Here is a 288,358-nt window from a genome sequence, read left to right on the forward strand (position 1 = left end):
TTCATGTGAGTAACACAGATACTTGCCCGAAATGCTGAAGTATCACCTTTAATAAAGATAGCTCCATGAAAGAGCTTGCCTTCAGAATCCCTGCTTACTGATTAGCATTCCTTTTTTTGTTTTTAAAGTGTTGCAGGCATTCTTGACATCTGAAAGTTACAGCTGCACTCCCAATCTTCACTGGAAGGCATCCTCACCACTGAGAGCTTCTCTGAGAAATGGCAACCTGTCCCCTTATCCAGAAGTGTGATTTTTGAATGGAGTGCAGGCAGATGATTTCAGCTGAATGGGTGTCTTCTAGAGGAAGACTCTTACATCTTATTTTCTTTGTGTGATAGCAAAAGCCTGAGTCTATTTATTCAATTACCATGTGTTTGAGCCTACAGGCTTTGCATGCTTCTGCCTAGCTAAAATAACTCGCTCCACTGCTGCAATCTAATTGAGAGAGTTCTGTGCAGTCTCATTATGAATTATTCTGTGTTATGCTAGGAAGGCTAGAGGTTGTGAAACTAGTTATACCAGCAAGGCTGGCATCTGATTTCATTAGCTGGCACTGTAATTGCCTTACATTTGATGGGCTTCATACTACCACTCCTGCTCAGAGAAAATTTCTGTTGCCTTTGTTTCAGAGCTGTCAGTTCCACTTTGGGAGCTTATGGCTCTGTGATCTGGCACTTCATACCACAATGAGCATCTGGCTGCCAAAATACCCCAAGCAGTCAGGGTGCAAGGAGCATGGAGATGCCATGTCTTTAGGAAAATGCTGCTACTAGTCCAGTCAACTCTAGAATTAGACCACTCCATTTCAGAGCACTCTGAATCCTTACAGTCCTTTCACACCTGGCCAGTTTGCCCCATAGAAGCAGGAAAAGCAAGACCAGGTATTGTCCAGGACAATACCAAGTGCCAGAGAAGGACAGCTCTGAGAGAGAACTGGGTCAGCACTGGCACATAAGAAGTGACAAGGTACAAGTGTTTCAAAAGCCATCCTCTTCTAGAGACATTGACCAGTGTGGAGTTTTCCACTGGGATTTTGGGAAGTGGCCAGGCCAGTATTAGTGTCGCTTTCCTTCTTTCCCTTACCTTTTTATTTTTTTTTTAGCATTTATCTCAATCACTGCAGTACTCAAATAGTTGATCAACAGGTTTTGTCTCTCTGCCAGTGGGAAAGTAGAGTGGAAATGGGATCCTCTGTCTCTGCCATTCACAGGAAGAAAGATGTCATATACCAATTATTAAGTTTCACCTAGATTTATGGCATCTGTTTGCCATGCAAAATGAAGACATTATCCACAAAGATTCTATGATTTATTACCTAGAGAGGTGATGCATCACTGAAGAAAAGGAAATGGTGGAGGAATAATAAAAGAGGGAGCTAAATACAGGCAGCAACAAGGTAGCAAAGGTTTTCTTCCTTTGCCTACAGAAATTCTATGTCCTAATCCATGTACCTCTTTTAGCTGGAGGAAAGGAATTGGAATTCACAAGGATTTCTGCAAGCAACCTCAAATTGTAGCTGGAGGTCATATTCCTCTATCAGTTTCTTATCACTTGTCTCTAGTTCAGTGTAATATTTGCAACTGTCTTTTCCTGCTTTGAAATTCTCTGAGTCTCTGCAGAAAGTATATACAGTAAACTAATATACTAACCATTTCTGGAGGAGTTGTGAACTTTACTCTGTCATTTTCTTCCACAGCCAAGGAGCATTCCTCCACATTCCATTCACAGTGCTCCTTCTGGAGCTTCAGGTGTGAGCTGGGGCTCTTGCTGTGCCAGAAGGAGCAGGCACAGCTCCTGGGGCCAGAGACCATTAGACCATAACACCACCACTAAGAATCACATCAAGAGCCACTGTCAAACACCTCTCAACAAATCAAATTCAATCCTCTCCCAAGTGCTGAGATAAGAATAGCACAATTGTCCAAAATACATCACATTTTGTAGGAGCTCTCCAGCTCCTTTTAAATCTTTTCTTTGGAAATGTGCATGAAAAGATAAAGTTACTGGCATATTTAGCAGAATGTCACTCAGTTTCTTCTGTTTGCTCTTAAATACTTTATCAACTAGTTTGATGTAGTGAAAATACCATGGTTTCAGTAAAAACTTAACTGTAAAACATGAAGGGCTTTTAGAGAAAAGCTATAAAACAGTTTGTCATAAGCAAGCTGCCCTGCTGCAGGACACAGGGTGCTTCCAAAACACACTCTACAAAAAGGTGAAATGGCTGAAGCACTTAAGGAGTTTAATACAGTATTTGCCCTTGGTTCTACTGTAGGAGTGGAAGATACCAATATAGCTTGGGTACATTTTACATAATGCTATATAATGTTGCCATGCTACTTGAATTTGTATAAAGTTTCCAGCTATCCTTGGATTAATCAGGTTTTTATTTATGTTTTACTGTGGAATTTTAGGGCAGCAAAATCTTCTGTAACACATAGTGAAACTGAGCAGGTCAAGCAACCATGATTTCCCAGAGAAATACATCCTAGTGGGGTATAAATTACTGGGAGATCTTGAGGAATAAGGTGTAAATACAAACACAATAAAATATTTCCAATGAAATTTCAAAGCAGGCTTGAAAAAAAGGAATTTTCCAGGTATCATCAAGTCCACAATGTGGAAGAATGAATGTGAAAAAAAAATCAAGACAGAGTTGCACAGAAAAATAAAATAAAATAGAATCCACCATTCACACCTGTACATCACTAAAGAAATAAGTGCATCTGATGAGATCAGGTGGAAAGCAGTTGAAAACACACAGGCTGGGGTACACCTGAGAGGAGTCACCCAGTTCAGTCACAAGAGGAAGGCTGACAGAAGTGCATCTTTATGACAAAAACAGCTTTGTTCCAGAGTCCCTTGTAAGCAAAATGGCTCAGAAACATTCTCCCCACACTGTGTGGACAAGGGAGTGAGAAATGAAGCTGAGCCATCTATTAAACAGTTCAGTGATGGAGCTGTCACATCATAAGGTGAAAGGAAAGTGAAGCAGAATCTGTGATAAACCTAAGGAACAGGCAGCATTTGTTAGATAAATGGAAGCAAGTGACAATAGACAACAAGCCAGGCTGTCTGAGCAAACTCTTTGTAGTTCTGTATTTTCAGGTGACAGAAAAGCACACCAAGATTTTTAAAAGCATTTGTTCCCAGAACATGTCACTAGGGAATGTCAGCAAATAAAGAAATAACACATTTTTATTGCAAAAAGGTGCATAGTGCAAAAGAAGGAAAAGAAGGTTGCTATGAATATTCAGTCCCTGGTTTACCTCACGTTTCTGAGGTGTTGGCAGTTGACCATTTCTATCCTGTTTTAGTGCCCAAAGTGCATTTTGGGCACAGAACTGTGGGAATCAGGTTTTACAAAGAATAATATCAGGAGTGCCAGAAAAGACTGTTGGTCTGAGACAATCTCATATGACTTCACTTGAAGAGCAGCACTGGGGTAAAGTCTAAGATGTAGTTTTCCTCCCAAATCCATTGATTCCAGGAGTGCCAGAAAACTGGCCTTGAATAACAACTATGAGGAATGAAACTATGGCACTTCCCAGTCCTCTCCTGAGTAGAAAATACCAATTAAACACTGCATTAATTTAGTGTTCACCCATAGTTATCTACTTAGCTCCAATCAAATCAGATATATGCTCTATATTAGTTGTAAGCTATCTTTAAATAAAAGAGTGCAGCAAAGGTGAATGGGGTACAGTTTTCTTTATATTTTTGTGGATTACACAAGTAAAATCTCTGGCTATTTACCCTAGCCAGGGTAGATCTGGCCTGTTGCCTCTAACATTAAACTCTATACTATTCTCTCCCCCAGTGAATAAAAATAACCTCTGTGAAATTAAAATCTTGCTGCTGTATCATAAAATCAGACATAATGAGACAAGCAGCAGCAATGCCTTAACAGCTGATTTCAGGGGCTGAAAAAGAAGTTGAATATTCTCTGAATGAGACCCACCTGCTTCATTCCAGAGAGATTTCTTGCTATATTGCAAGGCATTGATAGCAATACCATCAACTCAGCTAAAATCAGAACCTAGCAGAATATTGATCTGCAGGATCTTAAGAACCTTGGCCACCTTAATATCAAGCAGGAGCAAACTACAAAATATGTCCATTGCTCCTTAGTACATCTTGCTATCAAATTTTTCCACATCTCAGAAACTTTTTACTGAGCTTATATAGCTTATTGTGGGAGTAATAGAATGAGTGAATAAAATAAAAGTATTCTATCTTCTGTGTCATTGAAATGCAATCAGATTTGCTCAAAGAAAAAGTGCCATACCATCTCCATCCTCAGTGTTAACATTCAGGCCTTTCTCCCAGGTTTGCTTATCTGATAAAAAGCCTCTCCACCTGGAGCCTGATATTAATGCATAAATCCCAGAAATGTGTCTAGAAAAGTTCACACTATTCAACTAAAAAAACATTAAGCAGAACATGAAGGGAGGATAAAACTCTTTCAGGTTACAATATGATTTCTATATTTCCTTTGGAAAGAATAACAACAGACCACAATCTCAAGGGAAATTGTAAATTCCCCAAGGAACAAACAAAAGAACTTAAAACTTTTAGAGATGTAAGATATTTGAATAAAATGGTTTTGCAAATTAAATATTCAGAACTCTGCTGTTTATTTAGGCCTCAATATTGTACCAATGTCAGACTGCAGCATGGAGATAAACAAGCAATGAACTGGAGACCTCTGGTCCTACATATATCAGCTCCTTCTGCTTAACGACCAACCCTGGAGCTAAAAGTGCTAACAGCATATCATCTATGGATTGGGACCTAAGAGGATAGGAAAAGGCACTGACTGCTGGCCAATAAACACTTAGTCATGTCTATCTAACTCTCCCAGGGTTTTACTCTGCCGTCCATCACTGTCCATCCCAGAGACTTCATGTAAAATCAATAGCAGTGGTGCAATCCCTGGAGGTGTCACAGAAACTCCAGCACTTCTGCTCTTCTGGGTGTTTGAATAGTCACAGAGTCACGGTCTGATTTTAATGAGACTGTTCATGAGTACTGTGTTAAGCAAACTTCCTGTAATCATGCAAACATTGAACTATTCCTCCAAATACTGGTGCCAACAGAAAAGACCAGACTCAGATACTACATCCTGTAGCTCAGTTTGAACATTTGATGAACAAATGATCTTGTTGTTTATCCATCAGCTGCACCCCTTTCATCATTTAAAGAAAGGGAGTAGACAAACTCACAAACACTCTCAGGCAGGGCTGCCTCATTTCATAGAGGAAGTAGTTTAGTGTGTCCCCATTTACAGCCTTTGTCAATGCCAATCCCCTGTTATTGTTACTATTCTCTTCTGTCATGCTGATACCTGCACTTAATTTTTTAGCACACTCAATACACCAGATCAGTCAGGAATAGATGTATTTACATAATAATATTCATTCAGTTCCATTTACTACCCCATGCAAGACTGTTGTTGCAACTCCAAAACAGGTAATATTTAAACACCATTCTGATTTTCTCCAGTATAAAACAATTACAACATTATTTCATTTCTCTGATTCTCCAAGTTTTAGTCAATTCCTCAGGAAATCGATAGAAATGCTCCTCAGAAAGAAAACAGGCAAATAAATAGGCCCAAAATTTGTACATAAAGTTCCCTCTCAGTTCACTGAGAGGTGGCAGCAAAGTGCTCCTTTCCTCAGTTTCAGAGCTGCCACAGTTGCAAACAAGTATTTTGTGAACACACAAGCTAAATATCCTTTCAGATGGATGACTGAAAGCTTCATTAACAAGAGCAGATTTTCTTCAAGGGATAGGATCTGTCTCTTTCTATTGCCACATTCAATGAGTGTATAAACACAACTGATGTATCAAAACTCCCCATGAGCTGCCCATGGCTGGCATGAGGGCAGGCCAAGGTCAGTGGTAAGGAACCCAAAGGATAACTGTGCAGCACCTCAGGAGCTGCCCTTCCCCTTCTGACCTGTAGAACCAGGTATAATGTATGGATGGGTTGGCCAGTGAATCAGTCCAGACCTAGGAAGAATCACCACAAACCCAACAATGCTTGAATGTTTTCTGTACGTGCTGCCATACACTGATATTTACACAGGAGAACTGCAATGGCAGAAAGCATAAGGAATCCAAGCTTCCTACTGCCCACTTTGAAAACATGCCAACCCAGAAAGCTGAACAGAAGTAATTTCTCCAATTCCACCTGATTTTACAGTTAAGAATTGAACTAACAGTTCTTTGAATACACATGTATTTTCTTAATATGTTCTTTCTTTATTTTTTGTTTAATATAGACTATTTGATTGTTGCTTTCTTGCCATTCAACATCCTGATTAAAGATATACTGGATTTAATTTCTAAAGACATCAAGAAGGAAAAAAAAAGTAATGGAATGTCAGTACATTGCCATGAATCTTAGATTTCCATTGACAATAAAGGGTAAGGTGAGCCACTAAGGCCATGGAAAGTTCATAGCTGAAAGGACCAGGAGAATTTAATATGAACAGCTCCACATTATACACATTATTTCAAGAACAATCTAATAAAGTTGGCTGAATAATATTAGGAGATTGAATAGCAACCACTTTAAACTCACTGTCTCCAAGCAAAAAGCCCATGCTTACAATAAACCTTAGAGCAAAAGCTCTCAAACATGGCTTCATCAAACCATTCCAATAACCAAGATTTCCATCTCTCATAGATCCTCCTCAGCTCTCAGCACAGATTCCTTTTGTTATCCTCTGTTATCCTGCTGAAGTCAAAGGATACTGGGGGGAAAAAAAAAGGCTTGAGGTTGCTCCCTGCAGCATCAGCAGAGGCAGATGGGATTTGCATGCAGGCTGAGCTTGGACAGCCCACAGAGGCTGCAGGTATGGACACAAAGTGTGCTCTGAGCAGCTGCTGTTCCTGGGGCTGGACACTTCACCTACCCAGCAGAGATGAACAATGTTCTGCTGTGCTGAAGCAGAGAGAAGCTTCTTAGCATTCATTTCATTCATTAAAATGAATCCTCCTAATGAATTATTGTATGAGAAATGAAGTCTTACACCTCACAGGTTTAGTTTGGCTTGCTTTATGGTATGTACAATTGTCTGGGTATCATTTCTCTAACAAAATATTTTATAGGTCTCTCTTACAGCTATTTTCTGAATACTTGCAAGGGTAACTGACAGGTTGCATTTTCATTTCCTGGGCACACAGGAATGCTGAATATGGGAGGAGGAATCTTTGCTGCATGACTCTTAAAACTGCCACTAACCTATAGCGGTATTTTCTCACCCTCCTCTTCCCTCCCTTTGGGCAAAATGGTACCTCAAAGGCTCCCAGTTTTATGCAATGCTCTCTAAGCCTCCTCTTCCCCAACTCCACACTCCCAAAATAGAGAGCTACAGCTGCCCCTATTTTTGTCTCTTCCTAAAAAGTTTTTTAAATTTTTTTCTTTACAGTATGTTTCAAAACTGCAGAAGGAATGACAGAAACCAGTAAAAACTTTACAGCATATCCCTATCTCCCCCACTTCACACTCTATAATATCTGCAATTAGAAAAAAATTGTACTGCTTTTTGTTTTTCTCAGGCTTTCCAGAATAATTCAACTTTCAGCAAAAACCATATCTGGAAATACACTTATGTCCTAAACATAGAAATAAAAATGTTCTAATGAAAGTTAAGCTGTACTCTTACCTACAGCATTCCCTACTGTGAAGGTTATTGTTTAAAAAGTCTGATTATAATGCACCATCTGCTTGCCTTCTTTACACTCACTTTATTCTTTATTGTGTGCTGTAATTAATGAGGCTTTCTGTATTATTACCATAATGGCCGATGTTTTTCTTTATAAATGAGAAGCAATAGCTCCCTGATGAAAATTTCAGCTTACCTCAACAAATGACAGGAACTGCCTTAAGACTGCATGCTTGTTCAGGTGTCATTGCAGCAGCAGAAGTCTCAGCAACACTGCAGCCACAGAGCTCTGAAACACTGTGACAATGAAATGATAGATGAGCTGGATGAAGTCAGGATGGCAACCTTGTCTGTAAAGAACAGTTGTCATATGTGACTACTGCACACTTTGGCAGATAAGGAAAGAAATGAGACAAAATAATTGAATACCAAATCTCTCTGTGAGTTTTTGCTTCATATTTGTTCCATGGCTATGAAGTATATCATGAAGATAAGGACATGCTGCTGATGCCTTTTGACTAGGAGGACAATTTCTGTGTGCTCCTGCTGCCTCCTTTGTGTTTTTTTTCCTTAAGCAGCAAACCACCTTATCTTCTTGGAGAATGGAGTTTTTTAGATATACAAACCCCAGCATTCTTCACAAAAGAAGCAGAAATTATATGATAAACAGGACCTCTGGTTTGTTTCCACACAGACAAGGGACCAAATGCCACACATGAACCAATCCCTGGCTTTCAGTTCCCAGATAAGCATGATGTCCTAAAAGGTCCTTTTTGTGGTTTTTGACTTTGTCTCTTTTCTTCAACTTTCAGTAAACACCTCTCACTCTGCAGACCACAGCTGTACATATAAGACTTGTGAACTTGCCACTTAGTATTAGCTAAAGCCTAAGAGATAATCAGCTGAGGCTGAAATGACCTTTGATAGTTACCTTTCAAACACTTAACAACCAACCTTCAAAAACACATTTCTCCATCTGCTCATCAAGAAAAATGATTTCTGATGGTCTGCACTCACCATTCATTCAGGACTGATTTTCTCATTTGGGTGGAATTTTATGGAGCTGATTTTCACTCTCTCAACCTCTCTCAGGTTATTAAGACAGACCTGTTCAGCCTGACAGCACAGATGCAACAGGGCATGACTGGGCTACATTAACAATTCTGTGCAATTTGATCTGTGCTATATGCAATTAATCTGTTCATGCTGGTTAGAAATCCCTGGAATAATAGGTATACTGAAACTTCCCCACAATTTTGAATAAACTGGAGGAAACCTGAGGAATTAGGAAGGAAAGTATTGCAAAATTCCTAATGTCATAGAAACCAGCAGAAGAAAGATCTTACATAATATTTAGCACATATTTTAATATAAATCTTCTGTCAATAAATTATATATGCACACACACACACACACAAACACACACATATATATACACAGGTACTGACACACATATATATGTACATGCATCTCCTGTGCTTTAAATGGTGCAAGAAATATTTGACCTATCACTTCCACTGGCCTCAAAAGATTGAGACACTTCTGCAGGATATAGTGGTGACAAGTTTGCATTAGGCACAATGCCACTGCTGAAGCCTGTGCTTCTGATGTCAGACAGCATGAACTGAACTGCTGCTTCCAATGAGAGGTTAAAATAAAAAGTCATTGCTATTCTCCAGGAACTCTGGACAAGAGATGGATCCCTTCCCAAGACTATTCATTGTCTGCTTATTAACTGGCAGTCACATTTTTGTGCTGTATCACAAGATCATACTTAGCATTAAAGCTAAGTGATTAATTCATAACAATTACTGCCTAATAAAGTCTTCTCTTCTTCACAGAAGACTGATGTATTTTGCAAATTCCTCAGTTATTTGTTGTTCTAAAGTAATGAATTAATTACAATAATTTTCTGTTTTATAGGGTGGCAGTAGTCATGCTCTCAGTTGAAACATGGCATGTGTCATACCAGGCATACATTATTGTTTTTCTTTCCTTGCTGGCAATATTAGATGCAATTATTGAATGAAATACTCACTAATTCTTACATAGATATACATTTCATTGGAATTTGGGGGAGTATTCATTGGAAATATTAAAATTCTTTTAAATTCTTTCAGCTATAAATAAGACCATGACTTGAGCATTCCTACATTATGCACTCACATTAATGTCTGCAGGATGATTAGCAGTGAAGTTCTCTCCTTTGTAGAGAACTGAACCATGGGCCATAGACTCTGTGATAATTGTGCTCCCAGAAACCAGCAGAGATAAGGAAACTTACTCTCAGCATTCATCCCTTCAAACTCTGTTATTTGTTTTGAATCCTACTCTGAATTCCATCAGGTAAGCCACATGTAACAGAGTAAAAAAGGAATTCATTTCAGTATATAGCTCAACACTCATTATATATGTTAAAAGTCTAAGGAAGCTAAATCCAAAGTGAATAAATAGTGATTTGCTCATGGTATTTCACTTAAGATGCACCTTTCCTCAAATATAAAATCAACACAGCCATTAAATGAGCTGTCCATGTAGATTTTCTGTTGTTTCCCTGAATTTTTATTACAGTACACAGGATTTTGATCCTAAATGACTCTCAAAACAAATCACATACCTTCTATGGCAGTTGTTAATGAACTGGTCTTCACTAGTTTTCTAAAGAAAGAAATCACCTTTTTCTGAATGATGTATTGGTAGCATAAAAATACCTCTTGGGGTAGAATTTTGATTGTAGACTTGCCAGTATGCACCAAAACATTCCCAATGTTCCTAGAGAAACCAAATCATGAAAACACATTGATTAAGGAAAAACAATAAACATAGCAGAAGATATACCTGACAGTGCAATATTTAATAGCTAAACTTGCAAATGCTACTTTACTAAATCAGATGGATGCTAGAACTTGTTGCTTGGATAAATTTTATTCCAATTTCTTTTGTGAGGCAGAACACAGAAGAAATTTTTTAGGCTCTGCTACAGCCAAACTGATGGCTAGAGCATTCCCATTTTGATCATTATAACAAATTCATATTAATTAAAAATATGGTAATTCCTATGTACTTTTATAGAAGCTATTAAAGGAGTAGGCAATGGGGAAGTTTTTGATTCCTCCTAGCTCAACTAACAGAAAAAAGCTTTATTTCATGATTTCTCAAAGCATGAAAAAAATGTCATGTATATGTGTACACACATATATGAGTTGAAGCTGAGATAATCTATGTCCATTTCCAAGTGTTTATGAAGATAGTTAGCTGTATGTTGTAGCAATCTTCATAAGCAAAACACTTTGGACTTATTCTGCTTACAGTCTAAAGAAAGTTTTCCAGAAATGAAGTCAATAAATGATATGGCTTCTTTTACTGAAAAAAATGCATCTATATAGAAGGCAAGCATGAGGCTTTACCCTCCCCACTCATCTGTTCATATAGATACTGTCCCCTGAGGATACAGACTTTGCTCTTTGCCCATTTTCTCTTTGAATTTCCATAAAATTTGCAAACACCATTCAAAGAGCAAATACTAATGCAGCTGATTTATAAAACTCAGTGTAGAGGAGGAAATGCTTGCAAATGTAGTTGAAATTCTGTTAAAGTATTTAGGCTATATGGTCAGGAAACTATTTACAGTCCACCATGGGTATGACTGGTTCTTAGTGAATTCTATTTAATGTTTTCACCAGGCTCCTAAAGGCTCCCTGCATGTAATTTGAAGGGATCTCACAAAGAGTTGTCTGTTTTTTCTACTCCAGGAACTTACATTTTGACTACACTTCCATTTTTGAGGAAGTGATACATTAGCTGGCAATTGACACATTAACTAACAAAAGAGATGCCTGGAAGCAGCCCTTGCCAGTCCCATGTGCAGGAAGATTGCTATTTGCTGGCAGTTTTATTCTAAAGGGAACACACTCTGAAACAAATCAGCAGTCTCATCTGTGAGACTGCATTTGTAGGTGCTCTTCTTCTCACAGCTGGTCTGAGAGATGACACCATAAAACATAAGAAAACAAAAACAAAATTTACAAACTTTAGCCTTTTTATATAGAGGCACTGAGATCTTTTCAAAGCAGTGGTGATGAAGTCTGCCTGCAATTGTGACTGGGGACAGCCCAGCTCCATCAGCTGTAACTGCTCTTGCCACCAGCTAAGGTAAAAAATCCTTTACTTTACACACCTGTAAATGTCCAAATATGCTGTCTAGACAACAAAGCAGTGAGCATATGCACCAAATGCCATAATAACTGTTGTCATCCTGCTTTATGTTTAGGCAATTCAGTTTCCTCTGGTGGTGCATTCAGGTTTTGTTACAAGCTTTTTCACACAGTGCTGCACTTCTTCATCAGGCTCCTCAGAAAGGTTATGGTTTTTATAAACTTCCATGATCACTGAACCACTTGCTGGTGTCCAACCAATTGTAATGAAAGTGAAACCTGCCTCTGTGACTAAAGATTTTATTGACATAGGAAAACATAGCAAGCAATCTATGAAACCCACAGAAATGACCCCAAACTAGGTAGCATAGTAAGCTTATTTTAGATCAATACTTCATTTGGCAGAAAAATCAATTTCCCTGCCTCTGCAATCCATAAAATTCATCAGGAAAAAAATTACCCCTCACATATTAGCAGCCCTTTCACCTTACTGGCTTGGAAATTAATTACAATAGACAATTTCAAACCCTGTAACAGGTTGAGGCAACAAGGCATTTTGCAACCTGTGAATTAAAACACGGGTTACACCTATAGCTTTCCTGATTTGCCCAGCCTCCCTTTGGCAGGGGCTAACATTGCTTTTTTAGCTACAGCCTTCAACAGCCTCAAACAATAACCAGGTTTCATTCCTGGAAATGCTCACTTGGAAAATTCCTGGAAAATGTTTGCAGATAGCTGTGCAGGACACACAGAACACCATAAAACAAAGCATTTTCCATCAGCTTTCAAGTAATTTCTTTTATGGCAGTGATATCTTACCTTTATTCTTCCTTATGAGAATTGCAGGCCTTCTGGGGAAGACTCAAAGAGCTCTACTGCATGGCTCATGTGGAATTCAGAGATTCCTCTCAGCCAGCTTGGTGGATGTGGAGGTTCCACACCTGAGTGCCTCAGCAAACTCTTTGTCTGTACACTCTACAGAGCTTGCTGACAGGAATGTTTCTAAATATAATGGATTGCTGCTAAATATGTTTTTAAATACAATGTACAGAAAATTATTGATCTAGTCAAGATTTTGCTTCATATTTAATAGATTTAATTTGTTTTTAGAATGTTTTTCTACATAAGCTAAGTTGCTCAGCAGACACAACAGAGGCTTTTTATTACATCACAGTTTTGCTGTTACTCTAACCTCTATTCCTTCCCCCAAGTAAATTTACCTTTCTTTTTTTTTTAAAGACTGTTAGACATTTCTTTCCTGAATTTAGATTAAGTGTACTTTTTAGAGAATTCAAAGTCTTTGTAAGGATATAGTGACATCTTATCAAAGGTCCAGACTCTGAGAGGTTGTTTTCTTCCACCATATCCCACAGCTCAGATCTTTACATTTTTGTATTCACACTCCTGTATCGTCTCTGACAGAAGTTCAATAAAATTGTCTTTCTACCCTCAATATCAGGGTTCTCAATGTTGTTGGAACTGAGTGTTATAGACCTCCAGTCTATCTCTGCTGAGAAACCTGAACTCCTGTCTGCCTCATTATACAGCAGGCCACTGGCAAGAAGTAGCAGTAGCTCTCCTGTAAACTGATGCATCACTTCTATTGTTTTCAGCCTATTAATTTATGTCATAATTCCTGAAAGTTTTGGTTTTACAGTCAGGTGGTTAGATATGAAAGAAGGTGGAGCATTATTGTTACTATTGCTACACTGGTGTTGCCTTTCTTGCTATAAATCTTTTTAAAGTTAGTTATTCCACTTGTCTCTTCATTCCCTGTTATTATTAAAAGTTTTCTCTGTTTTAGACACTTCTTTTCACTTTTCCAGTCACAGTTATCACTCAGTGTTAAAATGCAGCACCCTGGCTTTCCACAGCATTGAGCAGAAGATGCAAAGACTGTTTTAAAGATACCAACCAAATACTTAGTTCCTTCATTCTGAGCCACAAGTTTCACTGTGTACAGCAGAGGTGCAGACAATCTGAAAATGAAAAGGGCAAACTGATATTTATGTGCACAGAGCTCCTATGTTACTGCAGACAGAGTAACCAGGATGTTTGATCCTGCCTGGCCAAAACCACCCCATGCTGCTTCCTTCCAGGACACTTTCCAGTATATTTCAGTAATGTCCTAATGAATGGAAATTTTGTGGCTGTATGCAATGACTGAACTCAGTGACCTAGGAGGAAATTTACAATTCTAATACACTATTGTTCATTCCTTAATTTCATCCTACTTAGACCCAAACATTATAATTTTAATCCTTTGTTACCCTTCCTCCACCCACTGGTGTATTTACCACTTACCATACGTTTTTCTTTTTGGTTTAACATTTGAACAGAGAAAGGGAATGAGAACAATCTGAGAGGTCCTTGAGCATCAGGACCCATGCTCTGCAGTGGCACTCTCACACTCCCCCGATGATCTTGTTTCCTGTTCCTCAGCCACCTACAGTGGGACTATTTTAGTGAGTTTGCTGCAGTTTTATTACCCCCACTTGTTATTCTTGGGGATGCTGTGTGTGGGGTATCTTCAAATAGACATATTTATTATAAACTTATTCCCTTTGAAATCCATGTGACTATGAAGCTCAAGTTCTGTAGTTAACATAAGAACAATTACAAGGCAATGTGCAGAGATGAGAAAATGCCTTTCAGCCCACTGGTTCCAGTACTCTGAAATGAAACCACAACCCATCAAAACCCAGCTAAAGCAACTAAAATAAAAAAAACCCACAATGGTCTGGGAGGTAATCTGCACAGATAAGGAGATGAATGTACAATGTCATTACAAAAACACTTAAAATTGTGCTTTACCTGTGATAAGGTGATTTTTTTTTTTTGTCTTTAAATGTTTTCACTTGAACATTATCAACCATTTAGCCTTAAGGATAACTTCTAAAGAGGTATAAACCTTACACAATGTTCTTTTTTAAACTTAATTGCAAAACCATTACTGATTATTTTGCATTAAATAGACCACTGCTAAAAACTTAGCTATGATCCAGCCTTTTGTGCATCCTGGGGAAGACAGAATAGCAGCACACTCAAATGCTGCATATCCATGAGAGATACAGGAAGGAATGGCCTTTGAAACCAGCCTCTCCCTCTATCCTTTTTTATTTTGCACTTATTTGTGAGGATGGTGTGTTGAGACTACTCCTCAGCTGTTCCCAAATTCCTGCATTTCCCCAACTGTGTGTGTGTTCCCCAACAATTATTCATAATTTTTCCCTCCTCTCACACACCAACACACCTTGTACTCCATGATCCAAAAAATTCTCCCTCTTGCTCACTCTAATTGCTTCAGAGACCTGTTTCATCTAAATTTTCTTTGGTTCAGGAAGGAAACTGGATATGAAGACAATGAATCTCTCTATCTTTTCTCTCATACTTTAAAGGTCAGGTATGTTCTGCAACAGAGATACAAAAAAAAAATCATGTCTTGGTGAATACTCCACACTGTGCATTTGCACAGTTGTTTCCCACTAAATCTAAACAATAAAAATATAGCAAAGCAGGTTCTGCATAATTTATATTAAGCAGTGAAAATGCTCCTCATAACATTAAATGATAGCCTTGCATGCAATTCACAGACATTATCTGAAAGCTTATATACCTGCTATATATATAAACCTAATGCAGACAGCCATAATAGTCTGTATGAATAGGGAACGCTGTGCTTACTGAACCACAGTCATGAAACTAAAAATGAAATTATAGTTCCTCCATCATAACACCTAAGTCAGTATATAATATTCTGAAAGAACAAGCACACAGTAATACCTGGGTTAATACTGGTACCATATATTATTGCTCAATGCTATCAAAAATAGCATCTCCAGATTCTTTATTGAAACATATTACATTACTTAAATTGTCATGACAAAGACAAAAGTGTTCAATTTCATACTTTTCTAGAACCTCAGTTTTTATGAAATTGCAGATTTTTTCTCTATTAGACATATAATTTATTTGCTGATTAAATTCCAATAGAGGAATTGCTCAGTCCTGATTTTTTTAAAAACACATTTGGGAGTGTAAGTTTTAAGCCCTGACAGGAGCATTTCCCTTTGTTCCCAATCACATCCTGGACTGGAAGATGAGGATTTAAGTGTTTATCCAACTATTTCATCATAAACCACTGAATAAATAATGTTCAGCATAAATAATGCCTCCATATAATGCTAACTCTGCATGCTTCAATATAGGTGAACTTAATATGAACTGTTGTAAAATTTCAAGGATATCTCAGCCACTGCTTAATTTTAGCATTTTTTTTCAAACCATGATTGTAAATGGACAATTTGTGTGAGCTATTTGGCTAACTCTCTACTACTCCATAGGTGGGTATCCAAAGTGTGCACTAAACAGAAACATTTACAACAAGGACATGCTCAACTGGTGCACATAGTGACTGTTTCTGCAAAGACCAGGCCATCTGCTGAGTTTGCTTCAGACTGCAGACATGATACACCTGTATCCACACCAGTCATTCCTGATGAATGGAACAATTTTCATAAACCTGGCTTCTGACTCACTTTCATGAAACCTCTGCTCAGACTGCAAACTCATGTCAGATTTTCAGTCCACGTGACAGACAAATAGCTATCAGAGCTCTGCTCTTCTGCTCCATCCCCCAGGTGGGCTGGGGTTTGGCGTCTCAGGTCTGGCATTAACTCACAGGTTCCACAGCATCATTTAGGTTGGAACAGAACACTGAGATATTCAAGTCCAACCTGTGACCAGTCACCATGTTGTCAAATAAGACCACAGCACCAGGTGCCACATCCAGTTCTTTATTAAAAACCTCCAGAGATGGTGACTCCACCTCTACCCCAGGCAGGGGATCCTAATGCCCCCTCCGAGAAAAAGTTCCTCCTGATGTTCAACCTGACGCTGACACATTTTACCTGTAGGTGAAGAACAGAGGTGTTTTGTGGAGTTTGGACTAAAACGCCTATGAGGATGGATTCCAGCAGGCCTTACTGGGGTTTATTACCTTGGGTTAATTTGATATTTCCCAATAAAAACCAAACGACCTTTTAGTCATGAAAAAAGAAGTCAGAACAGGCTGCAGCAGTTCGAGGCTGGCACCTCACACCTCCCAGCCCCTCAGGCCCAACCTCCCTGCTCAATCCGAGCCATCCCGGCGCACAGACCGTGTCCAGAGCTCTGGAGCATCTCCAGCCAGGGACACTCCGCACCCTCTCTGGGCAACCCGTTCCCGTGGTCGGTCAGCGCACAGCGAGGAAGGTCTCCATGTTCAGGCAGAACTTCCTGGGCGTCAGTTTCTGTCCATTGCCTCTTTGTCCCATCGCTGCACAGCACCGAGCAGAGCCCGGTGTACCTTCCCGAAACCTTTAAACAGTTAATACACATTGACGAAGTCTCCTCTCAGCCGTCTCGAGGCTGAGCAGGCACAACTCCCTGGGCCTTTCCTTCCTTCGGGCCTGCACCCTCGCCCAAGGTGCGGACCCAGGCACCGGCCCCTCGCAGCCCCTCAGGGCTCCGGGCCCGGCCGCTCTCCGCCCCCGCCGGGGCTTCCGCCCGGGCCGCGGGACAGGGCGGGGACAGCGGCGAAGATGGCGGCGCCCTTGGCCGGGCAGGCGGGGGCCGTGCTGCGGGACCTGGCGCTGCGATCCGCCCGCCTGCGCGGCCAATTCCCGGTGAGTGAGCGAGCCGGGCCCCGGCCCCGCCGGCCCCGCTGCCGGCAGCCTGCGGCCCGCTGGCTGTGCCCGCCTGAGCCCCGCTCGCAGCCTGCCCGCGCCCGTGGGTGGCAGCGGGAGGGACCGTTCACCGTTCTCCTCCCGCCGGCTGCGGATGCTCGGGCCGAGGATGGTCCGACCTGCCCCGGCGCTTGCGGGGTCGGGGCGAAGCTCTGCCGGCGGCTCAGGCTGGGCAGAGCAAAGCTGACCGGGACCGCCCGCTCCGAGCGCCTCGCTGCCCCCAGACCCGACAGAATTATTTCACTAGCAGAGCTGGGTGACGGCGTGCACGACGTGACATGGTTTGTGTGGGTGACACCGTGCACGAGGTGACATGGTGTGTCCGGGTGACACCGTGCACGAGGTGGTATCGCTCGTTTGAACACGTTTCGGTGGCAGCACGGCGTTGGTTCGGCTCAGTGCGGCCGGCTGAGGTCAGCCTGGGGTGAAGATGCCTGGCTGTGCTCTCCTGGGGAAATCGATGCTAGCTCAGGCTTCCCGGTGGTCCTGAACCTCGGCAGAGCCACGGGAAAGGGATGAACCTCCTGGAAAGGGCTCAGGGGCTCTCTTGAGGTGTAACACGAGTTCATTATTCACCTCGACAAGCAGCCATGGGGAGGTAAAATGAGATACGCACATTTTAGACAGCCCTCTGTTATTTCACCTTTTTATCATGAGCAGCTGCACGAGAATCTTACTTTGGTTCACACTTCTGAGTGTGTTTTCCCCAAGCAGAAGCCCCTGGAGCAAAGTCCAGTTCTCTCTGCAGGTGCCATGCTGGGAATGCTCCTGGCTGCAGGCTGGGCTCTGCCTGATGTTGGTGTAGGTGTGAGCTTAACCTGTGTTGCACAACTGCTGCTGTGTGGTTTATCTTTTAACCTGAAGGAAGTTTCCCACCTCGGTTGTAAATGTGAAACCTTTGTGCCCAACTTTCCTATTTGAATGCCAGATACAGTAATTGCAACTCAGTGCAATTGATTTGTTGATTTAGCAGTCGTCCATTTCATGTATACACACATCAACACGCATCAAACAGACTGTTTATATGTGGGTATACACACACAATGATATCTATATGTATATATACACGTTTATCTGTGTGTATACAGGTTTAATTTCATTAGTGTGGATGGGCAGTGCTGTCAGTCACAACAATGGGGAATATGCATTGTGTGGTTGAAGATGTGTTCCTGCCATCAAGGCTTAGCTGTCTGATCCTACAATGAGGAATTCAAAGCTAACATCCCTGTTCTTGTAGGGCTGTGATATGGAGGGCTTGGAAAGGCTGGAGTAAGGAGCATTGTCTGAAAAGAGTCATCCTGCAACTTGAAAGGTGCTCTGGTTGAGCTGCTTTGGTTGGTTTCAAGCCCTGTCTTTATCTGGTGCTGCAGTGGGTATTTGAGATGTAGAAATTAGGAGCTAATGCTGTATTCTGTCATCTCTCAAAGCCTGGAGGCACTCTGTAAATTACCCCACTAAAATAACTGGGTATCAGCTCAGATTCTCATGAGTATTCTTAGGATATCAAGGTGGCCATCTTTAAAAAAAAAACCTTTTTTTTGTGCATTAATTTTGAGCTAGAGATGTTGAACTTGTATTATAAATCACATTTTGTTATTCTCTTTGTGAACTCTTCCAGATACTGAGAGCATCTCCCAAGATCTGTGCTTTCCAAGTAGGCTATTTTCAAGAACCACGTCAATACTGTATAACAACAAATCAAGCTCCTGATTTCAAAGCAAACCACTTTCCTTTATAAAGGTCTTCAATTTTGCAGTGTTGCATAATAGAATTCCCATCTAAACAGTCTCCTAATCTTCCACTGTCTCAGACTTGAAGCTACGAATAAGTTGATCAGCCAGAGTCTGGATTTCTGTGCTACAAAATAGGATTAAGGATCTGAGAGTAAGAGCCCTTCCATTGAAGGTTTTTCTCATTATATCATTCATTCTGTTGCTCAGATGAGAGCTACACTGTTACTTTATATAGCATAAAGCACCAAAAACTGTCCTCAAAGCCCATCACAGTGTTTCTTTCACAGATGAGGGTCTTCCATATGGTGTGAATGTGATCGAGAAATACCAGTCTTAAACTTTGGTTTTTTGGTAACCCTGTGTGAGATATAAAATCTTTCCTTATAACCCTTATGACTTACTGTTGAAGTGGTGTTTCTACACTTTATTGCAAAATTTCTTATTTCAGAACTGTAGCTGTGAAATATGGTTGTATGCTGTCATTGTAATCTGCACATTTTCCTGTGTAGCTTCATTTTAGGGGTGGAGCAAACGTAGTTGATCCTATCACATGAAATTATTTTATCATCCTTTTGCTTTCCCTTTACTTTTTTTTTTATAACTATTAAACATTTTTTACTCATTTTGCTGTTTATATCCTTGGTAAATTCAATCCTTTGTGCTGCCAGAGTTTTAAATCTGACCAAGTGTTTCAAGAAGAGAAAAGATAGATTTGAGTTGTCTGCATGTGGACAGGAGCATTCAGGCCTGCTCCTGCTGGAGCAATATTTGTAAAGAGCTGTGACAAACGCTCCAGGGACCACTCAGCAGCAGAATTCAATCTTGTTGGTTGGCAACAAATAGGCTCCATTGAAGGCTGTTTATTTGAATGGGAGTTGGATTGGGCCCTTTGGGAGAATGCTGTATTTTCAAAATAGCTTCAGATGCAGTGAAATTCAGTGATGAATATAAATGAGGAACAATTAAATCAGAATCATAAAAAAAAAAATAAGCTTAAGGTAACTCTCCAGTATTTTAATGGAGTGAGCAGGTTGCTTAGTGCATTATGAGTCCTATCCCAGCCTTCAAAATGGGCCTCAGTCCTGCCAGAACACATCCAGATCCCACATGCATTGAAAATATTTAAAAAAACAGAAGGAAGGAGTGGAAGATGAAATTAAGCAATAATTCTGTTACAAAATCTGCTGGAATCTATAGATGTTACAAATAGGGAACTGCAAGATGCCTTCAGTTCCTAGACTTGTAAATCCATAAAACCTCATTGAACACAGAAAGTTCTGCCTTTTCTAAAAAACTATATGTAATAGCTGATCTTCCATGCAGCACAAAGTGTTACTGAAAAAAACTTTTCAATTCATGGCTTCAGAAGCTACTTCAATGTTGAATTCTTCTTTTTTTCTTAGTTTTCTTTGGTATTCTTGAAAATTTCTTCAGACTGCTTCCCTATTTGGCTTTTCCTAGTTGTCAGTTTTGCTATATTTTCAAGGTTTTACATTTAGAGGCAGGAAATACATGAGCCTACAGACTTTCACCAGCAGCTTTTTCTACAGGCACCTCATCCAAATGACAGGAAAGCCCTCTTCAAACTCTAGACAAAACTGAAATGCCAAAGTGGAGCAGATGTTTGGCCCACTCCTCCCCGGCAGTTCCATTAAACACATGGTTATTGAATACTATTTTGGGATGAAAGAAGGAAATGAAAACATAAATATAAGCTCAGACTGTGATTTTTTTTTTTTTTTCTCCAGTTAGTTTTATACTAGTGGAACTTCTACCCTGGGAGCAATCTGGCTCTGACACAGATACTCACAGCTCTGTCTTGAAGTAGAAAAGCTGCACTTTGCTGCATTGATTTACCTTCCTTTGTACCTCGTGGAGATACAATCAAGGGATAGGGCTAATCAAGTAAGAAGAGACAGCCTTCATGAATATGATATTAGGTGGAGAAGTAGCCACACCTGTGCTCTTAAACCTGGCTCTGAATGAATAAATCCTTCCTGACCCTCCATCTGAACTCCTGACCAGTTTACCCAGAGACTCCTCACATTCCTTGGGTATGTTTGGGATTGGTCAAAGTCTTTTATATAAAAGCAAGTGGGTTTTTTTTTATTGATCTGCCTCTTGAGGCACTAGATAAAGTGTCAATAGACAGACTGCATTTTCTTAACAGTTATCTTAAATAATTGTTTCCTCCTGTTTTTCTCTCGAAATGTCAGTGTGTGGTAATTTTCTTTTTTTTTTTTTTTTTTTTTTTTTTTTTTTTTTTTTTTTTTTCAGTCATCTTTCATTTGGTGTATCTGGCTGATGACTGCCAGCAGGGATTTTATCTGAAATACGTGAAGCTACTGAGATTCTTTTGGGAATACAGAGAAGTGAGATGAAGATTTAGACACAGTTGGGGTATAGTTGTTTTTTAGAAGTGGTTCATTTCTCTGATATTTTATCCTTTTTCTTGTTTGGAAGGTCTATTTTTCCATTTTCACAAGAATGGGCAATGTCCTCATTTAGTGCATAGAGGTGAGATTGTCTCCCTCCCAGTTTTGGGAATCACTCATTCCAAGGTGATTTAACAACTGATAATTTTTATTGTTGGCCACACCTCAGTGAGTGGCTCCGCTCATTGTTGCCTTGGCCAGTCCAATTTTTCTGTGCATATTTGTGATTGTGAGTATTATCTACAGCTTTGAGCATATGCTCTGAGGATTTTCTCTAGAAAATCTCTTCCTCTAATACTCTAAAAGCAGTTTCTAACCATCTGTGACTCAGCTTATTTCTTCCATAGCACTTTAATAAAACACAGGACAGAGATGTCATATTACCTGTCCAACTGCATATGACAGTAACTTTGGAACTGTAATTAAACATTGATTATCAGCTATTGATTATATTTTAACTAGATAGCAAGTGTGGGTATGAAACAAATAGGAGTTAAGATTGACTATTGTAAAAAATTCCTTAATAGTGGAGTTTTGCTGTGCTGCTGAATTCTTTGTTGTATGAGTGAGACTTAAAAGAGATTCTGAACTGCAGCTGATGCCAACCTTTAATGTGGTAAGGAGAATGAAAACACTAGATTGGTGTTTTAGTTTGTGACATTATGCTGGTGGTGATGTTTCTGTATAATTAGTGGCTAATTGTTAACTGTGATGGAATTTAAGGACTTGCTATTTTTCCACTTACTTGTTGGGACATCTTTTTTAAATCTTCAGACAACAGTTTATACTATTAGCACAAAATATATTCAATAAATGCAAGGTTTCTTTTGTTTAAAATTTGCTGCTTTGAGCAGATTTACCCATGGGGTTTTTTCTTCCTGTTCTCTCTTTTGTCTATTTCTCATTGCTTTTGGGTTTCCCTGAACTATATGCGTCTGTATCCCAAAATTGAATTAAATTTTATATCTGTGATGATCTGAGAGTTTATAAGCTTTGACTCCAAGATCATAAAGCTCTAGGCACTCACACCCCCATTGGGCTTGAATGTGGGTTGAGATATTTAACTCAAAGACTGTTTCATTTAAGAAAAGACTTTTTAACATATTTTGTGATACATTATTATTCATTTGTGCTTACTTACCTTGCACATGGGTAGTACATGGTGACATATCAATTTCTGCCTACCCTGTTTGTCTTTAATTTGTGCATTGTAGAATCACAGTCTGGTTTGGCTTGGAGTATGAGCAACGTAAGCTGTGAGCCTCAGTTTGTGTCAGGAGGAGACAGAATCACTCATATTTTATCTTTGATGTCTTAACTCTTGTCCACCTAAATTCTTTCCACCTAAATTCTTCATGAGATGCAAAAGTTTTGAATGAATTGTCAGGAGAAATGAAAAATTAAGTGAGATTTTTTATCATGTTTGCTAGGTTTGCTTGCTTATCCAAGACTTTTGACTGCAAAATATGAAGCTGCAAATTAAAAACCAGACACAGATTGCTAATGGAACACTTCACCATCTTTTGATACCTACCTCTGAAGGATCTGTGGACAAAAGGACAGTTTAATTTGGCATCTGCTAATTTCATGGCAGCCAAGAAAGCAGTTACTGAAGAGTTGTTCATAGAGAGTATTGGTATAAAAAATATCAGGGAAATTCCAATTATTGGAGGAGTTCTGTGTGCCAGTGTACATAACACTGATGGATATAGGTAAAACATAGAGATATTAATGATAATTAAAGATGAAAGGTCTATTAAAAGGAACCATGTCCTATTTTTTGTCAAGATAGTACTTGCTAAGGTCTAAAGATGGCATAAAAATGTATTTTCCCTTAAATTTTCTTTCATCTTCAATTCTGTCACTCCAAACACATTGGAAACAGTGAATCTATTTAATTGAATTCTTTCATGCAGAGTTTCAGTCTAGATTTGTTTTTCAGTTAAATGGCTCAGATGAAAATAGTCTAAAGTAACGCCATAAATTTTGGAAGTGGAGGAACAGATATTTAGAGCTTGCCTTAAACATGATGTGAGATGATTAAAGTTGAGTCCAGAGCAGCTGGAGTGCTGGAGCTCCATCTAGGGAGGGTTGATGACCCAGCTGAGAACCCATGGGTGAGGATTTGTGGGTACAGCAGCATCCCTGACAGGTTGTTGTGCATTTCTGCTGCAGGCACCTTGATCAGCAAGCACCAGAAGAAGTTGCAGACAGCTGAGGGAGCCTCAGTCGGCAGCCCTGGTCCTCAGGGAGGATTTCATTCCCTCCAGGTTCTGCTGCAGGGACAGCACAGCAGGGAACACATCATCAAGAGTTGCAGGAGGTTTCTGGAGAGCTCTGATAACAGCTTCCAAATGCAGATGTCTGAGGAGCTGCCAACAGGGGACACTGCTGAACCTGACATGTGGGAACAAGATGTTGTTTATTTCTAATGTTGTTTATTTCTACATACAGCATGGGCTGCAGTAAGACACAAGAAACACGGCTGGGCATAGCCCCAATTTCCTTAACCAGTGCAGTAATGCCATTGTGCTTTGGGCTTGGAAATGCTGTTCCATTGGATTAAAGTTTACCTTACTCTCCCTCCATACTGTCAGAAATGTAGAAATCTGCTTTAAGTCTTTGAGTCTTGTAGTGTCCTAAGCTTGCTTTGAGATTTGAGAATGGCAGCAGAGTGAATTTTTATAATTAGGTATAAAGAGTGGAGAAATATTAATAAAGAAATTACCTGCAAAGGAAGGAAAAACAGTTCTAATGTTTGGCTTCCTATTAAAGGCTGACTTTCACTGATTATTCTGGGCAGTTTCTGCTTTCTCCCCAGCTCTGCCCAAAGCTCTCTGCCTCTTGTATCTTTGTCTCTGAGTTTGCTTCATGTCAGTCTAAGTCAAATGGTCTAATTAAAACCAAGACTTATTAACAATAAAGGGTGTGAAGCATTGAGATTGAAACAAAAAATGGGCGCCAGTCTTTTATTTTATTTTTTCTTCCAGGAAAGAAATTGGTAACAGACCATTCTGGACTGGTTTAACAAACCAGATATGACTTAGGCATGCAGTGAAACTGTTTCTGTAGATACTTTTCTGTATTTCTTTATTTTACTGCCATGGGCATTTGCATTTTTGTTGCTTGGAAGTGTTATGTTGCTTAGTGCTCAAAGTCATATTCTGTGATGACATAGTCAGGTAGCGTGGAAATTATCATGATTTGACTTCAATATTAAAGAACTGGAACAAAAAGGCTGTGATTATGTTTTATATTTCCTTCTCTGTGATGAAAAATGGAGCTCAAACTGTCTAAATTGGCATTTTATCGCTGTTTTTCTTAAAATATCAGTGACTTCTAACACTTGAAAAGCATTCTTCCAGGGTATGGTAGGCGTGAAACACTTCTTTGATAGATATGATTACTTGAGATATGAATGCAGAAACATTTCTGTTCATCTTATTGAATATGCTTTGAATTTTGTAACAATTTAGAAAGCTGAATTTACATACAGGAAAGAAAAAATGGTTAGTGACTACTTTGTCTTGTGTTTGGTGGTACAATAGTTTTAGAATTTTTTTTCCTGGCTGTGTGTACTACTTAGAGCATTTCTTCATAGTTGCATAAAATACCATTTTAATCTTATTAAAAAAATTAGAAAATCAAACACTTAAGACCAGAACAAAAATATAAAATTTCCCCTCAAGATACTTAAAATAAAAATATTTCTGATTTATGTGAAGAAGATGGCTTATTTCACTTTTTGAATGTGTTGTGCATATCACCAACAATCTTCTTTCATTTGCCAAAGCAGGAAATGTGTTACAGTATTTTCTGCAACTGATTATGCAGTTGTGTATGGTACTGAGTTTATTTCCATCAGATACTTCAAAGCCTTACTTTTTAGGTCAGGAAAGTATGCTTCACTTAAAGCTTTGAAGTTTGAAATAAGCAAAATGAACATAATTTGACTAAAATTAATTACTAATGCAAAGCAGAACTTCTGATGGCGAGAACATTGACAAAAGCTGAAATTGAATCTGAGAATTCACGTTCATCCTTTACCCAAGCAAAGGCTCTGAAAATCAATTCCAGAGGTGTAAAGCTTCTGGAGACATGCTTGCTCCTTGGGCACGTGTGGATGTACAATAACTAATTTTAATACTGTTTTATTAGGCTGAAATTTGGTTTTAACATGCAAGGAGAAAATATTTTGCCAACAATTTCTGCAGTAAGGACAGGGCATTGTTTGGCCCTTTGAGTGGACTGGCAGTTTGGTACTTGGGCAGCCAAGTTTTTTTTTTGACATCCTGTTCGTGATGTGACTGATCTTCTGCATGTTGTTTGAACCAGACAGTTTCCATGTAATCCCACAGAAGAAGGAACCTGCCCTGTTTCAGGGTTTTTGGGAGCTGCTGATGGCTCACTGTTCAGGTGAAGGTTCATGGGTTGGGGTGTGCTCAGCCCTGTTCATGCAGCCTGCCCACACTGACCAAAATGCATCCCAGAACTTCTCAGGGTCATAAGGGTGCTGTCATGTAATATAAAATATATATAATATATATATATAATATAATATATATAAAATAAAATATATTTTTTTTCCTGTGGGCAGCAGGATGCATCTGTCAGGGATTTGGTGATTCCCTGCTTTATTTGGAGGTCAGTCTGTAGCAGCCTGACTGAACCAGCTGCTGAACAAGCTGTGGGAAATGGGGAAGAGAGGTCAGGGTCTTACTGTTAAGAGGACACTCTTCCCTCCTCTCCTCTTTTACTTTTGAGGACTAGTCCTCACAAAACCATACCTGCAGACACCCAGAAGGATCATCCAGGCAGTGGCTGCTGGGATCTGCCTCGTAGAGCACGAGGATGGGGGCTCAGATCCTGGTTTTGTGAGATAAGGAGAATAAGAATGACAGGAAGAGCTCAAGTGTGACCCCGTGCATGTTCCTGGTAGTTTACAATGGAGCTTAGTGGGTAGGAGAGTGTATTTACAGAATAGCTGTCAAAATCCCTGAGTGTAAGCAAGCTGTAAATAAGTCTATAAAGTGTAATCGTTACTGGAGACTTTAAATCTGCAATGAGTGAAGGACTTGCTTCAAGTTCATTCTTGTGTCTGCTTCCTTGCATGAGAAGTAAACAGAAGGATAAATCAGAAAGCTGAGTTTGTACATATTTGGGCACATTGGAAGAGATAAAAGCACATTGGAGGAGAATTGTGTAGTTTCATTTGTGTTTCCTGGAGCTAGTGACCCGACTGAGCCCTGCAGTGGAGGAACATCACACCACGCTCCATCCTGCCCAGGAGAGGGCAGAGGTAAAGCCTGGGATCAATCAGTTTGCAATCAGACTGATTATAGAAGGACAAGGAGGAGTACAAGATCAAGCCAAAAGAACACAGTAGGGCAGGCATTCAGAAACCCTTGAAGTAAAAGGGTTTCTTGCAGTAGACAGCAAACAGGAACATTCAGGAGAACTGGTAAAGGAGTCATTACATTTTGTTAAGAATTCAATCAGGATTTTCAGTCCCACTTCCACCCTGAGTACATTTACTGTCCTAACCATTTCATCAGCAATTCTGTGAAATATCCAAGATAAAACTGAAATGTTTATAAAACTTTGTGGTTTTTATGTGCATATTGATATGGTTTTGTTTAAAGGGAAAGACTCATGAATGGATGCTGTTCTGTTTTTTTAATCTAATCTATATGGTTTTGTAATCTAAATTTCAAAATTGTGGAAGAGATGGGTGCTGTCTTCTGAAATCCTCTTCTGTTTCTGTGACATTTGTTAAAGCACAGCAAAATTTTACTGTTTGCTGTTAGGGTCACTGTGGAAAGATTTAGAAGGTGGGCTTTAATGAAAGAAATAAATAACACAAAAAAAGCCTCGTCAGCATCCAGCCACTTTAGAACTGATGGGCACACTCCTGATGTTCCTCTTTCCCAGCTGAGAGATTCCACCAGTGAGACCAGAAAGCAAGCACTGAGTCAAAAATAAAGAGGGATGTTGAAGTATCATTATATGTTTCCTAATCAATATTGTCATTGCAGTTTAGTATATCTTTTAGTGGAAAGGGACATTGTTTTAAAGGTGGAAGAGGTAAATCCTCATGAATATTTCATATATTTATTCATGAATTAATTTTGAGGTAGTGGTAGTGAATTAAATGTTTAAACCTACCCCCAGTAATGGTGGCATTTTAATTTTAATGTGAAAAAACCTTAGTAGAGCTATATATTTTTAGATTCAATTACCTTGGAAAGTTGGCAGTTCAGTGAGTGAGCGGGTTTTGGGAAGGTTCTCCCACTTCAGTGAGCAAATCGGGGAGAGTGAGGGAGTTTGATTCATGACTTGACTTTGGGGTCAAATCCAGTAGGCTTATTTCTTTAGTTAAATCATTCACTTTCCCAGGTTAATTTTAACATTCTGGGTAGGCTGCTCAGGTTGAGGCTGAAACTGTTCTTTTTATAATTGGTTTCTGCAGGATCTTGCTACTTTGAACTGTCCTGTATTACACAAAAATGTCATACCTTCCTACTCTGCCTAAAAGTGCTCCCTGCTGCAGTCCCTTGTGTCTGACTTTGTATTTTCTTCTTAAAAAGCAGAAATGTGGCTTATTTGGCTGTATCATGCAGAGGATATTTTATAGGTGTTTATTTGATAGAAATTTCTGTTCATTTCTGAGGTATTATTGAAATAGAACTCCTTTGGTAAAAGGAGAACTTAATATTGTTTCTCATTTAAATTGTGTATGAATAAATGATTACAAATTGACAGATACTGCTTGTAGTGATTCCTTTCTTGAGTGAAAAACCAATTTCTATTTCCTTCTTAATTTAGGAACTTAAAACTATTAAGAGGAAAACTAGATGCAGCCCCAACACAAGCAAAATGAACTATGAATTGAAAATTTAATCACTGCTTTTGTTTCCAGGGCTGTGTCGCATTGCACTAAATCTGCAGATGAACCAGGTTTTATTTAGGATTTATTAATTAATAACAGGTTGTGTGGAAAATGCAGAGTTTTCCAGTATCCCCACTGGGAATCCCTCAGCCCTGGGGGGCTCAGTGCATCCCCTGGACAGTTTCTGTCCTGGATCAGCATGTGCCTGTGCAGGGGTTTGTAGAGCTCTGGCATTGCACACCAGGTGGGCACCAGGAGCATCCAAATCCCTGGGGCCGAATTCCCAGGTGTAGTGATGCCTCAGGATTTTAGCTTTTATATTTTTCATATATTTGTAATCCTGCATTTCTTTAGTGCATAGCTCTAAACCCCATATAGAGTGTGAGTAGCTGCTTCCCCATTTTGGTCAGACACAATTCCTCTCTAAGCCTGGGAATCAAGGACACCTCCCTGCCTCTGACCTGAGAGATGGAAAGTGAGAATAATGGCTCCATTACCTGAAGCTGAAATTGGAAGATTAACCCCCAATATGCAAATGGACCAAACTTATGAAACTATGAAAACCCATGACCCATTATCCATTTTTAGTGCAGCCCCTGGGGGGCTTCATCTGCCCTAAATGTACCTGAAGGCCCTTCAATAAATATAACAGCTTTTATTCCCTTAATTTTGTCTGTCCTCTGTTTTTAGGTAGTGCCAGCAAGGCATCAGTAGCTGTAGGTGTTTAGGTTCATGCACTTCTGAGAACTTGTGCCTTTTTCAGAGAGCTCACCCAGAGAGTCTGCTCGCTACCAGGCTTTTATTATTCCTTTAAATAGTGTACAATATTTTCTGCTTTAATTTGTTTTGAAATAATTCAGCCATATTTTATAATGCCTTATGGAACTCATCAATATTACCTGTGTATCTGTCTAATGAGAGTTCAGTAAATTAGCATATTCATTAAACAAACAAATTATTGTTCTGTTAGTAATTGGTGACTGCCTGTTTCTCAGCAGATGAGTGATGTCAACTGGCATCAATTAGTTTAGTGTGCTTTGTTACCTACAGGTAGGTAGTCTGTGGTTGATATTCTTTATTAGGCTGTGTTAGAATAATCACTGCTGCCTGGTGATGAGAGAAAAGTCGTTTCTCTTAACTAAAAAGGATGAGATCCCTAAATACACCTTCTTTAGCTTTTAGTTAAAATAGCTTCTTTCTCTAAAATTGACATGATCCTGGTTTAACAAAGCTCTTCTCTTTGTTTCTTTCATGTTTGTCACCATCTTTTTATTCCTGCTGTGATGCACTGTGATTCCTCTCTCTGGTTTGCAGTGACTCCTCTTAAAAAGAATCTTGCAGTGTCTGACAAGAGAAATTGGCTTTTCCTGGAACTGTGGGGAAGTATTCAGGGGAAGATTTAACTAAGCACTTGTTTTGATTGCATCTATGAGAACTAAGTGGTGACACAAACACCTAATATAGTATTGAAAATATCCTGTGATTGTTTCAAACTAGATTTCTGAATTTCTTCTGGAGTGTTACTGTTCTGGACAGTGAATTGCAGTGGCTGTGAGTAATTGCTTTGGAAGGAGGAATGCTCTTGAGCAGGTAGTTTCATACTGTGCTCCCCAGGCTTGGTTTGCAGCAGGCAGTGCAGTCTCATTTTCAGTCATGAGAGCTTCTGAGCAGGGGTGGTGGCCTGTTTCACCCCTCTGAAGTCTTTAAACTTGGAATACTTAAAATTTATGCTTTCCAAGCTCATGGCTACCCTCTCAATTGTTTATTTTTAAAACAATTTAACAATAGCAATCCTAATAATTATAGTAACTCTGAGCTCCTTTTATAAACAAACCCCCATTTCCTTTTTCTGTATTTTTTGAGTATATGAAGAGAACCATTTATTTAATACAAGCATCTTATTTCAAAGAGTCCTAGATGTTAGGAATAGTAGTAATTATCCACCAGAACAGGCAGTCCAGATTTACTAAACAAAAAGTAGGGCCATACTTCACATGCATTCTTTATTTTATTTGAAGTTAGCTTTCATAAACCTTTGTTGCATGGACAGATCTCACTCGTTCTGGAAAGTGAATATGTAAGTAGTATAAAACAGTAAATTCCCCCTGCAGTTTATTGATCAAAATGCCTTAGCCTTTAGAAAACTGGCAATTTTTTTTTTTGTGTGTGTATTCTACTGCTCAAGATATTTTGTGTGCTATATTTTCAAGAATAAATGGATCTGAAAGGTCTATAGCTGTTAACTAGAGTTTGTGTGTTGGTTTTAAGTCAGTTAAAATGAATTCCCATTTATAGGAATAAGTAATGGAACATTAAAAGGTCTTCAGCTGTACCTGTAGATTTTAAAACCAAATGCTCTTGTTTAACACCTGGTCTGCTTATGGTGCTTTGATACAAACTAAAAAATAAGCAATTCCTGACTGCTGTGAACAAAAGTATGGAAACTGTTTTTGTCAGGGAAATATTCAAGACTTCTTCCTAAACTAGCTCACAGAATCAATTTTATCCCTTGTAAATCTATCAGAGAGGTCTAGATTGAGACTTTGATCAGTGTTGGATGAGGCTGCTGGACTCGCTGGTACCAAAGGGACCTGGCTGCCATATGGCATCCCAGCTGAAGTGGGCAATTTGGGATGCTGATGGAAGACACTTTCCTCTGTGGCTTTTAAACAGGATGGCCTGGATGCTTTGGAAGATTAAAATTGCTGGTTTGTGGCAGCCAACAGGACATTAGTTGGGAAGGACATTTTGTGTCCTGTTTTCCATAATGTGCCCCCAGGTTTGCAGCACTGGCATCTCTGGAGAGAAGGGGATGTGTGGTGGGGCTCGATGGGACAGCTTGTAGCCCATCAGCCTTACCACTACTCTTCCCATTTTCTTTTGTGCCTGAAAGACTTGCTTTCCTACAGAGTATATTTTTGCTTTTTATGCTTTTTTTTGCTGTTTAGAGTGATGCTGTTTTGCTAGATTTTTGTTTCTTGTTGGGTTAACTTACTCATTTTGTGTGGGCACTGCCAGCAAACTGCAATAAGTGCTTTGGTTTGTTTTCAGTGGCCTGTGTGGTATATTTTAAGTACATGACCTAATAAAATGTGTCTACATCTGCAGTGGTTTATGTGAGAGTATTCAGTTGAGTTTATTTTTGATGGTTTCTTTTTTAGAGAAACTTCTACATCTTTGTCAATTACAGAGACTGCATGTCAATAAATATAATAAAGGTTTATGCCTCATATTGATGAACGGTCTGCTCTTTCATTACTGTCATCTTTGTGTATCTGCTTTCCTTCATATGTGCTTGGAATTGTATTACAGGTCAGAGTGCACAAATTGAATAAACTGGAATGCTGTAGAATGTGTTGATTTTTTTGGTGACAGACATTTCTTTTTGATCACATACACTAAGTACATCTCCTTTTAATCAGATACAGAATACATCTCACCTCCTCAAAAACACCACAGTTTTTCTTCCCAATTTACTTATTTCCAATATAACCATTACAATAAAATCCAAGTTTATAAAACCTGATACTTTATATATTTGACATAGAATTTGCATTCCTGCAGAGCTAATTTTGTTGCTAGAGCTGTTTCATACTGGCACAGGATCCATGAGCACAGTTACAGCTACTTGGCTTCAGTGGAGCAACAGAGGGGGAAGAAAGAAGTGGGCATTTATTTGACCAGCTTTACTGCATTCAAGTTTTGTGATATTAATACTGTCTTCCATTAATTCTGTGAATGAATAGGGAATGTTGGATGCTAAAGTGTGTCTTCCTTTTAACAGTCATGCAATAAAATGCATTAAGCTATGCTAATGAAAACAGTAGAGCTGTTCAAATTATATAGGTGTGTCAAGGGATGTTCAGTTATCCTAGAAATTTGCTTAGTGGTGGTTTTGTTTTCTTTAATAGTGTTGATTAACACTGGATTCTCTTCCCCAAGCTAGTATCATTTGGCATTTTACAAAAATGGAGTCTTACCAAGAGAAACTAAATGTTTATATCCAGGGCTTTTTTAGGGAAATGATCTACACATGGGCACTGGACTTGATAAGGTGAAATATGTAGTTGTGGGTGGTTAGCCAAGATAGTTCCCTGTGGAATTAGGCTTGAAATGGCACTAAATTTTTTAAATCTTGATTTTTTTTTGAGACCAATAGGACTCAGTTGTAGTAGAGGGCATAATTTGGGTCTTCAGTTGTTTGTCAGACTTGACCTTTCAGTTATTCTTTTTGACAGCTTCTTCATATACTTGTTAAAGAAGAGACTCAAGTGATTCTTTCTATTCTATTTTAAAAAGTCAGCCTTGGAAGTTTTACCAGGGAGGCCAAAGAATGAGAAAACCTTATCCTGAGTATATAGATTCAGATAAGAAATAATCAGTGACATAATCTGGTGGAGTTTGGATTTGCTGATGCTGCTCCTGTTTTGTGCTTATATGGAACTTTTGGAGCACAGTTTTGCTGAAGTAGTTAACATGCAACTTGCAAACTTCTTGATGAACGTGTTAAGACAGTTTCTTCTGGTTTTATGTGTGTGTGTTTCCTTTTTCCAAAAGCAAGCACTCCAAAGATACCTCCTGGGTCATCTGAAAGATGTTGTACATCAGAGCAGTTAATACTGCATATTTAACAAAGATGTCTCTGCTGCAGTGTTTTCTAAATATGTTTGGGTGTTTTGGGGGGAATGTTTGGTTGTTTTGGTTTTTTTGGTTGTGGGTTTTTTTTTGGGTTTTTCTATTGAAGGAAATTTCTGCTAGAAAATGTACTTTAAGTTCCACTCTGGTTACCTAGGTTCCTAGTTTTTTAGCCCTTGTCATGTAAATAATCCAATTTTTTTTTTTTTTTTCATTATGTGACAGCTAAAGAATTGGCAGATGGAATAGTGGAAGAATAATGCAACTGCTGTCCAGATACATTATTTGTGCAGAGCCTTTAGCATTTTATAAAAAGACCCCACCAAACAAAAAGGTGGTAAATAAGAGGCTATGTAGGTTATAGGAAGAATCAATTTTTTCTCTAGCAGTAGTCCATAAACCACAGATACAATTCTGCAACATGTGACCCTGTTAAGATGATCAAAAATAAATATTTGATTTCTTGATGTGTGTGCCACTCATTTAATCATGCTGTGGGACCAAATATGGTCTCTGCTCATATAAAGAAGGAAGTTTGGACAGAAAGCTTATTCACAACAAAATACACAATTCCAGTAACAGCAGTTTTCTAAATCCTCCTCACTCTATATACTTTTATATACTTATATACTCTACATTAGTGTGACTGGTAACAAAAATCATGTAGATTGGAGGAGAGAAGGGAGATTAGAGGTGAAACCCAACCAATACTTTGCGCTTTTGGAAATTGCCGAATAATTCTAGCCAGGATGAGAAAATACGGTTTGAAATTTGTACTTGATTTAATAATTCTGCCTTCATCTCACTTCATGTTACTGCTCAGTTGAGGCCTTTTGTTCCACTTACTTGAGTTTTGGGATTTTTGATGTTGTTGTCAGGCTCTCAGGAAATGTTATCAGTTGTAAAAGAGCCTTATTTAAGTGTATTAATCTCTTTGATAAGCACTTACATTAGAAATTTAATCTTAAGAAATACCTTGTTAGGATGAATGTAATTCCTCTTTAAAGCTTTATTATTTTAAATAACAACATTTTATTTTCTATGTGCTGCTAGTAATATTTTCTTAGTTTTACAGAGTGATTTATTCTTAAACCTTATTTGTGGTTTAAAAATAAACAACACCTTTTGATTTACCAGGCAGATCTGAATCTCAAATAAGAGCCACTCTGCATCTTCAATGTGTACATCAATACACAACACAAAGTTCCCATATGAAAGGATAACAGAAAAATGCCACCAGTGGAAAATTTTCTAGCTCTTTGTTTGTCATCTTTTGAAGATGAAAGATGAGATGTCACACAGAGAGTCAGGGTTTACTAAAATCCACACAGAATTTCCAGTCTCCTCTTCACAGACTGGTGGGACAGGATCCTTGTACTCCAGCCCAACCTTGCAATAAAGAGACAGATGAAACACATCTTGCTGCATCTTGAACTTCTGGAACACACTGGGTGTCAGCTGGGACAGAGCTGCATGGAAAGATTTCAGAGATCTCTGGTGTTTTCTGATATGTTTTCTGACTAATGTGTGGGGGGAAGAGATAAAAATATTCAAGCAGGGATAAGGTGAGAATAGAAGGTGATGACAATGAATAATGAAGAGAAATTACTAAAAGCTAGATTCTGCTTTCCTGTGCTTTAGGTTTTCTTTTAGTTGCTCCCCCGTTCCCACTTTCAGATTGAGATTATTTTTCTGATGATTATTTACCATCTAATTCTTGAGTGTGTTTTTATTGTGAGCTGGAACTGAATTGACAAATCTAACACTGCTGCAAGCAATGAAACAGCTGTAAAATGGGAAAATAAGTAAAGCAAAGACATGTAATGGCAGAGGTGTGTTCTGTGCTGGATTAAAGTCTCCTTCTAATAACTTTCAGTGGGAAGGGTTGGATTATGGCTGCCTGTAGAATACTGTCTATGGGAAAAAGCTTTCTCCCAAACCTTCCCTAGAGTTTTGAGGCTGTACCTTTGTGCATTAATGCTCTTAGTGCAAGTCTCAAGTGTGGATTTATCTGTAGAATGCATACAAATTTATGATGCCCAAGAATTTAGGCCATTGGAAGCCCATCTGAAGTTTTTGAGAATGCTTGGTATAAATATATTTGGAGGGTAGGGATTCAAGATTTCATGTATAAATTCAGATACAGATTTATTGCAACCAAACTATCTTGGACTGGAAATTGGTTCAAAGACTCACATTTCTGAGATCACATTTCTAAGATTTCATAGTCACTTTTTTTTGTCTTCACCCTAAAATACATGTCCACAGCTGTTTGTTTTTTTTCAAGATGGTCCTGAAAGAGCAATCACCTTTACAGACTCAAAGCTTGTGCTTTATTTCATCTCTTGTAACTGCTTTGGTTTTCCTGCTGTCCTCATGACATATGGTGTGTATCCTGCAAGTGCTTTGAACAAGTTTTTCATGTTCCTTGCTCTTCAGAGCTTCTGGTACAGACTTCAGATACTTATTAATTTTATCAAGCAGTTCATTCACAACCAGGAGTTTGTCTTTTGTGCAAAGACTTGATTGAAAGTCCTCAGCTGGCACTCAGTAAGATGGTCTCTCTTAGAATTATGTAATATAGCAGGGGAAAAAGGTGTGTGTTCCTCAGGCTGGTCTGGATCATAATTTAGGAAAGAAATATTGTCATAACATCTTCATATTAATTGTCCAGTTTTTATAAAAGAACATGTGCCCCTATGCTTGTATATGCCTGCACTTCATGCATATGCAGTAAGATTTTTAGCATCTCTTCAATGGAGTATCTCTGTGGGACATTTTGAGTTATATTTTTGAGCTGCAAAACTGTTTTATCTTAAAAGCACCTGTGAGGTGCTTAGAGGGCATTTGGGAGCAGAGGTCACTGCAATTCCCAGCAACAGCCACAAAAATCTTCCCCAGAAAGAATTTTTTAAAATATTTTCCTTCTTATTTATTTAATGTAGATCAGCTTAGTAATACCTCCATGTGAAACTGATTATTCTAAGTTATGAATAAAAGCTGTTTTGAAGACTTGGTCTTAAATTGTAAAACCAGTGACCAAAATTTTATTAGCTGTATTACTGACCTGTAGAAATTTTTAGATAAGCCCAAAGGGTCCCTCCTGTCCCCTAGTGTTAATCCCTTTGTGAAAATGATCCTGAAGTAATAATTGTTAGAGCCTAGCAGAGAATTTATAATAGGAAAACAATTTAAATGTCAACAATTATGAAAGGGACTTTAAATTTTGACCCTACATTTGAAGTATTGCATAACTGTAATAACATGTTGTCCATGGAGAGCATGGAGGAATATAAATCATATGAGGTGTCTGTGAGATGTGTAGAATTAGAGATAGCCATAGAGCAAACTGACAATGCCATTTTGTTCCTCTAAAATATGTAAATCAGGTTATGCATAAAAGGATTTAAAATGTCATCCTGAGCTATTTGTAACTGTTTAAGTTCAGTGGGAGTCACTTTTACAGAAAACATGCAGTTATATACTGTAAAAGATGGTTTTGTGTTTTCTTTATGCATCAATCTTTTGTGCTGTGTTTCAAAGAGAATAGAACAGATGGGAGTTTGCTTTTGAGACAGCTCAACCTGTAAACCTTGAGTATTGTGAGAGGGTGTGTTATTGAAAGACTTGAGCATGGAGGGTTTTTGTTTAAAGTTTTAAGGTATAAATTTGCATTAGGTTAATAATTTTTTTATCGTGCTGTTAGAGATGAAAGTATTAGTATAGCAAATAATCCTCTTTGTCCAGCACTTCTGAATACATAGCACTGGCTTGCATGCTGTGCTCCTTACTTCAGGAAAAACCAAGAACTGATTGTGGCTGGCTGCCAGGAGGACAGCAGTTTGTCTCTCCATGTGGGAAAAGCATCTTTGGCTGGCACAAAATGGGATTACACCATTGCCAGAGGCCAGCTCCACCTTTGCCATTATACCATTGCCAGGAGTCAGCTCCAGCTCCTTAATTATTGCTTTTGTATGGAACAATTTAGCCTGTGTGGAGAATATGTCCCATGCAGTAAAGATCCTGTGACTTCTGCAGTGTCTCAAGGTTTCCTGCCAGGACAAGCAAATGTGGGGTCTTTGTGTGTGTGGTGTTTTTGCTGTGTCTTTGTTCCCATGGGCTGTGGATATATTTATATTCCCACAGGGGCATCTAAACTGGCATGTTGGGAATGAGGAGGGAACTTTTCTCCAGCTGTTGTTGGCCTGGCATGACTGATGTGGCTGTGCTGGTGTCCTCAATAAAACCTGTTCAGAAGCACAAAGAGCAAAGCAGAGAGCTGACCCCTGAAAATCCATGTATTAGTGTATAGTTTCCTACAGAATAATGCTAATTCCATGTCAGTTCTTTTTCTTCTGAGATATGCTTCAACGAACACATAGAATCAGTGGAAATAATTTTATAGGGAAGAATTAGATGAAAAGTTGTATAATAAGGATATTTAACATGAAACTGAGTTTGTTTTAATGTAAGAGTCTGTTACTATTTTTGTAGCAGAGGATAGCATGAAAACATAAATAGACTTTGGAGTTCAAGCCAAATTTGCCTTGATATTAAATGCAAGACATTTTGTCTGGCCAAGTGAGCCTTGTGTGGCTTTTAAAAAATATCTGTAGCTTTCAGAGTACTTGGGATGCACAAATGTTAAGAAAAGGCACTTAGGTAAATCAATACCTATTTTACCTTTTCTCTGGTGTTGTTTAACTGCTGGTTTGAGAGAACCATAAGGTGGAGGAGCTCAGTGGCTGTCTCATGAACTCTTCTTAATGAGCATTATGTTATTTTCCCTTCTTGTTTTTTCCAGACTGTTCAATTAACCCCCAGACGATGGCTCAACCTGCAGGAGTACCAAAGCAAAAAAATAATGGCAGACCATGGGGTTACAGTTCAGAAATTCTTTGTAGCTGATTCTGCAAATGATGCCCTGGAGGCTGCTCAGAGACTGAGTAAGTTGACTGATAATGGGAGGACTCTGCTACACTGGAAAATAAATTGTTTTCTAATAAGTTTAAACACTCTTTAAATTCATGCTTACTGGAAAGCTTTGATATTTCATCCAGACCATAAATATATGCTTAATTTTATATATGAACAAGTTTATAGCAGCAATACTTAGAACTTTATTTCTCAAATGTTTTGCATGCAGCATGTAACATGAATTCTTTAATTAACCTTATAATAATTCAGAATGTCATGAATAGTTGCTGAGGAATTTTTTTGTATACTTGATATAATTCAAGGAGCTGAAATAAATGAACTTGTGTCAAAATCTGTTTTCAGATCAAAATGTGGTGTATTTAAAAGCAAAGGAAGGAAGAGGTTGTGGCCTCTCCATTTTAAAAGATACTTAGATATTTGTTAATGTGTGTGTCCAGATGAAAAAAATAGAAAATGTGAGTTGAGTTACCAGCTCAAAAGGACGTGACAGTGGCTCAGAGAAGACCCTGATTCTGGAGCTTTATTTTGTTTCTCTTGACAACATCCTCATTCTGGTGTGGTGAACAAAAGATGATAGTGTGGGTCAAAAATTAATGTATGTAATAGATTTTCTCTCAAAAAGAAAGTGTTGAAGTACTTTGTCAATCTGTTCAAACTGAAATAATTTTTCTACTTTTTAAAGTTGTACAGTTTTCCTCTTTTCATTTAGCTTTTGTTAATATCTCACACATCAAAATGCCAGAGGCCAGACATTACTGTAGTCTAATTGTGTAGCAACAGGAAGATTTTTTGGTTTATGCTTTACATAATGCACAGGCCACTTAGTTAAATGCATTTCAATTTTGCACACTGGAAGGTAAATTAACAGAACTTACATCCAAGATCTCATCAGAGCTCAAGTAGCTGAGTAGCATTAGCATAATGGCTTGTGCAATCTCTAGAACTTCATTAAGGTGAAACATTTTTCAGTGACCAAAACCTTCTTATGACAATCAGTATATTTGAAAATATAACTGAAAAAAAAAATAAATGCAAGTGTTATGGTCATTTAGCAGTACAAAATGGAAAAGTTGGACACAAAGCAAAGCACATAAAATTAAAATGTTTCCTCATTTCTGGTTGTCTGAGAAAATCAAGGAATGCTAACTGTGGCAGGTTTATCACCAGTCTTACAGCACTTAAACTCTCCTCTTCATGATTGAACTCATAAATGGATTGGCCTGTGCAATAACTATTGCTATTCTTGATCTCTATGACTATTTAAATATAAATTACTCCATTAAAGTCAGTGAACCTCCTCTGTTTTATGAAGCTAAGTTTATTTTAAATAACCTCTGTAGCTTGCTTGCTTTGCAAATCACAAGAAGTATCTGTTAAAAACAAACAAACAAGCAAACAAGCAAACAATATTTAAATAACCAAAAGTAAAATCCAGAACCAAAAAATGTTTGCTCATACAACTTTATCAGGTGAATTTTATTTTGATTGTGTGGGCTTGTTAGCATTTCAGAAAGGGGAAGTTAGTGGTAGCTTTCTTCATTTGCTGTAGTTGCATTCAGCCATGGTGCACTACAGAGCATGAAAGAATTGTGGTTTATGGTGTGGAATCTATTTCATGTTGGAATGACTGACACTCCATTGATCCACTTAATAATTAACAACATCCTTGTTATCATTCTGGTGGTGTGCTGTCCTTGTGCTTCTAGCATGCACTTTGAAAACTAAGGATCAAGAACGTCAGTTTTGCTACTCTGGTCATTGATGCTTCAAGATTTTGCTGGGTTTATGTTCTTTATGATCCTTCAGAATAATATTGTCTCTGTCACTCAGGTTTATCTGCACAATTTGCAGCTGAATATGCAACCACACAATGTAAAAAGATATGGGAAAACAGGCAACTTCAGCCTACAGGAGGCACAAAATATTGTGAAATAAAATAACCAGTGAAGGCAGTTTGGGGATGCTGTTGATAGACAGGCATTCTGCAGTAAATTGTGGGGAGAGGCCAACCTCTCCTGCCAAGTCCTGCTCAAAAATTCATGTTTTAGGTGCTGTGTGCCACATTGCAGCTGTCCTTCACTTTGGCTTCTTCAAACCAAAAAGGTGCTTGCCAACATATTTTAAAGATAAAAATAGGAGAAAGTTCTCAAAGCTTGAAAATCAAAGGTTCAGTATTTTTCTTGTGAAGAAAATTCTTTCTACAGCCCTCAAGAATACAAGAGGAACAAGAATTTTCCTTTATAATCTTACAGCATTACATCACTCATATGGGTCTGTGTGTGTTATAAAGGGGTACAGATAAAGGGATACGAATTTCTATCATGGAAGTTTGAATAAAGTCTGGAATTCACAATTTAATATCACAATTTCACCAACTATTTTGTGCTTGACAGAGCTGTCTTTACTGCTGCAGGGCCTGTGCTCACCAGTTTTGCTATTGTTGGATTTCCTGTTGATGCAATGGGAAGAGATGAGATTGGATGATTTTTGCTGCTGTCTTCACTTGTCAGGAAGGTGTTAATGCATGTCTTCTTGAAAGGGTTTGCCTTTATCCAGTATCAGCACTTTTGTTACACTTTGCTCATTTCTTCTGTTTCTCTCTATTTTTATTAATATCTACGCTGAATGTTAATTTTCTCAGATACTTTCAAAATTTACCAACTGCATGCAAGGCAGTCTGCAAGGAATTTTTAATGGAACTAAAGGATTGATTTTTTTTTCCCCTTCTAAGATAAGAATGGCAGATGTAAGGAAAATTAACATGACATCACTAGTATTGACTTCAAAAGAAGTTGTACACAATAAAGAATACAGAATTAAGCCCCAAGGAATTCATCGCCTTCTATGTGCTAAGCAATTTTCAAGTGTAACTTTTGTATAGAAGGCAATATTTACAGAGTGCCAAGAAACTCAGTCACATTAGTTTTCTGCTTTGTGTTAAAATTACTTGGTTTTCAAGAGAGGAAAGAAAGATGTTGTCCTGTTTTGCTGCACAGTATGGTGTTGCTTGATCTGCTCTCTGAAGAAACTTAATTTGTAAACAAGTTCTTACAATTCCAGTGCAACTATTTAATAGAAAAAAAAAAGTATTTGGGAGCCAAGTTTTTGTCTGAAAAATAAGCTCATGTGGCTGTTTTTGTATTAACTCACAAGTCTTCTGATCTAATTCTCACTTAATTTAGGGCTTGTTTAGCCAGAGAAGGCATTCCCTTACTTGCTGTTTATTTTCCCTGTGCTGTAGCACCAATACCTAAGGAAATAATCCTTATTATATGCTGTGTGTGCACTGCCACTGCCTGCACTGTGCATCATTTCAGGGCCATCATTTGCTCTGGGCTCCTCCAGCAGAAGCCCTTGAGTCTTGTGCTCTGCTCCCTGTGCTCTGCCTGATGGAGAAGTTATTAAGGGGCTCATCATTTCAAACCAGGAGCTGGGCAGAGCTGAGAGGGGCTGTAATTATGCTGGAGGGGGTTGCTGTGCACTGTCATTTGGCTCTTTGAATCAGGAGAGAACTTAAAGGTGGCTGGCACTGCTGACAGTCCTAAATCAATGCCAGGAAGTCAGCATGTGTTTCTTTTTCTGAATTTTAACAAAAGCAATAGCCACTTAGAGTGTTTCATTACATTTAGGAATCAGTCAGGTGCAGTGTTCACACTCTATCACAGAAAAATGCAGTTCAATTGAGTGCAAGGTTTTTATTCACTCTTTTTCAAAAATAAAAATAAAACAAAGTATAGCCTCTGCATGTCCTATTTCTATTGCTTATGCATGAGGGAACTCATAAATTCGGTTTTGGACTGAAGGCATGCTTTTTATATCAGGCTGGAGAGGTAAACATGTATTTTCTAAAGAACAGAAAAGGTTTATTGAAGCATCTTTTCATGAGGTCATTTACCTGTCACCTATTATTCACAATTTTTTAGAATATTGAAAGAGTTGTTGGTCATGTGAGCACCAGTCTCCTTCCTATCTCAGCTCCTGAAGTTTTTTCTCTCCCATGGCTTTTTAATTTAAAGGGAAGGCTGCATTTTTAGGTGCTGTTTTAGATCCCTTATCTGAAAATCACTTGAAAGCAATTTACCTTTAGAATGGATCAAAAATTGACCTTTATGTTGCTAGTGTCCTTTTTGTGTAGATCATGAAGAATTTGTTGGTGATAATGCTGTCTGCATTTAATCTAAGCTTTTATGCTGGGAAAATTAAAGACATCCTTGAACCTGATGTTTCTGAGGATATCTGAAATGTGAATTCAAGCCCTTTTTTGTTAAACCAGCAAGAGCTTTTCTATGAGTATCCTGTACAGTGGCCCTCCATATAAAGTTTTATTTGAAAAACTTGGCTACTTAGCTGATCTTTTTATACTGTCATCATAGGGTTGCTTATGTGATTTAATTTCCTCTCTGTTTCTGTCCATCAGGATAGGTAGCAGAATTGGTTTTTTCAGCATTTCTTTGATTCCCATATTTCTTTCCATTCTGTGCTTCACTGTGAAGCAATAATTTTTCACCTGTGCATAATGAGTTATTTCTCAAAAACCCTCATGTACTTAGTGGTTATAACAAGCTATTTTTTAAAGCCACTCAGGTTATCCTTTTCTGCATATGCTGAAAAAAATCATGTGTTGCTGCAACAGCATTCCAGGAAACTGTGCACAGAAAACTTGCTCGCTGGTGAGGAACAGCTCTCCCACAAGTCCTCTTATTTTCTCTGACAGCTTTTATTAAAGTTCCTTAGACTTAAATTATAGCTTTCTGAAACTGTTCTTTCAAGCAAAATAATGCTGTAAGTTATTGACTAATATGATCCTATTCTCAGATGGGTAAGTATTTAGAAAACAATCTTTTAAATTTAATAGAAAACTGGTGGTGGATGAGCTGCCTTTGGACCACGTTCTCAGTGTTATTGAGCATGAGTATTTCTCTGTTCCACTTAATGGATTTTGCCTTGTCAGAGGGATGAAATCTAAGATTGGAGTGAATCTACATTTTCCAGCCACTTCTCAGTGATAGAAGATACCTGTTAATGCTCCATTATCTTCAGTCTTCATAGGCATCCCTTAAATGCATCAATTCACAGCTCCACAAAATTTATCAGTGTCTGTGGTTTGACTCTTTCTGTCCCTTGTTCAGTTCCCTGTTGTTTCTTAGACCTCTCCTTCCTGTGCCCATTTGCTCATTTCTTCTCAACCCTTTTCCCACCTTATGAGTTTTGATTGAGAAAATCCTCTTCCTTTTTTTTTTTTTTTTGTTTTGTGCTAAAGAGTCAGTTGTTACCCTATTTAGCATAGTTAGAGCACGTGTTTAGCAGTTGAGTACTGCAAAAAGCCATTTGTGTGAATACTGATGTTTTGATTGCTGAAGTGCTTTGCTCAGACCCACATTTGCTTGACTTGGCAATCACAAAAAGTATGATCAGAAGACAAATACTGATTGCTAGCCATGGTTTAAATTATATTTAAATATTATGAAATAATACTGCAAATAATAGTTTTTTTTCCTATATTTGTCCATGTTGCAATGATTTGATTTTTGGAAAAAATCCCTAAATATCACATTGCGTAAACAACTTTAAAATTCTCACTTGTGTCTGAAAAGGATGAAAATAATAAAGTAGAGTAAAAATTATGAAGGCAACATGTTGTTTGCTGCAGTTAAAGTAATTCTTTGTAGGAGGCTTGGTGATCAATATGTCAGTGACCCAATTTATTTATTTCATCTACTGGATGAAAAAGATCAGTCATGGAAGATCAGAGGAGCTGGGAAAGGTGTTCAGAGTTTTGTTCACCAAATGTGCTATGCTAGGGAGTCTGATAGAAAGTCCTGGGGAATTTGCTGTGATGCAGCTACAGAACAAGCCAGGAGTAAAGCACCTGTGCTAAGAAGTTCTTTTTATGGACATCCTTCATCTCCTCACACGTTGCTTTTTCGGGCTTTAGCTTAATGTGCCTTGGAAGCTGAACTGCACAAGGCACTGCCAAGGTGGGATTAGGATTTCATTTGAGGATTTCACCCTCAGTGGCTGTTGGTGCTACAGGACCTTTCCCCTGGATAGGACCCCTGAGTTTGTGCTGCTGTCTCATCTGTGTGCATGGCTTGGTTGGGTTTGAATCTTGTAATCCTGCTTGTGCTCTCTCCCCTTTGCTTCCCTCCTCCCTCTGTGTCTCATGCTGAGACCCTGCTTCACAGAGGCAGCTGAGAAGTGGCAAATTTTATGTGCAGCAGTATTAAATCAGTGCAGCATCCTTGGTCCAGCTCTGCCTTTGCTTTCCTGCTTGTCTCCTTCCACCTCTGCAGCTCAGCAATGTTTTTCCACATAAAGCCTTGGCACCTCTGTGTCTTCTGTGGAAACCAGGCAGCTGTGGAGCCACACATGCATTTGTTGGTAACAGCCACGTGTGTTGCATCCTGCATGCCAGAAAAAATAGGCAGAGAAACTTCCAGCTTTTCTAACTGGGAGTTTGAGTTTTATTCTTCTTCAATAAAGTTAATAATTGATTTTGTCAAACCTCACCACTGGGTATTGTTTTGTTTCAAGTGGAACCTTTCTGTTTCAAGTTAACTTACAAATTGTGGCATTTTTAATATTTTAGATATGGAAATTCTTTGCAGGACCCTCTGTCTCCAGAGGAATTACGGAAATAGTTAATTTGAAATGCACTGTTATGAAAAACAAATTGTTTTGTTTTTCTTATCTGTTCCCTTCGTTAGAGAATTACATGCTGAGTGTGAGTCAGTAAATGCAAGCTTGAGACTGCTTACATTAGTTGGATATTTTATAACCATTCTTTGTCACCAAATGTCTTCATGTTCAATAGATTTATAGTAATATGAGTAATGGCTTGGGGGCTAACAAATCAAAATCTCATTTCAGATGTTCGACACTAATGTTGAGCTGACTTATTGTTCTCTGTGTTGGATTTCTGATCAAATTACCAAAATAGCTGCTTGAAAGTAAAACACAAAGTCAAAAATACTCTAGGAATGGGGTACTGAATTCAAAATGTAATGTGTGCCACAGAGTGTGGGATTTGCAGATTTCACTCATGTTAAGTACATTACTGGATTTTTGTTCATAAAAGGAGGCAACAGAAGTTTTAGTTCTCGATTCAGGAATTTTATTAGGTGGTAAAAAAAGCAAAGTTTTACAAGGAGGGTACAAGATGACTTCTGGTATTTATTCCACTCTTGTCACACTGTATTTTATGGTTCTTCAAGGTAGTTTTGTAGCTGCAGAACAATAACCAGATGCGTAATTGAGAAGCAGCTGCATGAAATTTTCATTTTTTTATGCATAAAATCAGAACCATTAGACACACTTTATGTATAAGGTATGAAATACTAAACAACAATGTTTTCTCTGTAGTACTACCAGCTGTATAAGGGAGAGTAATCACTCCTCCTACACTTCTAGATGCCCATCAGCTTCTAAATATTCGGGGGCTGATTCCTGAAAGCAAGTTTCGTTCTTCTCTGGTTTTCTTTCTTCTTTTCCTGTTTGTTACTCTCTGCTGTGTAATGCTGCATCTTCTGTGTGATCAGTCCCAGTGGATAATCCCATGAATAGGGGTCTCAAATACAAAATTGATGCTTATGCCTGTTTTGCATTCAAACTTCTCAGTGGAAGGACAAGTAGCACAATCATGCTGAATAAAATCTAAGAGGGAATGATGGCAGTCCTAAGATGGGATGGTTTATAATTGATATTTTCATAATTTTCCTGATCTCCTCTAGTGTCCCCTGAGGGACATAGGGTGCACTAGAAGATACTGAAGAAGATACTGTTGTTGATTATCCACTTTCTATATAATTTATTTGGGAAAGTTGCTTTTTAAAAAAATTGTCCATTGTTTCTGTAAATTTGTTACACCTTTTGTCATTATGGACCGAGTGGTGGTTTAGGATGGGCTGGATTGAGGAGTGAGGATATTAACTTGTACATTTGCTATAAAAGCACATGGCTTTGAACCAAGCCAGGAATCTCTCAGAACTGACTTTTCAACTCATGACAAGCTCAGAGAAGACCCAGTATCCAGCCTTCAGACCATGATTCCCAACCCCTATTTCCTCCTCAGCCTCTTCCAGTCAATGAGGTAAATATGAACTGGTATTTTGCAAAGGTTAGGATGACTTGCAAGAGCTTGTTTTATCTTTAAAGAAGGGAGTAACTTACAAATTGAATATATCAGCAGTTGAGAAGTATGATCATAAGAGGCTGTGATTATTATTTTTTTTTTTGGTGGATAATCTCTACCTAAAATGGTAGAGCAGTTTTTGAAGCTAAGGGTGTTCTGACATTTTGTTAATCTGCTACTTCATATTTGAGAAAGTGCTGTGAATTTTAAATATGTTTGTCTACATTTCTTCAAATATTTGCAGTTCAAGAAAAGTAAAATATTTCAACACGTTTATGAATACAAAATGTGTCTTTGTAACCCTGCTGGATTCAGCTGGGAGATATTATCTGACTCTCTGCATCACAGTATATTCTAAATAATGCTCTAACCCTTGAGAATGTCACCACAAAAAAACATTTAGTGAGAATCATGTTCAGGGTAGTTCCAGAAGTTAGCTATGCTCTTATTTTAAGTGATTTTTGTTTTATGAAGAAAAATCTGAGGTTGACAATTTTACCTGTGTGTGGTATACTCTCCATGGTCCTGCAGTTAAAGTGAGTTTTCGTTCCGTGCATCGTTATGAAGGGGAACATTTTTCTTGCACCTCCCCTGGGCTTAGTTGGACTGCTCACCTGAGTAAGATGAATATGGCTAAACTTCAAGCTATAAATCTTAAATATATTTATTGTTCTAAATACTTAAGAACAGCCCTGGGGGTTTTGGGAAAAGAAAAGAGAAAGGCAACCAAGAAGAGTTTGCTGTGTAAACAGTTAACAGTGTAAAGTCACTGGGGATATTCACTACTCTGCACTCCTCTCTACTCCCTGCCAACTCTTTGACCCCTCTATTCCTCCAGTTTTTCACCTGTATAGTCTGGTAGCAGATTTCCTGATCTTGGTGTGTTGTGCTTTGTCCCCACTGGAGATGATTGTCATAATAGTTCTGATGCCACGTCTGCATGTCCCACACCCCCTCTTGTTCTTGTTCCCACAGATAAATCTTGTATCCAGTTTTTGGTTTAGCTCATTAGATGTTCACTGTGGTTGATTTTCTTTCCACATCTTGCCTTCAATGCAATGTAGCTTCTGCTTGGATATTTTGGAATAAAAGTGGAACAAGAGAGACTTGAGGCAGATTGCTGCAAATTTGACTATGTTAGGAAAAACGATTCTTATGCAATATCATCCCCCCCCCAAATTACATACAGGCTTATGTCTCATGCCATAAAGTAATCTGCCATTTAAATATGATGATTCATGTATACTTTAAATAACTTTCTTATTTCATCTCTGAATGACATTCCTATTTGAAGTGCATATGCAGATAGTATTTATTTTGTTGTTTCTTTGATCCATAAGAAGCTGAGTTTGGTGCTTAAAGATGTTTGTATGGAAAAGTTATTTTACAATTTTAAGATGAAAAAATTTCATGTATTTTCATATGTTATGTTGTTGGTTTACAAGATGAGACTCCTGTGTTGTTGAGCTTATGCAGCTTTGTGACTGTTTACACAATTTTGATTTATGGGTTCCAATTCATAGCTGGGTTTTACATTGAGTTTCTGATGTTTAGTGTCCTCTAAAGAGTGAGATGTCTGGACTTCCACAGACTGGAGTAAGCATTCCTTCAGAAATCTCTCTGCTGATGAAAAACAAAATAAACCAGTCAAATTAAATACTAGAGAGAGACTTTTAAGGGCCAAGGTTCAGGGGTAATCGAACATGAATTGCATATCATTGAAGATGTCTCCCTGTCAGAATTTTCAATTGTGCAAAAAGAATGCAATTAGTGCAGTTAACAGCAGGTAGGGCAACATTAATTACATGTTCTTTTGTCTCTATGAATTGTTTTAGCTATTTAGAGCCTTCTTCTTTTGCATACTATTAAATAAATTATACTGCAAGAGACTTTCTGAGAGTAAACTGTGAGCACAATTTATACAAATGTGATTTATACTCCCTTAGACACCAGTTCTGAACTTGACCTTGAAGTGAGAAGGTTGGAATGTAGGAAATGGCAGAAGCATGAACAAAACATCATGCAAAAGTGTTGTCTTTAAAGAAAGATTGCCCTATTCAGTAAAATCTGGAGCTCTTTCCAGCAGCTCAGGGAGAAGGAGTAGGTTTATTTTCAGCTGTTGCCTCATCTGATTTGTAAACCAGGCAGACAGGATTTCATGACTCTGCAGAAGCTGAGAAGTGGGCTTTCTGATGTGGTAAAGCAGCTTGCTGACCTTAAGTTAATGAAATATTAACCAGTGCTTAGCAGTTGTCAGGATGACACAGAGCATCTGTTTTTGAGGATTCATAGGAGGGACCATTGGGATGGTGCTTAGGTCACACACTTGTCATTTAAATGGCAGCCTGGCTGAACCTACACACTCAGCTGCCTGGGGTTATAAAACTGGTTACAGATGTGATCTGCTGCTGCTGACAAGTTCCACACACATTTGATCCATGGTCCTGCCTGTCTGAAGCTGAGAAGGTGCTGAACAGCACCATGCATGAAGAATGTGACCATTTGAGATCTACTCACCTCTTGTGTCAGTCCCTTTGTGTTCAACACAGGTTCAAGACACTTAAATCAGCTGCACATTCTCCTTTGCAAAAAAAGTTGGTGTTGATTCCAAGTTTACATCTTTACCCAGAAAAGTTCAGTTTATATGTGAGTAATTGAGAAAGCTTCAAGTTTCACTGTTTGATATGACTGCTCACTCATTGTGGTGTTTAGACTGTGCAATTTCATTAAAATATGTAGAGTTCAATTTCTAAGCATAATATCTGCCTTCAAAATCCCCACAGAGCTCAACTTGCAGGAAGCCTAAATGAAACAGCTTTGCTGGTTTCCACATCACGTTGAGATACATCCTTTCCTGCAAATGCTGATTGCCAAACCAAAAGCTAATGCCTCTCTCTTGCTTTTATATTCATTTTTCTAGGCTAATTTAATGTTATGAAACCTGTAAAACATGAAGTTTAGTGTATATAGTTATATCTCTGCTGCTGAGATGGTGATTGGAGCTCAAGAGACAAATGCCAAGCTGTCAGAACTGGGGGGGAGCATGTTTGTATTCCCTCAAAGGACTGGGAAGGGGCTGGTGTGTGAGAAAGGCATGAAGGCTTCTAATTCAGCAGGGCAGTGCTATCAATAATTGAGACTTGTGCCATGTGGATGTGTGTACTGCTCTCTCTTTAACCAGCTGCAGAGTTGTATTCAACCCTATTGAATACTGGTTGGTTTTCTTATGTACCCTCCCTGCTCTTCCCAAGGTGTAAAAGCTGATCATGTATTTTAAGGAGAATCACACATTGCATTCCTGGGGTTTCAGCTTTCAGTGGTTGGCCTCACTGCAGTCCTTTGGGTTATAATTACACAGAATTTGCTGTGCTGTCCAGCAAACTGCTCTGAACAGAGTCCTGTGTGACTGTCAGGTGATGAATTGATTCAAGTTAAATGTTTGGGCAAAACTGTGGAACCCTTCCAAGTTCACATGAAAAAACAGATTAAAAAGACTGGAGTAGTCAAGGGAAGCACTGGGAACTTGTGCTTCTCAGTGGGCATTTGTGTGTCCTCAGCTTCCCTGTGAGGTTCAAGAGCAGGTCAGCAGTTTGCAAGCTCAGATTTCTTCAAGGCCTTAATAAGAATTTGTATAAATAACTCATGAAATGTGTGGTCCAGGAGTAGCAACAGTACCTGCAGGTGGTGTTGGGAAATGTTGGTTTCTGCTAATATCAACACATGATTCTGAAATACAAATTGTGACAGCAATCAAATAAATTAATTAGTAAATTCAATAATTTTGGTCTCACAGTGGGTTTAAATGTCTCTGATATCTAATGTCCCTACTACTCACTGTATGCAGTAAACTCAGGGGAGCATGGGCCAGTGGGAAGAAAAAGCCCATTTTAAAAGAGTGAGGAAGAAGGAGCCATCAAAACAAATATCATATTCCTCTCAAAAAAGAGCTCAAATGAAGAACAGCCCTAGACCAGAATGAAACTGTCCAGCTTTGGACCCAGAAGTGCAATGGAAGGATGAGCCTAACACCAGGAAAAGAGGTAGAAATTAGGAAATAGTTGTGTAACAATTTTAACTGCACTGTATAGAGATTTTTTCCCCCCATATGAGCATTTATTCCTGTTCTGTAATAAGTAAATCTGGAATTTAAAAAAAAAGGCAACTATACTGTTGAGATCATGGGTATATTTACAATATATTCTTGTCTTTATATGTGTCTAAATATGTAAATTGTGCTTTCTCTTTGCGCATAAACAAGGTTCTGAGTGTAACATTGCCTGTGGCTCAGGTTTGTGCAGACACCTAACAAGTGTGACCTGAAGCTCAGCTTTTGTACCTCTGCAAGGTTCCTGAGGTGTGTGTGCTTCTCTGCAGGAGGCAGTATTTGGATTTTTAAACACCTTCCCCCTTTTTTTCTTATGAATCCAAAGTCAGTACACTAAGACTACTCCCCACCTGGAAATATTTTTTACAAGAACAAAAAGACAGTTTCTTTTGTATATAAAGAAAAAAATAGGCTTATGTGCAGGATGGAAGGATCTTAAATAAAACATTGTCCTTTTTCTACCGTAGTTCAACTGGGAAAATCAATTTCTGGTTCCTCAACTACAAAGAAAGATCAAAAGGAAAAACTGACAATCCAAACAAAGGGCAAGGTGATGTGGGCTGCTTGCACTCCTGTTCCCTGGTGTGCTTCATACAGGCACTTTTCCAAGCAGAATATATTTACAGAAGCATCAAGGGTATTTTTTTTGTATCTCCAAATCAACGATGTGGTGACTAAAAGTGACCTGAATATAAAAGTAAAAAAAACCCTCTACTTTATATTGCAATTTGTGGAGTTCTTTGGTTCTAATTTAGGCAACAGTTCTCAAATGTGTCAGATTCCTCAAAACATACTTATATTTTAAAGAATTGTCATTGGTTTTACTTCACTAGAACTGCCCAAAGCCAGTATTTTTTTTTAGCATGTTATGTAATGCAAGAGAGAAAATATTTTTATTCTTGCTTAAATGCCAACCAGATGCATATTTAAATCTTCATATGAAAACTAATTTCAGTCAGTGTGGAGGGAAACTTTATGGAGATTGGCTTTCCTGCTTTGTATTGATTTCTGTTTATATCTTCAATAAATAAAACATGATTTATTGTTATAAGCTCATATTTACAAGAGGAGATGAAAGTGACAGCAGGAAAAACAGAAAGGAGGAGTGTGAAAACTCTTTAAAACACACAAATGAAAGAGCACCCCAAACTGCAAAACAGCTTGAAGAGCTTTTATGAAGTGTACATTTATCTTTTGCATAAATATAAAACATTGAAAATAGTTATAAAAGTATTTGATTTTAAAGTATTTTCACTTCTTGGAGAGAATTATTGTTTAGAGATCAATTTTGTGGCCATATTAAATGTTAATTTAATGGATGTTATAAGTACAAAATAAACAGGCTGCATCTGACTCAAGGCACGTCTTTACAGGAAAATATTTTTCTCTGTATGTTGTGTATCATTGTGTTGGGTCTTTACCCATGCAGGCAGAATGCATTTACATTTGGGACTCTGTGTTTGGCGTGTCTTGGCATGGTAGGGATGCAAATAACTATGTACAGAATGCTCATTTCAAATACAGATGGTCCCAAGTTTCAAAAGCAGCAACTGTAGCTGGCAGCTCTGGGACTTTCAGGAGTGTTTGCAGGGAAAGGCATTTGAAAAAAAGAACTTTTAGACAGTGCCTCCAGATGATTGGCACAAATGACCAGTGATTTATAAACCTTAGCCTATGATTCTTTTCCTCCAGCACTGATTAGCTCCAAAACCTTCCCATCCTCTGATGTGTCCAAGGAAAGTTTTGAAAGCAAATCATTGATTTAAAGCCTTAAATTTGTGTGCCTGTGTAATAGCTTTGTAAGGCTGATGCCAGTACTGCATAATCAATAAAAATAGGCCTGTATGTTTGATCTGTGTGGATTTTGAGGCACTTCAAACTTCCAGCTTGTTTATTGTGCAGTTAAATCTTAATTTGTGGAGACAAAGTGCTCTGAATTAGGTGAGCGGTTAAGAAGCCGTGTAGGAAAATGATGATGATAGTAATGAAATGTACCTGATTTTGTAACTGTGCTCATTTGCAAGATTTTTCTTTCTTTGTCTATTCATTAATTAATTGTGTAACAGGAGAGTTCCTGGGAGGTGCTGACAGAAAGCTGGCAGCTCCCCCTGCTCAGTCTGCAGTGCCATGGAAGTGCCACTGTGGTCCTTTATCACTTCACTTAGACAGGAGAGCAGAGCTTGGCTGTGGTGATGCTGAAAGTAATGCACTCTTCATTTTCACTTTCATTCGTGTCCTGCTTCTCCTTTCATTAGTGTGGGGCAGCTGAGAGCTTTATGAAGAGCTCATTGCATGGAGCACAGGTGGCTGGCAGGGCTGGCCAAGGTCAGAGCCTGGGATGTTCTTGTTCTCTCCATCAACACCTCTGCTCTGCTCTCTGCAGAGCTGCCTGGACAGAGCTCTGAACCATCCCACTCCTGGGGGAAATGACTCCATTTCACACCAGCATTCCTGCCCACCCCTGACACTCCTCTCCTCCTGCTGCCAGGTCCCTTGTCCCCTGCAGTTTTCCTGGGTTACAAGCCCAGTGACAGTGCTTTGCCCTGAGAGTGGGGGACTTTGTGCCTTGTTCTGTCTCTGGCTTGGCTCTGGGGTTTCCACACTGCCCTGGAGGGTGGAGCATTTCATTTTACTCAGGCCATTATTCTGTAACATGCTGGGTTTTGTTTCAATCTCTTTGCCTCCTCATGTTGCCTCTCACTGTTTCCTGCAGTGAAAATTCAGTAAATTGTTGATATTTCAGCCTTTCTACAGGCTGCAAGTGAGTAGGACCTACCCTCAATTTAGTTGCTGCTGCTTCAAAATTTTTTTAACAAATGCAGACTTGGTTCTGCAGAAATCAGCTAAGATGATGTCAGGAAAGCATTTCAGTGTTAGTCAATTGAAAGAAAAGACATGATTTTATTTGTTCAGTTTCAGATCACTGATAATAAAGTAAGAGAAAATTATTATGTGCATTATCAGATTTAATTTCTCATATATCCAGAACACTTGGCTTTAAAATTCTAGTCCAGAGGCTTTGCATCCTATTTACTTTGAAGAAAAATCTATTAATATCACAACAGATACTTTTGTGATTAATTTGAAAAAGTCTTTCCTTCTGACACAAAGGAATTTGTACAGACAAAGAAGAAAAAAATAGATTGTGTTAAGAAGCACACAAGAAGGAAATAGGGAATGGTTTAGATTCATGTAGGTTTGTTTAGGACATACGCTAGAGATAATCTGTCTTAGGGGAAAACATAGGAAAACTATGAGTGTGGTTGATAATTACTGCAATATCCTCATCACTCTGGGATAAATAAATGATTCTACACCAAGATGGATAACTTTACTGGTACTATTCTGTAAAGGTAAAATGCTGTTTTTCAGTATTTGTTAAGAGTTAAAACAATAAGCTTTATAATGCCCCTTTAACCTCCTATTAATTAAAATTTGGTTTTTCTATGAAAAAAAACATTTTTTATTTTTATTGTGGAATTGTTAAAATTCAACCACTGGGATTTGCTTGCGCTTTCTTCCTTGGGACTGCACTAGCAACCAAAAGTGTTATGGGTTCTGTCTTAGCCCTATAAGGAAATTAATTAATATATAAATATATTTTTATATATATTATATATATGCATACATGTATGACAAAAACTCTGCCTACCAGCTTGACTTCCAGCAGTGGACAGCAGTAAAAGCAGTTATCCCAGGTGCTGCTAAGGAAATGTCTCCCTTTACAGATATTTTATTAGAACAACCATTCTGATGATGCAGGTAGTTTTTTATTTCCATTTTACAGAAAGAGACTTTAAGAGTTTATGTAACTTCAGGTACTCTGATGGGACTCTCAGGCCAAATTGCTCTCCAATCAGCACACACAAGATGTAATAAAGGGCAGGGAAGAAGAAGGTGGCTGTTCTGGAGTCATTTAGAGGAGCAGCTTGCACTGATTTGGAGTGGGCTGGTTTTTCAGCTGCTGTGCTGGGTACTGGGAATTCTTAGTGCCTGTAAAATGACAAGGTAATTTACATTATTGGGAGCCTGTAATGAGCTGCCAGGCTCCCAGTCCAGTCTCCAACCCATGGATTTCATTTCTCTGACTGGCAGAACTCTGCCAGGTACTTCTGGCTGGGCAGGAACCATCCTGTTAGCAAATCCATGGAGTGGGTAAAAGTGAAAAACATCAGAATCACAAGTTGTGCTACACAATTCATACAAGCTGTTGTTGTGAAGTTCCACTTCTAGAAGAAAAATCTTAATTGTGATCTTTGAGGCATGCACTGTGATTAATTAACCTCCAGTGGCTTGCATGGACCAGAAGTGTGTGAATGGGAAAAAGGCTGAGGAAGTGTTTGGAGCATCTTAGACATGCAGACATTCCAAATCATAATTTCCTTTATATCATTTCAACCATATGTATTTTTATGGGCTTTTTTTAGTGCCTAAAAATCAGAAAATAACTTTTAATTGTTGTTTATGAAGCACCATATGGCTGTCTGTAATTTTGGCTTCTTGTGGAATGAGGAAAATGAAATTAATAGGAAATCACACTCAGAAATCTATTATTAAGTTAATGGAGCTAACAGCTTGTCCAGTGTCCTCATATAGATCATGTTGTAGCTGCATATAATAAAAAGTGAGTCCTTATAAGACCACAGAGAAAATGAAGTGCAGAGAGAGGCATGTGTTGGTACTGGGCATGGTCATGAATGGCTCAGCTAACTGGTGAAAATCAAGTGTACAACATGAATTTTGGAAGTTGCTTTACCATGTGTTTGAAATAGTTAATATTTTCTTCTAGGTGGTTTATGAATTAAAGGTTCATCTCAGGATAAAAATGTCCCATTTTTTATTTTCATTTTTCAAGTAGAAACTTGTTTGGTCCACCCAACTAAGTTGTTCAAAGTTCTGTGCTTTTTTTTGTGGCTTAACATTCAATAAGTAAGGGGAACACTTGAAACCTAATTTTTTTCTCTCTTAACCTGTCCTAATAGGCAGTGAGTTTTCAGAGCTGAAACTGTAAAGTTTGCATTATCTTGCTTCCACCAAACATTCACAATTGAAGACTCTTAATACAATGGTGTGAAAAAAGAATATATCACAGGATGAACATCTATAAAAATTACCAAGCTATGAAAAGCACAGCAGGAGTTTTTTCTCCCCCCCTTATCTGGAACATTCCCTAAATTACCTTTCTTCAGTATTTTTGAAAAGTGTCTGCAGATGATGTGATTCTAAGAAAAATATCACAGAACAAAAAAGAAATCTAGAAAAAATATGTTGTTTTTTGGTTTTGTTTTTTTTTTTTTTTTCTTAGAAGGCTAATTAATATTGGCAGGGATGCACTGTTAGGGATGGGTTTATGTTGAATGTCTTGGCTATATGTGTAAGAAGGAATTGTATAAGTTGGGTAATTTTATAAAGCTGTAAAAAGAACATTGTTCAGGTGATACAGATATGAAACTATGTTCCAAACAATATTTTTTTGGCATTGAATCTAAATTAACCAGTGTATCGTTGATCAGTGAGATGGTCTTTTTAGGTAGTAATTAACTCTGAAATATTGAATTAGATATTAAAGATTCTTATAATACGTCTGCTCTTAACCTTTTTCCAGTATCAGATTATTTTGGCAATTGCTTCTACCTCACATCTGTGATGAGTAAACAAAAACAAGAGGAGGATGGTAGTGCATCCCTTGTTACTTGGGCTCAGTGATTACTGGTGTTATCTGACATTAAGTTATAAACACAGGTGCTTACCACACCTGAAACTACACCTGTCTACAGCAGTTAATATTTACCAATTGCCAGAGGACTAAAATTTTTCTTTTAATACTGCTTAATGCAGTGGGATTTTTTGATGCAATTAGAAGCTAGATACCATGAAATCTAACAACAGTGTAGGAAAATATCTCCAGGAGTAAATATGGTTGCTGTTTTGGTTGCAGTGTTTCTGTTTTAAATAGGTATCTCTCAATTCATTTTTGTATTCCATTGTCTCCTGCATTCTTTAAACCTTTATGTGGTGAGTTTTCCCTGTCTGGTTCATACTTGGATAACTCTGTTTCTAGATCTGGAGCTCTGGAAATGAATGAGCTTTTGCCCAGTGTCTCCACTCAGTTAACCTCCACTTGAAAAGGTGGAAACATTAAAACCAACTCTATTCCTTCTTCCTGGATTTTCTTTTCACTCTGGGTAAAATTCATTGCTACTCCAGATGGCCACAGCCATACCTGTTCATCATTTTAATCCCACTTTTATCTGCAAAATAACTTGAATTTCACATTTGTGCAATCCTTCAGCATCTCAGTTACTGGATTTTCCTTCTCCAACCAGATTTTACACCTGATGTCAGGTGTCTGTTAGAAGCTGTGCTGGGAAAATTCTTTCTGTAAATTGAGAAAGTGTTTCATTGTGGAGTCTGATTTCCTTCTTCAAATAGAAAATACTTCAGTAAATGATGCTACATCTCAGTGGTCAATACTGAGATCTTAAAAATGTCCTCTTTTAAGTATGTGATTTCTGTGAGTAGTGAAGAAGGTTGGGAAGGTGGTGGTGGTGGTCACTGGCTGTGGGGAGAGGAAAGTCAGGTATTTTGGTTTAGTTTTGGCAGGGGGTGGCAATCAGTGTTACTTCAAAATCAAGGCAAGGAATCAAGGGCATATGTAGAATAACAGCTCCAAAGTAATACTTTTCAACTTTCTGTCTTGAGCACTACTGAGGCAGACATAAATTCTTCAAAGTGATAATTTTCCCATCCAGATGTTTCCCAGATAATGACCAGTCTAGCATGATTCTCTTCAGAGGCTCAATAAATTATTTCAGCAATGCATTGAAAACTTTGTACTTAATTCCACTGAATAAGTTGGATAATGAATCAGTCTACCAGAGGACATTTCAATCCTACTGGGCTTGGCTCAGATCAGAATACTGCCAGATTTGCTATTCTTTTGTATGTTTCTAGTTTTGGATGTGGATTGATTTATTTATGGTCTAAACCAGCAAAATATGTGGTATCTGATGCTGCCCTACACAATGAAACAAAAGTTAAGGGATATGAGGGTAAGAGCTTTAGTAGAATTGTATAACAAGAACTGTCTCTGGGAGAGAAATTATAATTTTGCTAAAAATGTAGATTTTCAGCTGAAAGCTGTTCAGTATTTTCACTGCTTTGGGTAAAAATGCAAACTGTAGAAGAGATTTAGGTTTGGAGCTTCATTAAGAAGTTCTTCATGAAATGTGTCAAAGCCCCACTGAGGGAAATATTTATGCAGGCACCCAAATGCCAAGCTGGCATCAGTGTGTGCTTAGAATGAAGCAGATAAATACCTGTTTGATGGGAGCATCTGTATTGTGTCACTGTAAATTGTTGTAGAGAGGAGAAATGGCCACTGTGGTGGTGATTAAAGAAGTGAGGTGCCTTGAAGTGATGCAGTGCATGCACATTGGTACCTGTCAGGTCACTTTGTCCTGTTTTAACAAGCAGCAAGGGATGAAGAAAGCCTTTGAAGGAATTTGGTCCTGGCCTAGTATTGGCAGCCTTGCAGAAACTGGGTCTAAAGTTGATGCACACTGAGATATCTCCCTCTCACTTTCGAAGGCTTTGGTTGCCCAGCCTCCACATAGAGCCTCCACTCTATGTTTCTTTAAGCTTTGGCTTCCATTTTAATGCTGATTTTTAAGGATCCTGCTGGGCACAGCAGGCCTGTATGGAAAGGTTGTGCTTAGCAAAGGGTTAATCATCAAATCTCTACTTGAACAGGGTTCACCTGTCACATTATGGATTTGCTAACCCTTCTTAAGTAGTGGTGGTAACACTGCAGTTGTCTTTACTCTCTGCATATTTTCATATAGGAAAGAGAATAAATTTAGATTTTGTATCAGGAAAAAATTCCTTACTTTTAGAGAGGTGATGCACTGGAACAAGTTGCCCAGAGCAGCTGTGGCTGCCCCATCCCTGGAAGTGTCCAAGGCCAGGCTGGACAGGGCTTGGAGCAGCCTGGGACAGTGGGAGGTGTTGGAATGAGATGGGCTTTAAGGTCCCTGCCGAGCCAAATCATGTGATTACACAGTTCATATTAACTTGCTTTGTTACCATGTGAACTCCCTGGTTTTTTGCTTAGGTTTTTTTATTTCATGCTCCATTTTTGAGAATATCTCCAACTACAACAACTCCTTTATGATTAAAAGTGAAGTGTGAAAAAAACTAATATATGTGCCTCGGTTTTTATGTATTCTACACTACAGACAATTTTTTTTCTAAATCATCTCTGCAGTTCAATAATGGATAAAAGAATTAGAATCAGTGAGAGAAGGCTTTGTATATTTTGTGCCTTCCATATAATCAGAAAGAATGAAATTTTGAACACGTTCCAGGAAAGCAGGTGTGTGTATTGTTGCAGCAAGGGGCGAGAACAGCGTTTGTTCCTAATGGCTGCTTGACTTCAACACTACAGATTGCATAAAGCCTGTTCCCTGAACTGCATTAAAACAAATCATGTTATGGTATTCAGTCAAGAATTTAGGGCACAGTTGATCTGCCTGAGTTTGCTAACTTTAAAATATATTTTACTGGGGGGGTGTGGGGGGGAAGGTTAGCATGTTATTTTAGCAAGGAAAACTTGAAATCCTTGTAAGCTTTGAAAGGTAAAGATGCAAAGAAAACTGTCAGCAGATTAATTTCACTATTTTTTCCATAGTTTAGGGAAATGGGAAGGATAGAGAGAAATGTCTTAATAAGAATCTGTTAAAACTGACAGATTTTTTAATTACTGTTTTAGAAATCAAGTTCTTGTGATTTATTAATGTATTTTATACTTACAAGGAAAGCAGGTCTACTAAAGCACATGATTTTGCATCCCCAGGTTTCTCTGCTTAACAGAGTACCCTGAGAAGCTTCCATGGTGGTATTGTCATAGGTATTGTGACTAACACAGAAGGAAAAGTCTGCTTGCTTTTGCAGACTCTTAAAATGAAATCATCTGAAGAGGAGAAAAATAATATTGGCTTTGGCATAATATAAAGAGTATTTTGAAGTCTAAAAGTAGCAAGAATGGACCTGTTTGGTATAATGATGGAAGAACCCCGGATCCCTTTGCATGGATTTTTCTATTTTTGTTCAGTATTTACTATTTATGTGCTGCAGGATGCCAGAGTGACTCTGCAGGTTACAGGAATTGCCTTTCTCTGCTTTGCCCATAGAATGGATGTTGCTTTAGAGCTGGCAGAAAGAGTTTTTTCTCTCTTGTCAGTGAACTTCAGTGCTCTTCCACAAAAGGACAAACTTGTTCCTTTCCTCATTGAGTTTCAAAGCACGTTTCTGCTCTCAAGTTTGTAAGCAAATGTGAAAATAGCCATTTTTCTAAGCCCTTTGTCTATTACAGAGGAAATTTATGTAAAAAATAATGAGAAGTTAGGTTGAAAAAAGAAGCTGTTAAAGGCTGAAAAATATCAGAAATAAGATATCCCATGGAGTTTTAAACAAGCACATACAATGAACACTTTCAATATGAGAACTGTTTCTTTGGATCCCTGCCTTAATGTGCATATTTTTCCATGCATTATAGTGGTGCTGCTGGATCTAGTGAGACTGTTTGCTGGATAAGTAATTTATCAGGTTTAACTTAAATGTAGGATGTGTGAATATTTGATTACTTTTACTCTGAGAAGGTTTAAGACTGCAATATTTAGAGTGAGCTTTAGCTTAGCTGATTTTATCTAGCCTTAAAATTTTTATCACTGGTGAAGTGTGTAGTAATGGCTGTGAAAGCAATTAATAATAGTAGTGACAGAATCAAGAGGCTGACTAATTTATCATTATAGATTTTAATGAGGCTTATAATCTAGCAATAGATATACAATATATTCAAAAGTATGGAATTATAAAAAGGATGATTTATTTAACTTTAATTCTAAACTAGTCTGCAAACCAAAGGTTGTAGAAAGTAAGCATGGAAGAACATAATTCTTTTTGGTGTTATGGAGCAGAAGGATGAAAATAACAGAGGAAGAGAGTTTAAATTAAAATTAAAGGGAGGGAAAATCGTTGTTTATCTTCATCCAAAAGGCCTTTAAGCACAACAATAGTTTTGTAGATGTGGGAGGTATCTTGTGGACAGCTTCTTTTTCATCTCAATCTGCTCCCTCAGCAGAGTGTGGGATCTGCCTCAGATGCTGCATCCCTGCAGCTCTCAGAGGATGGGCAGCAGTGGAAGTGGCAGCAATACCTGGGAAAAGCTGTCTCAGATTTCAGACCAAGTTGGTGTAAAGAGACCCAAAAGTGAAAAGGAGCAACGTTAAGATTCAGTGTTCAATGTGGAAACTAAGCTTTACTGCAGTTTTTCTATTATTGTATTATGGTTGTTATGGATTTACTTATTGCTTTTATTCTTCTTTCCTTGCTGGAGTCATCTACAGAATGTTTCTGGCCTGGAGTGTTGCTTAAAGGTAATAAGTGTCTGACAGGATCTTGCCTGAGCAGTGTAAGAGGGTGACTGAAATTTGGAAAATTAATTATAGCCAGTCCCACCCAAAGGGAAGTTGGAAACTCAGGTGGTAGGGGTAGCATGAAAACAAGAAAGAAGCAACAGTAATGAAACAGGACAGATGAGAGCCCAAAAGTAGGTTTCCTTACTGCTGGATCAGCTAGATGTGAGTGGTAAAACCCAAAACCAATCCAAACTGGACCCTTTTAAAGCTTCTAAGGGGAACCCTTGGTTTTGGAAGAAAGGCTCTGAGATGCAGTTTGGGAGAGATTATTTAAAACCTGTACAGGACACTTGAGCATTTGTGGGTTTGCCTGAACATTGGTGAGGAAACAAGTAGGAATGGCATGTAGGTGTTCTGGGGTTTGTTGGTATATTTATAATTCTTGTGTTATCCAAAATAAGGAGTAATTGCTGTCAGAAAATGTCTGTAATGTCTGCCTTGTTTTCCTCAAAGCAAAACTATTAAGCAGAGTGGGGGGAAACCCCTTGCTTTGGGAAAGGAAGCACTGAATTTACTCCAGTTTTTAGGATAACAGTGTTAAGCATAAGTGCTTGGGAGATGGAATTAGTCATCCAGTGAGATTCCCAGCATGTCCTTCATGGAATAATATTCTAGACAACCATGAAAGAGATATGGACTAAAGCCTGGATAGTGAAAGCAAAGTTGAAGTTGCACATGTCCAAACAAAGAAGTGATTTGTCTCAGAGCAGTATTACCAGGTAAATACATCTTTAGGTTACCCTCTGCCTCTTTATATAGGGGTGGAGAGTTTGGAGCTGGTTGCAGATTCCTGTAACTCATCTGGCTCTTTTGGGATTTAGGGAGAAGGAAGCACTCCACAAATTCTGCTCATCAAGCACAATTTAATTGTTGCATATAGGTAAAACCTTATAAAAGAAAAGACTTACAAAATCAGGCCTTGCTCAGCTGAACTAACAGGTAGCCTATTGAGTTCCCATGAGAAGTAAATTTTAAGAATAAAAATCAGTTTGCATAACAATCTATTCTTGTGAGAAAAACAGGTTGCACCTGCAAAAACAAGAATTTCATCCCATGAGAATCCACAAAGAAAAAGTGTAAACACCTGTGTAAAGAGAGAGTCTTAGCACATACACACACCTTCTAAGCAATGAACTGAGTGGCAAAAAGGTTCCTAACAGCTGGAGTTAAACATGATGTCTTTGAAAATGGTATAAAAATGGGCTGGAACATTAAAGTGGGGCTTTTGCCACTGGGACCTGGAAGTGTTGTGCCCATAGTTATTGACTGCTGTTGTTATAATTCATTATTTTACCTAGAGGAGGGTGGCCAGCAAGCTCTTGAAGCCAGTGACTCTGCAGTGGGCTGGGTCCTCTGTGCCTCTTGGCCCCCAAAGCTCCTGTGTGTTTGCATACTCAGTGTTGGGTCAGTGAGGAGGCAGGGCTGCTGCAAAACCTGGATTGGGCATGTCCTGACTTTGTGCAGCCCCTGTGACAGTGGGTTACTCTCATCTGCTTTGCAATGTGGCTGAGCTCATTCTGAGAGATCAGGGCATGTTCCAGAGACATTTTGCTGCTGCTGCAGCACTTACAGTGGAGTCAGGGGTTTGCAGTGAACCCTTCTGTGCTCAGCTGCCTTACACTGGGGTAAAATACACTGATGGAGTAGTGGAACAGGTTCTGCATTTTTAAAGGAGGTGCAGACAATAATTAATTTACACAGAGCCCCTGCAGATAGAGAAGCCAGACCACTGGAAGTTGCATAGTGAGACAGAAATTTGATTAGGAATTCATGTGAGACCTCCTCCCTTTGTTCCAAGCTCTAATTCTGTGGTGTGGGAGGTCTTGTCAAAGAGTCCTGAGCTCCCTCTGGTAGAAAGGCTTTTGTTCATAAACAGGGGAGTGTGTGAGACCTGTTCCCCTGCAGCCCTACATCGTGTGTTCTTTACAGCAGTTTATTTTTTATAAGCTACACCGCATTTTAATGTAATTGTTAACATGCCTAATTTGCAGCCACACAGTCGTATCAATAATAATGGAAAGTTGTTCACAGGTAATAAATTAGCATAGCATATAACCAGCAGAGCTCTGCTTCTCAGTATATTGTTCCATGATCAAGAATTCAGTAGTTAAATATACACAGCAGTGGGCTGAGAACAAGCTGTTCATTTTTGCTGCAAGCAGTACCAGTGGACCAGAGTAATCATAGCTCCCAAAAGCAGGACTGATTTTATTGATTTTAAATAGGCTTTCATTATAGCACTGAGCTTATTCCAATTGCAAGGAGTATCACTGCTGTTTGTATTCACAGTGCTGACTGAGGGAAGGAGAGGTTTTGTTGGATCTGTGTAGAGGCTGTTTGTCCCTCAGTGTTCTGTTCTGCCCTGCTGAAACACCTGAATTTATTACCAAAAATAAGTACTGAAGGCTTTTTTTCCTGTGGTTAAAGTTTTTTAGAAATGTAGAGCCAGACACAGTTCTGAAATTTTGAATTCTGAGTATTTTTCTGAGGAGTAAAGGTCTTGCTTATTTACTGGCATCTGACATAGGGACCAGCTGTATTTGGGTTCCGTTTTTTTAAAGGATTCTTTAGAAATTCTGGAATCACTTTGCTTGGAAATGATTGCTAAGACCACCAAGTCCAGCCATTTAACCTAACACTGCCAGGTCTAGCACTTAAACACCACACCTGCACCTCTCTCTTCTTCCACAGATTAATGTAAAAAAGGCAAATACAAGAGCTGCTCAGTCTGAGATATTAATGTATTCAGGTTATAATTAGTTAAGAACACATTCTGTTACCAGCAATGTGTCATTAATCTGCACGGAGCAGTTTGCAGCTATTTGTGCCTAAATTAGTGACACTTAAAAGCTGACAGGTTTTTGTATTGTTTCTAATGATAAAATTATAAATCTGTGACTAAAAATCCACATATGCACACTTAAGGAGCAGGCAGGTTTGTTATTTGGTTTTCTTTGGAGTTTTTGTGTTTGTTTTTGTGTTTTAATTTACACAAGTCTGGTCAGTCAGTGCCCATGCACAGAAGTTGGTTGAAGCCTTAATGCTGTTGAAAATGTACTGTAGTTTATGGTGGTGTAAAGGAATGTTCTTTGTGATAGATTTTCTTCAAATCTTTTATGTGTGACTACACAGTCCTGCTTAAACATTTTATCCCGTGTTACTAGAACACTTTGGAAGGGTATTAATAGAAATTAGTTACACCTTTCTGAATTTAATGGGTTTAATAGTAGCTTTATTTACCTTTTTATATATTCTTTTTTCCTTAAACTTACAGGTGAAGGTGAATTACTTCAAATATTCCAGCTAATCCCACATTTTTGTTTTGGCATAGCCTTTCATAGTATAATTTAGGAATTCAGGCAGGAACAAACAAAAACTTTGAGCATTTCTAGAAATAAACTCTTTAAATAAGATGTGGTGACATTAAGTAGTGAATCAACTTGCTGAGTACTGAATGATCAAGCCTAGTTACTGTAAAATAAGATCTGGATGGTTTATTTCATTTTACAGAGTTTGGGCAAATAATTGTGGAATTAAATTGCTTCCTGTTGGTTTCCTGCAGGGCATGAAGAATCTGCTACTGTGAGTTGCTGCATTGATTAGTTCTTCAGGTCTAATCTTTACATGGCTGTGCTCACTTTTGTGTCTGTTTGTTTATGGGTTTGATAGTTGCTTTTCTGAAGTTACTGAATTGCCTTGATAGTCCTCTAGTGGATTATAAAAATGTAGCCATTAATTCCTTTCTCTAACTTCATTTGTTGGAGCCCAGTGGAGATAATTGGTGCTCCTGGAATGTGTTTGTTGGGAATGAGGGTGATGATCACTCCCAGAACTGCTACCACCCATCACTGGCAATCAAAGCTCCCATTGTTGGGATGCTTGGAAGCTAAAATTGATTTAATTAAATGCTTACAGCATCTATTAACAGTACCACAGATTCTTTATCACAGCAGTCACTGTGATTTTTGGAGTTTGCTTCTGCAGGTTGAAAAGTGATTTATAGTTTTAATTCATCTTAATTTGTGTGCTTAGGAAACATTTGATATAAAACTTTTTGTTGCATTTAAATTTCCTTGTTATCTGCCCTGCAGTGGCATGAGTAATAGGGAGCCTAGAACAGGAATATATTGGAATGCATGAAATATTTTCAGAGAATGCTTTTAAAGTTCAGAGAGATATATGTCAAATGTTACTGAATGGATAAGCATGTGGAGAGATTTTAGCCTCAAGAAGCTTGGAAATTAAACGTTTCTTAATACAGTATCTGTGTTAAAAATAATTAATGATAATATTAATAGTAACTAATACTATCACATCTACTGTGGTAAAGTACAATACCTGTGTTAAATAGAATATTTGTTTAATGATATTTATTCTATTCTAAGGTTCAACTTTTTTTTGTGGCTTCTGAAATTTATTATGCAGGACTTTGAAATGATGCTGTGTCACAGCTTGCCTGTGCCAAAAATTGCTGCACTTCTAAACTTACATTTAATAATCTGTAAAATGTTTTTAAAGCCTAGAAAGCCTCTGTGTGTTTGAATGAAAGTATCTGTATCCTCTGTGCCAATTAAACAGTGAATTTGTCAACTTAATAACAAATTTTCATGTTTTATTGATACTTAGATAAAAGGTTATTTTCCAAGGTGTGACCTAATCCAAGCACCACTGAAATCAGAGATTTCCACAGGCTGCAGGAGAGGGTGACAAGGAGCCTTTTCCAGGCACACTTAATGATCTGTTAATATTAGGATCTCAGACTTTGCAAAGCACGCAGCACTGTTATGATGAACGTGCAAAGTGACAGTAGTTGGTGTTAATAAACATCTTAAGGCACCTGGGAGCTGTTCAGGGTTCAGGAATTCGCTGTGATCTGGAGCTGCAGAGGTGATGAGTGATGGTTTGGTTCGGTGGGTTGTTTTCTTTTCCCCTCGTGTTTGATTCTGTAAGGATGTCAGGATTGCTTTTGTTTGGAATGTAGGACATGGTGCAATTGCTTTTGTCACTGTCTTGCTGCACTTTTGTGTTACTAAGAGACTGTTCTACTCAAATTGCCAAAGATCCAAGTGATGCCTCAGAGACAGATGAAATGTTTTCTCAGCTCCTGCCCTTGCTCTGCACTCACCTGCCCTTTGGAGACAGGGATTTCTTATTTAGGAACCACATCCTTGCATTTCCTTCCACGTGTTCAGAGCAAGGAATGGAATTTATTTCCCATGATGAGCATAGTTTTGTTGTGCATTCAAAACAAAATATGGTCTGATTTCTGTTTAAAGACCATGGCAGTGTGTCAGCCACGGAGCTGGCTGGTTGTGTGGTTTGTTGTGCATGTAGCACAGCATGGTTCTGATCTCTACAGTGACATTTATCCCTCTAATAAGCTGTGTCTCCCTTAACTTCCTTGAGCAATTCTTTTTTGGCAAGCTTTCTTTATAGAAATTATGAATTTACTCTTGTTTTATTGCTCACTAGTTATAAACAACTTCTTGTTGTTTTAAGAATCCAATCTGGAAATGCTTTTTGATCTCAGACTAACAAGCTCAATAATAGACAAACCACAGAATTGCATTGTGTTTTTCTTTTACAGAAGCAAAGGAAATTGTTCTGAAGGCACAGATTCTGGCTGGAGGGAGAGGCAAAGGTATTTTCAATAGTGGATTGAAGGGAGGAGTTCATCTAACTAAAGAGTAAGTACTTTGAATTGAAAAAAATATAAATAAATTGCTCCTTGTATAATATTTAGGCTGTTTACAGTAGCTATGGACTGTTTCTTTTAATATTTTTCAGTAAACTAACACTTTTCCTTTGTTTGTAGCCCTAAGACTGTTGAACAGCTTGCTAAACAGATGATTGGGTACAATCTGTCAACCAAGCAAACTCCAAAGGATGGTGTGACAGTTAAAAAGGTAAGATTTTGGCCTCTTGAAAGTTGAAAACTGTTCAGCTGCAATTTTGCATTAATAAGCTGGGATGTATGACAGATTTTTTTCAATCCTCCAATTCCTGATTGATTACATCTAATTGTTAAAAAAAACCAAAAATGTTGCTTCTTCAGTTTGTGTATACATTTTGTTCATCAATTTTGGCATACCCACTGATGGAAAAATAAATTGATTTCTGCAATGTATATTGAAGGGAATCCTTTTTCATAGGCTCATCTTCCATCAAATACATACTAAATGGTGATATAACTGCACTTTAGCATTAGCTGTACGTGCTTATTGACATTCTGCTGACAGAAAATAGATACATAGATACATAGGTTCCCTTTAGTAATAATATTATCTGTATTTCAGTCACCCTCTGGTCTGGGCAAGTGTTAAGAGAGTGACAGATGAATCACAGAATTGTTTGAGTTGAGAGGGATCTTTAAAATTCTTTCAGTCCAACCCCATGCAATGAGCAGGGGCATCTTCAATCAGATCAGGCTGTTCAGAGCCCCATCCAGCCTGTGCCAGTGCTTCATCACCCTCATTGTAAAAAAAATCTTTCTTATATCTAGTCAAAATCTGTATTCTTGAGTTTAGAACCACCTTGACCTTGACTGCAACAAGCCCTACTAAGGAGTTTGTCCCCAACTTTATTGTAAGCCCCCTTTAAGTATTGAAAGGTTTGTATGAGATTGTTTTCTCAACTGGAAAAAAAGTCTGAACAGTAGATTCTTTCTACTTGTTGCAGGTACAGACTAAAATATGTTCATGGTAGTGGTTGAGGTACCAAATGAACACGGGAGTTAATTTTCCAAGGATGGTGCTTTCTGCAAGGCACCAAGATTCACTTCAGCATAAATGATTTGCTCTGTATTGGCCTAAATAAGAGAAGCAAAGATTCAGCAAGATTCTCCTTCAAATTAGTAAAATTCTGTAAGTGAGGAAATCCTGGCAATTTCCTATCTGCTGTATCTGTTTTTATCTCTTGCTTTGTTTGACTGAGCAAGAATCCTCACACAGGTGAGCAGTCAAGAGCCACACTCTGTCTGATGCCAGGAAATAATTTGGCATGAGCTGTAGGAGCTGCAGTTCACATTTAATATCCTGTGCACAGCTTGGTGTATTAGCATAGAAGGGGAAGGAACACCTGTCTGGAAAGATCCTGCCTAATGAGGGCTGGAGGAAGGAGTTCAGGCAGTTCTTCTCTTGGGGAGCCAGGAGGGCAGATTACCATCACTCCTCAGGGCTGTTCTTGAAAAGAAATACTATATATTAACATAGGAAACTCAGTTTTACCATTAAGGCATGTCTGTCAGAGATCCTGCTAGTACTAAGGATGTAAGAAAGTTTATACCTTTTCCATATTAAGGCACTCTGCTTGGGAAAATTAAAATTGGTATTGTAAAAGCAGCTTTCTTTTCTAAGTTCTTTGTTTTTATTCTTTGGCCCTAGTTGGCCTGCCTGGAATACATCCATACAGAGTGCAAGCCTGTTCATCACTGACAGATTCAGTTCTGAAAAAGAAGCTATTAATTTTCTTTGAAATTGATAGAAATGGAAGAAAGGTATGGGTGTTGGGGTGTTTTTTACATAGGTTATTCAAATGATTTCTATTAGGATGACTTTTGTGCCATGTAGCTATAGAATATTTCACTTGTGGTTCCTTTCTCCCCCTCCACATGTTGTGTGAATGAACAGTGGGCAAGACTAAGCAGCTGGGGCAGAGGTGAAGTTTGAGGTGAAGTTTGCACTACTGAACTTCAGATATTTATTTTGGTGGTACAGGATTGTGTACAGCCATGAAAAACTGTGTATTTTTCCTTTGCTGTAGAGTTCCAGGGAAACTGGTATTTTAATGTTTATGCATGAAAAAACAATGTGATGCTTTTCACTGGGAGAAGCTGATAATCTGCTGTCATAGACTTTTATTCTGATTACAGAGTTGGCTTTTAAAAGTATGTTGGCTTTTAACTAGTATGTTTTATATTTTTTGATATTGAGTTCTTGATTCTTAATAATTAATGGTAAGAGCATACACTCTGCTTTAAATTAATTCACTTTGTAGCAGTTTGCCCAATGTTATGCTTATTAGGTAGTGAAGAAAGCATGTTTAAAATTATGCACTAGTTCATCAAAAAACTATTTCCTAGCAAAATTATGTATTTTTAAAAAGAATTTCTCATTTACAAAGTTAGCTCACATTGGGATCTTCAAGGTAGTTGGAGGAGCTGAGGAGCTTGGCTTTGTGGTGTCAGGGCTACAAAATCAAATACTGGCATTTTAATCAAGGGGCAAACTACAGGAATAGTATTAAACATACATTTAGATATGTCTGAGATATCATTTAATGCAGTGGGAACTTTTGAGTACTGAAAATGCGAGGCAGACTCTTTGGGCTTGCTAAGGGCAGTGAGGAAGATGAGAACAAATCCACTGGCATTTTTTGTTTTATTTCAAGGCATGTACTTTCTCTCATCATGTATGGAAGAGTTTGTGTTCTACAAGTACTTAAGGAAAATTGCATTTCAGGAAGAACATGCATGCTTGTAGGGTTTGTGCTTTTTAAACTTTTCAGTGTTGTGGAAAGTTTATGTGGTATAAAATAGTCCTATGTTTTAAAAAATTTAAGTAATAAACATTTTTCAGAAGGAAAAATAGATGTTATGTCACTTTCTGTGGAGCAATCAATGAGCTAGTGTCAAGTCAGGGAGTGGAAGTCACATACCTTTTACATGTATTTGTAAGGAAGGTATAAAAGGTAGAAATTTTCTACAATTAAAATAATTATGAAACAGAAAATGGTGATTTCAGCCTGTGCACCTGCTACAGAATTTAAAGTGTGTTTGTGCCTCTTCAGATTGATGTTTCTTAAATTAATAGCAATCTCTTCAATTCCCTTGTAACTTGGAACCTGTTCTGTGAGTTTACATAAAATCCTCTTATGGCAGTTTGGAATTTGGAGAGCCTGGCTATCTGTGGTGACAGTCTTCTCTTATCATGACAACCTGAGAATTCACTACCTGTGTTTTCTCTCCAAGCAATAGCAGAATGAACATTTTGCATATTTGATTCTGTTTTAAAAAAAGCTGTTACACTTACCCTCATGACATTAGATGTCTGACTTAAACTTTTAGGTCAGGATTTGTTACAGAGAAGGCAAGCTTGAAGTTGTCAGGAAGTTTTAATGAAAACTGATTTCCCCCCAGGACATTTTAAATATAAATATGATATGGTAAACAGATAATGATGTGTCATATTCTTTATCAAAAGCAAAACAGACAAAATGTGAGAAGAGTCAACAGTCTGTAGATTCAATTTCACTGTTCTTAACTGTTCATCAATGTGTTTGCATTAGCTCTGTTGTGTGAGTGATAGGTAGACCTAAATGATATTTAAAGACCTGGAACATCAATTTCCCTGGCTGTGCTCTGCATCAAACAGGGAGAGTGGTGAAGGAAAGTTACTTTGTTGGAAGAAATTAGAGATATTTCACAATCTGACAATTTTTGCTCTGAGGTTGCCTATGCAAAGCAGACTCTCAGTATTAAGACTGAAGTGTCTGATGATGTTAACATTGTTAATTAGCTACAGTGAAGACAATCACTCTGGCTGGAAGTCACAGTTGAAGATACCTGATTTAATGATGTTAGTTCCACCTGCTGTGCCTGCAAATGTATTCCTCAAAACTTGTTGAGTGTATTCCTATCCTAAGTCTGGCCCTGACCCTGAGCTCTGTCTAAAGCATCTGACTCACATTTTTCAGATACATTGATGCAGGATATCTAAGAAGGTGAAAACATGGATGCAGGTAAAAATAGTAGCAAATCAAGGATGCCTTCCCTACCCTTGCTTGTTAATTTGACAAATCTTGGCAGGTAGCCAAGCTGTGTCTCTGAAGTTGTCTTTTAGCATCCCTCTGTAGTAGACTAAAATAGGCAGATGCTTTTAAGTAGTACAGTAGTTTTCTGCATTCTTGTTTCTCTCCTTCACCCTGGCTTTCTTTGCTTTCCTTTTGAACAGTCACTTATTTGAACTATTCCTTTACATCCCCCTCTGTTGTGTGAATAAAGCGAGGTAAAAGTAGAAGGAAACAAAATTACTATAAAGCAAATTTCTTCCAAGTCAAAGACCATAAAGAAATTTCATATTTCCTTCAATTTTGAGAACTGGTGGCTTTATTTGATTCCTTGTTTCTTACTTTTTTTTATTTCTTCTTCTCTAAAACCTACTGCCTGGAAGAAAGTCCCTACATTCTTTCTTATGTACTCTGGAATAGGCTGTCAAAAATGTGACTTGGTGAAAGTATAGTGCATCATTCTTGTTTATAGTCCTTGAACTATGAAAACCCCAGGAATACTCATTTGATGGAGCACCTTGTGCCAGGTAGGCAGAGTTTTAAGGCTGCAGGTATAAAAATGCCTCTCGGATCTGCTGACTGAGAGGAGGAATTTCTCCTTGTGGTGTATTCAGTGATGGTCACTGTCTGCAGTCATTGTTCAAAACTGTCACTTCATAAACAGGCTGTGTTAGAAAGATGTTGACACTTAATCCTTCTGAATTATTTAATATTTGGAAGTGATTTTCCTGATTTCTACCACTTCCATTAAAAGAGGGGAAATAGTAGCTCTCTTAAGGAAAAGCATAATGCTAATTAAATTGCAGAGGTGCCTGCTTCACTTTCAGATTGAAAAGCAAGACTGTAGTGCAGAGCAGAACTAGTGTCTTTGCAGCTTTGATTATGTCATCTGTTATGATCACAGGCAACAATTATTAATAATCATATGCAGATCCTTTCCTAAAATTAAGAATGTTTTGGAAAATTTAGTTTTCTTATAGCAGAACAGTTGTGTAAAACTACTCAGTCTCTGAAATTGCTTCAATAGCTCTTGTTTAGCTATTGCAAAAATGGACAGTCCAGGTCAGGAGAGAGGTACAATCATTGTAATACCAAAATGGAAAAAACCTTGTCTTGTTTTTGAGAGGAAGAAGAAATTGCAGCAAAGAGTTTATATGGGCCAATTTCTGTCACTTTTAATGTATTACTTTTAGATTCCAAATGTGGGATTTAAATCATCTTTCTGTTTGTGCTGTGGTGTCTGTCAGATACTGGTATAAAATGGCTCTGTAGCTTATTGTAATAAATAGAAAGCAGTAGCTCTTTGGAAAAATAAATATCTGTGTTTCTAGGTAGTGCCAGTATCTGAAGGACACACACCTGCTTGACTCTCTAAACTGAAAGTAAAAAGCTGGATGGCAGAATTACCTGTAAACCCATTTTGTTAGGAAATGCTTGAGCAGAGCAAGAATTCAGTGCAGAGATTACAAGGGTTGGGTGACCTTTGGTCAGAACAAGAGAGAGAATTTAATCCTGAGGATTTGCTGATGAGGAAGAGCTGCATCCAAAAGCCACCATGCCAGTCCTCCTATCTGTGTGATCTGCACCCTGACTCAGGTCTTTCTGGGGACAAGAATTATTGTCTTGGCAATCAAGAATTACCCCAAATTATTGGGATAAAAAGGTAATACAGAGGTCTGCAGTATGGATACAGCAGCAGCTCTTGGAAAACCCCAGCACTGAGGTGTTCCTGGTTCACATTGCTGGCTGCATCCCCAGTGAGAGGAGCAGAAGTAGAGGAGTCTCTTAGTTAAGGAGAGAAAGGTCACAGGGTTGTAGTACTGTAGTAAAAGCAATGAAACCAATGTTTATTTTCAGGACAGCAGCTATCCAACTGCTGCATTTTAAGGCAAAGCAGAAGTCAGAACCATTGATGTTTTCTTTTCTTCCCTCTGCCCATTTCTAGGTGATGGTTGCAGAAGCACTGGATATTTCCAGGGAAACATACTTTGCAATTCTGATGGACAGAGCCTGCAATGGACCTGTCATGGTTGGCAGTCCACAGGGTGGTGTGGACATAGAAGAAGTTGCAGTAACAAGCCCAGAACTTATCTTTAAGGTATTGAAATAATGTTTTACAATAACAATTTTCCTTGCAGGTTATCCAGAAGAATATTTTCCCCCTTTCTCCTCCCATTTTTCCTTCTTTCATGTAAAAAGAAGACAGGAAGAACCATAAAAATAGTGTTTAATCAAATACAGGATCATACCTGTCATCTAGTAAATGAAGCATATTTAACATCTGATTTTACTAGAATTCTTCAATTAGGAAAAGATCTTAAATCTGGCTGTTATGTGCTATGTTAAACTTCATATCTGAAATGTTTTATGAGTTTCACTTTCAGGAAGGTACAAAGTTTTTTCACATGTGGGTTGGTGCCAATATATTTATTGCTTCTGTGGCTGTTTTTCTCTAATTGACAGAGTTGTTAATTATTTTTTTTGTACCTGCAAAGACTTTTACATCTGAAATACAACTGTTGTAATTACTTTCTTAATGATGACTACACTGAAGTATTTTTTAAGTTACTGTGGCAATATAATGAGCAGACAAGCTATTCAGCTGAGAAAATAATGGATACAATCAAGTATAATTATTAAAAAAATTGTAAAAATATTTAATGCACATTTAAAAATTATATAAACTTCACAGTGTTACTGGGCAGTGACACTCATTGCCTTGAAAATATTCCAGAATATGTCATAAAAATTAACAGACTAAATATTCGTCAATGCCATCTGTACAGTAATTAAAAGTGAAAACTGGTGTCACATTGTCTTGTCAGCGTGCCACCCTGAAGAATTATATATTTTTTGGAAGGACTGTTTCATAGTCAGTGTGGTAATTATAACATCCCCTATAGGCAGCTGCTATAGCCTCAGTCTCAGGGAGCCTTGGCAAACAGCCAGCCTTTAATTACTAATTTGCACATGTATACTAAGTGTTTTCCTTTTGAAGTTATAAACCTCCATTCTGATGGAATATTTAGTTGTATTTATGCATGTTACTGTTGCAGGAGGAAATAGATATTTTTGAAGGCATAAAGGATCGTCAGGCGTTGCAGATGGCAAAAAATCTGGGATTCCAAGGACCTTTGCAGCAGAAGGTAACTTGACTCCTCTCCCTGGGTTTAGGCTGAAGATTTTTTAGCCCAGTTCTGTGTTAAATGTTTTCCAAAAGGCCAAGTGTCCATTAAATCAGGATCATTTTTGACATTCTAAATACTAAATTGCACCTGTGTAATTGTCATTAGGCTTTAGCATTTTGAGTAAGCTCCTTCTAGTTTTAAAGTGGGAGTCCCTATTCTTTGAAGCAGTCAATGGCAACGTGCTGTCCCACCTTGTGGGATTCCTTTGCTTTCATTGGAATTCCACTGGAGCTCCATAAATGGCATGGGGAGAGCTGTTTTGGAAACTGGCCCTTAATATAGGGAGAAAGAGAAGTTTGTCTGGCTTTGTGTATAAAACCTTTTAAATTTTTTTGTTCTTCAACTGGAAAACAAAAATGTTATGTTTTCAGTATCTCTTTACTATAGGTATATATATTTTGTATATATATATTTGCCTTTATGCATCATTTTGGAGAAAAGAAAAGAGAGCTTATTTCAGCTGGTCTGGTTCTTTTCTGTAATATCAAACTGTCATTTTTGTAGAACTCCTTTATTTTTAATTCAGCAGTTTTAATTATTTTCTATCCTAACATGCAATTAACAAATGCATAATGATTAAGTTGATTAACACACATTTGAAGATTTAGCTGTATATCTAATGAGGAGGAATGATTATGTAGAACCTTTCAACCCTTGAAGAGTTCTGGTACTTAATTAACAGCAAATATGTATGGACTTTTAAACAACACATTTAAATAATGCTGCAGGAATGCATTTCTTTCCTCATGCTGGCAACTAAAAGGAATTTACTGAAGCATAAGGACATAGTTTTTATCCAGACAAATCCTAGTATTTACTTATACATTCTCTAGTTCTAGGCTGGGATTTTCTGCTTGGAGAGGCTCAGTACTTATAGACCCTGAGAAAAAGAAGAGTTGCCATTAAGCTGCCTGATTCAGAGAGGTGCTGAAAGAGGGAGCAGCCCTTAATAAAAGTGAAGTGATTCTGGTGCAATTGCAGCAGAGGACTGTGGCAGCAGCAGCTTTTCAGGTGGCCCAGAGCCAGTGTGGGGTTCATGGGGGGCTGCCTCCCCTGTATCACTGCTGAGAGCCTCACCCCTGTGCTCTTGGGGTGCTTTGTCAACCTGAGGGTTTGTGCCAAGGAAACTGCTGCACATTTAAAACTGATATTTTTTTAAAGTCAAATCCATTGAGAATGCTTCAACTGATAACTCTTGAGCAGGGAGGGCATCCTAAGCATTTGTGCTGCTTCCCAACTGTGACTCTTAAAAAATCTTGTCACAGAATCACAGAGTGGTTTGGGTTGGAAAGGACCTTAAAGAGCCTCCAGCTTCAACCACCCTGCCCTGGGCAGGGGCACCTTCCACTAGATCAGGTCACCCCAAGCCCCATCCTAGCCTTGAACACTTCCAGGAATGGAGACTCCACAACTTCCCTGGGCAAAACTGGCATTGGGGTTGAGTCTTTCCAGTTGTAATGTTTTCCTTTGTATGACTGACCTTGTAGGGGAAAGCTGACTTATGCTTTCTTTATTCTAATCCATTTTACTTATCAGGAGAGGTGCCAAGTATTTTTGGGTTGTGCACTTCAGTTTGCTGATCAGTAATGAGAGGAAAAAATTGAGTGCTTTCTTTATTAGTGCACTTCATGTGCAAACTTATTTCAGCTAATAGGTTCACAGTGTGTAATGAACCAAAGGGATTTTTTTAATACATGCTCATGTTGCAGTTTTTAAGTAGTTCTATTAGTGGGAAAAAGAACAAAAGACTTGGAAATTAGTAGTCAGTGGTGGTACTTTCAGGAATCAGGCATGGAATAGATGGTGAGGGGTAATAGGGAACAAGCTGTCTTGTAATGAGTGAACAAGCTTCAGATGTAAGTTCTTGAAGAAAATATTTCAGACTGATGTAAGAAGGAGAAATAGATATTTTTCCTGAAGTCACCAGAGAGCACAAACTACTTTGTGGTTTCTGACTTTAGACTGATTAACATGAATGCAACTCAGATCTTGGTGTACCAGAGAATACTTCATTATGCTGGTGCCTAACAGTCACTTCCCAGTTCAACTTGTCACAGTAACTGCACTGCCTATTTTGTAGAAAATCTCCAGTTCATGTAGTTTTTAAATGCACATTTACAAAATGCTACACAGTATCATAATGCTGTATTATAACAATGTAAGATACTATGTGAATATGGTTAAGAAAACAGAAATAAAAGCAGTAATTATCTAGAATTACTGTGCAATGTAATACATTAAAAATTATTGATAATGGTTTACCTTTGCCTTGAAAACATGAACTTCCATTTTTCTGTGTGGTAATTGTAAATCATTTGATCACATTTAGGCAGCAGATCAAATTAAGAAGCTGTATAATCTTTTCTTGAAAATTGATGCCACTCAGGTTGAAGTCAATCCCTTTGGTGAAACTCCAGAAGGGCAAGGTAAGAAGTTGAAGGAAACAAATGAATGCATTATAATTCTTTATTTATGCAAACTATAAATTAAATTGCATAGAAGAATGTAGCAGCAGCTTTGCATTAATTTCATTTTGTAATGTAATTTAAACAACATTCATAAATATTCCCTTGGCAGATTTTATATTTCAGTACCTTTTGTTGTTTCATCCAAATACTGGGAGTATTGGTTTCTACATGTTCTGCTTGGTGAGAGACAGCAACATTTTCTGCTCTTCTGCTTGTGTACAAAGTTGGGGTTTTCTTGATTCTGTTTTGTGGGGGTTTTTTGGAGTTTTGTGTGTGTGTGTGTTAATGCTGCTAGAATTACTGAGATTGTGTGGAAAGAAACTTGTTCTTTCTTGTTTACATTCATATGGGTAATTTAAATTTTATAGTGCATGACTCTGCAGTCCACTAGAGCACAGGACAAATTTCAGCTGAGACAGGCACTTGGCTACATCCTTCAGGAAGAAAAAGGGTCACTGATCTTCCTGCACCATGACTGCAGGGCTGAGGAGGTGTAAGGAGCTGAATTAGCTTTCACCTCATTATAATAGTTGGTGCTCCAGCTGAAATCTTTCCTTCCATTTGTCATTTTTGTCCAAGTAACTTGGACAAAGGTGAAGAGGGGAGGAACTAAAGGTGCCTGTGTGTAATTGAAATATGGTGAGGCTGATCCAGGGGATCACAGCTACCTCCTCATTGCTCCATTTCACTGAGGTGCTGAAGGCTTATTTGGTAGGTACCAAGAGGGGAAATTGGTGTGCAAGTAGAGGCAAGTGAGGGAGAGAACAATAAATTATGAGAGGAAATAAAATGTGGTCCTTAAAGATTGGAAAGAACCATGGTGGTCCTGGCTTTGTATCCCTGCTGGAGTTCTGCAAGGTGGCACTGTGCAAATAAAGATTTGGGTAAGTTACCAAATTAGCTCTTCTGGAATGGCTGTGCATATTTATTAGACATATTTGTGCATATTTATTGAGAAGGGCTTAATCTGAGGGATGTTAGGAGTTTCTGTGCTGTTTTCTCTGAGGTTTTTCCCATGTGTTTTGCATTCAGGAAGCTGAGGAGCAGAAACAGAGTGGGTTTCAAGCTGTGAAAGCCCTCTTGCTCACAGAAATGCACTAGACTCTTCCTGTGTTTATTCTTTTTTTTTTTTTTGCTAGCAGTTTCTCCATCTGAAATGTTTTAAGAATAAAGACAAAACAAATGGAATAATGTTTGAGCAGCTTAATGCAGCTCTTCTTATTGATAAAATATAAGTCTCTGTATGAAGCCCAGTATTCTTGTCAAAGTAATGGATAAGGTGGATTTATTTCTTGCTGTGTTTTTTGTCTGGATTTCCATCAGGTTGTATGTATTTCTTTGTTTAATATCTGAGCAAATTCTTTGTTAACACTAGTGGGTCAGAAGCCTGATACTTCCCTTTTTTGTTGTTTGTTTTTTGTTTTGTTTGCTCTCAGTGTAAACTTGAATTGGCTGATGACAAAAATCCTACACTGCTAACAAAAATAACAGAAGTACTTCATGAATACAAGTGTTGGAGCATTCTTTGATATTTGTTTGGATGAAAAATCCATTTGTATAATCTATAGTGCATGTAACAATATGCTTTTGATAGTGAAAATGGTTTGATAAATATTAATACATGTTTTTGCTGCTACTTTGTACAGCATGGCCTTTGTTAAAGATGAATGTTCTGTAGAAATGAGTTTCTATTAATGTGGCATGGAGGATGTTTGTGTGTAAGGTAAACAGAGCTCTGAAACTGTAGTTGTACTTTAGCTTTGTGTGGGTTTAGCAATTTAAGCACCTGAAAGCTTGTAGAAGAAAAATTGTCTTATTTCATTGCTAAAAAAAATAATTAAAGCAGCTCTAGTGCATTAGAGGCATGTTAGGAGCTGCAGATGTTTCTGCTTTGGCACATTCCCACATGATGATTGACCAGGTAAGATCTTGACTCTTCCAAGAGATTTATTGTACACACTCACAAACAGTTCTCTGAAACTTCAGCCATTGAAGTGAAATTTGATAGTTTTAACTTGATCTGTTATTAGTTGCAAGTCAAATATTGAAAAAAAATTTTAAAAAATCAACATCCAAAAACCAAAACAGGAAAACCCAAAGCAGATCAAGATTATACAGCTGAGACTCTCCCACTTGTGTAAATGTTTTGTTTGCTGTTTCCTCAGCTGTTTTTTCCTAAATTAAGAAACTGTATATTAAACAGAGTTACATTTCCACCAAACAAGATTGTTTGTTTGTTATTTTAATTGATGAGTATCTATAGCAAAGACTAAAAATTAATTGTCCTCTTAATTGTCATTGACCTCCAGATGTGTGCAATGCTCATGGACACATGCACATGTACCATGGACATGTCCCAATGGCAATGTGAATAAAAACACCAGCAGATAGAAAAACTATTAGATTTTTATGGACACAGCATTTAAAGGCACTTAAATTTGATTGGTTTGCCTTGAGAAATCAATTATGCTTAAGTCAGTAATTATAATCTGAACATTGTACAAGGGAAATTACTTGCAAAGTAATATGATAAGTATATAGTCTTACATTTACTTAGAACATTTTAATCTAATGAGGCATTTGCCTATGCAAACCCATAGAAATAATGAGTCAGAAAATAACACTCTACAGGCATTTCTGTTACTGGTGTGTTTATGTGAATATTGTGGCTGCTAGCCAGTCCTTTGTATCTTTTATTTAATGTAGTCAGATTTAGCAACTTCTTAATTTGTTTTTACAACCATAGTGGACGTTGATGTTGATGGGAGGTTTATATTTACTTTATAAATTTTCTTTATTTAAAGTAATCTTTTGGTCATTTTTCACATATTTGGCTTCAGGTTTTTTGAGCTCTTTAACAAAATAATGTGTGTATAGTTAATAACATCAGAAATTCAAAATATGGCTAAGGAAAGCATTTTGTTTTTGCTTAACTCTGAATGTCTGCATGTTACCACACATGGCTTTGGGTTGGTGTTGCCTTTTATATCTGTTATTCTTTCAGAATATGCAAGGCACACTCTTCTGTGTCATTGCTGCAGCCCACCTGTCCAAATCACAAAAAATGCTCTCATAATACACAGGAACTTTGTTTGTAGCAAACACAGAAGACTTTCCAGGGTGATGTGGAGATCTTGCTGTGCCTTTTCTCAATAGAGGATTTATGGAAAATCTGTCCTTTCCTGCTGGACTCAGTGCTAGAGCTTCAGCTGCTCCTTGGTTGGAGGCAGCATCATTCCCAACAGGATTCTCCTGGCTGCTGGAGTAGCTGCAGTGTTTCAGAAGCTCTGGCTGACTGTAGAGCCTAAATGCCTGGGTGTTGTTTTATTTTCTCTTCCAGTTGTTTGCTTTGATGCCAAGATAAACTTTGATGACAACGCAGAGTTTAGGCAAAAAGAAATATTTGCCATGGATGACAAGTCTGAAAGTGAGCCCATAGAGAATGAAGCTGCCAAGTATGACTTAAAATATATAGGACTGGATGGAAACATTGCTTGCTTTGGTAAGAACAAATACATCCAAAAGACATTTGAAAACACATTTACGCTTGTTCAGTGCATAGACTTTGTTTACATCTGAATTCAGGCTACTTTTGACAGAATTTCAGTCTGTGAGTATTTCTGCAGTTCTGTCTGTCCTCCCACAAGTTTTTTGCAGGAATGAAACTAAAATAGTGTGGAAACTGTGCTGATGGCCACAGCACACAGGCAGGGCAGGAGTGTCAGAGAGAACAGGCTAAGCAGTTTCAGTTTCTGAGTTTTGAACCTGATGTAATTGCTCTTTCCAGTCATTACAACAAAACAAGAAAAGTCATCAAAACCTAATCATTAATTTAAAAACAATAAGACTGTGTTACTTAAAAGACACTTGAAAGTATGTTTGTATAAATGCGACATTTCCAGTTACAATTGAATATTAAATCCATTTTCCTTTAAGGAAAGCTGCTAAAGAATCTGCTTGGAAAGGGTAGGGGTTTTATTTTCATGAAGTTTTGTAGAAGGCAGTTTCAGGACCATCTGAGGTCTGTTCCCAAAACTGTGATGCAGGAATACAAAGCATCCACTGCTGTCAGAGTGATGGGAGAGGAGCTCAAACAGTCATTTTGTCCTTCACATCACTATTCCCAGAAGTTTTTATATCTCTTTATTTTTAATAAAATCAGAAGGTTCTGCACTGCCATAATTACTATTCCAGTGTTCATACATGCTTAAAGGAAGGTGCACATCTAAGGTCTAAAAAAACCTAAATGTTGGTGTGTTTGCACCAGATTTTGAATTATTTGTGGCATTGGATATCCTTGAATAGCTAGTAGTATTTAGAAATAGGTATGTAACATTTTGAGCCATGTTCTGGGGTTGTGCTAATACATTTGAAGCCTTTTCAGGAATCTTATCTATGTGAATTAAAGCACTTGATGTTTGCAATTGCAGTCAATGGAGCTGGACTTGCAATGGCAACGTGTGATATAATATCCCTGAATGGTGGAAAGCCAGCCAACTTCCTGGACCTGGGTGGAGGTGTCAAAGAAGCACAAGTCTATCAAGCATTCAAGCTGCTGACTGCTGATCCAAAGGTAAAAATGTTGGGTTTGGACTGGGAGCTTCCCTGTGCAGCAGTAGGGCTGAGTAGGACCATGTGCACAGAAAAACCCAGGTCATGGTGAGAACACTGAGGGTGAGTTCCTAAAGGGCTGATCTGGGAGGAAAATTAATTCAATATGAGCCACTGGACAGACTTTTCAGTTCCTGGTGAGTTGTGAGTGGGAACTTTCTCAAGGCAGTTCAACACAGAAGTGCAGGTGTGCTGATGCTGGGCATTGCAGTGCTGAACCCAGAACATCTCACTCCCAGGATGGAGTCTGTGAGACCTAGGTGCTTAAAATACCATTCCTAATGGTGTAGTGCCACAGTAGACTGAGAGAAAAATGGGAAAATTAAGCAAATAGCTAATTCTAAGGGCTGATTTGTACACTTTTAACTCAAGGTTTCCAAAATATCTGACTCTGCACTGCAGGATAATCTGTATTTAATTAACATTCCCAGGCTGCAATCATAGCCTGGAACATTCTGACACTTCCTTCTGCAGATGGAGCTGCAGTTGCTCTTTTCTTTTTGAACAAGAGGAGAAGACATTAGTCTGTGTGTACTGAGTAGAAGTTATTTCTGGAGATGTGTGTTGAGGTCATTGGTCCCCTCTGCAGACAGAGCTGGAGAATCTGCTGGGAGAATATTGATCAGGCATGGGCTTTGGAGCAATGCCAGCTGCCCATCCTGCCAGCATGGAGTTCTGCTTTTGTGTGCAGCCAGGGCTTCATTGCTGCTGATATTTTTACTAATGGAAATCTGTCAGAGGGCTTTGATCATCTTTCCCATCTCCTGCACCTAAGCATCACAGCTGAAGTCCCTATTTCAACATATTGCTTCTTTTTTGTGGATCTGGCTTCATCTCCTAATATATCTCATGTTTTCTGTGATTCCAGTCATTTTCCTCATGTTCATTGTGATGTGATACTAGCTTCTAAATGCCACCTTCCTGTGGCAATTACATTGCTGTAATTGTGTGCTCTGTGCAGCACTAAGTGACAAAATGTTGATGCTTGTCAAATGGAGGTGGATATTGTTTGCAGCAAAATTTTAGGGCAAAATTAGGAAGAAAATTTACAGTACAAAATAAGCACAGGTCAACTACATATTGTAAGCTCTTTGCAGCTGTAATTCTCCCTGCATATTTTTTAAGCACCTGGTACCTTGATGTCTCGAGTGTTTGTTGTGTGAGTTGTTTGAGTTGCTTGCAGTGCATGCTTCATGTGATAATCTGGGTTTGCCTGAGCTGTAATTTAGTTCTGAAACTCATGCTAGTGGTGGAGAAGCAGGTGCAGTAAAGTCTCAGATACACAACTTAGCTGGTGATTGTCCCTGTGCTAAGTAGTTTCTACTGTCTGCTGCAGCACAAACAGCAGGTGTTAATTTTGGTGATGGTGTTTACTGAGTTTAAACAATTTTAAAACAAAAGGGCATCCTAGTAGCTCTCAGCTATAGAACATCTGCATGCCCAGCATTTGACTTGTAGTTATATCCTTCTATTATACATTCTGCTTATATGTTACTGCTTAACTATTTCTAACTGCATCCACCAAGGCTGGGAAGCTCTGCTGCTGAGAGAAAGCAAAAAGGGAGCATGGAAAGGACCTGGATTAAGCATTTATGCTGGGGCTGTGCCATTCCTGGCATTGACTGGCTGAAGAGGCAGAAGGCAAAACATTTCATGTTTTCATTTTGTTCAGAAAATATAGCAAATGTCTGTTATTTCCTCTCCTGACACACCATGTCCATTAGCTCACCAATATATTATCAGAAAATGAAATAAATTCTCTCTTTTCTTAACTAATGGTAGGGTTTCAGTCCCAAGAGTCTTTGTGGCTAATGCAGCACTCACAGGTTGCATCTGGTCAGTCATTTCCCTGTGGCCTTTCACTTGATTCCCACATAGTTTGATAAGATAAAAATCTGTTATTGGGAACTGAGATTCAGTTAATTTTTGTAAATATCTGAATTTCTGGAGTCTAAAGAAATAAACAAAAAAGATGTTTTAAAGGCTGTAATATGGAGAATTGCAGTTTTTTAGTTGTGCTAGCAGAGTTAAGGACATTGTAGAAGATAAAATCTTCCAGAAGGAAAGATTCAACTGCACTTTGAAAAAGATCTCTTTCTCTCTCTTTAGCTGTCTTTAAAATTTGTATCAAAGCAAAGAAAAACCCTAAAAAAACAACCCCAAACAAACAAAAAAAACACACAAACTCTCATCACCCCTAGACAAACCAAATAAACAAATCAAGGTATGCCATGATTTGGTTTAGTGAAGCTGAGGATATTGTTTTTGGGAAAAGTGAAGATCTGAGCTGGTTTGCTGCTGGTTTAATCTGTTGGCTGTCAGTGTCTGTAATTCTTGGGGGGAAAAAAAAGAAGTGTGAAGGTTTTTGTTGCAAAAGGTGATCCAGTGGCTTTTGGATGGAAATGCTGTCCCTGGAGCTAGTGACCCTTTTTACACTCTGCTGGTCTTGTTTGCTATCTGCCATATCCAATACTTCCTAGGTTAGACAGGTCATTGCAATGCTTCTGAATTCCTTTCTGTTCACTGTCTAAATTCCAATTGCTTTTTTTATTTCTTTCTTCTTTTCTTTTCCTTTTTCCTGCCTGTCTTGTTTCTGTAAGTTTGTGCTGTGCATCTGCTCTGGCAGGAAATGTACAGCAGGAAAATGTTCCCTGCTTTTAGATACTAGCAGGAAAGGGAAAGATGGCTCAATTCTGGCAGTTCAAGCTGCTGGGAGACACTGCAGGAGCTTCATTTATGCCCCTTTGTCCCACAGTGAAGTAGAAGTGGTTGTTTCTTTTGGTATTTCTGAGGTTGTGAGTGGTGCCTGGCTCTGTCCTGGATGTGTGAATTCCTGCTTCAGGCATCCCCACAAATCCTCATCCCTGAGCACTCACATGCTTGCCAAGCTCCTCAGGTGCTTGTTTTTGTTCATTCTGAAGACCTGGCTACCATATGATGGCTGTTCATAGGATTCAACAAGGTTTTTTGGAAAGGCTAAAGCTGCAAAAATATCTGCTCCCTGATGGATCTGCATGGGCTGAGGGGAACCTTGGCCCTGGCACCTCCTCCTTCACTGGCCCTGCTGTCTGCAGGGCTGTTCCTCTCCTGTTCTCCTCCCTCCAGCTGCTGTTTTGCAGTTTTCTGTGCCCTTCTTAACTCTGCTATCCCAGAGGTGATGCCACTGTCCCTGATGGGCTCAGGCTCCATTTCAGAGCTGGTGGCATTGGCTCCATCAGACATGGGGAAGCTCCTGGCATCCTCACAGAGCCCTTCACTTACCCCCTGCTGCCAGAACCTGTCAGAAACTCATGCAAAAGCCAACTGAGCTGTGAGCAGGTTTGTTTTCCCATCAGCACACTCTAGCCCTGATCTTAGCAGTGGACTCCTGTTAGAAAGTGTCACTGAAACACAGGCAGTTAAAGGCCAACATGGTTTGGCTTTTGTTCTTTTTCTCTTTTTCTCACTAAGTTTCCTTTGACAACCTTTTTTGAAGCTGTCATTGATGATATGACTAAAGACTCACCAAATCAATTGATGTTAACAACTGTTGGCTTGTTATTTAGGCAAAATACTATTGACAGAAAGACAAACATTTCTCAGGAAAAAATATTCCATATTGACCTCTATTAGTTGATATTCAGGGAATAATTAATATCAAACACACCCAAGACTTTAAGTTTTTTTCTTCAGCAATTATCTAGTCCAAATTGAGATTATTGTCTTAATTATATGGAATAGACAGTCATTGCTGTCACCTTGCTTTGCCTGTTTATGTTCAGATGATCTCTGTGCCCACCACATAATTGGCACTGACGTGTCTCATTGTTGTGTATCAACCAGAAGTTTTGGGGCTTTTGTTTTCCAGGCATCTGAGAGAGTGACCAGAATTCTGAAAGAGGATATCATTAAGCCAAACTTTGCAATTCACTTCTTTTCCAGCTGTGTTTGGTGTGAAAGTAATACAGTTTATACATCCTTATTATACAAGACATTTTTATCACCAGTTTATCCTTTTGGCTTCAGGGATTTTTAGTATTAGCTTTCTTAACATTTGCAGTCTGTTATGTGGCAACAGAAGGGATAACATTATACTAAGAGGAAGAAATTGGGATATTCTTTTCTTAGATTTCAGAAATAAAAATAATGTTGCCATGTATAATGTATTTGGTCTTTATTTTGGGTAATTAAGTTAAAATTGAGTGAGCTAGTTCAGGTCAGACCATTTAAAACATCTCCAAACATTCAGGCACATTGGGGTGTAGTAACTGTATGTGTGGGGTTTAGACTGTTTGCTCTCACTCTACAACTTTAAACAATGACCTGCTCAAGGGGGAAAGTTTTAAAAATATACAAGAATTCCAAATGCCACATTTCTGTGATAGGGAACTTCCTCATGGTTAGAGCAAAGGCTGGCTATGGACAATTCACTGCATTTAACTGATTGTCAGCAGTGGATTTCTCAGTGTTACAATAATGCAAACCCATGAATCAGTAGGAACAGATAACCTTCCCTATCATACATGCAGCCTATCAGTGTGCATATAATTTTGGAGAAAAAAGGGAAATGTCAGATTTTGTATCATTTCAGATAATGTAGAGGAACCCTGTTCTTACAGACTCATTAGGAATCTTTTTGCTTTCTCATTCACATATCATGTACCCTTGACACACTTCATTACCCAGCTCTTCTCCACACAGCATGAAAATTCTTTACACCTTGTGTGTTTCTCTGATTCACACAAGAGGGTGAAGCATCATTTGCTGGTTTGAGTACTCTCAAAGTCTGTAGCTGAAGAGCTGCTCTAGTGCACAAAATCTGTGTGCTGCATGCACTGTTCCACAAGTGTGAACTGCCAGGGCAGTGTCCACACTCTGCATGGCACTTGAATTTAGTGAACATTTTTGGAAGTCAAGGCTCTGACTGCTGTTTTTACCCCTCTGTGTGAACTGTGGGTTATAATACTCATCTACCACCTACAAACATTTGTTAAAGTGCTATGAAAATTATAGAAGTTATCACTGTTCCTCTGTTCTTCTCCTCCTGGCAGTTTAGTACTCAGCACTGGTTTTGTAGAAGTGCAGTATTAAATTTTTAAAAAGAAAATCATAATCAATAAATCTGTTGTATTTTTTGCTAGAAATTTTGACATTTCTGTAAGATGTTGTCTAATCAATCATTGGGAAATTCCCCATTTTTGGAAGCTGGATCTTGCTACATCATCTCAGTGTTATCTCCTATTAGCACCATAGAGGTGCTTTTTTTCTTGAGGTAGGTAGAGACCAACCTTTTCTCTGATTTCAAATACACAAATGATCCAAGGGTTGGAAGAGGAATCAGACACAGAAAGGTGAAGGAGCCTTCAGTTAACCTGAGCAGCTGCCTGGTGCTGCAGGTCAGTGTCTGCCTCAGGCTGGAAATAAGGGTTAATGCATCAAAGAGGTGTGGCTGTGTAGGGTAGCTGTTCTGAAAATATTGCAGCCAAAAAACATATTTGAGTCCTACAGCAGTTTATTGTAGGAGTTTATAGGCTATCCAGCAGTACAAATTTATAAGGACAAGTAATTATTCAGGAAGTTTCAGGAGGAGTTGATCCTGCCTTGGAGCCAGTGAATGGTCTGGAGCTTCCTTCTGTGTTCAGAGAACAGCTCTAAACATAAAGCTGTGATTGGTAATTCTGTAAGAGCAATAATGTCTTGATCTGGAAGTTTAAGTTTATTCTCATAAAATGGTAGTTTGTGGGGGTAGAAATATCTTGAAAAGCTGGGTAAAGCTCACAAAGGCATATTGTGTTTTTTGTCTCAGAAATTTGTACAAGTATTTCACCTTTAGACAATGGAGCAGCTCTTGGTTCTTTTAAAGATACTTTAGGTTTTGAGTTTATAGGAGTAATTTAGGAATTTCCTAAATTTTCTAAATTACATTTTTAATTAGCTCTACATTGGTGAGAAAATACAGAGTAATAGGATTCTTTTCTAATGTGCCTTTGCAGTTTTGCAGAATTAATGTAAAATGACTATTCCTCTTTTAAAACACTTGAAATATTGAAAAGTCATTCTTTCATTTCACTGAGGCACTTTTACAGACTGATAGCATATTGACAATATTTATGAAAATGGGATGACAATTATGCATTTAAACTGCATAATTGAATTGTCTTGATTTATAACCAAAAGTAAAATATTTTTCAAGAGCATGTGTAGCATTGAGTCCTAAGTAATTGATATGTAAATATACTTTAACATGAATCTGCCATTATTTATGGGCACTGACAAGCTGAATGCCTTTTGGCATTTTATAGTAGGCTATAATGCATCCTAAAAACTGGATGTGAAAATAAAATTCCTAAGCAAGAGGAAAAGTTGCAGTGATTTTGCAATTGCTTCCTTCGTGGCAGAATAGGGAAAAGTCACAAATGTTTTCATAGATGGTAAATCCTGTCAAATTTGTGGAAGGGCTGTTAGGTTTGGATGGAACTTGAAGTGCTTGTGTGCTAACTGTCCTCTGGTAGTTCATCTTGGTGAGATGGGTAATTTATTATGAATCTACTTATAGATCATCTATCTAGCACACATACAGGAGAATGAAAGACAAATAATCTGATAATACAGGTAGGAAATAGTATATTAAAAGAAAAGTTGTAGGTGTCCTTACTTAAACTCTTCTTTAGAGAAAATCACATTTTAATTCTCATTATTTTTAAGTGGGTGTTATGGCAGTCTAGGAAAGTGTTTGTTCTTTCAATCAAAATGAAGAAATTTAATCACCTTGCCTCCATCTGTTCCTGATAAACTGGTGCAGATGATGAAATGTGTATCTTGGGTAGGTGCTTTCAGCCATTTCTGCTGGGTTAGGCACACTCTTGTGACAGTGAAATAAATAACAACTGGTTTTACTTATCATTTCAGAAGCACCCTGGATGGATGGAGCACAAGTAGAAAGGACTTCATGTTTTTCTTATTGATAAGACTCAATTTGGGGAAAAAAATGGTAAAACATGACAAAATGAACAAGCATTTTCCCATCATAAAATTATCTTTTAATGACAGAAGGGCCTGTCACTAAAAGATATTGCCTAGATTTTTAGAGTAAGAATACATATTTTGGTTTTTTTTTTATTTTATTAAGGGTATCATAGGGTGATGGAAAAGTTTTGGAAAAAACAAAAATTGTTGAAAATACAGCTTAATGAAAAAGGACAGAAGCTATTTCTCTTGAATCTCTTGCTTCAGGTAGGATTGAATTATTTTACAGCTTCATATTAATGCTCAGATTCAATAAGAATTCAAACCTGTTTCAAGTTTTAATATTTTATTATCTATTATTCTGAGTGGATTGGTAAAGCTGAAATAAATTAGTCTATTCACTTTTAAAGCTTATAATGTACTTAAGTAGTTGGCAAATGAACTCTACATTTACCACAAATGAGTAACTCTTAGTCTTTTTGCTCCAGGTTTGGTTTCATCTTCTAATAAAAAACTGCCCTCTCATAGGAAGATAAACTTACTCCTGTTTCTCAAAAGAATTTGCATTTTTTGTACCTGTCACACTCAGCAGTCTCTAAAGTCAGGTGTTTTCTTTAGGGTGCTATGAAAAGTGAACAGTTTATTTCTTTTAGTGCTCCTAGTTCTGATAACAATGTGCAGAAAACAGAATTTATTCTGTTTCCCTCTCCCAGTGGCCAGTTATTTCTTGTTTGTAGTCTGGGCTGTGTGCAGGAATATCCCCAACATCTTCCCACAGTCCCTTCAGTGCTCAGCTGATAGTTCAGGGCTTCAGCTGATAGTTATGTAAACTTTGAGTGGAGTGCAGAGTCTGTGCAAAGCAGGGTGTGAGGGATGAGATCTGCAGAAAGAACCACTTCAGCCAGAGCTGGGCAAAGCCTGGGAGCTGTCTCTGTGAATCTGTTGGATTCTCTGGGTATCACACAGTTACACCAAACCTGAGCTATCCTGGAGAAAAAGCACATTATGTGCTCTTTGTGTCAGGTACAGTGAGCACGTGTCAGCCACTTGATGTTCCAGTGACTTTGGCTTGAAATATATGTGTAATGTATAAGTTAATGAACTTTGCAAATTTTCTTTACAGTCCTACCTAATACCTTTGGGAAGGGAAATGCTCTTCCTGTGGGTGTTTTGTTCATTTATTTTGTAAACTTTCTCAATATTAAACATCCCTATGTTTGTTTTTCTGTCCCAAACACCATAGCAGATTCTGGCTTAACTCTGCTGAGCAGAAAGCAGAACATTTTTCTGCTCTATTTTTCCACTGCTATTGTGACAACTCAAGAGGATGTTTCTTCTCTGTCCCATTTGTTCTACAGAATTCAACTCTTGCTTGGGTACCTTTAAAAACACTGGAGGGGAAAGTAGCCTTAAATATCTGTATTTAAGGAATGCATTACCTCTCCATTATTAAAATGACAATATGGATTCCTCTCCAAAATGTGGACAGAAAACCCTTTGAATTGCAGGGGAGTAGTTACCTGTGGTTGTGGATGCCCAAGGAAGAGATTGCATCTGGGAAAAGGCAGCAAGGAAAACATGACCCCAGTTCCCAAGAAGTTGATTTTCCTTGGGGTTGGTAGACAGCCACACATTTCAGAGGAAGAGAAGTGACTCAAGGAAAAGAGCTAAAAACTTAGTTTTTTTCATAGTATTTTTTATGGAAAAAGATTCAACCATTTTGAGCCCAATTACTTGGAAAATTCCAACTAAAAGACAATTAGTACCTGTATGTGGAAAGACAGGTGGGTAATGTCTGGGCAAATAGATTTTGCTGAAATTTCCAAAATTATTCAGATGTTTTCAGGAGAAAAATACCAAACATTTAAAAGATTTTTTTTCAAGCAATTAGAGGAGTTGATTAGGAATAAGGTAGCCTTACTTGTTGCAAATAGTCTTATAATTTCTTCTTGTTGGCTGGGATGGAGCAGGTATTGTACTACTGCAGTTATTCCAAATGTATTTAAAGGACATTTAACTGCTTTTACAAAACCATTTTCACCTTGAATCTTCTGCTGTGGCTGTTGTATTCTTCTTCATTTGCATACAGATTTTACTCATCAGATAAGCAGAGGGAACAGAGAACTTTCTTTTAAATTCTTTCATGCAGTTTGCTGTGGTGAAGGTGAGTAAATCTGCAGATCTATACCTGCTCTGACACAACTTGTGTGCACATTTCCACAGCCTGTTTTGTATGCAGTGCTGGCTGCTGCTGTACTTTGGAAACCATTTCTAATTATTTAAGGGTAAGCCTGAGTAACCAAAGAGCTGCAGAGCACCAGATGTTCATTCCCTGGAACATGGGGGAGAAGGAGCCTCTCTTGCTGAAAAAAACTGCTCAGGGCAGAGGAGCTGGAGCTGTTGTGGCTCCCACCATTCTCTGCCATCCTCCCCCAAATAACTCTGCAGTGCAGGAAACACAGCAATCCTGCTATCAGTGCCAGAAAATTGGATTTCTGGGTGGCTGACAGGTGAGCTGACCATGGAAGTCAATATTCACTCCACCAGAAAAGGGAATGAAATCTGCACCTTCAGACAGGGCCCTGCTGAGAAGGTTGTTCAGCAAAAGTTGCATAAAACTCTGTCCTGTGACAGTGATGCCAACCCTGTGATTGAAGCAGGAACCTTTGTATAAACTATGGATGGCACTTGTGAATGGTAGATTTGGAATTAATGGTGATAACATGGGAAAAGAGTAAAAACATCTCATTAAGAAAATAGATTATATACATGTTTATGTGGTGCAAGTTTTAATCTAGACAAGATTAAAACTTGAAAACGCTGAGGAGTCCTTTTTTCTTAACTAAATCTTGATTAAGTCAACCTCCCAGAATATTGTTATGGGCCTGTAACAGGCAAAAAAAGAAGAATCAGTTATTGGGCAGAAATGAATGAATGTGCAGAGTCAATATTTTATAGTAGGTGGTGAAAGTTGAATGCCTGATGCCCTGCAAATCATTTGATTTAAAGGTTTGGGACTGCAATGCTTGACTTCTCATTGAAGAAATATAAAGGAGCAAATTACTATTTGCTGAAAAGTCACAGAAACCGTATCAGAATTGTTTAGTTCCTGCTGCTCCCTGGAGGTTTTCCTCTTCAGCCATTGATTGAGTATGTGCTCTCTGAATTGTGAAGGATTTGCCTTTAATCAAAACTTCCATGGGGCTCTGCACAGTTGTTCTGGGATTTTTGTGTGTATTACTTTGAGGGAATCTCAAATACATTTTTGTTTTCACTTAGTCATACAAACTGTGGAAGTAATTGAACTGAAAAGATAAAAGCAATTAGAGCAAGGATGGTGCCTACATATCAGCAACATTCCTTTAACTCTCTTAATAATGCTGAACATCTGTTGAACTTCCTCAAGAAAAGCAGATGGGTTCAGCCTTGCCCCTGACCAGTGGAAGAGCTTTTTATTTTTCCAAATCCAAAGAAATTAAAAAAGGATTTTTTTTTGTGTGTGTGAATATGTTTTCATATTTAATGTCCTCAAAAAAAATTAAATCTAGAAAAAGATTTTCTGCAGCTAGCTCTTATAAGGGATAAAATGTGCTGCCCTCTTCCACCCTTTGTTTGACACCTGATTTGGTATTTCATTTGTTTTTCAGTCTTGCTGAGTGCAGTGTGTTTTAGCACAGAGCACTCCAGAGCTCTCACCATAAAAAGCTGGTACCAAACTTCCATTATTCATAATTTACCATTTCAAACAAAAGGAGAAAATCTGGCACAAGTTTGATTTCAGTAGAAAGTATTATTAGTATTTTGGTACTTGTGCTGCACTTCTGTATGGTGAGAGAGCTTCCCTTTGTCTGAAGCTGAACAATACCAACACAAAAATGTCCCAGCAAGCCAAGAGCAACTCCACTCTTGAATTTTCAGGTGCAGCACATAAATCAAACCCTGAGTCATTCCAGTGCCAACTTCTTGGTCAAAATCTCAGCCCTGGTGTTGAATTTAATTACACAGTGGATAAAGAGCATAAAGTACTTTCATGTTATTTAGGAAAATGTGGCCATGACTATTAAATAGCTTTTACAATTCCCTGAACTTGGTACAGGGATAATTGTTCATCACTCACCAAGTCCCTCATTTTCTCACTTCTTACAATCAGAAGTGCTGTAAGGCCCCAGAGTCAAAATATCACCCTCAGCAGAGGAAAATTATGTTTATCAGAAATCAGGGGAACTTGGAATCAAGCTAAGAGTGCTTCAGAGGTGGGGTTCTTCTCCCTCTCTTCAGAGCAGAGAAGGAAAACTTCAGTACAGATGGTGCAAATGAATTATTGTAATATAAAAGACAATGCTGTTTTGGTCAGCTCTTTCTTCTCTAGAGGTGCATTTTATATGCTAATGCAATTTTTTGGTTACTTTGGAGAATTGTATTTGCAGAAAGTGGGGATTTGTTTAGGAAGTCAAATATTCCACTCCATTTTCACACTGAGGAGGAGGGGTTGGTTGGGTTGTTGTTTTTTTTGGGTTTTTTTTAAGCATTTGTCAGGCCAGAACATATCTGGAGGCTTTAAGTAAAGTGCTGATTGCCCTGTCAATCAGGGTGCTGAGGAACTGGGAACTTCACAGATTGATGCTTGACAGAATAATTAGAAAACTGTCACTTGAAGTAACCACTCTGGTGTTCCCTAAAGAAATGTGCTGGTGCCAAATGTGTGCTGTCCAGATCTAGAGGTTAAATGTTCAGTAAGACAAAACATAGCATGTCACCAGAGAAAATTACTTCCAACATGCTGGGGAAGTGATGCTCCTCAAGTCCCTAAACAGGGACTACACAGTTTATTGAGCTTACCTTCTTTGATCTTGCTCATGTATTCAAGAGCTTTTCAGCCCTGAACGAGGGGGTTTAACTTGGTAACCCACTGAGGCATTATCTAACAGTTTAGATAGCAGAGGGTCTGGAAGGGTTGGAGGCAAAAGCACTTAAAGCTGTAACAATATTTTCTAGTTCTGGAAAGGTTTTAAGGCAATTCTCTTAAGTATTTTTGTGTACTTTTCACTTAAAATAAATGGAAGCAGTTTTTTAATCAAGTTTCTTTCTTAATCCCTAGCTCTTGAGGAAACTTGGATTTTCTTTCTGATTTGGTTTAGTTTGGAGACTGCTGTGATGAGCACAGGACAGGGGCTGTGACTTTTTTGTGTGCTTTGGTTTTCACTTGTGCTGGGATGTCAAGGCTTCCAGGAATCAGTTGTGGAATCTCAAGCTGGAAAGATCCAGTAAAGGTCTCTCCCAGGATGTTTTTATGCTAGAACCTGTTCTCCAGAATTAGCAAAGTAAATTTATATTTTTCAGCCACTCTTGCAAAGCCACTGAGGTTTGCCTAATTTGCAGCTTGGAGTTTATTTTAAGGTGTAAGGATCTTTTTTAGTATATTACCTAAATTGCTAATGGATTCTCCAAGTAGTAAATACAAAAGATAATTTAAGATTTTGATTGAAAGCAGGCCCTTTCCTATTGATAAGGAGTTTTGTAGGAAGATTTGCTTTATTTTGTCACTCCAATGCTTAAGACCACTTCATAGGTGAGAGTGGTTTCCTGATTGCTGTTATCTGTAGGGCTGAATCCTGAATTGTGCAATTCTCCTGACAAGGAAAAACTGCTTCAATGAGTTCAAATGAGTGAGTTGTAGATGCTCAGGTTGCATTTCTCAACACTCACACTGGAGCTGCTGAGACTGTGTTTGCAATGGATCTGTCAATCAGAAGTGCAAGTGTCTTTTTCTTTGAATATTACAGATACTGAAGGTCAGTGCTTCTATGGATTTAACTGAGAATAATTTTGAAATTTCTATTTTCAGAGTTGGCAATGAAATTTCAGAACTGCCATAGGGAGAGAATAAGTTTTATTTCCACGAGCAGCCAAGGTCTGATTCCTCAGTGAGATATTCCTGTTATTATAAATCTGCTGGTGCTTCCTCTCTTGCATAAGATGGGATGCTAAGACAGAATCCTTCTCTGGGGTTGTATCTGAAAGGCCCAAATTCTGCTGGAGTTGGAAATGTTGGAGTTGCTGTTGTTCCTCAGGCTGGCTGCCTGCAGAGTGAAGGAGAAGGTTGGTGCAGCCTCAGATAGAACACACATTTCAGCACAGTTTATGTTGGTTTTTACCCAACCACCCTTCAGATTTCAAAGTGGTGCATAAACTAACTTTTCCCTGACATAACTTTTCACCTGCTGCATCAGTGACAAAATTGTTTCCACAGAAACTGATTTCCTCCAAAGACCAACATCAAAAAGCCAAAATCAAATAAATGGCATGAAATAGAATGTGATGGTGCAGATGCTCTATCTTTATGATTATTGTCACTCATGGGGGGAAATCCATGTAGGACATTCCTATCTCTGGCACCCATTGGAGATGTTGTCACTTCAAGCTCACAGCAGTGAAACCTTTAGAGGCTCCCACACCATTCCTATTAATTTTTATTCCTTTTTTTTTCCCCTATCACACATGCCAGTTTTCCATGCATGCTTCATACACATTTTTATCATAACAGTTTCAAGCAAACTTTCCTTATCTTGCTGCTGTACTCCAGTCCAGAGTTTTTAAAGCTGTAGTGTGCTTTTCCTGTCCTGAGCTACAGTAAAAGTGTTCTCTCTTTTTTCCTTTTTAATATTTTAAAGGATTTTTTGAATTTTGATTGCATTTTGTAAATATGTGAAAAGCAAAAACCTTTATTTCCTGTCTTTTGAAATCATTCTTGTGTAGATTCTGATAAATTGGACCTGGCATAAATGCCTTCATTTTGTTCCTCTGTCAAACTTCTGTGTCTGAATAAATCAAAGAAAACATCAAAAATAATGGAGGCAGGGGTTGAAAGGGTTATAGGGAAGTGGTAAACAATTACAGTCCCTGGGAGAAGGGACATGCTGAGCATTTTGAAGTGTATAAAAGGTCTAAACATGAAGGAGGGAGTATATTTATTTAATCTTAGTAAAAATGGATCTAATAATTTTTAAAAACAAAGAGAAATGAATATCATTAAAAAAAAATCTGTCAGCAGGAGCTATAGTGTGAGACTTTGATGCTGAAATTAGCTCGGTGTGTGCCCTTCCTGATGAGGCAAGGAGTCTGCTGGGTAGGTTCTTCCCTTAGTCAGTCTGCATTTCTGTTTGCAGAGTCCTGCCAAAAATCACTTCATATTTGAAATAAAGTACAAGCCATGTATCTGGAAAAGTTTAAAAGTAAGTAGGCTGAAAAAGGAAAGATATTTCATGGTCTGTCAAGTAAGTGGAACTCCTTGCAGGTATTTTTTGGGGTTGAATTAGTGATCTGGTTGCACACACAGATGATGGCAGGTTGTAAACGCTGTTTCCATAGGCTGTGATATCATTCCAGATGTGCATCTGGAAACAGGCTCTGGCTTCTCCAGTATGTCCAAACTTTTGTTTGGAGTTACTTGTATGGTTCCTCCTCCTTCTTCTTCCTCTTCTTCTTCCTCTTCTTCTTCCTCTTCTTTTTCCTCTTCTTTTTCCTCTTCTTCTTCCTCTTCTTCTTCCTCTTCTTCCACTTCTTGTTCTTCTTCCTCTTCTTCTTCTTCTTCTTCTTCCTCTTCTTCTTCTTCTGCTTCTTCTGCTTCTTCTGCTTCTTCTTCTGCTTCTTCTTCTGCTTCTTCTTCTTCTGCTTCTTCTTCTGCTTCTTCTGCTTCTCCTTCTGCTTCTCCTTCTGCTTCTCCTTATCCTTCTCCTTCGTCCTTTCCCATGTGGAAATTTGTATTCCTGACACCTTCCCATTCCTCATTTATGGATTGTCCTTTCACCCCTGCTGGGTTTGCAGTGGCCCTTCTGAACTCAGAGCCAAATCCACCTCCCTGTAAGAAGTGGCAACCAAATACATCTTTGTTCAACACCTTGCTGCTGGGGGAAGCAGACTCTGGAAAGATTAGTAATGAATTGGGAATGGTGTCATTTAGTACCAATGCCAGGGGTTCAGTCCATTCACTTGAGTTGGACTCAATGATCCGTGTGGGTCCCTTACAACTCAGAATATTCTGGGAAGATGTGTCTGGGTGAGGTTTGGTCAGGTTTGGGTTGTGATTTTTTTATGTTGTTTTGTCATAAAAGACTGTTAAAAACTCCCCAGCTCTTCTTGAAATTTATTCAATACTTGGGGCAATAGTCAGTCTCAAAGCATCAGTGTCCAAGGCTGAAGGGTGCCAAGACTGGGATCCCAAAGTAGCTTTGTGGAGATCAGAGCTTGTCAGTCTCTGGGACAGAACCATGACACAGACTTGCCCACACTCTTTTCCTTTGATTTGCATGGGATATTACCTGGTTTTGAGTTAATGTTTTTAAGTTAATCTCTTTGTTTGTAGCTTTTATAGCAGAAAGGAAGTGATACATTTCTGTCTATGCCTATTAATTTTCTATCCTTATTTCCTGGTCTACACACACCACATTTCTGCCTTATCTTAAAAGCAAGACTTTGCTGGTGCTGGAGTAAATATTCTAATTGAATCCCTCCAGTTGGCACTCTAATAGCTTGTCAATTTGCTCACATTTGACAGCCAGCCCTGCTGCCTTCACAACTAATGCTCGTTGAGTGCCAATATAAATGAGCATGATAATAGTCTGATATTATGTCTAGTCTTTTTCTAAATTTAATGTCAACATTTTTCTGATTCTGTTGTGGTGTGGTGTTTTCCTCAAAGAAAGTGATTGAGGAATAATGAAATCTTGCTGTGTTTGTCATATGACACTGAGCCCTACAAAGAATTTTTCATTTTCTTGTGAGCATCAGAGTTGAGAACACTTTGTAAAAAATATCCTATTAGCTAGAGCATTACAATAAAGAATGTAAAACTTGGTGTCCATTTAAAAGAATAAGAGAAAAGGAAAGAAAAGGGTGAAGAAATGCTACCCTTTAGGTGATTGATGGGCTGCTTAGATCAAATGTGTCTAAATTAGATACATTTGTATAATTGACCTGAATGGATATAGATTATGTGATTCATGATGTCACTATTTAAAGACAGACTTGGGTTTTTTTGCCATTTTTGATGACTTGTTCTGTTGGCATTCAGGAACAATAGAGCAAATCATTTGTCATGACATTTTAAAAGACTAATAAATGGTGTGGAGGAAAGGTGATGAGTTGTGAGGGTTGTGAGGGTGCTGAGCCCTGGCACAGGTTGCCAGAGAAGCTGTGGCTGTCCCTGAATCTCTGGAAGTGTCCAAGGCCAGGTGGGACACTTGGAGCAACCCAGGATAGTGAAAGGTGTCCCTGCCCCTGGCAGGGTCCCAGGCACTAGGGGAGCATTTAAGTCCCTCTGACCCAAAGCTTTCAGTGATTAGATGATTTTTACATCCAGTGCCACTTCAGTGTACAAAATTATGTACAGGGAGATGCTGAGTTTAACAGGCTGTGGGGAGGGTTTTGTTGTAATTGCTTATGTTGAAGTATGGAGTAGAAACCTGGGCTGAAATGAAAGTCTCTCCATCCTCATCCTACAGTAGAACTCTTCCTTTCCTTCAGCAGTTTAACCTAAATAGGTAAAGAATTAAAGGGAAAAGGTCTCTGGAGGTGGCAATACTGTCCCAAGTTACCCAACAGCCAGAGGCAGAGCTGTGTTAAAACCAGGTTTGACCTGAGTTGTGCAGTTCCACATTCTCCACTGCAGTCTCCTGCTGGGCTGAGCTGAGGAGAACACACATTTACAGAGGTGTCAAAGACATGCTGCCTGAAGAAGGTTTGGTATCCATATTTTGACAGGAAAGGGGATGTTATTTATTAATGCCCAAAACAGATGCAAATAAACACAAATAAATGCTAGCCTTTGGTAAACTTGAGGAGAATCCCTGTAAAGTGAAGCCACTTTCATCTCATCTGTCTGCTTTGTTGAAATAGAGGTCTGTGAAGAGAAAAAGGTTACTTTTTGAGATTTAGTGCCCTGAAAATTTACAGGCTTGATGCTTAAGCAGTAATAAGTGAAGCATTAAGGCATTTCTTGTGGATTAATGACTGGCTGGGAGGAGTTGATGGTTTGAAGAATAGCTGAGGACCATTAACCTCCACTGGTCATTAATCTTCAAAGGCTGCCTTGAATACTGAGGTCATTATTGCTATGGAAAATAAATATTTGAGGAGGGGGAGAGAGGAAGGATTATACAGATTTCTAAAATATATGGTTTGAATGGTTTAGTAGCTCTCCTTCTATTATATGTCATTGTAGGTGGACAGTCACTGATATTATTACTCTACAGGATTGATAATAGTTTTGAATTTTCACTGCTGAGGTTGCTTTTATTCACTAATTCAACTGTAAAATTCATAACATCAGGATAAATACAGTTGTAGAAATGTGACTGTAGGGTGTATACAGCTGTGTGGTCAGAGAACTGGCCATGTAATGGAGCTTCTAACATTTTTTCATGTTTGAAGGAGATGGCTTCCATTAAAACCTTTGTTCTGCAGCCCCTTCCCTGTCCAGGCACATGATGGGTACATGCCTGTGTCTTACTTGCCTCCCACAGGATGTACTTTTCCTTGATTTAAGTGCTCAGCAGAGTTATTCTCAGCAGCTCTTCACAGAATAACATGATGTAGCATTTCATTTACTGCAAGTCAGCTTTGCTGTGTGGATGGAAAGAGCTCAAAATGGCCTGTGTGCCTCAAATACAAGTGAAAATCAAGCTGGCAGTCCTGCTGCTGTTCACAATTCCTTGTCTTGAGGTGCAGGACAGAGAACAGTGACACCTGGAAGAGTGGATGCACATTTGCAGTCTAACCTAGAAATGGTTCTTTCCAGCAACCTCCCAAATGCACTGCTTTTATGGGCTCTGCCCCAAATTCAGCACATGAGGAGTGATTGTGCTATTAAAGGGGAAATGTCAGATGAAAATCGGCTCATTTTTATCTTTGTTAGGGTTACAAAACTGAACAAAGTCATGAGCAAAGCATTTGGGGCAGGGGGTTCTTCCTCTCTTTGCTCCATTTAGCACAGCTTTCCATATATCCTTAATTTATTTTCCAGATTGAACTCCCCTGCTCTTATCTTGTGTCCTGCCATCAAAATGAGCTGCCAAGGGAGCAGCTGATGGATATGCTGATAATCAGCCACCCTGTTACTCAAGAGTTAAAACAATGTTGAGGTACATAGAGGTTATACATTCCCAAATCTGTATGTGCTCCTTGAGACAGATTGGAAGATTAAGAAAGACCTTTAAGATCATCTAGTCTGACTTCCTACAAACATTTGACCAAAAATCTCTGCCTTGAGGTCAGAGTTCTGTGATTGAATTAGCATATGTCTATTTTAGAAGAAATTCTCAATCTTCATCGTTGCTTTAGGCAGATACCACATCTATTCCTGAAGCTTTTCCACAGTTAACCTACTGTAGTATGTTTTTACCTTAACTTTCTCCTGTCAAAAGTTACTCTGTGGTGTTCCACTCACTGGTATAATAGAATGAGTTTCTTAAATGAGTTTTTGACATTCTGAGTAACTTCTCCGACTCCATTTTCTTGCCAAAAATCTGAAAATGTGAGACTTAAATGGAATTCTAAGAGGAGATAAGAGTGAGACAATCATTGCTTTGTAGTCCTCCTGTTTTGCACAGGAAGGAGTATCCAGAAAGAAACTTCATGTAGATAGCAGCAGCAAAATTAAAGTAAAGACTACCTTAATAGCTGTGCATAATATCAAATTTGAAAGTGTGACAAAGATGCTGAAAGTCCTTTTTCTGGTTCACTTTGTAAAATCTGCCTTTTCCTACTAAAACATTTTAAATGGGGGACTTTTCCTCAAGTGAAAGATGAATTAATCAATTTAAGCCTAAGGCAAGACAAGGTATATGTCAAGTTACAAGTTTTTGGTGAAAAGCTGTCTGCTGCTGGGGTTGATGTGTGCAAGTTGCATAGCAAGCTATGCAATGGAATTGAAAACTTAGGAATAAATACGTGTCTGGTGTTGAAAAGTGAATGAAACAGACTTGCACTGACACTTAGTGCTCCCAGGAAAGACTTTTTCTTGTAGGAATGAAAAATTAATGAGAAACAGGCGACAACTGCAGCATCACGTTATACTGAAAAGTGCTACCTGTAGCTTTTTCATAATTGGGAAACCAAAATAGCTATCCAGAAATCAATACAGTGGGTTTTGTGTCTTTGAGGGTTTGTACACATTTAAGTCTTTACCATTTGGAGCTGTGTGCAGTGTTTGAACAGTGTCCACGCATTTTTTGACTTATTTTTTTGAATGGACAAATGTCAAGAATGTTTTAGAAGAATGCTTACAAATGCTTGTTATACAGGAAGGCCTGAAAATAAGCAGTGAGTGAAGTAAAAGCCCAAACATTGTGGTGACATCCACATTCAGCAATATACAGGCTGAACTATTGCATCATTCTGTGCTTTAAAACAGTTTGTCCTGCCTACATTGCAACCAGTGACTTAGCTAAATGTAGATCCTGACCTAGGAGTTGTACAGTTTGTGATTTAACAATAAGCAAATTCTTGGTTTTTTGGCTGTAAAATGTTTGAATTAATTCCAGTTTGTTCCTCACATGAAGAATTATTAACTGTGAGCAGTCACAGCTCTGCCATTGCATGGGTTTGTGCAATTCATTTGTCAAAAAAGAAATGTGGGGCACAAAGTGGGGTTGTAATTCCTCAGTGTTGGGTGTGGTGGAAGGCTTTGGGCAGACACAAGAAGGACTTGCTGGGTTTTGATTTCAAAGCCTGAAGAGTGGGCAATTATTTCAGAAGCAGCTTTGTAACTTGTGGGTGAATTTTGTACCAGAGGGAGAGCAGCAAGCTCTCAGTGTAGAACTGCTGTGGCATTTTCTGTGTTCTCCAGAAGTCATTTTCACAGCTGCAGCCATAAGAGAAAATCAGGGATATTGGATTTGCTGAAGTCCTGGTAATCAAAGCCTAGCAGGTAATAATGGAGGCTGGCTATGATGGTGATTAACTGAACCATAGTTGTTTTGCAGGAAGGGAGATTTTATGGAAACTTGAAGTCCAGGCCAGAAAATAACTGAGGTCATGACATTGAATGAGGGCTCTTTATAAGTTAGTGAAAAAACAATGGCCAGTTTGAGGTGTAGTATTTAGACCAAGAACCAAACATCCTGGTGAAAGTCATCTGTCATGTCCTTGGGCTTGCCTTGGCAGTTTGAATTAGAGGGTGATGTTGGCTCAGCCTCCTGTGAAACACCCATTCTGTGAGTTTGCTGTACTCCAAGTGCCTGTCCTTGAAGGAAAAGAATACAGAATCAATAAACACAGGACACAAGCAAAAATATTGCCAATTTGGATCAGAATAGTCATCTCTGCTGGTTATTGTATCTCTGATGATAACCTTTAACAGATGGCTAATTAGAAAAGAAGGGTTAAAGAAACCCCTGAAGGGGCAATTATGAACCAAAAATAGAACATTCAGATTTCCTGAAATTAATTTTTCTAATTTACTAAAATGTTGTGTTGACTTTTCAATTATAAAATCCATATGCTTGGAGTGGTTAAGTGTATTTGTAAGATGGATGTAAGTTTATAATTTAATAGCAATGGCTTATTTTAAATTGTTTCATATATCTCTGTACTTTTCATACTGGTAATTATAAAAGAATGTTGTGTTTATCAGAATGAGTGAATATATTCTTTGGATAAAGATTAATTAAATACAAATATATTTATGTTGTTGGCTCTGTCAAGTACCACACCTGTTTACATTTGAATCCATTGCAATGAAGTTCTGCATGACATTTTTTCTTACCTCTGCTGAACTGAATATTTGTAAACCTATAGAAAAATGAAGAATTTTGTATGTGTATTTTGGTGCTTTGTTAGCCAAACTTGATTATCTGGGCTTTGAGCAGGATTTCGTTTTTTGACAGGATGAGTAAACCACTCCCATGTACATTAATCTCACTGCTCTACTTGAGCAGAGGAATTAATTCACAGGTTAATTTTAAATTAAACTTTGAGACATTCACTGATACATATCTGCCAAATTGAAAACTGACCCTTTTCATTTTGCACTTTGCTTTCCAAATCCAGCCTGTCTTAATCTCTGGCAAAGATATTTCTTCCACACTGAGTTATTCCTTTGGCAACCTCTTGCAAAGGGTCCTTTAAAACTGCTTGTGCCTTTCAATGATAATGCATGAGTGGCCATAATCTGCTGACACAGTTGATTCTTTATTTCTGAATTCTAATGCCTCTTGATACATTTTTAATCAAATATTTGGGGTTTCTGATTGAAAAATCAAGAAATAATGACTATAAAGTATTTGAGTATTTATAAGAGATGTCCTGACTGTTTCAACAAGGACCTGTCACATTTTTCCAATGCTTCTCATTTCTGATTTGCATCAATTTTGTCTGCAGCAATGTGTTGCCTGAAGTTGTGGCTGGTAATCATGTTTCTGAGATTTTCTGATACAAAGCACATGCTTTGATCATGTGCTCATAGAGGATTTTGTGAACAATCTGTTTAATTCCATATGATCAGAATTATCCCAAATGAAAGGAACAGTGCAGTAATCACTGTACCATTTACCTTGGCTTGAATTTGTTGATTTTTTTTTTCTGTTTAAATATAAATTCTTCTTCAAGTATGTTTCACTCTTAGTTTTGTAACAAAACTGAGGAGAGCATTTTTATTCATTGATATGAACAGCAGTTTTCACTCTGTTTAGAGTTTTTCTGGTGAATTACATACAGTAGAACAGATTTAAACACAGACAAATATTTTTTTGGACTACTTAATCAAAGTCCTTGAAGGTTTAGACATGCTTCTAATTTGGATCAAAATTGGAACTAGTCAAAAGTTTTCTAGGACAAAGATATTTTCTTGAAACATTACTTCTTATACTTCTTAAATTTTTCATCCAGGTTATGTTTAATTCTGAAGAGAGCCAGCATTCCAGGAAATGCCAAGGAACAGCCCATTGGTTTTTCTGTTAGGTACGATATGGGACTTTTTGGGTGTCTTGAAACAAAGTGTTGGAGCATTGCCCAGTTTTTTGTGGAAACAATTAAATTTGTAGGCTCAAGTCGAGGGACTAATTCAAAAGTGTTTGCCAGTTTGCAACTGGCAGAGGATTATAAATGAGTGTATCTGTCAGCTGCAGACATTGGAGACAAACAACAAAGTGAAACTTTGATAATGAATGTTTTATTATCTGTTGTTATTCAAGAATCATTCTTGTTGACTCCATGGATTATAAAGTTAAATTGTTTCTCCACCTTTCCCATTTCTTTTCCCATAAAACCAAGGCAACACTGTACATGAGTTACAGGTATCTAAACAAAATCATTGATTCTTAAGTTACTGTATTAAATTTCTGGAGAAATCTCACATTGAGTCTGTAAGAAATTTGGTGTTTTGTTAGTTCAAGGTTCATTATAATTAAAAAGATCTTTTAGAAGTAGGTGGCATCAGTGCTGTTCTGTCTTGGCCCATCTTCCATGTCCTGCACTCTGTGTGTTGTAGCTTTTTGTTTGATTATTTTACCAGCAGTTTTTTTCTGTCAAAGATGTCACTTGGTCAACATGACTGCATATTACTTTTATTCTGTTTGAATGTACTGAGCTTGTAAAGATCTTTTACATTTATTTTTCCTATTGAAGTGCAGAAAAAAGCATTAAAATGCTGCTATTACATTCAGAAACGTATTCAAGCAGCAGATTACACTTCTGGCCTATTTTGGATTAATATAATATTCCCACAAAGGATTTAGTCTTTTCCCATGAGCAATAGGGTTTCTCCTGTCTTCATATTGACTGCTAATTGTTGGCATTTCAGAAGATTAAAGTAAGGTCTTACAGGGAGTGCAATCATACAGCCTTTCAGATCTAAACATCTTGTTGATATAGAAAACTAAATAGGCTTGCAAATTATTTAAGCCTGAAATTAAATAAGTTCTACTGAGTATTTTTTTTATATCTGAAACAGCCTTTCAAAATAAGACAGGATTTCAAGCAGTTAATTCCAGCAACAACTTTTCACAGCTTAAGAATTACCTTATTGTTCAGAATTAGTCTTAACCCATGGCCTTTAACATTTTACCCACTCAGGCAGGCATTTTTCAATTTATGAGAGGGGTGGCATCTTAGCAGTGAACATAGACAGGGAGGCCTGCAATTAATAGATAACCTGAAACAATAGTTTTAATAGCCCTTGATTGAGCCTATTTATAAGTAAGGAGATTTTCCCACTTTAAACAAAGAATAAGAGAATGTGTGTGGGATTAGCAGTTTGCATCAGGGGAATGCCATTGTCTGGGCTGAAAAGAGCTGCACATCTGTAGATAGTTGATAATTCAGATAATTATTCATTTATGTGTAGCTGACTGTTTCATAATAAGAGGGGGTACAAGTTTGGGGGTTTATTTTTTCTGACTGGATAGGGAAATGATTAATTACAGAGCTGTATTTCGTGTCAAGTTGTGAATAAATATGTTTAGCATTCATATGGTTGTTTACAAACAGGAAACCCACACCGCTTGCCAACAGTTTGATTAAAAAAAAAATCATTCAATTCATCACTAATTCTCTGTAGGAAAGATCTTTGCATTTGTGTAGTTTGGCATTTTATAATTAAATTCTTTTAAAACATTTTAATTAGGCAGAAGTAAACCAGAGTCCTTTTGTTTGCTCTATGTAAACACTGGAAGGTGTCACTGAGGTGAGAGCTGTCGAGAGTGCTGCAGGGTATCTTGGCTTTGAAGAGAGCTCAGCTTGAGGTTTGTAGTGTGTCCACACTGCATTGGGAGATGGCTTTATCAAATCAAACAACAAATTCAGGAAACCCTTTTGCTTTTCAAGTTCCTTGACTATGTGTTGGTTCCCCAGAGTGTGGTAGAACTTGATGTTGCACACAAAAGCATTTTTGAAGTTTTCCATGCAAAAAAAGAACATCTGGAACAGGGACTTGGAGCAAAGCAGTTCAGTCATCACCTGGCCAGAGAGAATCTAGGCAGGAATCTCTGCTGTTGATGCTTGAAAAAAGAAAAGGTGGGAAAGTCCAGGGGAGGGCCACAAAGAGGATGTGAGTGCTGGAGCATCTCTGCTATGAAGACACACTGAGAGCTGGGGTTGTTCAGCCTGGAGAGGAGGAGGCTCCAGGGAGATCTTAGAGCATCTTCCAGTGCCCAGAGGGGCTCCAAGAGAGCTGGAGAGGGACTTTCTACAAGGGTGTGCAGTGACAGGACAAAGGGGAATGGCTTTAAACTGAGAGATGATATTTTTACATCAGGTATAAGAAATAACCCGTTCCCAGTGAGGATGGCAAGACCCTGGCACAGGGTGTCCAGAGAAGCTGTGGCTGTCTCATCCCTGGAAGTGTCCCAGGCCAGGCTGGAGCCCCTGGGACAGTGGAAGGTGTCCCTGCCATGGCAGGGGTTGCAATGAGACAGGCTTTAAGCTCCCTCCCAACCCAAAGGCCATTAAGGGCCTTGGAAGTGAAGCCAAAGCTGTCCTGGTTAATCAGCACTGCTGTTACAGACTGTGGCTCAGCTTGAAACACCCACTTGGAAATGGTTTTATTTAATCTCCCTTTTATGTAATTCCTTTCTATCCACTACTGTGCATAAGTACTTAAAAAGTAATTAACAAAAACTGCATGCAATGCATGCATTAAACTATTTCTGCCTGCAGTAATTTCCTTGGTTATAACCATTTGCATTGTTTTCTGTTGAAATACAGACTTTTAATTCACCTCTACAGTTTAGCTCAGATCACAAGTTTGTCTTGTTACTATGTGTATTGTGTATTGTGTTTCTCAGGTGAGGAAATAGATTCTAACAATGGGAATTTTTCCTTTTTGTGGATCATCCAGCAGGAAATTAAAAAAATAAAGCCACCATATGAAGATATAAATGTGCAACTTTACTTTTATGCTCTCAAATTGTTGAATAAGTAATCTGCTTTGGGTGTACTTACTCATCTGATTTTGAGATTAAAGGCTATGAGACACTGCTGGACTTGTGTGCTTAGCATTAAATATTGCCATTGAATTTTGCACTATGAGGTTCTGAATTATTATTTGTGAGTAGCCTCTCTGTATCTTTGGAATCCTACACCAAGGAGCTGCATTTAAGCTGTTGATACCAGCAGAGAATCTGAATTTAGAAAAAGTGCTGCTGAAGGCAAGTGACAGCTTTTGGCTGTGTGAAATGTGGTTGGTTGTATAACCAAGTATTTGCTGGCTATTTGTTTGTTTTCATCATGCTTAGCTTCAGGTGTTATGAGAGTACATTTGTACATTTGAGGCTTGTCCTGACATTTTTTTTGCAATTTCATGTGGGAGTTTTAAATCCTCATAAGCTTTTTCCAGTTCTCATTGAAGTTAACGAGTCCAGCAGAGCCATTTTTTGAGATAGATATTTTCCTTGACCATCACTTGTAAAGCAAGGAAATATGGTTAACAGGGACACCTGCAATTCCCTGTTCTGTACAGAACTGGAGTGAGATATAAGAAGCAGCCTGTGATTTACATGCATCTCCTGTTAATTTTAATGTGCTTGACTCCCCATGGTTGCCTTGAGCATCTCAACCTTGATTAATCTAAAGTTAAGTTCCTTTATGCTGGCTTATCTGTGATTGTTTTAGGCTCACTCCATCTGTTTCTCAATGTAGCTCTGTAACTTCTTTCACAGTTGAGATTTGCTGATTATATCACTTTGGGTTTGTGGCTAAAACATTCAGTTCTGGTTTTATTACAAGATACTTTGATAAACTTGTGAAAAGTGGATGGGAGATTATTATCGAATAATTATTTCTCTGAAGGTGATTCCCTTCTTAATGCAGAAAATAGGTGAAAAAAGTTTAGTGAAGATGAAGAAGATAGGTTAAATTATTAGGAAGACAGAAGTGACATCACTGATTTTTACTTGTCAAAGATTTAGGCCAGTCTTTTCCCCCTTGCTGTACGGAAAAAATGTTAAATTGCATTTTATGATTTTGCAAGTAGCAAGACAGTCCAAAAAAGTATGTAGGACCACTTTGTCAACTCCTGAGTCATCCCATTTTGCAATAATCCAGTTCTTAGCTTAGCATTGTGGGATGTTATTACTGGTCATTAATTTTTAAACTGTCACTTCTTTTTTTTAGATTTAAATTCCTTTATAAACCTTGCAGAAGATAAAGATCATTATCAGTCTTTCTGCAGCCCTGTCCAGAGCTGAATGTCTAATATATAATGCCAGAGTGGACAGCCTTTGGAAGAGGCATTTCTGGAACAGAAGTTGTCACTGATGTTGAGGTGGCAGCGAGTCCTGTTGGTGACCACTGGGAAAATTGTGAGCTGCTGGGTGGTCAGGGAATGTTGCAGGCTGAGTTTAGCAAGGTGGGAGGAGAATTTCCTGATTCTACTTGGGCTGTGTTCCATCTGAGCTTGGTATGTCCCAGGAACAAGCTCCCCCCACTCTGGTTGAGCACCAGGGGCTGGATGAAGCAAGAGGAAGAGGACACATAAGCTCTTCTTAAGCTTGTTCCACATGTGGACAAGATCATAGGCATTAATTTCTGTTCCCATCTTCTGACTGGGATCTGATCCTCAAAAGGATAGGAAAGAGCAAGGAATTAATTGTATTAAAATAAAAGGAGAAGTAATCAAAATCACAAATCACTTGTCTGGTGCCACATTCCTGATTGATGCCATGTGGTAAGTGCTGAGATTAGACAGTTTTGTAATCAGTGAAACTGATAAAGGAACATATGACTCAGACACCAACTATTTTGTGATCTAATTTGGAAAAGGGTTGCATAGATATATTAAAGAAGTGTAAGCTGTGCTTTGCTGGAAGAAAACTGCATTGAGCAAGACTTGGACCTGTCTTGATCTGATCTGTTTTTTCCAGCAGCAGCCAGAGGCAGGTAAAAGAGAACACAAGACAAGGACAAGTGTCTGAGGATGCTTCCTGGTGATCTCTGATACTCTTGTATTTACAAGTCTTTGGTTGTTTTCTCTCCAGGATATATTCTCAACTCATATAAGCTTTTGACATAACCAATATCCTGTGGCAGCACTTCTAACTATAGCTGTGGGCTGTATTTGAAAATAACAGTAAAAGGACCCCTTTTGTATTTTCACCATCTCATTACAAGAATTAAGGACTAAGAAATAAAACTACCTGGAGGCAGGTACAAAATGGTTGCACCTGGTTCCATTTTTCCCTTGCTAGTTGCAGGCTTGGCTCTGAATCCTCCTTCTGTTTCCTTTGCTAAGGTGGAAGGTTGAGGTTTATTTAGAATATTCTTATACAAAGCTTGTCCAGTGCCTTTATCACTCTTCTGAGTACCTTTCTGAGTTTTAGTAGTTCTGCTTTGGTTTACTACATGTTAAAAGTGAGCTGATTTTTATGTGGTAGTAATTTGGAACCTAATGAGGACAGCAATTCACGTTTTTGATGACTACGATGTTACTGTAAAAGAATGTGTTTTAATTATTTGGAGATTTCAGATGTGTATATGCAGTTCAGTACCCATGACAATGCATTTTTGTACTTTAATTAAGCTTCTTGAAGTACAGAATTTCTTTTTAAAAGTTTCCATTGTCTCAGTAAGAAAAGCAGCCTGACCTAGATAGAAGCTTCTATAACATTTCATTCTCTTCTGCATGGGGAGAAGTCAGGGATGTTTCTCAGGTGACAAAAAGGAAGATCCCAAGTCTTCCTAGAGCACAAGAATAACTGTTCTTCATCCCTCTTCTCCCATGTGATGGGTACTTTTACTTAGTACTTTGATACTCCAAATAAACATAGTATTTGTATTTCTAAGGCAATTTCTAAAGAGGAATAAAGATAGGTTCTGATGACTTTCCATTTTGGGAAACAAATTTCACTAGTGGACCTCAAACATTATTCACATCAAGATTTCAGATCTTAGTGGGGCTTTGGCTTTTGGTGATTTGGATTTGGTTATTTCCTTGCCTGAATTATGAAGCAACTCTCTGTTTGGAGGAAGGCACATTCTAGCTGGACTTAGGAGAAAGTGAAACCAGAATGAAGAGAGAAGGCACCTTGAGATGTGTCCAAACTGATAATACATCCATTTCTAGCTGGCTGTTGAATTAATGTCTTGTACAGAAAGTCATCACATCAGGAGTTCTGTTTAGTCAAGCCTTGTGGATATCTGTGATTGTGCCATTTAACAGCATTGGTCATTTGCACACAGCACAGCACAGCATCCAGAGTAACTCACTCCTTGAACAGCTCCTCTGGCAGCAGCCCATGCTGTGCATTGTGTCCTGCTCCAGCTCCATTTCATATATCCATCAAATATCCATTTATTATATATCATATATCCATGCTCTCCAGTGCTCCCTCTCTTGAGGAATATTTCACTTGTCTGACCTTTTTGCCTTTTAACACACCATAAAGGATGATGAAACTGTGCACAGAGGCACCCCAGGGCAGAACCTGTTGTTGAAGTAAGAGGGACACCTTGCTGTGTCACATGCTTTAGTAATGATGCCACTGCTGCATTATTTTTCAGAAAGCTGATTATTGCTTAGCAAAAATCTAATTGAAACTTCAGACAGTAAAAAACATTAGAGAAAGTGTATGATGTGCCTCTGAGAAATTAATCTGAAGTGCAGAGGCAAAATTCAGCAAATATTGGATCAATTTTTATAGACTTTGCTGTTGTGGAAGAACTACTTGCAGTCATGCTGCCTTGGATGAGCGGGTTTGGAGGGTGTCTATAACTTACCATGCTAATATGGAACAGTCAATAGGAGCTCCCTGAGTATTTAATGACCAGTGTGCACTGCTTGTGCCTAAAGAGGAATGGTGTGGGTGCATCTTGGTTTTGCTGGATTAATATCCCCCAAATCAGGCCCAAACATGCAACTGCCCTTAGTTCTGGGTGAACAAAGAGGGACTGAAATACTGCACTCTCCTCTGACACACAAGAACTGATCATGTGTGTTTTTTTTCAGTCTTGCAATGGGATTGTGCAGGTAGTTGTCTTCCCCAGATTGTTCTGAAGTCTGCTCTGTTCATCCAGGGGTTCATCACACTGAAGCTCAGATATTTAAATGAGAGTCAGAACAAATTTATTCCAAATACCCATGATCTGGTAGAAAAGTTATCCTGCCATATTTGCACCAAAAGTACAATTTTTCTGTCAACTACTTGCTGCATTATGTCCCCAAAACAATACAATTATTCTCAAGTGTACTTCAGAATGGTACTTTGTGGTCTCACCATTTTATTCTTTTCCCTTATTATCATAAATAGGGATTATATTAGGAGCTGGTTGTGCTTCCTATCAGTGAAAGAACATGCCTGCATGGTTGCAGGCACTCGCCTGCTCCGCCTGGATCATGGAGTGGGATTAATTAACTCTGCTCTGCATTAATGTGGGGATTGTGGCTTCTGGACAGGACCTGAGTGAGGTCTGGCCAGGTGGGAGCAGAGGCACAGGAAGCAGAGGGTGGTTTGCAGCTTCCTAAATTAATCTCAAGTTGATCCCAGACCAAGGGATGCAGGAGGATGATGGATTATGGTGATGGATGTGTTTGTGCCAGGGCTCAGGGAGGGCAGAGTGTGTGTCCTGCAGATGAGGAAACATTCCCAAAACAGGCTTGGTGTGAGACCTCTCACTGAAATTCATTGAAATGGAGGTTCCTGAGGTCACATTGCTGCCTGCCAGGATACTTTGGAATTTGGAGGTTGTGTGTATGGAATTGGAATATTTCTGTTCCTAAAACATGCACTACTTAGATCTGGGCAAAGGGATGAAGGAGTGTCTCTGGGGACTGTTTCCACTGTGGTACTCTGATGTGTAATTTGCTAGTCATCATTTCATCTCATTCCATTAATGAGCTCTGATCCCTTAATTTTTATTTTTGTGTCACTGCTACAGAGAATTAAGACAAAATCCCACAGCAGGGATGTCCCTGGTGGTCCATTCTGGGGGGTATCTTTGTATTGAGAGCACCAGAGCTCTCCCTGCTCCAGACCCCTCCTGGCCTGCCTGGTTTTCATACCCCAAGGAAAGGCCACAACCTGGAGTCTGGTCAGTTAGCAGAGGATTGTTGTTGAATTGTTTTCAAACCAGCAGAAGCCAATAAATTCCTGTTCTAGATCCTGAATTTGCTGTGAACAGGAAGCACTGAAAACTGTAGGAGGCCGTTCCAGCACACCAGAAACTGGACCTACAAAGTTATTACTTTGAAAAAATGTGGTATTTGGGACTCTTAGCATAGCAGTAAAGGAGCTGCATTTCAAAAATGTTTCCTCCAGTGCCAGCCCTCTTGTCTGCCATCCAGGAATGGGGCTTCACATGGAGCAGGGGGATGTGGCAGAGCCAGCTGTTTGCTGTAGTGAGATTTGCATTGCTCAGGAACCTCCTGAATACAGACCAAAAATTAGCTTTGGGCAAAATCCTTAATCTGCTTTTCCTATCTAGCAATTGGGGTGCCCCAGACAGAAAAATCTGAATTGTACATTTAAACCTTGATCTGTTTTAGCATAGTGCAAGACATTCAAAACTACATTGTATCAGTATTTCTTCACCTGACTGCAAGCTTTCCTACTCTGCTGTTTGTTGATTCAACCTCTTTAAACTTACCACTTTCAGACTTTAAAAGTTCCATCCCAAAGATGGTATTTTGTATAATTTTTATAAGGTTAAATAATATAGTTTGGCTTTAAGTAGAAAAAAATAACCCTGCTCTCCTCTCCAAAGAGATTTTAATATCCCTTTTCCACATTGAATTGCACTGTCCTCTAGTGGGTGTTTTAAGCAAATGTTTTTGTGTTTGTAAATCTTTCATACTGCTCAGATACAGAAAGCTTAATCTTTGTTTTCAAATGAACCATAAATGTTCTCTGATATAAAAAGATGGAGAATAAGATTAATATTTCAAAACCGAATAAGAAAAAGTTACATTTGACCTGTGATCCAAGCTGTAATAATACAGAGATGTATAAAAATGTTTGCATCTGACTTATCTGTTGGAGCAGAAGGATAAAAAATGAAGATGCAAGTGTGGGCATCTGTCTTTTATTACATTTTATTACTTTGTGTTGAGAATTGGATATAATCTGCTTCTTTCACACTGAAACAAATTTGGTAAACTATGAATGAAGGAATATTAAACACCAGTGGAGTAGTAGGAAGGATCAAATGCACTGCATTAGATTCAAAGTGAAGAACTGTGTATCCCATTTTACCCAGTGGTTTGTTTTTTTCTCAATATTGCTATTTACCCCTTAAAAGGCAATACCCTTCTTTTAACTGGGATCTCCTGGGATTTGAGGTGTAAAACATCTCTGAAAATCAGAATGGGAATATAAAAGTTTTACATGGCAGGGATTGTCAGCTTCTGGATGTTTGCAGGACTGGATGTCTGGATCCAGCTGTAGGTGACAACACCTTTCCTTTCCCTCCATGGGCTGGGAATACATCTGGATTTCATTGCTTGTGTCCCAGCATCCAGCCATGTGAGCATCCCCCAGTCTGGGACATGTTTGGGTGATCTGAGATATCATCCTTCCACTGAGGTTTATTCTGTTGAAGGGAGGAGGGAAGAAACAAATGCCTGGCAGTGAGCTTCCAGCTTGCTTTTTTTACTTATTTCCTGGTAATTCAATGACTTCATTTGGTAAAAGAATGTGCTTTTGTAGACACAAAATATGGCTCTGCTGACCAGAAGGACTGCTAGACACAATGCACATTTTAACCTCAAAACTGCCAGGAGCCTCCAGGCAGGAATGTGTTTGCCAGCTGGACCATGCAAAGCCACTGTCTTCCACACAGCTGTGCCCTGTGGCATCCTGGAGAGGGAACCTTGACTGATATAATCTGCTTCACACTGTTGGGGTGCACTTCCAGTGATGAAAGAGTTTGGAGGGGTCAATAAATTAATTCAGTTTGCTTGCAATAAAAGGTGTTTTTTTCCAGACTTCAATCAGACAAACCACGAGCACATTCTTTGCTAGTGCAGCTTTTAATGTGCTGCAGATGTAGTTTTACTGACAGTTGCTGAATAGCTTGTTTTCATCCAAAATACGTGGATTGAACTTCAAAGTCACAATTTCCAGCAAGGTCAGAGATTATATTGGTAAATATATTTTATAACATTTATACTTCACTCTGTGAATGTTCATGCATCTGTGTGAAAAGATGTGTGGAAAGTCTCAAAACATTCAGGGGACACTGTGAATAATTGGAATGTTGCAAGTCTTTGATGTTATCAGATGAGATAATGTGGAGAGGGTTGTGAAAAAGGGTCTCAAAAATACATGAGCAGAAATTATGCACAGGAGAGGTGTTGTTTGGCTGGGGAGGGAGAGGGAAAGCAGGACAGCTTCTTTATGGGGCTGCCCACATTTGGGTCATCTCCCAGTGTTGATGAAACCTCATCTGAGTTAAACTGCATCCACATTTGGATGTCTGCTTTGTGTGAGATTCAGGGTTTGCCTCGTAGGAAGGACCTGTTGGTGCTGCAGCACATTGTGATGCTACACCTGTTGTGGTTGTTCTGTGGTGACAGCAAAAGTGGGAAATCAAAGAGGAACAACAGCTTGGCAGTGTTGAGCTTTTGTCCTCTCTCTTTTTGCATGCAGAGCTGGTGTGGTTGGTGCAGGCTCTCAGGTCAGCAGAGGGGGGAGCAGCAGCTGCAGACAGCCAGAAATCCAGTGTGGATTTAGAGATGGGCTGTGGAAAGGTGCAGTGCTTTATGGTGCTGCCTCTGTTCATCCTCGAGTGTGTGATGATCACATCTCAGCACGTGGTTTGTTAAGGCTGGGAGCACTTTTAGAGATAATAATAATAATAATAAGAGAATATAGCAAATGCACACACTCTCTATCTGGTTTTAGAAAGCAGCCAGCCATGCTAAAGCTGCTTCTGCTGTACCTAATGTGCTCTTAGTTTTGTGGAACCTGGCAGCCTTGTGGATCATGTTGGTGATCCAATTCTAGCAGTAATCTCCTAGTACCATTACTTTGGTTAGTCACAGTTACATTTATTTGTGTGGGGCTTTTTTGGTGCCAAACATTCAAAGCAGAATTGCAGGCTTTGTCAAGGCTGACTTTACCAAAAAGTGACTGGAAATTAAAACTATTAGTTTTAGTAATAAAGTGACATAGATTTTACATAGATATAGCTATCCATAAATATATCTACATTCATATATAGAAAATACTCTCTGTGTCTGCATAGCTATTCACACAGCACTTAGGAGCTGTGGGATTAATTCCAGTATTTGCAAAGTTTTGACTCCATATCTAACATGAAAACAGTGATGGTGCAGCACTCAGTTTTTATTCCTTTGGCTTCCCAGCACTGGTGCTGAGGCCTGGGAGGCTGGTGGTGTTTCCATGCCATTGTGGGTGCCCTTATTTCTCCAGAGGAATCCACAAGCAAGGACATTTTGTGGGCATTTTACATCTGTCACTTGTTGTGCTGCATTAAAAAAGCTTGACCCATGGATATGCTACTACCTTTTGTTTCCTTAGTAATGTTGCTGAAATACAAAAAATCATTTATAAGGCATTCTGGTAGGTAAAAATGGTGATTAGAATAATGATGGTGTTCAGTAAGCTGTCTGGTGTGCAGGCAGCTTGCCCTCTCCTTGATATGTCTGATAGTCTATAGGCATTAGATGCTGAGCATGTGGATATATAATGGTTCTGATATGCCACAGGAGGTTTATTTTTCTTACAGGCTTAAGTAATACAGAGCTAGTGCTCTGTGCACATGAAACACTGAAAATCTCTTCATCCATCCACTGTGTCTGAATGCTAAAGTTCTTTCAGCTGGAAATGCAGGATCTAGTCAGGCTACAGAAGCAAATATAAACAATGCTCACAGATTTCAGCAGAGTTAAAGTGAATCTCAGCATCATTTGAACTGATCTTCTGGCTTATTTGGGAGATTGCAATAAAACCAAGATCAAATTCCCTACCTGATTCAGTTTCTCATTGATTGAATCCTTTTAGACTCCTCTCTAATTTAACAGTGTATTTTTATTAAAGCCAAGCACGCAAACATCAATTATCCAAGCTGCATCTCATTTCCTTCTTTTTTTTTTTTTTTTTTTTTTTTCCTTTTGCTGCCAATGGATTAGAAGACATGATTAAAATTCAGCTTGAAAGCTGAAAAGCAGATCCCTAAATGAAAAAGTCTTCGCTAGGAATTAAAATATCAGTAGTGGGCATAAAATCCTCCTCCTTATCCCTGATAATGTAAACACACTTGGTTAAGTTGATCTGTCACATGTCTGGTGCAATGTCCCTGAATTAGGAGGATGTATTAGAAAGGGTGGAATGCTGTCTGTGGCATGTTCCACTGTTGGAATCCATCATCAGGATGTTTTAACACCAAAGTGTTTTGCATGGAGGGATCTCTGCCATAAGGGTTAATGGGATAAGGGTTGGAAGGGCTCTGTTTTCCCTCTTGGGTTTTACTTCCTAACACCAGGAATGTCTGTGTGTGCACAAGCACTGGGAACAAAGCAGAGAAGGGGCCCTCTACAGTTTTACTCTTGGTAGCTTCTGTAGAATTAAGGATTTTGTAACAAAGGGGAAATAGATAACTGCAATGACATCACCAATTGAAAATCCAGAAAACTCTTAACTGGTAAATGCATGCATTTAGCATGACTATAAGGCAGAGTGATAAAGTCAATTAAATTGTATGTTCTTGTTTGACTGGGTTATAAATTTCCCTCTGGTGCCTGTGCTCTGCCTGGGATGAGGAAGCCATACCATGAGCCAAGCACAGGCTCCATGAACTGAAAATGCACTGGATCATCTTTTCAGCAACCTGGGCTAGTGAAGGGTGTCCCTGTCAGATGGGAGGTAAAGCATTTGTTGAGATGTTTTTATTTTCCTTTTGTACTGTGGATGGCAGTGTTACTGCCTGTGCTGAGCTGTGTGTGTGAGTGCACATCACAGGAGTTAATTGTCACGTTCTGTCTGTGGAGAGCTATAAATCCTGATTGTGCAGAGCTATAAACGTGCATGGCCACAGGGAATTTTCCTGGTGCTGGTATGAGCCTGGCTACCTGGAGCTGGGCAGAGTGAATCCCTTCCCCTGGTGCAGTGAATTGAGCATAATTGCAGCTGACATCATGCACCAGTGCAATGCAGTGATATTTCATTCCTTCACACCTAATCCCTTCTTTATCCTCTCGGGTCTTGAGTCAACACAATTCTGGCAAAGCTTATTTGTGACACCCGGTGAAGCTTCTTGCAGAGCACCCCAAATGTTGTGGATTCCCAGGAACAGCAGGGCTGCATCCCTGTGGTGTCCTCCTCAACATGGTTGGGAGCCTGGAATATGGGCTTGGCTTCATATTATGCTACTTTACCAGGTGGAAGGAAATCATATTAATATATTTTATGTATTAATGTCTTGTATGTTGTGAAGGGCAATTTAATTGTGAATTGAGTGGAGAAATTGCAGTTTCCAGAAACTGATGAATAGCAGTTTTTTGAGGTTATCAGTTAACCTGTTGTAATGAATGCTCTTCATTACATGCCTCTCCTTGTTAATTAGAAGGGATTTTTACTCCTCTTTATCAAGTCAGGGCAAGTATATTACCTTTTCCTCTGTCATGCTTGTGATAAAGTGAAGATCCAGATTGTTTTGTGAAGTGTCCACATGAATATTTCATTGCATGTGCATCACACATTCATACCATGTGTTTTCTGAGCTCCAACCTCTGATGATCATTCAATACATTTTAAAAATAATCAAACTATAGATTAAGTCCTTTTTGTTTATATTTATAGGTAGAAGTTCCTCTTTTTTTGTAAATACTTTAATTATGGCATTAATTACCATGCCAGTTTAGACCAAGACAATTAATCACTGCTGTACACTGGAGCAACAACAGACTCAGATTCAAGTTCTCTGAGTGCAGAGGTGAAGTTGTACTTTCCATAAATGAGAATCTGCTGACAGAGGGGAATTGGTATCCTGGTTTGGATCTGTTACCTGTGTTTATTTTAAAAGCAAAGTCAGAACATAAATACACCCCCACTCAATTCCCCCTTGGTTTCTCTCCTACAGGTTGAAGCAATCCTTGTAAACATTTTTGGTGGGATTGTGAACTGTGCCATCATAGCCAATGGGATCACCAAAGCCTGCCAAGAGCTCGAGCTGAAAGTGCCTCTGGTGGTCAGACTGGAAGGTGAGTGCTGCTGGATTCAGACCAAATCATCCCTCAGGTTCTCAGTAACTCACTTGGAATTTCTTCTCCTGAACAGATTTGTCTCACACAATATCCAATTCTCCAGCCATAGCACAACCTGAAGTCAATAAACTCATATTTCTGCATTCAAGGTCCCTGATAGTACTGGAAGCAATGAAATTTTGCAATGGAAGCATTATGAGTTTGCCTGTAAGATTTGCAATGCAAATAGGAATTATTTTGATGCAAGTTTATGTTTACTGGAAGGTATTTCTTTTTCATATTTTTTTTTAATGACTGCAATTCCATTATTGCTAAACCTGCAGCAAAATATAGTTTTCCTAAATTTACACCAGTGCCATAATTAAAAGAAATATGTTGGAAACAGTATTTTTGAAAGAGAAATTACTGTAACACGTTCCTCTGCCCGAACCCCCAATCCAGCTAAAATCCAATAAAAACCAGAAGGTTTGGTAGTGGTAAGGAATATTTGTTCTTTATTGCATCCAGCATTGTTTCATAAGAAACAAAAAAGCCATAGAGAGGGGAGACAAGCACTCTTTGGCAGCTACAGACTTTAATGGCAGTGGGTGTGGAGTTCTGCCTCTAATTTCTGAGCAGTGCCCTAAGGAGGGAGAGTTTTCTGCCACTGAGTGAAAAGTGCCTTGATTGCAATCAGCACACAACCCTGGTAAGCTGAAAATATTTCTTTTTGGCCAAGTAGGTTTGGAAAACAGAGAGATTTCTGGGTGGGTTTAAGGCCTCTTCCTCAAAAACCATCCATATTCATGTTTGTGTGTTTGTAAAGAGCATAAAATGTCCTGTCAGTCTGCATTGGTGATGAAAGGAGGAGATGCATCCCTTTAGGGACCTGAGATGCAATGCTGAGGTATAAAATGTGTTCTGGATACATCAGGCTTTTTACTTTTCAAAAATTCCCCTCACCAGGATTGCTGGGGATGCAAACTGCCCATGGAGCCCCTTGGTTAGGGGGATGCTCCTTCTGTGTTTAAGAGAAAGCAGAGCTTTCCCCTCCCTCATTCTCATGCTACACTGCACATGCTGGCATGACTTCTGCTGTGTGAGGCAGGCAAGTTTAAATACTCTAAAATAGATTTTAGAAAGAAATTGTGAAAATTTTCTTTGGATGGTGCATCACCAGTCAACACCTGAAGAGACTGAGTAAAAACTTTAATATGGATGAAGGAGAGTGATGGATGTTGCTTAGAAGCAGAAAAGTTTCATTATATAAAATCTCATTGTTTATCAGCTCTAGGCTATGTTGTTTCACTTTTTTTCATAGCAAAAAAACTTCTGTCTTTCACAGCTGGGAAAAAGTTTATCTGTCAGATCTGTGAGACTTCTCAGCTGTTGTAACTGCTGCTTTTTAAGTGAAGATATTGAAAAAGCCATTAGTCATTCCTATGAAGGAGATGTTTGTGTTGTGATATTTGAAACTGCTATAAAAGAAACAAGAAGAGCATCTTGGTCATTTCAAACTGCAGTCTGCAGTGTCTGGCACTGTGTTTGCTTGGCCTTTCTCCTGTAATTTTGACAATTCATGATTGCACAGAAGAGTGAAAACCCTGCAGAGGTGCCTGTTCTTCTTGTGCCCGTGACCTTTGAGTCATTTGCTGCTCCATCCACAGAGATCAAAGCTGAGTCTTCAGTGTCAAATAAAGACTTAAATACAAACATTTTTGGGTTACCATCTTCCCAGATTGCTCACTCTTTACCAGAGCTGTTTCTCCTAGACTGGTTGCTGCCTCTGGAAATGGCAGTACCACATTTTCTTTAGGAAGCTCTCCCAGAACAAACTCCCACTTTTGCATAATCTTTATCTTAAAAGTTTTTTTTAATTCCTCCTCTTATTCCTCATGTTCATCTAAACAAAGAGCTATGATATTTACAACCTTCAGCTGTTGTACTTTGGAAGTGTTAGCAAGTCACTGTTGTTTTCTGTGCCTCCTTAATTACCTAACCAACCAATACATGTGTGTTTGGTCCTTTTAATCTTTCCTCAGAAATCAATCCCTTGGGATCCTTCATCATCTCCATTGTTCTTTGAACTCACACCAGGTTATTTAAACTTGCAAGGATTTTGAATTAATAATGAGTACTGTGGAAGCAATAAGACTACCCAAGACTTTTTAAAACATCACTGATAACATTTTACAGTCCAAAAGGAGAAAAATGAGCGAGCACTCTTTTGGGTTTCCATTTTGAACATTTTCCCAGCAGAAGGTTTGTGATTATTCCCATAAATCTAACAGATTTGTGACCTGCACTTTAAAGACTCTTTGCCCACATGCACTGTACTATAAGTGTCTTGATGACTAGAGTTTTAATCAGTCAAATCTGTCTTGATTTAGTAGGATTCTGTGGACAAATCTTTGTTCTCAGTTGTATAATAATTACAAGCCGTTTTACCAGTGGATAAAGAAAGGATTACTCTCCTCTTTGAAAATGGTAACTTTATAATTACATATGTTTGCTTGCCTTATCAGTAAAGAACTCACCAGCTGAGACACAGGATTATTGTTTAAAAAGCTCATGGCCAAATGGAGAAACCACATATTCCAGATTTCATCTTCTGCAGATAGAAAAGTAACTGCTGCTGGGTTTATGCAGGATTTTTTTCCCTTTAAAATGTAATACACTTCAGTTAAATTTTGTGAAAACTGACTAGAGTGCTGAAGGGAAGCCAAGCCTTGCTTCTCATTTATGTAGCTCAGAGTTAGATGAAAAGAAAGAATAAAAAAGAATTGTGAATTAGATATCTGCTTCCTATACTGTATATTTTATATCTTCTCTCTTTCAAAAATGAATTCTCTCCTTCTCTGGTGATAGGGCAAGAAGGACTGGGAAGAATCATAACTACTTAATATGTTGAAATTCAGATAGAAACAAGTTGCTTTTTATTCACATGTCTGATAGCAATTTTTTTTCTATTTTCCATTCATGTGACTAGTGACCTTGTGTGTTCTTCAGAATCTAAAATATTCTAGTATCTTCAGAAATCTTTCACACACAAGTGAAATTTTGCTCCAAAATGTGTATCTTGTCTACAGGTATAGTTTAGTATGTGTGCCTGATTTTTTTGATTTTTAGTATCCCAAATTGCCTCTCAAGAGAGAAGAATGGGATATTGCAAACTTACAACTTCACTCAGATCAGACTATTCAGACATCTTGGGTTTAAACATTCAGCACAAATTTAAATGTGCCCTTCTCTGTTAGGATGTAAACATGAGGCAGAGATTAAAATATTCTTTGGGGAAAGTGTAAGGTAGGAAGGGGCAAATGGAGTGGACAGAATAGAGTTTAATTGTCTCTTGCAGGTAGGCAGGGGAAGTTGTTTATTCTTGACTGCTGAGCCAACAGGTGTGAGATGTGTAAGCCACCAAAGCTTTGTATGTTCCCTACCTAAAGGTCACTAATTAAAACTTGGCACCAGCCAAGCCTCAAATGAAATGTTGAAGAAGGATAACTAGTGATGAACTTCCAGCCTGGTTCTCCAATACCTGACTTTGGGCTCTGAGAGGCAGGAGTTTGCAGACTGTGGGAGGGCAGGAGTGCATTGCCTGGATCCATGCCAGGGGAGAATTGGCTCAGAGCTTTCAGTGCAGCTTGCCAAAGCTGGACCTTGCTAGGGACTCTGTAACATGGGCACAACCTGTCTCTGATAATTGCATATTGTGACATTTTCTGTCATAGCAGAATATTTTGGGTTAATCAGATTATTTATTATATTATTCATCTACTTGTTAGCAAATAGCAAATGTATATAAATGTCTTATCCCCTCACAGCTTATTTACCTGAAAAGCCAGAAATGGCATTGCAGAATCCTTCATCCTCTCTAACCATCAGCATTAAACAGTGACCATTTATTCTGTTCCTGTGGGTTTATGGCAGTCCAAGTGAACAAGGGAATGTAATCCAAATCCTGCATGTGGGGTATGGCTGGTTGTGTTTTATTTGGTTTTTATTTAGCCTCTCACAGAGTGTGCTGGTGTAATCTCACCACTGGCAGAGACATGCTTAGACAGAATATTTATTATTAGGATTTTTTCAGTAATGAGTTGAATACATTTGCTTTGCTACTGGTAGCAGAGATTTCAGGTCTACAGAAGTTTAAATGTGAGATTGCATTTACACAGACTGAGAGGTTGTTCCAGAACCCAGGTTTTCAGCAGGAGGATGTTCAGATTACAGGGCCTGAAGGTACATGCCAATAAAATTACATCTTTCCAGTTTTTCTGTGGAGTGTTGTTGACAGTAATATGTGTCAGAAGACAAAAACTTCTAATTAGAAAGCCATTCTCTTCATAGAATCCAGTTAAAAACAAACAAACAAAAAAACCACACACACACAAAACCCCCCAAACAATAAAACCCAGCAACAACAGAAACCCCACAACCTCCAGCTCTGTGAACTTTCACCTTTTCTCAGATTATTCTGATAGCCTGGATATGGGATTCTGTTTACAGTTCTCTGACACCATCCAGTGGCAGGAGGTTAATGCTGGAATAGTGGGATTCTTTATTTGTTTATTTTAACATCTGTTGCAACAAGCTGGTATTCTTTGTAGATTCCTAAATGTTTCCAGTGTTGTCTGAATGTTTAATTTTAAATCTTTTACCTCTGCTTTTAGCAGGCTCATTATAACTTCCATATTCTCCATGTAGCTAAAATACTTAATCACAATGAAATAAAAGGCTATCACTAAAAAACAAAAGAGAATTATAGCAAAGGAAATGCTTGCTGAAAAGTGTGTTTAGTTGTATAGGCCTGCCTATAAAAATGTTTTATTTAAGAAATATAAAATGTACTCATACATTTTTGACTGCAGTGAGATTTTTTTTTCAGCTTTCATCATTTCATTTCTCTGCATAAACTCCCCCTCTCTTCTCAGGGGCCTGTGTTTTTTATTGATTTTGTAATGCATGTACAAGTGGTGTGGAGAGCAATCAATGCAGTGCAGAGCAGATCCAATGTATTGTTCCCTCTCCAGCCTGTTAGTAAATTAATATTGGCCACTTAGTGAAGAGCAAAAGTTAGTTTTAAATACATGGCTATCACAAACAGCACAATATTTTCTTCTTGTAGGAAAATATCCAGGAAAATTTTCCTCTTTCCATTTTTTTTCTCCTCAGAACACTTTGTCTTGTAGAATGCTATTTGAGAGATCAGTCCATTCTTGACTGTTTTAAATGTTATCACACTTGTATCTCAATAAAAGAGAAAACCTTTAAGGCATGTTGGGAATCACTGTACAGATGTGAGGGACTCCAAAGAGAAGAGAACCCTGGGGATGGCTCCTGCCTCCCCTCTGCAGTGCTGGGCTGACAAGTAGCAGCCTCCACATTATCTTATACAGGATACTTCAACAAAAATCAAATACTATGCTCTTTTCTTGCCCATAATATTTTTTTTTCTTTAGAAAAAAGTTCTCTATATAGTTCTGGGTGTTACTTAGCAACCAAATCCCCCTTCTGTCAAAGATTTCAGATGTCTTTGACCTTCCTACACAAACCCTACAGCCTGTCCTCTGCACAAGGATGGGAAGCATGACCTGTGCTGCAGTGCCTTTGCACAGGGAGCAGAGGGGTCCCACATTCCTCCTCCTGATCCTGCTTCTCCCATCACTAAGTGCTGTGGCAGGGATGTCTTTGGTCCCTTTCAGCTCCAGGAGTGGGAATCCTGGCTTGATGAAACAGCCTTTTGAAATGCTCTGCTTCTGTGGCACCATTTCAGATGTTTTATGAAGTCTGCTAAAGGAAAAAGAAAAAATTTAAAATCAGCATTCTGGAAGTTGCACAGTAAAGAGTATGCTTCTTACTTGGTTAATAATTAAGAGTATAATTAGTGTATAGCTCCAAATATAATTAAAATTCATTTTGCTAGGTCTAGGAATTACAAAGTAATTAAGCATTTTGACATGGCAAATGAACAAGGAACATGACATGGAGGAGAAGGACAGAAATTATTCTAAAGGGGATCAGCTCAGGGTGCTTGTGTTTGTGACTAGTGTGTGATCCCAAAGTGTGGATTCTGCTCCCTCAGTAGGGTGTCTGACTCAGGTTCATCCGTGGTGCAGAACATAGCAGTGATCAAAAGTGTCACTTGGCTTTGCTGGAGAAAGCTCTGGAGAATTCAGATTTTCTGTTAGTCTTAGTTGTCCAAAAAGAATGAGGTAGAGCAAATGAGAAAGTGATGCTCTCATCTTTTAGACAAGAGAAGTGGGGAAAATGTATTTTCCTGGAATATCTTTTTCATCTTTGGATTTTTTTCCTTTCCTGTGCTTTAGTCTGTTGACTAAAGCTGAGATTTTTCCATACAAACTGGAGCCCTTGTGCTATGTAATCATATATTCTCCTTTAGGTGGGGTGGAAGTGGCATTCAGGGACATGGTGTATTGGTGGAGTCATCAGTGCTGGGTTTCCTGCCATACTCAAAGATTTTAAGGGTCTTTTCCAACCTGAATGTTTCTGTGATTATAATAATTTAGTGCAGCAGCAGAGGAGGGATTGGTGCCATGCTGAATACTTCAGAGACCTTTGTATTCCCTGTTTTTAGTAAAAATGCAAAAGCATATTCAGAAACAGCTTAAACCCCATTAAATTTTCAGGATTACCCAAATCTCTGCCCTTCCACAGCCCATTTTGCAGCTTTCATTTATCACAGGTGAATTTTAGTTATTGTTGACTCACTGATCAGCTGCAGCTGATTGTGGCTAATAAATGCCTAGAAAAGGGCCTGCTGCATGGTCCATTAGCCAGTGCTCTTGTGGATGTCCCTGCTGGCTCTGGGGGATGCTGCATTGACCCTCTAATCTTCACAAAGCCCCTGCTGTGCACACAAGTGCCATTATCAGATTGCACTGCCTGTCACAATTGCCACTGGAATTAGGAGCAACAAGGCACTCGTTTCATCTGTTGATAAACTGAAATCATGTGCAGTGTGAGGCATTACCTGGCTTTTCAGAGACATGCTAGGAGATTTATTCATTAAAATTAATTACTAATAATAGTCAGTGTTGTTTTTTAGGAACAAATGTGCAGGAAGCCCAGCAGATTCTGAGTGAGAGTGGGCTCCCCATCACACCTGCCAGCGACCTCGAGGATGCAGCCAAGAAGGCAGTGGCAAGTGTGGCCAAGAAATAACACCTTGAAGATAATTCTCATGGAAAGTACTTGTGTTTCACAAGGCATCATTCCTGCTGTTGTTCAAGAGGATTATTGGAGTTCTCCTAACTTGGGGGACTTTATTGGAGATACATGGCCAGCCCAGGCCAAGGCCTTGCAAGCTGGGCTTCAGAAATTTCACAGCTACAATCTTCAAAAGTTTAGTATGTCTTTGTCTAATTTTGGTCATTTTGTTAGTCAAAACTGTGATGAGTATTACTTCACTCCCTAAAGCTCCTTTTTGTCTCTCCTTCCAAAACTGTCATTGATAAACTCACAAAATGACAAAATAAGTAATAATTGACTTCTGTCAACAGAATTGTTCTTTAATCAAACACTTTTAGGTCACCTATTTCACCATATTTTCATTCATGTTTTTATATTGTAAAGAGTCAACTAACTAACAGTGGGTTTATATTTTTTAAGGACTTTTGCAATAATGTAAAAAGCTGTTCTTACAATCCTATTTTTTATTCAAATGAATGATGTTTATTTTCTTTTTTTTGGATTTCACTGTTTTTGCCTTAAGATGATTCTTTTTTGTTGATGCCAATGGATACCTCACAATAAGAAAAGGGTTGGAGTAGTTGGTAGTGAAAGGAATTCCCACTCTTACTGTGCCTAGAAACCACTGCAATGTGATTCATTTCTTTTCTAGTTTTTGGAAATGCCCTGCTGAAATTCCAGGTGTAGCAATGCCATCCAAGGGCTCCAGGAGGATGTTTCTGCCACTAAGGAAATGGCTGCTAACTTTTTAAAATAACCTCTTTTGTGAGAATGTCATTGCTGTGAGGTTTTAAAGCAAGATGAGAAACTGAAGCAGTTTTTCTCTCAGGAGCGTGGAGAATTCTTCAGCTGATTTAACTTCCAACAACCATTTCTAATTTATTTGGAATGAAACACAAATGAACTTCTCAATTTTTAAAGTATTTGACTTCTCAGGCATCCATAAAAGTATGTATAAGAAAAAACCCTAAGTTTCAACACTCACATATTGACCAAGATTCTTTTTGATTATATACTCTTTTGTAGCAGTCAAAATTCCAGCTGTTAGTTACACAAATCATTCATTCAGGGAACAGAAGGCAATACTAAAGATCTTGTGTAACTGAAGAACTTTGTACAAATCTCACTCTGCCCAGGAATTATGTGCTGAAAATCATCAATAAATTTGAACAGTGAACAAATGAGGGGATATTATGATCTGGTCTTGTAAATGGGCAGAAATAAAAACATTTGTGAAATAAATTCCTAATTGTGATTTTTTTGAGCAGCTCTAATCAATACTGTGTTCTGCTTAGAAAAATGTAAGTAAATTTTTCTTGACATTTCCATTAAAGCTGTTACATTCAAAATAAATTTTCTGCACTAATCTTTGGCTCCTGACACAAATAGTGCAGATAGGTTGCTGTCATCAATTCCTGCAGGTTTTTCCTTCTCCATTCCTTTCTCTACATATTGCTCAAGGAAAAAATGTGTGACCATTAGAGCAGCAATAAATATGCCACTAGGTCTGTAGTTATTGACAGAATGAAGGAGAAGGGTATTGTTAGCAGCTTTCTGAAGGTGCATAAAAGCCACACTGCTCTGAAGGAAGAAACATTTACCTCACCACAATAAATAAGAGTCACACTATTTTTTATATTTTAATACTGGAAAAATAAGATTCTGTGGAAGAACTGTTTGTGCAATGTTGTCACACACTGTGTCCCTTACTCTGGTCTCAAAACAATCCACTGTGAGTACACAATTATTATTTTGCAAAGATTAATACTGTGTACACCACTTTGTCAAATAAATGTCAAAATGAACATGTTTATTGACTTTGTCCTTTCTGTAAAGTAGAAAAATGTTTAATCTGCCTGTGCTCTTCCATTCTGCATTTTGTGACAGGTGGGTGAAATCAAATGCATTGGAATTAATTTCAATTGGGTGATATTGCTCTACTCCAACATATTTGCTTTTTATCTACAAATGTTGACCATTTTATCTCTATGTATCTTTTCTTATATGTAGGCCAATGCCTATTCCTCTTAAGCCATATACAGAATGGAACAGTATAATTTTAATTTTTCAGATGTAATGTGGAAAATTCCCTAAGCTCTGGCTTGGTACCTTTGAAGGTTTGGTATTTCATAGGCACTGGCTGTAACCAGAGGCTCACTATGGTGGTGTGGACTGGATTGTTTTATTTGTATGGATCATTTCTCTCTGTGTGCAAATGTGCAAAGTTGGGTTTGGTCTCCCCAGGAAAGGCATTTTTAGTTGCATTTTCCCCAACAAACAGCATAAGCAGTGGGTAAGTTCCAGCTAATCCCCTCTGTGAAAGCTTTAAGTGGGATTTAATTAGCCTTTAAATCTGGAAATTTCAACCTGTATTAATAAAACTCCGTAGGACAGGACACTTTGGAAGGCAAAACAGGAGGAAACTGTTCATGCTGACATTGTGTTACATCTTTAACAAGATACCTTTAAATTCTCCCAGCAAAAGTGTAACAGCTGGGAGTTGTGGAGTAATGTCCTTAACGAGCACTTAGAATGCTGTTTGTCAGGGCTGTGCCTCCCTACCCTGGGCAGAGCAGCTGGTGCCATGCAGGATTGCTGTGATTGGAACAGCATGGCAGTGCCAGTCAGTCACCAGGGGAGATGCCAAGCAGGGCTGGCTGCCCTGCCCTGCCCTGCCCTGCCCTGCCTGGTGGCCCAGTATGTATTACATGTACAATAACATCCCATGTGCAATACATGTGTAACATGTACAGTGACATCCCATGAACAATAACGTCCCATGTACAGTACATGTACAACATGTACAATAACATCCCATGTACAATACACATACAACATGTACAATGACATCCATGTACACCACATGTAATATGTACAATAATATCCTATGTCCAATACATGTACAACATGTACAATAACATCCCATGTACAATACACATACAACATGTACAATGACATCCATGTACACCACATGTAATATGTACAATAATATGCTATGTACAATACATGTGTAACATGTACAATAACATCCCATGTACAATACACATACAACATGTACAATGACATCCATGTACAACACATGTAATATGTACAATAATATCCTATGTACAATACATGTACAACATGTACAATGACATCCCATGTACAACACATGTATTATATGGACAATGACATCCCATGTACAATACATGTGTCACATGTACAATATCCCATGTGCAACACATGTATTATATGTACAATGACATCCCATGTACAATACATGGACAACATGTACAATACATGTATCATATGTACAATGACATCCATGTACAACACATGTCTCACATGTACAATAACATCATGTACAATACATGTATCACATGTACAATAACATCCATGTACAACACATGTGTCACATGTACAATAACATCCATGTACAATACATGTATCACATGTACAATAACATCCCATGTACAATGACATCCCGTGTACAATACATGTGTCACATGTACAACAGCATCCTCTGGTCCTTGTGGGTCACACTGCCCTGGGTTTCTGTCATGCTGGGAGCTGAGCCCAGCACTGCCTGAGTGTGCTAAGGTTGCCCAAAACAGGACTGAGCAGCCTTGCTGTGCACAGAGCCAGGAAATCTGTGCACAGAGCCAGGCAGTGGCCAAACTGTGTCCTAGAGCAAGAACTGTCAACTTACAGAAATCCCCAAGCCTCCAAGGCTTAGGGCTTTATTACTTTATTACTTAATTTATTATATTATATGGCACGTAGAGGGCCAGTTCTCAGTGCCACTCTAAGCCTCAGCTGATTGTGAGATTTCATTCCTTCTGCTTTTTGCTGCCTTTCAGGAAATTGGAGAGCCTTTTGCAGTCAAGGTCAGCTCTAGCATAGCCAAAATGGGGCAAAATCATTGCACATTTTAATTTATCACCCAGCTTCTTTCCCCTTCCTCTCCTAAAAGTCCTGGGGTTTTCCCCCACTTCACCCCACACAGCTCACTTGTGTTTGCTCACTGCTGTCCTGAGAACTGGCTGAGCCCACAGCACTGGGTTGTGCTGTGTTTCTGTGGCTGGGCTGGCTGGCCTGGGGCTGCAGGAGATGTGTGAGCATCCAGGTGCCCACCTGGGAGCTGGGCAGGCTCTGCTCAGCCTGTCTGGCACCAGGGCAGGGTGCAGGTCCTGCACACAGCCTGAAATCCATCCTGGAATCCTCCCAGTGCACACCCACTGCTGTCCCAGGAGACAAAGACCTTGAGCTCCAGTGTTCTCCACTCTGTGGGACAGGAATTAAAGCAGGAGCAGGAATGGGCTGAGGAGTGTTTGACTTGCCTGTTCTGGGCTCTGAAACAGGGCTGAGCTTTCCAGGCTGTAGACAGACACGTTTGGAATAAATGAGAGCAGTGAAAAGCTGGGGAAGCTTGGCACCCATGTTAAGGTCTGTTTCAAAGTGAGAAGTACTCTTCTGCAAGCAGAAATAGTCTGCCCAAGTTCAGTGTGGACAGGACTGTTGTTGGATGCTGCTGGGAACCAGGGAAAAGCAGCCTTGAAGCCTTGCCTTTCTCAGCCTTCAGAAGGATAAGAAATTAAAACAATGATTATGCACCTGCAGGGTGTGTGAGAGACATGTGAGTGTCTCATGATATTGTGCAGAAAGCATGTTTTCAAAGAGGTGTTGCCTTCTTTGACCAGTGAGTCTTTTCTACTTTGTTTTGTCTCTGAGAAAGATCCCCAGCCTGGGAAAGATCCAAGCTGGAGCTGAGAAAATCAACAGCCTGGGAAAAAAACAGATTAGTTTCTCCACGAGCCTTGAGCAGTGTCCACACAGGACAAGCAGTGAAGAGCTTTGCTGTGGTGAGGGACATTGAGGTCAGACTTGTAGGCATGAGGAAAGCCAAGGGATGGGCTGTGAAATCATCAATGGATGTTTTTTAGAGTTAGGTGAGCATCTGTCAGGGATGGCTTAAGGAGAGTTGATTTTTGCCTTAGGGCAGAGGGATGGATGAGGTGACCTTCCAGCCTGATTTGATAGGATTTAATGCTTGTTGAGAAGGTTTTGTTTTCTTTTTTTTTTTCTCCCTAACTTGTAGGTACAGGGAGGAGAAAGGAGGAAAGATCTGGTGAATTCTTGAAAGAAACTGTTTTTAATTTAGTCACCAAGAATGATCTGCAGCTGCCAGGGAAATGAAAAGCAGATTATGCAAACTCAAGACTTTCCCTAACAATGGGAGTAGTGTTATTGCAATGCATAAAAGGCTGAGCAGAGAATTAGGGATATCTATCAACTTTAATATGTTTAATTTAAAAAGGAACAGGTTGCACCAACAATTTTTTTTCCTACTTAATGAGGCCCATTCATAAGTAGAGTAACAGGATTTGCTGTCACCCAGAGGAAATCATGGCATGTGTATTTGTACTTTGGTGCAAAACTTGTGTTGATCACAGTGATTTAAAACTTTTTCCAGCCCAGCTGCAGTCAGTTTGATGTCAGGATCCTTTCATCTGGAGACAGATGCACCCTTGGTAGAATCCTCAACACGTCTGTGCCTTTGTTCGGTCTCACAAAGTACCAGCTAAAGATTAAAAACAAAAGTATACATGGATTATATGTTACTCCTCAGAGAGAACTGCTGTGAGGTAAGCTTTGACTTATCCAAGACCTGGTAGCAGATTGCAGAAGAATCTCTAGTGCATGTGGGAATTTGGCCCTTTGCATTTCTGTTGTGCCTGTGTTGGTGGGTGCAGGGACAGTGACCATTGCACAGCCTGTGCTGCTCCCCATGCCCTGAGGCCAGTCCTCCCCTGTAGGACTGAGAGCACTCAAGAGGGAAAAGGGTTTCTGTGTGCCTTGGATGGGTGTCAGGCTGGAGACAGCACCTGTGTCCATTCTGGTGTGAGGACAGACACAGGCTGCTTCCACTGAGCTCCCACATTCTCTCACATCCACATTCTCTTTCACAAAGTGGCCTTGGTGGGCAGGCAGAGGGCAGAAAGGCAGGGAGCTCCCAGGAATGGGTGGGGATGGCAGGAGGATCCTCACTGGCCCTTGGGAAGGGCTCTGCTTCTCACCTCTGCCTGCAAGGAAAACCCTCCACACTGGAATTGTGATGGTTTCCCACATCTGCCCTTCTTGTGCCCCTGGAGTCCTCACACATCATCAAGATGAGAAAGTAAGAGCAATGCCTGATGATAATATTACCTGGTACAGAAGATGTCTCATTCTGGACCTCCTTGTGTTTCCAAAGGTGGGGGAATATCCTGGCCCTCAACTCACAATTAAATCCATGCTAAATTTTAGTTAAATCTAAAAGAGATAGCCAAGCCTGGAGAGAAGGAAGCAGCTGACAGAAAGAGGTTGCTCCATGAATTAAGTGCTGCTGGGATGTGCAGCACGATGGGATTTGGAAACTGGGACCTTTGTATTTACCAGAGCAACTCTTCTGAATGCACGGATGGATACAAGCAGGTCATCAAGGAGGTGACAGTGACAAAGTATTGGTAAGCAAATCTGGGAAAGGAGGGCTCAGAGAGATCAAGTGTAAGAAATTTTGCATTTCTCTAGATACAGAGGTGAGAAAATGAGAAATTTGATCTTTCTATTGTAATCGACATAAAGAATTGCAGGGCAGCCAAAGGCCACACAGCTAAACAAAGCTGTTCCCTTTAAGTTTATTTCAAATGTCTCTCTGCTTCAGCACTGTGTCCTTCAAGACCTTCCCTCTGTAATTGCATGTGGCAGCCTCTTTAGAGCCAGGTACTGACTGCTGCTCCAAAACAGAAACAAAAAACACCAGGCAAGAAAGGACATTGCAGCGAGTCCTTAGGAGGGATGCTGCTGCTTTGTTTCACAGACAGGGCAGTGAAGGGGGTTAGGAAATGCCACTGAGTTCAGGGGCACTGCCCTGTTTGAATCCATGCTGAACCAGCTCAATCCCCATCACAGCTCTCCTTCCTTGAGCTCCCACTCAGAGAGCTGACCCTGGAAGCTCAGGAACAAATGGCATTTGCTGCCCTGCCTTACCTGGCTCCTGCTTAGCAAAACAGACCTGGTGGGAGCAGCCAAGGGGGCTGGAGCTGATCCCCACAGCTGTAATATCCTGGGCTGGGGAGCCAGTTCTGGGCACAGACCCCCCTGCAGCTGTGGAGGCACTGCTGCCCTTCAGGAGGAGCCCAGCAGTGCTGCCCCTGCCCATCCAAGGGCTCTCCTCCCACCAGCACTGGGGGAGGTGGGTTTGCATGGCCAGCCAGACCAGCCCTGTCTGCCCTTATGGCCTCTGTGCCAAGCACAAGCTCAGACTTCACCAGCAAGGTGAATCTTTGCTCTGTCATCAGCAGCTGTCAGGCCTAAAATCCTCTGACCCTGCACAGGTCCTTAGGATGTCCTGACTTGCCCCTGAATGGGTGCCAGGGAAGTGGTTTGGTGTTGGCAAATCTGTGGGGATGTTTGGGCAAGATGAGCTGTGGATTGCTCCTCCCTTTTGTCCTTACAGTGAAGAAGGGGTGATTTTCTCTCTGCCCCTCTTGTTTTTTCCATTTTTGAGGTAGATATGGGGAAAAGGGCCTTTTAGGAATTCTGTCTGCAGCATTCCTTTCTGATGTCAATAGAAATTATTAGGGCTTGCCCAAAGAATCCAGTATTAATACAAAGTCAGACAAACTCCCAGTATTTCTCTTGGAGTTTCTTAATCCTGTCCATTCACTGAAGTTCAGCTTCATTGATTAGCACTGCTCAGCCTAAATCTTGTATTCCTGAAGTGCTGGAAAGCCCTCAGTGCCAGAGGCTTTTTCTGCTGTTTTCCCAAGTGATTTTCCCATATTGTACAGCAGGAGGAATGTCACACGAAGATGTTAATCCCTTTTGAGCTGTGCTCTAAACAAGTATGTGCAAAACATAGGGAAAATGAAGCAATACATTATTTTGCATTTAATTTTCCATACCTATTGTCTTGCAGCCCTGGTGGAATGCTTGACATAACACACCTCCACAGCTTGTCCACTGAACATCTGTCAGTCACTCCTTACTTTCACTTCAGAGAATACTCAGAGCAGAAAATAAATTTTCTCAGATGTGCACCATGTCACTTGCAAAGAATAAATCTTTTTCCTGTGTTTACCATAGTGGGAGCAGGACACTGCTGTTCTCATTCCAATGTTCAGAATGCCAAGTGCTTCCCCATCAATACAAAACTTGAGGGAAACCAGCAGAGCAGTGTCACTGTCAGCTCTCCATGTGCCCAGCTCAGCCCTGGAGCTTCAATCCTATTGATTTCCTTAACAGAAGACATCTTGATTTATTTTTTTTTTCCCTACTATCATCTGGATTATATTCATTGCAGAAATTTCTGCTCTCAAAGCTGAAGGATTCTCACTGTCATGCTCCATCTGCTGAACCTGGCTTGCTCTCATGACAGCTGCATTGGATTTTCATGTTGGGAAGTTCCCTTTCCATGTCATGGGGCTGCCCTCTGAAAAGGGCCCCCTTTGAGGGGACACAGAGGGCCCTTGCCAGAGCAGTGCCTCCTTCTAACAGCTGGTTTCCAGGTTTCATGACTGAGCTTGAGCTTTCACACATCACAGCTTAAGTCCTTCCCCAGTTGTTCCCAGATCTTTCAAAGGTCTGGAAATGCAGCAAGAGCAGGAAAGCCCACGTTTGCAGGACTTGTACGAAGGGTTCCTTTTGTTCTGCTGTCTGATACTGGTGTTACAGAACCACACACATTCTGGGTTCGAGTCTCTTCTAGGATGGGTGCTAAAAGAGAAAGTGTCTGCATCACTTCCAGCCTTCAGGACAGAGCTGAGCAGTGTCTGTGTGATGTCCCATCCCTAGCTCAGGGATGAACCACAATGAAACATTCATGTGGCAATTCAAGAGCAGGTGCTGCTTTAATGGTCTGCAATAATTCCCATTCACAGAATCACAAAATGATTTGGCTTGGAAAGGACCTTCAAAGATCATCCAGCCAAACCTTCCCTGCCAACCACCTTCCACTCTCCCAGGTTGCTCAAAGCATCATCCAGCCTGGCCTTGGACACTTCCAGGGATGGGACAGCCACAGATTCTCTGGGTAACCTATGCCAAAGCTTCACCACCCTCACAGGAAAGAATTTCTTCCCAATATCTGATCTAAATTTGCCATCTTTCTGTTTAAAACCTACACTTCCTGATGAATAGTCCCATTTTTCTTTCCTGTAGCCTCCTTTAAGCACTGGAAGAGGCTTTTTCTTGTGGTATACATAAATGCCATAGCATGATGAAAACTTCAGTGGGTAGGATTTTTCCACAGACTTCACCTCTTCAATCTTCATTCAATTCTGTCTTTACCCAGAAAGAGTAAAAAAAAAAAAAAAAAAACCCAGACTTGTAAAAACAAAATAGTGAATACATCCACAGTACTGTAATGTTTCATTTCTCAGGCCTAAAGCACAAGCAGCAGTGCAGGGTGAAGGCTGTCCTTGCAGCCCTGGTGGTTCTGATCTGCTGGCACTGGGGGAACTCTGGGCTGGGAGCAGCTGCTCCTTGTTCCCCTGCCTTCCCTGCACTTCCAGACTGGCTGGATGCCAGCAATTAGAAACTAATTGAGAAGCTTTAAAAACCCACCTCTTCCCCATTCCTTCTGCTCTGTTTAATCCTCTCAGAATCCCAGCAGGATTCTTCACAAGGGATTTTGCACCGTGCTTGTTTTTCCTCAGTGTCTGCAGTTGAAGCAGGTGTCTCAGCAGAGAGGGGCTCTTTGGGGACCTGGGAGGGACTCACTTTTCTTGCTGTTTTCCCTGCTCCTCTGTCCTCCTGGGCACTCTCTGTTTTGGCACAAGCTGGGATGGCACCTGCCTGCACAAGTGTGTCCAGGTGCAGTGCCTGCATTGATCTTGGTGCTGTGGGGATCAGGACATGGATCTGTAACCCTGGCAGGAGCTTCTGTGCTTTTCCTTTACCTCAGTTTTATATTGAAATCTGTTGCTGGAAATTCCCAGAAGCAGGGAGAAGGTGGCTTCATCTGCTCAGTCTTCTGGCCATTTCTGGATGCACAGTACCTGGATTGTTGCATCCTTTGCCTGGCAGTGAGGAGCCCTGATCAGTGACACCACTGGGGAGATCCCCTTCTGCTTTGTAAGTCTTCCCCCTGCCCTGCAAACCATTCCTTCCTGTTATGATTATTCCTTGGATGTTTATTCCCTGCATCCAGCAGGCAGTGCAGTCATCCACCCCCTCCCTGCAACTTCTCCCCTGGCTCTGCATCTCTTTCCTGCTCACCCCATCTCCTCCATCCCCCTGCTGCTCTCCTCTAGGCATTTCAGACTGCCAAGGGAGGCTCAGGAGTGAGTTGAACCATTGTTTTCATCCTTAGCCTCTGCCAGTTCCACAGAGTGGGGGTCAGACCCCACGTTATTGCTGTTACAGCTCTTGAGGGTTTTGGGAGATTCAGCCCAAGGAAGAACCTTTTGAACACAAGCACTTAAATACCTGGTAAGTAGAAAACAAGAAACTGCTTTGCCATTTAGACCAAGATGCTCCCTAGCAAGGGGGAGGATGTCTGGAACAGGTTTGAAAGCACAGAACAACCCTGATCCTTCCTCCCCCTGCAGGGGGGCTGCTCAGGAGTGCCTGGGATTGTGAGGAAGCAGCTTTGTCTCACTTTGCTTTTCCCTGTTTGTTCCAGTTCCCCAGCCCATTTACCAGTGCACAACCTGTTGGCATGGGCTTAGTGCTCACCTCTGATAAAGCTCATCAAGAGATTTATGAAAGTAATGTATTAACATCATGGTCTGTCAAGTGTCAATAAGCAGAATAAAGCTCTCAGACACTGCAGTTATAGAGATCCAGCAATTAAAGCATTTGATGAAAGTATTTTATGGGGTTATATATTACCACTTGGTTCAATTATTCTGCCATTAAACATTAAGAATAATTGAACCAAATGGTGCCTGATAGAAGGAATACATCTGCTCTGATGAATTCCTGCCAAAAGGCACTTGGAATCTTAGTACAAGCATTTTGTCAACCAAGATAACAGTATTTTTCTCTCCAGCTGATGAAGCAGGGCTTTTGAATCTTATTTATGACGTATAAATTGGCTAATTTGTTACCAATATCAAACAGCCCATAAGAATCAGGCAGTGTAATAGCTAACAAAATACTGACAGCTTCATCACTTGCTGACTGCATGGAGTACAATATATGCTCAATTAATAGAGAGTGCAATTATCACAGAAACTGTGAGCAAGAGCTAATTATACAGAAGCCAATCAAAACCAGCCTAAAGCAAGGCAGAATCTATTTCAAGAAACCCGAGGTTTATTTTTTCTCCTTTTACTTTTTTTTTCTTTTCTTTTTTTTTTCTGATCTCCATATTTGCCCCACCTCCACAAGAGAAAAGGGGAGGTGGCACCAACAGGGAGAACAGGTCAGCCAAGTTCCTGCCCATCATGGTGTGGTTCCAATTTCCATGTGAAACAGAAAATCTCGGTGTTTTGCTGTTGAAACACATTGCAATTTTGGTGTAAGAAGGGTTAACCAAAACATAGCTACATCCTTTCCCTAGGGTGTGAGAGACTTGCACCCAGTGACAGACAGGGACAATTTAAAGGAGATTTAAGAGAAAACAACATCTTGATATGTATTTTGAAAAAAATTTATGTGTTCAAGGGAGTGCCCTCTGGGAAGGGCAGCTTTTAATTATGGGATAAATACAGTACTTGGCTTGTTAAATTCCTGATGGTCTCTTAAACACTCAGTGGTTGCTAAAGTGAGAGGTCAATCTGCTGCTTTCACTGAAGCTGATGGGAAAAAAAAAAATCCATATGAAAACATGGATTTAATCGATTTTCCTTGGCCTTGATTTCTTGGAGCTCTCATACTTTGGGTAATGTTGGTCAGTCTTGGAAACAGACAAAAATACAAAAATCTGGAGAAATAAAAATTAAAAAAAAAAATCCTAATAGAGGCAAATGATGCAAAAAGCCAATAATTTTCCATTGTTTCAGAAAGTGAGAATATTTTGAATGATCCTGGTTATATTCAGCAAATTAATATTAATTCCTGACCCTGGAATTATTTGATTTCCCCCTAATAGGAATTTTAATTAGAAATGTTGATCTTTTACATACCACCACATTTAGAGACCACAAAATTAAATATAACACACAAAAAAAACCCCAAAAAACCCCAAAAACCAACCAAAAACAAAACAAACACACAAAAAACCCCCAATAAATTAAAAAAAAATAAAAAAAAAATCCTAAACCACCTGAAATCCATTATCTGGGAGCCACAGGTAGCCTTCTGCTCTGTAGAGTTCTTTCTAGAATTAGGAAGCAAATTGTTTTCCTCATAGGTAACTGGAAAAGGGACTTTTTTTTTCCCTCTGAGGACAATAATCTGCACTTGAAGTACTGTGGTTGAAGATCTATTTTTGCTCTGGAAGATAAATTACTATTTGGAATGGATGTTATTCACTGAAAGTTAGGAAATAACAGTTTATACTGAAGCCAAAGGAATATTCTCCTGGTTTTGATTGATTTATATGATAAAACCTGAGTTTTGCTGTGGTAGAGCCAATGCCTATTTTTTTCCTGATTTTTTTTTTTTTTTTTTTTTTTTTTTCTGTTGTGGTGTTTTTGTTTCAATAAAAATACTTTGGATGTGTGAATTGTACTCAACATGTGATGTTACATTCTGGAAGCTGCTCTGTGCCCTTTATTGGAAAAGAAGTTTTTCGGATCCAAGGGATTTCAGAGAGGGGTGAACTCAACATTTTTCTTTCCTCATTTATTTATTTTTTCCTTTCTAATTTTATACTAAAGTTATTCCCTGAATTTGCTGGCTGCAGAACCCTGTATCTCACAGCCTGCATCTCTGTGTCCATGATTCTGTGCTGGGTGAAAAACAAGTTGTTTACTCATGGAAGTGATCAATGGCTCCTGCAGCCCCAGCTCAGCAAAGACATCCCCAGCAGGAAACCACCTGAACATGAGCTGTGCTGTGAGCAGAGCTGGGAGGGAGAAGCTGTGATCCCTGAACAGCAATGGGCAGGGGCTGATGGGCTTTTATTGGCTCATTTTTATCTCTGAGGGTGATGCCTTAACTTCTGAGTTTTCTGTTCTGCCTGGGTGTGCTTTGTCCCTTGTGCTTGGTGAAGACAAAACAGTTCTATTCCAGCCAGGGACTCAAGGACAGTTTCTTCAAACTTCAGGCCCTAAGTATAAACAACATGAAAAGAGGAGGGCAGACCAGCAAGCAAGCAAGGAGGATGAAACTTCACAATTTGAGGATATTAACTGGGCAGTTGACTCCTGTAAGCAAATGGACTAAAATCTATAAAGATGTGAAATCTCATGACCAAGCTCTCTTTTGATTCCCTCTTGGATCCATCCAGGCAGGGCCACAATCAGTTCTGCCAGGGTGTGGCCTCTGAAGGCCTCTCAATAAATATCAATTTTACTCCCCTTAACTCTGTGCAGCCCCTGTTCCAGCCCCTCCAGGCATCAAGGGGTTCATTAGACTTTCACCCACTTCCAGCTGTATCATAACCAGGACCTGCAGAGGAGTTTGCTGCTCACACCAGCCTGGAGGAGCACCTTGTCCCCCTGGACCTGGTTCTCAGAGCTGTCCCCAGCACTGCAGCTTTAGCATTAGACCCTGGTGCTGTTTGTGCTGGAGAACTGACTCTGGTAAGCTGCAGCCCTGGCTTAGTGCTGGGTGATCTGACCTGCTGGGAATCCCCTTCAGAGTTTAAACTGTGCACACTCTGTGTGCTCTGCATCCCTCACAGCTCATCCACAGGGCTCAGGGACTCTCCCAGGGAGCTGAACACCTGCTCCAGCTCCTGAGATGAGTGGGATTTAAAAGGTAAAACTGGTGCTGCCCTGTGGCTGGGTTAGGCACTGCCAGCCCTGCAGTGGCTGATGCTGCTGCTCTGACCAGGGTTTGCTACAGCTGGAGTGGGACCAGAGCTCCTGGGCACAGCCCCTTCAGACCTGAGCTCTGCTGTGCCCCTGAGCATCCCCAGCACGTACAGAGCTCTGTGGATGGGCTGTGTTACCCATTGCAAAGGCACTGGGGTGCTGCCCTTTGCTCCTGGCTCCCAGCTGGTCTCCTGGGGTACCAGGACAAAACACCTTTTTATTTCTTTGTACCTCAGTTTGCTATCTGCCAAATGACATTGGTTTCTTTTGTAAAACCCAAGGCTGAAGAGTGATATTCCTATTTACTGCTGTATGAAATTCACCATTGTTAGCTTATTCAATGTCATTTTTCCATGATTTAAAAAATACTCTTAGTGGTTGCATTTATTTTCTTCAAACCTTTAGAGCTGTGAAGCCTTTTCATTTTCTCTGACAGCTATTTAAATCCAGCTTTTTTTTCAGCTGCTGGTATAAAACTTCCAAAGCAGAATAATGTTGGCACACTAGGTTAAATAGTTATTGGATGCTCAATATCTTTGCACTTGCAAGTTCTCCAACAGAACTCCTCTAAACTCCAAAATGAGTTTTCCTCGGTCCATTTATGACTAATCACATTAATCCTCTTCTCTGGGTCTGATGCTGATAATGCAGCATTTCTGTGCTCTTTGTGAGACACAAATTGTCAGAGCAGCAGAGAATGGAATGGATAATAATGCTCCCAAGCATTCAGCCCCCTGTTGTACCTCTGCCAACAGAAATTCCAGGGTTGTTACAATTTGCATGGGCTGCAGTGTTGAAAGGATTGGGAAATCCTTCAGCAAAAGCATAAACAGCTTTCCCAAACATTTCTTCCCTTGCCTGGTGCCTGGACACAGCAGACAGCAGTGGCCAGGGCTGGCCCCAGGCTCCTCTGCAGGCAAAACCAAAGGAGAGGTGAGACCAGGGCTGGGTTTCCTGGGCACTGAAAGGGAAGAAGTGCTGTGAGCAGGGGGGAGAGCACTGTCAGTGTTGTGGGGGGCTCTATGACAGTTCTTCTTTTCCTGGTGCAGCTCAGAGCTGGTCTCCGGAGTGTTTCATAGCTGAGAATTTGCAAAGCAAGGACTGAATTTAATTTCCTGGTTGAAAATAATATTTCACTGGCACTGGGTGCTTCCCCAGATGGGAAGAACCAGACAGGGCATTTTCCTGCCCAAACCCCAGCTCATTTATCAACCTGCACGAGAGTCAGTGAGCCTCACTCCAAGCAGGTGTTAAAGCTTTGCTGGGTCAGAGCTAATGTGAAGCTCTAAGTGCTTTCCAACAAAAAAGGAACAGAATCATTTAGTCCAGACACTCATTAGCACTGCCACCATTTGTCAAGAACATCTTGCAGCTCTCTCTGCTCCATGCTTTGCTCTGTGCAGGTTTGATATTCATGTTTCCACAAACATCATTTGTCCACTGGTCAAACCTCTCCCAGGGCTCAGGGCCTTGGCTGAGGGAGCTGATCCTTTGGGTTGTCTTCTATTGGGACATGAAGATGTATGTGTGATCCAGCAAAGTACTAATCAAGGCTTGAATGACTCCCAGTATCCCTCCTGTTCGTTTTGAGCTGGGAATATATCAACCACAGAGCAAAACAGTGTTCCTCAGCACTGTGTCACAATGATTGGTTGTATGGGTGTCACAATTCTGCAAGAAATACAGTAAGTTCTGTTCTATTGTCAGGAGTGCTGCCTCATGGGGAGGCATTTGTAACTAAAACTGTTGCTCATTTGCAGAATCTGTAAGAAGAATGAAACCTTGACTGGAAATACGCTGGAAAGCTGTCGTAATAAATTTGACATAATATGCATGACATGGATGGATAGATCATTGTTTTCCAGGCCTGGCAAATAAAACTGGTGTTGTGGAGTCAGAATTACAGGGGGGAGAGAAACATTGTTCTACAAGGCGTGTTTCAGAGAGGAACCAAGTCTGAAACAGCTATATATTTTACTTGTGCTTAAATTGAATAATAAAAAAGGCTTGCTCAGAAATCTTACTGTGCCTGGGAACACACATTGCTTTTTGTGTTCTTGTGAACTTCTGAGAAAGTTTCTTACTCATAAATAGAAGCACCTGCATATCTGTTATTTCTTTTTAATGTTATTAAAAGGTATTTAAGAAGCTGGAGGGAGATACCTAAGAAAGAAAGCAGAGAATCAGTGGTGTAGTGTCATACCAGGGAGAGGGTTAGGACCAGCATTTTAAATTTCATTTCATATATCTTGATCCCATTCCCTGTATGTCCTTGGCAAAGTGCTCATTCTCTTTGGCCTGTGTTTTCAAGAGTCATCTCCAGGTTTAATGTTTGCATTTCCAGCTGGGTAGTTCCTGTGTGAAATATATAAAGTGTATGCAAGAGTTCCACTTTGGAGTTTTGCACCCTACCATTTATCTGTCTGCATCTTTTAAACCAGGATTATGTCTCATTATGTGCACATATAATTTCTAGCCCAAACCAAATCTGAACAGTTGGATGATATATAGCATTTACAAGTGTACAAGCTCTCAGTAAAACACTACCAGTGATGGGCAAAAGGTGTGAATTTGAATAGCTGGGAATTGCAGCTTACAAAGACATGGTAGAATTTTGAACTTTATAGTAGAAAATAGAGATTTCCTGCTCTGGAGCTTTTAGCAAAATATCCCTGGAATGCAGTAGCACTTCTGGCATGCACAGGGTTTGATTTGAAGTGTGCTGTGGAATTCACATTTTACTTTAAAAAGCTACTGTGGGTCCATCCCAGCCACATCCAGACTCCATCCATGGCTTCCAGCTGTGAGATTTAGGGCAGCAGTTTTCCAAAGTTCTTAAGTGAACTAGGCTTCAAAGACATCTTGAAATTTTCTGTGTCTTTTCTGGGAGCAATAGCATCTCACGAGGGTGAGATGGGTTTTCAGCAGACAGCTCTGTGTGAGCAGGGACAGCTGCAGGACAGAAAGGATTCTTCCCAGAGGAAGTACAGAAGGTATTCTTCCCAAAGGAAGGGCAGATTAATTTTGGCCCCAACAGTAAGAGATGCAAAATCTAAGCAAGCATGGAAATTGCCCTCATTAAACAGCAAAGCAATTTGCTGAGAACAAACTGCAGCTGCTGACATTCGGGGAGAGGTGAGGTCACTCCTGGAGTGTTGGAAGAAGGAAAACACCTTTGGAAATGCTCAGTGAGCAGGGGCAGGCACAGACTCACTCTCTCTTCCCTCCTGGTGCTATAAGGGGCTCTGGGGCCCTCAGTGCTGCCCAGCCCAGACAGAACATCATTAATATTCCTGACTTGTGGCTTTGTGCTGCTTTGACACCAAGGGAAGTGAATCAGGAAAAGAGAAGCTTGTTTTTCCTGTTGATTTCTACATTAGGGAGCATGGTGTGAAAAGCTCCTTTTTTACCTTGGAGCTAAATTCTGTGGAAATGTCCAAATGTTCAGGCAGGAGGGTTCTGTGTGCTCCCCAGACTGTGGCAGGTGTCCTGCAGACTCTGAGCTCTTGACCCTCCTCAGCCTCATCCTAGGGGCTGAGATCCCTTTTCCTGCCACAGAAGAAGGGTCTGGGGCTGATTGTTGGGCACTGGGCTCTCCTGCCAGCGTGGGATTGAGCTGAGCACAGGAGCACCAGGAGGGGCTGTGAGAGGAGGCACTGGGGGCTCAGAGGGTGAATTCAGCAGCTTGAAGCAGCCAGTGCCACATCTCAGGACATTCCCAAGGCTGCAGAGCTGGCAGCATGTTCAGGAAGGCTCTCCTTGGAGCAGGGGAGGTGCTGAGGTGGCAGCCAGCCCTGCAGTGACTGAATGTCCAGGAGGATGAGTCCTGCAGGCAGGAGAGAGCTGGGGATCCTTCCCTCCCCCCTGGAGCCGTGGTGATGGTTTTGGGACCGTGTGGGATCATTTGTGGGATGTCAGCTCTGCTTTGGGTGAGTGGTGTCGGCACAGGGCAGACAGGGAAGATGTGTCCCATGAGCAGACAAAGCATGATGGAGTTAGGTAGATCCATTTTCCACTTCCATGCTGTGTCCAGAGTGTTTCCCCAGCCCTGGGGACGGGCAGGAACAGGGAAATGGAGCCCTTGATGGTGCTGTGTGTGTGTCTGTGCCAGGGGAGAGGCTGAGCCTCCAGCCCAGCACACAGGCACCGAGTGCTCCAAAGTTAATAATGCCCTGTCTCACCTCAGATTTAATTATAACCAATTCATGGTGCAATTCAGGACCCAGCTGGGGGAAATCATAGCTTTGGGAGGGGATGCAGTCAGGAGCAGGGCTCTGCAGGGTGTGAAGGCAGGCCCAGCTCTGCAGGATCCCCCCCTGGCAGCATCCTTCCTTTGTTTGAGGATAAAGGGTCTGTGCTGGCCACCAGCCCCTGTTTGTCAGTGCCCAGATCCCAGACACCTGCCTGACAGGAGGAGAAGGCTGACAGGAGAGGTGGATTTACACCTTTGGAAGGTTTCATGCTGCAGGTCTCTCTCCTTACAAACCTAATTTTTGTTCTTACCAAGGGGAGGAGGAAGCAGCCCAGACTATCTGTTTGGGAAGCCAGAGTTCAGCTCCCTTTGTGCTTGGATAAAGATCACCATCTCACCCACCTGCACAGCACACACAGGGTCAGAATGTTTTTTCAGCTTTTTATGTGCCCATGGAAAATTGGGAGAGATAAATGTTTTTGCACTCTCACCAACGAGCTGTCTGTGTGGGGATGAAGGTCACCTTGCAACAACTCAGAGCAATTATCTGAAGGAGGTTAGATCTCTGTCCTCTGCCTTTATATTATTCTCATAAACTGCATTTTTGGCATCACTTAGAAGCCAGGAACATATCAAACCCGCATATGTCAAATGCAATTGACATCAAATACCTTTCATCCAGCCCCAAGCCTCTTGGTGTCTTTTGAGCTCTGCACCCAGGAAAGTGGCTTGTCAGAGATGATTTTTCCAACTGAGGAAGCAAGTAGCATAATGAGACAGTGTAGCTTCAGCAAACACCTTCCAACAAGTTTCCCAACTGCTCAGAAACCAAAACATGAGCCTGAATAGTAATTAGCCCATGAAGAAAGCTGGCAATAGGAGGAGTGTATGAACTGTATCAGCAAAGCATTTATGGCCCCTCATTGCCATTCTCCAGAAGCATTTCTGTCTGCATTTCCCATTTTCAACAGCCAAGATCATAGAATTATAGAACAGAAACACAAAACAAAAATCCAACTGTGTCAAGTGGCACAAGCATGATCACTGCAGATCAGCCAGATGTGCCAGGTGCTGTGCAGATGTGCTCAGCACTCAGCAGAGCCCTCGAGCTGCTCCCTGATCTGCTTCTGGGCTTCACAGCAATCAGGAGGTATTTCTTCTCCATCCAGGCTGGGGGAGCACATGTGGTCAGAGGGAAATCCCCACCAGTTTCTGCACAATATGGATTTGCTCACAAATAACTTTGTTAGTTTTTTTTTTACATTTCTTCTGCAGAGCAGTAGAGAGTGAGCACTGACCTGGGAACATGCAGCCACCAAATACAAAGATATTGCCAAAGGTGCAAAGGACCTGGTGATGAGTCTCCTTTTCTGCTGCCAGCTCTGAGTTCCCAGGGATGGAACTGCTGGGCTGTTCTGAGTTCTGAAGGGTTGCCTGTTATAAAATCTGAGCTGCAGAAGGGCAGCCTGAAGAGCTGGATGCTGCTGTAAGGACTCTCTGGGCTAACTGAAATAAGTCAGCCTTGCTCTGCATAGTCATAGGTCTCACAATACCTGAACAACATATATTATAGGTATTTTCCTTTTTTCCCCTTTTATTTTCCCATGTTTTTTCCTCTGAATTCCCATAGTTTCAATATTCCATATTTTAGTTTTATTCCTTCTCTTCACACATGCTCAGATAAAGTCTCAGGGGAAGAATCTTTATCTTTCATGGTCATTTTTGTGGTTCTTTATATGGGTTTATTTTCTTATTTAAGCTGTGACTTTATTCTTCAAGAAGAAAGAAATGCTTTCAGGACCCACCTTCCTCATCTGATGTTATGAGGAATCAATCATTGCTTTATCTTCTCTAATTATCTATTATCTTTATTAGCCTTTATTTTCTGAAATAAAAAATGTATATGTCCACAAAAGCTCTTGGCAATGCTGGAAGATAAAGTTGGGAAAGTGAATGAGAATTGACACAGTTTTCTGAACATATTTCCACAGTCATTTTTGATGACTTATTTATATGAGCCTCCAGAAGAACTTGACTTGGAAGAGTTTTCAGTGAGACAAATATTCGAAAAAATTCTATTACTTTTTAGTAATGGCACACTGGGAGCTGGGCTTCCCCCAAAATGGTAGATTTAGCAATTAGCACAGAAATTTGTGGATAGATTGTCTTTGAAACTGCCCAAGCCGTAGGCAAAGCCCAGAATGGTTCTGGCCTGCTCCCATCTTGCAGTTGCTCACAGAAACACCCTTTTCATCAGCTGGCACAGAAACCCTGACATCCCCCTGCTGCTGTGACCTGTTCATTCATCAAGCCACCAGAAGACATTTTGCCCTTGCCTTTCCCCATTCATCAAAGGTTCTTTCTTCTCTGCCCTCCTCAAAGCCTAAAACCAGAAAGAAATTATGCATTCTCCCTAATTAATGTGGTGATTTTTACGGAAATAATTTGTGTCTCCATGTCCTTCACTGCTGTGAGACTTCTGTGCTCATTAGGTTATTCCTTTCCTGGCTGAAATGTTTGGCTGCTGGTTCCAGGGGTGGCCAGCACTGTGGACTCCCAAGGGTGAGATGCTGAATTTCCAGAATTGGTGGAGTCTGGGTTTCTGCTGGAGCTTGTATGCACTGCTGGGAGAGAAGGAACAGGTAAACAAAAATCCCAGCCCGGGGTCACCCAGCACCTCAAACACCACCAGCAATGATTGGGGTGCCTCCCAAGTCTCTGCTGATTATTTAAAAGATGGCTTTTGTGTAAAAATAACTTGCAAGATGTGACTCAAGCTGAGAGTTTGCTAATGAGATGCCAAATGAGCAATAGTTTAACAGTCTGACACAGTAGAAATTATTGTTGTCCCCACTTCATGCTCTTAACACTGATTCATCAAGGATTGAGGTGGTGGAACTGCAGGGCCTCTTCAGATGTGCTTAAAGTCCTTTTCCCAGGGGAAGAGAGGTGTGTGCCCTGACCTGATACAAAATCCACAGTAAAAACCACACATTTCCTGCATCAGCCATTAAATGAGCTGTGCTGTTTAAGCAGCAGTTGTGTTCTGAAATGCTCCTTCAAGGACTTGTTGGCTCAGTTATGTTAAAATTGCAGAGCAATAGTGTCTGTAATGGACTTGTGCTGGGAGAGTAACTTGCCCCACTTAATGTATTCATAGAAAGCTACAGCTGTAGGTTTTGCTTTTATACAGGTCAAGCAGGGGGAATCACAGCTGAATCAATGTACCTAACTCCTCCAACGCCCAAATTTACAAAGAATACATTCCTTCTAAAATTTCTATCTGCTTTTTTTTTGATTCAGTCTCACCAGAGCAAATTCACATAAGGTGAGCCTCTAAAAGGACTGATTTTCTGCTCCCCTTGGCTGCACAAGATATTCAAAAATTAATGAAAAAGTGACACCCGTCTGGCTTCCAGGGCATCACATTTATGTCTGCATAAATTCTCCCAGGCCAGCTCAAAACCAGTTCAGGGTTAAAATCTCATCTAGTCACCTAGATTAAAAACTAATTTCTCTAAAGTATATCCTATATTAGAGCCTTTTCATGCAAATAAATAGCCAAGGGCCTCATTCTCTCCTTCTCTATTAGTTGTGCATGTCATGAATTTGAACAGAACATTCTGTCCTGTACTCTAATTACATGCATTATGAAGAAAAATCTATTCCTTGCATACATATTATTAGGAGCAGTTCAGAGGCACCATTCCATCAGGGTGGCCGTCATGGTGGCTCATCCTGATATTGACAGTTTAATCATTATTTTTCATAGGAGATTAAAAGTCATCTGATGGCCATTCCTCTGTGGAGCAGCCAGCGAAGCCAATTGGAGTCAATCTGTGCCTAAGTGACTTTTCTGCTCTGAAAACAGACTTGCAGTTTACAAAATGTATTAGGTAATTATGGGTGGCTATGGAAGAGTGATAAAAAAATACTGGCCTGATGGCAGAGTAAATAGGGCTACTGTTAAAAAAAAATAAAATAATGCTCATTTTGCTCACAACTGTGCTGCAGCTCATGCACATGAGGACTTAGTTGTTTCCTAATGTATTCATGTGCATGATCATTAGCAGCTTCAATTCCCTTCACTTTATCTCACTGGAGGAGGATGGAGCAATTGATACACCAGACAGCCACCTAACACCTATTGCAATTAAAGTTGCCTTTTATCAAAGGAGAGCGTCACCTCCTTGGAAAGATGCTGAGAATTTCAATAAACATAGCCAAATATTAAACCCCTAGCCTTGTTTATTTTGGTTTACAACAGAATGAATTCACTTCCCAAGGCAAGATGTTATTTAGCCTCTTTCAAGATGCAGCCTGGGAATAAGGAGGGTTAAGCTCTATCCATTTTTGGCTCCTCAGTGTGACACCACACAAGGGGATTTTAGAGGACTGGATCATGTTCTCTAAAGATCAGTCCTCTCCAAACTGTCACATGTGGGGCACCATAGATCTCCTGAGAAAATGTTGATTAGAATGAAATCCCAATGGATCGTTCACCTCCTGAGGGACAGGGTTTGTGTAGCATCCTAAGAAAGCAGTATCTGTATTTCAGTGTGGCTCTTGTGTGAATGCAGCTCCAGGGTGAATGTGAATAACTCTGTACCTGCCCCAGGTGATATGGGAGGGCTGCCAGTGTGTGATATATAACCTGTCTGTCTACACAGCTGCTGGTTCAATTTATTTCTAGTCTGGGATAGCATAAGAACCTGGTTAGTTTTTATTTTTTTTTTTTAATCACCAGTTTAGTCTTTTTCTCTAGTATGTTTCAGACATGATAAATACTCTGTATCTTCCAATGATGACTTTAAAAGTTGAGAAAGATCAATAGCTGTCCAGCAAGAAATTTGTAACTTGAGTCCCTTGAGTGCTTTTCCTTCGATGGAGCATCTTGAAAAGTGTAAACTAGTGTTCAGTAACTGCCTTGTTACTGTGAGAGTGCTGTATTTGAGGGTAAGATAAAAAAACCCAAACCAATAATTGATAAAACATCTTGTCTCTGGCTGGAATTCTCTTGGAGTGGATAAAATGTAATTATTGTTATCTGAAATCCCTCTTGGTGCAGTGCCACATTTCAGCACAGAAAGGAAATCAGAGCTGTTGTAGATTTTCACTGTGCAGGTTTGTGGTGTTTTTTGTTGTTCAGTGCCAGGTGTGGATGATCCAGGGAGCTCCTGTCCCTGTGTTCAGCACTTGCTGTCTCAATGAAGCCACGTTTATCAAAGCCCTGGCACAGGGGCTTAGCAGGAGCAGGGGAGAAGGTTTTATTGAACACTGAATGTCTTCCTGCTGGAAGAAATATTCTGGCTGCAGCTCCCAAGCATTAACCTTTCACTTGGCTAAATCAGCCAGAATTGCCTCTGTGCTGTCAATGTTTGCACATAGGAGCAGTAATTATGAGAGCAGGATCATTCCTAGTCTCTAGCAGAGTGCAGTCCTTGAGTAAATGAATTGTGATTGGGAAACAATTGGATGGTGGAGATGTTTCTAAGGAGAGCACCTTATTGACATTATTTTCAAACTAACAGGACACATCCTTGCAATGCAAATATTGCTTTCTTTTGCAAATGTGAAAGAGTTATTACTCACTGCTCTGTGAGGGAACAGACCTGCCACTGAGATAATGGCAACTTAGTGTTTTATTGTGAATCTTTCCACATAGACTTGGTGATGTTTATGATAGCAATTGCCTAGACAACCCATTCTTCATTTCCAGTATAACTAAATTACAAGTGACAGCAATATAAAGCATGATATTTAATTGCCTCAATGAACATTGGCTTCCTTGAGCATGGATGATGCACTCCCTGGCTGCCACTCTTCAGGGAATGTGTCATTCTGAGCAGCTGCAATTTGGGGTTCCCAGGTTGAGTCACTGGCAGGAGTTGTGACCTTCTGGAAATCATGAAAGGCTCAGAAAATGGATTTAAAATGGAGTCTTTGGAGGGAGGTTTTGGATGCTGGTGTCTGTTCCCATCTCCCAGCTGTCTGTGACCTTGGCAGGCACCAGAGGGGAGGGGGCAGCATCCCTCAGGCAGGTTGTGAGAGATGTTCTGCTCAGGGCTGCACATGCTGAATCCCAGGGCAGCCTGCAAATCAGGATACAGGGAAGGCAGAACAGAGCAAAACCAGCTTAGAGGAGATGAGAAACTCTGTTGTGGGAGGTTTCAGGAGCAAATTAGCCAAGCACCTGCCAGTGATTCTATGAGAGGAGCAGAGGTTCCCTGCCCAGAGCCATAGGTTTGGGCTCTGGTGAGAACCACTCTGCTCCTCCAAGGGTTCCCTCCTCTGACAGCAATTCCAAGTGGCCAAAAGCATGCATAAGTGCTAAGAAATACATTTGGAAATTTAGAATTACATTTTCCCTTCTTAATCTGGAGGCCTGGGGATGCCTCTGACAATAATAATCTGCCTGACACATCTGCAATCAGTGCAGCCAACTCCATTTTACAAATACCTCTATGACTCAATAAATCAGACATATCTCTTAGTCATCTCAGGCCCTTTAAGTCCTTCTGCAAGGAGAAATTTTTAATATTTGGGAGCCCAAAGCATAATAAAGCCTTCAGCTGTTTTTTTATGAATGGGAAATTACTGGAGCTATAACTTTTTAAGAGAGCACTGAAGTTTTAGCTGATGTCCTAAATTATTTAAAATCATATAAAGTGTAGTACTAGTAATTATTTTCAAATTTAAAATGACACTTTTAGTGAATGTGTTGATGATGTCTTATGTTCAGGCTGTGCATGGCATGTACATAACCCTGTGCAGTTATAAAATTTTCAGTGGGATTATTTAATAAATTCTAGTGTGTGCTCCTCTGCAACTATACCTGATATAAATGTCTGATGACTCTTTATCTATATCAGATAATGAAACACATAAATATCTTAATTGGAAAATATTCCTATGCCAGCTTCTCTACAAGATCTCATTAGCTCTGGATACATGGTAGCCCATTTTGGCATGTGGATATATAAGATGATTTTGCTTCAAGAGCACAGAGTTCTGTAAATGCCCTCTAAGATTTATCTGCCCTAGAGACTGAGTTAGTTTTTGATTGATTTCTAGAATTCCTGAGTTAAAGATGCTTTAAACTGATAAACTCAGCTTGTACAAACACTTGAGATCCTATTAGACACAGATGTAAAACACAAATAGTTTTAAACTGACTGATTTGGTTTTGTTTACAGATTTCTACATGGAAGGGATTTTTCCTCTGCTGCATATGTGTTATTTCAGAGAGTACAATGACTTCTGGCAGAATTGCTATATTCCTTTTTGTGTTACTAGTGTGAATCCAATCTGAGGACAGGTGAAGTGCCCAGCACTCATTATTGTAATTACAAAGTTCACCAGTGCATTATGAAACCTTGGATGGCACTGGGATTGCACATTTTTTGTCATGAAAATGAGGCATCAAAAATCTCCTGTGTCACAGACAATGTTCTGTTCTGACTGATGCCTTGCAGCTTTCTGACTTATTTCACTGTTTTGTCATTCAGTTCTCTGGCTGCTGTGTTCTCCTTTTGATTCAAAACAGGAAAGGTTAGAAAGTGGGTGGCAATTGCAAGCAGTCTGTGGGAAGAAAAATGCAGAATTTTTTATCATTTGGATGTAGATCCACTGATTTGTTTGATTCCCTTGGTTTAGTCAAGGTTGGACATGTCTGCTGAGGACATGTTGCTGGAATGCAAACCAAATTCACACTACAGAGATTATGAACCAAAAAGATGTAGGCTGAGTGTGTTTGTGACAAATGTTGTCATGAGGAGCAGCAACAGAAGGAATTCATGTGTCTGAATTCCATGAGTCTTCAAAGAATGTTTTGACCCTAATGCTGTTTTCTTTTTTTAATGCTCAAGAGAACTTTATGTTTCAGCAAGAAGTAATCTTAGAGAGATGAATGGATCCAACCTTCTACTGAGTTTTTCATCCCCAGGTTCTACAGAGCAGAGAGATCATCCAGCTGCTACTCAGGAGAGTTTGTTTGATGTAAAAACTGCCTGGCTAAACCTCTAAATGCATATTTGGAACAGTGTGTCAGGGTTTCATCCTCAGCATTTCCCCCACTCTTAAAGTGGGGCTGCCTTAGTGGGTTTGTGGAATTAATTAAAATTAATTCTTTTGGCAGCTGTGGTGCTTTGTGCCTGACTTGGCCCAGCTGCAATGTGCATGTCAGAGATGTGAGGGGCAAAGCCTGGCAGAGAGAGACTGCAGGATTCATTCTTCCTTCAAACCCATCAGGTGATAAAAGATCCATGATTTTTTATGACTATCATTGGTGTGAATCTTCACATCAATAACTCATTAATATTGGATATAAGCCATGCACTGTAGGCCAGAGGTGCAGGCAGGTTATTTTTCACAGCAGAGCAATCTTGACTCTGGTTAAGTGACAGTCTGGGCTGGGTTTGAGCATCCTGAGGCAGCTCAGAGCAGCAGTTTGCTGGCACAGTCAGGTTCTGTGCATTCAGAGCCTTGGTTTCACACTCCCAGCCCTAGCAGCTCCTAGTCATTCTGAGGCTGGGAAACCTCTCCCATTTTTCTTCAAGATATTTCTTTTCAAGCAGAGAAATACACTCAGACTGAAAAATGCTACCCATGGAAGGAACCTGCACTATAAATTATCTTCCTACTGAGGAGAAAGGCCTGTATTTGGTGCTGGCTAAAGCTTCTTTAAACAGACAGCAAAGGTTTCTCTTGTCATGGAGAGACATTTAGTTGGTGCAGAAACACATTTGCAGGCTTGCAGTGAGCTGAAAGGGACACTTTGGGTAATTCTGGGGGAGAGAGGCTTACAGCATCTTCTCCTTCCATGACCAGTGCAGTAGATCTCAGTGTAATAAAACTGCCCACAGAGGTGGCTCCCACCACTGATCTTGGTGGTTCTTGTCCAGGGGCTGAGTGACAAACTGGCAATGAAGGATTTTATTGTCATTGTCATGGTTCTGCTTCCCATGGCTCATTTCCTTCAAGCCTTATAAAGCCTTAGCTCTAGACACACACCCAACCCTGGCTGTAGCTACAATGGCTGATGTCATTTGGCATTTATTTCTCTGCTTCTTATCACCCCACTTCTCTGTTAGCCTTAGTGAAAAACCACATCACACATTTTGTTCATCCCCACTTTCATTTGCAGAAGAGGTTATCTTCCATCCTTAACAGAATAAATATTTTTGCTGATCTGTTTTGTGACAAAACTCATGTCTTCATGTAGACCATGAGTATAAGCTTAATGCTTTACTTGCATTGTAGGCAATAGGTTTGATTAGCCTTGACCACTTCTCTGGGGAGCCTGCTCAGTGCTCCACTACCCTCTGGGTGAAAAAACATTTGCTAATGCCCAGGCTAAACCTGCCCTGACACAGCTTCATGCCATCCCTTGGGTCCTGTCCTGTCACCAGATCAGTCCCTGACCCTCCACTTCCCCTGGGGCAGGAGCTGTGCACTGATCATGTCCTTGGACACACCTCTGGATTCTGTGAAGCTTTAGGTGTGGATGTGAAAGCTGGAGGTGTGGAAGGTCCAGTGCAAAGGCTGTAAAGAGAAGGGGAACTTCATCAGAATGAGGGAACTGATGTGACCCCAAATCCTGGTGGTTAAGACCAATGGCAGCACACTTGCTTCATTGCACAGGATGCTGGAAATGAAAGGACTAAAAATTCTTGTTTGTTGTTTTGCTTGTTGCTTTTAGTTAAGCCAGTGGGAATTGTTGTAAGTAGCAGTGAGCAGCCCCAGCCTCACTGCTGTCTCCTTGGCACTGCATCACTCTTTGCTCTGGGGACTCCCAGAGGACACAGGTTTTGCTGGCCACTCAGTCATTTTGATTTGTTACCCCTCAGCTGGGATCTCAGTTTCAGCTCACAGAGCTGAGAAAGACATTTTTAAAGGTGGTATGTGAGCAGATTTTGTTGGCATTTAAATATACATGTAATTTCTACGGGGCTTTGGAAAATTTTGCTGTAGCTTACAAATGTTATAACTTTAAAATGCCAACCTGATTTTAATTATAATGCCCCTTTCTCATGTAAGCTGCAGAGGAAAATAATTCAATTTAATAAAATCACTCACTGTTTAAACAAATGGGGGAGTAATTAAATGTAATGGATACTGTGGTTTCTGTACCAGTCTGTGAAGTCTCTAACGAAATCTGCAGCTCCATCGTGGAGCAATGACAGATTAAAAATGAAAAAGAAAAGAACAGTAGTCATTACTTTTGTGATCTTCAACAAAAATGTGCTCTGCTCCATCTGCTAGTTCTGCAGCTGTGGTTAACTAATAAACAGTATTCCCAGCCCTGCACTAACTGCATTTGATGTGGCTGGTGCACAAACAAAGATGTCTTGGCAGAATAAGGTGCTTTAGATTTGTTAAAGAAGAGCAGCCTTGTCAGTTTTAGATTCAATGGAAGCAAAGGGGAAAGCTTTGCCTTTGACATATGGAAAAATAAACAAAAAAAGCATTTTACCCACAATTTTCTGAAACAGTAAAACATAACAAAGAGTAATAAGAACGTGCTCAAGGCTATGGAGGACTAACATCAGCTTTTTAAGAGCACCCACAAGCTGTGGTTTTCATTTTCCTTTCCATTTCCAGTGGCTCTGTTGGGGAGAACCACAGACCCCTGAAATGCTTCAGAAAATGTCTCAGCTTTGTCTTGGGTGTCTCATTGCCCTGGGTGGAGGGCAGCTGGCAGAGACCCTGTGGTCTGAGGGGAGCAGAGCTGCCTTTGCCTCTCCGCTGCTTGCTCCAAGCTCACAGCTCAGGGGAGCTCCCAGAGCTGGGCAGCCTGTGTCCAGGAGCTGAACTGTAGTCCAGACATGTGAAAGCCACTGAAAGCAAAACTTCAAAAGGTAGTTTCTCTGCTATAGTGCTTCTCACAGTGTCAGAATTTCTAAGGAAGTGATTATTTTTCAGAGATTTTACCTCCCACAGCCTTGACAGGAATCACAAGTAAAATATCACTGTGAAGCAGAATCTCTTTTCCCCTGGCTCAGCTGTGTGTTCTGTAGTTTAATCTTAATTCACAAAGTTTAAAACACTTGCATGTCTTGGTTCAGGGACACACCACATAATGCAGGTGCATTGTTTCTCCTTCTGTTATGCATGGATTGAAATGGTTGGTTTCAAAAGTTAATTTCTCTATTGTTGTCACAGAGTTATGCCTGAAGCATCAGTGAGATTTTCTCCTCATGCAGATATTGTTCTGCCAAAGTGGCTGTGAGTCATGCTGGCAGCCCCAGTGCTGGTTCAAGCCTGGCACAAGGCTTTGAAATGTTCCTCTTTGGAATGAAAATGCTTCTCTCAGAAAACTGCTCTGTCTGAAATACTGCAGTGCTGGCAACAGGAAAACAAGGAGATGTGATTCTGTTGTCCCTTGCATTCCTTCTTCAGCCATGCAAACCCAGAGAGAGAGGATTTATGTTAGATCTAGTCTAAATGGAGATTTTGGTATTTCTTCTGAGAAATGGATTGCTGCCATCCTAAGAAACCAAAGTGTTTACACTGACCTAGCTCCATAATGAGGCAGGAATAAACATTTGTTAGTACCTGACAGGAGTGAAAAGGGGCCTTTTTCTACTTTTTGTAGGAGAGATCTGAACTGAAACAGGGACAGTGGGTGACCAGGGTCAAGGAGGACAAGGCTCTGGTGCTTGCTGTCATTGCTGCCAGTGGCAGCAGCCACCTGAGGGCATTTGTGCCCCTCCCCAGCTGTCTGGGGCAGGACTGCCTTGAGAAAACTCTGCTGCTTTCCCTCCAGAATGCTTCATTAATCTCCAAGCCTTCAGCTGCTTACACCTGATTTTTTTGCCTTTATGAATAGCTTTATTCAGCTCAGTGAGCCAAGACAAGTTTAGGACCCAGACCACAGATCTTGGGCTCTCTCACAGAGCACAGAGATGCCCACGAGCAGACCCTGCCTGCAGTGACAGGACCTTAACAAATACAGATGACATTGAAATTCTGAAATTAGGAGGCAGATGGGGAGAGCTGTGTCTGTAGGAAAAAAAAAGCAAGCTGAGACATATTTATATTTATCAATATATAAACATCAAGATATAAATGTCTGTAGATATATGCAGCACGAGCCCACTCAGGCTTTGGTTAGTTTTGTAAATTGTAAGTGAACTTCAGGAGGGCCCAGCTCCTTGGTGATGTACATCCAGCAGATTTACATCAGATGAACACACAGCCCAGAGCCTTTCTTGGGACACAAAATGGAAAAGCAGAGAAAAGGAGATTGGTCTTTTTTCTCTTATGAGTTTCTCTCTTTTGATCTCTCAGATGTGAAATTACAGCTCCTCCAATACACTAAAAACTACCCCACAGATGAGGCCACATTCCTGGTCCATGTGGCTCCTCTGCAGCTGTCATCTGTGCCTCCCCAAAACCCATCTCAGAGGATCCAGCCTTGTGTTTGTAAACAACACAATGATAAAGCTGATCTGGAGGAATGCACAAATGAACTGTGTTCTGTTCAGCCAGGAGCTTGCTAATAACTTTCTAAAATTGTGCTCCAGCATTAATTGAAATCATAAATCCCAATCACATTCAAAGCATAACTACTGTATGCCAGAGGCTCACTTCACTTCTTAATCACACTCTTCTGGGGAATTTTCTTGCTTCTTCTTGCTTCCCTCAGGAGTGGCCATATTTATTATTGCAGTTCAAATACCTGGAGATATTTCAGTTGAAAAGCCATATAACATCTCTCTAAGCATGTCAATACGTGTTCAGCTTAATATGAATGTCTGTGCCATTCCCACTGGAGAAAAGTAAAAAATGTCAGGGAAATATATTTAACTTGTTTCTGCACAGAAGCCTGCAGATATCTTGTATCTGAAGAATATTTAAATTCTGTTTTGTTAAGACAGGATACTTACATTATGCAGTGGAGCAGCCAGGAGGTTATAGTCTCCACTAGACAATTTGCCAGACAAGAAAGATGGCTTAGTTGCAATGTTGACAGCTTTATTCTTGTGGCTTTGGCAGAAAAATAGGCAAAAGGATTGCAGAGGCGGCAGGATAGAATACAACATGTAAGTTCAGAAAAATATTAACTGGTTGTAAAATGAGTGGGTGGATGCACTAAAGGCGGTGGCATTTCAGTTATATAACAACTTATTGCAACATTTTTATGGCCAAATTATGCTCTTTTTCTGTGCTGTAATTTTGCATCTGCTGCCCAGTTCCAGTGGAGAGGGACAAAATGTTTATTTGGAAGAAGAAAAGGGCAGTAGCCATTCATCATATTCCCCCCTGAATCATCCCACAAGCCTCAATGAAGATCCCCCTGAGAATTGTATTCCATTTCTAAATATTACACACTGTGATTCTACAGATCTGCTTTTATTTCCTGGAGCAGCCCCTTGAATAAAGCCCCTGCACACACCCCTGACCTGGATTTAGGAACTATAATGGGAGTGGACATGCCAGTGTGGTCTCCACAGGGAAAACCAGGGGTTAATTCATCATCATCATCATCATCATCATCATCATCATCATCATCATCATCATCATCATCCTCTTTCTGGCTGATGAAGACCTGATGCACCTCCACAGTCACTCTGGGGCCGTGCCATTCTCCATCATGGCAGAGACAATTCCAAGGTTTGTATGGTGGTGGTTGTGCTGAAGGGTTTGTTCTCTCATTCTACACATGCCTCTAAATCAACTTTCCTTAGCAATCCCTTCTGCACATCATGAGGGACCTCCCTGGCACCATGGTCTATATTCTAAAGAGCATTAGTCATGAATAAAAGGAAAGAAAATAAATGTGACTACTCCCATTTCAGAACTGGGAACTGATACACATTTTCCTTTTCTTCTCCTTTCCACAAATGTGGAAGTTTTTTAGTGGAGGGCCCTTGGAGCAGCTGTAAAACTTTATGGGGAAAATTGTTTTGTCTGTTTTTCAGCTGGGGCCCCAGAGGTAAATTTTATACACTGAATAAACAGGATATTGGAGCACTCCATAGCCCAGTCTGCTGCAATGTGCAGTATCCAGAGGAATAATCTCTACAGCCTTGGAATGAGTCTAAGCTGTTACTCCAAGTCCAGGATTTCAAGAACCACCAGCACCAGTTCAGTCCCCTGCACTTCTCTTGGTCCCCTGGAAATTAATCTTTAGTTTCTACTCAGTGCATCCAGTCTGATTCTCTCAAGAACTGCCCTGTTTTCCTGGGATAAATTGAATAGGAAATGCTTTCCAAACAAGAAAAAATATATACATGATTTGGAGGGGGAGAATGAAAAGCCCTACATGGTGAGATAATGCAGAGTTTTGTCACTTAATGTTAAGAATTCCCTTAAAATTGGGTCACAGAGGTAAGTGTAGCAAACCTGAAGATCCTAGACAGCTTGCACACATTCCTAAATCCAAAAGGTGACAGCCTAGACAATCTCCTCAAAGACACCATGTTTTTCTGTCTCAAGGATTCAAAGGTTATGTGGGAATTCCAGCAGCCATAGGTAAGAAATATTGAAAGACCCAAGGTTCAGTAACCAACACAGGAGAAAAAAATATAATTATCACCACCACGAGAAAAAGTGAAATATAAACTAAGAGACCAGGGACAATTTATACTAAAAACTGAAGACTGGTGAAGAAAGGAACTAAAATAGAAGTTTGAAAATTGTCAACAGAGTAAGAAAAGATACCAAAAGCAATCCTTACAACTAGAGAGAAGGGTCTGTCTGCTTTGATGCCTTCCCTATAGCTCAGTGCCCAGGGGGGTGGTGAGGAGCCAGCTGATGGGGGATAGCTGTCTAGAAAATAGGTTTATTTTTCCCTGTGGAGAACACGGAGCTTTTTCTCCAAAACCAACACATTTTTACAATTCAAAGAGACAAAATATTTTCAGTGCACTTTCAGTGGAAGAATTTTGGTGGGTTTGAGATCACTTTTTGTTAAGAAAAGTATAAAAAATATTTTCAAAAAAATATTGACACAGATCCTCTGGGAGCTGAGCTACTGGCAGAGAAAATAGTGAGAAGGGAGCAGAGCTTTCAAGGAGAAAGAGCACCAAAGGTCATTTTCCTGGTGCCAATCTTCCTGACATCATTCCAGCCAAACACCTGAACCAGGCTTTTCTTGATTACCACTAGAATTTTATAGCCTGGATCAAACTTATTTACTGAGCTATTCTCTGTGTTTTCAACACCAGTGTTTTCTGGTTTGAACATATTTCCATCGCATGAACATTTTATTTCTCATTTTTACCAGTATGCTGTGTGCAGTTTGGCTTAGAGAAACTTGTTTTTTCAATAAAAACATCTATAGAATGTTATTGCCAGGCATTTAATGGAGCATTTTTACAGTGATGGAGTTTTGTCAGAAAAGCAGCAATTGATTACATCTGTGTGTAAACCTGAAGGGTGTGAAAACTTCTGCCCTGTCACAAAATAAAAAGAGCATTTGAACTTCTCTGTGAGGTAAACTACTCACAACAATTGATATTTTTGCAGATACATGGGCTTGAATTTCTCCATTAAAACCTCAGAAAACTTTCAGGGAATATTAGAAATTTTTTCCCTCCATTCATCTTCATGCAACTCGAGTCCTTGCTGTGCAGTTGTTCAAGACCAATTCCCATGGGACCATTTTCTCCTCAATTATTCAGTGGGTGTCCAAAACAAAAGAGGAAAAAAATATTCTGTAACCAGTGAAGGAAGCTGTGACAGGAGTACCTTTTTTCAGGGGTTATTGTGTGAGCACAGGAATTTCACTTTTTATTCCAGTCCTTTACAAAGATTTGTTCCTTTACATGTACCTGTGCATTGCACCTCCCCTAGCTACAGTAACAGGATATGAAGAAAAAAATAACAGATAAAGTAATGCTCATGGAGGTAATTTGCCTACCTATGCCCCAAACAAAATGAGGTTTACTAGATTTTTAATGAATTTACAACTATTCTGAAGCTGTAAATTCTGGGATTCTGGGATTATGATATACTCAAGGAACAGAGAATCCAACCAAGAAAGTCTCTAAAGTCCCCATGTGAGTCACAAGCTTAGGACTGCTCTCTATTCATTAAATACTTTGGTATTTAGTCTCCATATTGTAAAAGCATCTGAAATAAGCAAATATTACTCTGTAGTGTATGTTCAGAATTTTCTATGTACAGCAACACAGCAGATCAGTAGGAATTGTGGCTTTTCTGTTCAGATATTCAGTATCTTTCTCATGTCTGCAATGGTTTTAAAGCCTAGACTTGTTTTAAAAATCCTCCAATTCAACATTGTGCAGAGATTTCCACGTTTTACCCCAGCCACTGAAAGTGCTCTGCTCAGAATGTCTCTGGGTTTATCCCTCCCCTGGTTTTGTCTTATTTTCTATCATGTTATCAGTAATACCTGACATGGTTAAAACCAGGATTATCATGAAAGGAAGACCCCAGGTAAAGAGTATTTTGAGCAATGCAGGAGAACAAAAAAAAAAAAAAAAAAAAAAAAAAAAAAAAAAAAAAAAAAGGATAAAAATATTTTCTGTGCAATTCTTTCTTTCCAGGATTGTTCACCTGCAATCCCAGGGCATAGTTGCTGCATTTCTATAGAAAAAACTGGTGTTTGCACTCTGAGCTTTACAGCACTGGAAGGGTGGAGAGCTTTGGTTCCTGGGCTGTTTGTGATCCCAGCTCACGACTCAGAGCTGACATTTTTGCTCCAATGACCTCTAAGCTGCCTTTAGTTTATTGATTGGCTAATAGGGAAAATTGATTTTTAACTAACTCACCAGTTTTTAGACCTGAGCACAGTTGTCACTTCCAGTAAGGGTGCTTTACTCCATCATATAAGTTGTCTCAGTCATCAATTCATTCTGGATGCTGCAAAAGGCAGGTTTGGCAAGGAGCCCAGAAGAGTCCACAGATAAAATGTGTTCAATATTATGTTATGCCTGTCATACATGCTGTGGCATTGGCAGCAAACAGCTGGCTGTGCCTAAGGGGCAAAAGGCTGAAATAAAGAAAATCAGGGGAAGATCCAGGGAATACCAGAGGCAGAACACTGGGGAGATGTTTCTGAAATAAGTGTCTCACTTGCAGGTCAGACTTTCTTGCCCCAAGACCTTTAAAGCTGAAGTAAAGAGGGAGCTGGAGATGAAATAAACAGAAATATTGCTCTGAACTGGACCTATCCCAGTTTTAGTATCAACAATCTGAACTGAAAGGTTTCACAGGTAGAACTGTTGCATCACATTTCATAAATGTCCTCCTGCAAGATCCAGGTTCAAGGGTTCCAAGTCTCAGTTCCCTGCTTGTTCTCATCTCACCTGTACCCTTGGGAAATGCCAGCCAAGCTGAAGAACAGGGTGACTGAGACAGAAGACACTTTTTGGCTTTTATTTTTGCTTTGCTTTCTGTGAAAAAAAAACAAAAAAGGAAAGTAATTTTGGCTTTTTCTGAAATAACCAGTTTGCCCAAAGCAGTGTATTTTTATCTTCAGGCTGTTTAATCAAAACAAATCATTAAATTTTACAGGAAGAAATGTAATCTTGAAATAGAAAATGAAGGAGCATCAGCTAGAAATGACAAAATGAAACATGAGAAGAGCAAAGTGAAATGCATTCTATTTAAAAAAAAAACACTAGAACTAAAGATTCCAAATTTTTCACAGACATCTTTTTTCTTTGTTAATTTGAAAATATTTCTTTGTGTCAAACCAAATTGGTGAGTCTGTGCCTTGATTTCAAACTCATTTTGAAAGAAATTTTCATTTTCTAAGTGAATTTAGTATATGCAATTCTTCTTCATCTGCTTCTAGGTTCAGTGTATAAACATTAAAGTATTTTAATTAACATAATGACATTAATAGCTTCAATTATTTGATTGAAGTGACTTGATTGTTTAGGATAATAACAAACTTTCCTGGGAAGGATGTTGCTACTCTGATAAGTTCAGCCCATGGAGAAGCAGCTGTGCAAACCACCCACTTGGCATCATAAATATCCTAATTTGCAGGACCCCATCTCGTATCTGGGTGGTAAAATATTCAAATCTATAAGTGATCTGGAAGACATAATGCTATCACTAGGTGCAGTATAGAAATTATAGGTTAAATTCTGCCAAAAGTTCCTTGAAATGAACTGTAAAATATGTGTGGATGTATCAGGAATTAAAACAACTGCTGATTTGGGATATCCACATCCTCTAAGTTTGAATGACCTGGTGTGGCACCCCACAAAATTCATAATCAGAAAGGACCCTAGGCTCTCCAACTTGGTTCTGATACTTTTGTTCCAAGCACAGACATTTGCTGACAAACACTTTTGGACAGGTTTTTTCCTCACTACATCTGAGCTGCATCTCCTCTCAGGACTGTGAGCTGATAAAAGCCAATCTGATGCAGTGCAACCTGGTGCCACAGATGAAAAGCAGCAGATGAAAACATCTGAATTTAATGAAAATCCTACAGCAGGATAGCTGGGTGTCATGCAAAGATGCTGCTGGGATGGTTGGAATGTTGGAGCCTTGGTTCACACTGGCAGAGTCAGAGGGTTACAGAGATCATGGTCTAGAGAGAGGATCACGACACCTTTTCATTTATACATTGGCACATGCTGAAATTTTCATCCTTGTGTGGCTTTTTCTCCTTTCTCTTGGTCTGTCAGCTTCACAGAATTCAAATTTAAACATCTTGCTGAGCTCACAGCTAGACTGCAGTTCTTCAAGAGATGGAAAGTAAAGAAAGTAACAAAGCTCTGAAGCACTCTCCTGGCTTTGGACCACATCTTAGCCCATAATTTGTGAACACAGGGGCTTGCAAATGAGGAAAAATCATATAGCAAATGTCTACAGGTAGGATGTGGTTCTATATTTACTTATAGCTGTTCTCAAATATAGCTGCTGGTCTCCATCATGTAAAGCACGTGGCTCAGTGTAGCTGGCAGCATGGCCAATTTTAAAGGATGCATTTAACTGAAAGCTGCAGATTTTGATTACATATCACAAATTTTGCTGTTGTTATACACTCTGCAGTATTCTCAGGGGGCTGAGTGGGACTGCACATGTGTTACAAGAACATTAAAAAGTAATGTCTCACAATTGTGTCACACAAAGGAAAACTCCAACTCATTTGTTGATAATTTTAAGAATATGTTACCTCTGAAACTGAACATAAATGCACCTGCAATCTGCACACACAGAGTGCTCCCTTACTCATTTCTCTGGGACTATTTGAGAATGATAACACTGATCCCTGGGTGAGGAAAGAAGCTGATTTTACTCTGCAATACAAACATTGACCTCATCACTCCCAGACCATGCTGTAGACAGATGTGAGTTTATTAAAGGGAAACAAACATCCAGCCCAAGACATTCCTTTTAATCTCTCATCTGCATTTCTTTCTTGCTTCTCTCTGATGTTTAAGGATGTTTTATGCCCTTTGTGGGAAGTGTTGCCCCCTGTCAGAAGCAATCAGGCTGTAATAGGCTGTGGGCAACTCAGCTTAGCTCATTTCTCAAACCTCCAAAAGGCATCAAAAACCTGCTTTGTAAAAGATGTTGTGTTTACTTGCTGGTTTAGTTTGTTCTCAATAATTCATTACCTACTAATGTCCTTTTATTTTATTTTATTTTATTTAATCTTGCTTATTCTAATTGGAGGGAGCTGGATGTTATCTGAAGGGAATGGTTACTGTGGAGATGTGGAATAAAAGCCTCACAATGGTTTAGCCATTGAGGCCTGGAGTTTCAGATTCAGGGGTTTGCAACATTATTCTTTTCAGTGAAGAATATCTCTATTAAATCCATCTAAGTAGGCAAATGAGAAAAAAATCAATTTTTTTCTTTGACAAATATTCTTGATTTGTGACGTTTATTTGATATTTGTGTTGAGTTTGAATCTGTAACTTCATTTAAAGGTGCTAAATGCTATGAACTATGATTCTGCATGACTTGTGTGCTTTCTGTCAGAGGATCACCACTATTTATTTGACCAAAATATTTTATTTTTCTTTTCTTTTATTTTTTATTTGACCAAAGTATTTATTTTACAAAAGACCATTGAACAATTTTAGGCAGGATCACTGATTAACTGGATGGTCTGCTCTTCTGAGCTCTTGTTAATACTGACTTGAAATTTATATAGTTCTAGGCTCTGGATCAGTATGTAAAAGTCAGAGATTTATAAATATTCACCTAACTGTATTTCTATTACACCAGCAGATGCTGTCCTCATATTCATATTGCATATATGTGTGAATGTACACATGTATTTTTATTCTGTGTTCTATTTATACATGCTGTGTTTCTCATCTTTTGCTTGTTCCTTTTGGTTAATTATATGGCTGTTGCATTATAATAAACTTATGTTTTGGCATCTTTTACAAGAACACATTTTCTTGTGGAGCTGTTTCTCTAAAAGTTAGAACTCCTAAGTCTTATTTTCCACATCCAGTGTTCTGAATTCAGATGTATAGAGAAAGACATCTCTGCTGGAGAAACACTTCAGCTGTGATTTTCAGTTTTCACTTTACTATTATTTGTCTGTTCTCATTGACACTCAGCTATTGGCTGGAATATTCCATGGCTGGAATATCTGGCACAAACAGAACAGCAGCCCCATTGAAGCCTTTATCTTTGTTGTCTCTTTCCACCTCCAGCATTTTGATAGAGGCAGTTTATGCATCCTGAAGGCAGAAATCCCTTATGGAAACATTTCACTTCAGTTCATTCATAACATCTATTGATAAAACCTCTTGTTTCCTCTCCCAGGATTCAAGGAGCCCCTGCCATTACCAGGCACATCTGCACGAGCTCCCCTCCCCAGCACATCTGGGCTGCATGTTCATAAAGCAGGAGAGGAGCTGTGCCTGGGCTGGGTCTGTACAGAGATCTCACAGGCAGCAGCCTGGCTTATCCCTTTAGAAACATTTTAGGAGGGGTTAATATCCTGAAATTAAACTTCTCTTGCTGCTCGCTGCATTCTTGATCTCCAAGAAACTCAGCCTGGGTGGAAAATCCAAATAAATGCAAGTTTCAGGAATCTCCTTTCCCTGGAGAAGGCAGTCTCTGTGTCTGTAGCTCTGGAGAGCTTCATAGGCTCAGTTTTACTGCTGCTGCACCAGCACTTCACCCTCTTTGTGTTTCTGTTGTTCCAGGGCTTCCTCCAGCAGATTAATTACACAGGAAATATCAAAGAGATTCCTCTAAATTCAAAGTATGTGTTTTAACCTAAAGTGAATGCATAACATCCTGCTGTGTTCCTTTCTGTATACAAATGTGCTTCCACTCAGAAGGATTTTAACAGGTATAGTTGTATTTATCATGTCAGTGTAAAGTGCCTTCAAGTCCAAGTTTTTTGTTGAGATAAACACAAGATGTAATAACATCAAAGCAACTTACACTAGAAGAACTTCACTGGATTCCTCTCTGGAGAATAAAGGGTGCCAGCAAGTGGTTTCAGTCTGATTTAGTGAAAGGTCATTCTTGTTCTTCTCTGACAAACAGAGACTTAAACTCAATACTGAAAATTACCTCCATTGCTCACACTAAAAACCCTTTGTGTCTGAAGATGTCTTGGAATCTGAATAAAAAAACAGTCCACCAAAGACTGGAGCTGCAAACTGAAAGAAACATCTGCTAAACTGAAGGGCTGTTCCCATCACCTTGTCTGCAAAACCCTGTTCTCTCCTTCATTTCTAAGCCATGCAGGCACCTCAAAAACATAATTGCCCCTAAAGAGAATCTGTCTGTTTGAAGGCTGCCACATTTTCACTATCTGTAAACTCTGGGAGTGAGCTCACAGATCCCACTCAAATCTCTTTCTCTTCCCATCCTTCTGCAAACCAGTTCAGGGTATTGACTTTGGTTTGATTCAACACAGGCTTGAATGGAAGCCAGACCAGGTCAGACAACATCAGGATTGCAAAATCATCATCATCATTAAGCAAATACTAGTTTGGCAAAGTCTGCTTCTCCCCTTACTGGGTCCTTGTTTCCCCTGGAGCTCACAAGATCATGATGCTCATGCCAAATGTTTCTGCCTCACATAGCATCTCCTGCAATTCTTTTTTCTTGCACCACAAGAATGCAGCTCCTCATTAATAAAACAGCTGAGTGAAGGGGAGGATTGCTCTGATACCACGACTACAGTGCTGAAGTCAAGTGATATAATTAGAGGTTTTCCTGATTTACCATGCTGCACATAAGGGCAAAACATGAAAGAACTAGGGCTTTGTTTCTGACATGGGAAAGCCACAGTCTCAAAATAAGAGAAATGAGTCTTGCCAAACAACCTCTAGATGGCTCTTGAGGCTTGCTTTGTCAATTAGCAAGCACATGAAACAAGTCTGCATCAGTCTAGGAAAAGATTTTCCTATTAATCTATTGCTTCTTCATATGAAAAATGAAACTCTGGAGATTTTTGCATACCATGAGAAAGCTTCCCTTGGTTTTACCAAAAGCAGTGACCTCCTCAGCTGAAGAAAGGAAAAATGTTTTTTGTCTTTCTACCCAGAAAGTCCTGATTTTGGATTCTACCTGGGCATATTCTGCTGTAGTTGTTTCATATGTATTCATATTTATTAATTACCACTCTTGATTGAAGCTTCCCAGGTGAAAAAAGAACAGCCACCCATTTCCCTAAGCAGGAAACATCCAATTTACCTGATTTTCAGAAATTCTGTTTAGAAGAGTACATTCCTTTTTCATATTTCAGGGGGCATCTGGTGTTTATTGATGATTCACAAAGGAGTGGGGAAGGAAGGTGTGGAGGGAAGGAGGAAAACCCAATCATAGTTTTGAGGAAAATCACATCATATCAATCTATGCTTCATCTGAAACAAATCCTGTGAATTACTTGCCCCTCAAAGTATTACTGAGCAGATTATATTGATACTTGTGATATTTGTAATCCAAAGGGGCACAAAGCAAACTGGGGGGGTAAAATCTGTTAGGAACTTGGATCTGTCAGACAAAAAATATTTATCTGTTTTGCACAAAAATAGACACATTTTCACAAAAAGTGCAATGCACAACTGAGAGCTCACATGTCTCCTATAGAGTTTGCTCCAGCACAGGAATTAAGATATTTCTATAAGCCAGGTGTGATAAGAGTTAGATACTTAAATTCACTACCAACTGCTTGTAATTAATTTCTCTTCTGGATCAAAATTTCATCACTAAAATTCTAGGGCAGAGTAAATATTTTTTCTTCCCCTAACCAGATAAATGGTCAAAATATTGATAAAAACATACTTGCACAGATTTGCAACATTTAGTTGGAAAACCTAATAGCTAAAACCTAATAACTTTCAAGATAAAAAAAAAAAAAGTTAAGAATATGCAGTGCCTGACCACTTTCTATGCTCAAACTTTGGCTCTCACCCATCAAACAGCCTGTGCCTATTTGTTATTTAGGGCTGAATGTAAGGAAATATCAGAAAAGATACTGATAAACTCAGGTACTGTTCAAACTCATAATCTGCATGCATCTTTTCAGATAAACTTGTTCTGGATTACCTCCATCTTGGAGATACTACCCAAACTGAGCTGGGAGCTGCTATCTGTTCTTAAAACTCGAATTCATGTTGGCAAAAATACTTTGGCTTTATCTAAAAAGCATTGTGCCTTGCTAAAACATGAGTTTCATTCCTAAAACAGCATACAGGATTAGCCAGCAGATGCTCACCAAGAGCAGAATCTCATTTTTATAAACATTGGGAGAACTGTGTGCCTGGGACCAATTTATAGAAATTCACTCCAATGTCACATTTTTTATGGGTTATATAAATAGGCATGAAAAAAAAAAAAAAATAAAATCCTGTAACCACAGAGCAATAACATGACCTGCAGATTACAAGGTAATTAAATTTGAGGCTACCAAGTAGAGTGCTCCAGGAATAATTCACCTCGTGGTGGGGGGAGCTGAGATGTTCTGATGTTTCTTGCTAATGCAAAATGAATAAGCACTGGGAGCTCCAACCTGCCAGGGCTAAGAAAAACTGAGGAGTTCCCTACCTGTATCTTTCACTCCTGAGCACTCATGATGACAATCCAATTTGGAAAGCAGCAATAACCATGTGGTGACTGTCTTTAAGAGGCACTTTCTGTGTCATTTTATGGTCAGTGCAATGATGGTGTAACTGATTTGAGGCAAACTGCCTTCAGTAGGTGGCTGCCACCTGCCCAGAGACCCAACTGCATTTTGCTGCTCATGGGTACAGGGGGTTCCTGCCTTGAGCCAGGTGCAAGGAAATGTGAAGAGCTGTTTGACAAAGGATTTAGACAAGGTTTAGGCTGTGCTGTTAATTTCTAGGTGAGTAATCCAATCTCTCCCTCTCATTGCCCTGGGAGAAAAAGATACTGGAGGTGAGTGTTTAGAACATAAAGATGTGCTCCCACAAAAGGAGGAGCTGGATCAACATAGATTATCACTCCATTTAGTAAAAGATACTTCTTGTTTTTCACTTCTGACTTGCCTCTGGTCAGGGGCTGAGAGATGAGTCCAGTTAAAGTAAAATGAAGATGAAGGTGATTACACTGATTTGCTGTGATGTGCTCCTAGCTCAACTGCATTTCATTGATTAACTGACAATTTAAATAAACAGCAGTGCAAGCAGGTGCATTTAAATAGGAAGTGTGTTTTTAAACTTAAAAATGTGGAGTCTTTTTGATTGTAAATTGCAGATACCATGTGTTTGCTCAGGCTGCAGCACTTGGTGCTGAAGTCACTTTATGCCCACAAAACAAAGTGATGTCTTTGACACCAGGACTCAAGAACAGCCAGTGGCCAGGTTTTTAACTCTTCCCCAAACTCAATGAGACTTAAATGAGTTTTAAGTGCTCTGCTGGCTGCAGGTGTTTCCTGTAACTGGGGCAGTGGGTATTTTTAGGTTTTCCATTGTTTATGTCTTTGTCAATGTGTCCCTGAGAGCAGATGAGAGCATTCAGAGCGCTCCCCTCCGTGCAATCCTGAGGACACATTTGAGGGAGTGCTCATGAGCTCCTCCCCAGAGATGAAGTGGGGCTTCTGCACAGTGCAGTTATTCATCTTCCACAGCTGGATGCTTTCTGCTCTAGCTTTGAACTATCACTCAGCTGTGCTCCAGCCTGAGTGCCTTTCCCTAAATCTTGCAGCTGTAAATGTCAAGAATGTGTAAACCCAGGCTGCAATCTGCAGTTACTTGACAACTCTTACAATTAAAACTCAAAGTAATTTGGATGTTAGTGGGGGACAGGTCTGCACTAGCCAATACTATTTGCCTAATTTAATTAGATTTATGGCTAAGTGAAAGAGAATTTGGACCACTGGACAAAAGGGAAAAGAATGTTATGGCAAGGGAAGAAACACTAATTTCCTGCCCAGGAATACCAGGTGTAATTTCCTCTGCAGGAAGATAATGGAGAGATTCAGCAGGAGGCACAGGTGAGACAGAAGGTCCCTTGGATGGGGTGAAGTGGACACTCCTCCTGCTGCAGGGCTGCTCTGAGGGCTGTAATTTCCATCTCTACATCCTTTTTCTGTCCCCATCCTTGGGCCCAGCTGGCAGGCAGTGGCAGCATGCCAGAGGACTGGCTCTTCCCTCCCTGAGGTCAGCACAAAGTGCTGCCTCAACACAAACAAGGGCAGGTCCAGCCCCTGGATGAGCTGTGCTCCCTGCAGCTCCCAGCCACACAAAGGCAATGCTGCCACACACATCTCCCTGCCCCCTCTTTTTTTTTTTTTGGTTGGTTGTTTTTTTTTTTGGGTTTTTTTTTTTTTTTTTTGTTTTGAATAATGACAATGAATTCACACAAAGCCTCAATTACAAAAGATTATGGGCTTCAATTTAGCGTGTGCTGTAAAGTTGTATTAAACGATCAAATGCTAATGAGGAGAAAGGTTCTTCTAGAGAAATAAGGAATTAGCATAAATTAATAGAGTTCCATATGTGCAAGTTTTATGGGGTAACAAAGTATCTCATCATAAAAGCATAAATATTTAATTTCATTCTTGTTGGGGCCAGTACACAGCATTACAGTCAGCACAGAAATATGAATTAAAGTGTGGGAGGGAGCAGAGTGCTACCCAGCTCAGGTTCACAGAGAGGTCACTGTCATGGCTCTGCTGCTCTTTTTCTCTGTTTTCCAGCTTCACAGTTTGAGGCCAGGTCCAAATGGCAAACCAACATATGCATGGCCTTGTCTGCAGTCTGGGGAGTCTTTTGTTGGCTTTTCTTGGTGTGTTACCAAGTTCCTCAGCTCCACCCAGGAGTATATCTGCTGGTTAATACTGGATCTTCCTGCTCCTACAGCTCAGAGAAAAAGCTTCAGAGGTATTTTCGTGGTGCTTTTACAGCACCTTCCCTAACCATGTGGAAAAGAGCTGCTGCAGGTATAAATTGAGTTGAATTTGTGATTTACATTCAGCCTTACAGTGCATTTCACATTAATGCCGTGAATGTGTTGCTATAATTAAGATTAATTTTACTGAGGTAAAAAGCAAGCTCAGTTCTCTCTGTTACCTTCCTGAGCAGCTGTGGCACTGATTAGCATAGGCTGCTCCAGCCATGCTCTGCACACACAGGGAAGGGTCTTTGTGCCACTGGAATAAACATATGGCACTCCTGGGCTGGATTTTTCTTGTGCAACCCAATTTGTGGGACTCAGGAGAAAAGCATGTTCCAGTCCTGCTGTATTTCTCATGTTCTAGTGTTGCACTGCTAGAAGCATCTCTCTTCAACAGTGCATGTGTGTTCATGGTGTGTATTTACTGTGTTTATTTTCTCTCCTACAATTGTGTCAATATGCAGGTGTCCAAAAGGGTAAGTTCATTTTTATCCATAAATATGTATAGCTGTATCCAACATTTGGATATATGTATATGGCTGTGTTCTATAATTAGGTGAAACTGTAATTCTAATCTGAAACTGTACATGTGAGTACCTGCATGCTTGATACTTGAGATAGATAATTGTGGTTGTGAGAGGAGTTTCATCTGATTATCATCTTACATTTTGCAGTAGAAATAAGCAGCAAATTGTTGAAGTCCATGACCTCAGATAGATATGTCACCCTCCAAGTCTTTTAGGTCATTAGGTCTGACTTAATAATTTTGTTAATAGGGTTTTTATCAGTTTCCTGTATGCTGGGGTTGATCCTTTTGAATTGACTTCTTCATTAATATGGTTCTCCAGGGCAGGGATCCCATCAAGCTAAAGGCAAACTGGAAACTTGTCCAGCAGGGACAAAAGGCAATTTCTTTTGGATCACAGGGCTGTTGTAGGACTGGTGGATATGGATCTAAAAATCCCACTCAAACCTCTCTGCTCTGGTGCACATCAATCAAGAAGAGCTGGTTTTCAATGGCCTTGGAGATCAGTTCTGGTATTTCTGGTGGTAACACAGAGAACACAACATCTGTCTGACGATGTTTTGATTGATCTGCATTGCTGTACTTGGCTTCAAAGGAGGGGCTGGTTTTGACTGAGCAGAACAGAAACCAGGTCTGATATTAATGCCAGTTAGACCATGGGTACCTGCTCACTGTCCATTGGTTTTCTGCTTTGATTTTGGCTTTTTTGAAGCAGCCCTGGACTGTTGGTGCTGTGTCAGTGACACCACAGTGACCTCTCCACAGCCTGAACACACAGAGAGGCAGAGCAGGTTTCTCTTTGGGGATTTGAGATGAGATTGCTGCCAACAGGCTGCTCATGTTTGCATCTTCACCCTGCACCAGCTGAAACCAATTCAAGTTAGTCCCTTTTGAGAATCATCATGTCAGGAGGTGTGTCCTGGCTGCAGAGCCTCGGAGGGCACAGGCAATGTCAGCGCTGGTGGCTTGTGCCAGGCTCTGTGTTTGGCAGCTGTTCTGGGGTGTGTGCTCCCAGCCACTGCCCTGACAACCACCAAGAAGCCAATTACAGTCACAGGCAATTAATGCTCCCCTCCTCAGGTTCTGGTGGAAATGATAGCATAACTCAGGAGCAGTGTGAAATCCGTGACCTTTGGAAACAGGAGCCTCAGACGGGAGCTGGGCTGGAGTTTACAGCAACTCTGTCCAATTAAGCTCTCAAGGCATGGCAAGGGACATGGAAAATTACATGTTTCACAAAAGCAATGTTTCAAAAACAGTTTTTTCCTCTCACTTCCGAACACAATAGCTGACCTGAAAATACCAGCCCTTTCCCCACGCTCTCCCTGCATCAGTGACTCAAATCTCGTGTTAGTTCCTCTAACAACAGCTGCAAATTGTACAGATTTTCTGTGTTGCTGTTGTGCACAGGCCTGAATCCATCACATTCCTGCTGCTCTACAGGGCCAGGCTCTCCCATGGTGCAAACCAAAGTAAAGCCACTGAAATGGAGAGAGATGTTTATCTGCTACCTTTGAGCTCCTCCAGCACGGATTTCAGCCTTACAAGGGAAGGGAAGATCCTTCCCAGGGTGATACAGCAAATTAACACATGTACAGCTATCCCAGGGTGGGGTTTTCTGGGGTTCTACACTCTAGAGGGACTGAAAACAAACAATGAGAACTTTCAGTTTAATCACTGGGTGGCACGACTTCAACTTTTGTTTTCCCCCCCTTCCCAGCTGCTCCAAAATCAGGGATGTTATTCTAGTTCAAGCTGAAGTAAAGGCATCTCTTTCTGTCCTGGTCACAGTGGGTCATGGTTTTTCTATTTGCCTCTGTAGATGTGTGTGAATATTTCTGGGCAGGAGCAGAATCAATGTGCAGAGGTCCAGTTTTCCAGCAGAAAGCCAACAAAGAGAGGTTTGAGCAAACAACTTGGAAATCAGGGAACTCATAGCAAAGAAATTGTGACAGCAGCACCTAGAGTTCAGATATTTCATCTGATTTACTCCACATGCAGAGAATTCATTTACTTTGAGAAGAGCAGGAAGTTGCCATGAAGCAAACTGGAATTTTAGGCCAAAGTATTTTCAGGATAATTGGTCTAAAATTGTGTTGTCTGGATAAAGCAGCCTGGAGACTTGCCTGTGTAGTTTTAAGGTTTTTCCCATCAGGTCTCACAATAAAATATGCAAACTGAGAAAACAGATATTTCAGAATATTTTCTACATTTCACAGCTTTCAGTTCAGCTCTGCTATTCTTAAGAATCATGGTTTTAATTTGTTGGGTTTATTTTTTATTGCTTAGCATTTGCCATAGGATATATTTGTCTGATCAAGCCTGTTTCTAAATTAACCTCTGGATTATCGGGACATAAAATGTCAGGATGAGACTTGCAAAGTAGCTATTTCTGAGCAGATATCAGTTTCTTTTTGAACATGAGCATATATTTTTGGAGGGAATCTCTGAGGTTACATGATTTAACCTTCCCAAAAGCTTTTCCTGTGGTGTGTAAGGCATTGCCTGCCCAGTGCAGGAGGTTTGTAGCACTTTAGGCTTCAGCATGAGCGTGTTTAAGCCAAATGCAGAGTTGTTTGGCTGCTTCTAGCAGCCTTATGCTGAAATATTTCTCCTCTTTAATAATAGGAGTGATTCCAGGGCTGTTCAAGTGCCATGTGTGGGCACTAACTGCAGAGTCATACACACCCCAAAAGAGACTGCCAAGAAATCCCCTCTGCACATTTCCACAAGTTCAGGGTAGAGTGGAGCATTTTCCCTTAACCCCAAGCACATCCTAATTTGGCAAGTCAGTTTTGAGTTGGTGTTAACTGAGGAGGAAGGGGGCTGAGTGAGGAAGGGAAGTTTATTCTTGTGTGCCCACAATGCTGTGGTGAATGAGGCTGCAGATATTTGGAGCATGGATATTCCCCCTGGTACCACACTGGTGGCTGCTTGCCGCCCTTGGGCCACAGATGTTTGGTCCTGGTGCTGATGTCCAATATGTCCAGCTATTGAGGCAGATGGTGAGCAGCAAAATATTCCTGAACTTTTGGAAAAATACCACCCTGGAGCCCAGCAAGGGAGACAGCTGAAATTGGAAAATAATGTAATAGAATATTTTATTTTTCACAAAAGACTTTAAGGCTGGGAAGACTGCCATTTCTGAAAGGGCACTTTGGCTGACTTCCCCATCTTCTGCTTTGCAATCACCCTCCCTTTGCACCCCTCTCCTCTTTTAGACTGACACAGAGGTTTGCACTTCATTTTATGCACATACACACATAGACACTCACAAGCCAGCAGCCACTAATACTGAATTTGTAGCCTTATTGAATGAAAAAGTGCAATGAAGAGTTCAGCTCAGTCCTTCTGTAGCAAAGGACAAAAATAACTTTCTGGAGAGTGAAGTATCTGCTTTCTCTGAAGGTGTGTCCATTCAGGCAGGGATGCATCTGTGCTCTCTCCAACAGCAGAGCAAAAATAAACAAGGGAAGAACTGTAAGAACCTTGATTCATCAGAAGACTTTATTCAAACATTTTATTAAGTTTGTGAAACTACATGGAAATCAACAGGATTGGTTTCCATTTACTGATAGGAAAGCTGTGGGTTGCCAGTGCACTCAATTTGTGCCTCACAATTATCTTCAGGGCAAATATAATGGCATTATAATACACTTATTTGTTTTGTAATTAATAGCTTTCTGGAGGGATTGAGCTTTTTCTTTGTGCTGGGAGTGGTGGGGCTGCACTTGCACTTCCTTCTGCCCCCTGCAATGATGTAATTATAGTGATACAGAAGGGGAAAGTTTGCAGGCTTTTCCCATTAAAAAAACCAAAACAAAACAAAAAAAAAAAAACAAAACAAAACAAAAAAAAACAAAAAAAAACAAAAAAAACAAAAAAAAAACCAAAAAAAAACCCAAAACAAACAAACAAAAAAAAAAAAAACCAACAAAAAAAAAAAAAAAAAAAAAAAAAAAGAAAAAAAGAAAAAAACAACCAAACAGAAAAACCCCAACCTCTTTTCTGTTTCAGTATTCTACTTCACTTTGAGGCAAATTCTTTCCTGAAAGATAAGGCCAGGTCTTTTTCTTCTGAAGAGAATAATGGAGGGAGAATCATTGTTCCTGTGATTTCTGCTTGTTTTGGGTTCCTGAGATTCAGTAGTCAGGCAGAGTGGAAAGGGAGCTCCAAGCAAAACAATTATGATAAACAGCCTCAGTGGGCTTGAAACACTTGGCAGGTGAATTTGCTGAGTTCTGTCCAGGGATGCTGCTAATGGGAGCTGAACATAAGTAGCACCAATGAATTAATACAAAATTCATGTGAAAAATATATTTACCAGTTCTGTTTCCAAGAAAAGTCAAGTAAAAAGCATTCTAGATAATTCCTATGATTTTGATTTTCTAAGTTCAGTTTGGGCATAGATTTAATACCAAATTTTGGGTGAATTTTTCAGGATAGTTTAATTCTTTCCAGCATAGCAAAATTCTGCAGTACAGTAAATGGTAACTAAATGCTGTTTGGAACGACAACAACAAAAACATAGAATGAAGAAATGAGGAAAATAGCTAATTTTATTGGAGTACTACTGGGCACACTCCAAAAAAATACCTCCTACTTTCTAGAAGACTATGAAACACTCTGCTCAGAACAGATGTTTAAATATTTTGCCTCTGGAGTTTTGATTTGTCAGTTTTCCCTGCAGGATAGACTTCTCTTGAGACTGAGAATCGTTGCTTGAGGGGTCACACAACTGGTCTTGAAATGTGTCTTAGACCTTTTTCACCTGGAGCTGCAGTGATGTTTTTAAATTTTACAGACTTTAAAAAGAATTCTACTACAGAAAATACAAACATTCACATCCATAAGATGTTAGCACAGTTATGAACTACATTTAAGCAGACCAATGTTTTCAAAGTGCATCCTGAAGATTAAAATTTTATTTGGGGCTCACTGACATGCATATAACTGTACTTTCCTATTTGTATCTGGGAAGATGTTGCTGACATGAAAGGTGTTATTTAAATAGAAGACAGAACATATAAAATTCCTGATTTCTGTTCAAAGTACCATCAGACCAAATAGTTTCTAACTGCAATGACTATCAGCTCTTCTTGCTATTTGTTGTAATGCACAGAAGTGCTTTGGATTAAAGGACGTGCTCAGTCCAGTACAGAGGGATTTACACGTGTGTGGAAACTTCCAATAAAAGTTAATATGTGTTTGTAGAAATCCCTTTGCATAGGGATGAGACTGTAATTTGAGCCTTCACCATCTGCTCTGTCCTCTAATGATGAACCCAGCATCATAATATTCAAAATCCACTCCTTCAAATACAGCTCTACCTGCATTTCTCTTCTGTAGAGAAACTTGCCTCTGTCTTGTTTGCTGAGAGCAAGGTACCCTGAACAATACTGTTTTTCAAGGAAAAAAAGCTATTTTTCCTTGCTGCTGTGATCCCAGAAAGCCCAAGAACTGTTGATGCAGTTGCAATATCAAAATTTAAGCTTAGTGTCCCTCAAAAATGGAGCATGAATATTCACTGAGCTGTGTGTTTAAGAGCTGTGTTATGAGCAGGGCTCTGTTAATGTGTATTCTGCTCTGACACTGTCAGCCTCATTTCCTTACAGAGTTATAGAACCTGCTCTGTTTTGCTGTGGTTCTGATGATAATATAAGTTTAATGGCTGACATGGAAAGGTAAGAAAGGGGAGATTTGTTTAGCTCCTGAAGCCTTATAGCCTAATATTGCTGCCTGATGCTGTGCAAGAAGTGAGGAGCTAAACAGGATCATTAAAGCACCTGAAACTCTAACCCTCAGTGACAGAAATGCTTAAATATGCATGCACACGTCAGAGAGAGCTCATTTCATTTTTACCTCTCACAAGGTTTTTATCAAGGGTGGCAAAATTGTCAGGAAGGAACAATAGTGAGAAACAGCTGAAGCAAGGCAGCTGCTTGCAGAGCTCTCCCAGAGGTGCTGCAGCAGTGTGGGGCTGCTCACAGAGGAAAGTGCATTTTTAATGTGCTCAGAGCTGTCTGGAGGCTGTTATCTGCTGTTATCTGCCATGCTGACACAGACAGAGTGATCTCCCAGACCTGCACTCAGCACCTTTCCCAGCACATCACTCCTGTCCTGCCCAATGTGGCACTTACAAGAAGTTCTTCCCCCCTTGCAGTGGGTTTAGGAAATTTGGAGATGAGAAAGGAAGAGTAGGTTGCTTGGAGTTACTTTAAATTTCTGTTTGCCCTTTTCACTGTGAGTCCCCACTGACCCTGTGTATCACTGCAAATCTCAGGAGCAGAAGTTCAGGCTGCAGCACTGGGGATGGAAGAGATAGATGGCACATTGCATGCAATGAAGGTGCTTTTCCTCCTTTTTAATCTTCTTTTCTTTGCCTCATCTGTTCATCTTCTGAATCCAGGGGAAGCAAAAGTCTCCCAGCCCTGTCACCTGCAAGGACACTGATGGATTCCCAGTCCCCACAGGACTGTGGGCAAGCAAAAGCATCCAATGGCCAGTAAAGCTGCTCAGGAGAGTAAGAGCTCTCCCCCCAAGTACACCCAATTTCTCTTGATTTCTGTCCCCCTGTCTGCTGGATGCAGAGACCACCACTCCAATTGCCTGGCTTGGAGATTAAATATTCAAGCTAAGAATTTTCTGAGAGCACTAGGGGATTTAGATGCACACTTTGCATTAATTTTAATGGACAATACACCTAAATTACCTGCTCTGCTTGGGAGAGTCTCAGCTTGAGGTTTTATTTATTATTTATTGAATATTCCCTGAGTAAACAGAACTTAGTAGCACAAAGATGATCTGGCAGGAAGAACAGTCTTAAAATGGAAGCTATTATTCATGCAATTATACTGCATCACTCATTCTTTTTTATTATTGTTTGTATTACTGTAGCACCTTGAGCCCCACAACAGAGACAAAAGTCTCTCCATCTCAGCTTCTGTTTGAACACACATTAGGAGCCAAACCCCATCCTAAGAGCTTCCAATTTAAATGGATAAGGAAAAACAAACTGTGAGAAAGGCAAGTGTGGAATGAAAAAGTTTGCTTGTCCAAGGTCAGCCAACAGATTGTGAGTAGAAACAGACCTAAACCCCAGGTGTCTAAAACTCTTTGGACAGTTAGACCCCACTGCTTCTCTTCTTCTTCAAATAACACAGACATGCACTAAATCCTGCTCTCTGATTCTTTCCTGCTGGGTTTCACTAGTTCTAGTAAAACCATTCTCTTTTTTGCCTCTTCAGCATTGTCATTTCCAAACCATCATTACATTACAGAGGAAGAAATATGTACAGGTTCACAACACAAAACTCACATATTGTTGGATTTCCTTAACTGGACCCATGGAAACAGAGTGCAACCTGACAGTTTTATAAACCATACATCTTTAGCAACCTCTGCAAAGAACCAAAAAAAAAAAGAATGAAAGCCCAAAATACAGCATAGCAAATATGAATATTACCTTCACTTTGGCTCTAGTTAGTGGTTTAAATGCTTCATTCTCACCCATGATGCTGGTGTGGGGAGACTGGGTGTCATCTCTTGATTCCTGACAGAACTTTTGTTATTCTTGCAGAATCCCTGTACAAACAATGTCATCCTCAATCAGGCAAAGAAACTCTTGGGGGAGAGACCATTAACTGAGGCAGAGGAATTGTTCCCTATATTCTCTTACAGGGCAGTCAGAAAAGAAAAATCATCTTTGCTGGGGATCTAGCCTGCTGGTTCCTACCAAGAGAGCCTTAACCAGTTTCTGGCTGTGTGGATATATGCTGCACGTCAGGGTTTACTGCTCCTGTGTGCAGGATGAGAGCCCTGCCTGGCTAGTGACCTCCCTTTGCAGGAGCCCTGCTGAGGAGGGGGAGGCTTGGCTTGTGTCCCCTCACCCTCTCTGGGCTGCTGGGTGAGGGTTTCATCCCTTCCCAGGAAGCTGAGTGACCAAGCAGCTTGTCACACCCCTGCCACAGCTGTGGGCTGGGCAGCTCTGCAGGCACAGCCTGGGCAAGGAGCAGAGCCAAAAGGTGTGCAGAAACCTTTTTCTCATTTATTCTTGTTTATTCCTTCTTCTGCATTCACCAGTGCAGATGTGACTGTGTTTGCACAGGATGTGCCTCAGCAGGGTGCTGACTTGGCTGCCACAATGTCACTTGGATAATGTTAGCACCTGGGTCAGGAGCCTTGAGCTCTGGGTGAGGACGAGTTCTCTCCTCTCTACAACAGCCCTGTGTAAATAAAGGTTGCACATGGGCTATTGTCTGCTCACTGGATAAAGTAACCCAGGAAACAGAGGTGGTCTCATCTCTCTTAGGTTTCTGATGTGACACCAATCTTCATTAGGAATTTTCTGGGAGCTCTGCCCAAGCCTTTCCCGTGGCCACAAAGGACACCTGTGCCTGGGGAGAGCTGTGCATTACCTGCCAAGTGCAGCACAGTGTTTCTTCACCCATCCTTTTGCTGCAGGGCTGAATGGTGACTCAAAAGGACACACTCAAAACCATCAGCCACCTGTGGCCACAGACTTTTCAGGGCCTTCCTAGTGCTTTCTGATTTACCCATTAGGAATCATGAATAACTGCGTGTTGGAGAGGACAGATGTAGTTCTTTTCACATCCACCTGCCAGAGACAAGTGCACATCAACAGAGTTATTATTTTCTATTTCCCTTTCTGCAGATTTTGGCTGGAGAGTTGAACATGTGATTCTTTGGCCTCATTTGCAAGTATGTGTGCCAGGACAAGGTTTGGTACCTGAAGTTGCTTTGTTCTGTCACACTTGCCCACGTTTCCTCCTGCTGGAATACAGGTGTGGGATGGCACTGCACCCCCTGTTCCATTTGCTGTGAGTTTGTTTCATCTCTCAAGGACTGAAAGGGATGAGATGCACTTCTCCTGCCCCCTGTCTTCATTGTTTATTTCTAGGGAGACAATGCTGTTTAGTTTCAGTTTAAAGAAGGGATGATTCATAGAAAGCCACATCAGTGTGGAGTTGAAGGAGCTAAATTAGCTAGAAAAGCTGGAAGAGAAGGAAAGAAGGAAAACATTGCTAGAGGAAAAGAGCTTCCAGAGGCAAACCAGGCTCTTCCACCCCTTGGCAGGGCACAGCATAACCCTGCTAAGCCAAGCCCTGCAGGAGACACAAAAGCAGAGGGTGCTATTGCTGTTCCTGAAGGCACTGGGAAATCTCAGTGCTGCACTGCAGAAACTTGATAATATATTTCCAAATATCAGTCACTGAGATCACATTAAAGTCATTCTTTCCCAGGTCTCCTCCCCATTTTCTATCAAATAGTTATTTCTTGAATTGAACAATTAATAAGTAATGGTCGGATCTGTACTGATCTCATAATAGCCCGTAAACTTTTGAAGACTATTTCAATTTATATTTCAACAGTGCCTTGGGAGAAGGTTTGGTGCTGCACAGAGACAGCCTTTTTATATGAGCAGAGTCTCATCATCAGGCAATTAAATCAGATGACTAGTGAGAGGCAGGAAAAGGACAGAGGCTGAAACAGGTAATAATGGATCAAATCAAACTAATTCAATGTGGGTCCTTTGCAGAACTGCAGCTGGATTAAATGGGGATCTGCAGACCTCAGAAATCTGGCAGAGCTGTAAGTGTTTAAAAACCCCTTCAATACCTGCCCCTGGTCCAGGTCAGAGGAGACATGTAGGAACAGTTCAGAACAAAAGCTTTTGAACAGGAGAAGTCCATAAGCACTGAAATAGTTCCAGCAGTCCTTCTGCCTTATCCTGCAATGGCTCAGCAGGAACAGGGAAACCTGAGAGCCAAAGTGCAGTCTGGGCTCCCACCCTCCTCTCCAGCTTGCCCTCCAGTGATGGCTCAGAGGCAGCCTGGCTTTCAGCTCTGCTGCCAGTCTCCCTCTCTGGGGACTCTGATGGTGCCCAAAAGCAGTCCTTAATCCCCAAATTCACTTATGCTGGCTTTCCCAGCTCTTCAGAATAAGCCCTCATTCCTCATGGGGATGTTTATATTCCCTGAGACTGGTGGAACCCACAACACCTGCCAGCAGCAGCTGTGCCCCTTCCAGGACAGCCCAAGGGCACTGAGGAAGGAATCCTGAGCCAGAGCATCCTGTGGGCACCTACTGCCTCACCAGCCCAGATTCCTGGCACAGGGAGAGATGCAAAATAATTACACTGAAAGGCCCATTGAGCTTCTTCCTTTTCAAACAACAGCTCCCTATTCAGGGAACCTCAGCAGGAGGAATGGAACACTCTTTCCTATTGTCTTTTTTTTTTCCTGGCTGTCCCCAGGAAGCACCTATGTCACAAGGATAATCTCTCTCCCTTGGTAAGAGAATAATATTTGGTGTCACTTCTCTCATGTGCCCTGCAGGAAGCAAGAGCAGGATTTGGCTCAGATAAAAGTCTCAAATGACCCTTGTGAAAGCAGGGAACCATGCTGGCTTTCAGAGTAACAGCAGGGTGGATAGAGTGCATGTCAATACACCAGGTCCCTGGATTTCAATATTTCTCTGTGGCTTACAAATCACTTTACAGGTAGGCTCAGCACTCTGGTATAGGGCAGAAATCACAGTGAGGTCATAGAAGCCACCAATTACAAAACCTCTCTGAACTCCTGGATGGAAAAACCTGCTCCTTTTAAAATGTGCATGCTCAGAATGCCCTGGGTGGAAGTCCTGTTTCACTTCACTGCTCTGCAGTACAAAGGAGGCAAAATATTGCTTTGTGTGAAATGTCTGTTTTGGAGGCTTTGTGTACCAGGGGCTGACCATCCCCAAATACTCTGGGTTTGAGAATTAACCCCTCCTGGTTTGTGTGTGCATGTCTTTGCTGTTTCTTTTGCATGGAATGGAGAGATGTCTGTGCTTAATCCAAATCTCACATCAAGCTTGAGAGCAGGAAACATAAATCCTTTACCAGTGAAAAAGAAGCTAAAATAAATGGAGTTCTAGAGAGAATACCCTGGGACTGGGGTGAGAGTGGAACAGGGCTCACTGCTGGGACTGCTGGCCCACAGCATAAATTATGAAAGCTGTGCTCTCCCTCTACCTTGCACTAGATCCCACATTCTTTTTATTGAACCCATTGTTCTCTTCCTATCTTGTCTCGCCCTATATTTTTTCCTTTTTTCTAAAGCCTTGCTAAAAAAAATTTCTCAGTTTTATAAGGGAAAGCAATATATGACAGTTCTATTCCAACCATTATCTCCCAAAATAAATTAGAAAAAAATGCCTCCCTTCTGTCACACAGCAACTTCCAAACTGTTACTAACAGCAGACAGAGTCCATAAATCATTCCTAAATTGCCTATCAGGCCACAGTTGGGCTTTTATCTACAAAATAAAGTAGGGCAAATATATAAGGTCTATAAAGTTTAAGGACATAGTATTTACCATTGGTAATTAAAACCCAAGTGCTCTACAGCCAGCACACTGTCACAGTGGACTCCAGGCTGATGTGAATGGGCACAACCAGGCAAATCACATTAATTTTAACTGAAGATTTGTTCCTTACACATCTTATTTTGCTACCAAAAGACCAGGTGGTTCTTCCCTTCCTTGCATTCTATAACCCCAAATTGATTTCAGTGGGACTATTTGAGTTACAAGGTACTGCTCAGCACGAGAGGGGATGGTTGTACCCAGGGCCTTGGTGTGCAATAGATTTGTTTTTAAAGGCCATAAAAACAGACATTTTTCTTTACATATTCTCTTCAAGGACTATAATGCAAATAGTTATAACTCTTCACACCATTTGTTGCTCTTTTATTTCAGTGATAATGGCAACAAAACAGAAAAAGTCCAAATCATGGAATAAGGCAATTGGCTTCCTGAGGCAATCATCCCACAAAGGGTTAAGGGAGTGTGATGTCCCTTGCTGGGACACATAGCGTGCTAATGTTGGATTTCTGAAGTCACACTGCTCTCTCAGCTCTCTCCCTGTCAAGCAGGTGCTGAGTGAAAAGTTATTCAAGAATGGTGTTATGTACCCTTCATGAATTATGCATCTTAAACAAACTTACATGATCTGAAGCACTCAGGTGGAAGCCTTTTAGCTGGAAGCAGGCCACTGGAGAGCTTAGCTACAGATCCCCAATAATGGTTTAAAGCAGCTCTCTGTGGCACACTGCTTTCCTTCCCCCTTGGACTCAGTGGCCCATGCTGAACTCCATTGGCTTCTGCAGCTGCAATGCTGAAATCCCTGTAGGAAAAATCCATCTTAAAACATCCTCAGTGCTTAAAAAGGCTGTGTGGCTTTGTGGGGCTTTGTCTTCTGATGGGCTTGGGGGAGAAGTGCTGCCTTGGCTGAGTTTTATTTTGAAAGACTGAAAAGGAGAGGCAAATTCTGCCAAGGTCACGGTTTTTCTTTCCCTTTCATGAAAAGATAATGACTGTTGTTTTAATATTTGCTTTCAGTGAAATGGAATCTTGCTGTGTCTTCATTGCAGCTCTGAGCTGGCTGGGGAAATGTACTGTGTCACCTAATCAACCTGTGACAATATTACCTGGCACTAATTAATTGTTTCCTCTTCAGAATGGATTACTTGGGTGCAAGATATGGCATTTCATTTCTGATCCTCTGATGATGTTAATCTGGTGTGAAGATGGGTGGACTGCCTACTTACACTCCATAAATCACAGATTTTCAGCACCTGATGTTCCTCAAGCAGAGACAAAATTTAACTTTTATTCATTTAATTCAGTTTGACTTGGTGGCTGTGTGAAGCCAGGCTGGAAGAGGGCTGCTTTGTCTATAGACTAAGTTATGGTTTCATTGTGGATACACCACCAAACTTGCATTGGATGGGATTTATTGCACTCAGATCTCCTCAGCTGGTATAAAGTGCTGCACAGAGAGCAGCAGCACACAGAGCAGGACATCACAGCCCAGCTTATTGCAGCCTGGCTGCAGGAGCTCCACTCACTGGGACTCAGCTCTGCTGGGGCTGCTAATCCTACATCTGGCTTCTCTAAACATGACTTAAAATGAGACCTCAGCAGCTTGAGCAGGAGTGAATGACATGGAGAGAATTCAGGTTATGGAGATGAACATTCTCCCCTTTTCTAAAGCAAATCTGAGCTGGTCCAGCTGGCCAAGCAAGGCTTTAATTGCCAACACGTCCTTAAGAGAAGAGTGAGCTTTACTGAGTGCAAATGTGTTTTTTTAAAGCAGTCAGAAGAACAAAGGAGCTGGGTTTGACCCTGTGAGATCCCCTTTAATCAGAGCTTTGATCAGCTTTTCCCCAGAGAGCTGGGAACATCCTCCTGGCAGGCAGGCTGCTCTGGGGCTGGAGCACTGCACAGACCCAGGGAGCTGCTCTGGGGGCTCCCCCTGCACCCCCTGCCCTCTGCCCACCCTCACTGCCACTGCCACAGCCTCAGGATTACAGCAGGGAGACCTGTGAGAACCAAACCACTCTGATAATGAGCCTGAGAGAAGAACCCCGAGTTTTTAAAGTGGAGTTGAAAAGCCTGATTTTCTCAACAGTGGTTGCAGTAAAAATACAAATAAGAATTTTGGAAAGCAATTACTGCAATTATTCAAGAGTGGCAGTAAGTTGGCAAGCCTTGACTTTTTTGAGAGGAATTTGCTACCCATATTGTTAAAAAGTCTAATTACTCATAGCAGGGGGAGACAAAGCAATGGCAGTGTTTGTCACTGTGAGTGTGGCTTGGCCTTGATGTCCCTCTCTGACCCCCCACTGCTCACTGTGGTCCTGCTTTGACATTTTACCCTGGATGCTGTTCATATCTGCTTAGCTCTGGACACTCACTAAAAGGTTAAAGTCATTTCTCCAGCTGCACTTTGAGCAAATTCCCTTTGGAGGCTCCCTGAGCCAGGCTTGGCCAGAGCCCCTGGTGGGAAGTTTGCACCCAGGAGGGAACCTCAGCAGCCACAGCTTTGCTGAGACCACAGTTTGACCTTTCAGCAGAATGCATCATGCCTGTTCTTATTTCATCCTGCTCGTGCTCCCAGAGCTAGTTAAGTCATTATGACAGACATTAGAAAGCCAACCTACAGCTAAATCATCACAGCAAATAAAGGGAAATTTTAATTATATAATGAAATTAATCCCAATCCCCAGCTAGCTGGCTAATCCCATGGAACATGTGGGGCTGTTCCTCCCCTCTGCCTTGGACATTACTGAGAGTAAGCCTGCAGTATTCTTCTCAGTGTGTCATTGGGTTTTTCACTTCAGATGAAATTCTAATTTAAAATGAGCTATTCTAGGTTTATATGGTAAGAAAAAAAAATCTATAAGACTGAAAAATTCTTCATTGTCACAGAAGGGTTTAAGTAAATTTTTAAGTATTTATAGCATCCCTGGTCTAAGTTGGAGGCTCTCAGTAAAACCATTCCAAAGTATCTTTTAAAACCAACTCACTGAATTGCATTAAATCTCTGAAAAGACAGTCTTATACAGAATTAGACTGGATTTAATTGAGCTTACCTTAATTTACCTTGGAAAGAAAAATCAAATTATTGCTCTTTTAGTCATGAATAATGATCCCTACAAAAAAGTAAATATGATTCAACAAATTCATTTTATGCTGGTGTCTACTTTTAATGTGGATGCATTTCCCCAGTTTTGCTATGTAGACAAGCTCTACACCAAGGTAAATTTGGGATAAATCAGAAGTTATTTCATGATTTCACAATTCAGGAAGACAAACACAGCTGACCTGAGCTATGCACATTGGATTTTTCATGGAGCAGGAGTTTGCTCCAAATGACCTTAAAAATCCAGTCCTTCTCCAAAATACTGGTGTGCACTGGTGTAACTGAGCACATTGTGCTGTTTTTTTTCTTCCTGTCAACTTATTTTTAGAGAAGAATTTTTATAATCGGGCACCTGATATTTAAATACAAGTACAGATTTTTTTTTTCAGTTTCCAGAAATATTTTTTTAATAGAGAGATAGAAACCACCTATTTATTTGGCTGAACTGGCATTGTATCATATGATGATATCTCATCTAGGTTTTAAAAGTCCTGAACTTTGTTTTAAATTTAAACAAATTTAATCTGTCAGGATAAATCTGCTTCATTATGTATAATGTTAAAGCTTGGCTTTGGCATGTAAAAATAAAAAACTGAAAAAATATTTTGAAAATACCTTTAAAGTGCTCTGGGGATAACATAGTCCATTTAAATCAATAGGAAAAGAGTCAGAAAATCTGGTTTTTAGAGGTTTTGGATTTACAAGAGCCCTTAGGGAAGAATTTTTTGGTAGCACTGTGTTGCTGAATTACAGAAGTGCTTTACTGGAGATAACAGCTGAGATTTATAGAGTCTCACAAATGCAGGCTGCTGGGTTTGATTCAGCCAGACTGGCTGGATTTTCCATGGATTTTTCCATGGAAAGTGCTGAGCCCTGCCCTGTTCCAGGGTCTCCTGGAAGGTGATGACTTTTAGCTGCTGCTTCTCATCTGAGCTGCCTTCGTATCCTCTGCCTAAACCTTTAATCCTCCTCAGAATTACACCTGCTTACCCTTATCAGGCACTGAAAAAACTGATTATTTGAGGTAGAAACCTGGCTCACATTCACCCCAACACAGAGATGTCCTTGGGTGTCAGCCCAGGGCAACTTTCACCTGGACAAGACCCTACAACACCTCCAGACTCACCAGTTAAATGCCAGTTAAATGTGAAAGGTGAGCAAAATCGTTAGCATTTCAATAAAACACTTCATATAATGTAGAGAAAAATAATTAGGCTGACTTTCAGGCATTTTACTGCTGTCTGCAAAATGCCTGGAGTTCAAGTGTCAGATATTGGTGGCAAACAAAAAGAATAATGAAAAATAGCCAGTTTGGCACCTTGTGAGCTCTTCCTGGGGTGCACAGGGCTTGAAGGAGCCAGAGCAAACTTTGTTGAAACCTGTATTCCAATATTTTAATTCCTATTTTGTGAAATTTGGGGAAACAGCCATTTTAAACAATACATGAAGAAACCAAAGAGGATGTAATTTCCTCTACTCTGTTGAAAATTACCTTTCTGTGCATCCTAGAGAATCTGGCTTGTAGGGAACCAGTCTTTTCAATCTACCCCTAGAAAAAAATCATTAAATGGTAGCTGACCTGAATGAAATAGGACACTTGATTTTTACTGATAAATTTCTACTAATTTAGCTGATAATTCTTTAGATGAAGAAGAAATCTGGACTTACAATAGTCTTCTCACCAGACTTCATTTATTCCTCTCAGGGCACACCTCACCCATTTTTAGATCATTGAGCTGATTTTCTTTTTTTTTTTTTTTTTTTTTTTAATTGCATCAGTAATATTTTATATGTGCTGAAGCAGTATTAAAATTTAAATTATTTCAACAAGCTAGTAATTTATTTTCTACCTGGCAGACAGACAGTCTCTCATGCATAAGAGTAGACAAGAAGAGTGAGAGATGCTGTATTGGATGTACTTTAAGACTAAAGCACCTTCTGCAGTCCTGGAGGGTGAAGAACAGACACTTTGATGTAGTCATTGTGGTTTATTGATCCTATTAACATTATCTTGTGGTAAAATCAATGCTGGAGTTTGTCTTGCAGGAGACATGTAAATGAGAAGATGAAAAAGCATGCCAAGGCAAATGGTTTCCTGATGGAAAAAGAGATATGAAAAGAAATAATGGGAGGAAAGGGTGTGTTGAGCAGAGATAGTGCCTGGGGCCAGGGGAGTGAGCCAGGACCTTGCAGGAGCTGTCCTCAGGATGGGAGGAGCTCCTTGCAATTGAAATTACTGTGCCTCCCTGCCCTGGGTCTGGTGAATCCCTCATCACACAGAGCATTGGGAAAACCCAAAGATCTTGGATGGGAGAGACAAAAACATGAAAGGAAAATCTTGGGAATACCTTGAACTCCTTTTGAAGGGTTTTAAATGATTTTTAGAATCAGATTTGCAAGTAACTGAAATCACAGAATTAATTTGGAATAAAATAGGGGTTTTTTCCTCATTCCAATTATTGAATCTTTTCTTTCTTCATATGACCAACTCTTTGCAATCACCATAAATTCATGCAGGCATTTGGCTGAAGGATGCTGCATTTTTAAAAGGAGCTTTAAGAACTTTAAAGGAGCACAGGATGTACCCAGGAAATGAGATCTGGAGGAGCTCTAACAGCATCTTTACCTTTGTGTGTGGCTGCAGGAGGGCAGCATCACTCACAGACAGCAGTGAAGGCTCAGGGATGCACCCAAGCTGACAGGGCCAAAATAAATCTGAACATAATGAAATATCATTGTTCTCTACATTCATTTGGAGTGAATGGTGGTTTCTTTCTCTCTTTCAGAAGTTTGGGAGTTTTGTTCTTCACACACCAAGAAGCCCACCTCTATAACAATGTGTTCTTAATGGCCAATTAGTGAGTTTCCAAGCCACAATCCATATTACAGAATGACAAATTAGAAGTTTGGTGGGAGATCATTTTCCTTCTGCAGTACATTTAAATTAGTGTGGCTTCATTTGCTGGGCAGCTTGGTCAGATGAGCTGTCTTTGCATGAGTGAATCTAAATGTTGCTTTTTTTAAAGTTCATTTGATCTGTAAAATATGAACTTTTCCAATTCTCTGCTCTACCAGTTCAGCCAGATTATTAAGGAAAGGTAAAATAGTATTTCTGGTAGAAATTTCAGTGATGACACACAAGCTATACATTAAATCCTCACCCCACCCCAAGCCCCTCTCATCAATATTTACCAAACTATCACCTAAAAAAGAAGAAAACAACTGTACTGTGCTGTCCCTGACAGCAACCAGGGGCAAATGGTTAAGGACACAAGGATGGACAGGTCTAGGTGTTCTCTGAAGTCTTTGGGCCTTATCTTATTTAGGGCTCCACCAAACTGGCCTCTGGACCTTTAGGAGAAAACCTGCCTATCAGGGAGTTCCCCCTTCCCCTTTCGAATCAATTTATATTCTTGATCTTTAAAATCTATTTTTGCCAGAAACTCTTGTTTCTTGGGGTTATATTTCATTTGGTTACTTTCATACCTGTTCCATTCATCAGGTTCTCTAGAGCTCCTGCTTTTATGAGAAATAAGGAATAATCTTTCCTGCCTCTCTTTGATTCTCCGTTCATTGTAGATTGTGTTTCACTCAGTTACTTTATTTTTAATTTTAGTACATAAAGGGACATTTAAGTAGAAGGGGGCCCTTGTGCAGACCTGCCTATGGCTCCTGGGTGCTGATGGTGTCCATGGTGTGTGTTTAGGACTGGGGCTGCTGCCTGTTGGTCCTGGAGCAAACCTTGCTCTCCCTGTCCTCTGAACCTGAACCAGGATGAGGCCATGAGCACATCTGGGCTGCAGATCTTTCAAATCAAACCCCACAGTTCAGAAACCCCACAATGACTAAACAAATAGATCCAGACTCATTAGTAAGCACAGACTCCATTGCCAGTTTAACATGAGGAGCAATTTAATTGGGACCTAGACTGCTTTGTGTAGCTTTGTTAATGTAATTGAGTAATGCATATTGATTTTTCATGGGGCCCAAATCTTCTTTTCTTCATCTTGCCTAAGAAAGCCTGTTAAGGAATTATTAATCACATTATAATTGCTTTAAGATCTATGCTCTAATTAAAACCATAAATTCTTTATTACATCTTTATTTTAATTAGACATCCAGAAAGACAATAATTTTTACAAGAAAACTCATGCAATCAAATTACCCCACTTAGCAATGCTTCAAAGGGCCCGTGCTTAGGACACACAGACTCCAACAGGACTTTGTAAATGAAGACATGCATGATTCTAGTCATAATCAGAGTTAGATGTCCCCTGAATATAATTAAGTAACTTTACAAAAAGATCTTCTCTATGAAACAAAACTGGGTTCATCCTCAGGAGTCAGACTTTTTCTTCTTGTTTTTCTTTTTGTCTTTCAAAAATGTAGGCTCTGAGAAGCATGTTCTGAAATTTTAAGAGCCTAATGAAAGGTTTAAAATATAATCCCACTGCAATGAAAATAAGCTTATTATCATAACCTCCTTCTGGTATTTTCTTTTGGGTGTCTTTGTTCCAGCTGTGATAGGTATTCTTTAGTTGCCAGAAGGAATTAGAAATAAGCATATTTCCTCATCTGTGTGGAAGGACTTGGTATTTCTCTAATTTATGTTGGGAAGCTAAATCCTGCAGATCAGAATTGGTGTGGTTGATTGTTCAGTTTTTGAACTGTGGATTTTATGTGTCTTTTTACTGGAGTTTGAAGATTCTTTAAAAGCGCACTCTTTCACTTTTTTTTCCTTTTTCTTTTTTAATCTTTAAAGTTTTCTTTAGCATTGTGGTTTCTATAGCATTGTGGTTTGAAATACTTGCTAGCCCACAATTTACTTGGTTTGGAGTACAAAACCATCAGAAAGGTTAAAGACTTGGACTGAAACACTTCTTACTACCCAAGCATGACTGAGAGTTCACCTTATCCCAGCTAGGGATAAAATGCCTCAGTGTTCAACATATTCCCAGAGAAAACCTTTTGGATCCCCCACTTGAAGGTGGGCTTAGTGCCAGAAATCTTTATCACAATTTTTCAATCTCTACGTGCCATGGGTGATTTGGCCATGGCCAAACTGTCATTGCAGCCAGGAGAAGAACCTGCACCAAACAAAACATGCTTTTATCCATGCTTGTGGAGAAATGTGCAGGTTCATCCCCTATTGCCAGGCAGGTTTCAAAGTGTGGCTGTGAGCAAAGCACCAGGTGTAAACTGCAGTGATGTGCTTGTAACAGCAATGAGTGGCCTTAACCCATTTTCCTTGAAGGATCTGCAGAGTCTCTTTTCAAATCCCAGAGCAGCACTGGAGAGTGTGTTGCTATTTAGGCTGACAAGACCTGACTGAAAAGCCAGCTCACAGCCTAGCAGTTGGTAAATGGTAAAAATATGTGTTTATTAGGTTTATTTGCCACTAACTCCCCCACTCATCACTGGAGGAAGTCCAAGTGCACAGAGAGTGCACTGCCAGACACATCACTAGTCAGCTAATGTCTGCATGGTCACTCCATGCTCCTTCAGAACAGATGCAGGGAGGTGTTGCTGGAGGTTTTGTGACAGTGGAAATTCGATGTGCAGCTCTGGCTGAGCTGTGCCCCTCACCTGTGCTGGGCACTGCCTATCTCAGTGTGCCAGACACAAATTCGGGGGCTGCAGCCCCAAAACCTGCTCTGATGGCACTGAGACAGAGAGATTGCAAATATTCTGGCACTGCCTCTCCTCTCTTCTGCCTTCCTTTTTGAACACCTATCACTGTTTCCCAGCCTTTTTTACAGCTCTGTGTGGCTACAGCTTTAATTTAACCTCTGCTTGTTTGTGGACTAAGCTGCTGGTGGCTTTCTCATCTCTAAGGCATGGCAGATGATGACAGAGTAAATGAGATCAAGGTTTAGGTGTCTGATCCTCAAACATTGCCTCACCTGGAACTTGGCACCAAAGCCACTGTCTTGGGGACCTTTCCCTTTGTTTTAGTGCATTTTGAATCAGGAAAGCTTGATACAGGAAAAAAATGTGAATGGAAATGTTTGGAAAATATGTATGTATTCCCTAGAAAGAGCTGACCTGGCAGTGCAGAGTAGTCCCTCAGAAGAATGATAGTACCAGCTTCCACCTGAGTGAAAATGAAATTCTGGGGGTGGGAGGATGCAGGAAAGGCTCTAGTTGAGATGCAGAGGGCTGCCTGGCACTGGCAGATTAGCAAAGAGATCTAACAGCCTTTCCAGGAGAGCACTCCTCTGCCTCAAACCTTTCTTGTGAAGTTTGCAAGATAGATCTGCCCTGGCTCCTGCTTTAGAGAGTGGGAACTTGATGGGTTTTCTTTTTTCAGACAAGTTCTGAGGCTTTACTTTCCTGATCTGCCTTTTCTTAGGCTGAAAACTGTTCAGCAAGTGTTCAGTGGCTGACTACAAGGCTGGGAGGATATTTTAAATACTTGAGTTGAACAGCTGTAATGGGGAGTGAAGGGATGTGCCTCACCCAGAACCCAATTTCAGCTCCATGTCCTCTGTGAGGGAAGGTTTGCTAAGTATCTGTTTTTATTGTGGCTCCAAAGAACAGTATAAGCCATTGTCTGCAGCTTGTATTCCCCTCAAACATCATCTAGCCTCAGTTATACAAGTATGTGTATTTTAATTTATGAACCTGTGTTTAATGAGATGTTTCCCCTAAAAAAGGACTAAGAAATACAAGGTTTATCTTAGAGGCTGCTGACAAGCAGAGCCAAAAGGCTGAGTGACCACTGTCCTCTCTCCTCCCCTCCCAGCCTCTGTCTGGCTGTGTGATTCTCTGCTGACCTGCCCCCTGGTCAGAGGCAGAGTCTGTCCCTTCCTGTCTGTGTTTGGCCCTGGTGGGACAGCAGAGGAGATGCAGAATGTTGCCCTGGTGGTGCCTCGAGGCTCCAGCACCAGCCCAGGAGCTGCTGAGCTGATGCTCAGGGCACTCAGTCCCTGCAGAAAAAGCTGTTTGCCAGTGGGACCAGTCTGTCCAGCCTGCTGCCTCCAGCACTGGAGGAGCTATTTTAGCTGTGAAAACCCAGAATTGAGCACTCTGTGTGTGAGCTGTCAGTTTTGGGGTGCTTGAGATCCATAACTACCCTAGAACTTTGTTAGCAGTGCTGAGGATGGGCTGCAGCTGAACGAATCACACCCAGCAAAGGCAATGAGAGGAAGAGGCAGCTAGAATGCAGCAAGTGTTTTGCCCATCAATTGCCCCCAATTCTTCATCCAGAAAGATTAAAGGCTGTTTGTTTGCAGCTATGTGTAATGTCATGCTCTGTTTGTCATCTTATCAGCTCTCCTGGGATCACAAGACAGGCCCAAATGCTGCAGTGCCACCTTTCAGAAAACAGCCTACTAGAACTAATTAATAGTGCACCCTAGTTAACACATGCAAACTTGGCATTATTAGTCTAATTAAAAGGATTTTAACAATCCAAGTTTCCTTCTCTCTCCCCCTCATAAATTCCAACATATGCAAGTCAAGTAAATTAAACCCATTAATCACCATTGGTGCAAATGATATAGGTGCTTGAGAGGCACTAACAGACCTCGTTATGTTTCATTTCACTCCTTAGCAAAGGATAATAAATACAAATTGTAACATCACAATAAAATATTTAATTATTCACGAGTTTGGTAAGAAACATAATTAGCTAACTGGTATGTGTCTTCATTTGGGTGATAATGGATCCAATTTAGGAGCTTAACCATTTCTGGGTAAAGGTTAGAAATGCAAGGTTTGCCAGGACATTGTTGCTTAAAAACAGAGAGAATGAGCCCACTTCCACTGTGCAGGGAGCTGTGTGGAAATCCCAGCTGAAAGGTCTGGAAATGTGCCCCAGGAACCTGGAATTTCCTGCCTGTGAGCAGGTTTGGGTTGATCTCTTCAGTCTTGTACAGATAAGGAAAACTGAGGGCTGGTAGTGTTTCCACAGATGATACTGGAGCAATCCCAAAGAATAACACGTCAGTATTTTAGGTGTATAATGGTGCATTTTTAATGTGCTGCAGGACTCTGGGTTTTGCAGCCTGTTTGAAATTCGGTTGTTTTGGTTCAGCACCATGAAAGGTGAGGCACAGCAGCAGGTTCTGCCCCATTTGGAAGGGGAATGGGCTGGAGGGAAATCATGCTTGTCCTTCCTACCTCCATCCCTGGACACGAGCCTGACCATAAGGGAAATACCCAGGAGCTGCTGAGCTGGGCTGCAGGAGTTAATGTCAAGGCACCTGAGCTGGCAGTTCAGCTGCTGTTTGCTTTTATGGGATCCTAATTTTATTTATTTTATGTTCTCCTTACTGCACGTATTTAGGTGACAGATGTGTGCGTTCCTTAATCTCTTTCTCATTACCCTATGAAATTGTAGCTGGGTTTTGACAGCTCTCAGACAAAGATAAAAGAGGAGAGGAGAACTTCAAACATATGGAAATTTGCAGATACCCTGGACTGACTCCTGGAGAGGAGATCACTGAGCACAGTTAGAGGAGTTAGTTAGGACTGGTGGCCTTTGAGCTCCTGGTGTCTGCCTGCAGATGTGAGAAGTGTTTTCCCTGCAGCCACGACCCCAGATTTTGATTATGTATCCTACAGGAGCGAAGGGAGCTTAGGAGTGGATTAATGCTCTGAACAGATTAGCTCAAAATTGTGTTCCAGTGCATTTGCCACACACCCCCACACTGTAACCTTTGCTTAAGAAAAGCAAAAACCACCAGGAAACCCAGGAGCACCTGTGTGATGCAGCCAGTGTTATTCAGATTTCCTTTGCACGGTAATTAACAGTGGATTGCTGGGTTTGGCAGAATATAGTGTTTTCACACCAAAATAAATAAGAGCAAGGCTCTGTATTTTTGCTTCATATTAATTATTTTGCATTATTTACCATACCCATTTTCTTTAGCCTATCACCTTTACCCTATCTTTACCCCATTCACCATTTCTAATCTAAACAGATTTTCAGAGAAAACCTTAAACCATAAATTTTATTATCTCTCTAAAGAAGACGTTCAAATTAGTGCAAGAGAGTGTGAATATAATCTTGCAAGCAATGTAATAAATGTGGTGTGTTATTTCTTTCTCCACTAATTCCTCTGAGCAAGATTTACTGCCTTGGCGAGGTTTTTTTAAATAAATTAAATATAACATGAACTAGATAGTTGTTCACATGGAGCTAGAGCTGGAGAGGCTCATTAATCACTGGTTTAAATCCCAGAGTATCCAGTCATCCTAATTAATGATTCAGTGCTGAACTTTACTCTGGCAGTGGCAGCACCAGGCTGTTCCCCAGCTCAGCTAGCAGGGAATGAGTGAGACAGACATGGAGCAGCACTTTGGGCTGGAGAGGCTGAGCCTGGGCAGTGCTGGTGCCAAAATCAGCTGTCCCTGTCACCAAATGGCCACGCTGGCAGCAGCTGGCTGCTGCAGGTTTGGGGTTTGGGGCTGAGCTCCCACCCTGCAGCTCTCCTGTCCCCAAAGAGCAGCAGCTCCCTGATATGTGGTGGGGAGGATCCTGCAGTCTAAATCAGCAGATCTGTCTCCAGCAGGTGCTCCAGTGACTATTTAAGTGGAAGGGGGTGTATTTATTTATTTATTTATTTATTTATTTATTTATTTATTTATTTATTTATTTACCCAGGGTTTCCAGCCCCCTGGGTTCCTGGGAAGCTGCTGGCTGTGGGGCTCCTATTGGCAGGATCTCAGGAGAAAGCCATGACATCCATGGTGCCTGAGGTCTCCCCTGGATCCTGCCTGGGCTCCTGGTGCTCCAGGCAGGGGAGCAGAGCAGCTTTTGTGCCACCAGTGCATAATTAAAGGCTGTGGAATTGAAGCTCGCTCCTGCAATAGGAAAATCATAAATCATAATCCCATTATTCAAATGAATTTACCTGCTCTTTAGGGTTCCATTTGTTCTGTATTTCATTTATCTGTGTTTCTAAGACAAATAACTCACACTGTTCCAGTGCCTTTTTTTTTTTTTTTAATGTAATGTTTGAGCATGTAAATTTTTTGCATTTCTAACAAATTCAAGGGAAAAGACATTGTCTTTTGGTTTTGTTGCAGGAGTTTATTATATATTGGCAAAAAACTCCACTAGGAAAGTGTTTCACTCTGCCTTGGAGAATGAGGGACCCACTCAGGCCCTAGACTAGCAAAGCAACAAATTACCAACTCCTTTGCTTTTCTGCAGCCTGCTGTCTGTAAGTTAATTAATTAGGTGGTCTTGAAGGGCTGAACTTTGCTGACTTTGGGGATAGCAGAGGTTTTGTTCCTCTTTTGTTTTGTTACAGGCAAATTCTTCCAGAAGAAAGTGAGCCTGAACTCATGGAAAATCTGCATCAAATGAGTTTTGCAGTTGCATCATTATTTTAGGCTTTAAGTTTTTCTCAACTTCTCTTATAATTAATTTAACCACTAGAGCTCTTAAGGCTCTACTTGCCTAATTCTTAACGTAGAACCAGCAGTTTGCAGCAGCAAATAATTTTTATTCTTGTTGATTTTTAGCCTGGCTTGTAGGAGCTAGGAAATTTTAGCATATGTAATTTGAATTATTTCATGAAACATTTAACAAGAGCCTATTTCATTCTTCACTAAGGCAAGTTGATATAAGAAGGATGATGTTATGGTTAATGTAAATCATAATTATTACCAGGTGCATCACTGAACTGGGAAATTGTGCTAAAAATGTAAGTTTTTCTCCATTTCATATTGAAAAATTACTTTGCAGCCTGACAGCCATTAATCTCTGTTACAGGAATATTATTCTTTATTTTGGTAAATTACAGAGCTGAAGCATAACAAGGCATAAATTGCCAGGCCACAGGAGTCCCCTTTGCTGAGCTGAGCTGGGCTCCAGCAGCCCCTGATGGTGAGAAGAACCAAAGCACCCACAGCCCATGAACCCCACCCTGGGGCACCTCAGCCCACACAGAGCCCAGCCCCCAGCAACTCTGCTCCCCAAAACTCTTCTTCTGGACATACCTAAAATCCTTTGCCAGACCAGCTTTCCATCTTCGTAGCTCCCACGAGATTTGTGGGCTGGGTGCTCTTCTTCTGTTTGCTAAATCCTCTCTAAAAATAGGTTTTCTCATAAAAGAGGGCCCCAAGAAGAATTTAATCCAGCAGCTTCACTCTAAAGCAGGATGGGATATTGGTGTTTGGTACTCAGCCCTGAAGGGGGGGATGCAAAACTCTGCTGCTTTATTTGTTCCCAGGGGGTGAATTTGCAATTCCATGGTAGAAGCTTGAAGTACATCCTAACTTGTAATAAAGATGCTTTTCCAGAGGTGATTATCTCTCTGTTGGATGGGGAAGCAGCATGGGAAGTGGGGCTCTAATACTACTGTGTGTGGTAAGGGCTGTTCTACTCACAGGGAGAGTGCTTGTACAAAGGGATTTTTATCAGAAAATACCTCAACTTCCTCAGAGCAAAGTGCTGCTCACCTCAGTTTATGCCATAACATCAGAAATATAGAGTCCTAGTATTTTGTGCTTTATAAGCAGAAGAAACGACTAAACATGAGTTTCCAAGCACTGAATTATTCAATAGGAGTGTGCAGGTTTTTGAGATGATTCTCCACAAAGCTTTTCATCTGCTTGCACTGAAGTAGTTTTGGTTGACCCTGCTCTATTTACTGTGAGTCCAGATTCCAGGCTACTGATTCCATGAATGGTATGAAATTCAGAATGCACTTCACTTTTTGATAGCTATGTCTTTCTGCATACAAATGGTAACCCTTCTCTTCCTCTCACTTTTGGCAGCTATTCCAAATCAGTGTAATCTTTGTCACTCTTCACAGCAGTGTTTTAAAAACAGCACAGGTCTGTCCATCAGCACATCATCACCTGCCAGAAAACACTTAAAACCTAAGGAGGTGAATCTCTGGAATGCCTGTATCTCCCATTTGGTCAAAGCTCCTGATATTCAAATCACTGCCCAAAAGCCCTGAGAGTCCCTCCAAAGCTTTTTATTGATTGTGCAAACAGTATTTCTCAGAAGAATCTGTATTAAATCCACCCTCAGATTTGTTCTGCACACTTCATCTTTGACAACTTCCCAGGACAGGATGGGCAGTTTTGATAACACAACTGAGGGATAGACCAGAGCAAAGTCTGCCTGCCTTTAGTGACCATTTGTAACTTTGGCTGTCATCCTCAGGCTGCCAGGGAAAGGGGTTGGGCTGGACACATCAGCACCTCTGGTCTCCTCCCTTGCAAAATGCAATATTGAGAGTGTTAGAAGTGCACAGCAAAGCTGAAGTGCAGCCTGTGAAAATGATGATAACAGCAAATGGGAAAGCATTTAATACGAGATGTGTTGGTCAGGCTGACAGCACTGTGAGAGCCTTGCCAAGCCTGAAATGTGTGTCCTGACAGCACAGAGTCAGCAGGAAATCCTGAGGCAGCTGATGATCCTGGTCAAAGAAATGGCTCAACAGATGCAGCTCCTGTTGCATTCAGGGTTGGCTGCAAGCAGGTGACAGCAATGTGGAGCTGCCCTTTACCTTAGCAAGGCAAGAAGTGGAATGCAATATGTTTCCCTAAAGCTCAGCCCAAATAGTGCTCACAGGCTCATCAGGAACTAACCTGATGAAATTTGGTTTGCCTAGAATGCAATTCTGGGCAGCTAGCTTCAAATGACTGCAGAAAAAATATTGGCATTTTCCATGCCTTAGCATCTGGCATATTGTTCTATAGAAAGCTTATTTCTCCTGGAAAATATTGAAGTGAAAGTGGTTTTAGTAGGACCATTGCCTGCACCACAAACATTTCTCTATGTGCCATTTTCTGGGCTCTTAAAAGAAATGTAGTGTCTCAGCCAGAAAGAGCAGATGTGAGGAAACTGCAAAATGGATGCCAAGCACCATGAATTAACTCTGCTGGTCAGATGTTCAGCACCCCTGGATGATTGTGTGCTAATCTAAGAGTAGAGTAAATCAATCATTATCCAGGCTTGGGATATCAAGGTAGACCATAGGAAGCTCTTGATTAATATGCACATCCTCACCTAGATGATGGTTAAGTCTGCAATTCATGGTTAAACTGCAGGCAGAAAGAATTGCTTTTTAATAACCTTGATAATAACCCTTCTGATAGCTCCATTTAGGCATCATTATTGAATAATAGCCTGTGCATGTCATCGAGTCACTCTGACATTAGAACAGAAAATACACAAATATCCTGGTCATGCCACTGATCAAAACAAGAGACAAATCCTCTTCTGGGGCAAATTAACACAGTTCCCCTGGTATTAACAGAATGGAGTAGAATTTTTAAACAAACACCAAGGCAAAATGATGCTTAAAATTTTGATGCAGTATGTAAAAATTTTTATAGGTTCTTTAAAAAGCCTTAATTGTTTCTCTGCTATTGTTCTGGCACTACAGCATCAAAACTTGTGCTCAGTGGGTTTGGGATAGACTCAAAGGTCCAGATGGATGAGCACCAGAGCTGGGGGAAGCTGAGCCACTGCAGACCACCAGGCTGTGAGGAGATAATCAGGGATATGACAGGGTGGTGGACCAAAGTTGCACGTCCCCATGGTTTACACAGCCACTTATCACTGCTGCTCTTGTGGCAAAGGCAAGCAAGTGTGGGGAGATGTGGTGTGCACACACAGGAAAAAAACAAAAGTTGGGATATTCCTGCACCACTTGGAGCCCCTTCCAGAGGAGATGTGCTCATTACTGGAATATGCTGCCATCAGCTCACAAGTGCCAGCATCAGTAACACCACAGTGAAATACATCAGCTGCTCATTATCTGCTCCATGACATCCTGCATCTGAGCCTGCTCCCATCCTGATTTCTCTGCTGGTTTCACTGGGAACAAGGCTGTGTCCAGCACAAAGCACTGACACTCTGCACTGTTAGCATAACTTCAGCCATGCATGATGTGTGAAATACTCATTTCATTGAGGCTTTTGTTTTTTTCTTCCATCAAACCAATTACTAGCTAATCATTTTGTATAAAATAACACAGTATGACACTAAAAGATCTGATCCATGCAAGCCCTTCATGTATAACAGCTTTGGTTTAATTTCATTTGTAGGATTAACAAACAAACAAACCAACCTAACAGCAAAACTGGGATTAATGAAAACAAAAATGAAGGCAGATAATTGTCACCCATGTTCAAGCAGTGTTAAATTATGCAAGTTTTGTTTAAATTTTCAGCTCTGGTGGCATGAACCCAAGAGGAATCTTCATGTCAGATAAACAGCAAAGAGAACTAAAATGATACAATTATATTATTGGCTGTTTCTGTCAAGCTAACACTCCATGATCCCTGTCAAACTCTTTCCCTTTTCTTGTAGTGGTAATAATGCATTTGTTATGGTACCAGCCCTCTGTGTGTGCACCCATTCCCCTGAATGGCTCCAGCATGAAGCATTTACTGGCTGGGCAGAGAGGTGAGACCTGGGTGAACAGTAAAAATCAGGAGAACAAAAAGTGGATGTGACTAGAGGTACAGGGATGTGACAGCATTCCCACTGCCTTGTGATTTGTGGACCCTAAATATTGCTGCCAAGGAGCTTGTAAACCACATTTCACTGTTTGAAATTAGTGTCAGCCTCTCATAGCAGCTTTCCAAGGGGATCAGGGCTGTCCTCCAGCTCCAAATGGGCGAGATGAGGGAGGAGGAGGAGAGTCAATGTGCTGAGGTGCTCAGCTCCTGCAGACCAACCCTTCTTTGGATGCCTTGTGCACTGTCCTTCTGCAGAGAGTGAGCCAAGGAGGTGCTGATGGAAAGGAGCAGTGTTCAGATCCCTTGACCTCTTCCTGATGTATTAATCAGGGAGATAAAAGAGACACTTTTCATGATTTAGGAAAGGCAGGACATATCTACTCAAGGCTCTGTCCTGGGTGGCTCCTTACAGGCTGTGATACTCAGATGGTAAAGAAAGGCTGCAGAAGGACCAGATTTTTTGGAAGGAGGATGTGAAAGAGCTTTTTGCATTGCTTAGTGCCCTTGTTCAGAGCCCTCTGGCTCTGTAGGGATGTACAGCAACTATTTCTCCTGAGCTGCCAAGTCCTTCATGACTTGCTGTGGTCTGGGGCTTTGCAAATGCCAGTGCAAAACTCCCTAAAGAAGCAAATCCTACTCTAAGTAAATCAAAGATGTAAACTGAAAGGTGCCTATAAATCACAGCACACCTTCATAACTCCACTCATATGTGAACAATATCTGAGGGCCCCTATATTAACAAGCTGAGGTGAACAGCTTGTGGACAAATCTGTATCAGCTGCCAAGAAAATATGATTTATCCAAAAACTCTGCAACACAGAAGACTGATGCTCTCTCCCAGGTGGCTTTTTATCCCCACCCCTACTACTTACAGCAGAGAGGAATATTCAGAACTATCTGACAAGCCAATTAACTGTCCATTAGCTGTTTTTTGTGCCCAGCACTGAGCACTGTGCAGCTGGACAGGCTGTCACAGCCTGGAACCAGGAGCTCACTTTGAGCAGTACCTGCCTGCCCTGCTGCCCTCTAACTGGGTGTCAGGCTTCATCCAGGAGTAGAAACAAATTCTAGTGAAGAAGGAAGGTCCCCCTGGGTATTGCACTTGCACTGCTCCCTCAGCCTAGTGTTTGGGTGGATTTAGGAGTTTTGCTTCTCTAAGTTTTACTTTGCCAAACTTCAGAAGCCATGGTAGCAGGAATGAGGAGGATCTCAGTGTGAACCCATCACTGCTGACTATGTTGGGGGATTTTGTTCTATTACCTCTAGTAATGCTTAGTTACATTTGTTTCCAGCAGTGCTGAGGCAAAATAGCACAGTTTGCTGTAAAAAAACCCAAGAATTTGGTTTTTTTAAAATAGAGTATCTCCAGTTCTTTATTTATCTTCTCCTGTGAATACCCAGTCAGAGCTTCTTCTTATGCCTTGGTTATACATTACAGACTTCTTATTCCCTATATCAGTGGCTGTTTATTCAGTTACCCTGTAGAAGGGAAAGGGATACAAATCTGCTAATATTAGCATCACAGGACCTAAATATACTCCTTTCTTGCTCCTTCTCTCTCAGTGGAAGCTGACTTCTAATTTCTGAGCTTCATGCCTTCAAAAAGCCAGATGATTCCCATTTGTCTGCATGCTGACATTGTTCAATAGCTGAAATAATTTTTCTCCTTCTCTAGGACTTGTTCCCCTTCTATAATGGGTTTTAAAATTTTCCAGTGGTTTAAACCAGTATTTGCTGCATTATTTTTTTCCACATTTCCTAAAGCTTCTCTTTAAAGACAAAGATAAAAATGAATGTTTCTCAGCAGTGAGTGGGCCTCTTCTCTCACTTATTAGTGTGATGGTTTTGAGGTGCTGACAGAGGGCAGTTAAACCCTATGGAAAAGGGAGATTCCCTTTTCATATCCCTGGGTCTGCCTCAATTTTCCTCCTTTTCTGCAGTGTCTGATGGGGCTGTTTTGCAAAGCAGTTGTGTAGTGCCCACAGTAAATGCAAAATGCAGATAAGTCAACAACTTGAAGCTGTGCACTGTTTTCAAAGCAATATTGGATTTTAAACTCTTTTCTCCAGATGTTAATCCTTAATGGGAGCAAAGATGGAGCTTGGCTTCCACAACTCAATTTGTAAAATAGCAGCCACGTGTTCCCTTCATCTCTTCATTGCTTTTATTAAATAAAATGCAAAATTGCAATTCCCCTGCTTATTTTTTTCTCCTATAGAGTCTTCCCATTTAAAAGAGTTCTCATCCAAAAACCCATTAAGTAAAAACATAAAGTCTTGCTGCAAAGCATTACAACTTTCAGAGGGTTGAGCTGAGGTTCATTATGATTTTAAATTTTGGTCCATTTTGACTTCCAGAAGGCAGATTCTTACCTAGCAGGGATTAGACCATCTTTCAGTACACCCTGGGGTTGTTGTGGTGTGTGCTGGCCATCCACACCTTCTGCCCTGCAGTTTTGGACAACTTGTAGTCATTACATTATGTGTGATTTTGCACATAACTGCAGAAAGACAAATTCCCTTTTTATTTCCACACTTTCATTTTAGAGGATTTTCACATTTCAGCCTGTGCAGTGAGAAATGAGCACCAATGAATATGCAGATGTCCAGTTTAGCCCTACAAGGAGGAACACCTAAAGTTCAGCCCCTCATTTGTTTGCATGTACCTGGGGAAAAAAACCTGCTTTTCTACCACAGTGGCAGCTGTTGAATTGGAGGGGGAAAGGATTTATTAAAAGTGGTAAGCAAGAAATTTGGAGAGGATGGAGAAAACTATACAGCACTCAAGGGGAAATGATTCATCAATTCAGTCTTCAGCTTTTTGGGGCTCCAGGGAAGAGCAGTTGGATGGAGATGGTGGGTGTTTAATCCATTTTCCCTCTGTGGGGCTGACAGTCCCAGTGCCAGGGTGACAGCAGTGGCAGGAGCAGCCCAGCACACTCCTCACCATGTGCCAGACAGGACATCTGCTCTGCCTGGACAGGAGGCAGAAACCTCTCACTGCCATTCTTCCTGCACTGGTCTCCTTTAGGTGAGATCTGAATTCCCCCCAGTTTCTCCAGGGCCTGGGGGAACTACAGGGGAGGCAGAAGGAGGCACATCTGGAGCAGTGCAGCAGCTGGGAAATGCCTGATGCTGGTATCATGTGAATGGCTGTGACCTTTTCAGTATTCCAGATTTTGATTGATTGGCCATTTCCTCTCTTTCCCATGCTGTAAACAGGGGAGCTGTGAAATAGCTGGCCAAAGTAAACACAGACTTACATAGGCTAAGACAAATTTATATTGAATTCATGAGAGAGAAAATTTTGCTAACTCATTCTACCCATACAAATTATAGAGAGGAAAGAAAGTGACATAAAATCAATCCATTTCCATGACAAAGCTCATTATGAGAAGAGAAAATATAGTCCCATACTAACTTGTTCTCATTACTGTTCTAAAATTTATCATGTCAGGTGCAATGTGCAGGGGAGGAAAGGAAAACCTTCCTTGCCCTCACCTTAAAAAAAATTCCAAAAGACAAAATAAACCAAACTCTCCTCATCATGTCCAGTGAGCATATATTTTGTCAAGCCTCACAAGGGGCATGATTAACTCAAAGGTGTGACTTTGAGGAGCCCTTCCAGGCTGGATGCTCCAGGGCAGGGCAGGTCACTGTCCAAACCAGTTCTTGCCTTGGTGTCAGTCAAAACTGGCACTCTGGAAAGAAAATGCTGCTTGAGGGCTTGACCAGGTGGAGGAAACCCCAGTTAACAGCCATTAGCTGGTGGGAACAGGGTTTGGAGTGGGAAAGAGCTGATAGACAAAACAAAACCAAAAAAAAAAAAAAAAAAAAAAAAAAAAAATCCAGACCTGAGCTACTCAGAGCTGGGAAGGGAAGGGAAATTGCCATGTTCAGGCCAGCCCCAAGGTCAGTCTGACTGCTGCATTTTACCTGCAGGTCTCATCTCAGCTTAAGCACAGCAGCAAGTCCAGGAGAAGCCCAAAGCTGCCTTTGCAGAAGGACTGCTGGCTGCATTTGCACAGCCTGGCTCTGAGGGGCCACTGCAGGGTCTGCTCTCATCCTCATGCATTGCTCCTCGTGTCCTGCTGAGCAGATGCAGCTCGTTTGGAGCTGGGGCTGATGTGCAATGCCAGCTGAGCACTCTGACCTTTTTGGTGCATTCAGAAGAGATGATGGTCTGTGGACACAGCAGTGTGTGTGTGTTTGTTTGCAGGGATGACAAGGAAGGAGTAAATACACAAAACAATGCTGCCAGATCTGGCCAGAGTAAAATCTCACTGGTCAGCTGGAGAAGGGAAGATGACAGATAAATGGAGGGTGTGATGCCCTGATAAACACAGGCATCTCCCCAAGTCAGGATTACAAATTTTGCTTCTCAGTTCAATCAATCTTCTCCTTATCCATGCAAATAGCATTCCCAGCCATCTCATCTCACCTGTGGAAGAAGGCACAGAAATACTTTGATGCTTTATTAGGATGTTGTCTTCATTATCCCAAAATCTGGGAGAGCACTATGGGGTATCACTGAGGCAGGAACAAAAACTCAGGGATAACCATACTTCACATCATGAAATGAATCCTGAGCTATCCTTGAAACCTAACCTAGCATGACTTGAGTGGGAATTTTATTTGGGCAATGCAGCACCCTGTAGCAAGAACAGCTCCAGTCTGGAGTAGGGGCTCTCAGGATAGGCTAGGCTTGCTTTCCCATAAATTTTTCTGGGATTTATACTGTTGTATGGCTGTAGTTGATTAAGGGATTTTGTTTTCCTTTTTTTGTCAGTTTTATGGTGTGGCCAGATTGGGAGCTGGGGAATAGAGAGAAAGGCTCTTTAGGGATATGTTATTTTACTTGGCTGTTAACATCCAGCTCTCACCCACTCCAGAGCCTGCTGGCACAGGGAAATGTGGGATCCAACAGTGCAGACCCTCAGCTCCCAGCTGAGAAGGCACCTGGTGTGCTTGTGAAATGTGAAATGAAGAGGAGGAGGGAGAGGGGAGAGGCCAGGACCTCTCCTCTTCAAATCCTCAGTGTCACACCCTGCTGGGAAGGAGCTGTGCATCCTCAGCTCTGCTTTGAACTTGCCCTGAGTGTTGAATTGCATCAAGGGGTGGAAAGCTGAGTGATCACAGGGCTGGGGTGGGGCAGCAGAGCAGCTTCCTCAGTGTCAGTGCAGATGGAAGTGAGGTACAAATGTTTAACTGCCAAGGGGTTTGAGCACTAAGTGAAATGGTTAAGGGAGAATTGAACACAGTCCAAAGCCACAAGTTAGAGCATCCTTCCTCCATACAGAATCAGGGTCTCATACCTGTCTAAAGACCAACACATGCCCACTGAAGGGCAAAACCTTGTGCTTGGGTCCTTCAGATGCTTGGATCCTTGAGCCTAAAAGAAACACAGTGAGTTTCTTGCATTGGCCTTGAGATCTGTGTCTAAAAGTCAGAAGCACAAAGCTCTCTCCTTACAAAACTTGCTCAGAAAAGTCGAATTTTAAATGAGGCATTCCTTCAGCAGTGGGACTAATAGAAGCTGATTTCTTCCAGTTGTACTCTGCAGTTTGATTTTCTGGTGCCAGGAAGGAGCAGGCTGCAGCTGAACATTTTCCTGGGGTTTGGGTGCTGATAACATCTTTTCTTGTGTGGATTCCTCCATATCTGAGTAAGGATGAGGTCTGGCTGCAGCCTTTCCACCAGTGGGAATAGCAGTGCCAGGGGATCTCAGTTGCCTTTAAAACTCTTGTTCCCTTTCAAACTTCATGCAGAAGGCCCCATGGATTAAAAAATTACCCATGAGGAACAGACATGGAGGCACAGAGGTATGTGGAGTGTGAGTGTGTGAACCTCCTCTGCTTCCGAAAACAGGCTAAAAAAATAATAAAATGCAAAATTCTTGTTATTATCCCAGCTGAACAGTTCTCCCTGGCATATTCTATTAAGTCACTTCTGTTTTTTCGTTTAGGTTTTGCATTACTGGCTCTCCTTTCCACAAATGACCTTTTTCCTAACAGCCTCTGTAAAACTCTTGTTTTTCTTCATTTAGAAATTTGCTAAAGTGAGTTTGCAGAAGCCCAAGTCTCTTTTTCTGATGAATCTTCCCGTTTTGGGAAAGGAGTAAAAAATTATGTTACTGACCTTTCTTTAGATTTAACAGGATCTTTTTGCAAGTTGGATATCATACCATCAACTCTAGACAGGAATAAGCCTTCCTGTTCTATGTCAGTGTTTATTCAGCCATTCCTCAGGTACATCTGTGATGGTATTTATAGCACATGTTTTGTGGGAAAACCTCCCTTTATCATTCCACATAAAACATAACTGAGAAAATGAAAGAATATTATTAAAGCATTGAAGAGGACAAGGATAAGTTAATAGAGTGAAGCCCTTGGTGTCCTTTATTTTGATGAGATAGAAAGAAATCCATCCTTTCTCCATCCACATTGCAGTTGTTTTGCATCTTTTGGGGTGCTCAGGATTACTCTCCAGGCACAGCACCTCAGCAGGGAGGGAGCAGCAGTGATGAATTAATTGAGTGTCTTGCTGCCCTACACCACCATGGCCATGGGAGAGAACAGGAAGAAAACAAGATTTAGCTTGACCTCCTGGTTTTATAAGAGTTTGGTTCAATATACACAAAACACTTGCTATGTACAGTTGTTATTTCTTTCCTCAATAGTGTTGCTTATTAGGTCATGAGGACTTTTTGGTGTAGGATTTTAACTGCTGCATGAAAAATCTCCTGAACCTTTACCACTAAACTGGTTTTTGCAATATGGTACCTAAGCCTTGGTAATACACAACTTCTCCTGTGCACTGAGCACTGATGCTCAGCAGTGCTTTGTGATCCCATGGTATGTCCTAGGGACAGATGAATGAAATCATGCAACCTTTTTTGTGCCTGCAAGGTCTGCAAGAGCAAAATACAGCTGGTGATTCCCATCTTTCTGAGGTGGCACGATACAGACTTAGCAGCTCATGTCCAATTTCAACTTGCTTCCTTCTTTAAAATCTGGAAGTTGGCCCAGCTGCATCTTGTGCTGGGATCATGCCAGGCATCTCGTGGGTTCCCTGCTCCCCATGGCTGTGCACAGAGCCTGGAAACATTGCTGGTTGTCCCCATAAATCACTGCTGTCCATCCCTGCTGGGTGTGTCCATAATGGGTTTTTGTTCTCCAGCATCTGGCTCGTGCCCCACTGAGCACACACCTGAGCCAGGAGACCCCAAGGCACCACATTCAGCTGTTCCAGCTAATGCTCCACTGTTACATATAGATAAAACCTTACAAAGAGCCTTGTCAAACCATGGCTCAGGCCTGCTTCTTTGGCTGAGTAGAGGAGGACTATGGGAATGTGACTCAGCTGAATCAGAGGCAGAAAAACAAGTTCTATAACCATGGAGTGCTCACATCATGGTGGTTGGTGTAACTGATAATGGGCTAACTGCTTTAAAAAGCCTGGTTTTTGCAGTAAAGCAGCTCTCCTTTGTGCCTGCCTGGGGACCCTCACCCACACTCTACTGTCAAATATGTCCAGGTGAGAAAATCTCATCCTGCAGCCCTTTCCTGTGCCACAATTCCCACCCAGGGCTGACTTCAAAGCTGCCACTGTTGGTGCTGCAGCTGACTGAGGAGCCCAGCCCAGGAGCAGGGAGGTGGCACCAAGAAGCCCTGCTCAGAGGTGTGGCTCAGCCTGGGCTGCCAAAAACCACAGCTGACTCAAATCTCTTTTGTTCTCCCTCCTTGTTTCATGCAGTAAGCAAAAATAAATCCTCCAAAGAGCAGAGCATTTAGGCTCAGCGTGTTCCTGTTTGCTCAGAGCATATCAGTCTGTTGTTCTTCCTGGCTAATCAGATAGAGAGGAAACTAAAACAATCTAAATTTGTTGTTCCGTTTTGTTCTGTACATAATCACTGCTTCTCATTGGCTTCTAAATAGCTGCATAAATACACATTAAATGCAGTGACATCTCTTTTGGGACTCAGTCCAGTGTTTCCTGGTTATTTTCTCACTTTGAAAGAGATTGGGTTCTCAGATATTGTCACATTTCTTGTAAACTCCTCTGTACTGTGTACAATGGATATTATAATGCTGGGCTCGTTCTTGTCCCCTGCAGGCACAAGGGAGCTGGTGACACCAAATGAATGTGGAAGAGTAGCATGGGCCCACATGCCATGTGTGAGAGCAGAAAAGAGCTCTCACTGTGGGCAGACATGAAGGTTCTTTGGGACTGGCACTTCTTGCAGCATTCCCCTCACCCAGCCCTCTCCTTCCCTCTGACTCTCAAGCTCCCACCCCAGCTTGCAGGGATCACTTTGGGTTAGTGGTTCGTGGTTCCTGCAGAGCTGCTGGCTCCTCTTTTGGTCTGGTTTCCATCACCCAGGACAGGTGCTGTCACTTTTGGCTTTTCACAGAGCCTTGCTGCACATCACAAGCCTAATGGCCCTTCAGCATTTCAAGACTGAGGTAGAGGTCTCAGAACCTGAATTTTTGACTGGCCAATAACTCTAAGAGATATTTGATGCTGTATACACTGACTGCCACCTCTAGAAAACTGAGTACTGCAATCTCTGCAGAATTCATAAACTAATTTTGGCCACCTTCCAAAGCTTTCTGAGTTTGTTTCCCAGAGATGGGCATGAGGAGGAATGTTCTCATCCCCTGAGGACACTGGCTTTCAAATTCACCCATTCAGACAGTTGCACAGCATTATTCCCAGAGCAGCAGTGACCTCAGGCAGGCACATCCCTTGGGGATGACACATCTGGCCAGCCCAGAGCTGGAGGAGACTGAGCCCACATCTGTCCTCAGTGTACCTCAGTGGTTTTTTAGCTTTCATTTTCAGCTTTTTTCATTTTAGTGAAGAATCACAAGAGCAGTCTCATCAGTTTAAGCCAACCCATGGGAAAGTTTTTGCAGCATGGCACAATGAAAGCTGATGCATTCACATATGAGCATAAACAGTGATTTGGTAAAGAGCTGGGACAAATCCTGAGGGTGAGCACAGCTCTGCCTGGCACAAAGCTGTGACTGAGATGCTGTAACACAGATGAAGCTGAAGCCCAGGCCATGGCATTTCACATCCTTTGGTATGCCAGGTGCTCCTCACATCTATAGCACAATTTGTCACAGCTGGTTACATCTGCACATCATGTTCAATACATTTCCCAGGCGCAAAATGAAAGATGATCAGAGGAGTTCTGAAATGCCTGACAGGGGGAAAGTGGGAGATTAATTGCAGCATTAAGGCTGAGTGTGGCACAGAGTGGGAGCTCGAAGAGCTCTGCTCCAGGGGAAGCATCTGCAGAGTTGCTCCTTGTGGAGGACCACTGTGCTCCACTTTGACATTTTGATTATTGAGCAGTACAATATCACTGCCCCCAGCACAGCCAGTGTGAAAATGAACTGGGGTGGGTATGGGATGGATGGATGGATGGATGGATGGATGGATGGATGGATGGATGGATGGATGGGATGGTGGGCATCAGCCCTGCCCTGAAACCACACAGAAATGCTGGGCTTGTCCTGCTGCCCCCAATCTCAGAGACCATGTAGCAGTTTGGGATGGAAGAACCCCTGTAGAAAAGCAGAATATCCTTCTCCTTTGTCTGTTTTTATCCCCTCCCTCCCAGATCCGTGTGTATCTTAGGATGGAAAATGTCAGGCATAACATTAAGACAGTCATCTCTCAGCAGATGGGAGTCGGGGGGGGAAACAAAGCTCTAAAAGTTTATAGCAGAGGATTGTATAAAAAAGCAGCCAAAGCAAAGCAAACAGCCTCGGGGACAGAGGGAGCTCGGCATCTCTGCTGCAGAGAGCACACGCTCTCTCTGCAGGAAAACGCACCGTGCTGCCGGCTGATTAACCACAGCCAAGCCAAGTTTTGGAGGGAAGCACGCGGGGATGTGGAGCGGCAGGGGGAAGAGCAGGCACAGCAAAAGCAGCGCGGTGTGAGCGAGCATCCTGCGGGAGCGGCAGCAAGCGCGGGGCAAGGCTGATCTCTAGCGGCGCGCTGCCGCTCCGCCGCTCCTAACCCGCTACAAACATTTATTTATTTATTTATTTATCTATTTATTTAGTTATTTATTTATTTATTTATTTATTTATTTATTTATCTATTTATTTATTTATTTATCTATCTCACTTTTAGGTAACACGTCGGGATGTGTTTTCTCCCGCCGAAGCCGTTTCTGTTGCAGCGCTCCCTGCGTCTCTTGGAGCGGCGCTCCTCTGGGGTACCTGGGCTTCTTGAAAAGTTTGCTTGGATTAAAAAAAAAAAAGGAAAACGTTGATTTTTCGATCTTCCTAGAATATTTCAAATCGTTCAAAGCGATTGTTTCTCTTTATTCTCTGCTGAATACTGGCTTTTCATTTACTTCCCTGTCATGTCCACTCTAGTTCCCCCTGTGACTGATGGAAGGAGAAAACGTGGAGAAAGGAGAAGTAAATGTCAGACTTGATACATTTTTCTTTTGTTTTAAATTGTTTTCTTCCCAGTTCCAACAAAAAATAAGTGATGGCCCTTCATGCATAATATTTGCAGGGCTGTTAACAAGAAGAAAAAAAGGAGAGATCATGTAGAGATCATGCTTTGAGTTGGTCAGGCTGGGCTGGGCAGGAGCCTCTGGAGGTTTGTGCCCATGGTGTTTAGTCATTTTCATGCCAGCCAAGCTGGGAACACAAACACATGAAGAAGATGCTCTCCAATTTTGTCACCTTTCCTGGACCCCCTTGGTTTGGGTTTTTGTGGGGTACACACTTCTCCAAATTCCTGCCATGGGGGCACTGTAAAAAGCAAGTGCTCAGGGCTCACACCCCAGCATTTCAAAACAGCCCTGAGCACTTTCTGCTGCTTCAGACCTGGCATTCACATTTTGCTGTCCCTCTCACAGCATTTGCTGCCCTGTGATGAGGAGCTGTGTGACAGCCAGCAGGTAATAAAGTCCTGCAGCAAGCTGCTGTCATCTGTAGGGATCCTTGGGCTGATTCATGCCTCTCTCTGGCAGCACAGGCCTGACACATCCTGCTCTGCCTGGCATTAAGGAAAAACCAGGGAACAGCTTTGCAGCTGGAGGAAGATGTAGGAAATGCCTCTTGCTGAGTCTTGCTGGGAATCCTCCTCATCCAGTTGTGTTCACAGCTCCAGAGGCCAAGGGTCCATTTGGTGGCTTCTCAGGCACAGGCAGGCACAAGAGAAGGAAAAATTTGCCCTATTTCCATGCTCTTTTGAGCTCTTCCATGGGAGGAGTGATGTTTCCCATGCTGCTCTTCCCCTGCAGTGCAGACAGGACTGGCTGTGCTTCACCTCAAAGGGCGTCCAAAGTGGCTCTTTCTCCTCTGTCCCCCAGGTAAGGCTACTGTGCTCCCTTGTTTGGAAGCCACAGTGATGGAAGACACTATTAAAAGCCATCCTACCTATTTATATACATATTTATATAGCTGCTCTAGGGCATTGAAGTATCACTTGTTACAGGCTCCTGCTTTTCTACATTTCCCTCTCATATTGAAGTCATAATGACATGGCCTGCATGTTAAAGTAGGATGTCTGGCAGATGCAGATCACAGCCTGTAGATAAGTGTGTGAAGGTCCCAAGAGTTGCTCTGCAGTCCTAGAGAGCACAGAGGGTAGGAGACACCAGCCCAGCAGAGTGTGGGCTCATGGCTGTGCAGAAAAACCACAGCTGAAGAAATAATGAATCATAAACAAGGACCCAGTGATGTCTCAGCAGCAACAGGGTGCTGTTAGAGCCACTGGAAAGCTCTAGAAACAGCCTGCACAGGTAGGACTGTCTGTCACACACATACACACACACACACACACATATATATATATATATATATATATATATATATACACATACATACATACATACATATATATATATACACATACATACATATACATATATATGTGTATATATATATACATATATATATTCATATATATATATATGTATATATATATGTATATGGTATCTGTTGTCTGCATGCTGCACATGCACAGGTGTGTGTGCAGTGTTCAGACATATCTGCACATCTGGGTGCTCTGCACACTGGCCAGAGCTGTCCTAACTGGATAGCTGGCCTGGGTTCATGGTTTAAAATGGCCCTGGAGCAAGAGCTGGTGCAGGTCATGTCCCTGTGCTGCCCCAGCAGCTCTGCCCCCTCCTGCACTGCCTCTGGGAGCCCACACTCATTTCTGCTCCCATTATGCAAAGCAGGAGCAAAGGCTGCTGCCCTCAGCAGTGCTCACAAACTGTGTTGAGGGCAAACCCTGCTCTGCTCATGTGCTCCCTGTCATTTCTCACAGGTAATGGCTGCTGGTAAATCAGCCCCAAATCGCTTCTCCAAACTGTGCTAACTGTTTACATGCTTAGAAGTAAACCACATTTAGCTGCCTTTGATGCTTTTCCATCTTTATTTTTATGCATTAAGATCAATTTCATGAACTTTCCTAGGTAGGATGATTGCCATCGGCGGGAAGAATGTAGTAAATTAATTATAGATGTGTGTTAAATTACTTTCATTACCACTCTGAGTTCTGGGAGGGAGTTGTGTGAGCAGGATGACTGATGAAACAGTGTTTTTACATATTCCCCCAGTAATGGATATTTTTACTTGGCTGCCAGTGTTGTTTCTCAGCTCAGAGAAGCTGGAATTACACATTCCAGAAAATGGAGGTTCACTCTAAAATTGGTGTCCAAAGATTGCCAGAAAACTGTGGCTAGGACAGACTGGCTGGAACGCAAGCTGTCTGCTCATGGCCCTGGTGATGCACAAGGTGAACTGAGGGAGGATTCACCCTGTTTACATCAGGCACAGCCAAATCCAAGGGAGTCACTTGCACTTGGGCTGTTGTTCCTAATACTGACAAAGGCATAACAGCCAAGACAAAAGTCAACATGAGGGGAAAGTTATTTTCCATATTCACCTTATAACAACCTTGGTGCAGGGTATTTTCCAGGGATTAATGGGCAGGCCAGTTTAATAGCTCTCTGCTGAACTTCAGGCTATCAACTTTTCACAGCCTATCATTAATCCCTGGAAAATATCTGGGTTCATAGCAGATATGAGTGAAAAATAATACACATGTGAAGGTAAGTACAGTGTTATATATACTGGGATTGGTGAAGGTAAGTGTTTAATCATGTCCTGGCCCTAATTGCTAACTCCAGATGCACTTTAGAACACAAGTAAATGAGGTACAGCTTAGTTACTCTGTAATTACAAAGCAGCTTCACTGCACTTCTATTTATATGGTGTATAATTACAATCTTCTCTGGCTGAAAGCTGAAATCATAATATCATTGTTCATCATGTTTCATACTGAAATGTGCTACAGAATTCTGTATTTTGAAGGATTTCTCTAACAGTAAGTCAGAGAACAAATACCTCCTCAATAAGTTAATTCAATTCATTTCTAGCCACTGCACTCACAGTCTTTTTTGATTTAAAAAAAACCAAAAAGTCTAAAGAAAGAAGAAATACAAATCAACATACATCATGTCCCATGTCATGAGCTGTGAACAAATTTATTGCATGGTTTGTCCTGCCTGGAAGAGTGGAAAGTGGAGCCCAGACATGGAGAGCAGCCTGTGTTCCCTCCCCAGTCCCTGGCTGTGGTGTGTCCCTTCTCCCTTCCCATTGTGACTGCACCTCTGGCATCAGAGATGCACCATCAAAGATGCTTTGAGGTTCCCTTCTGACACCAGATTTTTAACACATCCATCCAGACATCCCAGAGGAATGTAGCCCCTGCATCCCAGCCTTCAGCAGGTGGATTTTCCCTTCAATCTGCCAGGACAGTGCTGGGTGTGGGTGTGTGCACATGCACACAAGGTGGGGCTATCTCAGAAGTCTGAAGCACATCACTGAGATTTCCCTGCCCACGCTGTCTCTGCAGGAGCAGGGCTGGGGAGGTTTCCATTAGACTTGTAGAAGTGCCAAAAAAAACCTCCACAGTCTGCTGGGAGAATAATTAGAGCTGGCAAGTTTGCTCAACAAGCACTTCTTACACATAGTATTAATGGGTGATAGGTAGAGTCTGTGGTTTTTTCACTTAATAATGCATGGAACCTCCTAGATATTCTAAGGATCTCTCTCTGGAGCTGTGCTTTGTGATCACAGGCATAACTAATGGTCAGGACTGATTACATACTGATTAAAACTGCTTCAGGATCTCGTCTGTCCAGGAAGGGAATGCCAGGCTCTGCAGCAGGAGGCAAGTGCTTGTCCCTATTCCATTTCAATCATATCCATTCATCTGAAAGACTCTGCTTTGCACATCAAACAGGATCCAGGATTCATAAGGAATCTGATGTGTCAGAATTAGACCTCAAAGCTGACATCTTTGGTGAATTAATATCTTCCCCTTCTTGAAAGCCAATGGATACAGGAAAATGTAGAAGCACATTGTTGTTTGGTGCCTTTGGTACTGTTTGGTGCAGTGTATAAAAAGGGAATTTTGTGATGCTGTTACTGGTGATAGCAGGGTCTCGACCACAGTGACACAGAACACCCCATCTACTCATGGGTGTTCATATTTTTGGTGTCAGGATGTAAATGAGCCTCTTTCCAAATCCCAACTAAGGCACAGCAATATTTTAGTGAGTGTCAGAGCAGACAGCAAATCAAACCTGTGTTTCTGAGCCACACTGCCATTGTGGGAAGCTCTGCTGACAGTTATGAATGTCACTCATCAAAACACCCTCACACAGTTCTGATAAGTCTAAATCATACTATTTTATAGACAATGTCACTGTCACTGCAGAGGGCATGAAAGCCATCTTTTAAATTCATTCCAGATGTAATCTGAATGCACCTGTATTGTCTACGAGGCATTTTCTGAATACAACCAAATAAATTTGGTGTCAGCTGCCACAGGAACTGTCCTTATGAATAATCTCCTGTGTCATCTAAAATGATTGCATATTTCAGACATATAGATTGGCACTTCATTTGTTTATTTGCTTGCTTACTAATTTTTAACACAGTTACTACCAAGTTGTCTCTATTCATTTGTGGTTCCAGACTTCTCAAGTCCCCTTGTGTGTTTTGTACTTTCTAGACATGGTTCATTCTTTGTGTTTAAATGATGTTTATGTGTGGGGCAAAGCAGCACCTGGCCTAGGGTGTGATGGCAGGAAATGTCCCCTTCCAGCAGCATGACACTCCATCACATGGCAGAGTCACTGCTCTAACAGTCTTTTAAAAAGGGAGGAACTTGTACAAATTTTGCCACAGCAAAGTAGTGAAATATTTGAATTCTACCTCCATGCCTTTGAATTGGGAAAGCTAAATATAGGAAGGATGAAAGTGAGGGGAACTGCAAACAAAAAACAAGTGCATGGGATAAATCTAAATCCAACCTGTGGTACTTGTCACACCTCCCCATCAAACACCACTCTGTTGGCTTCTTTTGTGGTTGCTGGGAATGAAGGCTCAGCATCCAAATCAGGCTCTTGATGGAGCTTGAGCAGCCCTGGAAACAATGGCAATTGCTTCTAATAAGGTCACAAACTAATGAAATATGAAAAAAAAAAAGTCTCATGACTGCACTCCAAAGAAAGTGTTTGCATTCATCCCTGCACATCTGACATCCCAAATATCCCCCATGAGCCTAGCACACATATTTATGGCACAACTCACACCTCTTGACTTGCTTACACAGGTGCTTTCCAAACCTAAGTAAATATGAATATTGTGTTCAATTTGCCACTCAAATCACTAAATTAGATGCACAGGCAGCTTCTACTGTGTCACGAGAGCTTTTGTGCAATGGTTATTTCATATTGCACCAGTCATTTTTAATAACTGAAAATGTTCTTAAGGAAGTTTGAGAGCTTTCTAAGAAAGGATTACAGCTTCAGTCTGCAAGGTGTTGAATTCACAGGATTTGAGTCAAGGAAGCATTTCTAGGGCTTATAAGCACAGAGTTGTTTGGCATTGCTCTGCTGCAGTGATGAGTGGGATGTCATGATCAGAGGTTTGAGTAGGTGGCAGCAGGAGAGGTAACAGGGAAGAGTCAGGACACCCACCACTGGAAACCAGCCAGAATCACCAAAATTGTCCCAAAATAGTCTGGCTTCCTACCTGACAGAAATAGTGCCACAATCTTAAAGGCAGTGTAAGTTTCTATGACAGGAGGGTGAGTGGGTTAAATGAAGTAGCTGCTTCATGTTAGAAGAATTCTGAAGCCTTAAAGATCTACTTATCCAGTGAAACATTTTTTGCCCTCAGGGGCAGTTTAAAGGCGTCTTTTCCAGAGGATTTTCATAGATAGCTGAACAGAACACCTTTTTATTAAAAGTCTTACCTGTTTTAACAAAGTTTTATGACCTGAAAATCTTGCTTGGGGTTTCTGAGAGACAAGGAGCCTGAGTATCAGCTCCTGCTGTAAGGACAGCTGGGCATCTGGGTCATTGCTCTGACGATTAATTGATACAACCTGGTGGAAAGGTAAGAAAATCATCTTGTCAGGTCCTTGCCAGGTCATTCTGCACTGCTTTCAGGCTGGCCCAGACCACCAAGGATGTCAAAGGAATCTGAATCAACAAGGACATGAGGCTGTGACCAAGAGCAATGTGACCATGTGCATGGTGCCAGGACTAGAAACCCTCTGAGGATAAACTCCTTACTGAATCAAGAAACTGCATTACACACACAGGAAAATGCAAAATAATGTAGTTTTTAAAAATAGTTTTATTAAGTATATGACAGTATATGACAGAAGGCATATTGGAAAATACTCACAATCTTTTACTAATGCCTTTTTAAATGAAATATCACAAATATATTTGACAGAAATAAAAGGTATTAAGAACCAGCACTGGAGGCCTAATTAATTCATATCTGTTGTGGTTTTTTTCAGAGAAAATACAAATCATGGCATAAGGCTAAAATTTAAGTCCTACTGAAATCAAAGACCACTATTCTTCAAAGAAGCAAAAGAATTCACAGAAAAGATTTTGTACAAGAAGATAAGAACGACCTAATTTTAAGATTACAGTGTATTTGTGAAAGTATTTTTACAAGCCTTTCTTCATATTGTGTACACAAGTGACAAGAAAACACAGTTCTTCAAAGACAAAAACATGAAAAAATATGATTGATCACATACCATTGAAACAAAGAAAAAGGAGAACTAACTTTTGGACTAGTTTTAGCTTTGGATTTGGGTAATCTGCCTGAACAATCCTTGTTTTTTATCTAATCAAATCCATGAAAATCCACAGAAATCTGATGGTTCAACTGCATGATGCTATGCTCAGCATCAATGGCTCTAGGGCAACAGCTGCTTGGTATAAAATATATATAATATATAAAATTCCCAGATCAAAATTATCACCACAGGGTGAGAGCCTCCTAAGTGGTCTCAGCTCCAGCTCTGCATCACCAGCCTGGGCAAACTTTACTGAATGTGAGAGGATGGAATGAGGCCAGCAGGCACCAGGGAGCTGCCTGCTCCAGCCCAAACCAGGGGAGGCAGCTGGGCTTGGATTCCCTCCAGGAGGGATGCAACTGAAGCAGGTTAAAAAAATATGGCTCAAGGTCCCATCTGTGAGACAGGGTTCAAAATCACTAATCCTGTGTGAGGCACACAGGGAGCAGAGTGCACTGTGGCTTGATGCACCACTGTCCTTTGTATTCCCTAATTTCTAGCAAGGGGATACCTGTGCTCAGCAGGGCTTGGAGGCAACTAAGTCAGTGGTTTCCATTTCAGCTCTGGCACACCTAAGCTTTATTCACTGATGCAATGATGCCCAAAGCTCCTCTGTGCTTCAGTTCTTCATTTGTGCAATTAATTAATTGTGGCAACACTTACTGTCTCACCAGGGTGTTGCAAAGAAAAAGCTCACTAGAAATGGTAAGGCACTCAGAAATTGGATAATAAGGACTTTGTAACTTCCTGGGGAAAAGTTAAATTTGTACTGTTCAAATGTAGGTCAAGGGTTAAGCTTAAGACTAAAATTCTGCCCTGCACAGACAAAGCACCTGAAGAAGGACTCCTGTCTCATGTCAGCCTTGTCCTGGCCCCTGCAAAACATCACCTTTCCCTTTTCCCTGGGAAATGGAAATATCTAATGGAAAGTCTTGCAGGATGTTTGGTATGCAAGTGGATACTGCAGTGTCCCAGCAGTTTATAAGAATCAGGGCTTGTTTCTGTTCTAGTCTTCTCCTACAACAAAGAAGAGAATGCACATGGCAGAGAAGAGAGTAAAATTTTAAAACCTAGTGTGATTTCACAGCTGATGCTCACTTGAGCAGCTCAGAAGTCATTTCCCATTCAGCCCACATGAACAAGTTTAAACTTTATTTGTGCCATTCATTTCCTTCTTTATTCCTTCTCCCTTCTCTCTCAAAGGTTCCAGCTCAGGCCCATCCTGAGTGGAGTCTTTGTTCCAGTTTTTTTTGCCTTCATTTTCTGTTCTTACAGATTTAAGATGATCTTCTTTCATCTTTCTTTCCTTCTCCTCCTTGGCAAGCATACGATAATTATAATAATTCATGATGAACAGAAAGGTTCCTGCCAGGACCATCACAGCTCCACATTTAATGAACATATATTTATAGTCCCCAAAGGTATCAATAAGAATTCCTGTAAAATAGATATTAAAAAAAAAAAAAAAAAAAAAAAAAGGAAATTTAGAGATGAAGGCAAGAGTATTGTGTTTTCAGATCCTGTATATGAAGGAACACTCTTGTGGCTTTAGGATAAAACATTCTATGAATTTCTGATCTCTTCCAGAAACACCCAGAGCCTGCAAACAACTGGGCATGTGTTACACTATACAGCCTGTGGGCAGTTGATGTTGGGATAGGTAATGCTCTCACAATTTGCACAGTTCAATAGAAGGGGACAGAATCCACTCCGCAAAGTCTGGACTTTTCCAGCACACCTATTTTTTCCATGCTAAACTATTCCTCTGATCCCAGAGCCTGCAGGCAGCCTTTCCACTGACTCCAATGATCAGCTACAAGGATTTCCATTTGGCTTGGCAGACAAAAGCAGCAGCAGGGAAGACTTTCATGAGAAGGCACCTGCCCACTGGGTCTCATCTCAGACTCTTGGCAAAGACTCTGTGATTTATTCCACCACGGGTCAGCCAGCAGCATTAGAGGGGACTCAGCTCTTGGTCACAGCTGCCCTTTCTGCAGTTACACTCTTGATCTAAAGAGGAAGGGGCACAGCGTGAAACTGGAAAACATTAGTTCCAGGGAAAGCAAAGATGATGCTGTCAATGTCAGGTAATTTCAATGCCAAGACAAATGTGACAGGTTCCTCTCAAAGGTTAATGCCTCTGCTACAGAGTTACAGAGTAATTGAAGGGAGACAGCTTAATTGAAATGTCACCATTCTCCATTATGTCAAAATGTGATGCAAATCTTATTGGGATTATGATCCTGAGCATTAATTCCCATTTACTGGGCAACACAGACCAGTCTTAACATCCCAAATCTTAATTAAAGTAAGACCCACTCCTAACCTGGCCTTCACAGTACAGACAATCTTCCCTGAGACTTCCCATCATCCATTAGCTCTCTGACGTTTTGGAATATGTTCTCCTCCTCAAACAGAGGGACCTTTAATTACTTCCCAATTGACCCTTAATGTTGAAAAGCTGATGATTAATTATCCCACTGCACTGCACTAACAAGGGGGTTTATGGTCACCAAATAGCTTTCCTGATGACAAAAAAAATAATTTTTGACTGTTTTTGGTCAGTGGTTTTTCCTGAATCATCCCTAGCTGACTTGGTACACCATTTTCAATGCACTGTGTTTTTCATGCTACTGGTGAAACATCAACCAAATGCTAATTGCAACAATTTTTCCTTTCTGCTCATCAGGATGACCTAGAGGTCTCCTAAATAGGTTTCAATGAGAGTTTTAATGAGTAGAGTATTGGAAAATTCAACAGTAGGATAGTCTTGCCTCTTTTCCTTTGAGAATAAGATAAAGCCATAAAACACATTGGGAACAATTTACTTAGTTCATTAAAGCAGAACCCTGCAGTAGGTTATTAAAATGCCAAAGAACCAATAAATTTGCTGCTTATTAAAATGGTGGGGAAAACCATACAAAACTAATATTACTGATTATTACACAGAACTGTTTTAGCCTCATTAGCAGTCTCTAGTCATTAACTTAATCTCCCACACAGAAAATTACATAATTCAGAAAACGGTCATTTAAAAATGGTATTTTCTTTTGTTTGTCATTAATTAAATAATGAATCTCTAAGACAGCAAGAGGATACAGCTGCTTCTGTCACACTGTATGAGCTACCCAGTAATATGCAGGATTAAACAGCTCTGCAGGATGTGTCATATGAAGCATTGGCCAGATCTCAGTTTTGAATTCAGGAAAAGGATTCAAACTGCAAAAGGAGCACATGCTATAGAGGGAATATCAAGGCTGTTAAATCACAGGAGAACACTGCCCTCACTTATCTTTAGATGACTGAAAGTCCTCCTGGAGACTCGGTATTGTCTACATGGACTTTTGATATTTCAAACCATGCCATCCAAAATAAATCTTTTTTAAAATTATTTCTAGAACAGCCTTAAATCTTTCAGCTGCACTAAGATGAGTGAAATTCCTAAGTGGACTCAGAGCCTTAGAGACAAACAGCAAGGTTGAGTCAACAAGAGGCTTGCATAGAACTGTTGTGTTTTATTTAAATTGCGGTGGACTCCAGCCTTTTGTAATAGGAGGAATCTCCAGGAGGAGCTGTCTAAAGGTTCTTGGTGTTGTAGGAAGGCCCACTCTGCAAGTTTAGTTCAAGTGTTTGAAGGGATCCAGGATTAAAAGGTGACTCTCCAAGACACAGAAAGGAGGAAAGGGGAAATGCTGGAGGCGACATCGAGAACATCCCTTCCTGACCAGTTACCAGCGGAAAAACGGTGACTGTGAGGCAGAGAAAGCACATTTAGAATAATTTCCCAGCTGTGCTTGACCCCAGTGCCAGCAGAGGAGGAAGGCACTCACCTCCAATGGGCGGCCCCAGCAGTATGGTGCAGCACTCGGCGATGGTGACCAGGCCGACGGCGCTGGTGAAGCGCGCCGCTCCCACCAGGTCCATCAGCGTCTCGAAGAGCATGGCACACACCATGCCAAAGGCCAAGCCAAAGAAGCTGGAGTACACCAGGAGCCCCGTGTAGCTGGAGGCCAGCGGGCACAGCAGGTGGCAGGCCCCGTTGAAGGCGATGGCGAAGCTGAAGAAGTACTGGATCCTGGGCCTCACCCAGCGGCTGTTGGCCACGATGCCCGTGGCAGGGCGAGCAACCATGTCCACAATGGCAAGGATGGAAAGCAGGAAAGCAGCTGAGTATTCATCAATGCCAGTGTGCTTTGCATAGGGAGCCAGGAAAACGATGGGGGCGAAGAACCCCAGGAACATGAGCACGTTTCCGATCAGGTAAATCAAGAACCCTCTGTGTTTAAAGAGGGAAAAATCAAGGTACTGGTTGACTTTTTCAAAGCAGTCCTTTCCTTCTTCCTCCTCTATTTTTTTCCCTGTGGAGCCATCTTCAGTGATCTTTCCTTTCAGAGCATCCTTCCCTTCCTCATTCACCTGGGTTTTGACCAGTGCTGTGCCTGCCCCGATGGGTCTGAAGAGAGCTCCTGCCACACAGCAGTTTAATAGAATTGCCCCAAGGATTAAAAAGCTGCCTCTCCAGCCAAAATTGTCAAAAAGGAATTGGTTGAGAGGTGCCAGGGTGCAAAGCATCACGGGGCTCCCTGCCATAGCAAGGCCATTGGCAATGGGTCTTCTCTTCAAGAAGTATTTGCCTATGATTATCACTGATGGCTGAAGGTTGAGAGCAAGGCCAAATCCTGGAAAACAGTTCAGATAAACAAAGGGAGATTTGAGACCCATTTCTCCTCAGCTCATTGTTTAAAGCAATTCACAGTCCATTGGTTCACTGATGGCCCTTAAATACAATAATCTGGATGCAAACACTGCTCAGGGTGTCTCTGAGATCTGGCTGCCACTTTTGGGTAACCAGACCCCAGAAACACCCTTTCAGTGAGAGAACCTCCCTCCCTTCTGCACTGCAGATCTCTTGGGTGGCAAACCCAGCACCAAGACTTTGCTTCAGAGTGAACCAAAACTATTCCCTCCTGGCATGCTGGTGGGTTCTGTCTAGATGCAGCAGCTTTGCTGGGGGAGAATGGATCTATTTTTTAAAAATGTCAACTCCCAGTTTGAGGAAAGTTGTTTTGGCTTGGACAGTGCCAACACCAAAGTGCATTTATCAAGGGCTGGCTTCCCCTTCCATGGGCACCCAACTCTGCTGCCAGGCAGCCAGACCTGCACAGAAAATAACATCACCCTCCTCAGCCATGACTGGTGTGGTGCTGTGAGCAACTCGGGTCTGATGCAAAAGATTAACAGGTCTGCAAGCACACAGCAAAACAGTTACTGAGGGTGCTGATTACACAGAACCCTAGAGTGTTTCTTGTAATTAGAATTTATTTTTATTGCATTTAGATATATAAATGCATTGCTAATTCAGTTGGCCAGCTTCTCCTGCACAGGTGGAATCTGCAGGCAGAGATACCAAATGCTGTGATGGTCTCAGTTTTCTGTGGTTCTGTTTGAGAGCACTGCCATATAGAACCATAGGATCACACAACCAGTCAGGCTGGAAAAGACTCCCAAGACCATGGAGCCCAACCTTTGACAAATTATGAACTTAACCAGAGCACTGAGTGCCACATTCAGCTTCTTTAATAATTCCAAGGATGGTGAATCCACCACCTCCCTGGGCAGCCTATTCCAATGCTTAATCACCTTTTCAGTGAAAAAACCCTCCCTGATGTCCAACAGTTCTTCCTGGTGCCCAACATCAATAATCAATAACTAAACATCAATAATATTTTCAAGCATTTCTTTGATATGCAGTATTTTCATAAAAAGTTCATTTTTCCAAACTCCATCAAAATGGCATTTAAAAATCATGCCACATATTTTCCACTCTATCATCCAGGAAAGAGTGATTCACATTAGAACAAAGCAGAAATGTAATACTTGAAGTGATTATATCAGAGAACATGAATCCTGAAAATAGGGTCATGCAGATTTTTTTCTTGTTCATTAGTCGATATAATTAGTTTGTTTAACTGTGCAGTACATAATTAGGCATATTGCTTTACAGAAGAGAATTTACAAAGGTCAAGGTCCTCAAAATTAATTAGGGAACACTATCATTAGTCACTGATAGAGTAGAATCCAACTGATGCAGCAGAATCCAGCCAATGCTGGATAGCTTCAGTTTAAATGGGTTTACAAAATTATTATTTTTGCCAAGTCTAAAGTTCTTTTTTTTAATTACTTTGAAGTTTACAACATTAAAAATAAATTGAAATGGCAAATTGAAAATAATTCTGGATAAAAAACATTCTCAGCATGAACTTTTTTAGATAGTCTGTATATTAGGCAGAGCACATCTTTGGGAAGTGCAGCCTGCTTGTAATGCATATAGGCCAAATTCAGGGTGACCTGGGAACCACAGAGGAAAACCATGGCCCTGCTTAGAGAACACCCTTGGACAGTGCTGAAATATAGAAATGTATCTTTTTCCACCTGTGAAGATGCAGCACAGCAGGTGCTCCCCATTTCCCAGGCAGGTCAGTAAGGGCAGAAATTGAACCATCATTTCCACAGAGTCATTTTTGGTAGGGACACACCACATGTCTTCCAAAGGAGGAAAATCAGACTCAGTGCCAGCTACCCACTTAAACAATAATCATTTCAATTTTTTTTATCATGTGAACATTAATTTGCCAGTCGGACAAATCTAATTTAATATTACCTCATGCTCTTCCCATTAATTAAATTTGGAGAGTTTCAAATTGAATAACTGGAATTTCAATTTACTTTAAGCTTTTGGCTGACTTTAGCAGGAAATATTTACATCCATTTTATTGCAGTTTTCAGAAACTACAGCAGCTTTTCCATAGCTGGAATTGTTACTCAATAACCACATTTTCTCCCCAGGGATATGACAGAGAGGTCTGTCAGTGGTGTTGTAAGAACAGAAGCAAACCTGTGCCAGAGGGAGTGTCCTTTCCTGTATTAAATACATCTCACTCATATTAGAAGGAAATGAGTGGTGCTACAGGACTCAGCTGTGTAGTTATTGATCTTGTTCTTTCTTTATTAGCAAGGAACAATCTGACCAGGTATTTCAGTGCTCAACATTTACAGCCATGGCAAAGACTCTCCTCTCATTAGTCCACATGCCTCACTCAAGATCCCATTTTATTTCATGGCATTCTAATTGGTGCAGATTGAACTAAACTCTGACCAGTCACTACTACCTTGCAAATAGCTTTGAAATTTGCTGCTTCCACCTCAGACTTCAGAAGAGGTTGCATGCTGAAACACCTATTTAATGCATCCAGGCTGGCATCTGTCCAGGTGGACAGCTTGCAAACCCCATTTCTTTTTCTAAGAGCTGTAGGGGAACAAATGGAAAGAGGCTGTGGGGTTTCCAGGGCATGCAAAGTGCCCAGAGTGCCACCAAGGACAGAGCTGCCCCCACCAGAAGAGCCTGGCTCCTGCCCTGCATGCAGATGGAACAGGAATAATGGAGTCAGAACCGAGATTGCTGTGTCTAATCCCTGCTCTGCAAACAGATACTTCCTGCTCTGCTCCTCTGAGGGATTTCTATTAATATGCCAAAGGCACAGGACTGTAGCAGAGACCTCCTCAAACCAAGACCTTGTTTTTACCTCCATCCCTGTGATTTACAGGAGGCTTTTACATCAGTCTGTTTTCTCTCCAGGCTGTTAGGAAGGAGGCTAGAAAGAGTGTGATGTTTACAGGTTGCTTTACAGTTCCTGCAAATCCCCTTTACAGAAGCCTCTCTCCTCGTGCAGCAGTGCCTTGTAATTGCCCTTGAATGCTTCGTGTTAGGCCTGACCAACAAAGATACTTCAGGCTTAATTAGAGGCATCAAGCATGTTAGCAGGCTTGCAAGCATCTTCCCTTCTCTGTCAAATTAATATTCCTTCCCCAGCACACACCCCGTGCCTGGAGAGGATGGCTGATCAGCCAGCACCTCACCCACACAGCTGCCCTGCTCAGCAAGCAGAGGAGATGCACACAACAAAGGAGCTCTGCTCAGAGGAAACAGCACAGCACTGCAGAGCACGAGATGTGGGTGTTTGAGCCCTGTACCCCAGGGCTGGCTCTGTGTGCTCTGTGTGCACTGAGCACTGCCCACGAGGGACCAGACTTGCAGACACGTTCAGGGACCAAGCAAGAACAAGGTCTTCATCCATCCTAGGTCCATTGGGGTTATGCACAGAATCCCCTCCTGTCATCTTTTTAGCCAGGTGCTTTAGAACAAAGAAGCTGATGCCTTCCCACAGCCCTGTCTCTTGTCTGAGTCCTTCTGCTCACTAAAATACATGGAAGATTTTTAGCAGAGGATTTATGGTTTCCATATGTTAATCCAGCATTACTTAGCAACTAGAATCACAACTTAGAATCACAGAATGGTTTAGGTTGGAAGAGACCTTTAAACCCATCCCATTCCAACTCCCTTGCCATGGGCAGGGACACCTTCCACTGTCCCAGGTTGTCCCAGCCCCATCCAACCTGGCCTTGGACACTGCCAGGGATGGGGCAGCCACAGCTTCTCTCTCTGCAACCGTGCCAGGGCTTCACCACCCTCACAGTAAATTCCTTCCTAGCATCTAATCTAAACTGCCCACTGTCAGCTGAAAGTCATCCCCCCTCATCCTCTCACTTCCCCCTTTGCCTTCCTAGAGGACATTTGTTTAGCAGGAAATGATGCAAGTTCATGCATTAAGAAATATTGGGAGACATTGGTTGTTTTTATTTCCCATCACTTTGTTCCTGGAGTCTCTTTCAAGGAATCTGCAAGATTTATTCATCCAATAATTACAAACATCCAATAATTTCAATGACAGTCCTTAGGAAGAGTAAGGTTTAAAAGAAGGAATCCTACACAGGGATTTATTCACTACTGTAGAGATTCAATAAAAGAATATTGATATAGCAGAAGAGGGTAGCAAACTTTCTGTCCCAATTTACTTTGCCAGTGGCTGGTTTTATTGATTTTAAATGTTAAGCTCACATTTTCACATTCAGAAAGCAGCAACACTTAATGCATCTACAGAGATTGGGAACATTCATTAAACCATACACCTGGCAACCTCAAAAGCCAATTTTGAACTCATCGTGTCATGTTTTCAAGCAGATGTCCTAGCTGCACTGGAATAAACTTTGGCTGTACCTTATCCAAAATAATAAAACAAAAATACTTACAATTAAGCATCCATACTCACACAGGTGGAGAGCTCTAATCCATCTACCTTTAAAAGCAATAACCTGGCACCTGCAGCCTTTAAAGATGCTGGACTGAGCCTATGCCTTAATCTGCTTGAGTTTCAAATATTGAATTTCATATTTCAATACAGGCTATTCAAATTGGAACTTCAAGAAGGAAATATAAGAGATTTTTTTCACTATAGGGAGATTGTCTATTTTCAGTCAAGCCCAGCAGTTCTTATTTTCAGATAAAGGACCTCCTCACCTCACAGGCTGGCAAAGGAGAAATAAACTGAAGCAAACCCCTGAAACCTCATCTCAGGTGTCTCACAGAGGGAAGATAACACACAGTAACATAGGAGCAAGGGTGCTTTCTTTATAGTCACACTGGTACCCAGAAAGGTTTGCCTTGCCCAGGGCAGAGCACAGCCACCCTGGGCTTGCTTCAGAGGCCACTGATGGCCACCATCCCCAGCAGGCTGGCCCAGAGCACTCAGCTGCAGAGAGCACAGCCCTGCCTGGATCCACACCTGGATCTCACACCTGGATCCACACCTGGATCCCAGCCCCGCCTGGATCCCACACCTGGATCCCAGCCCTGCCTGGATCCCACACCTGGATCCCACACCTGGATCCCACGCCTGCCTGGATCCCACACCTGGATCCCACACCTGGATCCCAGCCCTGCCTGGATCCCACACCTGGATCCCAGCCAGGAACAGCACTGAGCAGGGAATGTGCTCTTTGCTGAAGTCCATCTGGAGCATTGATAAGAAGGGTCTTTGTCCCGCCAGATTTTTATCCCACAAGCTTTTCACCTCCCCAGGCTCCCCCTGTGTGTGTGTTGGTGCCCACATTGCCAGGTGTGGAAGCCCCAGGCCACCAGAAAGGAGCCCCAGACGAGCAGGGGAAGGAGCTGCTGTGTTCTCACCTGTGATGAAGCCCACGCAGATGTAGAGCTGCAGGATGCTGGTGCAGAAGGCAGCTGAGATCATCCCCACACCACACAGGAGGCCCCCAAACATGACCACGGGGCGGCTGCCATAGCGGTTCACCAAAATGCTGCTGATGGGACCTGGGGAGACAGGGAAAAGGGGCCTTGAGGTCACATCTTGTGACAGAAGGACATGCCTGACACAAAGCAGGTAAAGCTCTGCAACACCAACGGCCCTGAGTGCTGCTGACAGCTCCTGGGGTGAGTTCAGGAGGAAAATGGAAAAGCAGAGATGATCCACACGGAGATGGCAGCATGTCCAATGCCACAGGTGTGCAGTGAGGGACAGCTCCTGCCCCCAGGACTTCCAAGTGTCACCAGAAAAAGCAAACAGCAACAACAAACCATGTGAACACAGGATCCCAGCACAGGAGCTTCTTGATTTTCTTGATTTATGATGTTAAACTATACACACAAAGCTCATATTGCAAAGCTGATATCACAAATGCTGTTACATTTTTAATGCCTTTATTTAATGCAATTCCAATACTGCTGACCAGGACCGAAGCTTCAGCAGAACAGTTGTTAATTAAATCTTAATAGTAGTCCATGTAGGTAGAAGATTTGGGATGATTGATTATCCAGAGCTCGAAAGAACCAGTTTGGACTTGCATTTATGCAAAGAGCAGGTTCAGGGCAGTGCAAAATTATGAAAGAGGGAAATGGCTTGATAAAAACTGTGCACACTGAAACAAAGCATTGAAATCTGAGACCAGTAAAAATCAGAACCACAGTATGATATATATTGGAGGGACTATGATGGTACCTCAAGACCAACCTCCTGTCCAAAGAAAAGCCAGCTCTGAAGTTAGAACAGACTGAGAAGTCAGAACTAGAGAAGGCAAACTGCACAGGAAAGAGCAGTCCAGAAGTCCAAGCCATGAGATGTAAGGGAAATATTCTGTATTACTCAAAAATCCTGAATCAAAATGCTTCAAAAATGATACTGGAAATGAGGAGGAGGAATACAGGCAGATTTAATATCTGAACTTGCCTGGCTATTTGTGGTGCTACTCATCATGCAGTAATGGTGTTTCAGAGCCCAGTGTGCCTGTCTGCCTTCATTCCTGCCACTTCCCACCCCACCCACCCACACAACACTGCAAACAGGTATTTTAAACTCACAGGCATCTCTGAAGAGTCTGGCTGTGGGACCACCTCACCACAGAGCCATGGTAGAATATTTACCTTTGCTAAATAATCTCAGCAGGAAATAGCTCCAGAGCTCTCTCCAGACCCTGCAAACCACAGCACAGGAATGAAACCCAGAAACCTCAACACTCCCTCAGCATGGCTGACAGCATCCAAACAAGCTCTCAGCTGTTATAATGTGCAAAAATAGAAAACAGTAGATATGGCTGGTTTAATGTGGGGAATGAAGCCCATAGAAATACTTTCCACTTGATGTCTGAGGTCAAAACATTCATAAATTAAGTGCACACAAGCACAGCCTCAACAACATCCCTGTAACTGTGTTATCTGTGATCTAGTTCTATCAAATGCACCATTCAATTAAAATTTCTGTGTATATAATTACATGGAGAGTTTTTCCTGCTAATCCTGTAGCTGGATTCACACACGTGCATCCTTTTGCACAGAGCACTACAGAATTCAATGAGAAGTTCTGGGGAAAGGGATACATATTTCAGATCAGCACAGTGAGAGACAGACCTCTTTCTGTCTGAGTTTCCCCTGGTCAGGGCCTGAACTGGCATCGTGCTGAGCTGGTCTCAGCACGTCCTGTGATTCAATAGATCGAGCCAGTGCTCCTCAGAAAGGCACCAACACATCCATCTGCAGCCTAAGGGCATGCAACTCTTCCATTTCTCAATTTTCCACATGTCCGCATTTCTGCAGAATCAATCTAATTACTCAGCTAAGAAAATGTGGTTTCAATTACCTTCACCCCCCTGGCAGAGGATTTTCACCCTCTGGGATGTTGTACCATGGAGCAAAGCATTCACAGCCCACAATATTCCTGCTAAGGTTCCTCTCCTGCTCTGACCTGGGACATGGACCATGGAGAGAAGCCCCTGCCATGACAGGAAAAGCAGAACTGCTCACACAGGTCCTGCTCATGAGCATCCAGCCTAGGAGAAGGGAAATTAGGATTAATGTATTGGCTTCACCCATCAGGAAGGATGGGCTTGGACCATGGCAGCAGATAATGAGCTGGAAGGGGCTGAGGGTGGGATACATTCTGCCCAGCTGTGGGGACAGCCCAGGGCAGAGGCTGAAACAGAGGAAAATAAATGTTTGCATCCCAACTATTGGCTTTACAAATGAGAGCAGCCTTTCTGTGCCCCTGGGGACACTCCACGTGTGCTGTGTCCTTAACAACATCCCAGCTTCACAGCAAGCACTTATTAAGCCACGAGACTGAAACTTTTCCCCATTCCTGTCGTGTGTGATCTCTCAGCAATGTTTTACAGGAGGTCTGCATGACGTTCAGCAAGCAGCCTTCATCTGCTGCAACCAGAACAATCAGTTTTACAGCAGGAAAATCAGACCCATGCTGGGTGGGAGAGTTGTGCTCTCAAGGGTGTCACCTGCCTGGGCTGGGCTGAGCCCACAGGGAGCTGTGACAAAATTCAGAAGCACAGAAGCTTTTCTCCTTCACAGCCTGAGAGTGTCCAAGTCCTGTAAGCCTGCTTTGGAAAAGAGCCTAGAGGATCACAGCCCATGCCTGTGAGGGACAGCACCTCACCCACACAGAACTGGGGATCAGAGACCTCTCAGGCACTGACTGCACCAGTCAGAGGAGAAAATAGGAGCAGAACATCTGGATTAAACCTTCTCAGCCACAGAGAACCCACAGCAAGAGCCATGATGAGCACTCAACCTGCAGGAAAAGCAAGACCTAGCAGGAAAAGCTAAACTTACATGAGACACTAAAAAATCCAACCCAGAGCCTCAGACAGTTGGGAAATCAAACTTCCTTGAGTTGTTGCTCAAAGGCTGAAGGGTTTTAACAGTCCTGAGCAGACCTTTCAAATGCATTGAAGCAAATGCAAAATCACATCCCCAAAATTACTTCCACTTAAGTATTTGGACCTACAGACACATCCACAGGCTTTAGCAGAGCAGCCTTTCCAAATGTGTCCCATCTCTGGGTGGGAAGTGGCACACACAGTCTGTCACATCTGGGAGCTGTGCACACTTCAGCCCCCAACCCTGCCAGCCTGGGCAGGTGACAGAGCACACACAGAGCCCTCAGCCTGCCTGGTGTCTGCAGCCATCAGCATCACACCCAGATCTGAGTGCACCCTCCTGCTCTGCCTCCTGCAGTGCATCTCTTGAGGGGCAATGTGATTAAACATCAAACATTAGATAAGTGAACAGCAGCATTGTGGGGTAGCCTCAGAAAACATTAAATAGCTCAAGTTGGGGCAGAGGACTGAAGAGGATGGAACACAAAGCCAGCACTGCAGTTGTGGGAAATGTAAAACACAATTACTGCTCTGCTTGCAGCTATTGCACAAATTAAAAGCGTGACAGGCCCTGGCAGCAGGGTAGAATTGAAAAGCAGAACCTGCCATTTACCAGTTACTCAGCTGGCATGGAAAGCATAAAGATATTGTATATTACCACAGAGGAACCATTTAGGGTAACAGTGTGTGCAGCTTGGGTCCCAAGGCCCCTTTAGCTGCTAATACCTGCCTGGTCAAACGTGCAGGAGCCACAGTCCTGTGCTGGCATCCAAATGAAGTCATTGTTCCCTCCTGCAAGCCTGCAGTGGGAGAAGCTGAGGAGTCAGGGTGATTTTTGCTTCTTAATTTACAGCATCAGGTGAGAACAGGGCAAGAGGAGCAGCTGGCAAAGCTCTCAGAAGCTGCCATTTAGCTGGCTTGACCTTGCAGCAGCAGCCACACAAGTGCTGTGCAAGCCCCTGCAAAGTCAGAGTGAGCAGCTAAAGCCATCCCAGCTGCTGGGAATGTCCCCAGTGCACTGAGGCTGCTCAGGGAACAGCAGGCAGGGCTGTCCCCACAGCCCCAGCACCAACACAGCACTGCAACTAATGGGGAAATTAGAGGCATCATTTAATTAACCCCTTGCACCCCAGCACATTCCAATGGCAGAAATGCTGATATTAGGGTGGTGGTGCAGGAAGGGATGGAATTCCCACCCAGCCACATGGCAGCCCCTTCCATGACCCAGTGATTTCCTCCTTCCAGTGAACTTCCAGCCATGGCCATCTTTTATCACCCAGTACAGGGGACAGCAGAGGACACAGGGGACACTGAGCCTCATCCTGCTGCTGGCTTCTCCCAGAGCTGTGCCTGTGGTTCTGCAGCTGCCCTGGCTCACAGGGACATGATCTCCATCCTCTCCATCATCTCCATCATCTCCATCATCTCCATCAGCCCGTGGTAAGAGCAAGCAATGCCTGCTCACAGCTGCTTCACTTTACACCCCAAGCCCTTGCAGAGCAGGGTGCACACCATGAGGCTTCCACTTCTGCCTGCAGTAAAACTCTGCAGCCTGGAGAGCAACAGTTTGCACCAAATATTCCCCAAAGATGCAGCTGGGATCATGGAGCCCCTGGAAGACAGATGAAATGTAGAGCACTATCCTCAGCCCAGATAAATCAGGCTGGTTTAGTGCCTGTCCTGTTTAAAGCCTCTCTTTTCTCATACCTGTGGCAGATTTCCATTCTTTGTTGGTTGGTACATGAAAGGCCATGTCAAAGATGCTGCTCCTGGTGGCAGGAGAAACACAGAGACTCGCCAGTGGGGATTGCAGTAAGCCTGAACTCATTTGTTAGCTTGTCCAATTACTTTTCACCTTGAGTTTTGTGTTTGCAGAAGTGAAAAGGACCCTGAAGAGGAGACTGTAAAACCATAAAGAAAAAGCAAAATACCCTGGACTCTCCTCTCTTCTCCACAAACCAGGCCACCTTGTCATTCTTTTTTTTTTGAGTCACTGAACTATGATCCAGAGAGGATCATAATGCAGAGCTGGCATATAACAAGAAATATCAATCCAGACTGGCTTAAACTCTTGCAAGTATGACAGTGCTCAAAAAACAGACACCTGAATTGCCTTCCTGTTTTCCTCAGCAAGCCTTATGAATTTTTTATGAGCTGCAAAACTTCCAGTGCTGGTGTGAAACACTGATGTATTTCTAATAGGGACTAAAACATTCTTCTCTCCCACACCTCTGACCCTGTGTGTGTATATATCCCTTATTTGTAAGGTTTGTCTTTCTTTTTTTTAACTTAACCTGGTACTAATAGTAAGAGTATTCCTCCTTTCTGGTGAAACTTGCCCTGGATGAATTTCTGCTGAATTACAGCAGTATTTCTGTGTAGGGCTTTCAGACAAGCAGCAAAGAGCTGAGGCCCTGAAAATCTGTAACCCAGAGGCTTCCAGCAATGTGGGTTTTTTCCAGGTTTCACAACACTGACCTTCTGACAGTGTAAAGTGGCACAGAGCCAGTGCAAATGTTGTAGGTCTGCTGCTCAGACAATTTGATGACCACAGCACACAGGTGACAAAACAGCAACACTTTAAAATACTCAACTGCACAGATCACAGGGAAGATTTGGGACCACCAGAGCCCCCATGGCTGGGGCTGCAACATGCAGCTCAGCTGTTCCTGCTTTTCACTGTGGCTCTAAAGGGCTGTTCCTGCACAGGGACATTGGTCAGCACCAAAACACCTGCCCAGATAGTAAATATTTTCCTAACTATTGTGAAAATACAAATAGGAACTCGGCCTGCCATGATTGCCATTGACTGTGGGGAGTCACTGGGGACATAAGAAGGAGTGTAACACACTCAGCAGGGAGGGAAAGCGGGGGAAATCGTTTATACTAATGGAACAAAGTCTATTATTACACCAGTAGTAAAACAAGGGCAGGAGCAGGCCTGCAATTTCCTCAGTAATAATCTCAGTCCCTCCATGGAATAACAGCACTGCCTTTGGCTTTGTAATTTATCCACCAGGGTACCAGCCCATGGCAACAGAGCAACCTGCTCATTGCCCCCCCAGTCAGAGCAAGTGCCCCACGTTATTAATGTGCTGCCAGAGCCCCTGGGGATGGGGATCACCCACCAGCCCCTGGTAACAGTGCACAGCCTGCAGGGAGGCACCAAACACAGCTGTAACGTGGGGGAAGGCATGGAAGGGTTAAAGCCTGCAGCCTCTCACTCTTTGTCATGCCAGAAAAGACTTGGCTAGCTCATGCTTTTAGGTGTTTGTGTCACCAGGGGGTGGAGAGCTGCAGCTCTCCCTTGGTAAATGAGCCCTTGCCCCAGACCACTGGAGAGTAACTGGTGATTCCTGCTAATAATGAAGCCTCATAATTACTGGTCTCAGCTGCTTGGTTCAGATGGTTTGGTTTGCACCTGCATGGGCTGAGGAGCCCACTGCCCTTCCTCAGGCAGTGCTGCTGGAGACAGGATGGCCACACACAGGACAAGTGGCACTGAGCACACCCCAGGTGACAGCCACAGCCTCAAATACTGCTCTGCCAGACCTGACAGAGCAGTTCCAAAGACCTGTCCACACCTACATCACCCTGATGCCTTCTACTAGTGTTACTTTACATTACAAATAATTGATTTCAAATCAGGAGGCTGAAATCCAGCACATGCCACAGCAGCTCCAACAGCTAAAACAGTCTGTTCCTTGAAGGGGGTGGTGGCTGCAGCTTCAGCACAGTCCCTGTGAAATGATGCACGAGCCAAGCATGGGAGAAATTGCCTGGACATGCATTATTCAGTCATCAAACTGGCCAGTCCTGTGCTGGTCCTGGGCAGGACTGGCACTGTATTCAGCTGGGAAAGCAGTGAGGGCAGTGATCCAGTGCAGCAATCCTCCCTCCCTGCACCCACAGGCATGCCCTTGGGAACACAGGGACCCTGACCTCCCATCAGAAACACTTCCATTTGCCACAGCAGCAGCCTGATGTTGAAAATTAAATAAATAAATAAATAAATAAATAAATAAATAAATAAATAAGAAGAAGAAAAACAAAGCAGACAAGGCCCAACCTTCAGAAAGACAAAGTGTTCTCTTCCTTATTCAGCAGTCTTATCTGATCAGTGCTCTGGCATTTCAATTCCCACATTACCCAGCTTAGATGCTGCTTCTGCAGCTCACAGAGGAGCCACAGGCCAGCAGCTCCCAAATTTGGGCTGGGGACAAGGTCCTTTGTGTCACTTTGTATTTAGGCAATGAAATAACCTCTCCTGCAAAGGGACAGCGCTCAGTGGTTTCCCCAGCTGCAGGTTTGGATCTCACCAGGCAGCAGATCAGAGCTCTCACCTTCACAAGGCCACATCACCACAGTGTTGGAGCTGCTCTCCTGTGATTTCTCTAGCTGTCCCTTTGCAGGACCAGAGCCTTTGATCCCTCCCATCACTGGGAGCCCAGCTGCAGAGCAGGAGTTCCCTGTGTGCTGGAGGTCACCAGCCCTCTGTTTCCACTCTTAACACGCTGCTCCAGGGGCAGTTTGGCCCCTGCCTGCTTGTGATCTCCAAAGGGCTCTGCCCACCCTGGGAAGCCCTGCATGACTTGGCCAAGGGAGCAGAGGATTGCCCATCCAGGGCAGGAGAGCTGCAGTGCTCTGGAGGAAGAAGCTTTCACATGTTTGAATTCCACCTGGGGGGAGTGGATTATAACTTACTCCCTGGCTTAACACCATTAACAACCCCCCAGCCAAAACTCCTCACTTCCTTCTCCCTAGTTCTTATTAATCTTGGTTTTTATTAAGTCTATCACATCTCTATTACTGCTGACCTTGTTAGCTCCAATGAAGGGCAAAATGATAAAGCTTTGTGACCAAGTCCACCAACACAGAAATATTTCACCTGAACCTATAGTGCTATTATTGTTCTTAAGCAGAACAGAGCTATTTAAAAAAATAAAAAATATAAGCCCATACGTGGTGACCTTGCAGAGCTGGAGTGCTCTCTGAGAGTCAGGAGAAGTATATGAATCTGCAGCACCATTCATTACAGAAATCAAACCATTCCTCATCCAGCTTTCTTATCAAAATCCAGGATTCTAAAGGTGCTGCTACCCTGGGGATTGCCCCTGCTCCATTTCCACAGCCTGGGGAGGCTGATTGAGTGGGACTCCAAGAGGTGGGCAGCGTAAGGGAAAAGGTGAAGCCCAGCATCAAGCAGCTCCAGGGAGCACCTGGCAGGGCTTGGGCCAGCACAGCAGGATGCTGGATAGCCACAGCACTGGGAACAAACAGAATAATCTCCCTCCTTTTGTTTCAGCCTCCACAAAACATCCAGGTGGAAAAGCACATGCATAGGGAAATGCTAGTAAAAGCTCCACTCGAGAATGAAAGTTTGTTAAAGCAGTGCTGTAAGCAGCAGAGAGAGCTGACAGGGTAAAAAACACACCTCCCTCCCGTGCCTCAGTTTCCCTGTAGTGCTGTGGTGCTTCACATCTCTTTGAAGGCAGTTTAGATGGGTGGAGAGCCCTGGGTGGGATCTTCTGGAGGCAGAGAAGGTTTTGATAGAGTCTGGAGCAGAGCAGGAGAGAACATTGGCAGCTTTGATTAAGTTAAAAACTGCAGAATCAAACTCATTATTAATATAGCTTTACACCACTGCATGTTGTAAGGTGCTTTCTAAACCTGTCACTGCAATCTATCATGCTAGCAGTGTAATAAAATACAGCTATAAAATTTTGGATTAAATGTTCAAGGTCAATGGTGGACTTAGCTTCTCTTCCTTGCTGCTTTAGCAGATGCTCTCTTAAGCACTTACAAGCTCTGGGAGAAAGTTTTTTTTAGAGAAAAGATTTAGTTGTGGAGCATTTCCAGAATTAAATCTTCAGGTAATCTGATCTTCACCAAATTACAAAACAATAAATAACAAGACTAATTTTTGGTTGGACTGACTGGTTTCAGGTGGAGGCTTTTTCTCCAGGAACACTCTTATTTTTCTTATGTTTGCAAAATGTGGCTCTCTGAGGCTGCCTTTGTAAAATAGACAGTGATTCCTCAATTTTAATGAAAATTTGGATGTGTTAGAGCAGCACCCTGGAGATTCTGGGGGGAGTTTTACAGCAGGGTATAGCAAGACTGAGACAAGACTCCACTGCAGTACATTCTGAATAAAAACAATGCATGGTGCTGGTGCCATGAGCCTGAGCTTTTTAGGTACTAAAGGGCAACAGAAGCAGTACATATTTACACCTACAAGATGTAGACAAACATGCATGGCAATCATAAAAGAGTGACATTCTTCTAAATTACTAAAAAGAAGCTCCAGCTATGCCAGCTGAGCAGCTGAAATGACTCTGCAGGAGGATCTGCTCTCTGGGCTCCCCTTGGATGATTCCTGTTACTCCATTTTAAAGATGAAGGAAGCATTTGGCCACATAGTCACCATTTAAAAAATTTCAAAAAAGAAAATGCAGATCCTGTCCTAGTATTAAATTATTCTCTATTCTGGCACATGTGCCAAGAGGCTGGCTCGTTGTTCAAGCTCTAACAGTCCATAATAAAAGATATTGCTTCTTCCCACAATCCTTACCTCTCTTACAGGAGATCACAAGAGCTACAAGAACATTACAGCTATTAAATTAGTGGCATCACTATTTCTTATTTTTAGAATGTTTGGCTGTTTCCCCTGATGCTGAATAGGGCAACTAATTTACCAGCAAATTAATGCTGCTTATCTTTCCTTTCCTGAGAGCTCTGCTGCCTCCTGCTTTCCCTGGCTATCCCCAGGGACACATCTGTGACCCAGCTTGAAATGTGTCACCCTTAAAAGTGGGAAAAAGGCAGCTCAGTTCAGTGAACCTGGCACAAAACACAGCCCAGATCAGGATGCAAATGCCAAAGGCTTTTAGCTTGGCAGGGAAATTGTTTCCTAAACAAAACTCACCTGTAGGGAGGCAAAACCTTGGGAATCTTAGTCTTGTGCTGGCACAGCAAGCAGTGCCCAAGAAGGCAGTTTGCAAAAAGAAGCCCTGCCCAGGGCATCTGGCAGCATGATGGGTACCCTGTGGGGATCCACGTTTTGGGACATTTGCTGTGCCCTCCTCACCCCTGTTACCTGAGTGCTGAGGTGCAGCTGAAAACACCTGTAGGGAAGGATGATGCCATGGCCCTTGGTCCCTTATAGAATCAGAGAATTATTAAGGTTGGAAAAGACCTCTAACATCATTGATCAGATCCCTTTTCCATTTTTTTCCATACATCAAAGACTCTGCTCTGTGATACCTTTCTCATTTGGGGTAAGGAATGGACAAGAAAAAAAAAGAAAAGTAGAAACACTGTAAAACAAATCCTTCTTTATCAGATTGATAGGGCTTCAGCCTGTGGGATTTTGGTCAGAGAAAAGCAATGTTCTCTCATGCTCCTCACTCTCAAACCTCCCAGTCTGCCTTCTGCAATTGGAAATGTGGAATTGCTGAACAGGAGCTCTGGCAAGAGCTACAAGTACCCCATCATAAAGTCTAGGCTATCCACTTTACTGCACAGTAATCTGTTTTACTACTTGTATTATAGTGACAGAATTGTTTTCTGCAACCTAGTTCAGATTAAGAAACTGGGGGATAAGACACATTAACTTCTGTAATATATATTGCCAGAGCCTTGGCTGGTATAAAACAGCTTCCTGGGGGAATTCAGCAGAAAGTGAAGGGCAGAAATAGTCCTGGATGCTGATTTTCAGTTTTACTCTGAAAAACTGGAACTCCTTTGGTGCTACAAGCAAAGCCTCAGGTGGTCACTGTAAATCTGCATCCATGCTGTCAAAATCAACACAGCTTCTCCAGAGGAGATTTGGGTTAGTTCATGCATTTTCAGAAAATAAGCTTCATTTGCATTATTTATGAAATGCAAACACAAGCTCTGTTTCAGTGTAAGCAGCACAGTCTCCAAAAACAAGCCCTTAGACCAATGAGAACACCAGGGAAACCAAGCACTGTGCCATCAAAGCTGTGAAAACATCATCCTCTGTGAGCCCTGCCAGGGCACTGGGCAGCTGTGATGCTGCTGGGGATGGAGGGAGCTGGGATGGGTCAGTCCTCATGGGAATTTCCTTCCACACCTGACCCCAGCAGATGCACACTGACATGTGCCTGATGTTGCACGTGGGAGATGCTCAGTGTCCCCCATTGTCCCCACCTGCACCTCCACACAGCCTGTGACTGTTCTGCCTCATTTGGGAAAGGAAGGGAAGGGATGCTATGGCAATAATCATCTGGTTTGGCAGCTCTGTTAGTTACTCAGGAGCATTGTTGAAACCTTGGCGTTCTTAGAATTTCTTTTTTTGAGAAGATTAGCAAAAATCCAGTGTTAAACTAGTTTTTCAGCAGAGTAAATCAAGCCTTGTGTCCTCACAGTTCTAACAGGCACTGCTGCAGAGCAAAGCCTGGGCAGCTCAGAGGAGCTGTCCTTTAATGGGAATTTCCAAACCACTGGAGTAATTCATAAGCTACACCTGCTCTGGTGTTAAATGCCCAGTCAATCAAAGCAGAGCTGTTAAATACACTCCTGGCACCCGTGTTTCATTGACTCTGTGCTCCACCAGCTCCCCCACGCCCTGCCTGCAGCCACTGAGCCACCCAGCAGCTCAGCCAGGGGCACAGGGAGGATCCAGCAAGCACCAGGCTCGCCCCAGAGCAGGGGAGGGGAGGACTGGTGACTGGACAGAACTCTGAGCAGCTGCAAGGTAAGGGACTGAACATTTTGCAATTGTACATTGTGCAGTCACCTGCAGTTCAGTTGTGTCATCCCCACACCACCATGTAATAGCATCAGGGAGGGTAAAGTTAAAGCCCCTGTAAAAAGGCAGGAGATGCTCAGTTAAGCAGGATAAAAGTCCTCTACAACATCCCAGGTGCAGAGCACACGGCACTGACTTGGAACACTTGGAGAGATAGAGAAGGTGGGTTGGAAAAGGAGCAGCTGGGAGGAGGCAGAGGTGATAAAAACCTCACCAGCATTTCACCTGCTCCAGCAGCAGCTTGTTGGCCATGAGCTGAGCCCCAAGAGGCTCAAGCTCCCCATCTAAATCCCTGTGAGCAACCTGAGGTGCTGCCAGTGCAGGGTTAATCTGCACAGAGTGTGTTCCTCATTTGGTCATGGTTAAGCACAAAGCATCTCTTGTATACCAGAAGAGGTGACATTTTTTTATTGGAAAACAAAGCAGAGCTGCCAACAGCTCACAGGGGCACTGAGGGAGCCCCCAGCCCACAGGTAAATACTTTGATTGCAGTGTAATGGGACAGAAAATGGGACAACAGCACTGGCACAAGCAGAGGATTTCTCTTTCTACATCACTGCTTGAGTTCTGCCCTCCAAGTGCTGTTTGTGGGTTCTTGTATAGGAAATCAGCCTTTGCAGAGCTCATCTCTGTAGGACCTAGTCTGGGTTACAACAGTGGATTACAATAGCTCTGACTCAAACCTTACAAACTTGTACAAAGTAACTTTATTTTCATTAAAATGTGAGCAACTGTGCTCTTCAAAAACCATTACAGTTATTAAGGGGAAAAAAAAAAACCCTTTGTAAAAACAAAGATTCGTTTCAGAATTTCTTTAATAGACAGGATAAATATTAATGAAGCTTCCTGCAATTGCAGGGTGTTTCCTGTCCACCTCCAACTGAAGATTTAATCAAGGGCAGCCCATGTATTTCATTCAGTCATGAAAGTTATATTGAAATCATAAAAAAGATCAAAGCTACATGTACTGCTTTACAACTGATAAGAGCAACTGGCAATTTTATTGCTGAGATTATCAGCACAATAAACAAGCAGCTACTTCATTTATTATTCTACTCCATGCTCAGCTCTGGCTGAAACCCAGATCTAGTTATTTCCACTAGCTTATTCTCAGGGCTTTTTCCCTGATGCCCAAAGAAAGTTTTCATAGGTAATCTTCTGATTTCTGGGTAGGAGCCCCTCAGGCTCCACATATGACTTGTCTGCCTAAACAAACGTTTGGAAACATGAGCAGAAAGTAAAGCTGTGGATGGTGCCTGTATAGGTGGACACTGGTTGCTCTCCCTCTGTTTTCCAGAGTGGCGATTTCTGGCTTATTCCTGCTTTTACCCCTTTTATTCCTGCTGTTACCCCTTTTATTCCTGCTGTTACCCCTTTTATTCCTGCTCTCACACACCGTGCCCCAGCGCTGGCGCAGGGTCACTCACCTGCCCCGTAGGTCGTGGCCAGCATGATGGAGGAGATCCACGCGATCTCGCTGTAGGACGTGCCAAAGAAATCCTGGATTTCTTTGAAGAAGATGGCCAAGCCTTTGGGGAAGGCGTAGGCAAAGCCGATGGAGACGAAGGCTCCGAAAACCACCACCCATCCCCAGCCGCCGTCGGGCGGGCCGGGGGCTCGCCCTGCCTGCGCGGGGGCCGGCATGGCCGGGGCAGCGGTGCGGGGAGCCCTGCAACACAAGCGGGATGGTGGGTCAGCCCCGGGGCGCTGCTCCTTCGGACCCTGATCCCGGGATGCTGCTCCTCCAGACCCCAGTCTTGGGATGCTGTTCCCCAAACCCCCCAGTTCCGAGATTCTGCTCCCCTGGATCCCCCAGGCCCGGGATGCTGCTCCTCCAGATTCCCAATCCTGAGATTCTGCTCCCCTGGACCCACCCAGGCCCGGGATGCTGCTCCTCCAGATCCCCAATCCTGAGATTCTGCTTCTCTGGACCCCTAATCTTGAGATTCTGCTCCTCTGGACTCCCCAGTCCCGGGATGCTGTTCCCCAAATCCCCAATCCTGAGATTCTGCTTCCCTAGACCCCTAATCTTGATATTCTGCTCCCCTGGACCCCCAATCCTGAGATTCTGCTCCTCCAGACCCCAATCCTGAGATTCTGCTCCCCTGCACCCCCAATCCTGAGATTTTGCTCCCCTGGACCCCCAGCCCCGAGATTCTGCTCCTCCAGACCCCAGTCCTGAGATTCTGCCCCCCTGGACCCCAATCCCGAGATTCTGCCCCCACCCTGCAGTTCAGCACTGTCCCCACACACCTTGTTTCAGGTGAGTCCCGTGTGTCCGGCTCCCCCCGTAGCGCTCCAGCTGCTGCCAGCTGTGCCGGGAGCGCACGGGGCAGGAATGCCACGTGTAACGGGACAAACCTGGAACCGCGGCTGCAGCCCGCTGCTCCGCCCTCCCCGGGACACGGCGGGACACGGTGGGACACGGCGGGACCCACCCGAGTCCCGGGGGAGCGGAACCGCTCCGGGCGGGACCGGCCCGGCCCAGGGACACCTCCGAACCTCGCCAAGGGACTCACCTCCCTTCTCCAGCACCCTGAAACCCAGACCTAGTTATCTATCTATATATCTATATATCTATATATCTATATATCTATATATCTATATATCTATATATCTAGCCGAGGCAGCAGCACCACTCACCCCGCAGGCATTAATTAAACCACCCGTAAATGCAAATTATTCTTCTTTACTCCCCCTGTGTTTCCACCTGCATCCCTCCCCTTTTCCATATTAAATCCCAGGTCTTTTCTACTCCATACCGATTTGTTTGCTGCTCTTCTGCCCCTGGACCACATCATCACTATTAATAAAAAAGGGAGAGTGATTTTTCACACGGGTAGATGCTGGTAGGACAAGAGGGAACAGTTTTAGACTGCAAGAGGGGAGATTTAGATTAGATGTTGGGAGGAAATTCTTCATGGTGAGTGTGACAGGGCACTGGCACAGGTTGCTCTGAGAACCTGTGGATTCCCCATCCCTGGAATGTTCAAGGACAGGTTTGATGGGGCTTGGAACACCCTGGGATAGGAGAAGGTGGCGGGGGTTAGAATGGGATGGAGCTCTAAGGTCCCTTCCAGCCCTATTCAGAATTCCATGATTCTGTGATCACTGCAGACTTCTGGCCCCTGTTCACATTCACCAGTTTGCTGTGTATTCCAGTTTCCATGTGGAGCTCTGGCTGGGCAAACATTAAGCAGTGTTTGCTCTGGCTGGAAAGGTGCAGTTTCACCACAGACCTTGTATCTTACTCAGCCTTGTGTCCCCCAGCTAAGCTAACATCCATGTGTGTCTCATTTTGCTACTTGCACCATGAAACAACTGAGAGGGGAAAAATCAGAGCCTTGCTCTGCAGTTTACCTGGCACAAAATCTATAGCTTTAAAATATCTCCTCACAACACAACTGTAATATTTTTTATTGCTGCCATTTCTTTCTTCCTATAAAACTGAGCAAACTCAAAATGATCAGAAACCTTTCCCCTCAGCTGTGGGGTCACAGCATGATGACTTGGAGAGTTTTATTTTTGGGACTGCCCTGACCCACTTTATGGCCTGTGAGGATACCACCATTCAGTTGTTTCAGCAGCTGCTGTGTTCTGTTAAAAAACAAAAATACCAAAACAGAATAAATACACCTAAGATTGAACTTGGCACATCCTCAGCAGCAGCATGGAAGGTGGGAGGATGGATGGAAAGCCCAGGGAGCAGAGGGATGAAGAAGCAGGGACAACTCCAGCCATGGAAGCTGCAACTCTCAGCTGGAAGATGAGAACTTCCTTCTCCAGAATGACTAAATTGTGTGTCATGCTAAAGAATGGCCCCTGCAGCCAACCCCAGCAGAACACCTCTGGGTAAATTTTCATACAAACTCATGGTAAACTTAGAACTAGAGCAGGAAACCAGTTGCAGCAGGTGGTATTGGGGCAAACAAATGATTTCTAAAGGTGTCTGCAGGTGGTGTTTGTGCTGCTGTTGCAAAGCAGAACAGTGAGGGCAGAGGGGACTGACTCTGGAGATCCTGGGCTCACTAGGTCAAAGAGGACTGCCCAGCAATTTGGGAGGCCTGGGCTCAGCTCACAGCAGCTGCCTGTGCCTGTGCCAGTGCTCCCCTCCTTACAGGGACCACAGACTGTCCCCTGGGACCAGGCTCTGCCTTCTCATCCACTGACAGCAGACACTTCCTGCAGGGCAGGATTTTTAATTTGCTGGCAAGCAGCAACAAAATTGATTAAACTTGCAAAACACCTTTTCAAATGACTCATTTCCCTATCACAGTATTCCATGTAAATAAGTGACTGCTGTTGTAATTCCCAGTGCTCTGCTCCAGAGCTGTTCAAAGAAGAGGGAAAAGGGGCCAGGAGCAAAGCAGAAACTGAAACTCTTCCTCTCCCCCCATTTTCTAACCTTCACAAAGCTTTAAGTGACAGTTCCCAAGCCATGATTTTTTAATCAAATGAACTAACACCCTTTACTTATTGAAGCCCAAGTTTTGATGAGCAATATTTAAAATTATGGAACCACAGAATGGTTTGGGAGGACAGGGACCATCCCCCTGCCATAGACAGGGACACCTTTCACCAGACCAGGGTGTTCCAAGCCCCATGAACCTGGTCTTGAACATTTCCAGAGATGGGGCAGCCACAGTTTCCCTGGGCCATCTGTGCCAGGGTCTCACTTCACCCCACCCATATAGTGGAGCACTTAAACTGCCCCCAAAAAAGTGACCAGTGAGGACAACTTCAGTGTTTTTTTCTTGTCTTGGAAAAAGAAGAAGAAAAAAAAAAAAGGGTCAGGGGAAACCCCTGGGCCTCCTCAAGAATCAAAACCATTTCTATTTCTTTTCAGTGAATGACTTTGGTATTTGGAAATAATTGTATTCAATGTCTTTTATGCAAAGCAGTTTGTAGCAGCCAAAGGTAAGAGCTACAACTCTATAACTCCAACAGAGTTTTTCCTTCATTGACTCTTTGCAAGTCAATTAAAGTCTTCAAAAATTGCTTCCACATTAAAGAAAAAAAATCCATACCTAGCTCTGCTGCTTGAAAACAGCATCTGGTAAATGCCAAAAGAGGTACCTCTGCTTTTCTTTAAAGGGCCTTTAATGACACACCCCATTTCTTAAAACTGCTCTGTTGTCATGTTCCATTTGCTCATAAAATGCAGCAGCAGAGAAATCCAACCCATAACCAGACTTAAAATGGAGCTCCTGAATTCAGGAATGAGAACATAGGCAGAAATTTTCTGCAAAACCAAAGGGCTGGACCCATGTGATACCATCACTGGAAGATGAGAATTCCCTTCTCCAGAAATACTAAATTGGGTGCCATTCCAAAGAACATCCCCTACAGGTGCCCTGTGACCTGTCTTAGAAGGGAGACATCCCAGTTCTCAACAAAAGGCCCATATATTTATGTTCCTAATAAAATCATTAACTTTTCCAAGGGATCAATCCATACAGATAAAGAGTAATACTTGAGAGTAGATGCCAAGTCACCAAAACCCTTGGCTCTGGACTCCAACCAGATGTCAGCACAAAATGCCAGCTGGGGAGCAAAGCATCCCTTCCCTTCCCAGTGAGTGCAGAATTGCCCTTGTGCCTTCTGTTCTCCCCAGCACTGAGCATGACCAGGCTGATAAAACACATTCCTCCGTGTTTAGCCACAGGAGTCCAGCATTCATGGATTTACCACTAATATTTTCATGCCTGAGCTTTTAATTAAAGGGAACCTGGCTCTGGCTGGTGGCTCCTGGGGCACTGAGCAGCAGGAGGGGTGAGGGAGCACCCAACCAGCATGTTCCAAGCAGCATGTGTTGGTCAAAGATGGTCAATCCACATCCCCTGGGCTGTTTGGGAGTGGGGGGACCTTTAATTTCCATGCAGCCTCTTTGCTGCTGTGTGAGGGGTTCTGCTGCAGGCAGAGCCACCAGCCCCTCACCCCTGCGCCTGGAGTGACACTGACAGAGCCAAGTGACATCAGTGCTGGCACCAGAACCACCTGGGACACTGGCAGAGCCTCCTGGCTTTGTTTTTCACTGAGTAATAAGTTTTACAAGGGGAGCAAGGAGAGGTCAAAATAGAAAGCTATGAAATGTCAAACTTGGTTTTTGCTAAACTCCAGTATTAATAGTGTGAAGTGCAGGCAGGCAGAGAGATTCATGACATGAAATAAGTTTCTGCAGAGCCAGGAAACCTGTCAGACAGCCCCAGCCCTGTGTCTGTGCCATCAAACCAGCTAGGTGCATGAAGCATCACTGCAGGATGTGCTGGTTTCCTGGAGAAAACAGAATAAACCAAGCAGTAACACCACTTCTGTTTTTTCCTTGTTGTGGGATTTTAATCAGCAGCTCAAACCAAAACATTCTTGTTGGTAAAAAGATGGTGACAATTAATCTAGATCTAATAACTGGAATGTTTTCACTGGGGAATTAAAACAAATTATTCCTTTGCTGTTGCATCTTTGTCTCATTTGCATTTTAATCCCAGAAGGATCTTCCTCTGTTATATTTGGAAAATGACTGCACAGAAAGGAAAAAACAACATGGTTGAAGTACTCAGAGATGAATCAAGAATTTAGCTATTAACTTTTATGGCAGAAGTCTGGTTATGCCAAGATCTAAATGGCTGAAAATGAGGAGAAATACTGTGTTTTTTCCAAACTCTGCTGAATGCAGAGCCTGAAGGCATTTAAGATTGTGCACACAAAGGCAAACAAGCAGCTGGTGCAGGAGGTTGTGTTGAAGGTGCAATTACACATTAGCCAGGTCATTCTCTCATTTGTACTGCAAGTAAAGGGGACTTCACTGGTGACACTGTGTGCACAGGGAAACCTCTGCCTTCCTGTGGCTCTGCACTTCCAGACTCAAGCCTTGCTGTCCTTGCTGTGAGGTTTTACCACAGGATAATGAGTCCATACATTTTTGCTCAAGGTAGACTCATAATGAATAAACACTCCTTAGTGCTGCCCAAGTAAAATCAGAGTGGTATCCCACCTTCTCCCAGTATCTTACACACTTAGCCTGCCTGTGATTTCTGGTGGAAATATTCTTGTGAAGGTTTCCTTACTCCCTTCAGTGAAAACGACCCAGGTTGGCAAAGATCTGCAGCTTAGACTGCCAAAACTAAACAGATGAATTGTGACACATCCAGCCCCTCCACAAGCACCATGGCCCTCAGCAGCACATCTGGGTCCAGAAAACCACTGCTGTCTCCAGCCCACTTCCAAGTAAACTCTTAATCAGCTGTCAACAGGGCAGGAAAAGGATCAGCTGCCTCAAGGCTGCCTGAATAACACCACCAAGTTGGAGAACTTTAGGTCTCATTAAACCATCATGATGTTTGAGGGAGATGTTGCAGGATCACCATGAAGAGTGATTCCCACTCCAGAGCAGCAAAAACCAGGGACTGCACAATGTTGACTGAGCCTGAATTGAGGGTCAGTGACCTGGGGGATGCCACAGCAGTTTCCAGGTAGTTTCTGGAACACCATTGTTTGCAGGTCATAGTACTCCTAGTCATTACATAATGCAGGTGTTTTCCACAAAATTAACCCCACCTCACCCAAGTTTTAAAATGAAGGAGGGATAGCAAATTATAAGTACAGAAAACTTTCATGAAGAGGCAGCTGTGGCTTTGGTATGGGCTTTGGTTCCCCACCAAATAAAATTGTGACAAGTGATGGTAACTCCACAAGGGTGTCTCCTCTTGACATGAGTTTCCCCAAGAAATCTCTCTCAGTGTTCTGGGAGCAGGTCCTGCTGTTTGCTGAGTGTGTTTAAGACACTTTGATCTGCTTCAAGGACAGGGATGGTCTGAGCAGGAGCCAGTCTCAGCTGGCACCACACAGTGCTTGTCACCAGCAAGGCTCTGGGCACTGCCAGAGAGCAGGTGGGGCAGGACAACAGGATCGAGTCTGCAGCTCCTTGGAACACCACCAGCTGCTCCTAGAGGGGTGGAGGAAAGCCAGGAAGCTCCTCATTACCCTTCAAATTCAGTGAAATGTTGGGATATGGAAAAGAGAGGGAGGAGATGAGTGCAGAGAGCTGTGTAACATCCCTGTGCCCCCAACACAGGGTGATGCAGCACACAGGATTGCTGGGGGCAAACTCAGCCAGGCTCCTGGACCTGCATTCTCTGCTTTGCCCTTCTGGCTGACCCTTGTCCAGCACAGCAAGCATGATGCTTTAGCATTAACTCTCAAGGACAGAGTGCTCTTAAGGAACCTGCTGAACTTCTGACATTGTACATCCCTATTCCCCACAAAAACAAGAAGAGGAGACTTTTTGGTGCAAGTGTGATATTTACTCAAGCCTGCTGCAATCCCAGGCTTACAGCCTGACCTTCCCAAGAGGCCCCTAAGCTGCACATAAATGATTCCTTGTAAGATATGCTTCAAAGAGGCACCCATTACCTAGGTAAGGTTTACAGGGCACTCTACTACTTCCCATTCCTGAAGACCTTTGGAGAATCCCCCTTTCCCAAAATGCTTGAGGCTGAAATTTGCCAGGCTTCTAGTGCTACAGTTCAGCAGGTCAAACTCAGCAGCTGAAAGATGAAATCCTGGTGATGGCAAAATGCCTGATGACTTTAGCACAGCCCAGGCTTTACTCAAAATTTATATTCCATGCTTGCTGAAACTTGGTTTTTTGTTTTTTTTTTTCTATTTACTCTAGTGCAGGCTGTCCTAAACAACTGTTTTATTTACAGATAGCTGCAGCTTTTCTGAATACTGGGGTTTGAAGGGATCCCCTGCATTCCTTCAACCACTTTGGGCAGGTTTTGTTGGTGCTTTCCTCCTTCCCCAAACACAGCATGCAGCTTCACTGGGTGCTGCAGAATTGCTGTAGACTGATGCTGCTACAGCTGAAAGGAAGATCAAACTGAGCATTCAATTACTTATGCACTCAAAGGTATTTATTCCCCAAGATTAAACTCCTAAATCTGTTATTATTGCCATTCCCTCTTCTATTACTATTAGCATGCTGCTGCTTTCAGATCTATGGAGATGTCAACACCAGTTACTGGCAGCAAAACTGAAAGATGAGAACATGACAGGGAAATGTTTAGAATTATGAATCATGTGCAAAAACAGATGAGACACTTGATCTTCCTTAATTCTAGAAGAGTGCACAGGGATTTTCCCTCAGATTTATGTTTTTCCAAGACCTATTTCAGATGCTGCAGTGATTTAAAAGCTGAGTGAGGTGAAGAGCAACAGGTACTGTGTGGGGGAGAGACCCTTGGAGAGGAAAGATGCTCTTGGAGCAATGAACACAGGAGTTTGTGAAAGGGACAGGACCCCCTACCAGCCCTGAGTTCTTGGTGAATATAAATGCAATTCTGAAAAGGAAAAGCCAACTTGCTTCACAGCATCTCATATTTCCTGCTTGTGCTGCTGTTTCAAGGTGGGATCTGGGAATGTCAGGCATTGCACACACAGCTGTAGTTCATAATAATAGTTCATAATTAACAGCTCTGCAGCAAGATGGTGTCATAAAAGTCTGTATTTAATGATGGGAAGATAGTGATGAAAACCACAAGTCTGATACTGCAGTGGCTTCTCCCATCAACACCACAGCCAGCAGTTCCCTTGCTGTCCTCTCCTCTATTTCCATCCACATATCAAGGGCCCTCTCTCAGGGAATGTGAAGAGCAAAAAGCCAGAAATCCCAACCACTCTGAGATGTGTGCAATGTCTGGTGCTCAGTTTCAGACATCCAGCTTCCAGAGGGCCCTGAACAGCCACCCTAAGGAAATGAACCCTCCAAATGAATCTCTGTTCAGTCTCTCTGACTCTGTCAGCCCTTCTCAGCTCCTGACACAAAACCACCAGAGCCAAACAGCAGCCAGAGGACACACGGCCATTGTTTCAAGGGGAAATCAGTTTCAGCAGAGCTGCTGGTTTATTCCCCCTGGAACTGAACCCTTTGTCCATCTGCAGCAGAGAGCACAGCCCAAAGAGCCCAGGGACTCTGCCTCACTGGCAGTCTGACCCACTCCAGCCAGACCTGAAAAGGCTCTTTCTGCAAGCAGCTCTTCCCTCACACCTCTCTGGCCATGTACACCTCCTTTCACCTTATTCCATCCCACACCAGCTCCTTCTTTTATTGCCATGTAAAAGCAGTTCCTAAAGCACATGAGTGTGTGATCCTTCTGCACACAGGGTGTACCCCTGATCTTTGCAATGAGTGACCCAGGAACCTCCAAACCACCCTGTCCTGAAGGGAGAGGCTCCATCTACAAAATTGTTTGTGATAGTAAAGAGTGACTTGTTTTAGGAAGAATACAGGTTTGGGTAGGTACTCACACTTGGGTAGCTATTTTTGTGTTGTTAAGTGTTAATCCTTTCACCTTTCACCCTTGCAAAACCAGCTGAGAGCTGCCAGGATCTGCTAAGAGCCCAGGAATTACTGCCAGCAGCTGCACCTCACAGCAGCAGCAGCCTAAACCAGATGATCTCCACTAACCATTAACAGCAAGATTAACCAGCTACTCAGATCCAAGTGGCAGACTGATAACCTGGAAACATCCCTCAGAGAACATCCAGTTGATGATTTCATGATGAGGACAGTAGATACATTCCCACAACAGCAACTTTTGCAGCCAAGGTACAGGAACCCAGTGAACATTTCAATTTAAAAGAAGCAGTGAATGTATTTTTTCTTTTAGAATGATTCTGCAGAGAAAAGTCTAAAACATCACCCCGTACTTATTTGAGCAAGATTTTAGCAGCAGATTTTGGGAAAAACATATTTCAATGCTGTTTCAATATTGCACATACTCCATGTCTGTACATCAGCAAAACTTGGGGTTTGAGTTTCAGTGGCTTCTCTGCAATCATGAGTACAAGTCACACATTTTTGTTTCAAAATGAAATACAGGAATAGGAACAGAACAAAAGACAATGTATACTGAAATAACTGCCCAGACCCAAATAATTCCAAGCCTCCACTCACCCATGCATAGCAAGATTTCTGATTAAGTAATAACTGATGACTTCATATATGTTGGCAATAAAAGACTCAGCACTACTGGTTTTCTCAGTTTTGCCAATATTTATCATCAGAAAACAGAAAGCCAGACTTAGAGTTAGCACTTTCCAGGAACTTTCTTAAAGAAATCCATTCTCCCTTTTTGGTGTAGAGATCAGATCTTCTCTTTCCAAAGGAAGAGCCTTGCCTCACTTACCTCCTCCGTAGGTGGTAGCACACATGATGGAGGTTGTCCAGGCAAGCTGGCTGTAGGAGATTCCAAAAACAGCCTGGATCTCTTTGAAGTAGATGGTGAAAGCTTTGGGAAAGGTAAATGCAAAGCCAATAGAGATGGAGGCTCCAAACACCACTGCCCAGCCCCATCCACCATCGGGGGGGACGTAGCCCAGGTCTGACAGGACTGGAGGAGCCATGGCCAGGCAGATTCCAAACTCTGCTTCCCGGGGTCCTGCAGGGCACAGGAGATGGCTGTTGTACAGAATGTTCATTACCTGGGCTCAGCCATCATTTTACAGCAAATTAAAATAATTTAGGGGTACAGAGATTCAGAGATTCAATTTAACACAACCCAGATCCCACTTCCCTCTCCAATAACCCTGCCCAGCTCTTCCACCTGTATTTCAGATACATACCCTCAAAATTCTCCTATGGCCTCCATGTCCAGGAACAGACCTCAGTCCCAGATGAATTCAGTGCCTCCACTTTCTGTTCTCAGCCACTTCCAGCCTGTGGCTCTGTTCCCACCTTGGGAGATGCTTTCTGCAGGTTATTCCTGCCACAGTCCCTCTGGAGAGAACCCAGTGCTGTGGCTGTTCCTTTTTTAGGGTGAATCCTTCATTGAGGAGATTTTCAGATGTGGGTGGAAGTTCTCATGATTTCAGGTTATTCCTGCTGAAAGGAATAATGCCCATGATGTAAGCAGCAGGTGAACAGCCCCACAGTGGGCCCAGCTCCCCTGTTCTGCAGGGGACAGGGCTCTTTTGGCTGTTGCTTCCCTCAAACCAACAACCAAACTGAGAAACTGTTTGCAGAGGGGCTGAAGTTCCTTCCTACTTATGGGCAGCAATTCCACTCGTGCCTGATGCCTGCCAGGTTACCAGATTATGCTCAGGAACAACACAGATCAAAGGGGGCATTCACTCCTTTGCATTCTTCCCATTTTCCCTGGTCATTAAAATAAAAGGAGGATAACAAGAAAAATAAATAAAACATACATGTCTTTTCTGTGAATCTTTCAGGGAAGAGTTTTGGAATCCCTTTGCAAAATAGCCAGACCTCCACTGAAAACTTTCAGTCCTGTCCTAAAAGATAATTGCTGGCTTTTGTCCTTGCTGTAGCCTTTCTTCACTGTCTTTTTTTGCTAGAGACTGACACCATTTATTTTTATTTTACATCTCCATTTATTTTTAATTGAAGGGAATTTATATAAGCTAAAGAAATGTTTGTGATATTTCTTCAGAGATCTAGAGGCATCACTGCTGGTTCTGGAGGCCCTGAAAGGGTGAGAGGTTACACTGGGGGAGGATCACCACACTCCTGCTCCATCCTCATCCTCATCCCTGGGCATCTCCCAGCCCCTGTGGGTGAGGAGTCCTGCCAGGGCAGAGATTTCCCAAGCTCCAAGCTTGGGTCCACTGAGACCCACAAGAGGATTCTGCCATTCACACAGAACCACAGAATGGTCTGGGCGAGAAATGACCTCAAGGATCATCCAGCTCCAACCCCTTTCCAAGGATTTCACTGGAACATGAGAGGAACTTGATTGTAACTGGGAAAATTATTAGCCCAAAATGCTAATAATTAATAAATCCAGTATTTAGGAACCCTAATTTCTATCTGGATAACATCCAGGATGGCAAGTTGGGTTTCCTGAGATTTCCTTGCTATATCAAGAGATGACTGTCTTTTACAACAAAATGATAACTATAATAAGGAAAATGTCCTGTTACTCTATCAGGGATGCTATGTTTTAATTTCAGGATCAAGGAAGATTGTACTTGCAAAGTTTCTCTTGCTCTGATATTAATTAGGTAATAAAGGGGTCTGATAGATATTCATAAAACTTTATTTTTCCCCTACAGGTATCTACAGTATATTGAACATTCTGATGCAGAGTCTGTTGCAACCCATTATCTAAGCTCTTCCATAAAAAAGAAATAATTTTCTTTTAGAATTGCATTAACTCTACTTCATTACTGTAGGGTGAGATTTTAAAAGGAAAACCCAAGTTAAAAAGTAATTGTGGTGATGTTGGAATGCCTGTCTGTTGATGTTTAAGAGATCTTATAACTCATCTAATTGCATTTGATTGCTCTGCTTTTTCATTTATGGCTATTCTACCCAGTTTAGGCCATTCAAATACTATGGAGAATACCAAGCTCCCAAAAATATTGACATATACTAGTGGTTCTGAAATTAGGCAAAATAAAACTGATTAAGGGGTGGTTAGAGTGAGCACACATTTCCTTATTTAATGCTTGGTATTCAAAATCTACCAAAATTTAGGATATGCAAAATTCTCAGGCCTCTCAAATTCAGAATTTTTTGGCAGTCCTTTAAAAAGGTTGAGCCTGAACTTTATAAAAGGGATTTAAAAGAAAGGCTATTTTTTATAACCAGCAATTCTAAAGCTATGACCAATTATACATCACCTTTAGAAGTCTTACATGATGAATATATTTGTGCTTTTTTGTTTAATGGGAGACATATTGAGAAGACATTAGCATAAAATCAGATTATGGTATCAGATCATTGTCCAGCTTTTCTATATCAAGGCAAATTAATACAGAAAACCAAAGAGAGGAACCAAAGTTAAATGAAAATGTACTGTACATTCAAAAGTAAAAATCACACCAGCTGACTCATACTTCCCTAACTATAAAACAAGGTTTTCAGAGGAAGATTTTGGGGAATCCCAAAATGTGATGCAGTCCCAGTCTCCCCTCGTTTCTCCTGTGGCAGCCCCTGTGCACTAAGCAGGGCCCAGGACTGTTACCACCCTCTTAACCACAGCTTTGTCATTTTAAAGAGTTCTCTTTGGCACAAGTTTACTTCTCAGCTCTCTCATTTTATCCCTATTTCCTTTCTGTGAAGTTAAAAAAGTCTGAGTGCTCCATTTCTCCACTCACCACTACCTGTAGGTTTCCTGCTTAATTCCTGTTAATTTAGACTTACTCTTTAGACAGGTATTCTGGATATTTCCTCCACTATTCTTCAATCCTATTCAGGAATCTGAGGCTATTAATGACAACATGGAAATAAAGGAATTCCAGAATTCCATATCTCTTGCACAATCAAGCTCCTTACATCTCAGTCCAGCTGACATTTACCATCTTCTTCCCTTGATTTATTGAACTGCTGTCTTTTGGAACCAGCACATACAACCACCATCTTCATTCTGTAACTCAGACCAGATGGGGACTATTCTTGGGTTGTACAATTATTTTTCTACAACACTTGTTTAATTTGGGTGGGGCTGGGTTTGGGATTTTTTTTGCTAAATGAGAACACCATGAAAAATCAAACCAGAGTTTAATAAAGCTTCACCTGCTGACCCAATGGGGCCAAGATTCCCTGAAGCCCAGCACTCCACACCCCCAAACACTCACTGAGCACTGGCTGCAGCTGCTCCCTGTCCAGCTGAGGCAGGCACTGCTCACACTCCCGTCCCTTGGGAATGCTGCTGGCTCCACTGGGAGCCCCCTGCTCCCTTTTAAACCCCTCTGCTGGCCCTGTCCCCCACCCCAGGTGGGATCAAAGGTTGGCATCAGAGGCTCCATTCTCACTTGGAACACCAGTTAGACCCAAAGGCTGTGTGTCACATTAACTCCTCTTGGCTGAGGGTGGCCCTTCACCTGCCTGGAGCAAATCCAGGGCAAACTCTCCCTCCACTTGGATTGCTGGCATGTCTCAGCTCCCTGGGCATGCTGATGAATTATTTGTCAGGTATCACTTTTCCTTGTACATATTAACTGATTCTTTCTTTACAATGTGTTTTTGCAGGCTCTGCTCCCACTCCCATCCAGGGAAACCTGTACATGGAGGTCTTTGCCCGTCCTGCCAAAGGCAATTTTACCCTGCTGCCTGAAGTTCTCCTGCATGACTTTTTGATCACTCAAAATCCTGCATCACCTTGATTTTGATCAGCAAAGAAATGAAGGAATTGATAAACCACAGCAATTCTTATCAAGGGGTCACCCTGGAGTGAGGGGAAAAGATACAGAAAATTCCTGAATTTTTTACCAGTAACCAAGCAGTTGACTTGGACTGTTAAACGAGCAATGTCCACAGTGTGAGTCCATGCTTTGTAAAGGTTAATGTAACCCAATTTCATCAGGAATTTTTCCACCAGACTTATGTTGCAAATCCCCATTTGGGGGATTTAGAACATTTCCCTGCCGTGTTTATAATCCCAATGCTGCAATGCACTACTGAAGCACAAAAAACATAGGAAAAAAAAAAAAAAAAAAAAAAAAAACAGATTGTGGGTGGGCCAGGAAATGTTTTCATCCAATCTGGGTTGAAAATTCATTAGAAAGGTAAATGGAGACAGAAAAATGATACATCCAGGTTAACTTTGGCAGTCAGCATCTCCTGTAGCCCATATTTCCTGCCTTGCAGCCACATGCAGCCATCCACACTCTTCTACATGGCCCCAGCAAAAATATCTCCCTTGCAGGGACACAATAAATGCCCAAACCCACACACAAGTTCCTAGTTTGCATTAACACAAAAGGCTGCAAATGGTGCTCTCCCACCCAGCTCAGGTGTTCTTCTCACAACACAGGACACACAATACACATCTCCCATTTTAAAAGATTTCCTACCAGGCTGTTGTAACAGCTTGATAAAAAAGTCCCCAGTGGTCAAAAGACAGCAAGATAAATTCTGGGAAGAAATCCATGGAGGGCTATTAAACACAGAGATGTCACCTGTGGCAGTGCAGATGGCAAATTGCTGGAGCTTGGGGAGCATTGACAGGCAGCTCCATGCTTGTCTCCCCAGGCACCCACCTTTTATTCAGAGTCAGGGAGAGAATTCCAATTCTGTCTCCCACGTTCCTTGGGCTGATCAATCCTCTGGTCCAGTTCTTTCTGCCTCACCAGTCATGGCTCCTACCAGTTATTCTCTTTAAAAAGGTTTTACAGCCAGAAATAAAACAAGCTTATCTGCTGCTTTCCCTGTCTTCTAAAATGAGTAAATCCTTAAAGGCAGTTACAGGTGCTGTGGGGGCTCATTTCAGAGTGTTGGAGGTGCATGTGGTTCTCTGTTCCACCCCATGGAAGAGCAGCAGGAGCTGCCTGGTGAGGAGGATGCAACCACACCAGACCTAGAGATCAGGGGGGACATTTATTCCTAAAGGTGCAGTGCTGGAAGAATGCTACTGTAAAAACAAAGGCATTGCAAGAGGTGAAATTCCTTTAGACTTTGAGAAGAAATTTGCTTCTACACTTGCAAAGATGTACTTTCCATTTTGCTTGTGGATTCTTCACAGTTCCCTTGGCACTGAGCCATTTTAGACCAAATCAAAACATGGATTAGCCTTTGTTAGATATTGACCCTCCTTCCATCTCTGTGTTAACAGCAATTGCCTAATTTATAAAGGTTTTGCTGATAGTTACTGGGCTGTGACTATTTCTAGTGCCCTTTAGACACAAAAGCAATTCATACTACTGAGACTGCTCTTCAAATCACTTTGGAAAATCTTGGACACCTCCCTTGTGGCTGAGATGGACAAAAGCAGCAGAAACATTTACTATTCCTTTACTAGCCTATGAAAAATTGAAACTTGAATGACTAACCCAATGGCTTTTCTTATCACATCCTCTCCATACACTAGTTTTGATATAAAATGTGGTATAACTTTTACTTAAGAAAAATAAAATGTAAATTTGCAGAGTAAAGACAATTTCTGTACTTAATTTATTGGCAACTGGAGAAGGTTAATTTGCTATTCACTAAACATTCCTGCCCCTGAACTCTTCAGAATCTATAAAGAAATCTGTTGCTGAAGAAATACAAACTGAATCAAACTGGAAGGGTTTAAGGTAATTCAGAATTTATCTGCAATTTATGTGCCACATACCATCTTGACTTCAAAATAATTAATCTAATGAAATTTAGAACTGAGCTTATAGATAATGAAAAATTAGGTTATGTATCATTAAATAAAAGGATCAAAAGCTGGCACAAAGTGAGCATACAGTTCACAGTTCTTACACTTGGATGGGACATTGCTGCTTTTGTGTGACAGTGAGGGCTGCAAAGCAAAGGTCACGTGCAGATCTAAGGAGAGATGGGAACACAGAGGGCATTCCTTAAAACAGATATATTTGGTACCATTTTGGTTGATGTTTTACAGATATTTTATCATTGCTAGCACTCAGTGACACTTAAAGGTCTAAATGAGCACATGCCATGAGTAAATAGTGGAGCTGATCTGTTAAAAGAGCAGCTGGAGGTTATTTGGGCACAACCCCCAGTGCTGTTAGGCTGGCCTGGCTTTGGGAGCAGGCTATGGCCTGGCTCACAGCCACAGAAAGGAGGGCAGAGGAGAAAGCTGTGACCCACTGGGACCTACAAAGAGCAGGACATTAAGCTTTACCTATTTCCCTTTTGTTCCTCTTCAGGCAGATCTAGGCCTTCCTCACTCAAAGCTTGTGACATGCAGCAATTCACCTAATCCTCCAAAAACCCAGCCAAATGTCCTCCAAGTGAGTATTTTTAGCATTTTTTCCACGAGGAAATACAATATTCAGGGTTTTGTACATGTGCTCACTCACTGTCTGCTCACCACCTCCCAACTCCTCAGGTGGTGGCTGCTTTAAACTGTATTTATTAGAGGGCCAAAACTTTCAAAGATATAGATATTTGCATCCTATTGATTGGTTACAAACCAAGAGACCCCACCAGCACCTTCTGAAAGGGAAAGCTGACAAACACCTTTGTTGCAATTCAAAAATTTCTCTTGGAGAGATGTTAGAAATCAGCTGGTTTTGCTGCTCTTACTTAAGTAACTTGATCACTATCTTTGTAAAAGTTACTAAATACCTGCTTCTTACAGTGGAAATTTGCATCATTATTTGTGTAAAACACAAAAATCAGCAGTGAGGCACAGAGACCTTAGTGAGATATTAAGAAATAGGGGAGGTTCCAGCTTTGTTGGTCTCACTCTTCCATCTTTGAGAGGCCCAGAGGGGAGAACATGTGCAAAGAGATAAGGAGAAAGCAACAGCTGGGTGGTTGTTTCCCCACCTATAGGCTGCCCACAAGTGCCCCTGCCTGCAGTGTGCACTGCACAGCTTTGGGCACAAACACAGTGAAAATGTTCATTTAAGTAATGCTACTTTGTTTAGGGGGTATGCAGGGGTTTGTGTGTTCCTGTCCTTCAGCAGACACTTCCAAAATAACATGACTCATTTTCAAAAGGATGTCTGAAAGGAAAAACATTCCCAGAAAATAATTCCACCCACAACCTGCAGACAGAAAGAATCTCTCAAAGGCTCAGCTACTTCTCTCTTCAAAAAAAATACCTTGGAACTTACTTTAGTACCCAAAGAAGGAAAATCCTTATTGACACTTAAAAGAGCATAATCATTTGCAAGCCAGCTCCCCCAGTTAGCTGCTCACCCTCCTTGCACCTGAGCAGGTTAACCTGACCTTGCAAACTGATCTCATGCTCTTCTGTTATAGCACTGGCACTGTAACACATGCCAGCATTGAAAGGATTTCACAAGAGCTCACAGGAACTTGGGGCACTGGGGGACAATCCATGTTCTTTGCCATGACAGCAGAAATTAAGGACTCAAAGAGCATGGTTGAAACACTCCTGTCCCTTTCTTGTTCTGACCCTGCTTCCATCTCCTGTGTATTTCCTGCTTACGCAGGAACTGAATTCCTTTTTGAATCCCTTTTACCCAATTTCTTGTTCATCAGGTTACATCATTTTAGATCCTGAAGGAAGTGATCCTTTAATATAAACCAGCTCTCTCAGACCCCTGTTCCCTGCAGGGCCAGTTCCTATGGGATTGTTCCAAGGCCTCTGAAGAGGCTGCCTGCAGAAAGCCTCATCCTCTCGTGCTCAGGGGGCCTGCAGCAAGCACCAACAGCAGGCCACCCTCGCCAGACTGCCCTATGAGCAGAGCCCCTAAATCTGGACTCACCCATCATCCACCCCAATCCAGACTCTGATACATTCCAAGTGTTGCCAGCAGATCCGTGGTGCCTTCCTGGTCTGTCTGTCCCAACCAGAGCAGCCCTGCACAGCAACACCCCAGCACAGCTCTGCAGCCACAGCGAGCTGAGAGCCCTGGCACTGTGCACAGGCACTGCCTGGAGAGCCTGACCACCTCAGCACTCCTCTCATTCTATCCGACAACAGAATTCCATGGTGCTTTCCTAGGCTGCCATGACTTGGCTTCACCCCTGGCCATGAGGATCTATGGAATGGAACAAGGGTTCTCAAACAACTGGTATTGTGCCCAAGCAATTCTGCTAAGCACCATCACTGCAGCAGAAACCACAATGTTGTAGCTTTGCTTTAAAAGGCAGGGGCCTCTAGTTCCCAGCTCTGCAGCAAGGGTGCTGGGAAATTCAGTGTGAAGGGGGTTGGGGCTTTCCAATACACAGTGTTGTCAGGCTGGAAAGCCTCATGTGACACTCTCCTGCTGGGATGCCAGCTGCAGACAAAGGCAAGGAGAAAAGAAAGGGAAAGAACACGTCACCTGAGTGCAAGCAAATGAGAAGTTACACCTGAACAGCCACAAGGAAGGAGACAAAGAATAAAGCACCTTTCACCTTAAAAAAAAAAAAAAAAAAAAAAAGACATTACACACAGGTGAGGCACAAGTGCAGAAATACAAGAACTGAACAAACAGAAATACATCAGATTAATTTCCAGAAATTTACTAAAATGTACACTGATTTGTCACAAAAACAGTTGAACTCCACTGTATTTCAACAATAGGTTTATTTTAAGAAACATAACATGACATTAAGAAAAAATGCAAAATTGTGCAATTATGGCAAAATGTTTAAAAATCCACACATTTGCCCTCATAGGACTACAGTACTTCTTACTAACATACCTGAGCACTGAATGTTGGATGCCACTTCTCAACAGCCTCGCAAACAGGGAGCTCTTGGATCTCTTGTAGAACATACACACACTGCATGTCTGGTGCACCAAAACTGCTTTGAGTTATTCTAAATTTCATTGATGGAAGCAAGTGGAAATTACAAAATGTTTCCTTCTAAAGTAACTAATAATTTTGGAAGAGATTTACACTCACCTAAGTTCTTACAGCACTAGAAATTCATTTCATAAAGGGAAATAAACAAATGCAAAAAAATTCCAGATGAGCAAAATGTACAGATTACTGCTCAAATATTATCAGTACCTTTGGTGCAATTATTTTTTTTTGTGCTGTGCAAGTTTTCTTAAGCCTGACTCTAAAGCAAAACGTTACCAGGAATCTGACTTTCAGCATAATGTAGAAGCATTTAAGAATTGGCAAAATGTCACAGCTACATTACTGTCTCAACAAACTCCTCATGCAAAAGACTTAGTATATTCTACTCCCACAGCAAGTTCCAGGATTTAGCTTTCAAACACATGACAGACTTGGATCACACCCTCAGTTTGAATGGTTAAACAGAATGGAGATCTTCATACTTTAGTGCAGATAAACAAAATTAACAAACCTACTGCAGAATTAACCACAGCATATTGTACTTCTATACATCACATGACCAGTCAACTGCTAACTCAATTCTATTTCATAGTTTCAAGTAATATATTGAAATTTGTTCTACTAAATAAATATAGATTGTCAAAAAGCAGCAAGAAATCTTGTAAATATTCAACCAAGCTCAAAAAAGAAAAAAAAAGAAAAACAAACAAAGAAACAAGGAAAAAGTTACATAACACTTTGCAAAAAAAAGGGTCTTACACACAAATGCAACACTGTTAGGGAGGGTGCTTCAGAAAGCTTGCAGCTAGAGGCCTACAACAGCACAAGGAGAGCTAGCCAAGGACTAAGGATTAGTTAGAAATTAAATTAGTTGTACTTTTCAGAAACCCCTCATTCTTGGCTATGCATATAGATAAAACTAAACAAAGAAGCAATACACCTCAACACTGTTGGAAAATGCAGTCTTAGCGAGAATTGCCCAATTCAGGAAAAAAACCAAAATGCAGGTGCTCGCCTTGGAAGAAGAGTTTGGTGAATCTCTGGAAGATGAGGTATGTAATGCAAAGAGGCATTTTTATTTTGCTTTTCATTTCACAGTTTTTTGTTTGTTTTTGCCTCTCAAACATTTTGTGCAAGAATTAATAAATAGAACCAGGCAAGTATTTTCATGTATTAGGAAGATTCCATTTGGGATCAGGAAGACCACACAGTAAACAAACATTATCCAAATCCTCAGCCATGCCAGGGGGATAAACAATGAGCTAAATATTTGGCTGACTGAAGTATCAGCTGTTTAAGCCAGATAATGGTAAGCACTTTTAGGCAGTGATGGCCAGTGCCATGTCAAGTTAACTGGTTTACTTAGGTCAACAGGAAAAAACAGGAAAGAGTAAGATAACTTAAAACTCTGCAAAAAGTAGAGCTGTAAGAAACCTGGTAAATTACAGCTGATGCAAGTTTTAGGAATCCTCTTTTCCCTTTGAAATCCAATTTTCACTACTGAAGTAGAGGCTGAACTTTGAACTTACTCTTCAAAAATAAGTTAAATGTTAAATACATAAAGAGAAGTGTTGCAATATATTCCTTATTCTGTATTTCCTCAAAAACTATTTAAGCCATGGATGCTTATTGTCAATTTTGCTTTCATACACACTGGATAATGCTGACAGCTCAGTAGTGCAATTTTTCACATTATAGATCAGAAGGAAATAGAAGATAGTTGGGGGCTTGACTGCAAAGAGAAAAGAAAAACAACTTGCAAAGTTAAACCACACTTTTCCAAATCACCAGAGCACATGCCAACTCTGCACATAGCACTGTACTGTAGTGGAGACAGAATGAACACTCCACATAAAGAGAAAAACTAAAAGAGAATCAGTATTATTAAGGCCATATCCTGTCACCATTCTGTGCAAGAACACCACTGCAGTAAAAATGTTATGTTAGAAAAGACAATCTGATGACAGGACAGGGCCTGAAGACAAACACACACCATGGAAAATAACAGGCTGTCTTAAACAGTAGCAGAAGGCTGGCCCAGTTCAGACAAACAAGTATTAAAAATGTACTAGCACCATCAAATTTTGGGTTAAAGCCCTTTACGGGGTGAAAAAAAAAAAAAAAAAAGAGTTTTAATCAGTGTTAAAAAAAAAAAAAAAGTTTTTACAGCACTACACCTATGTGGCAAAAAACAGGTGTTGGGTTTTTTCCCCCACTATCATTAAGCTCAATCTCAACAAAAATCCACAGACAGGAACTGGTACAACAATAGGAACAGGCCTCCATCCAGGGCAAAGGTACTCCACAATCCAATTCTGACTTGAGTTTTTCTCCCAAATTGCAGTGCACAAACAACATCACAAATATCTTAGTAGACTTCAAAAACAGTACAAAAAGAAGAGCTCATTATGAATCAGGATCCACCATTCCTATGTACTTTAAATCTATACTAAAAAAAAAAAAAAAAAAAGCAACAAAACTTAGTGATATTGCCTCAAATTTTACCCGTATTAAAAAAAAAAAAAAAAAAAAAAAAAGAAAAAGAAGAAAAGTCACTTCAACACATCTCAGACATCCTTAACTAGTAATGCTAGATTTTCTTTCACTGTAGTGCATAGTTATCCTGGCTCTTCCACTTAATTTGCTTTTACCACAAAAAAACCCATTTAGTATGACATGATTAAGTGTTTACCAGAAAAAAAAATGCTGATAATTGCACTTTGTAACCTCCTTCTCATTTCCCAGGAAAATATCAGTAAATATGAAACTGAACCAACAATTCCCTCCCCGGACTGCAACCTTTAAAGAGCACCCATCCCCACATACAAAAAAAACCTGTCTGTTTCATCTTACAATAAATACTGACAGAATTTCTTTGTTTTCTTTTAAGACATGTTTTCTCTAGCATCAAATTACCACTGAAATCACTAAGGCCTGTTACTGAGAAAAAAAAAATTAAATAACTTTCTGAAGACACTGTGGATACAATTTAGCAACAACACATTCAAAATGCCGGCCTAAATCCCAGAGCCTGTCTGGAGTCTCGTAGACTTTCTGCCATTGGTCAGCGACCTCATCGTACTGGTAGAGTGAATTCTTCCTGCTGGTTCTGAAAACGTGTTCTTCAACAGTGACTTGAGTAGCTCTGACAAAGAGATGGAGTTTGTTTTTGAGGAGGACAAGTTTAATGTATGGATTGATGGACTGGTCGCAGGGGAAGTCTTTCTTTCGAGTCCACTTGTTCAGCTCGATGTCGTAGGCCTCGACAGTGAACATGCGCTGGTGGTTCCCACACGTGCCCGCGATGTAGTAGATGGAGTCGTTGTACACCGTGGCCAAGCCCTGGATCCTAGGCACAGTCATGGGGGTCAGAAAGCCCCAGTAATCCTTCTGAGGATCGTAGCAAAGGAAAAACTCCCCTGAAAAGAGAGAGGAAAAGTAAAACGGAGCTCATGATTTGTTTCCAGTTGTGTGGTAATGAAGCTCTCAGGTATGTTCTTCCACAGACAGAAATGTTCTACATTTCCTAGAGCCTGGATCCCAAAACAAACACCCCAGCACCATCAACTGCTTTCCTTTCAGTACTTTACAAAAATATTAATACTTTGAGTTTGTTTCAGCTGAAGCAGAGGGAATTTGAAGCCTATTAGAAACACATTTTACACAGTTTCTAGGTACCCTTTATTACTTCTAAACCATGCTTATTAATTTGTGACAAAACCTTTCCAGTCTTGAAATGTCTGAAGTACATTTGTTTCACCTTTAATATCTTCACAATGTGTCATCTGCAGATGAGGAGGCTCACAATTATTTGCTCAGGTTTAGCAGCTTTCAAACCCTGAATTCTGCCTTATACTACACACAGATGTTGAAGCTGCTGGTATCAGGTGGCTGGGTTACAAATTTAGGCTGATTTGCTTAAAAGGAGGCCAGATGAGAACCTGCATGAAGCTACTGATTCATGGTTAGGTTTGTGGTTAGGTTATAAAACACCTCTCTGGGCTCAGTGCACAGAGCAGCAGCTACAGACTGCAGAGACAGAAAGTTCAGATGACCAAAAACTCATGCTCTTACATTTCATGAAAAGAACATGGATAAAGATCACCTTGACTTTTGTAAAGTCATGTGGGAGAAAGACCTGACATCTGCCAAATACTAGCATAATTCAAATCATATATGATTTCACACAGCTGTCTTAAGAGTTTTAACCAAGCTGTTGTGTGACCAAGCACCTCAAGTATAATAAAGAATACAGGAGTGAGACAGTAAAATTGGTGGAACACTTTAAGAGATTAAGTCTTACAGATAAAACTAGTTTTGATTATTCAGTTTTGTTCCACAGTGCAGTCTCCTGTGACTGACACTTGCATTCCACAGGCATTTTCACTCTCTCATCAATTCTTATTGACTACTTCCAACTTCTGAGTTTTCCCTAGAAAAACTAAAAGCTAACCTCTTTGTATTACAGCACAACTCAATCAAGGCTTTTTCTAGCCACCTATAACACTACTCTTTAGAATTTGCTGGTTAGCACAGAAGTAGCTTATTCATATGATCAGTCAGTGGTCACTCGAACTGAAGCACAGAATCAGTGCAGCTAAAATTTATGAACAAGATGCACTCTTATTCTATAGGTCATAATATATTATATATATTATATATATATCATCCACCTTTTATCAGTTCTAAGAAACATTAAAAGAACAAATACTAAGTTTAGTATTCTTCCAGCATTCCTTTCTAACCACCTAAAGCAGACATCTGACTCAAGATAGAGATTTAGAGAACTTTTAAGCATAAAAAATTTTTAGTTTAAAGCCACAACCAACAAGAGTCAAACACGATACAGAAGCAATGGAAGAAGAAAACTGCGAGTCACATGGAAGATCACAAATGCAAAACCAAGAAATAATGTTAACTTCTAGTAAATAATAAGGACCTTACAGTACTCTATCCTGTTTCTTCCCCATGGTCCAGCTTTGTATGGAAGCAACCCAAGAAGGAGCTGCTGTGCATGAGACTCCAACTTGTGCAGGTGTTTACAGAGGTGGCCCTCAGCAAAACAAAACTGGGACACCTCCCCGCCTCTTCCTTCTTTCCACTTTGTGGGCCTCTTACCACAGACTCAGACCAGCCTCAGCATTTTTCAATGTGCACTGAATGTTAAGGCAGTACTGTAATTACTGACCAAAGAAACAGAGGTAACTAAGAGAGATGCTTTCTCTTTCTAGTTTCTGAGATGACTTCAGAAAGCAGGGTAGGGCAGGAAATGAGAACTCAGAAGTCATGAATCAACTTTTACAAGTCATCAAGAACAAAGACACCAGGAATTTTCTCAGCTTTAGCCAAGTAAAATGCAAAGTGCTTTTTCATAGGATAAACGTTGGTGCATTTCACCCAGATAAAGATTTAATGAAAAATTTTCAGAGTCAAGTTTAATACCGTACTGTTGACTCAGAATACCACCAAAATGCCATCTGTGCAATAACTCAGTACTACAGCTTAGTGACACATTCCCAGGGCATGAGAATTCAAGCAGCAACCTCCTTCTTTCTATTTCCCCCCCTCCACCCAAGGGGTTCTCCCAAATTGCTTAAGAAAACACACTCAGGATGAACAACAGAACAGCACAGAGGCAGTCAAACCACCTTACCCTGTAGAACATAGATGTTATCCTTATACTCCACAGCACTGTGGAACTCCATAGCTACGGGCATGGGACACACAGCTGTCCAGCAGTTCTCCCGGCTGTCGTAGCACTCCACAGACTTGAGGGAGTTGCGCCCATCTCCTTCATAGACTCTGCCCCCGATGGCGTACAGCTTCCCACAGCAGTGAACCAGCTTGCAGCCTATTCTGGCCCGCAGCAGAGGAGCCTTGGGAATCCACCTGTTGCCAGAGTGATCGTACATCCAGAAATCACTCTCGGCTCGGTGGTCGATGGAGACCTCGCTGCTGCTGGGCCTGTAACCACCCGCGATGTAAATATCGTTATCAGGGGACACCAGAATTCCCACCTCCCTCAAGTCATTTGGCGGCTTGCATAGTTTGAACACTCTCCCTGTGACCGAATCTAAACAAGGCACTGTTTGCTTCTTTCCTGAGTGTTTGTGGGCAGCATCAAAGCAAATGATCATTTCGGAAGCGGTCATTCCAAGCCGTTGTGTGTAGCCGTTGGCACTGGGCTGTCCCTTTTGTACACAGCTTTTGGCCATCGCCTGTGCAAACACGGGAGGGATTTTCTTTAAAAATGTCTCATCCAACAGAGGCATACGGATGCATTTGGCAAATATCTCTGGAAGGTGCACTTCTCTCTTATTTTGTTCATGCTCAAACCACCTTATAATGCTCTCATAAACGTGTTCTTCTTTATCTACATTTAAGTCATCACTGTTGATGATACTTATCAGTTGGTCTTTTCTCAACTGAAGAAACTCTTGCTCTTTGGTGACACTCAGAAACTTCTTGCGAATGTAGTCTTGTGACCTGTCTTTGAGTTCCTGATGGCCATAGTGATCAGCAAAGATGAACACCCCAATGGAGTTCTGTGGGTCCAAATGACTGATCATGTATTTAGCACACTGGTCTTGTATGGAAGGGATCTGGAAGATACTAGCTGCAGTGAACAAAGCTTGAACGTTGGCCTCTGTCAGCACTACTCTGGAGGTATATGCATAGTTCAACACTAAATGCATCGACTCTGCTTCCACACCAACGATCCGAACTTCCTTCTGCGTGCTCTCGGTAAGGCCGCTCGTGAACATCGATCTGCAAAGAGAAACACCCAGCAGTTTGGCTGCTATTAACTACAGGCACAAAATTAAATATATTGTATAGCTAGTCCCAGTGTGTTTGAACCTCCATCAGCACAAATGCATTTATCACTTTGCTGTTGGGGTACCTGAATTTGAGATCATTTCTACACTTACTGAAACAAAAGCAGAACTTCTTGCTTCATTATCTCTCTAAGCCCATGCTAAAATTCACTGAATTTACAAGCAAAGCTCTTGACAATAGAAGTCTTTGCATTCAACTTTCAACAAGTTATTTCATATGCACACTCTAGCATGCTAAAATATGTAACTTGAAAAGAAAACAAGTAGTTTCAATATGCTCTTACTGTATCTCTGATACCCTTGGTACCAGAGGCAGTTTTGCTTGATTCTCCCCAATGAAGCTTTCCTTTGAGAAATTATCAGACACTCATAATTAACTGACCTTAAGAGAACAATAATCTTTACTTGCTAAGTGCACTGTATTATCTAAAAATACGCAGAGCTTATTTTCAGTAAATGAAAAATTTTTAAAAATCATACCTATACCAATATTCTATCTGCTTTGATCACCACTAGAACAATGCACAGTTGTACCTGAAATAAGGACTGATTGCAGCAAGAACATTCCTATGACAGGAGAATGTTTTCCCATGATCCACTTCCACCACAATATCTGTCAGCTGTCCTTCATCATACATGGTCTTCAGCTGCTGGAGAATACTACAAGCATGGAAGGGGTCCATTCCACTGGTGACTTGGTTTGAGGGAGGAACGCCGTTCAGTGTTTGTGAAAACTGACTTGGTTCTACAAAGCAAAATTGAAATTTTAACAGAAAACAACCAACAACAACAAAAAAAAGCCTCCAAAAATTTTCATACATGTGCCCAAAACCCATGAATGACCAAGAATTAGCACAAATTGATATTCCATACTTCCTCAGCATCATCATCCATTGACAGCAAGCCAAACATTTTCAAGGGAAAGTAAATATATAAAGACACCTCAATACCTTTTTTTTCTTTTCACAATGCACGTGTCAGTTACCATTCAACTATAAAGTTTATGCCCCTATAAAGTTTATAGCCATTAAGGAAAACAATACAAATACTTCATACAACTGGGGAAGGGGAAATCACGTCAAGAAACAATTATTGACCTGTAAATGAAAAGGGACACAGAGGAATAAAATAAGTCCCCAACCTACCCCACCATTACACAAGTCTGTCTGTAAATATTTAACTTCACATTGAAACAGGAACTGGCTCTTGCCTTTCACAAGTAATGGTTGGAGCAATGGCTCATGAAGAAACAGCCCTACAGTAAATCTGCTGGGCAACAAATTTAAACTCATATAAATTTGTACATACAGTTATATGTTTTCTCTACAAATAAAACTGAATTATACATTGAAATTTCTCAGGTGTGAAGGAGCTCATCTATCACCGTGGAAACATATTTAGCAGAGCATATGCTGCTAAATAACATGTGATAAGCCTAATGAAGTAAATCCCAAAGTGAAAATTGAGCAATAGCTCAAGCACAGAAATCTGTTTCGCAATAGCACCAAAATTTTTACGCAACAACAATAACAAAGGAGAGCTCAAAAGAAAAACATTAGGTGGCAAGAGCTGCAAATCAGGTAAAGCTGCTGACTGCAACAGAGTGCTTCCAACAAAATTTAGGCAACACAAAGGGGCGAAGAGGCGAGAGAGCACACCCGTTTTCATTGAAGCCTTTTATCAATCCCGCTTCCTTCTCCGGGCTGCGCCCCCTCCCACAGCAGGGGGTCCCTCATGGGACAGGCTCCATTCACCCTAGCCGAGCGCACTGCTCGCACACCCCCTCGGCCGCACAGCCCCCTCAGGAGCCCTCTCCCCTCACGCCATCACCGCCCGCACCCGAGCACCGCTGCCCCTCCCCGCCCGGGCACCCCGAGCCCCTCACACGGTGCTCACCCCGGCACAGGCCCGAACCCCCTCATCGCCGCCCCTCCACAGACACCCCTCAATAGACAGGCCCCGATACCCTTCACCAGGACCCCCCCTCTCGCACCGGGCGCTGCCCCGTGGCCCCACACCGACCTCCCAGCGCTGCCATCCTGGGCCCCGCTCGGGCAGCGGCTCCGGGGGCGGCCCGGCAGGAAATGTCACCGCGCCGCTTCCCCCGCTCAGCGCCGGCCGCGCACCCCGCAGCACCAACAGCACCGATTGGCCACCGCCCCCGCCGCCTGCCGGGATATGTAGTGCCGGCCCGCCGCCTCCGCCGCGTGGGGCCTGCCGGGAGTTGTAGTCCCTCCGGAGCGGGATGCCTGGGAGTTGTAGTTCTGGGGGGGAGGCGGGCCCTGCCCGTCGCCTAGCAACGAGGCGGCGGCGCCTGCGGGCGAGCCGCCATTTTGGGGCCTCCGGCAGGGCCTTGTCCCGGCGGTTTGGAGCCTGTTCCCTCCTCACCAGGAACACCCCGCAGAAATGGCCTTTCCATAGGAGTAAATTACCCCCTCCACCCGCAATCCCTGCTGAAAACCCGCAGGACGGGGCACAGAAACGCCTGCCAGCGTCCTAGTGCTGCAGGGATGTTCTCAGGGGCAGAGAAACATCAGGATGGGCCCATAGCTGTGCGAGGCTGAATTGATCTTTAGTAGAAACCAATAATCGGCTGCTTGGTCTGAAAGCTTGTTGTATCAGGAATATTCTTAATTTTTCCAGGGTTGGTAACCCCAGCACGCTGTGAGCAGCCAGATGAGCCCTACGTGTCCCACAGAGCTGCTGGATTACTGCAGCACACAAGGGACCATTTTGTTGCCCCTGACCCTTTATATTACAAAGCACATTTCTCTCTCCATCCCAGATGTCAAGTTCATGATAATCACCAGTTTTTTCAGTTTTCTGTAGCAATTTGCCACTGGGCTTATACTTGAGAACTTTGTCATTATCAGGCATTTGCTGTGGAAGAGGTTTTGAGGTTTTTCCTTTGTGAAACGCAATGGACAAAGAATTAAATAATGGAAGCATTGCAAAATAGTGTATATTTTTCCTAGTTTTACACAAAATAGATTTAATACAGCTTCACAGCTTTTAGCTGGGAAGTTTTGTTCAGGAGAAAAATAAAAAAAAAAAAAAAAAGCAAACAAAACCAATTTGAATAATATGTTTAATTAATTTCCCGTTAACTCTCAGAAATTAGGAGCCTGAGTAGGTGAGTGTTTCTCTAAAGCAGGTGAATTGAAAGGCAGTGCCACCCCACTGCTTTTCCTTTTGCTTGCAAGGCACAGCCTTCCCCTCCCACAGCAATTATCAGTGGTGTCCAGGCTGCTCCGATGATAATGCTGCACAGCACAGGAGTGATGGAGGCTCTGATGAGGGAGGTGCAAAAGAAAATAGAACTTCACGTCTGCAAATCGATTCTGCAGTTTTCCAATTTCCCCATCCAGCAATGGCACGGCCTGTGAAATTGTCCCTCGAAATCTGAAACGGAGGGATGGAGGATTCCTGTACTCTCACCCTTTAGCAAATGACATTGCCTGATACAGTTCATTTCCTTCGGTGTGGGCACGTAGGCCAGGCTGGATTAGTGTTAAAATGCAGAAACTGAAATGTAGAATGTTTTCTGATACAGATCCTGCATTGAACTGCCACTTTGCAGCATGAGCCTTTCTTGAAATAGCTTTCCTTTGTATGGTTTTTGGTGAAGCAAGTAAATTGCCATACAAACAGGTTTAGATGTGCTTTAAGAGGCATCAGTAGCAGCACTTTTGCTAAGGCTGAAGCCTTTCTCAAGTGGAATAACACCATCACCCTCTCCCCACCCTGGAAACCTCCATTAGCACTCCTAGGATGTAGCACTCCCCTGGAAGTCAGGGGATCTGGGTTTTTCACCCAGTTCTGCATACTTTTCCCTGGGACTCTGAAGAGTGAGATGTGCTGCCTGTGCAAGCTGCTCTGAAATCCATGGCAGTCACACACCATGTTAGAGCTTCATATAAACAGCATTTGCATTACACACAAATATTTGAGCCTGTTATTTCAGAAATTACAAGATGCTTAAAGCATTCCCTCTCCCTTCTGCTGCATCACTTTCTTTCTCCTGTCATTGTTTTGTCTGTGAAGTGATGAAGATCCATATTTGAGTGTAGAAGTGAAAAATTGGGTTTTTAGCTTGATGCTGCTACAAATTTCTTCATGCTATTGATAAAATAGTTTGATTTTACGAAATCTGGCTTCCCAGGAGACAATGGGGAGCTGTGAATAGATAGATTTATGCAAATCCTTTTATAATAGTTTTGGTATGTATTTTAATATTCTTGGTACTTTTTTCTTTTTCTTTGAGTTCTTCTGGCAGCAATGCACTGAAACCTCTTTTAGGATTTTGCAAGGATTCAAAGTCCTTGTTATGGAGGGCCTGGGATACTTTTACTTGTTCTTTAATTTCAACCTAATTTATCATTCCTGGAGACAGAGCTTGAAAACACACTTAGTGGTGAAATTTTCCCATTTGATATTCCAAAGGTTCAAAATAAAAATGAAATTATGTCAACTGATAAGGAACACACAGTCTATGTCTGTCTTTTATAAGTGGTTAGAGAGATTTATTCTTTATAAACTCACAATTGGCACTGTGTGCTGGAATTCTTTCCTTTAGAATAAAAATGTCTTTGTCATGACTCAAAAGAGAAAAGAGGAAAAGGAAGAAGTTTCAGGAGACAAAATACAAACATTTTCAGATATTTGAGAGCTTAGAAGGTACCCATAAAAAGAGTTTGAGCAAACAATGAAGTTATTGAAAAGGTTTTTCTTTGTCATTGCACCTGCAGAAAAACTGGTTCATCTGGTTTCCTTCAACATAGGGACAGAAAGAACATCATATCTATGAAGTGATTGGTTTGGGACACCTGGAAGGAATGTGCCCCAGTGCTCCTGCTGCACAAGAGAGGGTGCACAGAGCACTTTTGGGACAGGCATCTCTTGCCACACACTGTTGGGTGTGTAGGAAACTTCCCATGTTTTCTCCCATCAGCAAAATGAAGATAAGAAATGCAGCTGGACCAAAATTCAAAGAAAATGTGAACCAGGGTTGTAGTTTTAAAAGGGAATGAATTTTAATCTACATGAATATTCTCATTTTCATTTTGGCTATCATGTCCACTTTAAAGTTGGAGGAAGAGGTCACTGCATCCTGTTTTCCTTTTTTTCTTTTTTTCTCTGTTTTTTTCACTGAAAAGAGGGAATAATGAAAGGAAGGCACAGCCTATCCCCACATGTGCCTTATAGCCTGAAAAGAGAAAACCAAGGGCTGCAGAAGCTCTCTAGTTTTTCATGACAACATTATGAATGGTGGCGTTTTCCATGACTCTTGAGTTTAAACAAGCAAACAAAAATCCCACCAAAATAACCCCACAGTGATATCCAGCAAAATTGTTTACCTATAAAATTTAAATACAAACTAGTAAAAACCCCAGTATTACTTGCTAACTCCCAAATATGTCTCAATTACTATTTACAGTTCTTCAGTTATTTGCACCTGTTAATTTGCACTGTGACACTGTGAGAAGCAATAGAGCTGATGCAGCTCCAAAAACCCCTCATATTTTAATTGGAAAAATCTTGGTATTCACTGTGGAACAATCTAACCTTGAAAAACAATCTTTTACTAGGTTGTCTTTAATGCATAAAACACTGCTCATTTTCTGCAATTCTGTCACCGAGGGGCACATTAATTTAGTTGCACAATAATTTAATACATCGATCCATTGATCGGAGCAGAGAGGTTTTTGTTGAGCTGTTCCAAGAAATCCCACATTTCTTGCAGAATCTGTAAAGAGCCAGTTCTGGCTGTGGTTTAAGCAGGGGGAATTGGGGATCATGAGGGAAAGTTGCCCTTCAAAGCCGATCGATCCCGGCACGCTGAGCACAGCGGGCGCTCCATCAGCAGAGAGGGCAGGCTGGCAGGGGGCAATTAATGGGGCAGATATTGGAGTGCTTCCCTGATTACCCCATGCCGGACAGTGCTGAGCCAGCCTGCTAGAAACAAGAACCCTGATGAGATATGGCTCTGCTAATGTCAAGAAGTGCCACTTCCTAGCAGCAGGAGCAACTTTATTGAAACCATCTGTTGTTTTGGAAGGCACATGTGCGCGCACACACGTACTTCCTCCTCCCAAAGTCTTTAACCTTTCTCTTAAAGCTGACTGAAATCGCAGGGCTAATCCCTCCTTAATCTCAGAATGACAGGCTCTGCTGTGGTCAGCAAGTCCCAGCAGCTGCTGCAAACCAGGGTGACTGGTGCCATTTAGTGACGTGACAGCGATGCATCCTGGAGCAGGCGCTGCAGAACAAAACAGCCGTTCTTCTACTGTCAAAATAAAGTTGGGCAGGAGAAGTGTGTGAAAAAGAGAAGCCTGGGGTACCTGCACTGAGACACAAACTCAGCTGGATATCACTGCTCTGTGCAACACTGGGAACAGGAAGAGGAGATGAGAGAGTTTAATCCCTCTGAAAACTTCATTTTTCAGCAGGTATAACCCAAAGCCATCTGAAAGGGTATAGCCCTGTTCCAGCTTGTCAAGTCTCTAGTCATCATTTTTACAGTTTACAGATTCTTCCTTAAGACACCAGGACCTTTAAGCTTCTCGTGGCTATGTTAGAGCCATCAGAGCCCAGGTTGCCAGCAGAAAATTTGGCACTACCAGAGCAACCTCTGAGACTGAATTACCTCCAGCCTCTTTGCAAGTAAAGTATTTTTGTTGGTGTTTCATGCATATCTGTGTGCTTCTTATTTCTTATTCCTGGAAATGGTGTTTAAAAGCACCACTCACAAAATAACCAGCTCCCAGCTCTTTGGAACAAACACTGCATATCAGACCTGTAATCTCCAAAATCCCTCTTGCCAGCAGACATGACCCATATCCCCTGGGCTTCCTGGTCACTCTGTGAAACAAACCACACACAAATGTCAAATAATGCCCATGCAGAGCAGGAAAAGGTGTGTTTCTGTCCTTGTCTCCATGATTTGAACAGGTGGTTCAATCTCATTTCCAAGCCCTTCTGGCTATGTCCTCTGTATTTCCAGACAGCCCAGATTAAACAGACCTTTGCAATGATGAAAGAGGTAAGAACAGAGAAGAGCAATGATGTCTTGCTGCCTCTTTCCTCCATCCACTTCTGCTTCTGCCTGCATGTGTGTCACTGAAACTCTGCAGCTTGCATGGACAAACCCATAGCAGCCTCCACAGAAATGTGTCACTGGTGGCCTGACCAGTGACAACAAAGAACTGGGACTTTAATGCACTGCTGTAGATCTCACTGTGGTCAGAATGTGATTCAACTGTGCTCAAAAGAGCACAAATGGATAGAGAAAGGTAAGGGCAAAAATAAAGTGCCATTTCTGCCTGGAACAAGCCAAAAAAAGGCAAGAGCAAACTAGCTTTCCTCCTTAATTGTGGGAGCAGTGAAGCCAGAGGGATATTTTAGCAGAAAATAAACTTGAATTACTCAACACCATCCCGTACCCCTGGGCTGTTCTGAAGTCATCACTCAGAGCTGGTGTGTTTTTGAGTTCTTCCTCTCTTCAGGAACATTTTTTCTTTTGCATTTTGAAGAATTTGAATATAAAATATACAATTCCCAGAGCTGCAATAGGAACGAATGTATCATTCCCCTTCATCCTTTCAGTCTAAAGAAAACTGGAAGTTTAATACACTGGAGTTCTTTTTTATATCTCAGAAGTCCTGTAGCTTAAAAACATGCATCTCAGACCTCTAACTTTTAATGGTTATTTTTGAGTCGGTACTACTGTAAATATGGGGCAGTGTGGTGTTACTCAGAATGCAGAAAGGTAACAACCAGAAACAATCTTAACATCCTGGAGAAGGTAATGGATAGTGTGGCCATTTTGATAACAGAGGAAAGCCCCATATGGGGGAATAATTTTTCCCCACATAAGGGAATAATTTTAATACAGGGCATTAGCTTATTTTTTAAAAATAATGAAATAATGGGTATGTTACAGATGCCCCAATAACTTCCCTTATTTACTTGCCTCATCCAAATTCAATTACATAATTTATATTTTATGGACTATAATTATATTAAATTTGGAATATTTGACTGTAAAATTTCAGTTTACATATTTCTATTTATTGGCAATTTTTTACTTTCTCCTTGTGGTCAGTATCTTTATTATTGGATGGAGGGACATTGAGTTGAGGTCTAGAATGAGTAAGATAACTGGAAGTCAGACAATGGCTGGATTCCTAGAAATTATGTACAAATACTGCATTAGAATATACAAAAAGGAAGATGACTGATTCTGAAATCTAAAGCAGGAGGATGGATAGTGGGGTTTTCCATCATTTGACCCCCACCACCCACAAATAAGGTCACATGGGTTTTGGTCACTCATTCCTTTCCCAAGTAAAGCTTTTCCAAGTAAGGCTGTGTCTAATGCAGTCACTGAGCTTCAGCCTGACCCAGGGAGATGCAGCAGCAGTAGAGCTGTGGAGGTGCCAGCTGGGATCTGCCACCCAGTTTAGGCTCCTAAAGCCTAAGTGACTAAGCTCTTGGGTCCCTGGGCTTGTCACTGTACCTGGCTGTGCTTCCCCACATCCTGCCACTGAAGCAGAGGAGCCCTTCCAAACTGAATTCTTTTCATTTCTCCTCTACAAGTCTGTCTTAATGATCTATGGGAGATAATTGCCAGTTTAAAAGGCCATTTGGAAATCTGCCTTTTTGGAAGTCCTGACACAGCACAGCTTTAAAGCCTGGAACTGTGTTCCACATACAGGAGGCCTTGGACTCTCTCTGGGCTGCCCACTTTCATATCCTCTTGGATGGAACACTTTCATATCCTCTGAGCTTATGTATTTCATGGTAATCAGCTGTGGGATTTAACTGTGCTGAGACAACATGCCTGCTCCCAACCTAGCAGAATAAAGAAGAGCTTTCCAAATAAAAATAGTTAAGATGAAATGGTTTATATTATACTTGGACCTGGCAGAGCATTCACTTTTTGCTGTTGGGTAGCTAGGGGAAGGCTGTCCAAGGTTTCAGTTCTGATGTTTTAAAAATTACACTGAATACCACTATCTTGACTATGGAACATCCCTAGGGTGTTTTCATAAGCTGACATATAAATAAAAGTAGAAATTCATATATAGATATCTGTATTATCCTGCTCTAACATCTGCTCATATTTAAACTTAATTATTTTGGTCTGCTACGTGAGTTTAAGAGCAAACACTGAAGGCCACATTGGAATTGAAAATCAGGATTCTTATTTATTCATTTGCCCCAAGTCCCATGCCAGGCAAGCACAGGACATACAATTCCCATAGGAAACCTGAGACAGTCACACCAGGGATCAGGAGGGCACCCACGCTGGGGGATCCATCACTGCAACACCTGCACCTTTTCTAAAGCCTGGTTGTGCCTCCAGAGCTGAACCTGCTGATCAGCCAGAGCCAGAGTACAGACTGGTCTGGCTGGACCAGCCTGTGTTCCCTTGGGCTCCTGCTGAAATCTTCAGGCCATGCAGGCTCAGCCTTCCCTGCCCACACCTGGCTTGGGGAGAGCTCCTCCCTGGCTGGGAAATTACTTTTGTCTCCTGCTGCCCCAAACAAACAGGAAGGGAAAACTTGTCACCCACTTGAGGAGCCCAGGAATCAAAGGGCAGAGGAAAAGAATGTCTTAACTCATTTTCAGATTTGTCATGCTTGCTTGTCATAGGTATGAAAATCTCTGAGTTTGGTTCTTTTTACTAGTAGTAGCAATAGTACAAATGCTAAAAGGGAAAGTCATTTTATTGACACTTCCTTCTTGCAGAGACTGTTCTCTTTTCAAGCATGCACTGTCAGGCAAGATCTCACCACAGTCCCTCTTAGTCACCACTCTTTTTACATTTCAAATCAGGGGAAATTAAATTTTTCCTGTATTTGCCAAAGATGGCAATTGTACCTTAGGGATCTGGTAATTAGACAATTAAGTGCCATTTTTTGCAGCCAGCACAGCCACTCATCTAAAAGATTATAATCTTTATAAATAAGGATTTTATAAATTCAGATCTGAATAAAGGTTCATGTTTATCATTAAAGAAATTTAAACTTGGTTCTGTCATAGTCAATATAAATGTCCCTTGGAGGCAAAAGAAATGCTGAGAGAAAATTCACTATAAGCCAGACATTTCTCCACAGAGTAGTGGAAATGAAACCTGGGGCAGAACTTCATTCTTTCAGTGACTGAAATATCAACAGTTGGGAAAGAAAAGCATTTACTTGTTGAGAGGGGCTCCTGTGTGCTAATGGTGGAAGTCTTTTATGTCTTCCTGAATTTATATGCAGACTATTGATCCTGGCATTGCAGCTTTTATGTCAGGAGTAATGGACCGAAGCATACACATATTAAACATAATATACATAATTTGGGCATATATGTAATCCATTATGTATTGGATCTACTTTCCATGAAATATATAGGCCTGTCATTCAGCTGAACAGAGATAGACCTGGAATTAGATACAACACACATTCTTAAGTGTAAAGCATCTGGTTCAACTAATATATTAAACCCTCTCCCTTCGAGCCAGGGGCCAGGCTCAGTTCCTGCCTCATTGTTCTCCTCTCGAGCTGAAATGTGGGATTAGTTCCACTCCCTGAATTCAATGCATAGCTAAGCTTACCTGATGTGACTTGAGGACAGCTCCTCAGCAGGGAGGTTGGAAACCTAATAGTGGAACAGGAGCAGAGAAACTCCCCAGCGAGAGCAGCGCAGCAGCGTGTGAGAGCAGAGCTGCCACTCCAGCCTGGGCTGGGTGGGAGCTGGGGATTGCTCCTGGCAGAGCAGCAGGGCAGCACGCAGCTCCAGGAGAAGAGGCTGGGACAGCATCAGTGAGGCAAGGAGGAGAAACTCAGTGTCAGCATTTTGGAAAATTAGCTTGGTTGGAAAGGTCGAATTGAAAAGTTTGGGATTTAACACAGGAGTCTCTTCCAAAAGCTGTTTGGTTTTTCAAGAGCATCCTAGTTTTCTTTCTTAAATGTTACAGCATAGAGAGGAAAACAAAAGAATTAGCGATGGCAAAAAGGAGATGAGCCAACTCTGAGTGCCAGAGGAAGGTGTGAATGTCACACCACAGCACTCCACACTCAACAGCTGTGGCCACATCCTGATTTCTGCCACCTCACCCCCTGCCAGACCTTACCTGGTGTGTCAGAAAAACTCAGAGTGAAAGAAAGAGCACAGAAAATAAAGAGAACACACAGACCAGTGGAGAGCAGAGATGCCTTGCAGAGACAGGGAATTTGTTTCCTGTAGCAGTGATCTCACTCCAACCTCTGCTTGCCCAAATCTGTCCACAGAGCGCTGCAGGTACCAGCATTTCTGTGAAACCTGTCAGCAGCACAGCCCCAGCACTCTGCCCTCAGTGACACACTCCTGCCAGCAGCACTTGGCTGCTGCTGCATGCCAGTGATTTTAGTTTGCTCAGACACAAAGGGCTGGTGCAGATCCACAGACAAAGGGGATGTGTCACCAGTTTAGTGGCTTCTGGGTCAGGAGCAGCTCCCAGACAAGAGGCCAGGACAGTGGGCTGCCTGCTGTCATCATCCCAGCAGCCAGTGCAAGCCAAACCCCCTGGGTTACCTCTGCTGGGCTCTTTCCATGAGGAATACAAGATGGATGCTTAATGGCAGCACTAATTCAAATTTTCACTTTTAATTTACACCAAAAAAAAACAAAACAAAAAAAGCCAAAAACTACTTTGCATGACCCTGAGGTAGAAGCAAAGAAAACACACTCCAACTCTGTATTTTCTTGGCATTTCCCCCTCACTTTGCTCTGAGCCAGACTCTTGACTTTTACCTCTATTCTATTGATTTTGAGGCTGAGTATTTCTGAACTGCAACTGTGCAGCTCAGCATCACTTCAGAACCCAACAGAGCTTTGCTGTTTTACAGCACTGGAGGATCCTTAATCGAGGAGAATGCTCAGGAGAACAGCAGCATGTAATGACTGCAGTCCAATTTCCAACCAGCAATATTCATTTCAAGGCCAGGATCTTCCAGCCTCCCTGCACTGCCACACATTACCTGCCAAACCTTCCCACACTTGTGGACTGGAACAATACCAGAAATGTTGATTAGAGTTAGTCAGTAAATAACATAGGATGAAAACAAATTAGGTAGTAAAAGGACCCTTGAGAAATTAGGGAGAAAGCTCTCTAGCCTTTCAGCTTATTCATGATTTACCAGAAAGTTGTATAATGTAGCAGGCCTAAAAGCTAGCTAAAATACTTCTAAGACCAAAATACCCCAATTTGAATTGTTATGGTACCTACTGAAAGCCTGGGGAAGTGTTTAAAGTAACTTAAAAAGAAAACTGACACTCTCCCTTCCCCCCACCCCAAACCTTTGATTAAAAAAAAAAAGCAACAAAAATGCTAATCTTCTGTGGTTAAGCAGAAAGGCTTAAGAAGTGGCTGACAAACAACATGAATTATTCAGGGACAAGGTTACTGCTATTCCATACACATTGCTGCAGAATGCCAGTGCAGAGTCACACAAGCACAATAATTTCTACGAGTGTTGCAGTGATAAAATAGTTTCGAGTAACCTCCTTTAATTGCATCAACATAATATAGCCTTTCTGGATCTTTAATGCTCCATAAAAGACTCTCTAAAAATAAGGGCCTGATCCCAGCAGAAATTGAACAAGTTTTATATATGATGGGACTTCAGGAGGGCAAGTGTTCCACTGTGCTGGGTGGGTATGGTCAGAAGCAGTCCCATTCTTCCATCTGCTTTAGGGTTTCCATGTTCATAATCATTGCCATCTTCCCTAAAGAAACCTTGTCCTGCTGCAGCCTGCAGCCACATCTCTGTATCTGTACACAGGTACATTCCTTTAGCAGGAAAAGGGGAGGAGCAGGCAGTCTGGATTTAGAGTTGAATGACCTGGAACCACAGGAGGGAACCTTGTGAGACACTTCCTGCAGTGTTTGGGAGGAGGCATTAAGAGCCTCCACAAGGCTACTGCTGGCCCAGCTCCCAGCTCAGCAGCTTGGGGTCCACTGAGGAGCACTGGACACCTTTGTCTCCATTGTGCCTTACTTTGTGCCTCACCTGCAGCTCTGCAAACCCTGTGGCCTGCTGCCCCACAGAGCTCATTAAGAAAATGAGGGGAGTCAGAATAAGGGACTTATTCATGAGCTATTCTAAAGGGGGCTACACATGACCCAGCATCTCCAAAGCACACAGCAGGGCCAAGTGAATATATCCCTGAACAAACCCCTGCAGAACCAAAGGCCAGTCAGGACCTGCAGTCCTGTTAAAGAGCCCCTCAACCCACAAAACTCTTTATTGCCACTCATATCCACACAGCTGTGATTAGACTGTCAAAGGAGACAACTTGGTGCTGGTGTCACAAGGAAAATCATCTGATGCTGCAACACATCAGGTTGATGAGGAAGCCAACGTGGTTGCAAACAGCAATGCTGCTGACTGCACAGCTGTATGCAATGATTTGTCTTCTGTCAGTGGGTTTTGGAAGAGGATGGAAAGTAGAAAAACAGTCACAGAGAAGCTCAGTTACAAGAAAATCAAAGGTAAAGCTTCCAATTAAACACATAGCAGTCAAGTTAAAATTATAGGTGACAATTACTGTAACTTGATTAGGCACAATAGCAAATTCACTTCCCTAAATCACTTTCACAACTCTCCTAGGAGGTCTGAAAGATGTAGTATATGAGGTTCATTTAATTTCTAATGTAGTAATTATCACTACTGAAAAAAAAAAAAATAGCGGTGACAGACCCAGGAAATAAATTTAGCACTTGAGGTTTTAATAAAATTTTTATGTGCAACCCCGTTGCTTAGAAATTGTTTAATCAATCTTATCTGGTTCACAGACTTTCTGCTGAGCTTTTGCTTCATGTTATTACAAGGCAATATGCTGCAGCACCTTCTCAGCATCCCAAGTTGCAAAGCCACAATGCTGTTGTACCCAAAGCCAGTGCAAGCTCCTCTTTCAGCTGTGAACACCCAGAGTTTTGTTTTGTGCCACCAGTTGTTTTCAGGCTGCAGAGCTGGTGTAAGAGCTGGTAACTCCACAGCAGGGTCCAGTCCACTCTGCCTGGTCTGGCAGGGGTCTCTGCTCTAGATGTTAAGAGGTGTCTAGTGAGCTAAATCAGGTTTTCAAGACAGCAGTGTGTAGGAGATACTGCCAGTCCTGTCTGAAGGGGCTTCATGTTCCATTCTCTGACACAGCACCTGGGGAGGAATCCATCCCAGCCTCTCCTGGCCCCTCCAGGCTCATCCCACCTGGAGACCAGTCCAGTGGTTTGCTCAGGGGTAGTGGAAACAGAGAAAAGAAACTAAGCCTGCAATCCAGGACTTTCTCACGTTTTCCTGACTCCAGAGGTTTTTCCTTAAAATTTGAATTTTCCCAAGCTCCTGGGCACAGGTAAAGAGAATACTGAGCCAAGGTCTCCTGTCCTGCTACTTGCAGGGTCACTGCCCTGCATAAATTAAGCTGGAATGCTTTGTTTCTGTTTATAAACCAGGTCACTGGGAGTAGCAGGGAAGTTAAAATGCAGTAATTAGTATCTAGGAGGAAAACTCAGCAGGATTCCTGGACTATATCAGTATTTCTCTTATTTAACCTAAAAAAGTTCAGCTCCTCTGTTGAACCAAGTGGTTCTCACTTCTGAGCTGCTTAAAACTGTTTTAAAATGTGCCAGTGTGAATTAGTTAGCACCACTTTAGCTGGTTTGGGTAGCAGTCTGAAATTCAGGGAACAAGCATGGCACTTACTGGACTTTCTCCATTCTTGTGCATCACTTCCCTGAGATTTAGCTCTGTTCTTTCTCTTTGCTGGAACTCTCTGCCCCAACACACAGAACAATCAATCATCCAAGCTGGCTATTCTCTTTTCCTGTTTGCACTTAGTACAGTAATAATTTCTGGAGTGGCTAAAAGGTAAATTGATAGCCTCCAGATCAATTAAAAGAAATTCAATAAATATTTGGGCATCATCATAAACAAAATGCATTCAGGGCCCCATATTCCACTCCTGCAAAGGAAGTTTGTTAGGTGAGAGCATCTTAAAAAGGCACAGCCTGGCCCAGGTTTTGGTCCTCGGCACAGTTTCAGTGCTGAGGGCCTGGCAGGCAGTGGCAGTGCAGGATTGGTGCCAGGGCACAGGAGGCTCTAAAATTATGAAGCCAGAGCCATCCAGCATCTTCCAAAGCCTCATGAGACCAAAGATTCAGGATGCCACAAGTCCTCATTTACCCCTGGGGAGCTCCTCAGATGGGCAGTTAAATCACTTTAACCAGGCACCCCAAAATCCCCATGACCTGCAAAAACCCTGCTTTCACTTGTCAGTGCAGCATCAAAGCCAGAAAATGATTAATTAAAGCATGCCTGAAGATAGGAATTCTCTTTCTTGACTTTCTAAGTTGGCCTCTGTGTGTCATTTTGACACACTAAATAACTACAGCATGTAGATACTCAGTGCTATTTCATTTTGATGGCCTGTGTAGAACTGATGGAGCTGAAGGAAAGTAGCAAGGGAGGCTGTCCTCGAAAAAGCTGGGATGCAGAGGAACATTTGCCAGCATCTTCACCCAGAGCTGGATGCAAAGGCCACTGCTGCCATCTGGTGTCACTGTCACCGGTGAGGAGAGCTGGGACACCACAGGCAGGAGCTGCTGCTGGATAAATGAGAAGTGACTTGGTCCCAGACACAGGAAGGACAGAGATTTCTCTGGCAAAGGAGGGCTCTGCACATCCCAGCCTCACATCCATCTCCATCCCAAAGGAAGCCATCTGTGTGCTGTGTGTAACAGCAGGAGACACAAGAGAGAAGGGAGATTGGTTTCAAGCCTTTTTGCTGTCAGGAGACACAACCTGGCAGTGTGAGTTATGGATCAGCAGCTCTGGACATCCTGCTCCATAAAAGCCACTGGGAAATCATCAAAGGGGGAGGTTTGCAAAGCTACAGAGCAGAGCAAGGTCAGGTCTTTGGGAGCTCAAACTGCAGCTGTGGGGAGGAAGAGGCAGTGTCTCTGTCATGAGTCCAAGATCTTCGAGTTTTAAGCAGTTTTACATGAGAAGGCAGCATCCTCTGAAGGCTAAAATGCATCTCACATCTCCCAGAGAGTGGGATCCAATTATGCCCCCCACCTCATTAGATGAGCTTATGGCCCCTGTGGGTTTTTTAAGTGACAGCCATGGTGCACATGAGTAAAAACCCTGAGGGGGAAGGGGTTCAAAACTCATCAGCAGGCAAGGCCCCCAAAATGGCTCTAGGTTTGGGCAGCTGAACATTGATCATAACCTGGGTTTTCATCCTCAAATCTCACCAGGGTTTGTCAGCCCCATAGCCAGAGACACATCCCTGCACTTGCATAGGGAAAAATGAAGGGATACAGCAGCAGTGGTTTTCTGCTGTAAATCCTACAAGGTTGTAAATCCCACAAGGATTTAGATGTGGACTTGACTTTACACACTGTGAAGAGCTCCAAAAAGGTTGCAGGAGGTGATAAATGGGGATTGGGGTGTTGGCCACAGGAGGAGCTGTGTTCTATTCCCTGCTTTGGCAGAAATCTCCTGTGCTTTTAAGCAAATCATGTAGGTTCAGCACCTCACAGCCTCATGGGAGTCATCCTTTTACATCTGGAGACTTAGCCCAAGAGCCACAGCTCTAAAATGAAATTCCCCTGCCTTCCAAAGGTGCCCTGATGCTAAATCTCATCATGGGACTGTGGGTGCAAGGCTAGTGGGGAAAGAGGGACTGATAATCAGGAGGCCTTGGGGAAGATTGGAAGGGCAAACAGCCTGGGCAGACCTGTGTAGCCTGTTAAACCATGAAACTGCTTCAGAAAAGAAGAAAATACCTCTTAGGAGAATCTGTATGGATAGAAATGTGGTTTTGGGATCATTCCCTAGCTTGTTTCTGCATCCTCCGCAGTCTTGGTGTGGCCAGTTCCCTGCAGCATCTCCCATCAGGAGCCCAGGATGCCAGTGCTGGGGCAGGATGGGACCAGCAGCATCACCCCTCTGCTGTGTGAGGTCTGAGTGAGCTCCAGGCTCATCCAGGCTCTCCTGGATACAGCAGAGCCACACAACCCCCAGAAATACATACAACATTTCCCAAAATCCTTCCTTTTGTAGCAATTCCTGTTCTTCAGGCACTGTCCCATAAAAAAAGGGAAAAAAAAAGCATGAAATAAAACCAGCAGTAAGGGAATAGTAATTATTTGATCAGCTCCCAGGGTATCAAAAGGCAGTAAATTGAGCTTCAGTTTAAAAAGCAGACAATTTTCAGTGTCATACCACGACATCTTTCAAAGCTAATTTAACTATTCCATTAAAAAATGAAAACATATTCAAATTAAAACACCCATAAGATATGAAAGGAGGGAAAAAAGCCTTGTTGGAGAGAGGACATGAAATGCATCAGTAATTTCCCATCAGGAAACAGTTCCCTTAACTGACCATGACAGTCAAAGATGAAATAGAAATTTCTATATCAAACAGGAACACAAAGGAGAGCTGACCTTTGATCAAATGTCTGTTTGTAGTTTTGACAAGAAAATTTGCATTAAAATAATTTATGCTGGACACTTACAGGAGAAGTTAACTCCCAGCATGTAAAGGAAGAGAGAGGTCAAACCATCCTTAAACAGCCTGTCAGATGAAAGCCACACTCTCCCAGCTGCAGAGCTATGTGAAGTTTCCAGCCATTCAGGCTCTTTTTCTAAAATCCCAATGCTGAGGGTTTGTGATGCAATTTTTCAAAGTGCTATTTATGCAGGGGTGGGAAAAGCCTGTTTCAGGCAAACAAAGGCTTTCTCACACAAAGAAAACCCACTTTTAGCATAGCAGCAAAAGGCATATTAGAAAATAAAAAAAGCACCAATTAATTATAATATTTAAGCTATAGGCTTAGCTAATCCTCCTTGTCTTCCAGCAGGAAAAAGAAATTTAAAAGAAGAAAGCAAGCTGAGAAGGGAGATGTGGATCAGTTTGGACCCAGAGCACTGCCAGGGAGCTGCAGAGGGGTGAGTGCTGCTCCTTCCTGAGAGCAAATGTGAGTTCCCAGCTCTGCTGGGAGGTGCAGGTGGTGAAATATGCAGCTGGGAAATATCAGTTGAATGAGGTGTTTTGAGATGGTTACATAAATAAGAGGAATTTGTAGAAATCCATAAGAATAGGGAGATGTTTGGCTTATCTTGTCAGGAAAATTACTGCTGCTGCTTATTTGAGTTCTTACTACAACTGCACAATAACAACCATTTTTCATGCAGGTTTTTACAGATGGTTCCCACTAAGAGATTTACCAGATTCCTTCAGGGAATGATGCCCTCTGAAATACATGTGATAACCTTTTGGATTTTCTCCTTTCTTCCTAATACTTATTTACTATTTCCCAGCCTGCCCAGTTTCCCCACAGACCTCATTTTGCAGCCCCAAGTTTTAACCCTAATTTTCCCCCAGTAAGGGCTGTAGGACTGAGATGGATTTTTGGATGCTTCCAGGTCTCCTTTGTCCCTATACAGTGATTTATTTTGCAATAATGACTCACAATCACAGATGCTTTTAGTTTGTTAAGGATACCATGGAAGAACTCCTGAGTGTCCCCAGAGGGTTTGTTCTGCCTTTTAACTGTAAGTTGTGTCCCACTGCTGCTTCCCAGCAGGAATATTTTTCCAGGGAGGGTGTTGAAGGCTGAGAGTTGCCTGGGTCTGGCCAGGAGAGGTCAGTGAACACTCACACACAGAGCCCACAGCCTGCAAACCTGCTGGTGAAACTTCTGCATGCCATGGAAATGAGCGTTTGGGGCTGCCAGGAGGGGAGGTGAACATCTCATCCCACGGAGAGAAAGCACTCAGCGTCTTGGGAATGCAGGAGAGACATCTCCAGCTGATGTTTTCCATGGCTCAGTGCCTCTGCTTCCCTCTGCACCTCCCAGCTGATTGACCTGCAGGAGCCCAGATCTGTGACAGTGGCCTTTGTGCCAAGGTGACACCAGGGGTTTGCCCTCCAGAGAGGAGTGGGAGTGGGAAGAGAAAGTGAGCTGGAATTTTACAGCAACAGCCAAGTAACCAAGGTTCCTCTGCTCTGTTCCTTGGGAGTCACTGCTTTCATTCCTGTTTGATTAATTTTATAGATTTTGAGAGCTCTCCATGAAAACATCTATTTCCTGAACCTATTATAGTGTGCTGCTTATTTCAAATGTTCACACTCTTGGTGTTTCCTCTCATTGTGCTTTGAGATTTAATTAAAGATTTCTTCTGTTTCTTAGTAAAACAGTCCTTCAAAAATATGGTACTTTTTATATAAACTTCAATTTTAATCAAACATATGCAACAATATCAACACAGGTCCTTCCCTCCATCACCAGGCCCTTTAAAGGACAGGGTTACAAATATCATGTTGACCCTTTCACATATTTAGGTAATAGATAGTAGATACATGCTGATAACAGGCACACCCTCTTGTCCTGGGGGCTGCCAGGATATTAAATTAGCGTTTGGAAAGTGCAGTGAAATGCTTCTGCTGGGAACAGGTGCACAGCTCAAATGCTACCAGGGCATTTAGGTCAGGAGAGGAAATCCCCTGGTAAAGCTTACAGACAATTTACAGCACCCACAGAGAGGGAGGCTGGGACTCATGACTGAATTAAAATGAATTAAATCTCAGAGGGTGGGCTCAGGGCTGTGATCCCCAAGAGCAGCACAGGCAGATTTGCCTTCACCACCCTCTTTCTGCTGCTTGCTTAGTGCTCAAAAGGAAAGACTTCAGCTGAGCAACTTGAGCTGCTTGTCCTGCTGCTTGGAAATTAGAGCATCTCATTTCAAGCAGATATTATCTGACTTCATTTGAGCTAAACCATTTCATGCCAGTGATGAATCTTGTTCTCTAAATCAGAGCTGCCATACAAGAAGGAGATTCTTGCCCTAGTCCACCTGCTTCTTTACCCCAAGGCAGGGATTTTTATTTTGTGGCATCTCCACAGAGACCCCAGGGATGGTGTGAATGGTGTCTGGAAAAAAAAATAGTCCATATATAACCAAGAGAGAGCTTTCCAGAAACCCCAGGACCAAATCTGTGGCCACTGGAAATCACCTTTTATGAGTGTGGAAGAGTCTCCACCTGCTCCCTGAGGTCTAAGTATGCACAGGGGTGAAGGGAGCCACATCCTGAAATTCCTAAATTGCTGCTAAATTGTTCCTAAACTGATTTCCTACCATAAATAATAAGCAAAACTTATGGGTGAGAAATCCCCATAGTCCTTGGAAGGCAAAATCCAAGTTGGGTGGCTACTGCTTGTCCCCAGTAAATGTTTTCCAGCCAAGCTCAAAGAAGCCAGAAATGGTTTATGAGTCATTGCTTGCTGGCCTCTGTGGCACAAGGTCTTGGTGCTGCAGGAAAGCAAAACCCCCTGGAGCAGGAGGCTGGGAGGGGTGAGGCAGCTCCCTGCAGCACACCGTATCAAGCCATGGGAGAAGAACAATGTTCTGCTTAAAAAAACACCAAGCAAACAAAATAAAAATGAAAAGTAAACCCACAGCAAAATCAGCAGCACTGCACTGAAGGAGCAATGCACATGAGCTGATCTGGCTGTCAATATCCAAATATTTCACTCCAGGGAGGTGCTCTCTGCTCTTCCCCTGTGCCCTCTGTGCTCCTGGTGGTTTGATTTGCAGCCCAAAGCCACAGAAGCTCTGAGTGAGGACAGAGGGGTCTGTCCAGCTTATTTCAAGTGCAGCCTTCCAGGCCTGTAAAGGCACACCATAAATCCCTCCAGCCCTGGGAAGAGGCAGAGGAAGGTCCCAGGAGGTGGAAGGGGACATGGCAGGGACAGCAAAGCCAGGGCAGTGTCAGAGCTGCTTTCATGTGCTGCCAGCACAGCCCCCCTGCCCCAGCTCCTCCAGATAAAGGGTGGGGGGTCAAGGAGCCCTCCCCACCCTGGCACCACTCCTGGAGGCAGGACTGGGGCTCAGCACCCCTTGGCAGGGCTGTGCACCTGCTGGTGTGACTTGTCCCCACTTTGTCCCTCCTTGTGACCACTGAGGGCATTTTATTTTCCTCCCCTGGATAGTCCTTGGCTTTGTCAGCTCCTTTCCTTGCATGCTTAGGAAGGTGGCCAGAGACTATTATAACATAGAAAAGCTTCCAAATAACCTCAAAAATAAAAAACTTCCAGCACACACTCTCATAAGCCCTGGCTGGGAAGAGCCTCATTAACCCAGAGAACATTCAAGGACACACTTAAGCCCCACTGACACCTGTGTCAGTGTCCAGGATCCCAGAGCAGGGGTGGAAAGCTATCCCTGGTCCCTGGATGGTGTCTCCAGCAGGGCTTTTTGGTTCCATTTCACTGTTACCTCATTGCTACCAAACTAAACTGAGCAGAAACAACCCTCAGTCTGTCACCCTGCTGGTGCTCCCTGTCCAGAGCCTGGTGAGCAGTGACAGGCATTGCACAGGTCAACAGAGGGACAGCATCAAAAGCCAAAGCAGAAGGATTTGGCAAGGAAAAAGTGTGAAGTGGGTTCACCTGGAGGAGTGCAGAAAGCTGAACCCCTGCCAGAGGAATAATCTGGTAAACTTCCTAATGAATATTTCTGCAACACAAAGTCTCTTTGTGGATTTAAATTAATCTAAAGCACATTCATTAATTCATAGCTAGGAATTGAATTATATTTTGTTGCTGACCTCCATGTTGTTTGTCTGTAACTAGATTTCCCCTTAAAGGCAGCAGCACTATTTAATCATAATGCCAACCTTTGGATCTACTTCAGCAGCAATTACCCTGAGGTTTGACTTTGATATAATTTATATTTCAGAACACATCATAAATAACTCTTTCTTCTCCTTTCAGTAGGGCTGTGTGAATGTGCACAAACACATGGAAATATGAATCACAGCCTATTTATCTCATTCAGTCTGTGTGAGCAAATGCTGCTGCCCTGGCCACATGTCCCTGGCCACCCCTGTCTGCCCCATGGTGACATTTTCATGTTCTTGTGGTGTGAGATGAGAGCTGTGTGTGCTCCACCAGCAAAACCACCAGGCAGAGAGTCCATAAGATGAACCAAAACCCCTTGCTTGGATACAGAAGGAAGACAGAATCAGTGCAGGTGCCAGTTAGGAAGAGCCCAAGAACAAAATTTGAAAGGCAGCAGTATAAGATTCCCAACAACCCTAATAAAATTAACCCCAAAATCATCAAAAATCCCATGGCATTCTGCTGGTTTGGATCAGGTAGCTACAGAGCTGCAATTAGCAGGAGAGGTAGCCCGTGCTAGAGCAAAGCTGGTGGCAATGGGCACGTTTAGATGCTGTGTGTTTAACACACAAGGGACTGTTCATCCTGGTGCTGCTGACTAACCCTCCCTCTGAGTCACAGGAGGGTTTGCAGGGCTGTGTTCGTGAGGGAGCCACAGTGGAGGTGCAGCACGAGCTCTGGCACTCTGCTTGCCCAGCTGCTGGCAGCAAAGTGCAGGATTTTCAATGTGTCTGTCAAGGCTGGCAGGAAGGGGAGGAAAAACTGCAGAAATCAGTGTGTAATGAGCAGAGTTGGGTCTTCACAGAAGAAGTGGGGTTTTACTGTTGTTTAGTTTGTTCTGGATGAGTTTCACCCAAGAGGATGGCAGATTGTGGAAATCATTATTCATTGATTTATTTTTTTTTTCCATTTTTATCCTCATGTGAAAATAAGACCACAAAGTGCTTCTGCAGGAGTCCAACGTAGCCTTGCAATTAAATTCAAGTTGCTTTCATGAAGAATGACAGCCCAGTGGTGGGAAGAAACCTGCAAAAACAATGTCAAAGTAATCAAATAACATCTGTTAACTTCTGCTCAGGAACAGAACTTCTGCCATCTCTCAAAACCTCCTTAATCTCAACAAACACACAATAAACCTGCCTGATGGAGGCACAGCTTTCCTGAATCCAGTAAAAGCCCATGGCTTCCCAAATCCTGAGGTGTTTCACAGAAATGTTTGTCACATCCCAGGTTGGGTACAAACCCTGCATTTTGGCTGCCCTGGGGCTGGTGCATCCCAGATGAGGCAGCCCAAAGGGGAACCTGAGACACCAAGCATCTAAGCCATAAATGTAGATATTTGTAAAGGATGGGAAATTCCCATAAATCTTTCATGTTGCTCAGCCAGCACAAGGGATCTGAAATGTGGGGGCTTTGGAGCACCACGATGCCCCTTGGCTTTACACTGATTTTTCAAGGCACTTTCTGTCCATCCTCTGCCTTCCACATGGACCAGGTGGGCCCAAAAACAATATCCCTGGCAGCAGCTGTGCTTGTGAGCAGCCTGTGTTGGGAAAGAGCCCCTGCCATCACTGCTGGCCTCTCCCATCACTGGAGAACTCAGCCAGTGGCTTCTGTGTCAAGTTTAGCTTTGTGCAGCAGGCTGGTGGGTCAGGAGCCCACCCTGAAGGCTCCAAATGGGAGAGACAACACTAATGCTCATCCTTTCAGAGCAGAATTCCTGTTTCTGCTTCTCAGCTTGGACAAGGCTCCATCACCCTGTCAGGACATCAAGTCCTTTCCTGGCCACAAGTCACCCAGTGGCTGATCCAGCTGCACAATCCTCTGCCACTTTTCAATAAAAAGCCTTTGAGGTAACAACCTGTGTTTTTTTCTATCTGATTATTCTTCATTGGGATGCTTATAAGTGAAGTGCCATCCAGAGACAGTGGCCATGGCCCATAAATTTAATTACTAACCTTTAATTCATGGGTGGCAGAAACAGTTCTTCAGGCATCTGAGTTAATCAGGCTTTGCTGACAGTGGCAATCAATTGTTCAGCAGCCTGCTTTTTGCTTAATTACTGTTGGACTACATTGCATTTTCAAAATGTCAAGAATCCTCTTTTAGAAATGCAATAAATCATTTCCATGTGGTGTGCCAGGCTGGGGTAGGAGACTATTATTCTCTCACACCTGACCTTGGTTACAAGGAACAGAAATGGATCATTTACTGTACCAGTGAAATATCATTTAAGGAAAAAATGAGTATTAACTAAGAACTTCAACTCACTGAAAGGAAAAAGAGTTATTTTCTGGCCAGGGAAGATGCTGGCAGGGGGATGTGGCTCCATTAAAACTCATCTGTAAATGAGGCACCATCTACACTGGGAATCAAGAAGCAGGACTGTGCTCAAGTGTGCTGAGAGCAGTACATGGTTGTGGCTGGTGTCAGCCAAGATGATATGAAGATAAAAGACATCCTCTGAGAATGCTGCCAGAAATAAGATGGAAGAGGCTCTGTGGAATCATATGGATCACATTTCCTTTTTCATTGTGTTTAATAGAAAAGTTTTTCACCTC

At 41.4% G+C, this 288,358-nt stretch overlaps 3 protein-coding genes and 2 long non-coding RNA genes across 7 annotated transcripts; 2 read left to right on the forward strand and 3 right to left on the reverse strand.

Annotated features, from left to right (window-relative positions):
* Positions 1 to 17,371: 17,371 nt before the first annotated feature.
* Positions 17,372 to 126,050, forward strand: SUCLG2 (succinate-CoA ligase GDP-forming subunit beta). Its single transcript, XM_056501561.1, has 11 exons — positions 17,372 to 17,499; positions 38,056 to 38,197; positions 66,491 to 66,590; positions 66,719 to 66,809; positions 72,635 to 72,787; positions 73,746 to 73,835; positions 76,207 to 76,303; positions 79,686 to 79,847; positions 80,776 to 80,918; positions 116,927 to 117,047; positions 124,099 to 126,050. Exons 1-11 carry the CDS (start codon positions 17,416 to 17,418, stop codon positions 124,212 to 124,214), a joined length of 1,299 nt encoding a protein of 432 aa, XP_056357536.1. The 5' UTR covers positions 17,372 to 17,415; the 3' UTR covers positions 124,215 to 126,050.
* Positions 22,870 to 28,488, forward strand: LOC130258311 (uncharacterized). Its single transcript, XR_008841479.1, has 2 exons — positions 22,870 to 23,439; positions 23,903 to 28,488. It is a non-coding gene; the product is annotated as an uncharacterized LOC130258311 (long non-coding RNA).
* An 88,682-nt stretch (positions 126,051 to 214,732) lies between the features above and the next one.
* LOC130258169 (monocarboxylate transporter 2-like) lies at positions 214,733 to 239,473 on the reverse strand. 2 transcript variants are annotated; one of them, XM_056501303.1, is made up of 5 exons: positions 239,314 to 239,473; positions 238,488 to 238,729; positions 225,292 to 225,435; positions 219,041 to 219,889; positions 214,733 to 216,647 (listed from the first exon to the last, which is right to left on the reverse strand). In XM_056501303.1, the coding sequence occupies exons 2-5, from the start codon at positions 238,702 to 238,704 to the stop codon at positions 216,355 to 216,357; spliced, it is 1,503 nt and encodes a 500-aa protein (XP_056357278.1). In that variant the 5' UTR covers positions 238,705 to 238,729; positions 239,314 to 239,473; the 3' UTR covers positions 214,733 to 216,354. The 2 variants fall into 2 exon arrangements, with proteins under 2 accessions (XP_056357278.1, XP_056357279.1); XM_056501304.1 differs by lacking the exons at positions 238,488 to 238,729; positions 239,314 to 239,473 and adding an exon at positions 229,992 to 230,052.
* An 8,772-nt stretch (positions 239,474 to 248,245) lies between these two features.
* On the reverse strand, positions 248,246 to 251,738 carry LOC130258171 (uncharacterized). Of its 2 annotated transcripts, none has more exons than XR_008841449.1 (3): positions 251,659 to 251,738; positions 248,683 to 248,938; positions 248,246 to 248,498 (listed from the first exon to the last, which is right to left on the reverse strand). It is a non-coding gene; the product is annotated as an uncharacterized LOC130258171 (long non-coding RNA). The 2 variants fall into 2 exon arrangements; XR_008841448.1 differs by having other exon boundaries at positions 248,252 to 248,498; positions 248,683 to 248,941.
* A 5,261-nt stretch (positions 251,739 to 256,999) lies between these two features.
* KBTBD8 (kelch repeat and BTB domain containing 8) lies at positions 257,000 to 266,207 on the reverse strand. The gene is made up of 4 exons (XM_056501305.1): positions 266,100 to 266,207; positions 264,612 to 264,822; positions 262,895 to 264,009; positions 257,000 to 260,660 (listed from the first exon to the last, which is right to left on the reverse strand). The coding sequence occupies exons 1-4, from the start codon at positions 266,113 to 266,115 to the stop codon at positions 260,197 to 260,199; spliced, it is 1,806 nt and encodes a 601-aa protein (XP_056357280.1). The 5' UTR covers positions 266,116 to 266,207; the 3' UTR covers positions 257,000 to 260,196.
* Positions 266,208 to 288,358: the final 22,151 nt, after the last annotated feature.

This window comes from Oenanthe melanoleuca, chromosome 12 (assembly GCF_029582105.1).
Source record: "Oenanthe melanoleuca isolate GR-GAL-2019-014 chromosome 12, OMel1.0, whole genome shotgun sequence".
NCBI classification, from domain to species: domain Eukaryota; kingdom Metazoa; phylum Chordata; class Aves; order Passeriformes; family Muscicapidae; genus Oenanthe; species Oenanthe melanoleuca.

Bases quoted from the DNA above. Each gene is read 5' to 3' on its own strand.
- LOC130258169 (XM_056501303.1), bottom strand. From the start codon at position 238,704: ATGCCGGCCCCCGCGCAGGCAGGGCGAGCCCCCGGCCCGCCCGACGGC. The intron at 219,890-225,291 runs GTGAGAACACAG...ACTGTTTTCCAG, and splicing joins CTGCGTGGGCTTCATCACAG to GATTTGGCCTTGCTCTCAAC. The intron at 216,648-219,040 runs GTGAGTGCCTTC...TCTATTTTACAG, and splicing joins GCTGGGGCCGCCCATTGGAG to GAATTCTTATTGATACCTTT.
- SUCLG2 (XM_056501561.1), top strand. From the start codon at position 17,416: ATGGCGGCGCCCTTGGCCGGGCAGGCGGGGGCCGTGCTGCGGGACCTG. The intron at 17,500-38,055 runs GTGAGTGAGCGA...TGTTTTTTCCAG, and splicing joins GCCTGCGCGGCCAATTCCCG to ACTGTTCAATTAACCCCCAG. The intron at 66,810-72,634 runs GTAAGATTTTGG...GCCCATTTCTAG, and splicing joins ATGGTGTGACAGTTAAAAAG to GTGATGGTTGCAGAAGCACT.
- KBTBD8 (XM_056501305.1), bottom strand. The intron at 264,010-264,611 runs GTACAACTGTGC...TTCTCTTTGCAG, and splicing joins GCAATCAGTCCTTATTTCAG to ATCGATGTTCACGAGCGGCC. The intron at 260,661-262,894 runs GTAAGGTGGTTT...CTCTCTTTTCAG, and splicing joins TAACATCTATGTTCTACAGG to GGGAGTTTTTCCTTTGCTAC.